Raw genomic sequence first — 227,879 nt, forward strand, 5'->3', positions numbered from 1 at the left:
CGTTGGAAGTAATACCATTCTTTTGCATAGCAAGGCAGAATCGTCCCACTGCGCAGGCCCTTTGATCATAAGGTTCACAGGCTTCGCAGTCAAGGCATTGCAGCCAAGCTGAATCAGCCACTTTCCGACAAGTTGGAGCGAGAGTTAAAAAATCTAGGTTTGAACTCACGACCCTGGGCTATACAGACCCAACTCTCTAACAAATGAGCTGCAGGAGTTCAGTGGTTTCACGGGGTATAGTGTGGCCAAGGTACACTGGTGCACTAGCGCACAACTTGCCAGGCGACCTGACATACGTAGGGGATCTCCACCACTGTAATCAGTCAACGCAGAAGTAATACCATACTTTAGCATAGCAAGGCAGGATCGCCCTACTGCGTAGGCTCTTATATTTGGCCATCTAAGCTCTCATATTTTGTATTTGAGTAATTTTTGCAAATTATTAACGACGAAGTTAATGATATACATTAAATTTAAAAGCACACGCTAACTTACATATAATAAAATAAAACTTGCAATTAATGCTAACGTAATATTTTCAAACCACATTGTTGGTATTTAAAAACTATAACCGGGAGAGAAAAAAACTCGATTTGCCAGGCGCACATTTAAAATCCTTCTCGATAGCCACTGGTATATCCAAGATTCCAAATAGTTCAGAGTCGTGATAAGGCACAACAAACCATTCCATGTGATATTTGCATGGTTGATGACGCTGATCAGGGAACTAAAGCTCATAAACCAAAGTGAACATCAAATACACGACCGTTGAATTATGACTTAGCAGGAAGGTAATGAAATATACGCTTTACAGGTATAATAAAGGCATGAGCGTAAATTGACATTGGATTCCACTAAGATTTACAAGGAGTTAACCTCCGAAAACCGGAATGGGAGGACCAAAGCCAATAAAGAAACGTGCCTAGGAAATGTTAAGGGTGCGTCAGTATTTACGTGCGCCTGAAGCGCCGTTATCGAAAATAAGGTGTCGTCTGTTTGACGGTAAGGCTTAGACAAACAGTCAACCACCTGTGTCACAGATTTTGAATTGCGTTTTGTAATATATAAGTGAGTTAACAGTCCCATTTCCAGTTTATAATTGCTAAATAAGTAAAACGGCTCTAACAGGTTGATTACAATGAACATTGCGCCAGTTATGATGGTGTTGACATTGATTGGTTGTGTTTTGGCTGAAACAACGTTAAAAGAGGATTTAAATGAAGAGAGAAACAATCCCTATCTCGGAAAGAAACCGGTAATAAGGAGGAAATTTAAGCTGATAAATATTTTTAGAGACTTTTAGTTTTAGGAACGTTGAACATCGATTTATTGAACACTTCTAATCGCTAACTTTAGGCCTTTGTTTATAACGAATTAACAAACCGTACATATTTGTGTTGCAACAGATTGTTTTTACCAGAGAAGCAAAGAAACTTATCCGCCAAGCTAGTTGGAAAGCAGTAAAATTTTTGTGCGACAGAAACATTGTGCACCCTCAAATTGATTTGACGATTTGTCGCAAGGCTAAAACCTTTTGGAATCACAACCATTTTCCTCTCTGTATGTGATGCAAATAGTTTAGCAGTATTCCATATTTTGTCAACAAGTTTTATTTATTTTGCAGACCCAGAGAACCAAATGATCTGTATTGATTGCACGATTGCAGATCCTGTGTGCTGGGATTCATGTCCAGTTTAAAATTAAAAATTATGTGTGGTGGACAAAAAGACAATGCAATAAACCCATTTGTATTTGCTGTTTGTAATCCGCAAAGTATAGCCTGTTTGTCTGAAAGCTCGACCCGGAAAGCAGTGTTTATGGCAAGGGCATATTTAAATTATAAATTCGTTCGCATTATATAGGCTCTTAACGCAGAAACAGATCAACAGGAGTATTTAGAATCTGTTCGCGCTTTATATTTGATCGCATACGTTAGCGTTTGGGTAAATCCGTAAAAAATCCACTTCTTGTTTCACCCAAAACCATTCCTATAATCACTTTGTTTAAAATGATCCATAAATCAACGTGTTTGTTACATGCCTAAAATAATTTATAAATGTAATTTATCGGACATTGGCCTGTCGTCCAAAATGACATCTACCGTCATGCCCCATCTGTCCGACCACATGCGCATAATATTTTATGCTTAATTTTTTTCCAAAGGAATTTCAGTGGTTATTAATGAGTCAATATGTGGCGAGCGGTTTTTGACGTAGAAAATTGACAATGTCAATAAAGTCGTAGTGCTGTGACGCCCTGGAAGTAACTACTATTTAGGAAAATACGAGCAGCTTTACTGTAGCAACCATATGCCGTTTTTACGAGTATTTGACTTGGCTGTGTTTGACCGATAATTCTTATCAAGAACGTGCTTTGGAAGGGTATATATACGGAAGCACTTTGGGCGGAGGTATGTCACTGCTAAATCCGTTCGTAGAAGCTGATTGATTGCAAAAAACTACAACAAGATGGAAAAGATTGCGATCACCTTCGTCGCATGTTTTCTGGCTGTTACCTTGGCGGCAAACTTGCCATCCGAAAACAACGTTGAACCCAAGGTAAGATGTGTTCAGGGTCGTGCTAAATACAAGAACGACAGATATGTATAAAGAGGTTTAATCAAACTACAAAACTGATTTGTATAGCCTGCTGATTTTTCGGAAGAAGCCAAGTTACAGATTCGTGAAGCAAGTTTCCGGGCAATTTCTTACCTTTGTCTTGGGGAGAAAGTTTTGCCTGAGATCAGGGACACCATCTGCCGACGTGCTTATTCCCAAATGTTTCGCACTCAGCCAGCAACCTACGCTGGTGGTAAGCTGCTTTTAAGAACGTTATTTTTTCGTTAAACAAGTAACCTATAACCTGAAAGAAAAATACATTTAACATTTGTAATTGCATTTGCAAAAAAGTAGAATACGTAAAATTAAATGCTGCAGGTTTTCGATCACCCCGCAGATATGAAGACGTCAGTAGATTACCTCAGAGCTGTGACATTTAACATCTTTTGCATTCCAGAAAGTACACGAATGTGTCAGGACTGCACGATTGCTGACCCTGTGTGTTGGGATTCCTGCCCTCAGTAAGAAAACAAGTTGACCTCAAACCCCTGCTTACGATTATTGACATTGCTGTTTTTGTTTTAATTTATTAATTTGTTTGTAAATTGACAAAAATTGTTTTCGCAATTCCAGATTCTGTTTGTTATTTGTTTGTTATTTGCTTGAGTATTATTGTGAAAATAAATAAGACTTAATTACTAAATGCTTTTCTTAAATTTGGGGTTTAACTCTTTAAACTTGAACAAGGCACAAAGGATGGCGACTAGTGCATGTTAGTTCTAGTGCTCTCAGCAAACAAATACAAAAAAAGTAATAAGGCTATTTATTGACAGGCAATATATAAACCTGTTCCATGTGGAGAAAATTAAAAAGTACTGTATTATGACAGCTTCAAATGAGAACAAGATAAGTTTATATATAGTAATATTCTCTTTAATTACAAATATTTCAGCGAATACGGGCATAAGTTGTTACAAAATGAACTATTTAAAAATACTGCTGCTGTGTATTTAAACAAATTTTAGCATTTTTCCCTGATTCAAATTTTAACCCTAAAATCACAGACATTTCCCAGTAAATCCTGATGTTTTAGCAACCTTTGCCAACCATAGAGTCGTTGTGCTGATAAAAAAAAATGTTCACAAATATTCAATCAGGAAAAATATCTGAAGTTACGGAGCATGACTATCATGTGCACTGACATGAGTATTGATGTGGGGTTGTCTTTTCATATTTTTGTGTCACTTTCGAATATGTGATTACATGTCGTTAATTTTCAAGCTGCCATTTTCTGTCAGTTATTTTTTGAGAAACCTTTACAGAAATTTAAAACGGTAGTTCTAAAAATGTGGTACGCGTATACCACTAGGTGTCCCCCAAGTGGTAAAGGGGGGAAAACCTGATCGGGATTCGTGCCCAGGATGTCCTGGGTTCAAATCCTGGTATGGTGAAAAAAAAAAGAATTATAAAATTTGCGGTAACTTTTATGAGCATTGTGCATTAATTTTTGAGGGGATTAATGCGTCGTTTAACCGTGGGCTGATATTTGTGAAACATTCTTATCATTAAGTGTAATTTATATTGGTATTTTCTGTGGATATAGTTGCCTGTTTATGGATATCTAAACATACGTAAAACGCGAACAGTGTACGATTAGCAAAAGTGTAGGAATCACTGCCGTAAATCACATTTGCATGGTTATAAAAAGTGTAATATAAGACAAGTAAGGACAGGTAAGGGATATGTGCGGGTAAATTCGAAAGGACAAAGATATTTAACAGATATGTTCCATTGGTTCCCAATAATAACCAAATGAAATCAAGTCATGTTATTTTTGCGCAAAAAAAAATTACGCAGATGAACAATACACAAAGAAATAAAATGGCATGGCCACCGATAAAACCATAAAGGTTATCGAGTCAGGCGCCCATGTAAGGGTAATTTCCTTACGGAGAATCAAGGTCTGTCGTGGGATCGCAGCCAGTCGCACTGGGAAGTGATGGGTTGCGACAGGTTGCATGTGACGGAAGGTGGTCACCCGGTCGTGCTGGCCAAAGCTAAACCCATCGAAACGCAAACGCCAACTCGGTTCTCAGAACGTTTCCTTTGATCCACATCGACAGACCTTAAACGCCCCGAAGACAGTCCAATCGTGGTGGTTTTAATTGGAGATGGTCGGGATCGTCTGGAGGTTGCGCTTGTCGTAGGTCTTGCTGATGGTCAATCGCACGTTGTAATGTTGGTGTGCAGCGCTCTTAGGTCAATATAATAACTTCGAGGACCTTCTAAAAAACATCTGTTTTGAGAATTGTAATTTTTGTTGATATTTCTGTTATTGGTAATGACAAATTTGAGTGTCTCCAGATAATAAAAATGACTGTGAAAACAATTAGTTGACTAATTCGTTTCCTAATAAAAGAGTGTTTACCTCAGCTAAAAATATTGTGGCGATGATTACAAAATGGGGTTGAGGAGAAACAGATGTTCCATTTTTAATCATTTACGGAATTTATCCAAAGCTTATATTAAGGATCGTTTGTCATCTAGTTGTTAACAAACAAAACGACACCTAACAAAATTTATTTAGACCGGAAATTTTATTTTGAACGAAAATATTTAAATTTAATAAAGTGTTATCGCAGCAGGAGTGCGCATGTGGACCGTCTGTCTATATATAAAGTGAGAGACCAGAAGCATGACATTATTCAATTGAAGTGCTTGGAAAAGAATTCACGATGAAGCTGATTGTAATATTTTCTTGTATCGTTGTTGCGTTTGCATCCGCATCAACTGAAAATCAAATAAAGGTGGAAACACAGGTAAGTGTTAACCTTTAGGTATTCTGTATATATAGATAAATATCTGAAATCTAATAACTTCCAGTATGACCGAGTTTGGTTTTCCGATGTGGCCAAATCCCAACTGAGAGAAGCAGCGAAAATAGCTCTCAGCGATCTTTGCCTGAATGAAGATGTTGACCCTGTTATACTGGATACAATCTGCCTAAGGGCGATCGGCAACAAAGTGAAGGGATACAAAAGTAACCTTTCCGTTTATTCGAGCTTTTTGTTATCATTTAACATGTTATTTGAGCTTTGCACGGCCATGAAACCTTAAATATAAAAGGATTGTCAAACGTAGTTTGTAGATATAAATAATTGTCGCTGGCCGCACGTTTAAGAATGTAGAATGTAACAACCATATTTAAAGTTTATGGTAATGATAAATCCGTTGGTGTTTCTTTACAGGCGCGTATTCTCCATCAACTTTTATGTGTACGGACTGCCAGGTTGCGGACCCAGTCTGCTACAATTCATGCCCACAATAATAATTTCCTATTGAAGACTTCCCCCTGCTTGCGTAATTGTTGATCAGAGCGTGAAATAAAAAGTAATTTATATGACATTTTGTTTTGTACCTCTATCATACAAAAATTTAGCACTACAATTCCGTAAAATTGTCAGTTAATCTATTATCATTTGAACTATAAACAAACAAAAAATAAGTACAGTTCTTGTTTGAATCAATCAAATTGTAAAGTACCATGAAATAATATGACGTTTTATAACGATCATTAGATGTCGCCCAAGTTCCAATATTAAATATTTTGGACACGTTAATTTCTCATTCAAAAGCGGGTGACTCACAACACGCAAGACTGATGCGTAAAACCTGTTCTGCGAAAACAATCAGCCCGGTCAATTAATTCCCTCCGCCTTCAATAAACTTCATTGTATTTCAAACGAATGCAATTATACCAACATGACCTGAGGACGTTTGACTCCGGCGTGCATATTTCATTTGTTCGAATAGAAAACAGAAAAGCAATACTTTAGCATAACATATATGGCCAAACATTTCCGAAGCAACCACCTTCAAACCCCAAAATTATAAGGTCTCTGCTCCCTAAATGTGTATCTTACCTAAAATGGCATCACAGACCAAGAATTTTCGTTTCAAAAAACACCAAAGAGAAAAACCTCCTGAACTGAAGTTATTCAAATTTTACAATATGATTTGAGGTTTTGAAAGTTGAAATGCATACAAAAAAACACAGGCACGCAATACAAAAATCTAATAAGTTTTATGCGTAGTAAGACGTAAGCAATGTTTTCGACAAAGAGCAGTGAGGCACCAAACTTTGATAAGAGCATTTTTGGGTAAAAATTGAAATGTTTTGATCGATTATCCGTACCCCAATCGTCACTACTTACGTGTATAATTGGCTCTTTGGGGAAAATGTTTGGTGGCCCTCGATAATGAGTATACATAGCATGAAAATAAGCTTGTCACACTGCTTACATGTTTTATCATCCAAATGTAGTTACAAATATTAATAAAAACCTTCCATGTGTCTAATGGCAATAGTTTTCAATAGAACTTTCGGCATTAAAGAGCTTCCTGTATTAGGAATCAAAAATTAAATTGTCATTCTAACGAACCATTCTGTCCGCGAAAACCTGTAATTGATTGTTACAACAAATTGCAATCATTTATTTGCAAGGAGGGCTTTAAACTGCCCTGTGTAACTTTTGATGTGCCGAGTACAGAAATTTTCAAAAATACAAAAAATCATACATATGCACAAAGCCGTGCTGGTGATATATGATACACTTATCACAAGCGTGCTGAGGAACACAAATTTAACATTACTCAGCATATATACAACATAATGCGTCTGGAAAATGATATTTTACAACTCAATTAAAAGAAAGACATTGTAAGATAGCAGATGTGTTTATCTGCGGTGGAAAGGACAAAGTGAAATATTTCTTCATCTGTTTGCCAAAGCTGGCACTTTACTGTTGCTTCCAATGGTGCTTCTCCAACAATAATATAGCCAACCTTTTTTATCATTAATTCATTGAACTTTCCAGTAGTATTTACAGGAAAGCCTTGTGCTTCAGCTACTCCGACAGTTTCCAAACATATGAGTATGAACATGGAATGGTTTGCATGTAAATTGTAATCACATTCACTGATACCCACTTTTCGTTGTAATGAAAAAACTTGTTCGTCTGCAGGAACGGTTTTCAAAGGTGGCTTCATCCATTCCCGTGGAGCGGTTTTCTGCTTGTTGATCACTGTTTTTAGAGAATCCGAAAACGGCTTTGGACGCCTTGTAGTTTTGTCTACTAAAACGAGCAGCTTGGTTGCTTTCACAAGCAACTGATTGTTCGTCAAATCGAAGGCATCCGCATGAAATACAATGGAAGTATTTTTAATTGACGCGGCGGTAAAAGTAAATCGCACGGGGTTGCAGATGCCTGCTCTTGTCGACTTCATGTAATCAATAATTGCTGGACTGAACTCAATATCTTCTTTAAGATTAAATAAAAGGTTGTTTTTGCCAACAAATGAATATTCTCCAGTCTGATTTAAACAGATGCCCTCGAAGGTGATGGTCCATGTCATCTCGATGCCTTTTATCCATGAACGAGGGTTGCACATGTCTGTTAAATATGAAATATCTCTTCACTGTCAAACAATTAACACTTCTGCTTAAATTTTAGCTTATTCAACTCACTTACTATGTTTGAGTAGATGACTGTAACCCACATTGCAGCAATCCAAATAGGCTTTATTTGTGCCAATAAACTTGGGGTTCATTTTCTTTATATTATAACATTCCTTAGCATCGTTTCAACGTTAGTTCCTAAAAGTGGCAATTCGCCCAAAACAAGAAGTTTCCGTTATAGTGAGTTGATTCATTTCCTAAATATAAACTCAAGATTTTGCAGCGTCTATTACGAGCTTGGATTTCGGTACGTGAGTTTTCGTATATAAACTACCTACATAATCAAGGACAGTCCCTATATCTTACGTTTGCTACCACGTCGACCTATGTATTGCATTGTCCTATTACGTGAAATTAGTCAATTGTTATCATGATTTCTTCTTCTAGCTGTATCAACACAACATTCCATCTTAACAATTTAACACTGTTGCTTATTTCGCAGCTTCACTCTGCACGCTGAGAATAGTTGTCCTGACTTCGTAATGTTGTTTTTTAATATTAACTTGGAAGCTGATATTACACGAAGAATAATTAAAGAACAATGAGTGGTGCGAATGTGCAGATGACACCAGTAATCAAATTTTGACAGAAATACCATAACTCAACCGATGCATGATTTTGCTGCTTAAAACCACACACAGGCCAAAAGGATTTGACCGAAAAGTGTAAATTAATCTATTGGACACAAAAAACGTGACGTCGTTTGCACGTCAAACAATTTTAAACATAGGCGTTAAATTATAAGCATAAAGCTCCATGCATTCATTATACGAACCTATAGAATATGTATTCATTTCCGAAGCAAACATAACATGTCGTGATTCATTATTAAAGCACAGTAAAAATCCTTGTGTGAAACAAATGCTCAAAAACTTATGCAGTTTGCGTTTTGACGATCAACACCTGATACGCTGTATTATTTTCAGTTACGAATTGTCAGATTGGAAGTGGGTCTGGTCAATCAAGCATATCAGCCAATGAATATTATTCTCTCTGAATATTATTGACTGCTTTGCTTCTACATGATGTTCGTGACACGAGTCGTCAACAATATTGGTTGATAAGCTGTCGATTGGCCATGTGCGTTCCACTGTGGTTCGTCTGTGTCATTGTCTGTGAGCCGGTGGTATGTTGCTGTCGCGTGTGTAATCTCGGCGGTATATAATAAACTGGGTTTTAATGCTTCAATTCTTTTGAAACTGTGGATTGACTTAAATAGGCCAACGCACCTGTTGTAAACCCAAAATCTTGTCGCACCATACCATTCCCCGTTTTGACGTTAAAATGGTTAATTGTATACTTTGCAGTACAAGACACAAAGAAATTGTGCGATAAAGTTCAAAGCACTTTATCCAATCTGTAAAAACATTGTTTCATTTTTAATTCTCCTTTTTACTAAAAATGGAAAAAACCTTACGTTTGGTTCCATATCGTTGTATCCCATGGAGGAAGTTCCCTTTAAACGCGATTGAGTAAGGCACTGTCAAATAATGTAATGTGTTTACCATGACATGAAAAGTACTTTTATGACTACCTCCAGTGAGAATTTTATCATTAACTACGCAAGAGGATGTAATATAATTTACTTTCCGTTTGTCAATATAACACAAGGTGCGGTGGAACTAATTATCCTCGTTTTATTGAGAAAAACACATTCCATTTTCGACACAACAAAACAGAAGCTTAATATTCGCACCAACATATGCGCGCGTATAAAATGTCATCAGCACAGCATATGTTACTCATTACCGTACATCTCATGTTTCGTATTTGCTCACAAATATTTCATACCCACTGAAAACAGCGTTAATGCGTTTTTCTAATAATTTTATTAACCCAGCAACATATCGTCAATTGCTATGATAACATTTCAAGTTTCTTTATTTTTAGAATATCTTCTAAATTAAATTTCCGGACAAAGTAAACTAAATTGTCGGATATAAAATCGACGCAATTATGCCTTGAAGGCATATGACAGATCGAAAAGATACAAGTCACATTATCTGTAACTGTAGAATAGAAAAATATGAGCAAAATTATGAATTTGATTGCAATTTTTGTGTTTTGTGCGGTGGCGGTTAATGGATATTCAGTTCCTGATGAATATTACAATCAACTACAAAAAGTTGTAGAAGAGCGTGGTCAGGTTTGTCGTTATTGGCCATTGAAATAAAGTAATCTGTACATAAATTTGAAAAAGATCGGAAATTGACAATGTCATTATGACGAAATTAATATTTCTGCTTTCTGTCACTCTCTGTGAGTAATTTTTGATATCTGTACATAAATTGATTTATTTTTTACGAATAGGTAAATATTACTCACTAACTTCCTTGTCTTGCTTTGTGTTCAGTACACAAAGATACAATTTTCGGAAAAGGCTAGAGAACAACTTCGTACAGCCGCGAAGAAAGCTGTGTCGTACGTCTGTATGCTTGATGACGTCGATCAGCAGATTGTTGACACAGTTTGCTCGAGGGCACTGCTCACTGGAATGGAACAGCGATCGGAACGTAATCATTAACACCTTTGTTTTAGAGCAATACAACGGTCTATGACGGATATACTATAACCTTATTTTTTCTTTAGATCTAACACCTCTAATGTGTTATGACTGTGAAGTAGCGGATCCTGTGTGTTACAACTCATGTCCTCAGTAACCTTTCCTACGCACCAGACACGGCGACTTCGAATACTTACGTGCTTATTTTGTTTTAATTTGACTTGTGCCAATAAAATACCAAGTTTGGGGGAATCATACGACTGTTGATGTGTAGCGAATTGGAAAACCAAACAATGTGTTTCAAACCACAACTGGTATTGCCTTTAAATTTTTTTTCTCACTCAAAATTGAGATATCATGGAAGAATTTTTGCACATAAACAAAGCTCCTCCAAATACCTAAATCAAGAACGCAGTAAATGAAAGCAGGCATTGAGTCTTATTCTAAAACAACCAAAACTGTGAAAAATTTGGAACAAAAACATCCCATGTTGCAAAAAGTTATACCCGCTGATTGGTGTCAAGTTTGTATCGGTTTTGGATGAAAGGTTGTTGACGTCAAAATAAGATATGGAGAAAGCAAATAACGTCATGAATAACAGCGTTCAAAAATTTGGGTCTCATTAGAGCTCACATTTTTAACATGTGTACAAGTAGAAATTACATACGAGGTCATGACACAAAAATAATATACGTTACGTTAGAACCCACTGCGTATTACAAAATAACTTTGTCACAAGAATTTTCTGTTGGGGGAAGTAAAGTATGATGACACGGCGTTACTTGGCCCAGCGCCAGACTGGATAACGGTCAGTGACATTTTGAAGAATGTTTGCAGGACTTGATAAATTGTCGTAACCTTCTTTGTAACGAGATGATTGGTCCAAAACAAACTTCTTCATTCCAGATTGAAAAATATAGACTGTGGTCACTGAGCATCTTCATTTTGTTAGTTTCTGCCACTGACGATTTAAACATGGGTTGGTTTGTAAAGCTTTTCATATTTTTTGCACTGTGTGGGTTGGCATTGTGTGAATATTCCGAATCCAGTGAATTCATAGACAAACTTCTGAAGGTGGTTAAACAACGGGGCAAGGTGGTTAACTGTTATTATGAAGTTCCAATGTGGTTAGTTGAGATAAAACCAAAAGAAAGCAGTCTGACAAAAATCGGCGTTTAATCTTGTGTTACCACCTCACGGCATTTTTCTTATCATAGCATTCCAAAGTGAATTTTTCGGAGAAAGCAAAAGAGCAACTTCGATTGGCTGCACGCAAAGCTGTGTTATACGTTTGTTCGCTTGAAGATGTCGACCAGCAGATTGTTGACACGGTTTGTGCGAGGGCACTGCTCAATGGAATGGGAAAGCCTCAAGAGTGTAACCAAATTGTTGTGATACCGATTTTGACCAAAAACATCAGCTTTATTAAAAAAATTTTTTTACAGATCCAACCCCGCACTTCTGCTTGGACTGCAAAATAGCGGATCCAGTCTGTTATGTTTCTTGCCCCATGTAGTAATTTCTCCACACTTCTAAGTATATGACTTAATGGTAGCCTATGTCATTATTGTTGACTCATTGATTATTATGGCTCTTTTGCACATACAATGTTGTTTAAGTTATAACATTATAACCAATAATCTGATACAATTTATGTTGTGATTAAACAAATACGTGACCAACTCAAGTGAAAAATAAGCCCGAGGTTTTGATAAAATGAAAAAGTGACATTGCCTAAAGGTTAACTCACAACTCTCCAAACTTGATGGTAGCAACAAAGATATATAGTTGAATTTGTACAAGCTGTTCGTTTAACTCTATATTTTAACATTTTGCTGTAATTTTCATGAGTTTGTTCATAAAATGTGTAATTTGTAGAAACTTTTTCGTTTTATTTTTGTTGGATATAAAATTTGTCTCTTGTTAATGCGTCGACACGCGCAGCTAATTCAATTCATTAAACTTTTTTAGCTTTGAATTTACTTCAGGTGTGATTAATTCATTTCGAAATTTGGGCAAATGTAGATGGCTATATTTCGAACACGTGGTAAGCAATGTCGTTAAACACCGGTATTGACCACATGTCTGTTTCGAAACAAATCCCAATTACACTCTGTCACTTCGAATAAACGCGGGATAAAATGTATTATTTACGATAAATCGGCGGCACTGAGATGTTTTCGCCAGATGCATTGTTTCACTAATTGGAAGTCGATAGTTCAGAGAACAAAACCGCGAATGTGTTTGCTTATATGGCAGAATGTTCTCATTAGGCGTAATGATAACACGTGGTAATGTCAGAACATGTTTTAAAAGCTTGCAAAACCGTCGCCGAAGGGTTTTTATATGCAGTAAACTTTGCTCATGGCTTGAACATATAGTCAGTTATCGCAGCAGAATTAAAAAAGAGAAACTTAAGTTAATGAAATAGCGACGACACCACTTGGGTCGCTTTGTGTTGTTTACCTCGGCTAAGTTAAATAGAAATAACGCTTTAAACCTTGTACCATTAACCGCACAGCGCAGATTAAACGATAAAGTTTAAAGAGAACCTCCGCTCAAATGCCGAAGTTTAACTTACGACACACACTGTGTGACGTATTTACAACTCGTAATATATTGGTTGCCTAGATACGGTCAGGGTGTTTGACAAATGGCCTTTCTTTAACGACGATTGAAATTGCGCCCAGGGAAAACTGTGGCTAAGGCCAAATAGTTAATCATCCGGAGATCGAACCCCGAACAAGAATATCACTGAAAAAATCTTTTTGGTACGAGGTTTTCAGCAATTTATTGTCTAGGCAAACAAGTGGGCGTACCCCAGACTTTATAAAAGAAGCGCATTTAGTGTCCGCGCACACAAGCAAGATTCATCGCAGGTCAAACAAGCAACTTACCAAGAAACTTTCATCAGAAAATCAAGCATTATGAAGCAAGTTTTGCTTATTCTCTCCGTAATTGCCCTTGCATCAGCTTACAATGTCAATGGGAAAGTAAACAAAGAAGATTATGGAAGTTGGGAGGTATGTTAAAGGTTTATGTTTATTATTTTTATTACTTTTTTATAGTCAAAGCATATTATTTTTTTATTATTTTGTTATTTAAGTTACAGCCGTACAACTTTTCACCCGCTGCAAAGGCACAACTTCAACAAGCAGGAATTCAGGCCATTGCTCAACTTTGCTTGGGCGAGGAAGTTAATGAGGAAATCATGAATACAATCTGCAGCAGAGCGATTTACACTAAGCTAGGGAAGCGCAGTGGCGGACGTAAGAAATAAGCTACTAAAAATGGAAAGATTCCTCACTTTTACAAGGCTTATCTTTATTATAGCACGAATACTAGTGTATATTCTGTACAATACAACAAAATATGTTTATGTGGCTGAACAAAAAATGTTACAATAATAATTTTTGGTGTAAAACTTGCGTAAAGATTAATGACCGTAATATAATTGTGTTGCATCACAGAAGTGGAAACCAGAAGCTGCTGGGATTGCTCCATCGCTGATCCGATTTGCTTCAACAGCTGCCCACAGTAGCGAAATCACTACAATGTCAAACCGCGTTCCATCTCGCCGGACCCTCTTGCTTCAATTTCTTAAAACTTTTGTTGTCCTCAATATAATACCTATAACATATGTATTTATGTTTGTAAACTGTGTCTGTGCGTAATTGTCATTGGAATCGTTGCGTCATTTACCCCCATATAATAAAAGTTCGTCAACACGTTGAGTAGAAACCACATCGATAAATCACTGACTCGCGTCACTTGGAAAGGAGCCGCCCGCTTAAAACACGAAGGTTGAGAATAATCCTTAACGGATGCGCTACTTAGGCCGTTCATGGTGACGCTTTCTGCCCGCAGATGTGTAAGAACATTTGTGTCCAAATCACGTTCTGTAAACAGGGGAGGCGTTGCACCTGTGCTTCGCAACAAAAGCGCGTATGGACATAAAATGTCACCCTAACTACCACAGTAAAATGCATTTCGGTTGACGCCCATAGTCGTAAACTGGTAGCTTTATGTAAATATTGCTCCTTCGGTTCGAGCTTTTACCGCCAAGTCGTCTGAACAACGACTTGAAAAGAATAGCGCGATACATCGGTTGCTGTTTGACTAACTAGTCTGGGTTATCGAACTGGAAAGTGATTGCCCACAAGCCTTATTTAAACGTGGATTTAAAGCTTTCATTTTTCAATTATTGGAGCTGGAGTGGAAATGTCTTACAATCTCACATGTTGGAGCTTTTGTTTATTTTCCATGTTTTTATCCAGCTTAGAATTGCAAAACGTTAATATAGAGACTTTTCCACAACTGCAAATATGGCAGCATATGTCCCAAGTTCGCAACGGAATTAAATTCTTATACTGTGATCACCGAATGCTCAGAAGTATTTTTTATCACTTCTTAAAACCTTTTGAGTCATCTTTCAAATCAGTACAAAGTTCGATATGGTCTATATTTTACAAGGTATGAATGAGATGATATACCGATGCCACACAAATACTTTATACGATCTTAATACGCATAATTGGCTAGCGATAAACACGGAGCTTGATGGTTTTCACGGACGTTCCCATCATGTTGCTTGCAAAGCATTTGTAGAAGCCGTCATCGGAATACGCAGCTCCTCTAATGGTAAGTGTACCATTGCGAAGCATTGTGATACCTGGTCTCGATCTTCGGTTAACCGCCTGTTTTCAGAGTGCGTTACAATGTAAAGGCCAACATTTTGTTAGGAATGGCATTAGTTTCTCTAGTTTTTTAAAATAAAACTTATCTAACCCCATTGTCCACCACCCTCCTTCCATTCGGCAATACCCAGTAATAAGACGGGGGAGGGACGGCAACCGCATTGCATTCCATTGTTATTGTCCTTCCCAGCTTCACATAATTCATCCATGATCTACTACGTTTGATCTTAGGTGCAAATGGTGGAGTCTAAAAAAGAGTTTTTTATATTAGCAAGTCCATGTTCATGCATGAATCAATTAAAAGATCTTTGCTCACCCTAACTGTAACGATTCGCGTTGCGTTGCCTGCAACATTCGATGCTACACAGCGCCATCTGCCGGCAAAAGAAAGAGCCATGCTACGTATCACAAGTTCGCCGTTTGGCTTTATGTAAAATCTAAAAATATAAAACTGTGTTAAAATTTTTATTACTTACAGAGACCAGTTTTTATAAATGCTTTATAGCAACTTAATCAACATAAAACACCCCAAACCGTAAAATATTTGTCAACTTGAGTAAAACAAAATAACAAAGGGTTATACCCATTTCCCCAAGAACCAGCTGAATACGTCCTTCCGTTCGGTGTCGTCCAACGAATTTGTGGTTTGGGATTTCCAGCCGAAGTTGAGCACTCCGCGCCCCCTTTTCTGTTTTTTCCGATAGTAATTGATTTAGAGAGAGGCTGTTTGATTTTTGGAGCCATAATTTCCACTGTAAGATCAACCTCAGTGCGAGTCGTTCTAATACACACAAATACTTCGTGTTGGAAGAAAACTTTTGGATTCTTAGGAAACTGATTGTCACATCAACGCGTTACGTTTTCTTGTTCGCAGCTGTTTAATTTTTAACATAAAATAAGTGCAAAAGTTTGTTTCCGTAACTTAAGTTTACAAAAAAAATTTATTGAACCATTGTTTAGTTTAACATGATCAAAAAATGTCATATAAAACATTTTGTGTGGCAATTTGTTTCGATAATTAAAGATGGTCACTAAAATTCAAGAGCACTTTCGTGTAAAGTATGTACATGTCAAATGATAAACAGTTTAGTCAACAAACCCTTTCTTGTTGCGGGCCAAACAAGTGTATGTTCCACTGTCTTCCCTTGTCAATTTACTGATGCGTAATGTTCCATTATAATGTGTCCTGTGTCTCCAAGTGGGTACAGGCAACGGAAAGCCAGCCTTCTCCCCGTTGGGAAGCCGCCACTCTATTGATCCGGGAAACCGCCACCACCTGCTCCGATGTTTTCGATCGTGTGGAAACCGACAGTGAAGAAAAACACTTTCCTCCACCATTCTTTGAAGACTGGACCTGCAGAAGAAAATATTTAAGCAGAAAGTTTGTAACAAAACGACATGTTTCCGAATTCTCCAGATCATTGAATCACGTGTGCACGCTTCAGAAGGTCTTTGTTTAAATTTTCTCACAAAATCGAAATTGCTTTCTTATATCAATCAGCATTTACTCAAAACACACCTGTAAACTTTTTCGGGTCTGTTCTGAGTACTGATGATTTGTGAAGTTTTCATTCGCTTGGTTTGCGCTTCGGCTGGCTCGGCTTCGATCAACACTAAGTATAACAGAAGATGAAATCATACGACTTGCGCTGCCTTCTTCCTGTAATTCGGCACTACTTGATACTCTTTCCACTTCAGGGAGAGCATTTACCGGTGACGCAAAAACTGAATTAGTCATGACATTTGCTTCATCCACTGAAAATGTTGCGTCGGTTGTTGTTTTGTTGTCTGTTGATCCGCGTACTCCTTTCTTTGATGGAACGATTATGCTTTAACTTCCCATAAAATTGCAGACCAAAACAAATACATAAAATACTGCAAAAACCTCGAATGTGAAATTATGCGATGAGGTGGAAACCAAGCGGGTGTTGGAAATCTCGGATGGCGCTGAAAATAGATAACGGGAAGTTAATGCAGGGGTCAGCAGTATCATATACTACAGCAAAAGGTTCGGGTTACCAGAATTATGCTGTCCTTTCTGACTCACTCGTTAATTGCATTTTATTACTTGTAACGTGCTTTTTCTAGCCGATCGGTAACGCTACACGTTGCACAGCGGTTCAGCACAAAATGTCTCGAAACGCGCTCCTAGCTTCCCAGGTAGTCACCAAGTACAGGACACAAAACACAGTTGTATTCAATGTGAAATGAATGACGGGCGCAAAGTCACGGCGCCGGAACGGGAGCGGTTTCTGGTTAAAGAAACACAATTGTACAATCAATACGTAAACAAATTTACACTATAGCAAAATCAATCGCACTTACCGAACTGTTTTGCGACCGATCTTATTCAGAGAATTGTCCGTTGTGACAACACATTTTTCAGTAGCATTATTATAATCCAGTAAAGTTTCAATTGTTGCAAGGCACAGTAAACAAACTATTTCGCAGTTTTGAAACTAAGACCTTATTCAAATAGAATCATTATTATTAAAAATACCACAATAACTGGTAACACAACTAGAAAAACACAACCATGCGGTCTGCACGCGCACGGCTACTGCGCAGCCTTTGTGACGCAATAACGGGAGTTGTGCCAAACACAGAAAACGTAACGTAAAAGAACTAACGAAATCGGGTTTGGGAATCTACATTACTGATAACAGCATAGTTAATCGGTTCAGGTCGGATTCGGCCTTATTTAAAAAATAAGCAAAAAAGGCCACTTGCGTGGCTTCTATTTTAGGATGTTATCCTCCTGATATTGGTAGCAATCGCATTCCAACCCGGTGGAGTCGCGTGCCGTGCGAAAGTGCCAGCTCGAAAGTTCTCCCGCGATGGACGAAAAATAACAACAAACAAACGCGAATACCGCGGGCTTACGCACATGACACGCAAGCTCCAAAAGGTCACCCGTCGTAAACCGGTTGTAAGCTCCTGGTCACAACACGCGTCTTGACCATCAAATTGACCATTTCTGCCGGAAAAGCGAATAGAACCTTGACCTAATTTTTATACGTGAAATGAATTTTACATTCTGCTGATCACAACCCGATCATTGGTTCACGGTTCACGGTTCTGCCTTAAATATGTTTCGCAATGACACAAACTTTATTTCATTGAGCAAAATGAGGGTTCTATGAATGAGAATTGAATTGACAAAATAACCTGATTATTTCAATGGTTGTATTTATTTATCTAGTTTTACTTTTGTTATAAAAGTCTTACCCATACTTTTCACAAGTATTATTAGAACCGGCTAAACGCAAGAGAAAAATCGAGAAACGAACAGACCTCAGTCTCTTAAAGGCGTGGGAAACGTGGCTGAGAGTCGGGGGTTGGGTAACACAGACAGTTTGGTTTTATTTTGACATTATCACAAAAGTTTCAGTTTCAAGACGAGTTAATATAATTGGGCGAGCAGCCTTTTCCATAATGAAGTGTTCACGGGGCTTCGAGTCGGTCGTCGGAATTAGGTTTCAAATGCATTTGTCTGTGCCAGCAGCTACTTCCTAACTTCTTCGGTCGTCTCGGGTTTTCGTTCCGCGGTAAATAAATGTCATTCTAACGCGCTTGGCCACCCCGGAGTTGTTTGGAGGTTTGAAAATTTTGAACTTGAAGCGAACGCAGCTTTACATTTTGTAGGAATTTATGATCTGGTGTTTTCATCGCAAGTTGATCATATTTTTATCCAACATTAATAGAAGGCACAAAGCTTTTTGAAAAAAAACTATTAGAGAACGAATAGATCATATATAGAAGTTCTGAATGACATATAAATTGAGTTTTAAATCAAACAAACGTTGTGTTACGATATTTTTCTTTCATTAATGCTGCCCACAATAGCGATGACTAACAACGACGTGTCGTCGCGAGCTAATGGTTTGTATATTTCTGTACTTATTATCTCTTTGTATTGCCTTAAAGCTATCACAGCATACATGCGCCAAGTACGCACATTGGGCTGAATATAGAAAACAATTGTGCTCGTTGTAATTGCCAACGGCAGCTGGGGCAGGTCCGCAAGAGCTGACAATTGTGGAAATGAATCATTGCGTTTTTGGTCGACAGGTTTTTCCTAATTGCACGTTGAAGCACTGTTGTGTGTTGCGTGTTACATTTCCCCCCTCCTGTAATGTGAAAGCTTACAGTTTACAGAAAACGATGACAAAATTTGAAATAACCAAAGCACGGCGATTCCACATTGTGCGTCTTGTGCAGAGAAAATCTACTTGCCCCGTAGCCTTAGGGTCGCTAACAGCGAAATCAAACTAATCCATTGTTGTTTGGTGCAACATCTGTCAACCCTGACACAACACACCGATAAGGAGTCAGATAATGCGCTCCATTACAGGACTTTCGACTGCACAACGCTTCGAGCAGTAGACGCGATAAGAAATTCCATTGTCTGACAGTCAAGTTCGCTCGAGTTTTTCAGCACTTCTTTTGCCACAAGGCTGATCATGCGGGAAAGGATTCGAGTTCACGTCATGGTTAAAGTTGGCACGCTAGTGTTCGGCGGAACCAGTCATTTTGTAAATTTCGAACATTCCATAAACGAGGTCACAACAAGACTAAGCAACACATTTCCTAGGTTAAGATGTAAAGATACGTGATCTCTCGACAATTAACATTCCGGACAAATGCCAAAGCTAAGCAGTACTTACATAAATCGAGGCCTTTCGCAATCTGTCGAAATTCTATCGCTACGTAGAGAGATCGTAAAAGGGTCTATCAACATGCTTCTACGGTTATTTAAGGCACCGAATACCTCAAACGTTACGTGGGGCTAGTCACAACCTGTTACGTGCATTGAGCTAGTCTGGTAATTACGTACAAGCGTTCGTACCTTTTAGCTTCGGCCAGCAGGTACAGGGTCGGTTCGCAAATAAGTTAAGTTATGATAGATGACCAAAGTCAAAATGATTTATGGGACTCTGCTTGGAAGTGAACCCTCAAAGACCGACAACTTTAGGTAAAACCAATCACAGACCTTGTTATTCTCACAGGTGGCCCGGTTTGCATGACGTAATAGGTCAACCATTGTTTGTTCGCTCTAAGCAATGTTATTGCCGGAAAGTGGCTCGTAACAGCACTGGGGTTTCGCGGACAATAAACATAATCGGATAAATGATTTTTCTTTGCATTCGAAGATTTGTTCAAGGTTCAAAGGGCCACCGAATTATTTAGGGCCAAAATTAATGTTTGTAATGACAGTTCCCTGTTTCGTGACAACTTGGAAAGCAGAATCAATTTACGTAAGTTCACATAAAAATAAACGTCAAACAGAATCCATCAACGAATTTCAGTAAAAATTTGTTGGCGAACACAGCAAGAATCAGGTTTTTTGCTTTCTGCCAAAAGGTCGAAAATGAGAAATGAGAAGCGATTGAAATAACTGCAGGATGGAAAAAGCTCATCATTTATAAAATGAATTGCTTTTTCTTGGCAAACTCAGTAACACGGGGAACAAGAAGTTGGTGATAATCTACCCAAACAAACACGGTTAGAAGCGGAAGGCTGTCCCAATGTGGATTAACTAAATTTGATTAACCGGCGCCTTGCGTGCGAGAGAACGGAGACGACGACACGTGCTCACATGCTGTTAAGCACGTGAAGGGCAAATATTGACTGAAAGAAGCAGTTAAAGTTACAACGCCATTTTGGGCAAATCTAATGCAACTTGGTTGCAAGGGGTTAACCGTAGTGCCAACAAATTACTAAAAAAGCAAATTGACGTTGTTATAAATGTTTAACTTACTGGCGAGGGCAGGAAACTCGTTGGTCGTAATCATCTAGTCTAGAACCCACACGCAAACATTTTAGAGATAAGATTTCATAGCAAGCATCGGTCCAAACCCACGCTTGGCGATGTCGCTTGTATCCGCGCACTTTGTTTTCTTACAATACCCTTCAGCCAAAAAGGCCGAAACAAAGTTTGACGCGTGCCAACATTGATGTGCAGACGGCGTGACACCCTTAATCTAGCAAAGGTACAGAGCGCGTATTCCGAATTACGGCTATTAATCTTAGTGAACAAATCAAAACGTCGAAGGGTAAGAAGCATGCAACCAATCGAATTACCTTGGTGTAACGTGATTTTACGTTACATGTCAACGGTTGCATTAATGGACTTAAGGTTGCATGGCCAGTTGTCATTTTGGCGTTTCTCTCCACTGGGAACGGGTAATTGGTATTTTTAGATCGTCTTGTTAAATCGGGTTTCATTTCAAAATTTAGCGATAGCAACAGCTGACCATTCATATCATTTGTGTCTTTTTTTGTCCTTTGTGTGATATGGTTTAACAGCTGTTTTGCGTCATATTAATCTCAAGTGACTTGGTCGTTTGGAGTTTTCCCATGTGACTGTCCTTTGTCTTTCAGTAACCGACCTTTCTTCCATGTCCGCTGACCTTACCTTTCTTTCATCGTCGTTCTTCTCACAAACACTTTGATTACTTTGTTTCTCTCCGGTTTAAATAACGTAACTTTCCGTGTGCGTTCAGCTGAGGGCCGAGGCAGGGCAGCGTAGCTGTACTGTGCTCATCTCAGTTCATCGGTTTTGTGATTTGGTTCTGTTCAATTTTGTTTGTGCGTTTGGACGTAAATTCACTCAGTTTGGCGTTGGTATAATTGCGCATGTTAATTTCGTATCCAAAATTGTTCATTTTAAATAAATATTGTTGGAATGTTTGCATCAAGTTTCAATTAAAGTCAGGTTAGGAAAACACAACAATTAGAACTCACGTGCGATCTAATGTCAAATGCGTTAATCAAATAGGATTTCCCATTGATCATAAATAATATTGTTAAGTACTGGATTGAGACTCATATTTGGCATATACTTGGCAACACTTGGCAAGAGGTGAGGTCGCTGTTTGGTTCGTAACCAGCTTGACATTGGCAAGAACTGGTTGGCACAGTCCATTTTCCGTTGCTGTTGCATCGGTATTTCGGCACTGAAGCGTGAAAATTTGCCAGTTAAACACGAATAGGAACACGACGACTATTTAGTTGTCCTAATTTACACTGACCTTCGCTGTTCATGTAAACGGAATTGGAGACGCATTTTCCATTCACTGACACAAGGGAGGCGACTTCACCACCGGCCACAGTTTTGGGGAAGTGGGCGAGATTATGAGTGATTTCGGGGCAGTAGTGGTAATACAGTTTCATGCTCATTATAGACATACAGGCTCCTTGGTCCTGTGCTGCTATGTACAGTCCACGCCTAACATAGAATAACCAATTAAGAAAAAATACATGTGACAACCACGAGTAAGGAATACATTTTGCTGTTAATATTTACCGTTGTAGAGGTCCAATAACCAACGTTTTCTGATTAATTCCCGATGATCCAGCGTTTGATGAATCGAAGCGTTCGCCAGCCGCCACAGTGTCAATTTTAATGTAGGGGTTTTCCCTCCAAGGTGGAAAAGTACTGGAGGCGACATTCAAGGACGATGGGTAATAGTAAAGGGTAAAAGTCTCCCTGCATTCCTCGCACTTCATCACCGAAAACTCAATGTCGATGTAAACCCGTTTTGCCGACCTTGAAACGTGTGACGTAACGATCAGTGCCTGGCAACTAATTCTCAACAACTTTTGCTTCACAGGGAGGGCCTGAAATCGCACTGTGTACTAAAATCGCACCAGGTAGCGTTTAGGAATATTTTTGGATGTTAAAAGGTTCGAACAAAGGTTCGCCACTTCGCTGAGTGCTCGGTGGGTGAACAATTGCCAAGCAAACACCGAGACCGCCCAGGAGAAAGCCTCAGGTATTTGCGAACAAAGCGAAATTCGAAAATGTTTTCTGGAACATAGTTATGTTCGATTCGCCTGCGGTTGGGCCACGACAAATATTTCATCCAAGCGAGCGGATATTGAAATTCACCAAATCTATGAAATGTTTTTGAACACTTGATAGTATAATTTTCTAGCTTTATTCAAATCAATTCCGCTTTGGGATTTTTTAAACATTAGTCATAACTTCATCACTCTCTGTAGGTTCGTTAACGTCAAGTGCGCTCAGGCGTTGAGATAGTGCAAGTTACTGAACGAGCCTGAGAGGAGAAAAGATTGGAGCAGAAGCTTTGAAATTGTGACTAACAGTGGTAATCGAAATTCTCAATGGTTCGCATCATCCACTTGCGCAACACGACTACTATTAATAATGGAATATAGATCCGCTATCGGCGTAAGTACAATCCCTTAGCAAATAGTGAATCACCGATAGGGCGCCAATCGCTTATCGCAGAGAAATGTCCGTCGAAGCAAATTTTAATTTCCATATAGTTGCCTTAACAACTAGAGTTGGGTCAATACTTTGCATCAATGAATGGAGATCGCGCCCAGCTGTCATCAGTTTGGCCAACGTTGCACGTTTGGTAATAACGTATCGTGCTTCCGTCCAAATCAATACCGTTTAACGCTTCCCACTGTAAAAAGTGAAGCAAAGGTCAGTTAAGTATGTTTGTTTTTGCCAAAGCTATGGAAACACACTATGATTTGAAAGTTAAGCAGCTTAAGCCGGCAGAGCTTGCAGCGCTATGCCAAGTTCGCAAGTTCTTACGCATGGAGAGGCCACGCAACAGTTGCAGGGACCGCAGGATCCCACGGCGCTACTCGCAGTGGTGCATACGTATTGGCACGCAGTGGTACAGATCAGCAATTCCGCTTGGTGTAGGATTAGCCGCTGCTCGCATTTACCAGGGCATATTTTTGAATATAACCGACTTGATTTGCACTATCAGTTAGAGCTGTCACTTTCCATTCAGCTTCGTCGACACTCTTCTGATGTAATGATGTCGACGCGCTGTTAGCAATGATGATACGGAATTTGCGATAAGAACGCCAAGCCGACGGCGTTTTATTTGGATAATGTGCGTCAGAGGTGGCGTCTAGGAATTTTTCCAGTTTTATCGCGTTCCACTTCCCGTGCCGTGTCATACTTTTGCGTATTGCGAAACGTCAAGTAATGAGAAAACGAAACGCCCTGACGTCGCCTGTAGGATGTGAATGGGATCAGTGTAACACAACATTAAGTCGCCATGCAGTGCTTAAACTTGGTATCACACTAGCAAAATATCACGGTTTGTGGTTCAAGTTTTAGGGGTAGGCTCATACTTGTGTAAATTGGCGAACAGGTGGATTTGTGAAGGGCGTGATTATGTTCGCCCAAGCGGCAATTTCCGATTATATGCTTCTTGCTGTCAAATAGACATCAACAACCAATAATAATGACTTTGTTCAAATCGTCCCCCTGGCCAAAGTTTGTTCGAGTTGAAATATAGGTAAGTGCAAGACAAAATGCCTCCCACTTCAAAGGCCTTCTACCTGTAACAATATCACTAAACTTGTTTTCCAAACAGGCAAAATAAACGTGCAAATTTATAAGACAACAACCATTTTACAAAAATATTTATCGTCTACCCGACAACACGAGGTATCTGATCGCGTGAGAAAGAAGTCGGGTTGAAAGTCTGCAATCCCTACTAGTTTTGATTTCTGCGCGACCGCAATACAATTTGACGTCTGGCTAAAGATAACATTAATCAGTCCGATGGTCGCCACAGGTAACGTGTATGAGCGATATTCAATGTGGCGTTGACATAACCGAGAGGGGAGTCGACTGTTTCACCATTCTCACGCTCTATCAGGCCGAAAGACAGCCAGCGAGTAAGTTTCTGCGTTATTAGGTTTCACCTAAAAATAACTTTTTAAATTATTGTGATAATTCCGTACGGTGAACTAAACGGTTTTTGACAAATTTCCGACTAACATAACAGTTGTATCCAGGTCTCACAACAACAGTCGGTTGAAATGATTTAAAGGCGAAGAGCTGACTGACTGCATTACGCAATGTTTATTGTGTAAAAACAAGCACTATCAGATGACTGGATGCGACCCAATGGGACTCGCATAAATCGATAAATCGAAATTAAACTTGGCGCGATTCCCTTGGTGATATCATAATGGTTTTAACGATCATGTGTACGACATAACCTGCCAGAAGTGCCTCTTGTTTAAACACTTTTTCGAGTACCATTTGGCATTACAATATACCACCATCCACATCTAAAGCTCTGCACGCAGTGTGTAGTTTCTAATGACTCGCCTACTGAATAACCGCGGTATTAAGTTAAATACGTTTTATGTAAATATTCTGCGTTAAAGCGCGAAGTCCACCTCTCAAGTTGTGTAATATATACGGAACACCTGCTAGGAAACTTTCTGCATTCCACAAAGGATTACCACAGAGACAAAATTACACAACACGTCACGAACCTCGCCTACTGATATACATACAAATATGAGAAGTGTAAAATCCCAAAAATTGTCGCAGGCCACTTAATGTTCGGAATTGTTTTCAGAAAGAGTGATTTCTGTTTCATTTGCCGCCCAACCGTAATCGAACACCCTACAAATGGCTATTGGTTGAGGTGAGACTGTCATCCCGTCTTATTGATAAACCACAGGTCGCAGGCAGGTCTTTGTTACGATTGAAAATCGAAGAATTGTCCCGATGGGATATATGATAACGACGTGCACACATCAAAGTTAGCTGCGGCAGGCGAGGCAATAGGCGTCGCTCTCGCGTCGAAAGAAATTAATCAGTTCAATCTGAGTGCACGCAAACACTGCGTGTTCTAATTCCAAGTAGTGAACATTTATATCATTATTTCCTCCTTATTGTTGTCAATAAACATGTTATTTAATTGTTTAAAACGCTTGTTGATTCTGAATTGTAATTTATGTGTTATTAAAAAGTTACACAAATGTTAACATAAAGACTCACCCCTGAGTTTTGAGGATAAACAGTCCAATGAAAATCGCTTGTAGCCTTTTTCGTATCATACAGAACATCTGAAAACAATAATACATGGAAAATGTATTTTTTAATCCTTACTGTTATTGCTTTTTGTGTCAAATGAATGACGATAAGTAGGCTTGAAATGTCATTACACGCACAGGTGTAAAAGAGGATTAACCAAACGAGCTATAAACAGTAGAATTAATGGCACGAGATAATTACGCGTGCACGTTGAAACCTTATCGACGAAACCCACAACTTGTATCTGTATCTATATCAGGGATGATGCACAGCAAATTCAATGCTTGGAGATGTCCAAGCAAAACTGTGTTAATGTTTTTGTGATGGATTTTTCTTTGCAGTATAAACTAGCATGGAATCGTTGTTTGCCAGCGCGAAACTGCAGCTGGTTTTGAGTAACCGACGTAAATGTGACGTCGCGCTAGAACTGGTGCTAGCGTGAGGGTAAAACGCTTCTCATACTATTATACGAATCACACTGAGGCATTGTGACGAGATTACGGCGAAAATAGTCTGCACCGCACCATGAGCAAACGAAAAAACGTAGATGGTAGCGATTGATGCAGCGTCACCACAAGATGGATATCGCTGAGCTTTTTTGTCTCAGTCGGCCAAATGCCCAAAGCAAATACCGACCGCGGTCTCCACGCAAGTGCGTCACGAACTGAAATTTTCGCGTCGGGCGTAAAACTCAAGGAGAATGGTCGGTTTCTTGTGATCACTGCTCTTGCCTTCCAATATTTAGTAACATTGCGGCACGAACACCAGCGGTCCCACGACAATAACAATAATTCGAGAAAATTTTCGTTATTTCAATCAAATGATCTTGGCTGTGGCCGGGGAAGGCACTTAGTCTAATTACTGTTAAAAGAAGCAAACACATCATTTCGCCATAAGGGCGGGATCGCACAGCCAAGGTGCGCTCGTACCATTGCTCCGAGCTTGTGTCAACCACAAACGGTACGAAAACAATTTACACACAATTATCAGTTTGATTGGAGGATTTAAACAACCCAAAATTTCCGAACTCATTATCATAAGAAAGGCAGAAAGATCCATTTCGGATACGAATATAGCATGTACAAACACAGACAAACATCTGGTTTAGATCATCCGAATTTGTTCACTTAGTTAACTGGGCTCCAAACTAAAATCTAACGGCTATTCTTGGGTTGGTACATGGGTCTCTTTGAAGTGACTGCTTACGCGACAAAGGCTCTCCAATACGGAGCGAACGCGAATAGCCGAAGCGCCGAGTTCTTTCAATTGGCCTTTACACGCCTTAAGCACACAGCGGCGATCACCAATAACACAGGAGACATTGCGCAAACAAAAAGCGCGCTTATGAAAGAGTTTTTAACGTGTACAAGGGCCTAATCGATTTTTTGAATGGGAAAGAGTTTCTATCGTCGCCATTTCTAACAAACAGTAGTAAAAATCAGTATTCAAAGTTATACTCACATGTGTCACAAGTAGCTTGATACACCAACACAGTAAGTTGAACCAATATGAGCAACCTCATGTTGCTAAAATCCAATCCAGCCTCGAAAACGTGTTTAAAACAACAGATAAAAGAAAACAGATTCTTCTTGTGTGAAAAGTCTTTGTGAAAGATCGATGTTTATTTCCACTTGCTTCACAAACAAACACAGTCTTAAAGTGAAATCCAATTCGTGCTAAACAATTCCTAAACTGACGATAGAAAATAGTAAATAGAATATCATGGGCATTTGCCGTACAAAGAAATAACGTAGGCTCCCATTGCAGCCCTTCTACACCAACCAAACAAAAGATTTAAGAGCTACCAGCATTTCTTAACCTCTTTCACCAAAACCAAAGTTTCTTTTGCCGAATTAAGGTAAACATAACTCCACAATGAACGATAACAAACGTGGCGCCAACTAACTCAGTCCACTTGCACGCCTTCCTATGTAGCTACCTCTCGCAAGTGTGACGACATAATAGAACCTCTTTTCCAGCGCAAAGATAAGTGCTGGCAAGGATGGAATTTCGTAACCTTCTTCTCTTTTTTAACTCTCGATCTCAGTTTTTCGTACGCCTGCTCTCGCCGTCGCCCGGCGGAACTGTTTTTCACAGCAATCCATTCAATGCAGTGACAATATGTAGGTGTGCGAGCCTGTTGAATGGTTATGCAGCGGCCAATGGATAAAGCCTATTTTGAGTACCATGCAACTTAAATTTGCATTAGGGATTACAGCTAAGTAAACACAGACCGAATCGTGTAAACGCGAGAATTCGCACGTCCCCTTTCTAAAGACATAGCCGCCCGGAGAGAGTGACAAGCACAAGCGTGCTCCCCACAGCAGCATGGCGATTTAGCACAACACGTCAGCGTTCGTTTGTACAGTTGCCATGCCTGCTGAGTAATTAGTCGTACACCTTGTTGCTGGCCCACAGTGGCCTGAATTGATGGGTTATGTAACAGTTTTGTTTGTGTTTTGGTAGCACTTACTTGATTATTCTAATGCCAAATAGAAGGTTGTATGAAACAAGCAAAATTCATTTACATCAGTACATTGAAATAAACATCACATACTTTCCAGATAACAACTAAGCGCACTGCTGCCACCTGACGGTACCCTTAAAAAAATATGTATATTTTCTCCATGCAATACCCAGGGTTTAACTGGCAATACGCAAGGACATGCTGACATCATGGTAAAGGATTTTAGCTTTAAATGTCTCAGGAGTTGTTAATTCTTTTCTAGTATTTAAAAGTTCATCCAAAAATTTCCTATATTTAAATATTTTTTATGTGCATCAAATGTGGCCAGCTTCAAAATGCGGACAATAACAAATAATACGAAAATTCCGTTTTAGTCAAAAAGCGTCAACAAACAGTGACACCTGTGTTTGCATTATTTTCATTCCGTGTATGAATCAAGAATTCCAATAATCGGATTAGGTGACGTTGATCGTTTTCACATGGAAAACAGAAGAATAGCCACTGGCTAATAATTTATTGGAAACTGTAGATTTGAAAGTCACGAACTTACATGTACAAGTTGGACTTGAATACTGTTAAGTACTGCATGTCGAGAAACTGATGTAAATGAAAGAAGTGTACAACTCATGTCAGTGTTAAGTGTCGAAATGTGTTTATTTTCTCGTGATGTATTATACCAGCGCTATTTTCTTCACTTGTAAGGCTTCATATCAAACCATGTAGAATAAAGCTAGACTTTGTGCTGCAACCATGCTTGAAATAAACGAAACTACAGACGCACCATGTGAGCTCTGCTGAGATTGACTTCGGAAAAATAAAACCACTAATTAGAACAAAAATGAAACAGCATCAACGACAACTAACAGTTTACAATGTCTAACGTATCTTGTCATTGTTGTTTGCTGTTCTTTGTCAGTCACACTGGGTAAGACTTTCATAACAAAAGTAAAACTAGACAAATAAATATCCTTCTGTACATTTACGCTGTTTTGATCCCAGCGATTCAGTTATATTCCTGGTTATTTTTCTGCTTCTGTATTTTTGCTAATGGTTGTTGTAAATGAAATAACATGCAGGATATTTTGAAAAATAGTTAAGGAATTGTGCATACAGTTAAATAACTCTATTTTCTGTTTTTTGTCCACAGACAAAAATCAAAGATCATAGAACGTATGAGCAAAGAATCCACATCTGACGAAAAAATCCCGTTTAACAATTCCAGGGACGACACTTTGATAGGTTTGCATTGTTGATGTTATTTATATCAGTTTGTTACTATTCCCACGATAACATAGGATGTGCTTTCACAGTTAACATCCCGACGAACGGTAATCGGATTTATGTGGAATATCCCGACCCTCATGAAGCAGTTCGTGATTATTCTTGTGAAATAGACATTTCCAGCTTAACAATCGAAGAAACAATTGGTCAAGGTAGGTTTAGATGACAAATTAAATTAAATTGACCTCGCCTCCTTCATTTGTTGGGGGGTAATGTACTATGTACGAGGTATATCAATGATACCGTGTATATAATATTGTCAAACTGTCTGATTTTAAGACAAAAGTAAAATCAATCGACCAACATTGTTATTTGAAACTTTACTGGTCCCAAAAAATGTCATTTTGGACGGATTACTTTGCGGCTTGGTATTTTATACTTAAACACACTTCAATGTAAACTGTGGCAAAACTTGGTTTCCGTCTTGTGCTTCCAACAGCTCGGTCGATCTTTGAGTTACATTCACAAGGTTTTTCTCGATATTTCAGGAGAATTCGGGGAGGTTTGTAGAGGATCATTTCACAGTGGAAGTGACGAAGTTTGTTTTGCTGTGACGAGATTGAAGCAGGGAGCAGATGCAAAAGATCAACTCAACTTTCTCAAGGAGGCGTCAACAATGGCACAGTTTTCTCATCCGAACGTCGTGCAACTCAAGGGTGTTGTCACCAGAAGTAAGTATATTAATGTGTTTTCCTGCAAACAAATCCACCTACAAACGACATCTTTAATTTCACACTTCCCAATTATTTATTTGTGTATTTACTCTCATTAGGATGGTGACATTTTCTTTCACAATTTCATCTTCTTTGTCATTTTAAGTTTGCTTAAACTACCCAATGAATACACAACAAACATGCAACCCTCTTTCGCAATTTCAAAAACCACTCAGGCTCCACATAATCTGTTACGAAACAATCCTAGCTGACCCGTGTCACTGCAGTGAACTTGCGCCGTGGCATTTAAACGCGTCATTGAGTCACGCGTATTTACGCGTTCGTCCAGTGCGACGGCAAGTGCGGCCGAGCAGAAGAAGTTTTCGACCTTATCTGATTGTGAAGCTCCCACAACCTTTCCAACACAGCGAGATTTTTTTGAGCAAATTACTTGATCCGCGTAAGACGCATCTAACCGCCTCGAGGTGTTTGTCCCACAATCGTGACTCACTATGGTCTGAGAGGCGGAAGCGATATTGGTTGATGGCAGACGGTTATCTTCGCCAAAAATCGGGTTCGCACTTTTGGCGACCAAACCAGTTGCAAGGTGAACGGACTTTTGACTGTTTAACCACTCGTCGAACCGTCAACGTGCAATAAGCAAGTCACCGGTATTTATTGATCGTATCGCGATTCCGCAAATACTTACCCTTTCAACAAGTTCATTGATGGACGGAGGGGCGTATACGCAAACTATGCAGCTGAATATATCAAATATTTTATTGTTTGCGAGCTGAAAATCAGTATTAAACTTGCCTTTGCGCAGCCAATCTACTCAAATATAATTTTCGAGTATTAGTTAAAATGATTCGTATAATCCTGCATAAATTTGGTTGGTAATATCCATTTTTGTTGCGCAGCTGTGAACTTCCTTTACTACGTGACCAACGTCCAGGTTTCGCTTGATGTGTTTACTTGTACCCGCTCGACACTTAATCCTAAACTAAACTGCTGGCAACTCGCCATTTGATAGCCAGCTTCATCGCACTCAACTTCGCACCTTTACTTTCACTACGTTTTCTTGGAAGTAAACTTGCTTTGACGTTTGTCTGTATGATTTTTGCAGGCCGACCACAGATGATCGTGACTGAATTCATGGAGAATGGATCACTTGACGTCTTTTTGAAGGTAACCATTTTGACAGCTTCCTTTTCGAATCAACCGTTCGAGGAAATGCGCCAGATTGACCACACGTTTTACCCAATAAGGACAAACCGCGCAAAGAAATTGATTTTGTTGTGCGGCCTTATATCTTTCAGTAAAACCTTTCAGTATCAATTTAAAAGACAAAATTGTATGGTGGGACGTAAAAGTGTTTCTTTGATCTTGTACGAAAATACCGTTACTAATGTGGAATAAAAATACAAATATCACTGTATCCACATTCGTGTTGTAGATGGTGGCTACAATTTGTAAATTTTCATCTGTTAGCAGTATACTGAAGATAACGACAACATATAATTTTTTAAACACACATTTTTAAAGAAAAACACCGACGCTTTAACGGTTCTTCAACTCATTCAAATGCTGAAAGGCATTGCAAGTGGAATGAGGTATCTTTCCTGTATGAAGTACGTACGTTCAAACCGCGTTCCATCTCGCCGGACCCTCTTGCTTCAATTTCTTAAAACTTTTGTTGTCCTCAATATAATACCTATAACATATGTATTTATGTTTGTAAACTGTGTCTGTGCGTAATTGTCATTAGAATCGTTGCGTCATTTACCCCCATATAATAAAAGTTCGTCAACACGTTGAGTAGAAACCACATCGATAAATCACTGGACTCGCGTCACTTGGAAAGGAGCCGCCCGCTTAAAACCCGAAGGTTGAGATTAATCCTTAACGGATGCGCTACTTAGGCCGTTCATGGTGACGCTTTCTGCCCGCAGATGTGTAAGAACATTTGTGTCCAAATCACGTTCTGCAAACAGGGGAGGCGTTGCACCTGTGCTTGGCAACAAAAGCGCGTATGGACATAAAATGTCACCCTAACTACCACAGAAAAATGCATTTCGGTTGACGCCCATAGTCGTAAACTGGTAGCTTTATGTAAATATTGCTCCTTCGGTTCGAGCTTTTGCCGCCAAGTCGTCTGAACAACGACTTGAAAAGAATAGTGCGATACACCGGTTGCTGTTTGACTAACTAGTCTGGGTTATCGAACTGGAAAGTGATTGCCCACAAGCCTTATTTAAACGTGGATTTAAAGCTTTCATTTTTCAATTATTGGAGCTGGAGTGGAAGTGTCTTACAATCTCACATGTTGGAGCTTTTGTTTATTTTCCATGTTTTTATCCATCTTAGAATTGCAAAACGTTAATATAGAGACTTTTCTATAACTGCATATATGGCAGTATGTCCCAAGTTAGCAACGGAATTAAATTCTTATTTTACTGTGATCACCGAATTCTCAGAAGTATTTTTCACCACTTCTTAAAACCTTTTGAGTCATCTTTCAAATCAGCACAAAGTTCGATATGGTCTATATTTTACAAGGTATGAATGAGATGATATACCGATGCCACTGAAATACTTTATACGATCTTAATACGCATAATTAGCTAGCGATAAACACGGAGCTTGATGGTTTTCACGGACGTTCCCATCATGTTGCTTGCAAAGCATTTGTAGAAGCCGTCATCGGAATACGCAGCTCCTCTAATGGTAAGTGTACCATTGCGAAGCATTGTGATACCTGGTCTCGATCTTCGGTTAACCGCCTGTTTTCAGAGTTCGTTACAATGTAAAGGCCAACATTTTGTTAGGAATGGCATTAGTTTCTCTAGTTTTTTAAAATAAAACTTATCTAACCCCATTGTCCACCACCCTCCTTCCATTCGGCAATACCCAGTAATAAGACGGGGGAGGGACGGCAACCGCACTGCATTCCATTGTAATTGTCCTTCCCAGCTTTACATAATTCATCCATGATCTACTACGTTTGATCTTAGGTGCAAATGGTGGAGTCTAAAAAAGAGTTTTTTATATTAGCAAGTCCATGTTCATGCATGAATCAATTAAAAGATCTTTGCTCACCCTAACTGTAACGATTCGCGTTGCGTTGCCTGCAACATTCGATGCTACACAGCGCCATCTGCCGGCAAAAGAAAGAGCCATGCTACGTATCACAAGTTCGCCGTTTGGCTTTATGTAAAATCTAAAAATATAAAACTGTGTTAAAATTTTTATTACTTACAGAGACCAGTTTTTATAAATGCTTTATAGCTACTTAATCAACATAAAACACCCCAAACCGTGAAATATTTGCCAACTTGAGTGAAACAAAATAACAAAGGGTTATACCCATTTCCCCAAGAACCAGCTGAATACGTCCTTCCGTTCGGTGTCGTCCAACGAATTTGCGGTTTGGGATTTCCAGCCGAAGTTGAGCACTCCGCGCCCCCTTTTCTGTTTTTTCCGATAGTTATTGATTTAGAGAGAGGCTGTTTGATTTTTGGAGCCATAATTTCCACTGTAAGATCAACCTCAGTGCGAGTCGTTCTAATACACACAAATACTTCGTGTTGGAAGAAAACTTTTGGATTCTTAGGAAACTGATTGTCACATCAACGCGTTACGTTTTCTTGTTCGCAGCTGATGATTTTTAACATAAAATAAGTGCAAAAGTTTGTTTCCGTAACTTACACAAGTAAGTTTACTAAAAGTTTAGTTTAACATGATAAAAAAATGTCATATAAAACATTTTGTGTGGCAATTTGTTTCGATAATTAAAGATGGTCACTAAAATTCAAGAGCACTTTCGTGTAAAGTATGTACATGTCAAATGATAAACAGTTTAGTCGACAAACCCTTTCTTGTTGCGGGCCAAACAAGTGTATGTTCCACTGTCTTCCCTTGTCAATTTACTGATGCGTAATGTTCCATTATAAAGTGTCCTGTGTCTCCAAGTGGGTACAGGCAACGGAAAGCTAGCCTTCTCCCCGTTGGGAAGCCGCCACTCTATTGATCCGGGAAACCGCCACCACCTGCTCCGATGTTTTCGATCGTGTGGAAACCGACAGTGAAGAAAAACACTTTCCTCCACCATTCTTTGAAGACTGGACCTGCAGAAGAAAATGTTTAAGCAGAAAGTTTGTAACAAAACGACATGTTTCCAAATTCTCCAGATCATTGAACCACGTGTGCACGCTTCAGAAGGTCTTTATTCAAATTTTGTTACAAAATCGAAATTGCTTTCTAATATCAATCAGCATTTACTCAAAACACACCTGTAAACTTTTTCGGGTCCGTTCTGAGTACTGATGATTTCTGAAGTTTTCATTCGCTTGGTTTGCGCTTCGGCTGGCTCGGCTTCGATCAACACTAAGGTTAACAGAAGATGAATAGTAAAAATATACCAGACATAGGATGAAGTAACTCTCGACCACATTTTCGATAGAATACCTTGCCCCATGGGTTAAACTAAAGTTTTCTCAACGATCAGATTGGTTATGAAAGGGGATATTGACCTCGGGGCATGAAACACGAAACGTCCATTACTTGCCGCAAAAAAATCTCAAACACGATAACGATAAGCTACTCTTCAATGGTATGTCAAATGGCACTTAATTTTTTATGCAGCGGACATTTTACCTAGCTTTGGCAGTTCGTACTCGCGGCATAGATAGACATTTTCCTATGTTCTGCTCGTAATATTTGTGTAAAAAGAAAGTATATGAAGAACATACCTGGTCCTTCATCAACTTGCGGCTTGTTCAACACAATTAAAGTAACATGGGCAGAACTTTGTCCGACCACATTCTTTCCCACGCAGCGATAACGTCCTAAAAATATGGTTGTTTGTTTGTTATGTTTTTTTTTCAAAGAGAGATAAGAGACATACCGCGCAATTCCCGAGACGCATTTCGTAACACGAGAGTGTCATTGTGAAGGATAAGAATTCTTTCATTGATGTTGTCTGTTTTGGAGAGTTCTTGACCTTCAGGAAGAATCCACGACATTCTGCAAAATAACTGTCGTGACTGAATTGGTTGTAATGGTATGTGCCCATTATTTCTTAAGGATCATCACGTTTTACATAAACCAAAGCTGTTGCGACATTAAGCGTGTAAGTGGAACGGAAGCGTATTGTATATAAAAACTAAACTATGAGTAAAGTGTTGTTATTAAATTCAGATAAAAAACTAAGTTGGAAAAGACCATAAACCTATTTGTTCAAAAACGAATTATATCTAGGTTTGACAATGCCTGCTTATCGTTATCGCTGCTCTTGGTCAATACCTTGGTTTCGGAATACCTTCACCAGAGCACTCAAATGTGACCTCATCTCCTTCCAGTACAGTAGCGACTTTGTTTAGTTTACTTGTTATAATTGGTGGAGAGGAAACAACGATCACATTTAACTCATGAAGTGTTCGGCCAACTGCGTTTGAAGCGACGCACAAAAACATAATTTGAACGTTTTCGTTTGCCTGTTAAATAAAACAGTGTTATTTAGTGGGTGGTTTACCTAAAGCACATCTCATTACTTTCTCTATGTGCAAAACGTTGTCAGGAGAAGAATAAACATTTGCCAGGGAAGATGATTCTGAGTCGTTGTTCCTGGTGGCAACTATTCTAGGCCACGACCAGCTTACATCCGGATTGGGAATTCCTTTAAAATAAAATATCCAATATAGTATTTTCCTAAAACAATCAAATCATTTATATTAATCGTGATTCGTTTGTCGGCCAACTCATAAGAACAATTTATTAGTAACATTTTATTAGATTAAAAGTTTTGATTATTTTGGTAAGATGTGAAAATCGTCACGGCAATTTCAGTATAACGGGGAGTGATTACAAATATCGATAAACACGAGTTTGATGCATCGTGAAAGAAATGATATAGTCACTGTTATACCTTCGGCTTGACACGTAATGTTCACTGAGTCTCCGTGGTTAACATTCAACCTCCGAACCATCGGGGTAATTATCCGTGGCGACAGCGTACGAATGCTCACTTTTGTTTCGTGTATAAAATTTTGTGTGCTGTTTATCATCTCACATGTGAACGTTCCATTGTGCATCATACCCAAACTGTAAAGGTTTTACACTTTTTCCAACTACGACTACAAGTTATAAAGCAACATACCTCGAGATGAAAAGTTTCGATGTGTGACCGGCTGTTCCTAGTTTCGCTAGATTCTCGTCAAATAACCCGTCACTCTTTTCATGACTTTTAAATGTCCAGTTGACAGCGTTCGTGCCATCGCCTTGGAAGGGACATTGCAATTCCAATGAGTCGCCGTAGTTAGCAATCAGGTTGCTTGTCCGATATTGCACGGTCTCCTTACGCCTGTGTGGGGTTACAGCGTGAGTTAGAAAATACACAAGAAGTTTATAGTTGTGCAAGTTTACCTTCGGTGGGCAACTTCTTTTTCCAAAATGTCGACTTGCTTCTTTCCATCTTTCACTACAAAAACAACTACAGCGTTTTATGGCGAAGTTAAATAGTCAATGATTTACGTTGATCATTAGGTTTGCAGGCATTGCAGCCTAGCTGGATCAGCCACTTTTTCCTGACAAGTCGGAGCAAGATTTAAAAAATCAAGCTCCCGGTGAGGTTTGAACTCACGACCCTTGGCGAACCAGGCCCAATAACACTCTACCAACTGAGCTACAGGAGCTCAGTGGTTTCACGTGGCCAAGGTACACTGGTGCGCAAGCGCACAACTTGCCAGGCAACCATCACACATACGTAGGGGATCTCTACCACCGTATCAGATAACGATTTACGTTGATTAACGTTTCAGAAATCAAACAATAAACTTAAGTTTCAAAACTTCTCAATGTCGCTACCGACTGTTTTATTACCCTTGTTGTCCCCGAGTGGAATGTTCTTCCATCTCATTTGCCTTAAAACAAAAAATGCTGTTTGAAAAATCAAACAGACATATGGCAACCAACTATAATATGTATGATTTAAAGCAGAATGTGCCGACGTTGAGTAAAACAAAAATTACTGGTAAACAATAAACGTACCAAATGCAACGATCAACACACATTTTCTTCCAAAAATTTAAATTTTACCCATTTTCTACGACGTACTTTGCATCAGCTTGAACATCTACTCGGTCTGTATCCACGGTTCGTTCCAATCCCGGTGCTTCCCGAACGATTTTAGTGATATTCCTGTCAACAGAGCCACCATGTGGTGCCACTATTGATGGATAGGTTAATATAGGGGAGTCAGCGGTATCGAATTCACCCGAGAAACTCTCCTCTGCAACCATCGAGAAGTTGGAGTCACGTAGGCCAAGGTCAGAAGCAGACGCCCTTTGCTCTGGAATTTCCTGGTTGATAAATATTTCATTGTCGCTATCGAGCTGTGTCTCAATCTCTGCTCCCCGTGGAGCGACATTTTGAGCGCTTGAAAACTCAGTTGGTTTTACAAAGCTTCCCTCCCTATACAACCTCGTCTCGTTTAATTGCATTTTCGGACGAGCGGTTGCGTTTCTCGGAAAAATGTCGGTGGCTGCAATTCCGTTGCTCCGATTAATATTGCCCTGGCCATTGTTTGTCACGAATGTATTTTGTTTTTGTTCTATGTTGTTTATCGGAGTGTTTGTTGTCCTGCTTGCCTGGTCAGGAACCGTATCTACTTTCTCCTTTGGTGCAATGGAAATAGATGCAGCTGTTGCGTTCCACCAAATAATACGACTTGCGCTGCCTTCTTCCTGTAACTCGGCACTACTTGGTACTCTTTCCACTTCAGGGAGAGCATTTACCGGTGACGCAAAAATTGAATTAGTCATGACATTTGCTTCATCCACTGAAAATGTTGCGTTGGTTGTTGTTTTGTTGTCTGTTGATCCGTGTACTCCTGTCTTTGATGGAACGATTATGCTTGGATGCACAATAATTGACAATGGGTCAGGGGTTGATGTCGTAACTAGCTCTAATGCATCTTGATTTGATGAAACGTTCTGAACAACAGCAACCTTTGTAACAGAGTTACTGTCGTGTATGGTTACCTGGTCGTTCAAAATATCATGGTCGGTGGTTAATTTCACATGGCCACCTTGGGATGTTGTTGAAACCTTCTCTGGAGAATTTGGGATTGACGTCACTGGTGTATCCAGCGACGGTTTCGATGACTCCGCAGATTTTACAATTCCCTTGTCTGACGTGGCATGGGTTAATGGTAATTCGGTAACAAACAAAGTTGCATCAGGTGTCTGCACAGTTGTTTTTACTTCTTCGCTTTGTATACGATCAGTTAATGTACTTGAACTTGCTCGGGTGCTTTGTGTTGTATTTCCGATGGTGTTGTCAGGTTTTGGACCAACTTTGTTTTCCAGTTGGGCTGCCGTCGTAATTCCGAACGTTTGATTTTCAAGAGCCTCATTAGTTCCTTCTGTCACTTCCATACCTCCATTCATATTCATTGATGACCATGCTGTCCCTTCTGTTAGTGTGCTTTGAGTTGTCGATGACATTGTCTTTGGCATTACAGAAAATGCAGCACTTTTTGTTGTCGTAGATTCTGTTGTTGCGATTGAAATGGTTGCAGCCATTTTTCTTTTTGTTTCTGTAATTTTTACGGTGGCTGGTGGTGTTGTGTTCACCGCATGTTTAGGTGATTTTATTGTAGTTTTTTCCGTTGGCATTGTTGTTGTTTTGGGTGTCTGCATCCTACTTGTTAATGTTGGCGTTAAAGTAACTTTTGGAAAACGTATTTGTGGCTTTGACGAAATAAAAACGAATTTCTTGGTTGAAGAAAAGGTGCTGGGAATTGCGGGCACCGTAGGTTTTAACTTTGGAAAATTGGATGTTGTGGAAGTTACTCTTTGAGGCACATCTGGCGTTACCACAAAATCAATATCCAAGTCTTCGCTGTAAAATTCGTAATCATCTTCTGAAAGCAGGAACACAACAAGTTTAATATCACGTAACAATTGGTAACACGTAAACGAATGTTACCAATTTCGGTTTCTTCAACTTCTTCAACTTGATCTGCTATTACATCAAGATCGATGGGTAACATGATGGCCCCCATTATGTTTGCGGCAATACAGCTATTTGAGGAGAATAAATTGTATGTTAGAGTTGCGCACTTTAAACAAATCAATTAAGAAAAGTTGGACAATCACCTGTAGGTCCCAGCATGCCTCGGGCGAACGTTGGTAATCTCAATCGAGTTGTCTGGATGAACAGTTTCGTCATCTCTACTGGATGAATTGCTGAGCAGTAATTGTCTAGATGGCGTTCTCCATGCTATTGTGGCAGAAGGTGCCGCCTGGAATTGCAGTCAGTTCAATAACACTGTTCTCATAGCGTTTGCATACAATGTCATATATATCAGTGAATTAAGGTATTGTGCAAGAAACATTATGCGCAGTAAGTTTATCAAACAGCGCTACGAAAATACTTCTGCGATACCTAAGTAACAGCCTACAACACAACGCAAGCTAGAAAAGCGGTAAAATTACGTCAATGGTGCAATCCGATCTCCAACTTTTTCCTATCACTGCATTTTCCTGAACGGCATTCTCTACAGCAATGCTGCTCGCCTGGACGATGTGAAGTCTAACGGAACCGATATCTTCAGCAATTCCACTTTTTGCAATCGATTTCGCGATGCAATAATACACACCCGCGTCATCAACTTTTACTCTTCTTATTACCAACCGACCACTGTTGGTGACACGAAATCTGCCACCTCTTCTACCTGGCCGAATGACGCGCTCATTTGGTAGGACCTGTAAGATGAAATACACGAGGATGGAAAAGTTTGCCCAACAAACTAACATTAGTAAATTAAACCACAACGTGTGCTCAGATCTATGCTAAGAGTTTGCCAAAGCTTTGAAATAGCGCCAATACGGCCGCCATGGATGTTTGTTTACGGGGTTATCAAAGTTTCAAAACACAAAGGATTGTCCAGAGTCTGAAGTGTTTTATTTATTTACGCCAAGGTTCAACTGTGGAATGCAAACCAGCACAAAAATCTTTTCAGTAAGACATCGCGGTCTTTAGAGCATCACACTAAAATAAAAGCACTTACCCACGATAACATTGGTCTTGGACTCCCCATCGCTCTACATTTCAGTACAAAAGTCCTGCGTACTGTCGTTATGAGTGTTTTTTGCTTTGCTGGGTAAGGTTCTACCAACAACGTCCAAGGTTTGTCCTTGTAGTTATCATCGGCATTTGGACGGAAATTAACTTGATTGCGAAACAACAATACAAGCTTCCGTTCCTATATATACAATGGTCACACTAACATGTATATAAATTTTAAACCGAGGGGTTTTCATAAAACTATGACCTGTTACTAAACCTAAAGTTAGTTGAACAAATTCACAAAAAGCGTTTGTTGGAAAAGTTTTGTCAGTCGCAAACGTGTATAGTTCGTCAATTATGATGTCAGCAAAACAACAGAATTGTCATACCTCAGGACGAAATCGATTGGAGGTGATAGTCATTGTAAATTGCGGTGACGTAATAACTTTCGAAGCTTCAAGAACAGAAGCTGAGACAATTCTTAAACCAGAGCCACGGGGATGAAGTGGTGAAGTTGGATCTCCTTGTATCTGAACAGATGACGCGTTGTCAAAAAGGGACTATTTGATTCTACGCAGTTGACAAAATGTAAGTACAGTCTTGCTATTTGGGTTTATAAATTAAGTAATTGGTGGTCGCATCTGAAACAGAAGCAAATCCAAAATTGGGTAACGCTTTATAAATGGCGCGACGAATCGAGTTTCCGTTCAAAGGCGATATTGCCATACTTGTACTTTGTAATCGATGGGATACGTGGCGTCGACCAGCCGTCTTGATCGCGCCGAGAAGTGTAAGGCGGCGTTGAGATAAGGTGTCACAATGTCATCCAATCGCGCAGAATCGATAGGATAATTTATCGAGCAAGTCATCAGCTGCTCGAATGAGGCGACATAGGTGACACTGCTGTTGATTGCAATGTTGGTGTCGGTCTCGGGTTCGCGTGACGCGTTACAATGCATCAGAAGTAGAGAGCTGACTGGGCTGTCAAGCCTTACCGTCATGCTTTCTTTTGCCCGCGACCCATGTCTGAACAACATCGCCTCTGCGAGTAAAATAGAGGCAAGCAGTCACTTGGACCGACAAAGATTGAAGGCTCCAGAACCGAGAGGATTACTGATAACCAATATAGCGCGGCCACAAACCCCACCTTATCTCATGGGGTGATACGTTTTAAATGCGATACTTTCCATGTTGTCAATGCCAACAAAAACGCAAAGATTGAAAATTTATTCAACGTAAATATCTTGACTAAAAATGTTTTTCACGCCAGCGAATAAAAAATTGTTCAACAAATTACAGAGTTCGCAAAAAACAAAGAAATTGCCAACATCACACTTTTTAAATAATGTAGGTCAACGGAATAAGGGGACTATCACAAACCCACAATTTACAATTTTTCATGGCAGTACTTTCACGCCATCGGGGATCAACCTGGTAAATATCAAGTGCGTAGTGGGATTGTAACTGACAGACGCAGATGTGTGCGTCGGCACACCTGTAGAGCGTATCAATACCTCACTTTACCCACATAAAACACACCTTGCACGCCAATCGTTAAACAGTCACGCTTTACCAACCGTTTTGAAGTTCGGTGAGAGTTGGGTCTTCGTCAAACCTTTGGTGAGCTGCTCCTTCGTGTGGTTTAAGTGTATCTGGCGGGGTACAGGTGATGTTGTCAAAGGGAACTTGTTCAACGATGCGCCCTCGAAGGCGAGGTGGTGAAGCACAAACCGCACATTCGGGTTCACTGTTTGGCCTTAGTAAACTTCGTTTGCACCTGCGAGATTTAGCTTTGTTTTAATTTCAGTAACAAATGGCGTCGCTCATTAATCAAACAATGCGTCAAAACACGCTTTATCAGACAGCTGAAACACTAAGTTGCTTTGTTGCCTGTGTAGATGAAACAAAAAATAATTTCACAAATACGTAGAGATTACAACACAAACATATATTTGGGAAATTAAAATGTTTTTTATTTATTTCAGTGCATCGCATTTGAAAGTTGGAGAACAACCCACCTATACTTGTTGCTTTCCCTAATCCATTGATGCAGCCACTGAATTTGACAAGTACATTCCCAGGGGTTCCCGTGTAAGTATACTTGCTGCAGGCTGGACATGCCAGGTAGCAACGCTTGTGGTAAGACTTCTAAATTGTTGTCCCCCAAATACAAGCGCTGAATGTGCGAGAAGCTATCATAAAAGAACAAGATTTACTTGAAATCAGAACAAAACCGTTCCAAAATTTCCTATTAAGAATAACCGTACTCGTGGCAATACTATGAATTTTTAGGCAAAGTGTTTAACAATCAAATTATATCACTACCTAAAGTATTGGTCAAAACGGATAGTGGCGAAGTTGTCCGCATGAAGCTTTGTGAGCTTATTCCCCTCCAATTGTAGTAGAGTCAGGCTAGCTAAGCCTATAAAAGCTTCAGGGTGAATGAAGGTAATTTTGTTGTGATCAATGTGGAGCCGCGATAGTGCTTCCAGCTTGTCAAAGGACAACTTAAAAATTCCGGAAATTCCGTTCCAACTTAGGCGAAGCACTTCTAGGCGCGTCAAACCGCTGAATTCTCCGCCGTGAATTGATCGGATTTCGTTGCTTTGTAGGAACAAAAAACGCAAGGTCGAACGTGTCCCCGCAAATGTTGTCTGTGAAATTCGTTTGATTTTGTTGTAGGCAAGATTTATTTTCACCACATTTAGTGGTATTTCCTCTGGGACTTGGTTTAACAGTCGAAACGTGCAGTGTATCTCTCTATCGCTGTAACATTTACATTGCCTTGCACAGCGCGTGGAAACGCCTCGCTGCAAAGTGTTCGGTAGAATTTGTCCGATTCGTTGAAGAACTTGTCTTTTGTGTGACCTGTCTACATTAACATCGTTATTCGATGCGGACTTTCCAAACGAGACAATGCATACAAGAAAAAGTGAAGAAAGAATAAATGAACTTCTTTTTAAAGTACATAAAGCTGCCATGTTCAAAAGATCACCACAGCAAGGAATAAATCAGTTTTTCACATCACAGCGTAACAGCTTTCTCCATTGAATAAATTCCTTTTCCCTTCAGGCGTTCCACAGCAAAACAATGCCCAAAACTGTATCTACCTAATCTGCAACAAAACAAACGCGTGACTACAAGAACCTTGTCTAGAGTTCAAAAAAACGTCTAACTTAGCTAAAGCAGTTTCGGATGGGGTTTAGCAATCAATATAACACAACAGTTTGACAGCGAACGGGGGACAAGTGGGAAGCACTTGCGACGTGCGCCCATCACTGAGTGACTTTAACAAGCTGTAATGAAGTGGAATGCCCAAGGAATTGAGTTATTCTTTCAACCTCGGTTCGAAAAAGGCTGTCGAGGCCGCATAAACAGGCTCTGTAAACGTTATTTTAAAGCTAAACCGCCATGATGAATCGCTCCTTTTCAATTTCAAGACCACCGCGGTGGCCGTCTGAATGTAACATTCCACTGGCATTTGGCACAACACGTGAAATTTTTTCATGCTTATCTGTTTCTACAGCGAACCATTTAACGCTCAAATTTCGGAGGCATCGCACATGTCAACACATCTCATGCAACCATCGTTAAATGATGGAAAACTATTTGACTCCCTCTGCCACAGTTTAACCTTCTGGTGGTTCTTGTCGATGTGTGTGGCGTAATTACTCTGTTCGGATTACATTTTTACCAACTCAACTTGTCTAAACAGCATTTTGGCATCAATGCACCACCAGAAAAAAGTCGACCCCATCGCCACAATTAAAGATGTCCCAGAGATGACACTTACTTTTCCTGAATTTCCAAGTGACTAAAACATTTTCCAGCAAACCGAATTGGTGAGACTTATGTGCCCACTGCCACCCGAGACTTTGATTTATAACATAGCAATGCACGTAATCTAATACGTAATGAGCTAAGAAAGTTTGCTGTCCATAATTCTACAACTGATGTCGATTAATATCTTTCAATATTTACTCTTGTGTCTCGACACGTTCCAACACAAAGCCTCAGCGATTTGCGACAAGACAGTTTAGGCCAAGATTGTAACGTGCTATTTGCTTTCACGCATTGTTAAAATCGCAAATGCCTGACAGGTACCAGCACGGGGCCGTTTTAGCAAACTTACACCGTGTGTTACCCACTAATGGGTATGCTGAATCTAAACAAGCTCTAGTGCTATTCCACTTCCATTAACGTCTTTCACCACGCATTTAGTGCAACCAACAAATTCACGGACACAAAATACATGGAAAGAAGTTCTGCCGCGAAATCCATCTAAACTTTCACGAAAACAACATGTTTTGGCACACGTGCTGTTTTTCGTCACCCTGTACGTCAAAATTTGATTGATGAACAAATGCATTCAGGCTACCTCCTTGGCATTGCATTTAACCAGCAGTCATCCTTAAATAACCTTGCAGTATGACGTGTGCGATGGGTCGATTATGATATCATAGTAAGATGTCGGGCCGTCATTTGAGAAGCAGATAAAGCTAGTTTCATGCGTCGCCTCGCTCGAACCCGCAGTTCAATCCAACAATTATGAAAGTGGCCTGTTAAGGATCGCCCCACTTGGAAGCGTCACAATGAACATCGCCATTGTTATTCGTGGTTGAGCATCTGAACCGCAAAAACCTGCGTATAGGCATTTTCCGCAAACCGGAATCGAACTTCGTGGTCCCTCACCCGTTTTGAATTGTAGGATGCAATGAGGTGTTGTTAATTATAAGTTTCATACTCAATTAAATCAATCACTATTTCATATGTCCGAATTGCATGCAGTAGAGTTAATTGTGACGCAAAATACGAAACATTTCGCGTATTGCAAGTCCTCGAAGCATAATTTCAAGCAGGCGGCTATCAAAGTAAGACGGAGGAGACCTACTGGGTGGTAACTTTACGAGCAAGGAAGATTACGACTTATCATTTAAAAGGAAATAATATATATCATACTTCTTCAAGCGAATTCTAAAGTTGGAAAGGTAATTAAAAAGTGCTTATCGGTAAATATCCTGGTAATGGTGTGTTACATCGAAAAAAGTGGAAAAATTAGGCTTTACCCTGTGCAAGGTAAGCCTACTTAATCATCGCCGTTGGACTGGAGCTTGCGCATATATTTGATTTGGCGAAGATACTATATGCTCACTCCAATTTACAACCCCTCCTTCACGTTGCCGAATATCTCCTTCCTGTCCAAGCAAATACCACTCGGCAATAGAATGTGTCGGGGACAATTAGCGAAGTACTCTGTGGCAGTCTGACAAATCATCGAATAAAATTTATTGTTGTTAATTTTGTGCTGAATTGCGTAACACTGTAAATATGTATTGGCGATTTTCGTTTAACTAATATCCAAAATTACAGAGAATGTTAAAATATTTCCACATAAACCAATTTTTACACACTAAACTTGCAATTAAACACTATAGCACTTACTTTGGATAACCGTGGGCATGTGTTTCCAAAAACATCGCATTGAATATAACTCTGAAAGTGCGTTGTGTTGAAATTATCTCCGCTCGATTGAAAAATGAGTATTTGAAAGAGTATCCCGGTTCATTATCTTGACTTTCTTTGATGATAACTGCGCATGTGCGCACATTGGTGCGGAACTGCTGTGTCATTTTTGGGTGTTGTGGATTTCCACACCTTTAAACCACTACAAATGAAGTGTGACTGGGAAGGAAAAAGCTTTGCTTTGTTGTGACACAAAATATATAACGTGGCGGTCTTACGTCAACATTGAGATAGGGGTTCTTTGTGCCTAAAGTCAACATCGCAACAAGATCAAATATTTTATCAAATCATGTACGGGAAATAGGTGAATAGAACGTTATTTGTAAATGCATTCCTGGAATGTAATAACTACATACTACAATAGTAGTGTCAATCAAATTTTGACATAAGATCTAACGGATAGTTCTTCCTTTTTCATTGCACGATTTGTAAAAAGCTAATATAAGTTCGGTCTTATGGCAATAGGTATCATAATCTGCATAAATACTTTCAGAATTTGCTGAAAGTCATGAGCCTTTCTGCTGGACGGAACTGCAGGACGGAATTTATGAGGCCAAGATATTGCCGTGCAATGTCGTTAAGTTAATGGCCACCCAATTGTCATTATTTCGTAGCCTACCTTATTAACATTACGGCGATCTTGATGTCCTTATGATATAAGCAATGTAAATTACATTGCATGTCCAAGTTTAGAAATTATTTCTGTCTTGGGCCCAAAAATCAAGTACCGGCATCCAAAAATATTGCAAGATTCTGCATTGAATCGCTCTTTTCACCTTTTGTCGTTCCTTATATGTCTTAGTGAGGGTATCTTTGGTATCGATCTTTCGCACGCCATCTTGGCCATTTACTGCCGTTGATGAGTATTGTAGTTATTCAAACTTCGGCGCAGCGCACATGTGTAATTAACCATCAACAAGATCAGCGATGTTCTACAAGTGCGCTTACTATCTCCTCCAGATCTCTTGTGCCGTAAGACTATTGCTGAGAGTGACAATCCTTGGTCACTTTGGTTTGCCGATTTAAACAAAAACCAAGATTTTATTTTCGACATAATTATTTGCTATTTATTCACCAAATCAAACTCTCCACGATTCAAATAAAGGACATTTAAGTCGAAAAATTTGTGGCACCCTAGTCCCTTTCAATAAATATTATTTTATCTTCACTAAAGGGGATGTTTCGGAATCCAACTTTACTCAACCGTTTCTGAAAATGCCAGGGAACCGGGGAACTAGCAGTGTGGCACCAGAGACTACTAAGCTGAATTGTACATTTTGTAGTACTGTGCATTGAGATTCTGTGATAAATTACCGGTATTTTTTGTACATTACAATTTTGCAATAATCCATATGCTCACTAGTTTATAGAAAAACGTCAGGAATAATAAAAACACGATTAAATTGAAAATGGAATAATTCTACATCAAAAATCAATATATTCAGGTTAGTGTTGTTGTTACAAACTGTCACAATCAATGTAGGCTTAACCGATAATTTTCAGTCAAAAATAGCAAATTTTAACTCTGTTTGCTTCATACGGTATGTCAACCAACATTTTTTTGCAAATTTTGTTTTATGGCTTACGAGGTAAATAACCAATCCCAAAATGACTTGTCTCTTGGGCAATGGTTAGCAGTTTTTTGTCTGGAAAGCTTGTAGTTTCCTAAATAAGTCTGTGCACAAATATTGTGTTTGAGGTTGAAATATCTTATTTTAGTTCCATGCAGTTCTCAAAGATGACTCATTTCCAATATTCCATTTCGGGGCTGTTAATAATAATCTTTTTCCAATCACTCTGCAATGCAGATGAAAGGGTAGGTGTTATATTGTATAGTTTGATTGAACTTAGTTTGAATTACTGTGGTCAAATATTTGAAACTAACTTACAACTTTCACAGCAAATCTTGTAGTTAAATAATACACTTAGTCCACTTTGCATTTTGAGAATACAACAAAAGTTTAGCAACCAAACCAAATTTGAGCTGTCTTGTGTAGGCTCTTTTCTGTTTTGCTGTATGGCTTTTTATGTTTCATGAAAACTGACAAAATTTGCAATATTGAAACTTTGTTTCTTTGTGATGCCTGCGCTTTACTGTCCCAACTTTTGTATTACATCTAAACAGAAAAAAGATGATGCAAAACATTATGTTCAAGGAATTTTAAGAAATTCTCCATTGGATGCCAACAAAAAAAGTGTGTTGCGTTAAAATGTTTCATATTCAGCAAAACTTATTGTGTCTCATATTTATGACAGAAGTTGTGTTGAGTAGTCGACCTTTAACGAACCTAAAACTCCGGATCGAAGGAAGAGTGAAGCAAGCACAAGTAAAGGTTGGTGAAAAGTCCTTCGCTATAAATAGGTGTTTATTAATATGTCAAGATATTAGGTAAATCAGAGTAAATTACTGACGGACAAAGAGAAAATGCTTAAACTACATGTTTTGGAAATGTACATGGAGGAATTACAAGAAACAGAAAAAGACATGATAGATGCTGAAACAGGTTTTTTATCCGCAATGCGCTGTATTTTTGCCTGTAATATTACTAGTTAAATTTTTATGTTACACTGTACCTTTGTTATACATACACCACACTTAACTAGATAATGTTTGTTGCTTTGGGATACTAGTTTATTTCACAACAATGTGTTGCTTTGAAATACCTAGATATTATGATGTTATTGCATATGTACAATAAGTATATTAAATGCAAAAAACAAACATTACAGCTTTACGTCAATCTTTGGCCATGGATTTTCGCAACTCAACTTTGTTAAAGGAAAATAGCAAGAAACGGTTGGATGCATTGCGAATTGCTACCCTTAAAGAGGAAAGAAGTTTGAATAGGTAAAAACCTGTTTTATTCAAATTAACACTTTTTACAATGTATTATTTTCATTTAAGAATGATTGAGTTTGAGACTGAGATAAACAAATACATGAACGAAGCAAATGATAGTTCATGGATGAGTGAATTACTTAAGGAAATATCACATGCAGCTGATCAACTGCAAGACAGTGTTGCCGAAAATGTGATGTCTGAAAAAGAACTAGAGGTAAAAAAATATTTTGTAGTTATACAAAACCAATTGTCACATCACTACAAAATGTTTTTGCTTTGCCCCCGACTTTATTTATAATCATTCAACCAGGTTAACAATTCTAATTTTTCTGAATATTTTTTCAACAACATTTTAGCAAAATGGAGCTTACATAGAAGCCGTGGTTCATTTGAAGGAAAAAAATGAGGACAATTTGTACCCAGAGTTTGAGGATGCAAACATGGCTGATAATAAGGATGGTTTAGACATGCTGATTGATTCAAAGAATAACAAATATATTTTAACCAGGTTTTAAAAAAATTTGATATTTCAGAAATTTACACAAACTTTCAAGATTAAATGTAGTGCTGTATACAGTGTTCCTTGTGAACAAACCCAAGATATTTTTTGCACACAAATTTTTAATAAATTTAAGAAACTTAAAAATTGCTTTTACTCATTTAGTGACAGTAAAGAGGCCTGAAACTTTGCGTCCAATTGTAAAATCATTATACTGACATCAAATCAGAGCTAAAATAATTTGGCCAATCAATGCATATCCATTTGCAAAACCTGTTTTAATTTGAACACTAAAATGGCATGTTGACCAACAAATAGGGAGAATAGAAAGTAGCTATCTATTTGACTGTCGATATTTTAGACAAAAGGACGCCACGTCACCGTTTATTGATCATGTTCTGGTTCTGGAAATAATCTTGCTGCTGCTTCTGTCAGTCCCTTTGGGCTTCATGTGTCAACTGATTGGCGTCCCCTCACTGTTTGGTTACATCCTAGCTGGTGTCATTTTGGGGCCTTCTGGGCTGAACGTCATGCAAGAAATGGTATGTCACGTGAAGCGCAATTTTATTCTGTACTAACGTATTGTATGTAAATTTATCAAGGTAATCGGCGAACGCTACTTAAATGAAAATAACCGGTTTTCCCTTTTTCAAGTAATCTTTACATCGCAAGCACACGTAACCTTTTCTTAAGTTTATTGTGTTATTTCACTATGTTTGTTTTAGATCCAAATAGAGACGATAGGTGAACTGGGAGTGTTCATGATCATGTTTTGTGCCGGTATGGAGTTTTCTCTCGAGTTGGTGGCGAAGGTTTGGAAGACCGCTGTTCAAGTTCCAGTGTTAACAACCATTATAATGATGTTGGCAGGTAACAGTTAAACGTAGGAAAAGAAATTATTTTACATTTTGCGACCAATTTGCATTATTGTAATCGCCAGTAATAGCTCGTTTAACGCCTCAGTACATGTGTGCAAAGGGATAACGTATCTACATTTTTACCTTCTCACGTTAGTTAAAGTAAAATTAAAGCTCACTATAACTATAAAACCAATTTCCTGTTTTGTCAGGTATTTCTTTACTTAACTCGTGAAACCTATCTTACGCCATGTGACTTTTCTTGTACAGGCATTATTATCGGTTCTGTGTTTATGAAAGACACACCTGTGAGTGAAAGTGCGTTCATTTCCGCTTGTCTGTCTCTTTCCAGTACACCTTTAGTCACAAGATTTCTACAAGGCAAGTTGGTACATGTGGTGATTGCAGTTAAATTATTTAGCAACAAAAAAGTTGGTATATGGCACTCATCGACGTTTTTACGCCATTCAGGTAGCAGTAAAGACTGGGGCGGAAACGAGTATTCGGGTTTACTCCTCGCTATGCTGGTAATCCAGGATATTCAGTTGAGTTTCATCATCGCAATTCTTCCAGGATTCGCCCTGGCACAAAATCTCAACGGGTGTGTCACGTGTTCACCATGTTGTTGAAAAACTTTCGTTTGCCTAATTTGATTATTATCTTGTTGTTTTCGCTCGAATGTTACCGCTATTTTTACGGTTTTTGCAGGGCTGGTGACGTTTTGCTCCATGTTACCTTTATTGTGGTCAAAACAATTTGCTCACTAGGTGTCATTGTTGCGCTAATGATCGTCATCGTAAGATCGGTCATGCCTCACTACACACGCATTCTTTCACAACAAACTCGTGAACTTCAGCTTCTTGGTGTTGTAAGTTCTCTTTTTTTGCAAACCTAAAGGTAGTTTTGTGCATGTTTGAAATATGCAAGTAAAGCGTTCAAATATCCTTGTGGAGTAACTTTAATTGTTTGCTACACTAGTTGTTGGTGATGTACTTGAGTCAAATTACGACCAGTTTTATTGGAATATCGATGGAACTTGGCTGCTTTGTTGCTGGGACAATGATTGCTCATTCCTCCCATCTAGCGGTAAGTTTGCACTAAGGGTAATTGTTTAGACAGGGTTTGGTTCAATCCACCTTGCATGACGAAGTTTGAATCGTTTTCATTGATTTTCACGTTCTTCATTCACTGGTGTGGGCGTGGGAACGCATGTCCTCTTGAACAGAAACGTTTGGCTTTAAATAACCACACGCTATCTTTTGCTCAGCAATACTTTGTTGTGAAGGGTTGTATTCAGAGTGGCGTTGAACATTGAAAGTCAACTACGCAACTATTATTCGTAGATAATGGAAAATTTCGAACTAAACGTCACTTGGCTTAAAACTTCGGAGAAGCATGTTACTAGTATAAAACATTTTGTTAGTAGCAGAATTCTTACAATTGTGACTTTTTACACTTGTCAGGCAATCGAACAAAAAGTTTTTGCCGTCCACGATTTTCTCAGCGTCGTCTTCTTCGCCACCATCGGTTTCCACGTATTTCCCACCTTCGTGTTTCTGGAACTCACCCTCCTTCTTTCCCTCACCCTGTTTATCGTAGCAGGTATGGGTGTTCCTTTCTCCCATCAAATTCGAGTGCCGCTGTAATTCAGCTCCTGTCGGAATTTTCGCTATGGTTTCGGTCTGCCTCGCTTCACTCCAAAATAGCTTGGGTTGAGCTCGTGACGTTCCTGACCTTTCGCCAAACTGACGCTTGCTTGTTTTTCGAGTTTGCTAAATTTGGGTGCCAACGTGGCAAGTTGTTAATAACTAATTCCTCCAAATATGGTTGTGAATGTGTTGGAACCACGTTTCCATCATATCAATGCTTTACATTTTCTGTTAATGCACAGGGAAATATTGCATCTGTTTGCTGGTTCTTCGCATCGTACTTCCTACTCAACACCGAAAGTTAAAGTGGATTATTTCTTCTGGTTTGGCGCAAGTTTCCGAATTTTCTTTTGTGCTTGGAAGTCGAGCTCGTCACCTCAAAATCATTTCACGTGAGGTTGGTTGAAATCTCCCAACTTTGGTTCTGTTTAAACCTTTTCATCTCCCAGGACTACCACAAGTTTTATATTTTGTTCCCAGAATATTTGTTGACAATTGAAAGTGAATGTAGGTTGATGTAAGTTTCCTTTTAATTCATCCCATAATGTTTCTAACGTTTTTTCGTAGCACTCATTTAGTTATAATGTTGAAACTAAACCGTAACATATAATTTTCTGCAAACCCTCCTGGTGCGTTGATATGCAAACGCCGTAATATCGATTATTTAACCCAAATACTTTATTCAGTTCATTGTTTTGTTTAAACCCATTTCCCAAATCATAACCATGAAAATAACTCGCACAAACGTCGGTAAGTGTTGAAAATCAAAATGGCGTATTGTGTCACGTGAGATTTCGACGGGGATTTCCGAATTCGTGATGAAAATAGTAAATGTTTTCTCTCCTAACAGATTGAAAGAAATGTCAAATTAGATCGGTTTGAAAATGTTTCACATTCCAATATGTTTATAGATGTTTATCCATCATGGCAAGCTTGTTTTGACTGAGATTGCATTTCCTTGGGGTTATTTAAAGAAATGTGTCAAAGACTATTTGCGAAATAGGCGTTTTAAAATGCATGCAGTCAATCCACTAATCTGTGTGATATAAAAACTATATTTGACTGAAGAATTAGCTAAATTATGTATGCACTGCTAATATATTAACAATAGTTAAACAAAGCATTTGCGTCACAAAAAATACCTATATAGTGATGCAGAAAAACGATTTTAAAACAAAATTAATTATTTCTTTTTTATTTTAGGTATTTCTGTTAGTCCTCAGCGTGACAACCTTAAGTCTGTTATTAGCTCCAGTTATTTGGAAGTTGTCTCTGTGGCGCTACCGTGTCCGACACACCTCGATGCATATTAGATGATAACCACTGTATAAAAAGGTTACATGAAGCTCCCTGTGGCAGAATTATGGATTAGGACAATCTGATTGAAGTTGAGAAACAGATTTTAATCCTGCACTTGTACGTAACGCTGTGAGATATGCTTGATATATTCGGCAGTTATTGTGTTTTTACCTTTTGTATGTTTTTATTAAACGTTACCATGTTTCCTTTTATGAAATAACCAAAACCATAGTTCAATGAAGCATAACTTCTTCAATATCCTATTCTACCACGTACTGTGCGTTAAGCACAAGCGTGAAGTTTGACCGCATTTTACCGTACTATTGCTAGGGGCAAATTAACTTGCAATGCGGGAAGTAGAAATATTTATTTACACTGCTTATTCCATGTCTCAAACAAACTGTAGTTTGACACGCTAGTCACTATAACCTGCTGTTACTTACAGTATATACTTAATTATTTTACACAACATCTGTACTATATGCCTGCACATCTATTGCGTCAATGTATAACTGTAAACTGCAATTGATGAATTTTACTAGAGATTTGCACATTAACGTTGTATCCAGTTGCTTAATAAATGGCTGCTATATATCGTTTGTGTTCTTCTGTGTCTGCATGACGTGATTGGTGTTAAGCTTGTGTGTATTATCTGTACTTATGTCTCAAACTAGCAACAAATCTGAAGCAATTTTAATTTCTAGTTGTTACCTTTAAACTAACGACTGTTTGTAGCTGCATCAAATCAACTAAATGAAAGTTTATGTTCTGTTGTCATAATCTGGTGATTTTTTTGGCCGGTTAAACACACTTACTACCTTAAAATCGCTACACTCTTTTTTTTTGACTTTTCATTTAATGTACTTTTCGGTTGCTTGGTTGGTTTATTTACAAAGTTATGTTTATTGCAGTATGGTTATTACTTCTGTACCAAAGCGATTTGTCTTTTTTAGTAAGGTACGACTTAAGCGCAACAGTGAATGAATCTATGAAATACGTGAAATTGTGTGTTTGTGTTTTGCACAGCATACAGAGAATAGCAGAGATAATCCAAAAATGTTGTTGTCAATTAGTAATTAGGACTTTTGTTATTCAGTTGAAAAAACCATTCAACAGAAATTCTCTGTTTGGAAACACATGCAACACAAATCAAACTTCGCGTAAGTGCCCACTAGAGTTAGATAGGCCGGTTATAACATTTCAATGTGGAACTGTATGCAGGTATCGTTTGCTTGTTAACAACTATATATTGGGCTTGTTTTAAAGCAGAAGAATAGAAATTGATTATAATGTCAAATATAACTTGATGGACAACCTGCTGCTAGAATTTGCCTGTATTGTAGAGTGTAAACTTTGGGTATTTCATAGGTTCTGATTTTTTTTCAGTGATTGTTTCTGCATCTAAAGATTCTTGGCAACAACAATTATCACCAAAAGACATGAAAGTTGTGTTGTCAAGGTACGTTTGCCATGCATTTGGCAACAGGGATATCAGACAGACCTATAGCGCCACCAGTAGACAGCAAATGTTTGGCGAACCTTGGACGTGAACCGTGACAAACCGTTCCACATGACGAGACAACAACAGATGAGAAGACTTAGTTTGTTCAGCGCGTGCCGCACAGGGAGACCATGAGTTGTCTGGCTCAGTCAGCTGTCCTGATTGTAGTTGGTTTGTGCAAATCAGTTTACATTGTGCATACAAGGTTGATGTGGGATTTTTGTAATGTTATTGTTGGATTTTTGTGCAATAACTGGCATTCGTACATTATGTCCGGTTGTGTGGTGGTGACAGTTATAAACTTCAAACTTGTAACATTGTTATGGTGAAAGGCCTCAGTAGAATAATTTTACAGCAAACCTGGTTTATGAGTGTTGCAAAGTTTAGCACCTTTTTGATACATAATACTTTAAAATAATTTGCATTATATTAAAGTTAAAAAATTAAAGGCTTGGTTGATTTACATAATAACTTGCAGAAGTTTAATTTGTCTAATGTATCTGCCACTGACAATAGACAGTAAACAAACTAGCACAGTTTGTAATATATGGTATATTTTGGTCTATGTACTTTATTTGGTATCATTATGTCCTAGCTGCTCAAGAGGTAGCCAGTATGGTTATCTACACATGCATCTATATCATAGTTTATTTAATTATGGTGGCAATTCATGATAAATTTATCTCAGTATTTGACATAGGCTAGTAGAAAATTATACATTATGCTAATAACTCGAAGGAGGCTTACACTATTGAGTTGTTTCCTGTAAGAACAAAATCATATCTAAGAAACACATTGTTCAAAGCTATTCCTAAACCTCTCCTGTTTTGTGCAAGCACAAATAAATATTTAATAGGGTTTGCCTTTGTAATGTCTATGAGGGTACTGTCTATTTGGTTTTGCATTAAGTCCTTTGCCGACTATCGTATGTTGGTATTATTATCTGGCAAAGTTGTGCTTCTTAAGACTTAAAAAAAAATAATAATAATTGGTTTGATGAGTTTTTGTCTGCACCAACAATCCCTTTATGCTTTCATTTGTAACACTTGTTATTTGAACAGCTTTACGGTTGAATGCAAAACATTCCTGCTTATTAATAGTGGCTGTTTAGCCTTTAGTATAGTAAAGATCGAAAGGCAACTATTTGTGGCCGCCGTATGAATTTTGCCCTCACTGTAGGTTTGCTGTGTGGTTGGCTGTTGTATGGCGAGCGGCAAAAAGAACCTTTTTTTGTATATTGCGTGCCGAAAACGAGATCGTACTCGGCGGCAAATTACTGAAACGGATGCATTAGTAACGCATTTGTTTGCCTACCCGCCTAATTCGCTTAAAGTCAGTCGAGCTAACCCCGCAAGATAGCGCTTGTGCAATGGAGATTACTTCGCCTTCTCAAGAGTATATTATCGATTCAAACGCCTTGCAGCATTTCGGTAAGTTTTTCATCGTCATGTACATATTTGAATATCAAGTTAGCTTTATTTCGTTGGTGTTTGATCGATAAGATTGGAAAAACTAGCAGCAAAAACAATGTAATTGTCGTTTAATATGTGAATGTTCCAAAATGAGGCTTAATCAAAATGTTTCCATTGTTGTTTTTGTGGGAAACGGCAGTTCGTCTACAATTTATCGCATGCATAAAATGGTTGGTTGCATTAAGCGACATTTGCTGGAGCGCGTGGTTAACCAAAATATACTGAAGATTACTATTCTGCTTTTGTTGGTTTTCAACACAACTTTCTTTAAACAAGTGCGACCAACCGAAGACTCATATTGTTTTTCGCCATTTTGGTTTTGCAATTGAGACCATCATTGCTTTAAATACAGGCATGAACACATAAATGTCTGTAACGATTATTTGTTTATACAGCTTGCAATTTGGAGCACAAAATTATCACTTGCTTAGTTAGTATATACAGCATATACACTAAGATATATTCCGGAAACTGTTCGTTTTAGCGAAGCGGATGTCGGCCGAATCGCTACGCTGTTTTTATGAAATAAGACCCCCTTTGTTTAATTAGAATGTATTGTTTGTTGGAAATAGCTGTATTTTATTTCAGGAAGTTGTTAAAACGTGTCTGTAGCTGCAGTTTTTTGTTTGTGTGTGTTGGTGGTTCGCAGATATCATTTCAGTTTTTGCACACTCATTTTTACTTTTGGCAGCTAATAACGCAAGCTCAAAATTTCTCGTTCATTAAACACCAAAAAACCAACATTTCCCGTCATAGTAATTACAACATAAAATTGATAAAACTGCTATTTGAAACAGTAAACCAGACCAAGAACGGTATGCATTTCTGCAGCTGACAACTCTCGTTGACTTTCAAATGACTTCGTGCTATAAAAAGTTGCGTTATAAAAAACGACTTATTCTGTTTTCTTTAATTTAACGCCAGCTTTTATTTGTTCGTGCGTAAAGAAATCTGATTGGTAATTTATAAAAACTCAATTTCAACCTATTGTTGTGGTTTCTTTTACGACTGACTGCTTTCAAATCAGCTTGTTAACATATTTCCTCATGCTACAGAGCGAAACAGGTTTTTTAAGCTATACGGATTAGCGTGTGATTGGTTGGTTTACATGGAACTGACTTACTATCGTGCTTACAATACTTTATTTGGTAATGTAGCTATGCTGAGCAACTTTCGTAGCGGAGGTGTTTGTCGGGTTAACTTACTTCGATCCAAATGCACAATGTTGTCTCATGCCCCAATACTAAATAAGCCTGAGGTATTTGGTTGTCGCCCGTATATCAATGCAACCTGATATGAGGCAGACTTGGTTGTGACGGAGAAAGTGCGCGCCTATCCTTGTCACGTGAGCTCTAAGCGGTGAATTGAGCGGGCACGTTTTTAGCGCGCTCGAAATTTCGTAGACGCTTGACATCATACCACCTCTCTCTAAGCTTTCGAACGTCGCCCCGTTTTTCCCCGGTTGACCGCAGAGTCACGTCTGTCCCGTCATTCTCCTGATACGAGGAACTGTTCTCTATCGCCTTGCTCTGTCCCAATCTTTCCTTTCAAACCCGTTTGTGGACTTGGACCCATGGTCGCAAAACTTTCGCCGACTTGTTTGTCCGTTCATCGTGGAACTTTTCTATCCCAGTCGCAGACGCCCGGCCGACCCTGAACAAACAGTGATGTCATTATAGCATGTACTTGTAGTCGTCGAGTAGCGGTGATTTGCCAGTCGATCAACGTGAATTGGTATGTTGGAGCGACAGTACTCTTTTATGTTGCACCGCCGAACTAAATCTGAAAAGAACTGCCCGTTAATTTTGTTTGTACTTTTGGTTTACAGAAAGTTAGGTTGTAGATCAGGAGGCTATTTCTGAACATCGTGTAGTTATGACAGGTATATACAGAAAGTTATATGTTTAAAGTTTAAGAAAATCTTCGAGCAGATTTTGCAGACCCGAACTTTGATACCTGCATGCCAGTAGAAAACTATTCTAGTATTCGACCCGGGTATCCGCTTTGTTCGGCTTTGTTAATGGGTTGGAACTTATTGTGCGCATTTGAAATTCGACTGAGCGTGAGTGCCAAATTTAGTTAGTGCGTAATACAAAGACCTGTGATGCCAATCTTTGTGTTTGCTTATAGGCGGCTAGACGCGGACGCGCGCCGACATTGTCGATCGCTTTCACGCCTCACTGCCCATCACCTTCTGCCGCAATTGTGAAAGTAATTGGCGGGATTTTCGGCTTGAAACTACTTTTAAGAGCAAAATGACACAGTACCTTTTTGGATCATGAAACTGAACACTTGTAGAAAATGTTAAATGATCCGGTTTTCCTATTGACTGTCATGATGCAGTTTCAAATGTCATCCTGACAAACACAACCTCCACTGTAAACTACCTGAATAATATTTTTCAAAGGACCCTGTTTAAATAGGTTCATGCAGCACCTTGTATAACGCTGCAGTGTTCTTTTTTCAACAGTTCGTTATTTTGTGCCCCCTTATTTATGTGTGTTGTCTTGCTTTTTTTCTTTGTGTGTCGCATTTTGTCCGCACAGTGCTGCCGAATTTTGACGCGAAGTGGAGAGCGAAAATAAAGTTCTTTCGAGTTTCGCGAAACCAAGATTTTGTAGATTTGCGTGTCAGACGAAACCTTAAGGGCGTGTTCGCAAGCTTGTCATAAACATATCAAGACACCACTGTGTATTGTTTGCTAAGAGAATGGATGGCGAACTGGGTGTTGGATTTCCGAGCTGTTGGATCCGGGCAACGATGAGCTGTTTGTGTAGTGGATTACCCGCTGTGGCTTCGTGTCATTCCCAGCAAAACGAAAAGGCAAACATGTTTCACGTAGACGCCGCTGCCGCGTGCGTCGTGTAGTTTGTGCGTTCACACTGACTATCGATCCAAAGTGCATTTTTTCTGCTGGAAGATTTCGCTTTGTCGTCTCTCCTTAATAATTATCCGGCTGGCGATTCGCGTGTTCCTCATCTGCCATTTGACACTGTCCAAAAATTTAACGTAGCCAGATCGTTTAAGTGATATTATAACGGTGCTTGTATTGCGCAATACATTCTTCGTGTTTACGTACAAGCCAGTGCGAAAGCCCTCACATGTAACAATCGCAATAACCAACAATGTTTGCAATACACACCGTGAACTTTGCGGGTTTTATCTGCGGGCACACGTGTTCACAAAAGGCAGCAGAAAGCAGAAGGGATTGTGTTTTGTTTAATAACACAGTGATGCAGACGATGTTAATCGTGCCCTGGGGCAGTAAAAGGCGAAGGTCCCAGACAAGGTTGTTTAGAACTTAACACGCAATGTGGTTTTGTGAACTCCCGAAAGAAGCTAAACTTTGTGAAAAAAAGTATCTCAGAGCTGGGATTAGGCAGTACTGCCTTGGCGGTGATTGCGTTTTCATGCGGAACTGCCGTCCGTTTGGCAGTTCAAAAAACTATCGCAATTTTGATCACGAAATTAAACATAGTACAGTGCGGACAAAGACGAGACGTCGTGTACTAATTATTGGCGAAACAATGTACTAGACACGACAGCTAAGGCTTTGTGGATGGAAATCAAATTGTGATGGATCGCTTTTATTGACGCGAAACTGTTGGTTTGTGGGTGGCATATGCCTGTTTTATTCGGTCTTGCTTTGTACACAGTGTAAAATAGTATTTAGTATCAATCTGTATGAAATTGTAGATTTGTTAATCCGAAAGTGTGGAAATAGGATATTTATGACGTAATGTATCATTGTTTTCGGTCACACACCCCTAGAGGTTGAAAGTGCGCAGTAAACAGCACAAAATGCATGTCAATGTTTTCAACAGTATGGGCCAGTCTCTTTGTTCTCATAAAACACCCATTTTTGTGAAAATATATTACATCGTTACACGTGATATTTGTATTCGCGCTGTAGATACAGACGGCGATGTTGTCGTTTAGTCTTCTCAGCACAACATGTGAGATGTAGCAAGGTTTTACCATGGCGTTGAACAGCTGGGATGATGGTGAAAAAGTGGCTCACAGATGTAATGCTGAGGGTAGCTTAGTTGAAGCAGTTTCAAGCATCCCCGACTCTTGTTTGTATTCCCACGACGATTATTAGAGTAGCCATTGAGACGAATTTGATGTGTGTTTGCCTCTTGAACAGAACTGCTGCTGCTATAGTGGGCCCGCTTAGCCGTGATTTTACAAGTTGTAGGGCTGTGTGAGTGTGACAACCATCGATCGACGCCGTGTTCCATTATATTGGTGACTGTCGCCGTGTGATGACCTGAAGCCCATCCAGCATCAATCTAGGGACATCACATGCTGTGACGACAACCGTCGGAAAGGGGAGTCCGACAAGAAGGCTGTGTATTGATTCCTGTCTCAATCTGTCGAGAAATTTGGCGAACAACCGGCGTCTATCGAACGACAAAAGAGGAAATTTGTCCCTGCCACTGTGACAGCTTCCGGGCGCTGAGGAACTACAAGTATCTGTGGTGGCGTTTCTTAGCCTTGTTGGCAATACTAGCGGCGAACCTTGGACTCCGGCCCACCTTCCAATTGCACAAGAACGTAAGCGTGCGCCATTGGCTGCTTCGCAAACGTGCTAACCTCCCTACTATCCTTATTTTCATCACAACCTCACATAAATACACACAATAGCCGGTTTCAAACCTGCAGCATACACAAAATCTCGTTGCGGAAATTTACCTACTGATCTTCACTTTCTTCTTGTCTCCCAGCTTCTCTGTGACCTAAAGTTTTCTCTAAGTTAATTTCCTATAAGAGACCAACCAGTACATTTGGCATTCCCTGCAAGTGTTGTTCAATTGGCCGTGCTTCCTGTGACCTGCCGCGTTTCAGCCTTGCACTGCTGCGCTTTGCCGTCATAAATGGAGTGTATGTATATAATCACCATATATAGTTATTACGTAAATTGCATATATTTGTATATCATATTTATACAACAATTCGAGTGTGGGTTTACAGTGCCTTCAATAGAGAATCTCACAACTGGGATATACAACAAACATGACACTGTAAAGTGGACTTCAAGTTGTTTAAAACAATATGCATTTATATACTTTGATTTGTGTTTAAGTTTTTCAAACTAATCCAAAAACCCTTCGTGTTGTTTTTGGGCAGCGTGTTTATCTGCTTTGCATGTCAAGGTTTGGCCGCATTAGTTGTGGAGTGGGCTTTGTAAAGATCAACGTTAACGTTCTGTTGGCACCAGTTGGCATTGCTTCGAAAATGTCTCTTCCGGTGAATTCGTCATTACAATTTTGCTCCCATCGTTTTGCCTCACTGACAAAACGCAAACTTTGGAGCAAAATTCCATTGACGTATTTACCAGAAAAGACGTTTTTATCTAGAAATTTCAAAAGAGTATATATCAGCTATTTCAACATTGATTTTTGGCCATTTTGCAATTCACGTTGACGACTGAGGCTAGGTTTAATGTGAAACTTACGTATGTTACAGCACACGGAGTTGGTTGCGTCACACCAGTATCAGCCAATGTACCTTCACTTTCATCTACGCAATTGGCGGTTGGCCAGTTACCCACCATGCAGCAGTTGCCACAGATCCGCGACCCTGAATGGCTCAAAGTAGAGGTGAGTGCTGAATTGGCGTCTGTCTCGACTGCTTAACCAGCAACACATCTCATGGGATTTTAACTCTGTGTATCACACGTAGCGTTTGTTAATTTGCTAAACTCTGGTCGATATAGAGCATGATGCAAATACCTGGTAGTTGCATTTAAGGTGGCGAAATAATACGAGTTCTGTTCGTTTGACCTCCCACGTTCTTTGGGCGTCATGAATACCACGTACACGTGGCAATCGAGTGTTACTTACCGCGCAAAGCTTATTACACAAGCACTCGGATGAACCTGTCTGGAATGCTAAAAGTCACTTAACCGTGGAACTGATCTGCTACCTGCCTTCAATATGCTTATTTTTCTCATAAAATTTTATATTCGCTGTTCCAATGCTGTCTTGGTTTACTGGCATCGTTGTTTACATCCAGTTTTTCCTTTTTTATTCAGGTTTGTCGTGAGTTCCAGCGTGGAGCATGCAAAAGAACTGCTGATGAATGCAGATACGCTCACCCCGGCAAAAACATTCAGATTGCTCCCGATGGTAAAGTCATCGCCTGTTTCGACGCTCTGAAGGTAGGCTGGAAGCTCGTAAACCTAAATGAATCCAGTTGAATATTCAACCCATAGAAGCGCCTTACCAGGGTTGTGTAATAACGACTTCTCGTTAGCAACTTAAATATGCAACGTATATACAAGTTAGTTCATAATATCGTATCGTCTTGTCTTGTAATTTCTTTTAAAATAGTATAGTGCCCACTTTAAAGGTGTTTACGTTATAGACATGCTACCTAAGCCGGCCTGCTTTCACTTACATATATTTACCTGCACAACTATTTCAGCTAATTTTTTATACCTCGCGTTTGCCAGGATAAATGCTAATTTAAATTGCGTGCCCTTTAACGAACTATTGTAGAAAGCCTCATTTTGCAGTTACCATAAATTATTTATCATAGTTTTTCAACAAGATGTATGCGCGGGGGTTGCGTTAAGCAGTCTCATATTCGTGCTTGCGAAGTATTTGATGCAGCTAAATTATATTTATTTATTTTTGGATACGAATCAATAATTCAAATTAATTGGAAAACACCTTCTATTAAAAATAAAGTAAAGGAACGTTTCTGTCGCAGTAAAAAGTGTTGACGGCGTCTCTGAGTAGTAGTTTTATATTTTAAACTAGTTAGAAGGTGTTTGGGCATTGAAAGTGATGCTGAAAGGTTATAATAGCAGTGTAAGAAGCTGTTATTTAGTTGTATAGACTTAACCTGACACCACTTGAATTTACATTATTGTGGGCAAAATGTGGCATCGTTCAAGCGTATCCGACTCGCCCGGGGCTCTACGTGATCTTCCATATAAGGGTAACGTGGATTTCTTCGCTGATGGTTATTCAATCCATTTGGTGCAAATAAAAAACATTATGTTTTTACCATCCATCTATTCCCTGTTACAATGCGCCGATATGTAATGAACAGCGAAGTCGCGCCGTTAAATCTATAAATGAACACTCTGGTTGTTTAAATATTTGCTTGATTCGTTCCTACACGAGACCTTGAATCTTACCTGAATAGGTGAACCAGACGTCGCGTGTTTGCAAATGGCGTTTAAGAAACGTGGTTTGTTAGTGTGATTTAGTCTGATTTTAAGAGTAACTCGTCCATTTCGGTCATGCCTTTCTGTTCATTTTTCACATGATAAGTAAAAACACCATTGTGTTGTCAACATGTGTTGAGCAGTAATTTTTGATCGACTGATATCTCTGTTCGTTGTTTCAACTGTGCTCCATGTGTGCATATCATTGATGATGAAATCAACACAATGTATCGCGCTCCTCTTGTCGAAAAAAACAGTTCCGACTGGCTTTGGCAACATGTAGGGGATCACGTGATGCCGATCACCAAATCACCAAAGGCAAACTCGTGGTTGCAGACCACAGTTTTACTGCGCTGCCTTATCGGGCAAGCTGCTGCCTGAGATTGTTTATCTCTGTTTAAAATACTGTAGGTGAAAGTCAGAAATTTTGGTTACTTTGCCAATTAAACGGACGGAATTTGTCCACATTGTAATATTGACAGAGGTGTATATTGTTATACATGCAGATGGTTTAAGTGCTGTACTAAACCGGGTATGACAAAAAATCGTCAAACGCAAAAAATATTTTGAAATGTTGCCGGTTATTTACACGTGGCTTATTCTGATAGACGCGTTTCAATTTGATGACTATGAAGTTTTGCTGTTACATTCTACCGATTTTTACCAACCTGTATAATCTAATGAATATTTGAGATCTGAGTCACCACCAAACTCAGCCTAGACCGCAAACGTTTTGCCCCAAGAGATTTGCTTCATTTTTTTACCCAGCTTACTGAAAATATCATTTTAATATCCCTAATTTTCGTATTCTCTCTAAATTCCCCTTTCTCGCGTTTTAACCTTCATTACTTCTCAAAATATGTCGCAATTTTGCAGAAAATATAAGCCATTATAAATACGCCAATCAGCTTAATAGGGTGTGCGACGGTCATTGGAAGTGCAACTTTCTGACGGAAATAGAATCCCGAAGACTTGACCTTGTCCGAATTAAGTATGACACAACACAACAGGCGCATATCTTGGCTCCTTTGGGAATTTTCTACAGTCAGAAGTGACACTACACTCGCTTATCATCTTATCCCAGCCGTCGTTACTTATTCTATCATTCAACCGACCTTGCAAGTTCATTTAAAGGAAAAACTATTACAGAACCTCCTCTACATGAATCGAAATTAGATTACTAAATTAATCGCACCTGGCAAGCGGTTTATAAGCCGGGGTCAGAATGACAACGAGGCTCAGTGCGGAAATTGTTGATTGCCTTTCAGGAAGTAATGGAGAGAAATTGTTTTCCGTATTGTTTTGCTATGTTGTGAGCTTTGTACCATTTTGATGAAATTTAATGCACGTATTCACACTAATACGTCACACGATGATGGAGATGATGATTGTACAAATGCATTAAACGAGTCTAACGGCGAAGTCATGTGTTTAGCAAAATAATCTCGAAAGAAACAAATGACTATTTCTTTCTGGATCTACGTTTCTTTATATGTGTATATGTGTGAATTAATACCCTGTCTGCAAGGTCTCAAATACCATGGTTGTTTTGAACAATTTGTCATTAAAAAAATCGCCAAAAAATGTGATGAAACAAATCAATGAGCATTGGTCATGGTTTTGTGAAACCTTTGCATGCAGAAAAATATTTCGTGTGTCCAACATGCTCACCTGCCATGTTAGGTCACACCACTGCTTGACAGCATCTGCCTTCTGACATTTCCCAAATATCGATTTCTTCCCCAATAATATTTGGTTTGGTGTAAAAGCTCTCCTTTACATCTAACCCATGGCCGCCGCATTAGGCGAGAAAGTTGGTAAAGAACGAAGCTTTTGTGTTAGTTTTAACGAGCAATTTCGAGCGATGATAAGTGTGCTCCGAGTCCGAGCTGACAGATGTTTCTTTACCGGAGAGCGTCTGTTAAAATTTCGATTCGAAGTTTTCTCTTTTAAGTTTAACATCTCACCTATAATAACTTCTTACCTAATGTCACATCATATTTACATGCGAGTTATTGCGGCCGATTTTAATAACAAGCCACATGGTGTCAGGATCTGCTACATCAAAATTTGTCACGTAAATGTGTCTCGGCGTCTGGTTTTCGCGACAGAACTTCAAGCACCCCTTCACCGCATTTAACTTATACAAGTGCCTTTAATGGTTGGGCGTATAAGGGTGATAGATTGTAAAGCCTGTTTGCGACTGCTTAGTATTTTTTAAATGTTTTCCTTTTTATCCAGCGCCTCAACCAATATCTTGAGACTTGTAACAAAAAACATATCAACAAACCACAGTTTCGTTAAGTTGTGATTGTCATACTTGAAACATGGCGATTTTATTCACACGAAATAAACCAAAGTTTGGGTTTGATCCAGGAAATTTCCGAATAATCACTGGAATGTCCAAAATATCAGACAGATCTGTGTAATTTTAACTTTGTTAATGATTTATCCCCCAAAAATTGGCGCGACCTCACACCACAACTATAGCGTAACGTTTCCACGACAACCGTTTTAATCTAGCAGCAGAAATTGTAACAGGTCAACACAATATGTTAAAGGCCAGCTCTCTAAGATGAAGGCCAAGACTGTCTTAAAATATCACGATTTTAGATTGTCATCCGATTATAACAAGGCCGTAAGTGCCCCTCCAGGCAACGAACAAACTGGGCGAAGAGTTCTGACAAAAAAATGTTTTTCAGTGATCCAGATCCCAATATATATATATATTTAGGGAATATATTTATGGTAATGAATGTGCGGGTGATCATTTTTCCACATTTATTTGTATGTGAAACTAAAACTAAGGTCATTGGGGTTTGTAAGCCTGACTTTTATGCGAATTCCATAAAGGCGTGAATCCATATAACACAGTGGAAATGTGGGTGTAAAAATGCAGTTTTAAAATTCTGAATTATTCTCCATTCTCCCCCTCGTAAAACAACATCCTCTTCCCATGGATATTTAATCCACTTGGATCACGCGAGACGAACATCCATTCATCTTCTTTTGTGTACACCGCTTAACTTGGTTCGCGTCTAGTATCCGGACTTGTTTAGCCGATCGAGAGATTAAAAGTTAGTTGATGGTGTTTTCACAGCTGCTGGTACCCCGTATGCTTCGACTAGTCGCATACAGAATGGACATGTGGTGTGTTTGCCCAGACACCATGCAGGGCACGCGTGATCGCTGTTACCCAGTGGAGGCTTCAAACAATCTTTAAATCAAACTTTAATGGTGCCTCCCTCTGACGTATATAAGCCAATAACGCGCCAATCGCCTTTGTCCGGGACAATGTCGGCACAGCCGGCCCGAGACGGCGCGCCCAACAGCAAACCTTTGAGCGCTTTCGACCTTGGGACGATTGAAAGAACGCCACGATAAATTCACTGGAGGCGCTTTGTGGGCTTATTGCTACCTCAACCTGGTCATTATGTTCTTTTCCACGTGTGAGGTCAAATCGAACCATCTAGAATCTGGTGTACTGTTTCCCATGGAATACATCACAGATCACTGTATTTTTGGGTTTTTGTGTTGAATTATGGATCAAATCAAATCATGTGTATTTCGCGCAAAACACCATAAATCATCCCTTGAACAGATGCCGTTTTGACCAAAATCTGCATTATAACGATACGCCAATCTCGATCTACAGTCCATCCATCATCTATTTTAATTTAACGTCAAACCCTGTAAGACCCCATTTGGACAGAAAATGATTCGATTGCGATTCCTGACAATAAATCGCAACCAATTTGGCGTCAAATTGCAACAATTATTTTTGGTTTTTTTGCCTTTGTCCTTTGTTTTACCTATTCCTCAACATATGCCCTCAGTGGATATCGTTGCTCAAGTTTTCCTGACACTGCCAATTAGTCTCGTGGATAGTTTCTATATTTGCTATTACCTGCTAGTGCCACGGAAAGTTTGCTTTGTCGCATCAACTATTTGCGGTTATGCACGTACAGATGTTAATTTCCTTTCACTGTCACACTGTTCGCAAACAAACCCATGAGATTTTCCGTTCAAGCAGGTTTTTTCTGTGCTGGTTTTTGTTCTTTTCTTGGGTGTGGGCGCCCTCTGCTGAAAATAATGATTTGGAAATAGTCCATCAGGTGTCACTGTAGGGTTTTCTGCATTATGTAAACTTGCATGCAAGTAAACGGTGTATTTATATATAAGACAATTTTTCTAAAAGTTTTTAATGACATAAAGAATAGATCCCTTTTTTTAAATCCTCCCAGACAATAAACAAGAGACGTACTCCGTAAAGTGAAGTTTTGTTCGCTTAACAATCACCCCGTCTGTTCTGCAGACAAACGTTCGATTATGTGACCGTGTGAATCACCAGAAACAACTTACCGGCAGATTATGAGCTTGACTTTTCACGTAACTTATCTCTATGTCTGTGATCCATAATTAACTGATAAAGCTGTTCACCTTTCCCCTTGGCCAGACCAAACATTTTGGTGTTTTCGAGTGTACAAGAAGCCTTTTTTGCGTAAAGGCGCCTCTTTTATAAAGAACTTTTTGTAGTGCTCATGTGTAAAGCAACCGCAGAGAGATTCGTGATTGAGTTAAATACAAGATTTTGAAGTAAAGTTGGAACAAAACCCACCTTGAATAGGTCCTTGTGTCGGATGACTTATCAAGCAACTGTTTGTATTATTGACACAAAAAACATTCTTTGCACAAAATCCTAACCTGAACCAGCGTTCAAATGAGCTTTTTGTTGAAATGTAATGCGTAATGTTGTTTTCGAGGTAAACACCAAACAATATTAGCAGTGTGCAGTGTACAATGAGTCATTTATTCTAAATTTGCCTTATGTTTTGATCGACGTAATCGTGCTTAAACTTTTCCGACGTTTTGGAATTTTTAAATGAAAATAATTTTGAAAAAGCACTTTTTACAAACTTTAGTTTAGGAAGGAAACTGCAGTGAAAAAGTATATGGTTTGATTAGATATTGATGAAAACTGATTATTTTTCTTGGACACCTCATGACGCAGAACTGCGTTGCGTCATCGCAGACTGTACCAACTTTAATACTCGTTGTGGCTGACCCCGCTCATCCGCCCATTCAAACGCTGCTTCTTTAATGCAGGAATTGCGTCTATGAGTTGGGTGAGGAAACGCGGCTCGCGCAAACTTGTTGAATGAGAGCAGGGTTTGAATGGTGGCAGGCAGCTTCACTATTAAAGTGTTAAGCAACATCCGACATGTGAACAAGGCTAGCTTGACGTGAATTACTTGTCGATTTCCTGTTAGAGCAACGTTTATAGTTTGTTTTTAACCTGGCTATATGAAGCAGTGTTTTAATGTTGCACAGCGGTTAGCGTTATCTCGCTTATTCTTTTTTACTTAGTAAGTGAAACTGCACTGAGGTTCGAAAATTCGCAAGCATGTGACCACGATGCGTGGGTGATTACAAAATAAACGCGGCTTTTGGCATTTTTTTTAGCTGAACGCTTTATCGTCAACAGCGAAAGTATTACTGCAGTTACTGGCCACGGTTCAGGGGCGCAAGCTTTAAAATCGAGGTGGTGAAAGCGACCGACAGACGCCAAAAACAGCAGATTCCAAGTAAAGCAGACAGGTCTCGGCGTTAATGAGTGGAGGCTTTAAGCGAGCTAGCGGGTCACGTCTGACGAGACAAGCCAGCGATCCGTCTTTCGTTAAGCGCTCGCTTTTAGCGGCGCTATAAACACTTTTCGCTGTTAGGATTTCGGCGCAAGTATCGCCATGCGCATATTTGGAAACGCCTCAGTCTCGCTAAGGTCACGCTTCGTTTGCGTCCTCGTCTCGCATCAAATGCAAACTGACACTCGCACTTCTTCCACGTTCGTTTTTTCGCCATTATCTCAACCGCATCGATGTCCCACCACTTTTCAAAAAACAAGATTTTATTCTGTTTTTTCGATCGCCATAACACAAGCTTGTCGCCGAGACTGGAACATAGTCCATCACCGCCGCCGCCACGGCGAGAGCAAAATTAATAAATAACAGGAGCTAGCTCTCGGTCGGGCCGACTTGTGTCAGCGTTGACACAACTATTGTTCAGTGTATTCGCCTGAGAACTGTATCCGGTTCGAGCGGCTGATTGGACATTGACTTCGCATAATATGACCAACTATTTTCCGCAGAGCGGTATTTGCGAGTAATGATCGTTAGACTTGTGTTGTGTTGAATGGTCAAGCATATGTTGCAGGCAGATACATCATGCGATACAGTGTTAGATGCAGATCGACCAAAGTTGGCGAATGAAGAAGGGATCATTTGCGTACAATTGCTTCCACGTCCGCAGTGGTGTTTCGCATGGATAAGAAAGTTGTTTAAGAGACCGCGATCGATTGTTAAATTTGAAACTTACAGTAGTAGTTTGAAAGTGGTAAACTGCATGGAATGCCTAATTATGTTGTTTTTTGGTACAGCGTATAGATCGAGCGAATGTGTAACAATGAGTGAAGACACGTAGGCTGCGTTTAGACATTGTCTGCTACGATGCGACAATTCTTTAGTCAGGTTGTGTGCATATTGTTTAGCCTTCGTGCTGTGACCTCGTTACTGCCACGTACAGTGATGTACCGACAAACGTCATCGTGTATTTTGTCAGGTCGCATTGTGGCGATGTGTTGATTAACATGTAGTTTGGGGATCACAAAGAAATAAAAATAGTGTTTTAGGTCAAACGAATAAGAAACTTCCCTAATATTCGTTCCTCATTTCGTCCTACCCAAGTTGGCAATTTCAGTAGGAGCAATGTTTGCTTTCAACTTCTAATTAAAGTCAACTTAGTTCAGTTTGGCGTGGACGTTTTGTGTGCACTTCCATCTGTAGTCTCCTCACACCGGTTTCACCGAATGTTTGTCGACAGCAACTGTGGCAGCCCCGCTCGCTTGTAAATCATTACTTGATAAATTGTTCATGCGCCAGTATGGCTTTTGTATGTAACGGCGTTAAACCATGTTTGTTCACACCTGATTGTGCAACTTTAACCATGAATTGCATTCGTTGTGTTGTGTACGTGACTTTTAAGCATGGGTGTTTGCTCAAAGCTGCAAAACTGTTGCAGTTTTACAATATAATGTTCACTTCGCATTTACAACTTACAGTTAACGTACAAAGTGGCAACCAATTATTACAGCTCCTATGCAGAAAATCCAAGCTAGCATCCAGGCATTTTCCTGATTCTTAACGTTCCATAACAAGTTGAGGCCTGCAGTGCGAAGGTATCGCCGTTCGAAGCATTTCATGCGAATGTTTCCTGCAACGTTCAGGGTAAAACGTTTGGAAATTTCCCTGCCGTGTGGCTGGAGGTTAATGGTTTTGTTCGTGCGAATTTTCGTGAAGTAACAATCCTCTTGCAACTAAGGCAACTCATTAAGGTGTTTATGTCAGTTTCCCGAACCCAAATCGTGCTGTTGCTCATCATCTCTAAATTACGAAGCACTTCCATATCATTCTAGACCTGTGAGTTTTTTTCTCTGATCGCTTTGACTAAAGAAATACTGGCCGTGATTACCGTGTTTGGTGCTGAGGTTCTTGTGGGTGGTCCTTCTGGTCATTTTCTCTTCCCACCCATCGATCATTAACTTGTCCCCTTCCGCTTTGTCTGCGTGCCATTGACCTGGGCAATGGTGGCAGACAAGGTTGAGGTGGCGCTTTCGCCGGTTTGGCTTGTGGTGTTATCACTTCCCAGTCTTATACTTTCCAACTACGAGTGTAATGTGTGTCGGGTGCCTACCCATGCAGTCGGCATTTTTCTGAACTGAAAACTTGAACGAAACAAGACACCTGAAGTTTGACGTTGGTTGCAAGTTAACAAGCTATGTAGAGCCAGACAAAGTAACTATTGCTATTTCACACGTTTTCAAAGCTAGTACTTGCTGTGGCACAGCTGGTATGAAACGTCGATGTTATTTTCCACATTCAGACCCTTCTTCCGAAACTAGCTTCACCGAATCTTTACGAAGCGAGCTGAGGAAGAAGCTGCTGATTGTGGTCCCGCTCGAATGTAAACTCATGTTACGAAATGTCAAACAATGTATCTTTCGGTGAACTACAACTTATTCTCCCGACCTCACATGCTTTACCACCCTTTCTTCGCTTTGTTACTAATAGACTTGTTACCAGAAGCCTTTACTTCGAGCGTTGCTGTCAAACAAATAAAAGGCTTTTAACACAACATCGCGACTTTGTTTCTTCGCGACTTGACTTCAAAAAGTGGTGCAAACTTTTCTGTACAAGTATTATCTTTTGATTCTTATTTTCCCTCGTACCATCTTGCCACGACCAATTAAACTTGAATTTGTAAGGTCCTCGGACGGAGTGTTCTTTAATCCTATTCGCCCTCTTATCTTTTTCTTTATTTTCTTACACAGCGACTGGCGTCTTGTCTTTTCATAACCGAAATACAATTATTCCAAACTGGCGTTTGTGAAGACCTGCAAGCAGGGCCGATATAAAAGCAACGGATCGCACTATTCGTGCTCAAGCGTTGTTGGGTTTGGGAAGCTCGCTGGCGTTTTTGTTTGAACGGACAATTCAGCTCTTACCCAGTGGTGGAGTGCTCTCGACTGCGCTTCTTCGACGCCACTTTCACTGGGGGAGCGCGGAAACGCGAACTACTCAAAACCTGATGAGACCTCCCTCTGCATGACTATTATCCGGATTAGAATACCCCTATCGGTAGTTAGTTAGTAGATTGATAATTCACACTGTTTTGCCTCTTGTTGTGTTAATTGACAATATCATGCATTCCTTATATCGAATAGAAAGTATTGGTTGCGCTGAAATCAAAGTGGTTGTTGAACCATTTCAATGCAATGCTTATTCGGGATGCGTGTTGTTTGGATTAGTTTGGGAAAGTTATCGTTATCAGGTGGTAGAGACGTTCGTGTTGTGTTCTTCTCGTGCCGGTCGTCCTGGTATGTTAATTGCTTCGTCGCGCCTACGCTATTTCTTCCACTGGTTCACTCGATGGCTTTATTGCAGTAACGTTCGTATAAACTAAAACAATTACACACAATCGTCATGAAGGACAACGTTTATCATTAACAGGGAAATATACAACCGGGTCATTAACTGTTCAGCCATTTTGTAAAATCTGGTGATTAATGACTGTGGGCGAGGCCATTAAGATGTTTCAGTATGGCAATGTTTGTTAGCAAATCTATCAATCCTGCACATGCAACAAACTCAATGTTGTGTTACTGATTAACTTTGATACTTGAATGTGATTCGTTTTTGGACGTCAAGCGCAACCCTGGCACAATCTTAGGCCAGGTGTAGAAACGGCGCTCTGTAAGCGTGGAACAAAAAATGATCAGTTTGTGAGCTAAGAAAAAGATAGCGAATGTAGATGATAAATAACAGAATACTTTTCGTTTGTTTAAATTTATTTTCCATTCATTGCAATTTCACACTTAGGTGCAAAACTCTCATCCCGCTCATATCGTTGCTGATTAATTTCATTTGCGATTCTATTTCGTCTCATCGTGAAACTGTGAGTTGTGGCTCAGGGCCGCTGTAACCGAGAATCGTGCAAGTATCTTCATCCCACCTATCAACTGAAACAGCAACTCGAGATCACAGGCAGACAAACTCTTCTACAGAATCGAGCAATGCTACAACAGATGTTGCCTTTACAGCCAAGCGTGATGCCGACTGCCATTCCACAAACAGGCTTGATTGGATATGAGGTGCGTACCAATCAATTTTCGATAATCTATCCGTGTACACCCGTGTATGTTAAGTCACTTTGGAGTTATTATCTAGTTATAGTTTGCTGCTCCACCGTTTCGTTTGAAAAGTTATCGTAATTTTTGATCAAGTTGTGTATTTTTGGTATTGCGCAATTTTGAGCTTTCGTGAAAACTAATTAAAGTTGCTGTAAATTTTCAATGCAAACATGGGTGGAACAAACTGTCCACCAGCAATGTTCAGCCGCTAATTTAGTAGCCTCACCTTTACTGTTTCACGTGCAACGTCGTATGTTTTGTCATTTTGTGTTTGCTCTGTTGGCTGGGCGCACAAGAGCAGCCGTTTGCCCTTCGCGCTTACATTAAAAAATCCTCGTTAAAGTTTAACGTGTTCGCCTGCCTACCAATAGTAAGTGGGTTATTAGCTCACCAGACACGCTCCGGAAAGAATATGAAAAATTGCGCTTAACAAGCTTGGGTCAAAAAACTGGGCCCTGATGCGATTAAGAAGCCTGTGTGCTTGTGCTGTGTGCTGCTACAATCACCAACACACAGCCGCAATAATTTAATTTGTGCGCAAATTTTGTGTTTGTTGATGATGATTGATGCCTAACCACAAAAGCAGCCTGTCGTGTGGAAATCAGTTTTCGGCATCTAACTGCTCTCTTTGTATATTATGATCATTAAATTGCATCTCTTCTGTCTCCTGTCCAATCTCCTTCCAATTCCATAACCCCTTTCCTTGGCTGTAATAATCTGCCCATTGTGCTTAATCCGACCGCCCTTTCCCAACCCAAATCAATATTACCTTTTATTCATTGATGTGCGCAGCAACTTACCGGCGGAAGCGCTCAGCAAATGGTCAGCAGTCTGCACACCAACCAGTTGTATAGCCCTAACGTCGCTGCACCCGCTGGCACAGCTGCTTATAGTGTGTTGCCTTCAGGTATTGTCCTCCTCATTTGCCGCAACTGCTCCTACTTAACATTTACATTGTACATGTTGCTTTTGCGTAACATTGGTTTGCACTGTTTACGCGGTAATGTGAATTTAAATTGCCCCCGCGTTGTAATTTGCTGTTAAAGATTTGCAAGTATAGCAATGCTACCAAAATACATATATTTATGTTTCTGCCGCATTGAAGTATAGTTAAAAGGTCTGGAGCTTTGACCTATAGACATACATTAAATATTCCAATCTTTGGCCATTTGGATATAACTGTTATCCAACCATGCCAACATCATTTACCAGACTTGGCCTCCATCAATCCGCATTACATGACGTATTATCCCATCGCAGCATCTCCTGGCCACCAACTGGCCCTCGCGCAGCACTCCGCTACGCCTCAAATGGCCGCAATGATTCCGGCCTCTGGAGCTTTACGTGCCGATAAATTGGAGGTGAGTTGTGTCATATAGTATTGTATAAAAAGACATTTCGACCAGATATATTTCGTATTTCTGGTTGGCAACAACTATTCACAATTACTGTTAACAAAAGTGGGTATTCCCCGACGCATGAGTCAACCGATAAAAAACCAAACCATGAAATCTGTCAAGATTTAGGACCATGGGCGTGATAGGGTTTCCTGTTGTCTGTGCACTTACTCTCTGCTGTTTTTGCCGCCTCACTCCCATGCGCAAACCCAACCTCAAGGTGATTTGCTTTCTCCGTCCGCATTCCTAAACACCATAATATTTTCGCTTCACCTCCCCTGCCCTTTTAAAGCGTCTCACATTTCCAGCCTGGGCCAGTTTCTCGTTGGTTTAGTCACGCTTGGTTACTTGCGTCTTGCAAAACGACCACAGTGAATTTATAGAACAATTCGCCTTTCTGGGCATGTTTGGCAAAACGCCATGGGACCTTGTAATCTCGTTTATTTATTAAAGTTGGCTTTGGTTCGAATTTTAGTTAAATGAACTTCGACCCTGCTTTTTGTATCAGATTGTTTCTGTGACATTTGAATAAAAAACAGTTTACGAAACACACTTTTTTCTGGTGGTTTTCGATATAAATTACATTTCCTGATCAATATTGTTTACTGATGTGTGAATCGCTTGTCCAGGTTTGTCGTGACTTTCAACGTGGCAATTGTACACGCGGCGAGTTCGAGTGTCGCTACTGCCACCCACCGGACAGATCTATGATCGATGTTACTGATAACACGGTGACAGTTTGTATGGATTGTATCAAGGGGCGGTGCACTCGCGAGAAGTGCAAATACTTTCATCCTCCCGCCCACCTTCAGGTTCGTCACTGATAGTCTGTATGTTTTACATATGCTCATTCTTGCACCCTGATAATAATCGATGAAGAATTTTGCATTAAATTTTAAATGTTCGATTCAATTTACGTTACATTTTTGTGGTGATCACCAGATCCACGCGGTTTTTATCATTTTTCACAACAAAATCAAACAAACATCATTGTTCTGTGAAATTTGAACAATTTTCACATTTACGTCGTTTGATAAAGTTAAGTGGCAATCAAACGATCGTGTGTTTCTCAATTCAATTGCCACGAACCCCTTTGATTGGTGGTGGTCAATTTATCCACGCTTTAATTCGTTTCAGGCCAAAATTCGGGCAGCTCAGAACCCGGCTACCGCTTTTCTGCCACCTATGACACCTGGCACGCTTTCCACAGCTGCTCAACCTGCTGTCATGGTAGGTGTTACCACAGCACCAAAACGCCGTGATCGCGACCATGGCGTCGTATTGTGCATGGCCTGTACACCCACGGTAATCCCGTTGGGTTGCCTGATGTGTGTATGTGTGCTAACCCTGCTGGGATTGATGGGATGATTAATAATCTCCCATTTCATCGAGCCGCTGGCTTGTGCAACACTAACATAAGTCCCTATTCAATTTCTGATTATATATTAACAGACGTTGATTTTAAACCGTCCCTTGTTTATAATTTGACATATACTGATTTCCATCTATAACCAAGTGTGCATGGGACAATTTTCTCCGCATGGGACAAATAATGTTGTTACCTAATTGATTCTGACTTGCTCCTAGACCTTGTTAGTGTTTTGTCAACAAGTAGTTTGAGCAACCAGTGGTAGATTAATTTCTTGCTTTAAGCCATTCATACCAGCGTTCACGCTTGGCGCATTTCAGACTTGACAAACATGTTCGTTTGCAATCTTAGACTCAGTTTCTCCGTTTTTACAGTTTAGTATTTCAGCGATTAATCGCGAATATTTTATTTTTCTCCTCCGCCTCTTCACCCACCTCACTCATTTCTTCCCCTGCAATCCCGAATCTCGTGCCCCGCTTGCTGATTGCCTCCGCGAACCCTTGCCTATGATCTTTATTCACCTCCTTACAACCCCCTCCCCCCGCGAAATCCGCAGGCACCAAAACGAGTTCTTACCCTGGAGGACGTGGTAAAGTTTTCGCTAGTCTTTTTAATAACAAAAATTGTCCAAAATCTATGTAATATAAAATTTGGTTCGAACACGTTATCGTTTTTTCCAGAAAATATGGGTAAGACGGGTCGTTGTAAAACTCGTGGCCATGCGAACACCCTCCCCCTTTGGCTTGATTATTTGCTCGATTATTTACCATTTTGCATGGCTCCTCGTATTTTTATATTCTAACCAAATGCATGGCCGGGACTTTGGATTCACGGCAAATTGACCTTAGATCGCAGATAGCTTTTTCTGTCACTCCACCTAGTGGTGTGACCAAACTCCGGTGCTGTTGGTTAATTTGGTATATGGTGATTTTATGGTGGTGTTAAAACCGATTGAGCGGGATGACGGGGCACGGTGACGTCATTCACCCACCTTCGTTCCTTTTTTCCGAAATATCCCATTCCCGCTTGCAGATGACTAACGGATCAGGACTTGGTCAACCTCCGCTGAAGAGACATGCCCTCGAATCCTCCATCATCACTTCGTCTGCATCTGGACTCGGCTCCTCTCCAGGTCTTGCTCCCTCTCCAAGCGGTTCGCAGAGCGCCGCAACTTTGGCGGCACTTTATGGATACAATAGTGGAGCTCTACAGGGTCTCGTAACTCTGTCGCACCAATCGATGCAACCCGCCACGCCCACTGCTTACTATCAACAAGGTACACAGTTTTATGTATTATTTACAATCCCCGGTTAAGTGAGATAGTTACACTTTATCCGTCGTTGCTGTGTCTTTTTTACGTCACGCGAAAAGGATTTTCTTAAAGCTGTACTCACTTTTAATACTGGACATTCTGACTGTTTCAGCCGCAGCCACCATGCCGATGCTTCAGCTTTACGGCAACACTGGAGGGTCTATTGCTACCCCTGGGGCAGCTACTGCCCAAAGCACTCAACTCACAACGTTCAACCTGCCTTCGACGAGTGCCAGCACTCCCAGCGCTTCTGCAGGCTCATACGCATTTCTTAATGGGCAGAGTAGTCAGGTTAGTCACGGGGTAGCATATTATCTTTGTTATGCTTGTGATATGCAGTTGTTTATATTTGTCGTTTGTACTGTTACCGTTTGGATTGTTTGTGGGTGTGTCTGTGTTTGTCATAAAATGGTGCAGTTTGTGATGTATTTTTGTGAAAAACCTAAAATAATATCAAAAATCCAAATTTAAACAGAAACGTCTTGACTTTTTTCCTTAATTTGTTATTTTCCACCGAACCTCGTTGTGGGCTTTAAATGCAAAAAACAATTAATTGCACTTTTCATAAATGTGGCCCCTGGCCATTTGACTGCACCATTTTCTTTCGGGCTATGCAAATTTGCTTGCCGGCACTTAACCGACTAACCAACCAACCAGTCACGCTTATACGCTTTCCATGTTGTGCCTGCGTGTAGTTTTGCACCGAATTCACGGTGAAAACTCCACCCTCATCGCAACAGCATTCCCAACAACAACAGTCGTCGGGGGTTACAACCATGACCGTATGCAGAGACTTTCAATCTGGAAAATGTGTGCGACCCTACTGTCGTTTTGTGCACGTGCGGGAAGGTACAGGCAGGCGCTGTTCGATTGCAAGCGACTCATTTTGCCGCATGATCGCAAGCCACATGTACGCACTGATCATTTTTGCCAGAGCCGCACTCGATAATTCTGCATTGCAATTCGCTGTGCGCGCCTTTGTCTCGGTGTGTTGTTGTGCAATGAAAATTCCCAGTAATTTGTGCCGGTTGTGAATTAGGGTTTCTTCATTTTTAATCCATGTTTGAACATTCCAATTTAATCTGTCAAACGAATGAAGCAAATAACCTTTGATGTTCTTGGTGAAACATTGGAACATTCTTCTGGATGGTCAACACCTTTGTCATCTTGTATTTCACCTGTATATCGTGTGACGTCAATTCATCAATGACTTTTTCAATCTCGGCACGCAGCAAAGCAATCGTGTGAAAAAATGTACGATTTTGAAAATCGATTTATTTCTGCAGGTGAAAACTCTCAATTTGTGGTGTTGGAAAGCACTACAGAACGTCACACTCAATTACATTCACGCTCATTATTTGGTTGCCGCTCGTTGCCAAACCGTTTGGGCAAAACCATTCTGCAACATTTATAGCATTTTTAAACTCTCCGTTTGTTTTGCAGATTATGTTGAAATAAAAGACGACAAAGTAACTGTTTGCCGTAACGCCCTACAAGGTAAGATATTAGTTTTTGTTGCCTCCATTACGCTTCAAAATAAGTCAGTGTTTAAATAAAGTAAAGATGTTGCATAATCTAAGTGGAAATGCGAAGATCGCCATTCAGACCACTTTGTTTTTTTAGGACGATGCGCAAGACCCCAGTGCAAGTTTTATCATTTGCCCGGCACAAGTTCGTCTCCCACTGAAGGTGCGCTACTCGATGCTCACCAGTTACCAACTTATACCCCCTTGGATGCTGCAACCTCCCCCGTCAACGGGCTGGGGCATCCTGGTCTTATGTTGTCTGGTGGAATTATGCCCACAATCCAACCCGCCTATCCTTCAACACTCACCGACGTTTCTGGTGTTTAAGTGAGCTTCACTTAAGTTCCAACATTCGTGCTTTATTAAATGAAGCTTGTGTTAAGTTACTTTCCTATATATTGTTCCCGCCCCTTTACCGACTGTGTGTTTTGTGCTATGTGCGGTTAGCTGATGACATTGCTGTGTCACGCTTTTTACTGGGACATAAGAAGGAAGTTACATTTTCCATTTCTCAACATGCCAAAGCGGCATTTTTGCTCATGGCCTTGTACAGAAAGGGTGCCGATTTTCGTGTTCTGTTGCAACTCTTAACAATCCATCGTGCTATTTGGTCACGTTCAGCGACTTCACCGTCGTCTGCATCAGATAAGCGCATTTTCGTGTTAAATGTCGGGCTACTTATTTGTTGCAAATCTTTTAGGAGCCGCGGGCCTTTTATAGCCTTGGTTGCATTTTCTCATGGCTCGATCGGTCTTAAACCGATCGCTGCTTTACTTTTGTCACTTTTAATAGTGTTTTCTTACCTATGCGCCCAGACTTTTACCCAGCTTTTGTCCCATGTCACCCATGCTATGTTGTAAAGGACGTTTGTCATTTTATCGTGTTAGCAACTCGGTATAACCATGCTATTTTATCTTCGCCTGTATCTTTGTACTGTGACCTTCGTATTCAAGGGCCGTTTGTCTCTGAATAGTGCAGAGTTCCATAACTTGTAAATACCCTTTGTTCTTTATGAATGATTGTATTATGTATTTTGTTCCAACGCCTTATGATACGTCATCAATCGGCTTCAATGACGTCCATCGGAAAACCGAACGTCAATTCTCCACAAAGTTCCATAATTTTTGCAATGTTTAGTGATTAAGCCTTCTCCATTATATTCGTGGTTCCATGACCCGCAGGTGTTCATTCCCCAGAGAACAATATTTAGCTATGGCACCTTTAAGGTGGAAGCCGCATTTCTGCAAAACATTAACAAGTTGAAGTTCATTGCCATCTGCATCTGTGACGCAATTGTGGGGATCGTTTTTAACATTGTTACTAACAGCGGCAAATCACCACTGACAAATGTTGTGTTCCTTATACAGTAACCCACTACCGCAAGATTCTGAATTTTGCTGCTTAAGATTGTTTGGTTTGGAAATCCCCACTAGAAACGCGCAACAGTCGGAAAAGTATTTTCCATTTCCCACAAACAATCTTGTCGAATGATTATTCGCCAGTGTTATTCCGCCACATAGCGCCCTAGGCAGCAGCAATTCGCGAAATCCTTATTTATTTTCGCTTGATTCCATTGTGGAAATAACTGACTCCCGTATACTTCTTTGTTAACAGTGTGAAAAAAGCATAATGAAGAAGCAGCGGCCACACTAAACATAATTACCGTCGCGTTGATTGCTGACACGGCCTGCTGGTCCCACGGCCTCTGCATACATCGCATTCAACCGAGTTTTGTTAAAACACATCCGCCGACCCATTATACTGAGTGTGCCTCAGTTTGCTTGGTTTTTAGCCGAATGTCCTTCTGTGGTCATTCGCTTCGCTCAAGATACATAGTATCTTCGCACGCTGCTGCCCAACCCTAATCGTGCCTTAACCGTTCACATGCCGTGACCGGATAATATCAAAAGCGTCATCTAAATTTTTAACGATCTCTGTTTTGTTCTGTCACCGCATGTGTTGGGCGTGGTGCTTTGTACATAGAAAATGGTGATTTCTCTCCAGTAACCCTGCGTTTCAAATGTGTTTTCGCAATAGGGGAAATTCTTACCGATGGATTTAACACGTAGCAAAACTTTTACATCCTCTCTGCCCCTTCCCTACGATTTACCGCTAACATTTGAGAAACTTCGCGAAACGCGCGCTCTATAAAAACGCTTTGGCACGGCCTAGTCGTGAGGCACAGCCGCGTAGAGCCACACCCCTTCCTCTCCATACCTGCTTCGCGCAAGTTTTCCCCACTAGGGGTCTGAAAGACGACAAACATAGCTAATTTTTGCAAACTTGTCATTGTACCTTGTACAGTAGCAATGTCCGGACCCAAGTCGTTCAACGACATATGTTCCAGGCGATGAAATTGTTCATTCTTAGTTTTAACTGATTTTAGCAAAATAGCCTGTTTTACCATGTGTCCAATTTGGAAAGACATGTTTCATTATTTATGTTACTGTCCACAACTTTACTGTCTTTGTTAATTTTGAAAGCGATTCAATTCAACGTGTTTTTATGGAGTTTGTAAACAATTAATTTTACTGGTAAATCTTCTCAATTCGTGCATTTTAACCGTGAATATATTTGAAAATCATTGTAATTTTTTGGGCTAATTCTTGTATTTTCGCACATACCAATACTGTTACCATTACTATTACAAGAAACAATATCTATCGTGTCGTGGTTATTATTTTTAATTACGCCTCAAATTGCATTATTCATATTGATGTAGAGCAGTGTAGATAGTTTAAGAGAGAAAATAGTTGCTGAAGTGTTTCACGCATAAAACTGCACATTTAACAACGAATAAGTTGGTTTAATACGGTAGACTGCAAACTAAAATGACGAAAAGTAGTAGGCCTATTACTTCAACAAATGTTTTATGGTAAAATGCGTAACACAGATTCCGATCCATTCTTATGGTCCGTAAATACGGGGAGAATGTGAACGTTGTAAGTTGTATCTTCGTCAATGTTCTGTAGATTCCAGTATGGGACGCCCTATAGACAAAAAAAAATACAAAGGCCAAGTAAGGGTATGCATACGACAGAAACTTTAGACAATGCAGAATATTAAATAATTGCTTTCTGTTATGGGGCTCTTGAATGTTCTATGCCTTTGTGCAATGTTGCTCGTCTAAATTGTTTTGAAGTAGCCTACGCATAGAATGCACAATTGCAAACTATTTAAATTCCAGTAAATCGGAAACCTTACCTTTACTGGTATTGTTGTCCAAGTTAAGTTTGATTTGTTTTCAAGGGGGTAGTAATATGCAAAATATCCAATCAACCGTTGACTATTGTTGTTTTCCGTAAACTTTGGATTTTTCCAACTTACTAAAATACTTGACTTCGTTTTGAGGAGAGTTCTCCCAAGGTTGCGAGGTTTGTCATCAACTTTTCCTGAAAGATTTTGAAATCACTTTTTTGCAATAAAACTTTTCCACACAAAAGTGGTTTGTCGAAAAATAATTAAAACTTGCCGAAACGACAAGAGTCATTGCTGCAGATTGTCAACGATTGCTCAACAACGCCGCATGGTGGCGTAAAGAAAGACCGGAAAGATGATCCGGACCACTGGCTGCGAAACGATCCGTACCAAGCCTCAATCAAAACAGTGTAGTTACATCCCATATGAAGGTTTGTCAACAGCATTTCAACGTTCTGTATAAACCGTATTGTGAGTAAGTTTTTATACATTACAAGCCAACATTTTAAAATTGGGGCAAATATGTTATAGTGTTGTTTTTAAGGTGAAATTCCTAACCTGTACTTTACTGACTTACCAGAACAGAAATACAGAACACTCACCCAAATAATTAATATTTTCACATAACTATTTGCTGGTCGTAAACCTTCACAATGTTTAACCTATTTACCAAAAAATGTTTATTCTGTCACACTACAACCAAGAATGATTTTGGAAACTTACACCAGTTAGATCTTGCTCCGTGTATTTGGAAATATTTTTATCGAGACAGGATCGCAGAGTCCATTGAACCATGAAACGAACAATGCTCTCTGGTGCCTCTGTGTACAAATATTTTTAGGTCATGTCCATTAACCCTTTAAAGGATGACGTGAAGAAATAAACCTGTAAACCGAAAATGCCAGGACACGTTGACATCGATCGTGTTTCCGCGAATGAGAAATGGAGTTTTCACATTTAAGCCAGTTATTTGTTCGTTGGGTCTTCGATAGGGGTAAGTCACTGTACAAACAAAATATTCCTCTTATAATTACAATTTTGCATCCATATTATTTAATTTATTTTTACCATTCAAGGTGGTTGGTTGACTAAAAAGAGTGCTGTTGAACCAACCACTAGATGTCACCACAGATACGTCGTAGCGAGCGAAAAGACGTAATTTTTTAATCCAAATTGTCCACACTGTGCTTTTGTAAATTCGCGCTTTTGGTGGAACTTTTAAAAAACTTCTTTTGACTGAATGTCGAACTTTTTTTCCGTTCTTTGCGTTCTGACTCCACGTGACATGAAACCCTAAAACAAATGCATTTCTTCCAGAAGTTTTTCAATCAATAAAAATCAAAGATATATAGTGAAATAAATACAACGCCATAACTTCTGTCATACCGTGGTGTTTAAAAATATTTTCAAACGTATCAGGCTTTTAATTCAAGGAAATGGTTCTCTATGCAAAGCTCGATTAAACTTTCTAGACATGAGCTTGCGTCGTTCGGGACATTCATTTCCTGCCTGTCGGCAAAAGCGCCCACCAACTGCAGTTACATGCAGCGCATGTGAATAGTTTAACCGGGATGGCGGATTATTGAGGAATTTCGGCGCGTCACGTTCGACATTTACGGATGAATAGTATTTGTGTTCGCGATCGCTATTATTTATCATCGGTTTGGAAACGTGCCTAAAGTCCAAAGTTTGACCCAGATATCCGAGCAGATCGAAATTTTTTCTGTTAATTTTATTTCCAAATCTTTATAACATATTGTCTCTTATATATGCGTGCGCAATAAACTATGTTTGTGTTTGAAAAGTCATATATAGATGTATAGATGTTGTAAAATTTCAAATGTTGAAACAGTTTTGTAAATAGTGGAGTTATAATATAAATAACCTTATCCGTATTCGAACCTCGAATCGGCAAATCACTGTCTGCATGATTTGGTAATTTCCATCTCAGCTGGAGATTATACTTTCCGCCCCTCATAATACGTATGCTTGCTTGCTCAAAACCACTTGGTTTCGGAGGTCGCCTTGGCGCTAAAATATTTCATTTACATTGGATGTTGTACATTTATATTTTAATTGGTAGATTTCAGAAAGTAAAACGCAGCTTATATTCTAGCATTGTTAAATAAAAATATAAAAAATACGACTATAATCACCTGCAGAAAGTTTAAATGGTTCTTGCAATTCTGTGAAACCCTTTGTGCCATTTACATTTACAGGAGCAACTCGAAACTTGTACCAATACCCACGTCGAAGATGGACCAGTGTCAGTTTTTTGTCAGCAGTCTATAGGCAATAACAAAAGCAAGATTTTTTTAGAAAACCAAAAAACAACAAGGAAAATCACAGAAAAAATTATTATCTGTGAATATTGTTGGGCTTGACTATAGAATATATAAAACATGCGGGAGCCGTGACAAGAGCCGTGACAAGGGCCGTCACTAAGTGAATCGATCCAGCTTTTTTCAAAAGCCTTTCGGGTAATATTATCGTAGTAGCAACCTTTCCCATTATACCGACCTTAATAATTTTTAAATAGAATAGAGATCATACAAGGAATTCCAGAGCAAATCTGGGTTGACTTAGCTTCACGTTAATTGTTTACTACCTGCATGATTGTTTGCCACTTTCTGAAACGACCCGGTATGCCTTTGGAGAGCTGGGACTGTTGCTGAACCAAGTACATCGTCCACGAAGGGAATTTCTGCGTGTTGTGTTTGTGTGTTGTGTTTATGTGAATTTCCTAATATTTTGAAACAAACCTGCATATTATGCTTTTGCCAATACAAAACAGCTGATAGATGATCCGGTCTCTCCCTTATTCGAACAATTCCTTCATTCAGTTTTCCTGGAAGCCACCGTTTTCTAATTACTGGGCGGTGACAACCTCGCTGGCAATCCATTATACAACACTGGTGGAGCAACAAAGTTTGTCAAAATATTGTGAACAACAATTGTCATAACCAACCTTTCTGTTGCTTTTGCAATCATAATCTCTTTGACAGGATTTTGAACATTTGTGTTGTATCGACGAGTTAGCTTGAATTGGATAGGTTTGTGTGATCAAATGGTCATTGGATATCATAGCAACTGGTGCAGGGCAAAACCCCATTTTTAAACCCTTTATATCACTGAAGTAGGCACAACTGTTAGAAACAGTATATATATTAAAGTTTTATTGTTAAAGGAAAATTCAAGTTTCTTATGATTATTGATTCACCATGGAATAACACTTGAATTGAAAGTTTTGTACCTGTACATGCAATGTAAATTTCCGTTGCAGAATTCCAAACAGAGTGGCAAAGTTCGGAAATGGTGTGAACACGGCTTAACGCAAGATGCACAGTTTGATGAGGGCGAATACAAGCAAGATTTATGTGCGGTGAGCTACGAAACACGGAAAATTGGATATCGCCTACACATAAATAATAACTTCGAATCATACCATGGTAAAGTTGTTTATGTACAAACTTGTTTCAACAATTTCTTGCGCGTAGTTCTGCAGACAACTGAACGAATAAGAACAAAAGTTACTTCCAGTCCATGCTCTATGTTGCAAGTAATGAAGCTAACCGTGATATACATCTTGTCCCTTGCATAATTATGTGATCAGATTTCCTCATACTCACACATCCAGGTAGTAGGATTTGTATACTTGTTATATACAACAAAGCGAAGCTGATTGCCATCTTTCTAATACTTCCTTTCCAGGCGATTCAGTGACAATATGCCGACCCTATAAACGGCACGGGCAATTAGCAAAATGCATGAAAGTTTTGCGATCGAAGAATCGATTTGTTTTGTATGGCGATCGCACGACGTTAAATCCCAAAAGGGCGTTAATCCAGTTAGCAGAGGTGCTTGTGTCACTGAAAGCAATCAGATAAATCAATCAACGAAATGCAGACCCAATAGTCGGACTCTATTAATCAACAAACAATAGTTTTGCTTTATAGGGATAAAGCAGTAGTGGCCATGGAACCATTTATAAATTTTTGTGTCATACGCATGTTTTTTTTGCTTTTACAAGTCACAGTTTCCCAAGAAACGTTCGAACTGTAAAATTTATTCACGAAAATCCAATGCTGCATCGTGTACTAGTGGGACATGTATGATCAAGGTCTTCAAAAATAACATTAACAAGACACAAGCAAGCGAGCAAGACTGTTGCAAAGCACACAATAATGTTATAACAGGGATGACTGGAATAAGCGTCATTGACCAAAGCATCGTTGCTCCAGCGTTTTAAGCAAAAAATTGGTTAGTGGGAGTACAAAGGCGGAATACGAAAACATGTAATTTGTACATATAGATGGTCGTTTGAGCAATTGGTGTAAATGCTCGCTAATACTGCATGGTTTGTAATGATGAGTGGCGGGAAATGTTGAATCAACAGCCCTAAAGGAAAATGGGTTAGTTTCATCAAGTTTTATTAGCCGTGCGCTTGTTTCACGTGGAAGGATTGGTTAGGGGAGAATACAAAATTAAAAGACATACGTTTGCATAAAGGCAACACTGCTTCGCAAGTCAATGTGGCTGACCACGAACTTTGGTATGTGACTGTGCAGACGCCGGTTAGTATGGGTTAGTTAGCTTGGTGTACAAAAAAAAAAGCTTCTACCATTTGCTAGCAGGAGGATGCAATGGGGAAATACCGTAAGTTGTAAGCTTTGGGCGTAAAAGAAACTAACAGTACAAGGTGTGTTAGCTATAGAAGAAAGAGTTGTAAACACTCGAAGAGAATGGGAGACAAATATAAGGCTTAAGTATTAATAAGTCAACATACAACAACAGATTGACTTCAAGGAAACGGAAAAAAGATTCGTTTTAAGGTTGTTTCGTTCGCTAAAGTGATGCTGATGATTTCACGTTATGCTGATGCACGAAACAAAAGGCTTGGGAGATTCGCAAGAAAGCAAGACGATAACAACACAAAAAAGATAATGCACTGCTTACAAACTGCGCGTGGCATGCCTAATTCGATGACTGCGATTATAACAAAATGCACTTGGGGACAAACAACATCACACACGCGCTAATGCTAACAAGCTTATTCTCAAACGCATAAAACACAATTAAATAGCCAACACAAATGGTGTTACCCAAGGATTTGGTACCCGGGTATTTTTGTATTGGAAACATTTTGTCTAAAGCACTGAAAGGGTAAATTAAAATCTTGGACGCAAAACCCACAACATTAATACGTCCTAGGCGCCGTGGTACATTGTTAGTTGGCCGAAAACGGCTTTGAATGTGTTCAGCCTTGGCTGCTGACGTCAGCCCTTGCGTGATGTCGGCGTGACGTTCTTCCGTGATGACGAGCGTCGGCCGATCGGCGTCGGTTGAGAGAATCCGCGTCGAAGCTGACAGTAACCGCATCATCACTTCTCATGCATACCTGACATCTACTGATGCGTTGACGTAGGGCGCCGGCTTTCAGGGTTTCGGAATGAGGTTGACTGCAAAGCAACGGGGATTGTGTTGACACCAAGTTCACACATTTTTGAATGTTGTACATACGCAAACTGATTGTCGACTCCAATGGTAGCAAGCCAGAAGCTGTAGCCGTTAGCGTATTGGTTGCAAGTTCCCCGGCCGTGGCACTCAAGGAATGGACCCGCACGGAAATCCTCAAGACACGATCCGGGCGATTGAAGGGATTGTCCACTGCCCTCGGCGCCTGCTCCAGTGTGCTGAAAAGAGAAGCGCGCTGTTTTGGACATGTGTTTTGACTGGTTCAAGTTAGCGCGGAAATATTGCCGCGGGTGAGTTGTCATCCACAAACAAAGCAACGACTGTGTTTTGGCTTCAGACATTTCTCGTGAGATAAAAGCTCGTATCGCAGACAACCGAACATGAGCTCTCATAATAATCAACCACTGTTGTCTCCCGTGAAAAGAAGTTATGACGAATGCAAACTTCCCAGAAGGATGTTGCGACTTACCATGACGAAACTGTATCCTATCCACAAGCTGACCCAGTTGTCTGGACAGTTGGGGATAATATCAGATTGTGAGTGAACAGCAATTGTAATGGACGGGGTCTCACACACTGAACAACGGCTGATGTGGGGTTCAATATCACTTCCTACAAAAATACATACGCAACCAACTGTTAGCCACAATACGGTTAAAGTCACAAATTATTGTATACTGTGAGTATTTTACGCAGTCGGCGGTCATCTGCATTAGGTTAATACCAATACTGCTCGGTTACCTGTAACAGCTTCCATTGACATTGGGAAGGGCTGAGGGGTTGAAAGCCAATAAGAATAATCGTTTCTCGAGGCGACACGACAATTGTTATTTACGTTACAGAAAAGGAAGGGCATGGTGCTGAAGCGACGAAGACACGAACCGGCCGTTCCTGTACAGATATTGGTTTAGCAATACAATTCGTGTGAATAATGCAAATAAATTGTCATGTTAAGTAACTGGTGGCCAGTACGGCAAGTCCAGCTGCTAAACCAAAACGGTCATTACAGTTTACTGCATTGTTCATTTATTCGGTAAATAAAAAATACACAATATGTACCCAAATCTTGACCGTGACCGCGCTCGTTCCCTTGCATGAAAAGTAGAGAGTAACCACTCCACAAGCGCCTCATTCCCATAGGACAATCAGGCACGGTAGAAGTCTGACTGTGGCGAGTAACGAAGTAACCGTGGAAAAGAGCTGACAGACCTGCCTCGCCCGGTAATCCATCACGCCCAGGTCGTCCATTTTCTCCTGGTGACCCGCGGTTGCCTGTTCCAGCATAAAACAACTTGTTGCGTCAGTAAAGCTTTTCGGCATTAAACAACAAAACTTACCGATTTGTCCTTGAGGTCCTGGTGTACCAGTATCACCCGAAAGGCCAGAAAGACCCGGCATGCCATCTTGTCCCGGTTCGCCAGGCTGGCCATCGAGCCCGTTGAAACCTTGTGGTCCAGGTGGACCAGGTCTTCCACGTGGCCCTCGTGGCCCAACTTGACCTTGCTCACCGTTGCGCCCCTGGCTGACAATAGGCTGAGCGTCTGAACCAGGTAGACCTGTCATACCTACAAAAGTACAACATTTGTTGTTTAAACAAGATACAGTTTCATTCAACATAAACATGCTTTGGTATGAAAAACCTTTTTTTTAATATGTTTGCCGCACAAGATTTTACCTTTTTCTCCTTTGAATCCAACCAATCCATTGACACCAGGAAGACCAATGTCGCCCGGTGGACCAATTGGGCCAGGTAAACCAGTCAGCCCTGATTCCCCAATAACACCGCTTTCGCCATTGAAGCCATCAAGACCGTTGCGTCCCTAAAAAAGAAAGACGTTGTAACACAATAGTAGTAGTCACATTTTATACATGGTGTGATCTAAAACAAGCGAGTACAAAAATCTGCTGTTTATATTACGCATACCGGGATGCCAACATTTCCCTTGGGGCCATCAAGACCGTCACGCCCAGGAATTCCTTGTTCACCTTTCTGTCCATCTTCGCCTTGAGCACCTGGCAAACCAGAGGGTCCCGCGACGCCGGGTAATCCAATGGAACCTACCAGTAAATATCTGCATTAAGTCGTGCCGAGCACAAAATGCAACATTTAATAGTGAGTGCAAAATAATAAACTAATCAATAAAAATAAACTGAGAAGACATAGCATTGAAACACAAAACCGCTTCAACCCCAGAATATTTGAATATTCAACTGCTCAATATCTGTCAATTGTTACGTTCTAGTGAGTATATTGTGCGCAATACGTGCCTGTTTCACCGGAGAGTCCTGGCCTTCCTTCTTCACCTTTTGCTCCCTTTACAGAATACCCACGAACTCCTTGTGGTCCAGGTGGGCCGATCTCACCCTTCTCTCCCTGCGGACCAGTTTCTCCTGCTTCTCCAGTTAAACCAGGTAAACCCTGAAAGATCCCAAGTTGTCAGAAATATTGTTCAACCTATCTATTCAACGTGAAACTAACCGGGTTTCCTTGTTGACCTTGCGGACCAGTTTCTCCAACAAATCCCAAACCACCTGGGCGACCAGGAGGGCCGGCAACTGATTCACCCGGGAAACCTCGGGGTCCGGGTTGGCCGGACAAACCATCATTTCCAGACAAACCAGGTCTTCCAGAGGCTCCCGTTTCGCCAGTCAAGCCATTCAGACCTGCACAAATGATGGTATGTTGACGATTTATTAATCCAATAAAATACTAATCAACGCCTGATTCGACAAAAAGTGCACTGTTGTACTCACCAGACTCCCCAGTTAGTCCGTCAATTCCAGGTAACCCTGTGGCACCGCGCTCGCCAGTTGCACCCTTGGGTCCGCGCTGTCCAATAAAACCAGTGGGTCCTTGACTTCCTTTATCTCCTTTTACTCCAGGCTCGCCGTTCTGCCCATGTTCGCCAGGAGGTCCAACCTCTCCCTGTACACCAGACTGTCCATCCAAACCGTCTTGACCCTACACCATAACAGAGGTTGGGAATTTAAAGAACCAATGAACAAAATGAAATATTTGTCATACAGGGGGTCCAGGGCGTCCTGGTTGGCCTGCAATTTGACTGGTATCTCCTTTTTCGCCGAGAGGACCAACCGGCCCAATTCTACCAGGCTGTCCGTTAAATCCTCTTCCGCCTCTCTCTCCATCCTTTCCGGCCACGCCTGGCATGCCGATCTCACCTTTGACACCTTTTTGACCTAAAAACCAAAACATAACAATAAACCAACAAATACTTTTGATAACCATATGTTCACGAATACCAACCAGGCAGACCATCGTTGCCTTGTAATCCATCTAATCCTGTTTGTCCAGTAAAACCTCTCTCGCCCTTTTGCCCAGGTAAACCTCTGGCTCCTTTAGCTCCAATTTCGCCCTCCTGACCATTAATACCGGGAAGTCCAGATATACCGTTTACACCTAATCAAGAAATAAAAGGATACGGTTATTAAACCGATGTTTTGTTGCTGCAAATAGTCAACATACCCTTTTCCCCTTTTGTGCCATTCGCCACTAAGTTTTCGGCTATCTGAGCTGGTTCTCCTTTTTGTCCGATTGCTCCAACGGTACCGGGATAACCGCGATCTCCACGCGGACCTTGGCTACCAATCTCACCAGTTTCTCCAGTCAGTCCTTGAAATCCTGGCACACCATCTATCCCAGGTAAGCCTGAAAAAGCAGCCCTTGCTATTTGTATACTCACCTCATCTTTATACAAGTTACAAATGTTTTACCTCGTGCCCCAGGTGTCCCCGGCGCTCCCTTCATTCCACTTGATCCCTTATCTCCAGGGAACCCATCTAATCCATCTCTACCATTAAAACCAGGTGGTCCTGATGGACCAGGTTCGCCAACAAGACCGCCAGGACCTTCTCTTCCTGCTTCACCCTGGTCGCCCTTCATTCCTTGGATATCCTCACCTTGTGGCCCGGGCTCACCTACAAATCCACGTTCGCCGGGCAAGCCTACGAATGTAAAACATCAAAAGTTGTGTCAGGTTGTGAAACTCTTATTGAATTGCCATTCCTTACCGCTTTCTCCGAGCAAACCCCTCGGTCCTTGACGACCCTGAGGTCCAACAATAGCATCGCCAGATTCCCCTTTTACCCCAGGTGCTCCAGTTCGTCCTTGTGGACCGGTTTCACCTAACATGAGATGAAATGTGATAATCATTAGTCTGGTTACAAATATAAGAATATCTGCGAGGTTCTTATTCCCTACCGTCCAATCCATCTCGGCCAGGTAACCCGACTGATCCTTGGGGTCCCTCTCTTCCTGTTCTCCCACGCTCTCCTTGTGGTCCAATTGGCCCAATTTCTCCTTGCTCTCCGTCAGGTCCAGGGGGTCCAGGGTAACCCACTCCACTTTCACCCTTTGTAGTGGGAAAAATTGTAAATGTTTTTCTTGAATTGTGCACATATTGCAATAGTTATACCTTGGCACCGGGAAATCCATCCATGCCACTCATGCCATCATATCCGGGTGGGCCTTGTTCGCCAGGATATCCAGGATTTCCCTGTGGGCCAGGTAAACCTTTTTCACCAGTCATGCCACGAACGCTACGTCCAATTGGGCCAGGGGGACCAGCAACACCCTTTTCCCCAGCGAAACCTGCTTCGCCGGGCAATCCATTGGCACCTGCACATAAGCCGACAAAATTAGTTCATGTGCATTCTAATGAACTCCATGTTTTGAAAGATACTCCATGTTTTGAAACACTTACCTTCGTTGCCACGTTCTCCAGGAATTCCTGGTAGTCCAATTCTGCCTTGTTCGCCTTTTTCACCCTTATCACCAGCAACGGTGATGGCAACTGCAGGCTCTCCCTTTGCGCCTACACAAAAATGCTTTTTTGTAAACATTGCAAAATATTTTTGAACGTGGTGAATTAAACAATCATTTACCTCTTTGACCCGGTACCCCAATTGGTCCAAAGTCTCCCGGTTCTCCTCGGACTCCTTGCTCTCCCTTATCACCAGGAAGGTCGCGTCCGTTAATTCCGGGCAAACCACTTGGACCAGTGTCACCAGTTTCACCAGCAAGACCTTGGTCTCCTGGTGCCCCAATCTCGCCTTTTTGTCCCTTGGCTCCAGTTTCTCCTTCAACTCCATTTCTTTTGAGAATAAAAAAGTCCTGTTTTATAGACCAACTAAATATACGTATCGTTTTTCTGTTCTACCTTCCGGGTGGTCCGTTAATGCCGGGTTCTCCAGCAGGTCCGGTGGATCCAGATGATCCTAAAATAATACACAAAGTGTCAATAGTAAGTACAAAAACATGCGGGTTATTGGCCTTACCTCTTTCACCCTTTATCCTTATAAGAGTTAGTTCACCAGTATTTCCCTTTGCTCCAGGCGCACCAACCGGTCCTTCAGGTCCGGGTCTTCCCTAGAAATACAATATCATGATTTTATTGCTGTATACAGCAATAACCTAAATGAAATCTCCAACACGGTGAACTTTATGTTTTCCTAAATTTTAGATACTGTAGTCCAACAGTATAGATAATCAATGCAAACAATGTTGTGATGGAACATATCTCTAACAGACAAACAAAAACCTGATTGCCAGAAAGTCCAGCAAATCCTGGAAAACCCTTCTGTCCCTTTTCACCCATGGCACCATGACTGCCCATTTCCCCATGTCTTCCTGGTGTTCCTGGTTCTCCCATCTCTCCCCGCTCTCCTTTTGGTCCCGGCAGGCAGACGCCACACTCTTCTCCTTTACTACCCCGAGGACCTGTGTCACCTAATGTTTTTCACAGAACAATTCAGCAAAAATTCCATGTACAAAACCAGCAGCAAAATTTGGGCTAAAAAATTTACCTATGGCACCAGATTGTCCCGACGCACCAGGTGGACCTGGTGGTCCAGGTAAACCAGTGTCTCCAGGAGTAACCATGTTTTCCACGTCACTTGCAGAAATAAATGCATCCTGGCCAGATTCTCCCTTCGGACCAGCTGGTCCTGGAAGTCCAGGCTGACCATTTTGTCCCGATCTTCCATCTTCACCTGGTGGTCCAATTATAGTTGCACCCTGGTCACCCTTCTCTCCAGCAGCTCCTTGTGGCCCTTGTGGCCCATGGCGCCCAGGTAGGCCTGTGGACAAACAACTATTGTTAGCGTTTTTTCTTTAAAATTTACCACTAATGATAATATTATTCAATTACCAGCACTGCCAGGTGTCCCTGACTCTCCAGGTTGACCATCAAGTCCAAATCCTGGATGACCTTGTTCTCCTTGCTCACCCTGTGGCCCTGGTAGACCTGGTGAACCTTTAATGCCATTTAAGCCATTCATACCAGGGAATCCCATGTCACCCTTTGCTCCAAGGGGTCCTCTTTCACCCGGAGCACCAACACCACCTGCCCGACCATTTTCGCCCTGCATTTAAAATATAATTAACAACCCACTTATCCTAATCAAATTACTATGACTAAAACATGTTGACTTACAGGAAGGCCTGTTGAACCTGGTGGTCCACTGATTCCAGTTTCACCCTTACCACCTTTGTGACCATTTGTGCCAGGATAACCTTGAAAGCCACGGGAACCTTTTTCTCCCTAACCATATGAATTTAATGATACACAACAAGAAGTTTAGGAAATTAAACATTTAATGGCAAATTACCGGAAATCCGTTGGTTCCTGGTACACCTGGTTTTCCAACTTTAGTACTCTGCATTAAACAACACAGTTGAACAATACTTAAATGACTGACTTCCTAAAATATAGCAACATACCTGAGGACCAATGGGTCCACGTTCTCCCTTGCCGCCCTTAGCTCCTTTCATGCCTTGCAATCCCTGAATGAAATTTTCCAGTTACACCAGGATACAATGCGGAGTCATAAAAATTACTTACTGGTACACCAGGTTCTCCACGGTAACCTTTTTCTCCAACTTGTCCTTTTTCACCCTGAATAATGAAGAAACAGATTATTTGTTGTTCTTATTATATTTAGATGGTATGTACTTACTGTTTCACCTTCTAGACCTGGTGGACCCTGCAACAAAATTAATGCAAAACTTTAAAAAAAATTCTTGCAATAAATAGGTTAATATGTTAGACATGATTATATTAAAACATCACATACCGAAAAAAACTACAAAGGAATTCTTGTAACAATTACCAAGGTGTAATATAAAACAAAAATACATGATACAAACAAACCCCAAATTTGAAATAATTTAGATAAAATACACAGTGATTCACATGAAAAATGACAAACACATGTGCTGGTTGAATTTTTTGAAGTTGTTCATGATCCTCAAAAGCCACACGTTATAGTACTTATCACAGCATACTTCAACCAACTATAATCATCCTGAAAACCAATTATATCAAAGACATATTGTTAGTGTTTGCTTTATCCACGCCAAAAAAAACGATGCATCACAGAATGCGTTTTTTTGCAGTCAAGAAAGATGAGATGAAGAAGCTTTTTCTCCATTTAATTACCTGCAAGTCAAGATACAGAGCCTCACTTACCTTTGGTTGAGTTATTATTCCTTCAGATGGTTGACTACTTTCTTCTTTTTGACCACCTGGTGGCCCTGGAACACCAGATTCACCCTAGTTGTTCATACTTTTTGAGCATAAGCCAAATTGAAATCATATTTAATGCAGTAAGACAATTTAGATACTTTTGACATGTGTGATTTGTTTTGTGTTGTCAACTAATTGTGCTGCTTTGTAGGATGTACATGTGTTAAACTGTTTTTATGTTGTTAAGACAAATCTATGTGCACAGTTCAACCAGATTTCATACAAAACAGATTGTCATTGTACTGTCTGCCATCCAAACCTGTTAGCTATTGCATCATTGGGGTTTGTTTGCACATGCATATTATGCTTAAAAAAGTTGCAATAATGTTCACCCACAATATAATTCTCGATCCGACCGGCTTGTGCATCAAGTTGTCCAGGTAGTCCAGAACTGCCAGGCACCCCTGGTTCGCCCTTCATTTAAGCCATGCACAGCAGAAGCAGCAGATTTTTGTGGCAAAAGCAAGCAAAAAAGAAAATAATACAGCCATTTAATTACAAACAATTTAAAAATTAGGTTTTGTTTAAATCAAAGCAATGAGAAGAAAGTAAATTGGCAGTATTAAATTAGTAGTTTTAATATGATAGTCCAAATTTCTAAGGCCACTCCACTATTGCATTTTACACTTATAGAGTCAAAAAGCATTTAAACATTTAATATTGCGTTATTAATTAAACACCATTAAAGCCATGCATCAAGATCTTTAAAAAGAAATTGGCCAGAAAATTTGCTATGACCACTTAAGCTTGAAACAAAATTAATAGAAATTATTCAAAGCAAATCAAACCCCGAGGTCAAAAAGTTTACGTAAATGACAATCAACTTTGTAGAATGTGATAGTTTTGTGTATTTATGCAAAATAACTTTATTACTGTTTAGGCAAATTGAAAGTATTGCAACATTAATCCGACTTACCTTTTCACCTGGAGCTCCATATAATCCTGCTCCCATGACACCCTAAGCAATACATTAGATTAGACGGGACAAAATAACCAAAAAATGTGAAATAAACACTTTCAACCCAACACCAACCTTTTCTCCTGGGATACCTTGAGGTCCAGGGGGGCCCTAAAAGCAACAAAAATATATTAAGAACTAAACAAGCTTTATTCACAAATTCAGTGCATGCATACTTACTGGTGGTCCAGGGCGCCCGTAGGGACCTTGGGGTCCAGGCAACCCATCTTCACCCATTAATCCCTAAAAGTATAAAGTACAATAGATTTACATTTACTTGCTTTTTGTAAAACACATTTAAAGAATTCTATACCTGTGGTCCTGGTTTCCCTTCTAGACCAGGTTCACCTTTTTTGCCAGGAACCAAGTTAATTACTTCACCAGGCTCACCCTGTAAAATGAATAAAATTAGAAAACATGTTTTATTTAAAATACAATAGTCATACTTTCATGCCCTGGTTTCCTGGTTTTCCAGGTCTACCATGCCCACCTGGCACACCAGATGGTCCAATGGGTCCATCTTCTCCCTAAAATGTATCATTACAAAGTAAAAAGGCAGCAGTGCTTTGTACATTATACAAAAATGAAGACAAATTTTACCTTAGTTCCATTACATCCTGGAATGCCATAGGGCCCAGGTGGTCCCATCTGTCCTGGGATACCCTAAAATTGATAGTAAGGGTACTGTGCATTAAAGAATAGAATATATTGATTTAAACTTACTGGAATTCCGGGAGTTCCTGGATAGCCATGTGATCCTTGGGATCCCTAAAAATACGTGTTGCCACATAAGCTAAACAAATTAAAAACTGATCAAGAATAGCTAACCCTTTCGCCTTTCATGCCTTGCTCTCCATCAGCACCTGGCTCACCCTGTCAAGTACAAATTACATTTACACATTGCTACACTATTAGTAAGAATCCTTTACTGAAACAAACATTTGACCAATATTTACCATAGGTCCTCTTGGTCCCAGAGGGCCTTCTGGCCCCGGGAATCCAGGAAGCCCGGGAGGGCCATCCATACCAGGATATCCTCTGACACCCTACAAAACGTAAAAATACTTTTTCCAATAAAACTTTTACAAAAAGTTGAGCATCAAACCTGTTCCCCCTTGGATGCATTGCAATAAATCTTGGGTCCACCACAATCTCCAAAACCTCCATATTTGACCGACTAGAAAAAAAAACTAGTTTCTAATTTGGGAATTTTCCAGAAAGTAAACATACACAATAGTAAACAATTATTCCATATAATGACGTAATAATTTGGGAAAGTTTGCAATCCTCGAATGCAGGAAGCAATAAGTTGTATTTGCTTCAATTACTTCTTTGATATTATTATGTCAGATGGATATAGTTGATTGCATTAAATTGCCAGGGTGTGGCGACGTTTTGTCGTTCGCTAATCAACACTTCGTTTCCGTTGTGGCCAATGATTATCCCTGTCAAGCAATAGGAATACAAAGGCGTAGTTGAACTTTCTCCCGCTATTTCACACGGTTTTAAGTGGCTGCGGACGTTCGACCAGACGTCCACCCAATTAAAGTGGGCCCAACCCAGACGTTTAATTTCGGGGTACGAGTAAGTAGGCAAACCATCAATTTGTTTCCGTTTTCTAGTTGAAATTGAGTGACGCCCATGATTTAAACGTTTCAACTCGGACCAAATTACCTTTCTGATAATAACGTAATTTCAAGAGCCAATGACACATTAACACGAATTTGAAATCTTGTTTGTGGCATAATGTCAAAACCAAACCACACTTTAAGATAAAAAAGAAAATAAATCAGATCAAAAATCCCTTGTGCAAGCAAAGGTAAACATATACAATAGCGAACCGCACCGTACAAGGAAAAAGTATGTAAGTGCCACTAATGGCGTTAATTTCCCCTCTTTTTATTTTTGCGAGTAATAATTAACTGCAGCATGTTGGCGCTGCTTAATTGCAACCTGTATCAGATTTGCGCCCATTGAAATTATAAACAATTTCAGCGCTTTTTTTACGTTTTGTGCAGTGCTGTTGCAACTGCGCAGGCAAATATTTTAAGCAACGTAATTGATATTGCTGGGTTTAGGTACGATTACGATACTCGATTTTGTCACCAATATACAGCTTTTGAAAAAATACTAACCAATATGCAAAATTTATAAAACGTTACAACAATTAACAAGCCTGGAGTTTTATGCCCATAGTTTAATTATGTCGTTAGATTTATGTGGCCTTTAAGATGTGACATTTCGTTCGCACGACTCAATTAGGTCAAGCAGTGACTTTTGAAAAGCAGTAAAGTATATTGGTCATTAGCATACCAACAATAAATTTAACAACTTGCTCCTTTCGTTCGGATTTGCAGCAAAACGAGGTTTTCATGCATGTTCACAACTACAGGTGGATTTTAACCGCAGTGTATTATTTGTAACTTACAACGTCACCATGACGTATACAACGTCGTAAACAAATTGGCGCATTGCGGGATAGCGGCAAAGCTGTAAACTGATTGGTTGTGTTGTTAATAGGGGGAAATTGACAACAGAGGGGATTACGTGTAAAAGCTATCAAACAATTCGTTACACTTTTCGCAACGAATTTCACAGCACGTGCGCCTGTTAGAAGGTATGTTTTATGGTTTCGTCACATGTCTTGCGTTTGAACATACAAATCAGACCATGAAGGGAACAATCATGCGGGGAAAAAAACTGCAGGATTTGGTTGAGAATAAAATATTACAAAAACAATTTATAACAAATTGTAACATCCTTGGGCCGGGTCCACACTCACGCTTTGCGCCGGCGGATTCTTTGTTTGTTTCATTATACGGCGGCGTGCGGGCGTACGTTCGGGACAATGAAACAAACAATGAATCCGCCGGCGCAAAGCGTGAGTGTGGACCCGGCCTTAGTCTTTGGTCAGTTGACAATAATGCTATGACAATATACGCATAAACAACGCAAAACTGATTGAAAACCGTCTAATGAATGAAAAGGACGACGATTTTGCGCAAACACATACGTGCCATTGTAAACAAAGTTGTCAGCGCCACCACCCAGAAGGCACATATATCAAATTTTGATTAATAGTCAAAAACTATTCTTTACACAAAATCGATTTTTAGTTAAAAATACAAAAACGTGTCAAATTTAAGGTGGACATTGGAAGGTTTTCACTGTATGTTTTGCTTTAAGTTATGTACTTACTTTTGCTGTTGTTGATGTGGCCACAATGATAAGCAACCATAGAGCCCCAAACGCCGCAGTTGTAAAACGACCCTTTCCTGCCTCCATGGCGTTAACAGTTCACTAAACTATGCCAACTTATCGACCTGTTATAATCAAATGCTAAGGACTGCAAAAACTTATAACTTTAATCACAAATTTACAGTTATAACAGAATTGAGACGTCCTTCAACACCCGGCGGGGATTCACAAAAGCGCCCTGCAACATCGAGACAACTGAAGCTTGTTCGCGGCAGCGGGCTCAGTCTGTGCCCACGAAGGCTTTCCTTCATTGGTAGTGTCTGAAAGCTATCTATGTCTCAGCGAGAGAAAGAGGAGCAAAGGCGAGGAATGAACGTTTCGGTCCACTACACAAAGAGTAAAAGAGAGAGCTCATTTAAGAGAGAAAGGGGAGAGTCGACAGCAAATATGCAGCAACTCCCAGGTTCTCTATTTGACATCCCGGTGCGCTCACAAATAAGAAACCAGCGAAGTTTTTTCGAAAGACTTAAACATCTCTCAGCTACACAGCTGTATTTAAACAAAGAAACTATCATAATGCGAGCCACCCGGTTGTCTACACGTTCAATCCCGTTTGTACAAATGACAACAAAATTAAACTCGATCTTTAGCAGGTAAGACAGCTGCGAAAAAACACGCACTCTCAAAGATTTGGTCTACTTTCCTTGTCGCTGTTGGCCTGTGACAACAATCAACTTTAATATGTTTGGTAAGACGTGCCTTGCTCTTCAGAAATATCCGAAAGAAAACGAAGGCTAACTCTCCGCAAGAGAAACGGAGCTGCATCATCCATGATATTTAGATTTAAAGGCAGACGAACGTTTAGGCCGGAAACCGACCAAGCAGGTTACTTTGACGTTTACGTTCAATACTGTTTTCAATCATTTGACTGAAACTTTTATTGCGGTTGGCGACAGGTAAAAGTGATGGACTCGATGTACCACTAATTGTGGTCCTTTTAACCGGTTTAGAGCGAATCTGATTCTAAAAAATCGTTAGTTTTGCAAACACCGAGATATTCTTATTAATCGTCTAATCACACGCAAATTTTTTAAAACAAGTTCACGATTTCGCTCCTCCAACATAAAATTAAAAGTCAAACAAAAAACTAGGTTTAAAGCAAGGACGATATCCCGTCTGTTAATGTCAGGGTCATCTTCTCCGCAGACAGTAATTACGTCACCACAAGGCGCTATCAGCCGAAGAGCGTTCCGAGGATGTTGGTTAGACATGTTTCCTGGCGGGCATACATGGCTATTGTGGCTTCAGCCTGTGCGATTCGTGTGCAAAATCAAGTGGTTCGAAAACAAGTTTACTCACGATTTCTACCTTTTTGATTCAAAAACTGCGTTTATCCAGGTGGAAAATTCGTTGTCTGTAGGGTTGAACTTCCGCATAGACAGGCAGTGTAATGGACCAGCGTGGGAGCACGAATCACCCTTTCTCAAAACTCCATTTTTGAAAATGAGACATGGTTTCTTAATCTAAACTACTAAATTCTGTCAATTTTTGCATTGTTTTGATCCATCTGCAAAATGTCTCCCACAAAAGTTTGCCCCACAAAACATAACAATAATGATTTAAGAGCGGTCAAAGTTTAACAAAACGGGACATGTGGTTGTATGACGCGGCTTGAATTGGCTCAAGGAGTTTGATAGCGCAAAAGACAAATACACTCCGGGGTAAAAACGATTTCTGCACTAAAATCATAATAATAAACACGAAAGAGCAATGCAGTGTTTGCATATGCGCCTCCGGCAAGCATTCAACCGAGTCGCGATGGCTTTCTTTTCGTACTGTTGACAGAGGCGCACCCAGCAGGTAGACCCGCTCTCTTCCGCCAGAAAATATTCCGCGGCGACGTACTCAAAACCCACACCGGAAACCGTGGGCTGACGACTTGCTCTTCGGTTAGATTAAACCCTATCTACACACCCAGGTAAAGTGGGCGAAACCATGACGCAAAAGCCATGAAAAGCAATCACAAAAGCTACCCAATGTCGCGACAAGCAAAGTCGGTTAGCGACAAATCAAAGAAAGTCTGGCCCAATTTCTGTTTCGCCTCTTTTCTCCGACTGTACAGACTACGCTGGGCGTTTACACGAGGCCAGTGTAGAACTTTCTCATAATGTCTATTTTGGGTTGGCGCGCGTGTAGCATCTTATCGGAACAAGGAATGCGTAAAATGTGGTACATTTTATCATTTGTCTCTAGAGATTTTTTTGTCCAAACTTTTTGCCCAAGACAGAAACGTTTTCAACACCTTTGTAGGTCACATGCCCAGGTGGCTGCAATCGAAGAGAACAATCAAACGTTTACTCGACAATCAACTTTTGAACGTGCCGCAGCGGGTAGGATGCCCCATTGTTATAACGTTAACAGACATCGTGTGACAATCATAGTGAAACTTGTGAGAAGAGATGCGCAACACGCTTCACGTGATGACAGACCCGCACGACACAAATGGGTCAATAGCAAACGCGAGTTATAGTCCAGTAACCGTTATTGGGTCGTATGTGACAACCATCATAAAAACTCAGCACTTCTCACGTTTGACACACTGCTCGTCAACTGGCCCAGTTTTTTTGTGCTGCAAACGTCAATAGTATTTTCAAGTTTTTTTTCCTTTGTTGATAAGTTGACGTATGTATGATTAAATCGACCTATTACCTGTCACACGGCAAGGTTTTTTGAGCATTAATATTTATTATAAAATATTACATCTGAGTAAAAAACAAACGGTTCTATAATGAGAAAATAACCCAAATGGTTTCTGGGGATCTTTGAATTGGGATAATAGGGTTCATCACAGTGTTGTCAGGGAAGTAGGAGACGACATGTTAAATGACTGGAGCCACAAAATCAGCCCACCCTAGCAGACCTGTTATCAGCAGTTCGAAAGGAGGCTCATGTTTCAGTGGCCGACTTTCATCTGCAAAAACACAGATTCGCTGTAAACTGAGGTTGCGCGTAATCGGTATAGGGAGTGGAAAACCCGATGTGCCGCCATATTTCTCACGAAGGGGAATAAAACGTTAAAACGAATGTGAAAAAATAACAGGACTTGATTCTTCAACAGGACATTGAATTGTCTCACGCATTTTAAGCAAAACCTTTGATCTTGATTTAAGAGTAGGGAAAACCTAAGAGAAACTTGCATTTAAGGTTTCCTCTTGATCGAGCTTATCACAGCATGATGTCTTTGTTGCCGTAACCTGGAAAAATGCGACCCGGCAAACTGAGCTACTTATCAGTTGGGTGTGAAGTTCCTACCAACATTCGTGATGCAAACAGGTCCTCTTTATTTGGCAGTAAATCAAGACATGGTTTCGTAATCCCATTTGTATTTGTTGAATTACTTGATTAATTGCAATTAAAAAATTTCGCATTCGGGGTCTTGGCCTGTCGGCGTCTTGTATCATAAACCAGGATGTAGATTCGAATAACGGCGGCAAATACAAAGAGTTGACGGGATAATACCGCTTAAATGGCAAGAACCGATTCGCAAATAAGTTAACAAAAGACTGTTTGCACAAACAGGTCTATCAATAACTCCGCCTCTTAAAATAGAATTTAGATCACTGTTTGACAATGCCAAAATGGATTGAACGTGTCTGTAGGCAAATCGAAAATTTGGTAAATAAAAGCAAAACCGCAATAAGTCAAATCGGATAATTTTGTACTTAAACGAGAAGTGTACAAATAGCGCACAATGCGGATCCAATGCAAATCCCAAATGGAATCAATTTCGCCAACAAAAAACTGAATTGTCTCTTTACAACGCAAATTGTGCGGAGTGCGCAGATGAGGTAAGTCGGGCGGATAGAGGCCATAAACCAGCCCCAGGCGTTGACTAGCGGCTTTCGACAGCGATTTTCGGAGCAAAGAGACCTTCACGCGTGAGAGAGCATTATACGCAAAAGAAACAAGAGTCAGAGTAGAGGGAGGGAGAGGGAGAGAAGTGAGAAAAACTTTTTCCAATAGGCGAGAGAGAAGAACCACTGTTTGGTCGAGCGATTGGGCTTCGGCGCTTCGCTGCTGCGAACCCTTATTTCTACTTTTTGTTGAGGTTTTGCCTAAATTTGATCTTGTTTGTGCAGATCTAAACCAAGGTGCTTTGGGCCTAATAGACATTAATCAGGGCCGCGTTCATGTTTAGTCAAAAGCAGAAAGAATTAGGTTAAAACAGTTGAACGTTTATGATTTAACGCTGGTAAGTTTTCATAACAAGAGGTCGGAAACATCCAACAGCCTTTGCCGGGTCGACGTTCCCTGTCGCCGGTCGAAGTAAGTTTCGTTTATCGACCTTGAAAAGTTACATTATATCGTCCTTGAATTTTGCACTATTTTAAGTTTGTTACAGAAGTATACGAGAAAGGTATCAAGGTTTGCTTATGATTTATTAACAGATATATTTTCTGCAGGTTAAGCAATATTCGTCTTCGGGAACATGATGTCGTGGCGAAACTTGTAAGTTGTTTTCGAAAAGATAACTAGCTTAAAAAGATTTTTTTAAATAAGTAGTTACTGTTTAACTGTTTAGAGCAAAAACCCTAAAGTCGGAAATGTATGAAAATATCAGCGCTCCATTGCAAATTTTTGTTACTTAGAGTTGTTCGTTGTTCTATACCTAAAGTATTTTTAGATAAATTCAATGAATTTTTTGCTCATTTACAAATGTTATGAAGTCCTTTCCTCTTACCCAGTTCTTTGTGAGTGCGACACCTTATAAAATGAAACGTTTAGCTTCTTTATGTTTTGCTTTCAGATGCGTTTTATTCCTGTGCTTGTACGTGCTTCAAGTCAATGCACAAGTGAGTAACACATTAGATTGATTGTAAATGGTCAATCTAAGATTCTAAGTTACAGGCGAGGTGAAAATTATCGCGTATAATTAATCCCTACTGCAAATTAAAGGCGTGTTCAGGATTGTAATCACGATGGGCACCTTCCGAAACCATTGCCAGTTTATTCTCATCGATAAGTTTGATTGCTTCGATTAATCACTTGGTCAGGATCACAGAGCAATTTGCCAGTTTGGAGAAACTGAAAATTTACCTATTGTTTATATACCATTGTTTTCACGACAAGCGCTTCAAAGGTTTGAACGTATGCGGAGCTGACGGAATTGCCCTACATTTAAATTGCGCGGTTTCCTGCCGCTAGGAAAAAGAATCACATAAATCTAAAGGACGGCGCCACATCTGACCCAATAAAATTGAAATTATGAGAAAGCGTACCCCTTAAAAACACAGTAATGGGCGCCGCCAGGTTGTCACTTTTTTATACGGCACGCATGGACGAAAATCATCGCACCAAACGAAAGGGTCACGTCAAATTGTTACCTATGACCAATATGTCATTCAACGCGTAATATTTTGGCAACCCAAGATGTTGAAATTTGACAAAACCGAGGTTAAAGTTAGGGTTAAGGGTCAATCAAATCTGGTTTAGTCCTAAACGGAAAACATTTGAAACCCGTTTTGGATTTTACTCAAGTCAAAATCGTCACGAAATTTGGCTGCTGGAAATATACTTAAATAAATTTTTGTTTTACTTTGCAGAGTAAAAAGTACGATGGACCGTGTGGAGGTCGAGACTGCTCAAAATTAGGAAAATGTGCGTTCTGTATATCAGAAAAAGGACGAAGAGTGAGTAAATATTCATTTTTAAAATCAGTGTTTACTTTTCGAAAAATAGCAAAATTCTGTTGAAGTCCCATCAACGATAATGTCTCTATGAAATTGCAACGTGTGATATGACTTAAGAAAACAACTTTCTACGTTAAACATTAAGCTTTCGCTGTGCCCGGATATGCGCTCTTTGTAGCAATGTGGGTCATGTTTGCTTAGAAGATTTGACATGATTTGTAATGCCCCGCTGATTATTTGATCATCCATAAATCATTTTGTAAATTTGTTCAGAGAGATTGAAAAAAGTGTGTACCCTGTCTTGACTAAAGCATGTTTTATTCGCAAGCTTTTTACTGTCGTAAATCAGCATTTATAAACAGTCACTCTTCATCAGGGGTTTCCTGGTAAACTTGGAAGCGAGGGTCCTCAAGGTGAAACAGGATTTTCAGGACCCGAGGGTCTAATGGGACCAAAAGGTTACTCTGGAACGAATGGATTTCCAGGAAGAAAGGGAATAAAGGGTGACAGGGTAAGTGTTACAAGCAACAGTTTAAAGATGGTGTCCATAACAATTTTTTTTTTAATTCGTAAGGGTCCAACTGGAGTGCCAGGTTTCTCTGGGGTAAATGGTATACCGGGTCATCCGGGAGAACAAGGGCCGCGAGGTTATCCAGGTGAAAATGGATGCAATGGTACGAAAGGAACCATGGGAAAAGAAGGGCCTCCTGGTATAGATGGGTTGGACGGTTTTGAGGTAAGTGTAGTTGCATTTCGGCCAAGTTTTTATTTTAACTTTCCCTGAGTAAATTACATCAAACCGTCCTGAAATCTTGACGTTTCTTGGCAGGGAGACATCGGTCCTAAGGGAGAGAAAGGGCAGCCAGCGATCATTAAAGATGAAAACATGATCAAGGGCGAACCTGGTGATGATGGTCCTGCGGGTCCGGTTGGATCTCAAGGTCCTAGTGGTAGACGAGGCCCTATAGGCCCAAGAGGATTTGACGGACCTCCTGGACCAGCGGTTTGTGATTTTTTTATGCAAACATTATGTCTACAACATGAAACAAAACACGTGGCACAGTGCACATATTATTCATAAAACTTGCATTTATTAATTAACCGTACAGTAATGAAGTACAGTAAATCAAGTTTTCATTGCGGATATAGGGTCAACCGGGTTCGCAGGGAGTGAGAGGAGAAAACGGTGAGAATGGAATCGGTTTCAATGGTCAAAAGGGACAAAAAGTAAGTTTTTGCTCGTGAATAGTCACACGAAACAATATTTTGACAGCAATGCAGCTGAACCCGTTTATTTGCTTTGTTGTAGGGCGAATCTGGACCACCGGGTACTCCAGGTGGAGGATTTGCTAGTGGCCTCAAAGGAAGCGAAGTTTTCCCTATTCCCGGTCCACCCGGTAACGATGGAGAAAAAGTATGATTGACTTTTGTTATGTGATTGACCCATATTTAAAACCAATACATTTTAGGGTCGAAAAGGTGAACGTGGAATGACGGGCGACATTGGATTTCCTGGCTCAATTGTACGATAAATTTAACTAAAGGTTTTAGCAACTGGCAATATATGTTACCAACTATTTTTTTTGTTTTTAGGGATTCAAAGGAATGTTAGGTAGCAAAGGAGAGAAAGGAGTTAGAGGATTGGCCGGACCCCGAGGAAGGCCTGGTATACCAGGTGTTTCCGGTTATGATGGAGATAAGGCAAGCAAATGATTTGCAGTTATGACCTAAGTTGGCACATAATCCTTCAGTTTAAACTTACAAAAAGCACATATTTTTACCGCTCATATGAAAAAAAACGCTCATATGTTATTCGTCGCTTGCACAGGGAGAGAGAGGTGAAATTGGACAGAAAGGTAGACCTGGCTTGGATGGAATTAAGGGTGAACGCGGTATGCAAGGATCTATTGGACAGCCGGGTCAGCCTGGGCTTATGGTATGTAAATAAATCTGCGTTAATGTTGCAGTAAAACTAGACATATACATTTTTTTTTAATTTTAGGGCCTGTCTGGGCCGTTAGGTCCTCCTGGCTTACCTGGCGAGCCTGGTATACGCGGGTCTGCAGGATCACCTGGAGAATATGGAACAGAAGGATCGCCTGGGGAGCCTGGTGATAATGGGTTACAAGGACCACCTGGCTTACCTGGTATTCCTGGATTACCTGGGGTTGGAGACAAGGGTAAAGCCGGGGCTAAAGGTATGTTCCTTAACACATATAATTTAATTGAGTTAATTAATAATGTGGGTTTGTTATGTAACAGGATTACGTGGACCAAATGGCCAGGATGGAGCTGTTGGGCTACCTGGTCTTACAGGTCGTAAAGGAGAGAGGGGACCTTCGGGAGAAACCATCCCAGGAGAAAACGGGAAAGACGGAATTCCTGGACCAGCCGGTGAACCAGGAAAAGTGGGACCGCGCGGTTCACCGGGAGAACCAGGAAGAATTATTACGCCTTCAATGGACGGGCCGATGGTTGGTCATCCAGGTCCTCCTGGACAGCGAGGTCCGAGGGGTGAAACTGGATTGACCGGTAAGTACAAATGACAACACATGACAATACGCAAATGATTCACTAATCCATATTTTACTTTTAAGGTGTAAAGGGGTTGATTGGACTTCCTGGCCCCAAGGGAAACAAAGGCGGAGAATGTGATTGTCAAGATGCGATAGGTGTACCGGGACAACCTGGTCCCCCCGGAATGAAAGGTTTGGATGGAATGACAGGCTTGCCTGGACTTTCAGGTCAACGTGGCGAGCAGGGTGAACCAGGAGAATTTGGTCCTAAAGGAGAAACAGGATTTATCGTAGGTTTCTGAACAAAATTAGCAGCATAAAAATTAACATGAAATGTATATTCGACAACAGGGTCCACAGGGTAAAACTGGGCAGACTGGAACTAAAGGCCAAAAGGGTGCACCAGCCACAATCCCGGAGGACTTATCTGCCGAAAAAGGAGAACCAGGCCTGACGGGTGGACAGGGTCCCCCAGGAGAAATGGGTCTACCTGGAAGGGATGGAGCTGATGGTCGAAATGGTCCAAGAGGGGAAAAGGTTTTCAAAAACTTGACACAAGGCAGTAATTTTTTTCGAAAAAGTATTAAAATTTTGAATGTTATCATAGGGTGAAATCGGGCCGCCAGGACTGCCAGGATTGCAAGGTGTGAAAGGTTTTACTGGCGCTCAAGGACGCGATGGGTTTGTCGGCAGGGACGGTTTCGGTTTTCCTGGACCTGTTGGAAACAAAGGAGAAAAGGGCAACGTTGGCTCTGCTGGACTGCAGGGATACAAAGGGCTTAATGGTATAAACGTATAATCACTTTGACAGGGATATAAACTTATACTTATTCCTTGTTGTCTAGCATATTTTTAACGATTTGTTAAGTTTTTTTGCCAGTGAAGAATCGACCGATCATTAAACATTGATTTAACTGTATGCAACTTAATATCAACAGGATCGCCGGGAGAACAAATTATATACGAAGCTCCGAAAGGAAGAAAAGGAGACACTGGAATGCAAGGAATCGGAGGCAGACAAGGACAAAACGGCGAAAAAGGAACTATGGGACCAGAAGGCCCGATTGGTCGCAATGGGGAAAATGGCTCACCGGGGGAGATGGGGCGACAGGGACCCGATGGACGTCCTGGGGAAAAAGGTAGTAAAATCATTTTATTTCACGACAAATATATTCTTTTCCAACAATTGCAAAAAACAGGCTTTACTGGACTTCCTGGTGAAAATGGAGAACCTGGAATACCGGGCCCAGTTGGCGAAAGAGGTTTTTCAGGACAACATGGACTTGACGGTTTCAATGGCGAAAAGGGTGAACCTGGAATGTCATTACAAGGTGAACCAGGGCCTCTTGGACAAAAAGGAACTCCAGGTCTTCCAGGACCTACAGGAATACCAGGGTTTATCGGCTTAACCGGTCCCAAGGGAATACCAGGAAATTCAGGGCTTTCTGGCCTGGATGGGGAACCGGGACCACCTGGTATCCAAGGTCTAGATGGCCCCACAGGTACAGATTTTTGTGTAACTGTAAAATAATTTACACAACAAGATGTTGTTTGATATGCAAATAGGTGAAAAGGGAGAGTCTGCCATAATCGGAAGACAAGGTCCACCTGGACCAATCGGATTGAAAGGCTTCAGAGGATTTCCAGGTCCACGAGGTGACAAGGGGGAAATTGGTCCACCAGGACCGGCCGCAAGTGGGATTCTCAAAGGCATAAAAGGAGAGCCTGGCCTTTCTGGAGTTCAAGGTATGTCATTAGCATTACTTGATGAATTCGAAAATCGAAAAAACTACGTTATTTAGGTCAGCCCGGACCACAAGGTGCAGCTGGTCCTCGAGGATTCGCCGGTACAAATGGCCAGAATGGTTTTGATGGTTCAATAGGTTCAAAAGGTTCTAAAGGACAACCTGGTACGAATAATTAAATTCCGTTTTACAGAGCAGAGATAAATACCCATAGCCTATGTCGTTTAGGTGCGGTTGGAATTCAGGGCGAAACAGGTGTTAACGGAATAGATGGTACTGACGGTTTGCCGGGTGTTGTTGGCAATAGGGGCTCAACTGGACCCAAAGGAGAATTGGGTAAATTCGACTCTTCATCATTAAACAGATAATAAATGAGTTAAAATGTTCATGTAGCGATATTTTTTTGTTTAAAGGACTTTGGGGTTTGGAAGGAAGAAAAGGAGCGAAAGGAGAAAAGGGGACGATGGGACCAGGTCAACTGCGAGCATTACAAGGATATCCTGGTGCTCAGGGCGAGATTGGTGAAAAGGGCGAAAGAGGGCTAAACGGTAATTAAGCAAATTTTCAGGAAAGCAATGTTTCAAAAAAACGTTTTACACATTGTAAAGGTATTCCTGGCCTGTCTGGACCTTCCGGTGATCGTGGCGAGTCTGGACTCCCAGGAATGGGAGGGGAGCCCGGGTATCCAGGTCAAAGCGGTAATGATGGTCGTTCTGGAAGTAAAGGAGAAAAAGGTCAAAGAGGAGAACGTGGGGCGGTTGGGTTTCCTGGTGTTGCAGGAAGCAAAGGTAAAGATGGTTTACCAGGCTTAGATGGGGAAACGGGATTTTCGGGACTTAAAGGAACAAAAGGTAAGTTACAATGACATGCAAAAATGCTGAATAAACATTAATAAAACTATATATTCAAGGCCAAACAGGGGAACCTGGACCGAAGGGGAGAGACGGATTCCCGGGCTTAAATGGAAATGACGGACGGCCTGGAACACCAGGTTTTTCGGGTAGACAAGGCATACCAGGAATGGACGGACTTCATGGAACCCCCGGACTTAAGGGTGACCGTGGAATATTTGGTGAACGGGGCCCACCGGGTATGTATAGATATATTTTTTCGAAATATTATTTATTACAAGTATAAGTGTGTTTGTTCGTGAAGGCTTACAAGGCTTTCCCGGAAACAAAGGTTTTCCTGGTCCAAAGGGACTGGATGGGTTGCAAGGCGACTTTGGAATTCCCGGAGAAAAAGGAACAAAAGGCGAAAAAGGTACTTACCCAAAAATGAGAGCACGCATATATGTAAATGCAGTTCGTAGAATAAAATGGACTTTTGTGCCTTTGTTACACAAATACATATCAAAACAATGTTATTTTTGTTTTTATGCAATTGGTCTTCGTTTTTTCTTGAATTTTATCAACCATACTATTATATTGCTTCACCAGGAACTGATGGGCTTTCTGGTGCAAACGGACTTGATGGACTCCCAGGTGTTCCTGGACTCAAAGGACTGCCTGGTAAATCCAACGTCCCAGGTCCAAAAGGAGTGCGCGGCCCACGAGGTAACATATTACCATTGGCGGAAAATATCGTCACTATTTAACAACGTTTTTTTAGGATTTAAAGGTGAAGTGGGACCCGAGGGTCCACAAGGTCCAATTGGGTCTTCAGGTGCGCAGGGACGCATGGGACTGCCAGGTACATAAAACAGTACTGAAAACCGTTGGTAGTATGTTAGCAAACGTCGGTGTGCGGTATAACACTTGCAAACCAACAATATACATATACTGTACAATAGGCATCAGAGGATTTCTTGGACCACAGGGACTCCAAGGGGAAATTGGTCTACCTGGTTTTCCTGGACCAATGGGTGATCGAGGTGAACCAGGACTTAACGGACTTACTGGAAACCAAGGTAACGATTATGCACACATAGCAGATTTATGTAACTAGAAAATATAACTTGACGTCGGTTCGTAGGTCCTCCTGGACTGGAAGGCCAACCCGGCCACTCTGGAAGAAGAGGGTTTAAAGGCAACAAGGGACAAACAGGCGAATCGGGCATTGCTGGGTTAGATGGATTTTCTGGTCCGGTTGGTGATGATGGCCAACCTGGACGAAATGGACTACCTGGAGCTAAAGGTTATTATACATTTTCAAACTAACTTTTTGCTTGTTGTGATATGGTTTAATTTGTTGTTAAATTAAAGGTACCAAGGGTACAAAAGGCACTCAAGGCCTGCTAGGTGAACTCGGTGAAAAGGGTGGTAGAGGTTTTCCTGGTGCTTCCGGTCTTCCGGGTCACTCAGGACAACCTGGGGAACGTGGTGATCAAGGTATTCCGGGAAGATCAATTGAACCATCGCAATTGATACCGGGTTCTAAAGGAGAAGCAGGGCTTCAAGGACTGCAAGGCTTTCCTGGCAGCAAAGGAAGAGTTGGACTGCCAGGTCCAACAGGTCGAAAGGTTTGTTTATGCTGATATAAGTTTATTGTTGTAGTTTATTACACAACATAATCGGAACGGAACAGCGTTGCACGCGAAAGTATGGAATACCCTCGACGGCATAGTGGATCACTTATATAGGAGGGAGTCACGTGACACTACCACGTTATACAAGCACTCATGCGAAACACACCACAATACGGACGGCCACCTCATGAACTTTAATAAATTGTTTAAATGTAGGGCGAATCAGGCGAACGTGGCCTCGACGGAAGAGATGGAATACCGGGCACAAATGGTCAAAGAGGCAATCCCGGACCACAAGGTTTTGATGGTCCCAAGGGTTACTCTGGAAAAGATGGAGCTCCGGGTTTACAAGGGGAAACGGGCCGAGCTGGGCGAGTGAGACCACCTGGCCATATTATCGTTAAACACAGCCAAACCGTGGACGTACCGGAGTGTCCAGTTGGTACAAACAAATTATGGGACGGGTTCAGCTTGTTGTATCTGGAGGGAAGTGAAAAGTCTCATGGACAAGATTTAGGTAATATTAATTTGCATAGCGTTTCGTTTTGTTATCTTAAATCTGGTTCTTTTCAAAAGGCCAAGCTGGCTCCTGCATGAGAAGATTCAGTTCAATGCCTTTCTTGTATTGCAACAATAACAACGTTTGCAAGTACTCGAGCAGAAACGACAAGTCTTACTGGTTGTCAACCACTGCCCCTATTCCCATGATGCCAGTTGCTGTTGACATGGTATTGTAATAACAAATGTGTAGAATTTTCTCTTCCTGTGTTACATTTATTGGTATCTTTAAAGGTACAAGAACACATCAGTCGGTGTGCAGTGTGTGAATCACGTTCGGTTGCTGTTGCTGTTCACAGTCAGGACATGATTGTCCCCCCGTGTCCATCAGGATGGCAAGGACTGTGGTTTGGATACAGCTTTGCCATGGTTAGTCAAACATTTAAAAGTTAGGATTTAATGGTTGAAATTAATTATGATTTTTTAAGCATACTGCGGCTGGTGCTGAAGGAAGCGGCCAATCACTCTCAAGTCCAGGTTCGTGTTTACAAGACTTTAGAGCAACGCCTTTCATTGAGTGCAACGGAGCTCGAGGACATTGTTTCTACTACAACAACCAATACAGTTTCTGGCTGTCAACAATACCCCCAGAAGAACAGTTTGACACACCACATATGGAGACACTGAAAGCAGGCAACTTACGAATGAGAATTAGTAGATGCCAAGTTTGCACGAGAATTAACCAATAGGAATTTGCGCATGATTTGTAGCGGACAATGCTGCAAAGCGAACAAAAATATACGGCAGTAGTAAGTAAAAGTTGAAAGCCTTATGGTTATTTAAGTTGTTTCGCGTGTGTGCCAATGAGAAAATGTTGGTGTTTCATATTTTTGACACGTGGTCATCGCTGCCTTGTTAATACTTATGACTCAGCATACACGCATTTTTGAAACAATAATGTACAGCAGCGAAAAACGCAGGATTAGAAGACTGCACTGTCAGCCGTTAACAAATGCAGTTGTTTGACCTAATGCGTGTTTGTGTCCTTTCTATGTAAACAAAGATTGTGTTTCTTCTTTTCAGCATTCAACAACAGCATATTTTCAGTGTTTTGCATTTCGCTTTGATTATGGTCGTTTTTGATTATTTTGTATTTGCGACACTTTTTTGCTTTCATTTAACTCAATATTGTTCACAATTTCCACAATTACTGCAAGGTCTACCTACAATGTAATTTTACAATGGTATAATTGACCTGTTTGGGGGTAAGTAATATAATAATATACAACAGAGTCTGTGGTGTACAAACAAGACCACAATCAAGAACTTGCAGTTTTATTTAAACTTTCCATACTTTACAAGTACAGTTTAATGTATGGCAAAAACGTTTTATTTGTAGTTTACTGGAACAACTAGTATGTTTGGTGCAGTGGCAAAAAGGCCCAAAAAAAGGTGTCAGCTATTCCCAAAAAGGGGAAGTCACTTAACACTGTGTCGGTCATGAAATATTGCCATAAGCATGCTGCTTAAAATAACACCAATTGTTTGCAAAATTTACTTCAACAGTATTCTTTATGTTTAAGGATTTTGGACCCAAAAAATTAAGTACATGAAAAAAGAAAGCCTTGGGACAAAAATAAAATATTTTAAATTACACAGCAGCAGCTTGGCATCGAAAAACAGCAAAAAAATCAAAATCAGTTGGAAAGGCAGTAGAGCACAAAATTGGACAAGCAGTAAAAAGTGCTGTCATAAAAAATAAAAATATGGGTTGTGGTCTTCTCCTAAATAATTGAATCTATTTTAGCATTGAGATGCATCCAAAATTAATGCGCCACATCGTTTTTCACCGAAAAAAACGATTCTGCTTTCCACTTTTAGACACAGCTAATTAAATCATGGCGGTTATTATTATAAAATGTTTGGAAACCGCCACTGGTTTAAATTTTAGATTTATACCTGGATTTTCTTCAAATAAGATGCATTTAAAAAAGAATTGTAGAGATTGTCAAAAAGTTCAAGCTGACTTCCACACTTCAAACAAAAATATCCACCTTTATGGCATTTGCCAAACTTTACAAACAATGTTTCTGGGGCCTGATTGGTGAAAGCATATGCAGTGACCTATTGTGAACATGAAAACCTTGACCTCTAAAATATCCAAAACAAAAATACTAAACATTTCCTAAGAATGGCGAGTACATGCAGTATAACAAACCAGTGATAAGGTTACACTGTACATGAAAAATTATGCAGCAATGTTGAAAATTAAATTGCTTAAGGCTAGATGCATTGGCTGAGGTAGCAAAGACAAACTGGTGACCCAAACATCATTCGCAGACTCCTAGAAAACAGAAATGAGGAGTTTTAGCACAGCAACAAAATAAGTGATGCTTAAATAAGAACATTTAAATATTTCAACCACTGAAAATTAAAGCAACTTACTGACATATTAGTTGTAACACCTACTTGTATATGTTTGCAAATACCAATCACTCTTTCAATCAACTCCTTTGATTCCTGGAGGGCTTCCCCATACACTGCATCAGCAAGTAATGAAATGACTGCAGGTAAATTGCAGTTATTTTCACCAAGCAATACAGGGTTGCTTCTAAAAAAGAAGTGCATTGGTAATATTATATCTCCCACCCACTTTTTCCTTTGAAAAATGTGTGCACTTCTAACTAAAAAGACTTAAACTTGCCCTTCTATGAGATCGCATAGATATGAATAAACATGTACTGCTTCCTCCTTATCCTCCGTAACCGGGAGCCAGGAAAGCCAACTTTGCAAAAGAGCTGCCACCTCTTCAGGTGAGCCAATTAGATGTGGCTGATACTTAAGAATCTTTCCAACAGCAGAAATGCAATTTTCTAGCGGGGCAATATCATCGTGAGGAAGTTGTCCACCCTGAATCCCTCTCCCCCTCGGTCCTTCAATTACTCTTCGGAGCCTTGGGATTGCATCTGTAGCAAAGCAATAGCTTTTTTGCCTTTTTTATGCTTTAGTATTTATTGTCATGTTTGCGTTTTACATACTTGTCCTGGTAAAGGTCGGTTGGATAAAGACTGAAACGCCGACCGAATAAATAAGTTTTGCCAGAAACGCTTTGTATTTATTGATTCACACTATCTGGTTTTAATCATTGTAGTTGAGAAAAACAACTAATAACCAACAGTAACCTCTGATAGCAACTGCAAACGCATCTCCAGCTGATTTGGCCATCACACCAATCCCATATGAAGCAGCTTGTCTCACTTCTCCAGAATCATCCTCAATATATGTTAACATGGGCCTACACAAACCAACCTACATGACAAGCACCAAACAAGTTGTAAAAGAAATTACGTCAAGAAGACTTCCTGGTATTTAAGAGCTTCATGTTTGGTGTATTCTATGACATCATCAAAAACACAAAGGGACCACTGTCTGTCCGCCCAAGGTCTTTGTGGATCCTGAAGTATAATAACAGGTTTTAACATACCTGTGTTCATAGAGAGCAAAAGACCTACCAGAAGTTTTGCATAATGTGGAAGCAGTGTTTCAAACAAAGGAAAGATGTCAGAGCCATGACTTCCAAACAAAGAATGTAGAATGTCAGCAATTTTTGATAAAATATAAAAATCATCTTGATCTTCATCTTGTAATGCTTCCTCCACCTGATTTAAGATTGGCACAATGTAGGAAAGTTTTTCAAACCAGTCGACATCATTTTGTACCTGTTCATCATAATCCTCATCTTGCCTTTTTTCCAACCGCTCATTTGCACGTTGAAAATGTTGTTCAAGCATCTTGTGGAGCAACTTTGTAAGTTCATGATATTGCTCCATACTGAAACATCCTTTGCCACGAAGTTCAATACACTTTTGAGTAAACAACAAATTTAAACTATCAGCAACTAGTGTAAAAATGTAAAATCAGCATGTCATTTACTCTGTAAATTAAATTTCAACATACACTTTCAACCTACTCTTGCAAGAGATTCCATGATTATAGACAGGACATCTTTATCAGGCTCATCATTTACGGCAGCAAGAATATGGGGTGAAATAAAATTCCAAATCTGCCCAACATACTCTGGGCCACGTAGTTCTGCACATTCCATTAGAAGTGGGATGGATTCAGCAGCCGATGATCTCACACGTAACAAAAATTAAGGAAAAATTTTGGTTGCAATTTAGTCCAAAACAAATTATTGAGTTAAGTTCAGATTCAGTATTGTGCAAAATCTAAGATAACCTAAATATATCAAATCACAAAGTTATCTGTGACAGCTGTTAAGATTCTATTTAAATAAGAAACTGATGATGCTCTTTACAGGGCGATATATATTTTTCTGTCTGCCAGAGTGATTTTTTCCGTTATACTCAGAAAAATTTTAACAAATTTTGTTTCCTTTAAGATCACAAATTTCACAATGTTAAAGTAACTACTTAATGTACAAAAAGGATATCATCATGGAAGTAGAACTTCAACAGAGGAACCATAAGTTTCACAACCTCCTCAACGTAATCAACAAAACCTTCTTTTAATTCACGAGCATAACAAACCAACATTTGACATGCTGTTGACTTTTCTTCCAAACCTGCTGTCTTGATTCCAAAACTTTGCTAAAACCGTTTGTTTATTGTTTTTTTTGCAAAGCATTGAACTACTTATTGGTGTTTACCTGATCTCCAAGTTTAATAAACTCCCATCCATCATCTTCATCAATATTTTCAAGATCCTGTGAATCCAACATTGTGACTTCTGGTTTAATTGAAGCTGCTTTCATAAGGGGTCCCATGACAACAGGTAAATAGGAAACAAACTTTTGTCCCAAAAGTTTACACATTCTGCAAAAAACATTCAAAAATTATTAAGAGATGTATTAACTTCGCCATATCCTTATACAGTACCTGGCCCATGCACTAATCATGTATGATATTTGTGGGTCATCGTCTTCCCAAGATTCAATATTTGCTTGGGTCTTTAGTAACTGTTCCATAATTGCCTACAAAAGTATTTCAAATTTAAAAAGCATCCTGTTTTACAAAAGACCAGATAAAGTATTCTTTGTCCTTAGTAAATATAACTGGGGATAATTTTGTTGGTTTATTGAGGCTCGAATAACCAGCCACAACTTCAAAACAGTTATTCTAAACAATACTGCTATAATCAGAAAACATTTTGCACCTGCGCATCAGGCATAAACTTCTCTGATCCCACAGCAAGACCAATTAAGCTTATACATTCAATTGTTTTTCCTCTAAGCATGCGCAATTCTTCACTGTGTGCATTCTGAAAATTTTTTTTTTCAAAATAGATATGAAAAATAAGGTGTGTGGACAATCATACCTCCATAATATATTTGAGCGAGGGCATAAACCTTTCATAAAACGGGGTAAATTGTTCCTCAGCAGTGTCAGCCACAGCAGCAATTGTGGTTGTCACTTGCTCCAATACAAGTTTTGTTCCTTTCTGTACTAGCTACATGTAAAAATATTAAGACTTTGACAAATTGGAAGTAAAGAAAATGATTAAATTAAAAAAATATATATTTGCTAAAAGAGCTATTTTTGTTCTTTTTATGCTTGAAAACCTGGTTGTGTTCACAAAAGTTAAACTCAGACTTATTTACAAGCACACCTCTTGGATTTTCGTCGTAAGGACAAGTTCCAATTTGGAACACAAAGGTTCAAGATATGGAACCAAAACATTCTTCGGACAATCTTCAACAAAGTTTACCAATGCAGCTCCAGCATGAGCCTAAACATATTTGGAGAAATAAATTTCGCATGAAATTTAAATGTCACACTTGGTATCATTAGGACTGGTTCAGAAGAGAACCTGTTCTGTTTTAGCAAGAGATTACCTGAACACGAGGATTGCTTTGATCATCAAGAACAGAGCACAATGCTGGGATAAGTTTGTCATGAAACTGCTTTTGCATAGTAGATGCGAAGTCTGTGCACATCTGACCTACCGCATTGCATGCAGCATAACGTACCCTGGGATGCTGTACAACATAACTTATTTTTGTAGAGCTAATTTGCAATATTACAAACGCAGTATATAACCAAACAAAAAGGGGTGGAAAGCATGTTGACCAATGTAATCAACAAGGAAACTTTTTGTTGATACATGATCGACTTATAGACGACGCTACGCAAAAAATTAAAGGGAGTAGTTGAACTTCTACAGGGAATTACCCTATATTTTAGCAATCCGTGATTGTTACTTGAGTCAAGTTTTTTATTTTGCACATAGTTGTGTTTCAGTCGAACAAGAATAAAAGCTTTCACATAAAAGACTACTATCAGTTTTTGCCTATTTTTTTTAAAATAACACAAACTCAGACACGTTCAACCAGTTAATATTAAATGATTGACATGTTGGTCATTTGTTGTTATAGAACAGTGGTTCCCAAAGTGGTCGTCAGTGCCCCCTGGGGGCATTTGCAATCGTACAAGGGGCGCTGGAGACTGAATGGGCGATTGGGGGCGCTTGGTGACTGGGCAAATTTTCTCTTATAGCGTAAGTCTGTGTTTCGTTTCCCAACTGGTGGTACGTTTACCACTAGTGGTATGCGACCGCATTCCAGCTGGTATGCAAGCATCTTTCCGTAATTTTCTTAGTTTTTACTTGGTGGAACGTGCGTTCAGCGCATTCACCACTCGGAAAAAAATGGAAAAAGAAATTGTCTTGATATCGACAATTGAGGAGACGACATGAAACCTTATATTGAGAAATTGGTGTCATTGCGCTAACCTCACCCATCGCATTAATTGACAAGCAACAAATAAATTCGTTATGTTTTTTTGTCTGTTCTGTTGGGCGTTGTTATATGACTAAGGTGTTTGGGGGGGGGCGGTACAGAAAACAAGTTTGAGAATGGCTGATATAGAAGAAACAGAAATTTGCCAAATTACTCCAATATTACATACTTGGTCATTTAGAAAAGGTAGCACAGCATCCACAACTTGTTGCAAAATCTCCTCCATAAACTTGTGGCAGCCTTCCCCCACAGCAGACAGGGCCATTAAACCCGCATGTCTATATCTCCAATCAGCTGCATACAAAAATGTTACCAAACCCACAAACCACACAAACTTTTAAAAATACATACGGTTTTGCAACATTGGTGGGACAGTTGCCATAATGTGTGGTAACATTGTTTTGCCACCAACAGCACATGCAAATCTGTCAAGTGCATTTTCTCCGGCCACTGTGTTTGCATCACAATCATCTTCCTCAGCATCATCAGTTACCGACCACTCAGCAAGTGCTTCTGTCTCATCATCAAGGTCCACCATCATGGCTAACATTTGAGGAACTTTAAAAAAAATAATTGATATCAAACACTTTCAATGTGAAGATTTAGATAACAATGTTTAGATTTAAAACCAATATAATTTCAGTGATACAAGTATAATGATGATTTACATTGTTAAAATGTTTGTACATGGCCAAAAACTAAAAAAAAAACAACAAAATTATTAAAAAAACATTGGGAAAATATGCAAAAAAACACTGAAATAGATCTAACTTAACAGGGCTTTAGGGTGGTAGGAAATATTTTACCTAAACCTACTACTTCCAACCAGAATTGCCGAAACTAATTTCATGCATTAAATAGTGGAGTGGATTATTTTATGTATATACAGGATTGAAATACCATCCTTGATTGTATTTCTAAAAAAATTCTTATTTCTGGCTGCTGTCTATAAGTAGTAGATAACACAATGTTAAATACATGCCTTTTTATTGTTTTGTGTGGCATCCTTGTGTCGAGAGACATCACCCCTAAAAGGTTTTACGATTGCTCTCAAGTTTATATTCTAATAGAAATTGTACTGCACTATGAAAGAAACACTGTAGAAAAATCCCATTCTATTTCCTTTTGTTAGTTTCCACAACAATGGCCCTAGTTTTGAAATGTTGACTTGAATTTGTGGAATTGACTGGACAATTTAAACAAATTTGTTTTGTCATAAGGTGCATATAGTTAACAACTTTACATACTATGTTGTCAGTTAAACATTTCTATGTTTTTTAATAGCATGATCAGAAAAGAAAATGTAAAATTTATCACGACAAAAATGAAGTAATGATAGTAAAAAATAGGGATGCACGAAAGTTTGGTTTGTCGAATTTATTCTGGCGAAACGAAGGTTTTTATAATTATATATTATATACGAATTTTACAAAAATATTCGGCCAAACCAACACTTTTTTACTGCATGTAACGCTAATACATTAAGTTTAGTACAAATTAGAATCATTGTTCAAACTGTACGAAAGTGTTTGTTTTATTTGTTTATTGCCACTGAGGTGATGAAAATCAACTTTAAGCAGTTGTTACAGCAGTCGAGATAATTCTTTAAGTGCCAAAAAAGGCTGTATGGTAGGATGAGATCCAATTCAGCACATGTTTTGTTTAAATTTATTGCATTTAAAGAGCCAAAATAAGTTTCGGTTTATTTGGCCAAATTTATTCGGAAAATTCGGTTTCGGCCAAATAAAAACAATGCTGTTTCGGTGCATTACTGGTAAAAAACATAAATGAATAATTGCAGGCATATATACTTTGAAACCTTACTCACCAATCATAGGTATCATTTGCTTTTGTTTACGAACCAAACCTGGAGCAGTTTCAGCAAGTGTGACAATTGTTTCAAGTGCCAACTGTCTAATGTTGTCCATACATTCACAGTTTGATACAACCTGTTAATCAGTGAAACCATAGTAAAAGCACTGAAAGCTAAAAACATTACTGCAAACAGTCTTACATTTAGGCAAACAGTGAGAAGATTCTCCACATGTGGCCTGACAACTTTTGGAGCTTCCTCACAAAGTTCAACCAGAGTTTTGAAAACAGTGTCTTGGTCATCAGCTGCACTTGATCCGGCAGCCTATATGACACAAAGTTTAGACCAAAAACAAGACCTAAATAATAATCCAGTGCGAGGCTGTGGAACATTAAAATGTTTACAACAAAACAATCAAAATAATTGGAAAGAGTATGTATGAAATTAAACAACATCACAATTTCCAATTTATCCTGATTAACAGAGCTTGAAAAGGTTTTTGAATAAAGGGCATCATTATTTATGTTTTCAGAGTATTTTGAGAAATGTACAAGGAGCTTATTTGTTGTATTGGTGCCTTCCACCTAGGTCTACAATAAAATTGTAATTATTTATGTGATACTTCCGACCCCACCAAACCTTATCTTCTCAAACTGCTAGATACTCTATGAGGCATAGGTAACAAATTTGTACAAAACTGCTTTTAGAAATTTATTAATTCAAAACATTCTGGAACAAACCGTGCATGTGTACATAATAACGAATAAATTTTTCCTGGTGTTATTAAAAGCAAAGTAATTTGGACAAACCTGAAGTACTCCTGGAATGAGATCACTAAACTGACGAATAAGTTGTGTGTCCCCGGTGTTATCAAGCAGGAATGCAACTGTTGCCTTAGCTGCAAGAAACCTTACCTAGCAAGCATAGGCAGACTTGAATGTTCAATAACTATACCATCGGAAATTACTTATCACTTACCTGTTCATTTTCTTGACTTTGCATGCATTGTCCCAACATTTGTCTGATAACTTCACGATAATGGTCTTGTTGGCTTCCAAATATGCCCGGAAATTGGCTAAAACACACAATAAACATCATGTTGGCCCTTTTGTTCAAAATTAATGAAGTGGTGTAAATACTTTACTGTTTACTTGTACACAGCATTAAAGTACCAGTTGTCACAATATGAAAATATTATTACCAAAACACATGCAATGGAATAGCCTTCAGACCAACTGTTTGTGAGCTCACACATCGGAACATAAACTGCAACACTTCAGGCCATAAGTTGTTTCCGCCATCGTCTAATACAAATAAAAAGTTTATTTTGTTTTTAGATTATTTAATGCACTAAAGCAGTGTTTCTAAACCAAGTTGAAAGGTTTACCCCACAATTTTTTGACAGGATATATAAAAAAAAATATCCGTTTGTACAAAACACTTAAAAACCACTGGGTTAAAAAATCAATTTTTTTTGTGCTGACCAAGTGTGTTCTGAAAGAGTAACTTAAGATTTGAAGTCATCAACAAATATCAATAAAAGCGGAGGTTTGATAAATTTATTGTAACTCAACAATGTATGGCCAAAGAACAAATCACCAGCACTGTCAAAGTTGTAGTCATTGGAAACTCTTGTTGTACACTATACCAACCAACCATTTGGCATAACAGAACAATCTAACATACAAAATTCTACAATGTATTCATATGCTATTACCAAAAAGCTTTCTTGATAACTCTGCAATGCAGTCTGCCTTTTTTCTTCTGACAGAATCATTCTCTTCTATTTCCACACTTCTGATTAGTTGAGCTTTTACTTCCTGTTTCACTGCTTCATCTAGAGTATATTTGACCATATTAGAGTTTTCATTGTAATGAATACAATAAATAGTAAGCATAAGTCCAAAACAAATTTGTGACAATTGTTTACCTGACAGATAAGGAATACTTATTAATTTAGCTTAAAAGATCACCAGGTTGTCATTTTGCAGTTGATCCACACTTAAAAGTATTTTTGTAATTTAACAGATTTAATCTTTTGTCACTCAAAAGTTGATTTAACCAAATTGCATATACATATAATATGTAAAATCCTTGTGAAAAATTGAGTACTAAATCACACAAACTTTTCATCGATTAAATATGCTTGTGCATTACTAGTAAATACCTAAATGATAAGCCAATAACGGACTGTACAAATGAAAACACTGGCATTTAATGTTGCCATTTCTTTGTGCATATAATAAAAATAAAAAACACAGTTTTAAATACAAACCTAGAACTGAAAAACTCTCTGGAAAATGTGTGGTAATTATTCTTCTCAATAAAACTGCTGCGAGCTGCTGCAGGTCTGATTGGTTGCTTTGACCTGCAACTACTGAGGCTAACATTCTAAAGCGGTTAACCACTGGTATCTTTTCATAGTTTTCCTAAAAAGCAATAAAATACAGTTACATGCTTGCTTGTTTTCACTTAAAAGCATTCCATACCTCTGCTTGGGCACGTGTTTCATTCTCCGGGGATGCAAGTCCCAACAACAGCTGATGGAACTCAGCCTCAGCCATTTTTTACCAAATTTATCACCAATTTTCTGCAATAAACTAACAAACTTAAAACAACATTCTATGTTTTATGTGTACAGCAACTCCAAACGTCACCATTAAACCCGACATAAGTATGCGTGCAATCTTCGGTAAATTTTTTCACAATGACATCGTAATTTATTGTAACTACGTTTACGTATATAAAACTTGCATACAACGACCAACAACTTCGTGCGTTTTGTTACCAAGCCTCGTGGGTTGTGTACTCACCCTCCTGCTGCCCTACACTCCTTTGACTGAAGCAATGACAGGCCATTGATGAACGCAAAACATCTCCCGCCACTCACTTCGCAACGTGACAAACGCAAGGCAACACACGCGAGTTTCCACGAGCAAAAACATGCGCATGTCGCGTATACGAAAGCAACACCAACGGCGCTGTTTAGCTCTGTCCTTTTCCCTGTCGTTTGGGTTTTCAAACTTGTTCCTATTATTCATTGTAAGCTGCAGACAGGGCCACTATTTTGACGTAATAAGTCTCATCAGTGCAACTATATGGTGTGACTTACAACGATCTTGTCACCTAAGTAGCCGGCAAAACTTCCACTTTTTGGTGACTAAGTTTATACTTTTTTTAAGAAAAGGCGAATGTCGTTCGTGCACTGTTGTGATTTTGCGCCCTTTTGCCTATAGTGGCAATTTAAGCTCTGTTGCCCTTGGCAGACTTGGAAATCTAAATATCCTAATTCTATATTTTGGCGAATAAGAGCAAAATGTTGGAAATTCTAATTCTAATCTCATTTGGAAAACTGAGTATAAGCTCTAATTCTAGTTCTAATATAATTTTCGATTTTACCAAATATGCTACTTTGTGCAGCACAAAACTGGTCAATCTTGGCCTATAAATCGGTGCTCATTGTAATGCCACAAAAATCTGGTAGGGTCTAATAGTTAAAGTCGTGACCTGGCATACCCCGGGAAAACAAGATGGAAGATGTGGAGTTGTACAAGCTGAAGGAAAAGATGGACACTAATGCTCCAGCATTGCGCTGTCACTGAAGAGCAAGATTTACCCACAAAGTAGAGGAAGATAGCGATGGTCGATTCATAAACGTTTATAAAAATGCAAAATATGCATTATTAAAGCAGTTTGCACCGCTGATGCTACCTTATGAAATAGATTTGTTCTTGAAAGTTTGTAACGCGACTTAAACAGGCTGAACCTGAAACGCGTCCCAATGAACAGATAGGCTACATCTTTTGAGACACAGATAGCTGGAACGCGACAAGAATTGAGTTTTTGTTTTCCTGAAGGAAATTGCCTGTGTGCTTAAACTCAGCGAAAAACACGTGGCAGAAATGGTAAGGATTTACATAAAATTAAAATTGACGGGGTCAATAGTCTACGACCGCTATAAACTGGCATGGAGGAAAGCCAAAACAAGACATTTGCAACAAACAGGATACCACGAACAACTCGGATAATGGTCCACAATTTGCAAGCTTTTACAAAAATTTCGAGATTTGCATCTAATAGGCGCGTCACATCCCATATTGCCGCAAGCCAACGGAAAAGACGAACGCCAAAACTGTTCGCTGCTGAAGGTGAAGAGAATCGCTTAATAGAAGGGAGGATTGGAAAGATGAGATCTCGCACAAATTTCTCATGATGAATCCAACGACTCTATAGATTCGAAACATGAGAACACATACTAATAAAAATACGCCATGCACCTTACCTGTACGTAACCAAAGACATTGCAAATAATGTATCAAGTCACAGCGTCAATGTAAACCACTTGACGGTTTTGGAGATTTTGTCGTGCATAAAAAAGTGTTCGCAGTTTACGTTTAATTTTTAGTGGTGTTGTGGATGTGGTTCATTAACTGAAAAAGGGCGAAATGTGGTATTTGGCACCCGTACCTTTGATAACTTTTTTGCATGTTTTTTTCCTTTAATTACTTTTTAAATTGGAAATAATATAGTAAAATGGAACTAAATCTGAACCCATGAGGTATTTTCGCAAACCCAGAACCAAACCAGAAACAAAAACGTTTAAAAACCCGTGATATTTTATAATAAAAGATCGTACAGACGCTGATCCTCTGCCACGTGAGTAATTTTTGTTGATAATCAATTCATTATTTTCTTTAAACCACGCCAAACTCCATTGTAACAGATTAATTGAAGCAATGCGTTTAAGGCGGATCCCGACCACTTCTTAGTTAGATAATCACTTTTGGCCAGTCTCCGGGACAATTTATCTGTCGATTAGGATAAGAAGACCGAACTAGCGTTTAACGTCCTATGCAACCCATGACCACCCGAGGGCACTGACTGCGATCCTACAGCAGACGGTAGTTCTTCGTGAGGAAATCTCCTTCACGTTAGCGCCTAAATCGACAATCCTTTTGGTTTTATCGTCACAACATGTAAAACGTTTATTGTTCATATGGGCAGTGACTTATCGTGCAAAACAAAAGTAATTTAAGTTGAGCAATACGCTGGAGAATGTATTTTCAGAGTTACTTGTTTGTAACATTGGCATGTAAACCAGTTCTGTGAATGTGTAGGGTGAGTATGTGACTGTATACTTTAAATGCAAATACAAATAATGAATGTAGAACATAATGCAAGAACGATGTACACAGTTTGTTGACATATCAAATATATATTTTTGATGAAATACAACGCAAAAGAGCAAATAAATACAAATGCATTAAAATCCCATCCTGTATGTATTTTTTCCAATAAGCACTCAACAAGACCAGACTGCAGAATTATAGCGCCTCAAGTGTCTCCAGTCATTATAGAAATGAAATCTTCCAAATGTACTAGAAGGTACATTTTAAAAGTTAACTAATTTTTCTAGAAATCACTCTTTTAAATCAACAGTTTATACAGTTCATAACAAGGGGGACATGTAGCATTAACTTACTTTCTCCATCTCCATCTGTATCAAATTCATCAATCATTGCCCGTAATTCTTCTTCAGACATATTCTCGCCCAGTTCTCTGGCTACTCGGCGCAGATTTCTAAGCTGCAACATTCTAATTGGCACACAATTTTCTAATGAATAAAATAGTAATATACCGATATTTTGCCTTTTCCATCATCATCGAACAACTTAAAAGCTTTTGAGAATTCTTCTTGTGGGTCCCGTTCAAGCATCCATTCTGTCACTGAAAAGAATATTTATTATATATACCTGTCTTTTTTTTCAAAATATTGTATTCAGAAACTTATAGGTTTTTATAGTCCACTTCAATCCAAATCTTCAGAACATGATGTATTTCATAGCTATGTTCTTGATTATTCCATGGCAAAATAAAAATTCAAACACCTACTGACATCATTGTAGTCTTCAAAACTAATGCTTCCCGTGCCTTCTCTGTCATAATCACGTAAAACTTTAAGAACATCTGCTTTTTTAACTTCAAATCCCAGAGCTCTCATGGCAACCTTGAAACAACAATGGTAAACCACTGCAGTTATACCAATTTTTGAGATGCTATGTTGCACTTGTTGTACTACAGATTGAAAAAAATGTCGAACACAAAACAATTAGCATGCAGAAAACGTTTTGATAATCCAAGCATTATCTGGGCTGTATTATGAATTCACATAGGCTACCTTTAGTTCATGATAATCAATTCGTTGATCCTTATCTGTATCAAACAATTCAAAGGCCTCTTTAATCTCTTGTTTTTGTTCTGTGGTGAGATCCCTTCTTTTCCTCCGCTTTGTTTTATCCAGTCCAAGTTCATTTCTGAAAATTAATTTGCTGAAGATGTGAAACTTAGCCTACATAATTTCATTCATTCTCTTCTGTTATTCTTTTATGTATTAGTTTTGTGAAACAGATTAAAATTGACATGTCTTATAACAACAGAGTTGTACAAAAAAGAGTTTACACCAGAATGTTGTTGCCAATTATGTTTAGTTCAACAATGCCTTAGACAAGTAAGAGAAAAGCATTGCTTACCTTAAAGAGAGACTCATCGCGAGGATAGACAATATTTATTATGTTATTCAGCAACCCCACAGCCCAATAAATTCAAAATGTTTGAAGCAATAGGGGAATCACAGAATTCCGTTGACTGTGTGCAGTGAACCGCGACACATGACGAAGCCGATACAGGTACGGTTGTTGCTTGCGTTGTTTGTAAAAACTGAAAAGTTACGATTTGTTTAAATCGAAAACTGTTCACAGATATTGTTGTACTACTGGACATAGAGAACAGAAATGGATAAAGCAATTATTGATCGCCTAAAGCACATTGAAACTTTGTAAGTTATCATTGTATTTATGTCATATGTGTTAGTGTGTGATAGGCATCATAACTATATAACATTGTTATGAACATTGGAGATTCTTTTATCTAGCTCACAATACGTTGACAAACAATACACAAAGCTCCTTTTTGAATACTCCGGTTCATTTTGTCATTAATCTGGTTTAATTTATCGTTGTAATACTATTTCAGTTATGAGCAAGCGCCACCGGGAATGGTAAAAGAACATGAAGAACAACCAGAAGAATGTATTCCAGACACTGAACAAAATCGAGCTGCTCGAGAATTTTTGGCAAATGCCCCAAGTAAAGGTTTATGGATGCCACTTGGAAAAGAAGTGAAAGTTATGCAATGTAGGTTTGCCTGTATGTTTATAAAAATCAACTACTTGTTCCTATATTTTATTTATTATTATATTTTATCTGTTTTGTATCTCTAAATACTCACTTTTAGTATTGCCACAAATAATTGAGGATATTGCAGTGCTTCGTAGTTTGGAACAGTTTAAAGTTCAGAATAATATATACTGTAGTTACATGTTCTATAGGCTTATTTAGAAAACTTACACAAACATAGTAACGCAGGTAATACAACATACATCATGAAAATACATATTAAAATACACATGTGTGTTCACTACAATACCTATTCTAGATTAAAAAAACAATTACATTTTTTTATTTTATTACACATAAAAAGTATAGTCATACACTATGTGTGTACAAAAACATTGCCTGGTCAAAGTAAATAATGCTGGCTGAAAAAGAGCCTTCACCCATATTAAAAACTTTTTAAGACTCTTTATATGTTGATTATTTAGAAAAACAAATTAAAAATGGTTGGTTGAGAAGACTACTTTTGCATAAGATGTTAGCTTTTTCACAATACATATGTCATAGACTTGGATCAGTTACGCTGAAATCTTACACAACAAAAGTCATTTAATTTTTTCCCATTTTTATTTAGGGCCTCATTATTACCTTATCATTATACCTTCTGTAAAATATATACTTCATATATGTAATAAAGACAACCTCACAATTAATGTTATTGGACATATATTTCATTAAAAACATACATCTGACTATAGGCTGGAGGTGCAAGAATTATGGCCACAGGACTGGTGACAGAGAATGTCCACTTTTTAACAGAGGAAATGAAGCACTGGAAAAGTTCAGAGAGGTGCAATATAATTTGAAACAATGTGGTTGTGTAAAATATATTTTTACCCATGCCAAGCTCTATTGTCCCATAAACATTAGCAGGAAATTTTTTGAAACATGATGATATACGGAGTGTGTAGTTAAATATGAATATATTTTAAATTATATTAGCAAATTATATTAGAATTTTAATATGGCTGAAAAGATTTCTGTAATTATGGAACAAAGATATGTAAGATATCATATGTTGTGTGTTTAGGCATTCGAGGATCCTATGCATGTCATGATGACCAACAAAAAGAAGAAAGAACAAGAATCAAAGCTTCACTTTCTACAAAACGTTTTGGATCAGGCTTCAACAAGTGACAATGATGAATCAACAGACTCTGAAACACAAAACAAAAAGAAAAAGCACAAAAAGAAGAAAAAACAATTTTGGATTGAAAAAAAAGCCAGTGAGGACAAAACAATGAAAACATCTAAAAGTAAATCAAAGAAGCACTCGAAAACACAACATCAATCGAAAGGCCAGAAAAACAAAACTATAAAGAATAAAAAACAAAAACGCAGTCACAGTTCTACTAGTGAAGAAGAAGAAGTAAAATCAAAACGGCGTAAATCTCACAAACATAAAAGTTCTTGATTTTTGGAAATTTTCTTTTTTAATTGTAGATCGCATATCAGTATTTCTATTAAAAAAGTTTCGCCCTCGGGAAATGCCCGTCTTGTACTTTCTCCTCTGTCATAGAGAAGCTCAGTGATGTCACAAGGTAACCGGTGATGCATTGGGGTCAAATTTATGTTTCGATGAGCAGTGAGTCACATGCTGTTGCCAGAGCGATTTTCAGCGTGTTTGGTGCAGTTTTAGCGCATTTTTGCCCTTCTCATTCAGCTAGTCATTTGGTGGTGGGTGCTGTGAAAAAGTTAGTTGAAAAAGCACCAAAATGTTCAAGTGTTCATAGCTCAAAATTGAATCACAGAAGTATACCTTAGTTTGTGATTTTATGTTAGGCCCGCCTCTTGTCTACACATTCAGGTCAAAATTAGTTGCAGGATAGTTGCTTTAAGCGTACCCCAGGGGGCATTTCGCCCCCTGGTCGGACATTATTTTAGCTGAACTGGCTGCAAAAAATGTAAGTTAGTTTTGCGAAAAAATAAATCACAAAAACTTCATCCAATTTGCAATTAAATGTTGGCCCCAACCCTTTTCTACGCAATGGCAAAAAACATTGTCACAGGAAAGTTGCTTTGGTTGACCCCTGGGACTGTTTTTGCTATCCTATAGAACATAACATCCTCCTGGAGGCTCCTCAGATCCTTGCTGTGTCTTGTCCGATGCAGCTGCAATAAATTTTTTTCTCTTTAAATAGTAGATCTTCATGGGTCACTGACCACAGGAATTGTTGTGGGCAAACAAGCAAATCACTCAGTATAGGTATTAATGTTGATGGCTTTCAAAACTTGATTTTGGGCATTTAATTCTAATATGGGTAATGTTGCCATTGGGTAAAATATATTGACAAAATTATTTCTTTACAGCATTTTGGCAAAAGCTTATCTAAATTGGTTAAGGATAAACTAGGTTTTATTAAATTTTTATTTGCAATTTAAAAACATTTTATGCTTTTAGTGAAATTTAGATGAGATCAAGCATCCAAATTCTTACTTCTTCGACATAATAAATTTGTTTTGTACTTACATACCTTTTAAGATGGAAGATGTCTGCACTGCTGTCATGCTTTCTTCTTTTAAATTTGCCTGTGGCGCCATCACACCTTTTGTGATAGCGATCGGTCGTTTTCCTCGCCAGCTTTAGTTGTGAATGATTGTGGGCAAAAAATGTCAGACATTTTAATTGCGTAAGGAAAGGAAAAACGTTTCGTTTCATAACATTCCGATCGCACCTTTGGGTTTACACATTTTTCATCTCTTTTTACCCAAAACATATTACAACAATCGATAATTAGTTTTGGTACCTTGCAGCGTTTCAATCATTCAAATTTTTTGGGTATGTTTATTAGAGAACTTAAGCGGCATGTAACAAAAATAACAACGTCGAATGAAAGCGATAAGTTTACGCATTTTCAAAAGTAACACTTTTAGAGTTTTCAACCGTCACATTTTATCGCTATGTGTGACAGTCAGTCCTTGGTAACGACAATTTCTGGACGTAAAGTGGAACTCTAAAACGAGGCGGCGTAAGAGAGATAATCTCCATGCACCAGGAGAGAAGCGCATGGCGTTTAGCTTTGGAGAAATGTGGCTGATTACGGTCGCACAGAACCGAATTGACATCTCTCCATGAGAATATTGTACTGGCATGCGCCGAATGTTTCTCAACAGCTGTCGCACATGATACACCTGTGGTCGTTTAAAAGTAAAAAACGGTTAAACTTGAGGTCTCGTAAACAGCGTGACCTTCACAAAAAGCAACGACTGTTGGCAAGAACTGCGTAAAAAACGATATGAAACGAAGTACCACTGAACATTCACGGAGCACAAACCGTGGCAAGCTAGTCAAAAACCTCGGCACAAAAATGCAAACAAATAAAGGGTAACTGCAAACGGGAGCCAAACCGCGTTGACCGCTGCTGGCCACAGTCATTGGCGCACGATGATGCATTGCACATAACAACCTAGAGATGAACATAAAGACGGTTCTATATGATGAGGTACGTTTGCTGCTAACACTTTCGCACTTGTGTGTTGCTTGTGTGTGATTGAAGGTCCGTTGTGTCGCCCAAAAAGGTGTAAAGCGTTGCAGACAATAGTTCAATGGACATAAAAGCAAAGTAGAGAGGACATAAGAAAGAATAAAAAGTATCGTTAATTTTTTTTCTGCAAGGTGTCGCGTTAGCAATAGTTAATATTAGTTAGTAAACAATTACAATTTTCACGCATTAAACAGAAATACGTCTGCATTTTGGGTTTTCATACATTTAACGATGGAAGTATATCAGAGGAACGGTTGCGGCGTATATTTTCATCAGATGTTAAAGTTTCTCTTAGCGGCGTACAGCTTGCTGAACCACTATAATCACTTGGAGTCGGAAAATGCACAGATGACTTTTCTGTATTAGGAGTTGGAGAACCCGATGACTGTTGCGAATGGTATCCTTCCGACGGTTCGGTTTCGATCATACTGTTTCGGGTTGCACCTGATCTTCCCGCACTACTCCTTACAGTATATCCGCTGTTTGCATCTCTCACAAAGTTGGTGTGTTCGCATTGACTGGAAGCAGGGTTTGGTTTATCCAGAGTCCAGTCACCGTCAGGTGTTTGACATGCACAGTCAATTCGCTCTGAGTGGCGGTTGGCAGTTTCGTGCTGACTAGTTACGTTGGTTTGCGACGCAATCGACAATTCCAGTGCTGAATTATTTCTGGTGGGTTTTGTTTTGACACCAGCATGTAACTTGCGCTGTGAAGTGTGAGCATCAAGTGAAGATGGTAGCGGATACTGACTTATGTTGATTTTATCAAATCCAGGGTCGGAAATGGTGTGACGGTGGTTGCGTAGTGCTTTGTAAATCTTGGATCGATTGCTTGAGCCTCTTGAAGCACTGGAACTGGCTTGTACATCTTGCAGTAGGCCTTGCTCCAGGTACATATGCTGCCACTGAAACACGAATACCTATTTTATTCCGATGCAATAAGGCAGATAATAAACGACAACAGAGTAATATACGTTCGAATGTATAAATTTTTCAGTCAAGTTACCTTTAACATTTCTGCCTTGACTCCAAGCATTCGACTCTCGCGGTTATTAAATAAATCCGAAAAACCGGAGCTAGAAGCATCGGCTGCGTCCATTTCACTTATTCCCTCGTCGTTAGACGAAGTGGAACGAAGAGGCCGCTGCAATACAATTATTTTGTTGAGCACTGGGGCACTACGCGATTGAAAGACAGCTTAGGTATTAGTTTTTATACGACAATTTAAAAGAATACACCGTTTAGTATAGATACTGTTATGATTATGATTATTTTTATCGCAATATCACACAAATGGTTCTAAACTTTTGCTATCTGTGCACTGTGCAGCAATATGTATTAACTGATCCTTATAATTTGCCGAAAATTGACAAGGTGGAAGCTTCGATCCAATATGTTTTGTTGTTGATTTGTTAAACGCCATTATTTACTGGTACTCAGCCGGAAACATTTCTACCATATTTACCTGCAGCATCTGGCGTTTATGCCTATCCCTCAGTTCACTTTCCACCTCCTGTCTCTCCTCGACAATTCTTTGTAGCTCGCCGAGTCGCTCGGAGAGTTGTTCAGTGCAAATGTCTACTTCGGTTGACTGCAGGAACTTTTCCTATGCGAAAAACTTGTTAGCTTCTTTCAAGCATATAAACACAATTTTTCTAAAATGGGGCCTAAACGTGTCATAGTATTTTAGGACGTAAGTTGGTGAAAATGACATACGTACCAAGTTTAGGGAAAATATAAAAAGCTGATAATTGTAATGAGAAACACGACGAAATAATATACACCTTAAAACAGGTAATGGTGGCTTCTGCCTTTGATAAAGAAGATGCCAAGAGCTCAATTTCAACGTTTTGTTCAGAAAGTCGATCTCTGCATTCCTCCAATTCCTCTTGTAGCTGCCGCTCCTTTTCCGCAAATTTTCGGTCTACCAAATAAAGGTTGACATGCGTGAATCACTCAATCACCTTATTCATGGCTGCTTGCAATTTTATCTTGTGCGAAAGAGAAACACATACGACACGCTTATTGAAAGCAATTCGGAAAAAGTTCGTCTTGATATTCTAATCATAATTTTAGGAAAGTCCCATCAATCCCAGATAGGGTGCGTCATTTCGTCTAGACAGTGTTTTTTTACTCGTAAGACACAGGGGAATTGTATGACAACGCGCAAAACTATGACCGATTCAACATTTTTCCCTTCCGGAAAAGAGTTTTGACTGTGAACACTTGGCGATGACGTGGCGTAGTGACGCACTTCGCTTCCGAAAAACCACAAAGGCACGCGAGGGACTAAACACGGCTACGCACAAAATAAGCAGTGCAAATTAAAAGGGCCGAACTCTGATACTATGTGAAGACGATCAAGGATTATCTCAAAGATAAGCGGATGTGTAATGCGGAACACAAGACTTTTAATCCCGTCTACAGGTTCGTCTCGAAATCGTGAAAGAATGTTACCAACGCCAGCGCCCGCCAAATCATGTCACGAAAATAACCGAGGAGAAAAAACATCGACACCTTGTTCGGGTAAAATTGCGCATCTCCAGGTCGTCACTAACACGCCGAAAATAATGGTGACATGCTCACGAAAAGCATGACACACCTGGAAATAGTGGGTTTTGTTCGTGCGCAATTTTTTAAAAGTTGCGTGGACCCCACAACGGATACTGGCTCTTTTTGTGTCCGCTATTACAGCCTATGCGAAGCAGAACAGGAAGACAAACTAAGTTGGCACTCCGACGTTTCGCGCACAAACATTTAAAGTGCGTTGTAATTGTACGCGCACACACAAGAGGTCGGATTGCTTAAACAAGGACCAACTTTAAGTTCCTTAAGTTATTAGTAGCTATGGAACGTAATTGCAGTGCACTAAATATCTTGAACAAGTACAGGTGTGTTCTCCGAAATTCGCCTCTCACGGACTTGGGTGATTGCAAAACAACCTCCTCAATACGCTGTAATTGTGCTTAACATCCAATCAAATTACAGTCTCCGGGTTTGTGATTTAATACAGAATATCTCTGATATCATAATGTTGCGTTTTGTGAAAGGTACGCCCATTTGTTACATTGACATACTTTGTGCGTTGATAAGTTGCGAGACGTCTTTTTCCTTTGCTTCTTCGTCTTTGGAAGAAATGCTGGTTGTTTTTAAATTGTCTGTCATAGCCACGACGCGATCTAAAAATAATAAAAGTTGTTTGAAAACTGTCATACACTTCGAAAAAACTTTGATGAATCATCAACACTACGGCCCACGGTAATGGACGTAGAAATATGTGCAAATTAAAAGTCAAATTCGCACTTGAGTCATATGATCCGGTCTGGGCAATACACAGAAAGGGGAAGGTATATCCCCATACTGCTTTGGCAGTTGCTAAAATAGCACAAAATCCAATCCGATTTAACATGATTACGAGTGTTTGGGCGTGAGATTTAAAGACAAAGAAAAACTGCACGCTCCCCGTCCGCGCTACACAAGCGAATTTAGTGAAACAGTGTCTCCCACTTGCTACGCACAAACAATTACACCCTTACCAGACCTGAAGAATAAGATTATTATAGTTAGTTGCCATCATTTAACAACTACCAGCGACAAGTAATTGATGTAGTTACACCTTAACATGCCACACGCGATATTAAATTACGATGGTACGTTCATTCTCAAGTATTGGGGAAAACGTCTAATAAGCCGAATTGACACGGATGTTCGCCAGTTTTAAAGCATTTAACGCACAATTAATAAATTTAACACTAACTTCAGTGAGTTCACAAAAATTCAAACATGCCTAGCTGAACACGAGTGCTCACTTTATCCTGAGCACTCAAAACAAGAATGCAAAAGGTGACGCTCACTGTTGAACCGGCAAACATTGCTTCGCATCAGATTTCTTCGCTATTTACAGTTAAGTAATTGCTACTGGCGCCTGAATGCATTGGCGAGAAAAACGTTTGGTTTGTTTCCACAAAGTGACCATTTTGTTTACGCGCGCAAACAAAAAATATTGTGCGTTAACTTTTAACACACAAACTTTCATGGCATTGTCCGTGTCATTAACATGTTCATCGACCGTAAAATGCTGTGTACATTAGACACATACTTTCCAAAGATTGCTTTTCCTGTTCCAGTTGCTTGACTCTGGCTGTAAGCTTGTTTCTCAATTCATTTTCCAAAGACTCCCGCTTGTTTGCTGAAAGGTGAAGTGCATGATGGTCTTCCGTAATTCTTTGCAACTCTGCTTGAATCTTGAAAAAAACAAATGATTTAACAAAATTTATTGACAACTCTTTGTGTGATCGCACTACATTGTAGCAAAAAATGTGGTTGTGCAACATACCGTCTCAAATTTCTTAAGTTTCATTTGGTAAGCTTGAAGTTGGTTGGACAAGTTTTCGTTCTCCCATACGAGACGGTCGGTCAGGTCGGCATTACTGTTTGGGCGACTACCACTGTTGCTGCTGCTGCTGCCACTTCCACTAGAGTTAGCTGGATAATTTCCTTTGGAGCTGCTATTTCGTTTTCGGCGCCTTGCAATCCTGCTAGCACCACTACTTGTGGTACTGGTGCCGCTGTTCATGCTGTCACTCTTACTTACACCAACGCCATTTGTGACCTGCACAAATCCGTCTTGTGGGTAGTTTGAAACAGGAGTGTTTTGCATGTTGTACGTGTTAGTGTTCGCTTGCATCGGACTACGGTGCGACACTTCGGGAAAATTGGGCATTTCTTGATAATTTGGAGTGCTAACAGCTGTAGCTGTTGAAGATGACGAGGAAGATGAAGCACCTTGCATAAGCACATTGCGACCGCTATTGGTCCTTGTAAGATGCTGTCCACAACCGTTTCCATTGCTTGCTTGCCGCTGATGAGGAAGGTTAGGCGTGGAATTCGCTGCTGTTTGGTAAAGCGGCTGGAAACCAGGAGTTCCAGTATATGGTGATTCCTTGTTTCCATTGTACAGAGGCGTACCACGCCGCGGTGTTCCAGGAAACATGTTTTGAACGGACGTAGGTGAGGTGACGGTTGGACTGTTAAGTGCACTCCCACTATAAAACACGTAATTCTGGTAAAAATAATGCATCCCCAAACCAGCACATGTTGGTTATTTTTGTGTCGAAAACAATCTGGAAATAATAGAATCTAAAACAATTATATCAATACTTTAAACCTACAAGCTGCCCTTCTTTTTGCTTGACTGCCCAAGTGCCAGAGAATTTGGACGCTGCGGCTGCCATGCATTGACGTCATCTTGTTGAGCAGAAACTTGTTCAAGGCCCATCATTCCAGCAGGGTAAGGTGGTGGCGGTCTGCGTTGTGGGGATTGATTGTTCATCATATGCGCGTGAGTTGGTGTAGTAGGCTGGCTTTGACCCATCATTCCCACAGGTTGGAAATAATGCCCGTGCACATTTGGAGCAGCAGAATTCCGTAGAAATGAGCTGCTCTGATTTGCCGTTGGCGTCTGTGGCATAATGCTCGATACTCCGTTTGTATTTACGTCGGAACAGGCCGAATCACTGCTCAGATTTGGACTAACCTGAAAACAAAGTTTAGTTAAAACTTAATATTCTATTTTTTTTTATAAAAGGAATAGCAATACGGTTCATAACTTGCCTTCTACACGTTACAAACCAAAAATATTAACATGTTTCCTGAACATTACATTCGCTTGGTTTAATTCACAGTAACAATTGACAGATCGCGCAACTGTAGGCAATACTAAACTGTTGAGACAGAAAATTAAAAGCTGTAGTCAACCGTCTACGCTTGCTCCGCAGTGATCCCGCGCCCGGCTAGAAGGCAATATCGCTTACGGCGTTGGCGAAACCACGCACGTCTCAACAACTGCTGCTTTGCGCCTTGTAAGGCGTGACAATAATCTCACTGTGAAAGCCCTAATCAGATAACCTTCAAGGAATGTACCACGGACTTAATGATGATGAGTTTGGCAATGTTAACTATCACATGGAGCGTGTCGTTGTTCAACAACACGTCTAATAACACATGCGTACACAGCTATCTGTAACAACACGACGTTCCCAAGCGAGCAGGCGTGCGTGTGTATCGGCCTTATGATTACATTTGTTCTTGGCTTTGTTGGATTACTAAAATATATATCGCTTACGCTTCTTCGATTGGGGATGCTGCCTTGTTTTTGAACTACAGGGAATACCATATGCGACTTCAGTGTAAATTTTACCATTTGTAATATTTCTGCAATTCATCTGTCTGACAATCGTAGAAAACTGACTGGGGAGAGGCCTGTGATCAAGACGAAGTCTACAATCAGTTTATTGCCTGACCACTCGCTGCGCAGCACAACAGCAGATGCCTGCAGATAACTAGATCCCCACTTAAGAAATTGCGCACGGAGGTCTGTTTGGAAAGTTGTATTTTCGCGCTTGATTTGCTTCTTCAGATGCTTTGAACATACCCATGCTGCTGTAAGTAATCTTGCAAATCATTCAGTCTGTGTGATTGGTTTGACACAATGTATCCTTTCTGACTATTTTAAAACTATTGACGCATAGTTTCAAAGCTTACAAAGCGTCTCTTTTCGTTGGCGCAACCTCGAAAACCAAGCTCTGTAATCTGTGGCGCCGTTGAACGGAGGGACTGACATCGTACGGTTGAGTTCATTTCACAAAGCCGCTCACTCAGGCGTGCCTGAAATGTACCACGCGATCTCACATTCTTGGTCAAACCCTACGGCACTTTGGCCCAATTCTTAGTTATCCGCCCACGTTTCCTCAAGTCCATATCAACTTAGCTAAGCACTTGTTGTCGGTGCTGGCAGTGCTACGTAAGTTTATATTTTGACATAAACGGGATACAAAACATCGCCCAGGAAAATGTTGGTGTTTACAAAAGAAACATTAAGTACGGCTGTCAAAATACGCGCCGATTTCCGAATAAATCATTTATTTTGGCTACATCTTGGCTAAAGGTAAGTTACGAAATAAATCCAAAAAAAATCTTGCAGTATAATACGTAAATCATACACACCAAACAATTCGAAGTATTTAAATAAGTTAGCTAACTAAATGTTCCACTTTCTTTTGTCACTGCCTTTTCCAGGACGTTACCTAAGCGCACAAAAATGTGGCGCGCCGTCGTTACGCTCAGTTCCCCGGGGCTGTTGTTCTAACTGATCAAGCAATCTTTAACCTGGAGTTTGGTTTATTTTCCTAAACTTGCCGGGCCTAAGTTCAAAGCTCAACAAATCTGCGAATTGTAGTTTGTATGTAACACAAAATAAAAATTCTCAACGTTATTAAGGTAAGATTGCAGTTTCAACATTTTACGGCCTTTCTTGTTACAATAAATATATTTCATAAATATGGTTTCAATTAACCCAAAACAGTTAATAAACATATTTAAAAAATATGGTTGCACCTGGCTGAAGGTTGGAGTTTGAACCATAAGGTTCGCCTCATCCGAAGAACGTGGGTTTTGTGCTTGAAAAGGGTTGGAATGAGCAGAATATCTTCGTTGTTCTTTTCGGGACGAATTTGTGTTGTTGGCCAGACTAGCAGGATGCTTTGTTTCAAGATTGGTGTTGAATGTTAAGTTCCCGGAGTTTAGTTGCTCGCCAGAAAGGCGCGAAAATCGTTGCTCCTCCAAAGACACGCGATGGTAATGTGGCAGTGATGGCTTGTCTTCTGGACTTTGATGCAGTGAAGAGGAACGTGCAACTGGTGAGTTTTTTCGGCCTCTGATCCCACGCAACTGTACTTTACGGGATTTGTCAGAGCTGCGCAAACTATCTGTGTACAAATACTCATCACCACCACTGCTTGATTTGGGATGGCCATTCAACCGCATGCGTCCTTTTGCTGTATCAGCTGTTTTTTTGCACTCTGGTGATCGCTTCGGCATAACAAGCTTTTGTTGCCTATTATCGTTTGAGGCACATGGTGATGGAGATTTGTGAAAACGAGGTGATAATATTTGTGGCACGTTTGTGTTGAAGTTGCAAGCAGGGGTCTCATTGTGCGAGGTGTGAGTAATTTCAATTTGTGCTTCTGCGTATGATGGAGGTGGAGGGCGGGATGGCTGTGAGGTGTTATGGGATATTATTATCTTGTTTTCCTCATCACCAACAGAACGCTGCACAGCAGGACGACAAAGCGCATCGAGACGGGCTGCTAAATCACTTTCATTTGTTTCAGGATCGTATGTGCATTGGTTGTCTGTCATACCAACAGTAACTGCTGGAGTTACTGGAGTGGTTGGACATAAAGCGTCAAGCACTCTGCTGCAGGTAGACGTGGTTACTTCATTATGTTTGTAGTTTTCTGCCAACAATCGTTGCAACACGGTTCCACCACTTCTGTTGCTTCCACTGTCCGACATTGTCAATATATCTTCTGTTTGCGTTTCAGCAAAACAAATTGCATTTTACGTTATGGATGCCAAACTTTACAAAGCATGTTTACAGCACAGTTACTTTCTTACTTTCTGAAAACAAAACAGGCCATTGGCGTCAATGAAATTGTGATCATGGAATGAGTTTGTGATTGTGGTAGGACCGCTAAAACACAAGAAATAGCTACAACCTAAATGTCAGCGTAAAAGCAATCACTTCATTGCACAGTAAACCTAGTAAAAAAATATTACGGAAATGAGAAAAAATGCTTTGGTGACAAACATTTTTGTGGCTTACAACCAATCCCAACAATGTAGGTCGATCTTCCGCAAGTCAGCTTTTAACAAAGCCAGCGCTCTCGCCAACTCGCGGTAAAGTGAGATATTCGCTCTTCTTCCATTATGTGGGTGTGCGTGCATGTGGCGCGTCATAGCGCGAGACTGCGCGTTCGACATTCCAACCTTTCTGTCATCGGTCAGCACGAAAGGTGATGTTGACTCAAAGAAGAAGGTGGGTCTTTATCTTCTTTGTTGCGCGACGAGCGAGGAGGTTCATCACATTCCTCTGATTCATCGCTCAACAAGTCGACGAACCTCGAGCTCGCAGACCATTGCGGTCATTTACAAAATATTTTTTGTTATACTAACACATTGTTGAATAATTATGTGGATAGGAGAATGAAAACCCACCTCCCGTTAGAAAGGTCTCGGTTGTGGGTAATGCTTCGACAGAATTTAAAAGGTAAATATTTGAAAAACTGCTGGCTTTGGTCAAACAAAACAAGATGTGATGATGTATTAACATATATCAATTGGCCCATCCAAAATCGAAATAATACGGAAAACTCGTTTGCTTTAGGGAAGATGCTTGACGCGAAGATCATTAGAAAACAAAAACTAATCAAAATTTTAACGTAAGCGATGCCAAGCAAGAAACACCAAGTATTTTCGTAAACGTATTATTTTTAAAATGTTATTCTACGGCGGCATATTGATTTTACAGCCATCTGTAACATTTCATGTTATTCAATGTTTGACATAAAGAAAATCACACATTATAAACTAATATTACAGCATACTAACTTGTAATTTGGGATATGTCTTGTGGGAGGAATGTTTCCATATTAATCAAAAGTTTTAAGTTTAAGAATATTTGGGTACAGGCCAAAACCACCATACATGAACCTCCAGACCCTTACCAACACAACTGCAATATACGACTATGTTTTTAACAACTGAAAATTTGCATCAGTTTTTACGTTGTGTCACCAACTATCACTTTATGCAGTCATTACTTTCAGCAAATACCTACTGCAAAAAGTTACTAGACTAAACTTTAATTGCAATTGATGTTGTTTAGCTGCCACAGTGACTTCACTATTTCTTGTAAAATTGTTGAGAAAAATAACTGTCGATGAATTGAACCTTGTCATTCGCTTTTTCCACCATCTGCTGAATCTGACCACACAAATGTTGCCTGCGGTTACAACATTGAACCTGGCTCATTATACACAGTCTGATTTTAGAAATAAACTACGATAGACTTGCCAAGCATATGATCTATTTAATAATTCGGTGACGGCGTCTTTTGCCTTTCACTGAGGGAACGAACACGCACACACACCGAGGATAGACATTCCTCAACCGCGCGCCAAACTTGTTTGTATAAAAAACCCGATCGGTCGCGGCGGGCAAATGCTTCGCATACCAGTCACGCATTGCCCGGAGCAAGCAATTATAATAGCCATGTAGCATCAATACTGCCGTCACTGCTCATCTCTTACGTGAAGAATGTGCAGTCAATAGAATCACAGAACAAAAGACACTTTAAAACAAAATCAATCGTGCCAGCTACTATTTTTGAATAAGGTTAACTTGAGAAAGGAATTCGCAATATTTTGTGGCTTTTAATGTGGTCATTTTATGCATTGATATAAATTTTAAATGCAACTCGTTTTATGAAAATTTAAACATTCTAAATGCATTAAAATCTTCCCAATATCAACTTAAAATATTAGAAAACGCCTAGGCTAGTTGGTGTCGAAGACACTTCAAATTTTCAGGCAAATAGATTTTGCCAATATAATGTCGCTAGGTAGCGTCCAAGGACACTGTGCTTCTAATAGTTGTTGTCCCAACGAGGTTTATTTTTTCGAAAAGTTTATTTTCTAGAAATAATATTTCGTTAGAAATACTTTTAATACATACGTTGCAACAAATGTAAGAAACAAATATTTGCTAGATACAATCACGGTTGAATGAACAACTAAATCACGTGATTAGTGCGCCCCGCGAACTACAGCGCGTTTAAAGGGTAAAGTTCTAAACAAGTAAATACTCTTTGTTTTAATTCCAACTCCACAGAAGAAAATTAGTTCATGCAATGCTTTAACATAATTTTGTCAACTAGTATTTGTAAACTTATTAAAAATATTAATTTTAGCATGTTTAACAAAAAAATATATTTACAATATGACTTACTCTTTGTTGGCAGCTAAGATTTCCCGCCATTCGGTTTTGAAAGAGGCGAGTAGTGGTGCTTGTTGCTGTTTTTGCTTCCAGGATTAGTAGTGTGTTTTGTATAAAAAAAAATTACAAGAAATTGGGACAATTAGGACCTGATTATGTAAATTGACTTTAGTATAATAATTTAATTTGTTCGAAAAAAGTTTGTTTAAAGGTGTTTAATTTTGCCGATAGCCTAATAGGCCATTATTTTTTTCTAGTGTACTCTTCAAAAAGACATATTTTTTATTTTTATTGCGATAGGCCTATATACTCTACATTGTGCAAGAAAATGCCATTACATTGAAGGCAGTTTGTTGTGTTTTAGCAGTAAATTAAGATGCAAGGATAAGAAAAAAGTTTAAGGTAAAATTTTTGCAACCCATCCCAAAACATTAGGTTTGCCAGTTGGGTGCTTTTTCTGCCTAATTGTATTGTTAATTCCTTAAATATGTGACAAAATGGCATTTTGTGTCATTTCAAACGCTACAAACTGACCATTTAATAAAATATGTCATCGAACTGTTATTGCGTTGATGATTGTGATAAATATCTTGCAGCATTACAGATGTTGATGTTCACAGTCTTATTTTTCCATTTTTATTTGTTTCTGGAAAGAGTAAAGTCAACTGCAAACATGAAGTCACCATGTGTGTTCGGAATTTATATTTGTAAACTTCTTTAAAATTTTTGTTTTTGCGGAATTTTGCACTTTTGGGCATGTTGAAAAGGAAAAAGTGCGAAAAATAATTTGGTATCGAGTTTATGCAGAGCTGAATTCTGGGGCAGATTGGAAACAAATGTCATTGCCAGGTGTAATACAATTCTTAAAAAATAGAACTTCTGACAAGAAATAACATAGCGTTAACATACAACTTGCACCATCAACATTCACTGAAAATAATCCTTCACACAATTTAAAAACTTTTTAATTTGGGTTCTAAGTCAGTAGAAAGTTTTTAATTTGTCCAGGTTTTTTGGGGGCTTCTTTCCCATATTTTTCCTTCGTTTATGGCCGGTGTCTTACAAAAACCTTATTTCTAAGGTTTGTCCCTATTTGTTGGCATCCTAATTATTAATAATTATTTTCAACATGTTTTTGCCTCAAACAATGGTAAATCCACCAGATTGGAAAGTTAGTTATTTGTGCGGGGGATTTTTTTTCTGGGATCGTAAATTGCGTGGACGATTGAAATGTTCCGTATGTTAATGCATTAGCTAAACTATATTGCTCGAATTATCAGTTAATTTTTCGACATTTTTTCCTATCTGGTAAATACATGCATAACTTTTTCATTTTTTGCGATGTCCAATCGAATATTACATAGCCAAATTGGCAGGTTTGTAATTTGTATGAAGGTTTTTGTTGGCGAGCATTGATTGTGCAGTCCAGTCAAAAAATTTTGTATATTAGTGTATTGTTAATTTTTTTTAGGGGAAATTGCCGATACAATTTCAAACAAGTAAAAGGATTTATCATCCGCACATGACATTTTTTTCAATTTCAATCTTAAGTGTTACAAATAAAATATATGAAGGATCTTTGAGTCGGATGAACTTTGAAATGTTTTCTTATAAAGATTTGCTATTAACTAAACACAATGTATTTACTAGTTTTTAAGGGTTGAGGTCTGTGTTGATGATGGCTTGCCACAAGCGTGTGTGACAATAAAAAAATTATTTTGACAAAAATATTCTGTAACAACATAACACAAGCAAGGCTAGTATAAAACAAAAACACCCCATTGATTTTTGACAGCTTCTGTACATTTAAGTTTTATGCACATGTATATACTATTTAAATGTATGTACTATTTAAAGAATTTCAGGCTTGAATCATGTTTTCGGATTATCTGGATCTTATTTAATCCAAGTAAATTTGTCTGTTAAAAACTGAACCGAAAAAAACATGCACCTAATTTTCCTGCTCTTTATTGCTTCGGCAGATGTTAAACTTTTGCTGTCAACCTTTGCCAAAACAGTAATGGAATTGTCCTCATTCCAGTTGTAACATATATACATAATAATATTATGTCAAATAATTTTTTATGATGTTTTTCCCCTTTAAATTTTATGTTAAAAGTATTTTTTACCCATAAGAATTTGATTCTTCCAAGAATTTACATTTTGTATTTTGTCAGACTTAGTTGGTTATATTCTCCTAACAAAATTGTTATTTAAAAGCCATTCGAAGAAACTCTGAAACAATGGATAAAAAGAAGAATTATCCTGCTGAAAAAGGTATATATAAATATATACTACATAATTATATGTGTTTGTTTAACAATCTGAAGCCTCGTTTAAAAATTTGTTTTAATAAGGTAACTTTACAGCTTGGTCCAATACTATTATAACTCTAAAAAGTTGCTGTAAATAATATATTTTATGGTGGAAGGTTTTTAGTATGATTCAATTGGTCAATTGGTATTTCCAGGGCAAAACGTTTTTGTTTTTCTGTGAAACCCATTATGCAGGAGTGGGTAAAAATTATATATTATAAATAACAGAGACCTTGTGTATGCAAAATGTTTTAGGATTGTATTATTGCAGGACAACAACATTAAAATCTGCACAAAAACATTGAATGCTGCATAACTATGGTCTCACCCCAGCAATTTTATACGTTTTACTATTGATGGTCATTTAGTTGCTGAGTATAACAGCAAAAATCAATCTTGCAGACAGCTCTTAACAATGTTTCAAAACAGAAAAATATATTTCGCCCTGAAAAGGGCATCATCAGTTTCTGCGGAATGCAAAACACAGAAGCAATGTAAAAAAACTAAGCTCAAACACAGGTCCAGCAAATGTAGAAATGTTAATATTAAACTAATTGAAAACTATGGTCATTTAAACAAAGATACATAAATTCGGGAATCATTCTGTGCAAAGCTATTTTTGTAGTATTAACAGACAACATTACACACAGGATGAAACAGCACACAGATCATCACCAAAATGTTTATAAATTTGGTATCCTGGGGATCATAAGTAAATAAAATGCAGAAAATACATTTTAAAAAACTCAATAAACTTTTTTGTTTTTTTACTGCAAAATTAAATTAAATCATGAATCATGTACATGCTGTTGTACTGTAAACAAGAAGATGCAGGTAAAGAAAATATATAAATTTTTAAAAATAATTCTGTATGTTACCTTTGTTGTGTTGTTTTACTTACTGGCTTGATATCTATATTGATTATTTGGGTAAACTAGTTTGTAGTATTTATGACAACATATTATTTTATGGTGTTAAAGTTTCTTTTAATCACATAATACTAATATTTTTTAGTTTGTTTAAATTTGTAAAAGAAAACACTTATGCCATCAAGCTTGATCATAATTCCAGTAAAACTATTCAAAAAATATTTTGGTGTATATTAGTGCCAAAGATGATTACACCTTTTAAACTTGGGCATACAATGGCTTATTTATTAGTTGTAAACCTAACTTGAACTAAAGTGTATAAAAATGTGTTAAAGTGATGTCTTTAATCAAGAATAAAAACTTGTGAATGATATTTATATCAAAAGGAATGAAAAGAATGAAATGCCATTACGTCTCATTAAATTGACTACTTTAATATATTTTTAAGATGGGGCAGTTCTACATCCAATGTCTTTGTTTAGGCTAGCTATTGGCAAAAAGGAACAGTTCCCCAGGGTCAGATGGCCATGCCAATGATACAGCAATTTGTGGAATGAAATTTCCTAATTTCAAACAAAAATTATTTTTTTTGTTTGAAGACATGCAGCTTGCCCGGTTTTTGTGAATATAACCAGTGTATTCATTATTACTATGAATGGCAGCGTTTTATTGGGATAGCTTTTTTCTGTGGAGTGGCTTCTGCCTTTTACATCTTTGTTTGGAATACTTTTCAAGTTGTCTGGTATAAAAGCGAAGCCGTTGAGTGCAACAGTGCGGAACTGACATTCAAAAACACTATTGTGTGATAGAGCTTTGAGGGCGTTGGAGGAAAATGGGCGTTTCAGTTGGTTTCAAACTTTCGGACAAAAACTGTTGATTAATAAAATGATAGCACGATTTGTTAAGAAACATGGTAATCATAATGGCAGAATTCCAACAAAACTCACGGCCAACTTGTCAGCGGTTTGCCTTTTCTCCAGCTAGCAAGGCAACAACTGGCTGCCTTGCGAAGCGCTAGGAGCGATCGTAATAGAAGAAACCGTCGCGAGAAATCCTTGTAAGTACGAAGATGCGCGCACGTTTGAATGTGCGCGTGCCCAGATAAGCGCGTCGCCCCACTTGCCCGCCCTCCGTCTCTGCGCTTCGTCTTTCTAATCACTGTACCGTGAAGAATACTTGTGCGGATGGTCGTCATCCCAGTTCTCTTTCCTTAGAAGCGACCTGTTCCGACTTGTTGAACTAAATTAGCAATGGGTGCCGAACGAGTTTACGCAATTTTTCAAGACTTGTGTTAGTGTAGTAGGATTGCTGGGGGATGCCGCGACACTGGAGATTTGGCGCCCGTTGCCATTGGTTTGATTGCTTTGTGTTCGTTAGCGTTTCTTTAACGGCCTTCTCGTTCGGCGCCATTCCCACCTTGTTTACCTATGTAATCGAGCCGCTTTATTCAGGAGTATTTGTGAAAAGGATAGGGCATTAGTTTGAACTGTTACGAGACGTTGGACAATAGACCTCGGCAGCGAAGGTTGGGAGTGTTTGTCAGTAGCGTTTCCTATGAGACCTCGCACTATACTCAGCAAAGATTTGAACTGTGGTGTCAATGTGCTGTGCACTCTAGGATTTTTGGCAATCCTTATATTATTTTGTTTTCATAGAGAGATGTAAAACATTTCTGAGTGAATTCTGCCAGCCAGATGATTCAGGAAATGGAAAGTGTTTCAAATACGGTCAAATACTGGTAAGTCTGGCATATTACACATGTATTGTTTTTAGAAGCGTTTTGTTGATGCAGTTACGTCAAATTAATTATTGCCGAACATTGTTTATATTGATTATTGTGTGTTATGTGTTGTCTCGTGCAAAGTTTTAGTGGTGCCGTTTTCAGCAAGGTGCGTCGGACAAACGCGTTTTTCAGTTTGTCTTGCCTCAAGGCATCTTTAAACTAACACGTCAGTTTCCTTAGTTATAATGTATACAATATGCGGGTCAGTTGCATTATAGTTCATTTTTCGCCACAAAATAAAATTAAGTTCTGAAGTCGATTTTTGCCTCACGCCACATTGCGCTTATTTGCCAGCTGTATAAATTAGCAGTTTATTGTTTGTCGTTGGACGATACTGGTTTTGGGGAGTTAGCGCCGGACCAAGTGTCACTTTTTGACACATTTACCCAACCACGTGTTGTGAGTAGATCCCTTGGCGCTAAAATCCCAAATGGCCCAGGCACAAAACAAAGTAGCCGCGCGCACAAACAGTTTATTCAGTCTATGCTTGATTGAAGTGCTGTTCTCTGTACTTTCAGTTTAGTTTGCCCTTTATTATAAAAAGTTTGTTAATGTATAGTTCAACACAGTTAAAAACTTGCTGGTTGTTCTTTATTAGTTTCTGGTCAGATATTCTCATTTCAACTCTAAAGAGGAAATAAATTATGTTTATATTTTGAAGTCCATCAGATAATGGAGCATGTCGATCTAGTTCTCCGTTTTCGATAATCTTATAAGTTTTAAAACTTAATTACATTAAATTCAGGTAGTAGAACATAAATAGGATAAACTCGATGGCGTTACATAGCTGTGAATAGTGATGCCGGTTTTGTGCGCCGATTCAATTTCGATTGCCCCACACTGGCGCGCGCTGTGGAGCGCAACGTCTGTTATCTTTCAATGCTCCCCAGGCGCGTGAGTGGTTGCCTGTTACTTACAATGAATGAATAAACGCTCGCGCCAAACTTCTTACAAGACGTTAGACGACTGTTGAAGCCAGTTCTGTTGCCTAACAACGTTGGAATGGCTGGTCTCCACTAAGTAATGCAAGTGATCAGATGTAAACCGTTTTGCAAAGGCGCTGTTTAAAATGAATTTGCCGTGTTGGGCTTTGTGCCATAAGTTTGTTCAAAAGCTAAACCCACTTTATTTCTACGTTGACTTACTTGTTCACTCAATTACTTATGGTGACTATTCTTAGTTGTTTTCAAAACAAATTGCAATTTTGCTGTAGCACTTGTTGCAAAATATGATTTACAGGTTTTGTTTTGGTTTTCAGACCAAACTTGCACATAGAGAACAGGTTTCTCTTACTGTGGATCTTGATGACCTTCAGGAGTTTGATGCAGAATTGGCAGAAAATGTGGTGCAAAATACTCTGCGCTACCAACGACTTTTTGCTGATGTCATTGAAGAGTTGCTTCCTGATTACAAGGAGCACGAGGTGCCTAATTTCCTTCCAAAAACTGTTATTACATATTTTGTGTGATATGGAAAAACACAGGGCTTTTGTTATATCTGTGTGGAAAATTTTATGCTTACCATTGGTTAAATTTTTATTTAATCATTTTTTTTATTTTAAGGTAACTTACAAAGATGCCTTGGATGTATATATAGAACACCGAATGCTTATGGAGCAAAGAAATCATCAGGATCCTGCTGAACAGCGAAACTGGAGAAACCGATATCCATCTGAACTGATGAGAAGATTTGAGGTATTGTTGTGTTTTGTGTGTTAATGATAGGCATTCAACACCACAATTGGATCTTATCATCTACAGCAGCATATATTATTTGTGTAATGTGTATGCATGTTTTCCATTATTGTTAATGGTATTTTTATTTTAAAGGTAACATTTAAGGCCCAATCAGTACAGAAAGCATATCCTATTCGTGAAGTTAAAGCTGCACACATTGGCAAGCTGACAGTTGTTAGGGGAATTGTCATCAGAGCCACTGAAGTTAAACCAATGATGTCAGTGGCTACATACACCTGTGACCGATGTGGAGGAGAAACCTATCAACCAGTATGTGAAATTCACGACAGTGCATATATGAAATGGTCAAGTAGCGCGAAACAAATGCGCTATAAACCTGATGTGTAGTATTGTGTATATTATATCGTAATGACCAAAATAAATTGAAAATGTCCTAATTTTTTTCTGGCGCTTTGGTCATTTGACAGAAATGTTTTGGTAAAAAAAAAGCAGATGTGAATTATGATGTGTTTGATGAGTGTAATCCTAACCAAAATCTTTCTTTAGATTATAATTTTAGGTGTAAGCAAAAAACTTTACACTCTCCTCTCCTTTGCATCAGATTACATCACCCACGTTTATGCCCCTTGAGATGTGTCCAAGCGAGGAATGTCAAACAAATCGAAGTGGTGGTCGTCTCTTTTTACAGAATCGTGGTTCCAAGTTTACAAAATTTCAGGAGATCAAGATTCAAGAACATGTAGGTTATTTATCTGTATTCAGCTGTTTTCCTCAACCCCTCTACCTTTTATCACAAAAAAAATTTCACTTTATTATAATTATTATTTTCAGAGTGACATGGTTCCAGTTGGTAATATTCCACGCAGTTTAACAATATTTTGTCGGGGAGAAACAACCAGAGCTGCCTTTCCTGGTGACCATATAAGCATAACTGGTGTATTTTTGCCCATGTTAAGAGTTGGATTTCGTCAAATGCAACAGGGTTTACTCACTGACTCATATATGGAGGCACATGTAAGAACTAGTGAAACAAATTATATTTTACAAAACAAATCCCAGAACATGGATTTTGTGTGATTGAACTATTGTTTGTTGTAGAGGGTGATTAAGATGAACAAAACACAAGAAGATGAACAAGATCAAGGGGAAATGACAGAAGATGAAATTGAACAAATAACTCGTTCGTTCATTTGCCATTTCTTTACCATTAAAGGATTAGTATGATAATACATATCCTCATATCATTAACAGAGGAAGATTTCTATGACAAACTGGCAAGTTCTATTGCTCCTGAGATTTATGGACATGAAGACATAAAAAAAGCTTTACTTCTACTTCTTGTTGGTGGTGTTGACCGAAACGCAAATGGTAAGTTGCGCTGTTACAGTGGTGTGTAATATTATGCATGTTACTCACCTGCCAGTAATTTATTGTATTGTTTTGTAAATGACTGAAGCAACATGTTAAGTAAATTGTATAAAATTAAAATACTTGTGTAACAATTGTGTAATTTTGTAGTGTGTGTTTGAGTATTCATTTCAACAAAGGACTGTAAGTTTGCCAACAGATAAAATATTGTTTTACTCATTATTTTGTATTTTATTTTTCCATTTTGTGCTTTGCAAAAACAGGCAATGACAACCAGATGCTCATGTGTTTTTCAGGTATGAAGATTAGAGGGAATATCAACATTTGTCTAATGGGAGATCCTGGTGTGGCCAAATCTCAACTTCTTTCATACATTGACCGCCTTGCTCCGCGAAGTCAGTACACAACTGGAAGAGGGTCTTCTGGTGTTGGTCTTACTGCTGCTGTCATGAAAGTGAGTTAGTTTCCCAACTTTTATATATAAGTCGCACAAACATTTGACATCACTGTGAATTGTTCTTCCAACATAACTAAACGACTTTACTTCTTCATCACAAAATGTTGCTCAGTCTTTCTTGATTTAGTTTACTTTATAGCCAACTAACAAAATTTCTTCCTGGGTCTGATTAATGTTGAAGACACAAGTTAAACATTAAAATTAAAAAAAATGTCATGTTTCAGGATCAAGTTACAGGGGAGATGGTTTTAGAGGGAGGAGCCCTTGTTCTTGCAGATCAGGGTGTTTGCTGCATCGATGAGTTTGACAAAATGATGGATGCCGACCGCACTGCTATACATGAAGTTATGGAGCAGCAAACAATATCTATAGCTAAGGCATGCCCAGTAAAAAATATATAATGTTTAAACTGTGGATATCTGTGAACCTTTTGATACATTTTATGTTTTAAAATTTTAACAAAATACATTTTAAGTTGTGTATATGTACATATAAGCTAGTCAGCTTGGGACAAACTGCCTTGTGTTCTAAACCAGGTCAATTCATTTTCTGTCATTATTTGAGCGCTTGGTTTATTGTTCTAGGCTGGAATAATGACTTCGTTAAATGCAAGAGTGTCAATTTTGGCTGCTGCAAATCCAGCATATGGTCGATATAACCCAAAAAAATCCATCGAGCATAATATTCAACTTCCTGCTGCATTGTTGTCTCGATTTGATCTTCTTTGGTTAATCCAAGATAAACCTGACAGAGAAAATGACCTGAGGTGTGATAAGCATAGTAGGATATATTTAATTTAATTTTTAGGTAGTTAATATATATAGTTTAGTGTTTCTTAACTTAACATGGAAATCTTCTGTTTAAATAGCTTCTTCCCTACATGAACATAGTTCTTCCTAGCAGCATTAGAAATAGTTTATGGAGTCATTTTCCTTGTCATATGATAAACATTTTGTATTACAGTATCTTTTAAGATTTTAAGCATGTTAATATAGAGTCAACATATTTATATCATCTCTACTTAAACTGATATTGTGATGTTTCCCAATACCTATTTTCTTGTACATCAGAACTCCATTGGTTACCTGGCATTTACAACAAAAATTTGTCCGTTATTACAGACTCGCTCAACATATCACATACGTCCACATGAACTCTGTGCATCCTCCTTTGCAGTTTGAACCAATTGATATGCGTCTGATGAGGTGCATATATTGAGATGTTTTTTTAGTTTGTCTCTGAACTTACATAGCAAAATTATTATTACAGGCGGTATATTTCATTGTGCAAGAAAAAACAACCAGTTGTTCCTCGCGAATTGACTGATTATATTACAGCCGCATATGTTGAACTCCGCAAGGAGGCGCGCGCGAGCCACGATGCTACTTTTACTTCAGCTCGAACTTTGCTGTCGATCTTGCGCCTTGCCACCGCCCTGGTAAGTGAATAAAGCACTGAAATAAACAATCGACAGCGTGGGACGTGTTTCAACGCATGACGCCATGTCGGTCAGACCGAGTGTATTTACACGTATCTTATCGTATTGCACTTGTCCCGGCCTTCAAGACTTCGTGATTGTCATCACCTGGTGTTGTTTTTATTTCTGTGTGGGAGAATGTGAAAAAAAAGTTGGCTTTCTGCGACGCAGTTTGGGCCAGTGCATTAATAATTACAAAAGAATTATTGCACTTCCCTAGACTGGTTTGCCTAAAGCACTACCTGCCTACCTTTTTAATAGTTACCTTTTGGTTCTGGGTTTCGGTCAATACTAGATGCAAAACATGCTTTTCATCCACATGCATTGCACTGTTATTGATCTGGAAACCGGATGCCTTCATGCACCTTATTGTTGAAGAAGCCGTAGTAACAATGTAAAAAAATTAAATTGAATTTTCAAATCTTACTTACATTAAACGAATGTGGTTCCAGGCCCGTCTTCGACTTGCAGACGTAGTGGAAAAGGATGACGTGAATGAAGCGATGAGAATGATGGAAATGTCTAAAGATACCCTCAACCCTGCGACTGAACATTTACACAGGTTGGTGAAAGGGATGTTTTTGAGCATAAGAGTTACCTATCAAGTATTGTCTTTTTGTAATAAGTCAACCTAGATTATATTAAGCCTGTTAACTATTTGGGTAAATTTTATTACAGAAAACAACGGCCGACTGATGCAATTTTCCAAGTTATTCGAGACATGGTGTCAGTGGACGGTGGTTCCGTCACAAGTGTCCGTGTCACTGACGCCCGTCAACGTTGTGTTGCCAAGGGTTACACACCTGACCAGTTTGACGAGGCTATTGAAGAATACGAATCGCTGAACGTTTGGTTGTTAAACGCAGCGAAAACACGCCTAACGTTTATTTAAGACGCTTTGCAAATAACGTCTCCGAAAAGTAACTTGACCGTGAAAAAGCTTGACCAATTTTCGATTACTTGTGTTTCATCATGTGGATTTGTAAAAAAATTTGCTACAAAAATGGATTTTAGTCTGTTTTGTTTGAAGTTATTGCCGTTTAGCCGAGGGCTGGAAGATGAGAATTTGGTAAATTAGTCCGCAATCTATGTTTTTTGCCATTTTTCAGAAATAAAAGCATTAGTGTGTTCAAGTGTGTAGTGAGTTCGTGAAGTGGGCACTTTTAGTTCGCAGCAAAGAAGTCCAATAATGGTGTTGGTATAAAATAGTTCAGGCGCGGTTAAATTTACGATTAGATATAAAATATGCCTAATTAATATGGAATACCAGAGTTCAGAATTTTCCTTCACGGCGTAATAAGTTTGAAGACTAACCTACGCTGGACGATATCATAAACAAATTTAAAAGCTGTGAAACCACGAGAAATGTTTTGAAACAATTCTGGCCAGAAAGATGTGACTGATTTGTAACGGTAAGGGCAAAAACCACTGTGTAGCGATGTTACTGTGCCAACTTCTTTTTGAGATTAATTATTACCAGGGTTGCGATAAGATAACTGCAAACTGTATTTCGGCACGTTACGTTCGATAAATTGATTCCGTTGTGAGATGACATACGTGACTTTACCGGCAAACCCCGGATCAAGCAAGAAATTTGTTGGCGACATCCGAGAAGTAGCCCTACATAACAACACATACATCAGCAAGTGTATTTCTACATTATAAGCCCTTGTTTATAAAAGAAAGTATAAAAAAAAAAATTTTCATTCTATGGTTGAAAATATCGATTGTTATCGACTCCGTGCACTCCGATAATTGCGTCGCTTCATCTGATCGATCCAGTAACTTCAAACGCTTTTGCAGCCAGTGTCTGTAGCGTCAGATGCACACTAATTAGGTAAATTTGTTTCAGTACATAATTTTATTAATTTGCACGAAACATATTGCAATTATTCAACGTGTGTGAATAAACACCACTAAATTGCTTTTCCCATCTAATGAGTGTGTTCTGCCAAATAAGGGAAAATCTATTCTGCATTCGTTAAATTATTGATGAGTCCGTGCTATTGCGGTATGAGCATTGCCAATTCCCTGAAGTTGCAAATGGTCCAGATCCACGAGTTTATATCCTATAAATGCAACTGCTATGGTTTGTTTGAAATACTGAAATGCGTGCGAATGAAGTAGACGGGGCTGTCGTGAAGGTTGAGGGTCAATTTCGATTGAACAGTGCTAATGTCACCACTTCCCAGACAGGTTCAAATTGCCTTTGTCACTTAAAGAGGTTTCGTGGGCCGACAGATGACCGCAGGAAAACGGGCCTTAATTAAAATCGACCTAACCAATCATCTCAGAACTAACAGTGTAATTGTGGCAAGGCCAACAACGTGCTGCCAAATTCTCAGCAAACATGTATTGTTTCCACAGGATTGATAAATGGCTTGACTGCATGACGTCACAAACTCCCTCTCCAAGCAAACCTCGTTGTGAGAGAAAAACTGGCCGGGGCGCGCGATTTTTTTCCTCGCGGCTTCTCTTCTAGCGGATGCCCTCATACAGCCAAACTACGAAATGCGATGTACAGGTGTAAGCGGCGGCTCGCGCAACTGGTGCATGTCACAACAAACAGAGTGTGTTCAGTTACCGCTTGTTGTTCACTGACTTTTATGTTTACAGACGATTTGATGTTCTGCTGTTTCCGTTTTGTATGTTAAACACACTGGCGACGGAGGAGAAAAAGTTGCCTTAAGACAGTCAGGACAGAAAGACAGAAGTCGGGACGAAGTTGGTTTCATCGTTGCATCGAAAAGATAACTTACGCTATCGGTTGATAAAAGTGGACTATCCGGAAATTCTGAAGTACATTTATAACTTATGAATATGGGAATGTAGCTGTGAGAAGTGTGCAGTTGTGCTTGGTATACTTGTTTGAGGCCGAACATTCAAGTCCGCTGTGGTACATAGTGGTTGAGGAAACAATTATGTTCTTGCCAAATTTGGCTTTGATGTGTGTCACAATGTGGTGTGTCTCGGGAATTTGCAATGGATTTGGCGAGACATCGTGTGGAGATGTGCGGAGAACATTTGCTGCTAATGACATCGGTGCATTGAAAATGGTCCCGTACGCGCCAAAACGAAGTAAGTGTGGTCTGTGTAGATTCAATATTGCTCCACTGATTAGTAGTAAAGTAATACGCAAGAATTACAAAGTCAACCGAAAAGTGTAAAATTGTTCATGCTTTAGGTTTATGCCCCACCGCAAACAGACCTTGCTCACAATCATAATGTTTATTTTAATCATCAAAAAGGCTCGAGCAAGTCCGAATGACCGCGAGCGATATGTGGTCATTCAAGTGATTGTCACGTGTAACCACAAGGAAATGAAATAAAAAGATTCGTCAAACTAAACCGTGAAGGTGATAATTTGCCTCACGGCGGGATAGCAGTAAACGCCACAAAAGGCGACCTCACATAAAACAAATGGCATTTTGTATGTTAATCCTAGGTTGCCTGTCGGTGATGGCTTTCGTTTTTATAACTGCTTACCAAGCAAATTATAAAAACAAATCTATTCTTAAATCTATATCTCACCATATTCCATGCTGGAATTTTAATATATACCTGGTTCGCGATACGCAGATTGATATTTATCAAATAAGAACGTACCATTGGAAATCCTTATATAACAATGTAATCGCACTGCAAATTCAAATAGCAATTATAAAATAATACGAACGGACTTCAAAACCCGTATCCAAACTATGTGTGTTATATGCTTTCACACGTTACATTTTTCCAGCACGCAACTTACGAATATGTCCAACCAACCGAGTAACGTGTTGCACGGCGGAAATGGAGCGAAGATATCAACAAGCTTCACAACAAGATTTCATGAAAGTTATCAAAACGAAACTGTCGACGACAAAATTTTTTTTTACAACGTTTATTCGAGAATTTAAAGGTACGGGTCATATTTCTGCGTTGGTTATATGTGCATTGAATTTCATTTCAATCGTAACATAATAAGTCCTCCTTAAAATAAGTGTCGTATTGCTGAACCCATCTAGACACGCATTATCATTGCTTGAAAGTGTTTGGGGCCGTACATTTGTTGGTTTGTTTTGATTTGGAAGATTGCACGTGTCATGCTTACACACTTAACCTACGACATTGTACGTTAACAAATCCGTCGTCTACAGTTCAGCTTCGACCACGATTCAAAAGTCACGATCACAGCCTGTTAATTTGCCGCTTCCAAAGTCAGTACATTTTTTCGCGTAGCAAGAACTTGACCGCTCCATCTCTTCTAGTTGATTGACTTCGACGTGCTTCGCTTTGTATCCGTGATCGATTTAAGTACACTATTGTCTTTTTTGGAAGCAAGCGGTGCATTTAACGCGACTAGATGGATTTCGCCTGGCGCCACTCGTTCTTCTCACGGGCAGCAAATTGTTAAAAGCAGACTCTGTTGACTGAACACTGTATAGGTCGCTTCTGTTAGTTTGCACTTGACAAGTCGTCCCGCGAAAAGCCGTCGGTTTTCGGTTACGCAAAAACTCAGCCGAGATAAGTTGAACGTATCACATGGTTTAGCTGCTGTTTTATTTTATTTTTAAATAAGTCGGTTTGTGCCTTGACGCGTTAAACATTAATAGAGCTTGTTTTAGGGGAACAATTTCCGAAGTGTTTGTTCAATCAATAACGGCATTCCCACACGCGTGCTGCCTAACTTGTTCTGTGTCAGCGCTGTATGGAAGCTCAAACCACTAGGATGATTCAGTGAAACGTAAGAAATCGCCTAGTTAACCCAAAGAGCGTCGAAAACAAGCCATAAACAACGTCTTTGTTGTCTGTGCAAACTAACCCTGCAAACATTCCATTAGATTTCGGCGGACTTACCAAAGCGAGCTTATAGTTGCCTGGCATGATTGGTTCGGTTAAAGTTCGCTGATTTCTTTAATAATCATGCTATCATTTTTTCCCACAAACTATTTTGTAAATTTGCGTTAGGTTTTTCGTCGTATCTTTTTGTGACCTCATGCGAACAAATTTCTCGCCATTAAACAGGTGCGCGTGATTACGTCTGAATAGACCGCTGTGAAACGGATATTTTCGAAGGTCCACATGCTTGTTTGTTTATAATCCGATCCGGTGTCTGTCTTGTGTTGCCGACTTATCGTTTCAAGTCCGTCTTGCGTAAATAAGCCAGCCGCGAATAATGACAAGTGTGGAACACAACTGGATTTTCTGGGGATTTTAGCACTTACAAACCAACGTAATCGTGCAAAGCCCAAACAAAACCCAAGCGGATATTTACCGGCCTCGGAGAGAGCTGAAAGGGCCCAAAGAGATGGTAGTGTCAGTAATGGATGAATCTTTGTTTGTTGTTTGTCTTTGATCTGATTCAGGTCGCCGATGTCCATAACCAAATCGGCGTGGATGCATAATGGTTTCTCAACTAACTAACTTACTTGATGTAATGTTTATTGCAGATGATATGCAAGACTTCAGTGCACAAAAACGGAATGAAACAACTATGACTTTAAGTAAAGCATTCCCAACCGACATCGATGGAGCGAAAATTATATCAGAATCTCTGTTCGATAGCCTCGAAATTGCACGTTATGAGACAAATCGTCCTGACATGGCTTCAGAAATAGAGGCAGCTTTGAGTCGGTAATATTGAACGGTCTTCTATTTAATTACTTTTACTACTTTGATAGTCCGTGTACATGTGATATTTTTAATCCATACTCCGCATTAAAGGTTTCCGGAACACATTAGACGTAAAATGGGTTGTCGCGATTGCTGTGCGGTGACAATTTCGCACATGCTCGAGTGACAACAATTACCTGTGAGTTGGCAGCACGATAAACAAAATTGCCCAGATTACTGGAGCATCTCACCAGGCCTCCCGGAACCATAATTTTGCGAACTAAAAAAGACTGAGGTAGTTTTGTCACATCATTATCGCACATTATCGATTTATGCACGCGAATCATCGGTCACATTGCACTTGATGCACTGGCGGCGTAGATGTTTGCGGTGTAACCAAGCTGTTCATTGTCACCCACGATCAGGCGAAGGCCGCCTCAACAAGAATCTCACCTCCTATTATGCAGATAATACTGTTTACCAGGATTAGAGTTACGTCCTTATCGGTACATGTATGCGAGATAGACTTTGATTACATGCGAGGAACGAAAGCACTACGATAAAACGTAATAAGTTAAAGCGCGTGCGCACGTGTGGCAGTAGCGGCACTGCCATTGATGGATGGCCTGCAGCCTGTGATCGAGTCTAGATTTACAGAATAGAGATTACCAATATCTCTGTCGCAGAAAATCTGTCCCGCCCATACAATCGTGTGTGGCAATGTGTTGGTTTGAACACGTTTGATTGATTGCTTTTTGCTATTTTCGCCTTTTCAAGTAATAAATATGCATCCTTAAGTTGGTGGTCACGCTATATACAGCATACCATTGTTAGAAACCAAAAATGAGCACCCGCGTTCAAATTTCATAAACCTACGGCTGTTTACGTCTTGGTCAAAGCACGGTTTAGTTATCACGATGCAGAAAAACGTGCAAGCCCTTTGTTGAAATGGCGGTTGTCTGTCGTCGCTGCGAGGTCAAGGCAGTGGACGTCAAGGTGTAACCTGAACCATTGCCAAAGCTAGCTTTGCAGTGACCCTGTACCAGTTACTTGATACGCCAGCCCAGCCCAATCCTTTTTGCACCATGTCAAGTTATAATTTATGTTACCGATTAAAACCGAACTTGCGTCAAACGAAAGCCATTACTTTTTTTAGTTGTGACGTTCAATTTGTTAGATAACCAAACATCAACCCAAAATTGTAATATATTTTTAGAACATTTAAAGGCATCTTTTCTCTTCACGTGAAAAATCGTTTTTCAACTGAAAACAATTACAAATGCATATATGATCAGTACAATGAGCGTGAGTGTTTCGGCCGACTTCCACAACTTCTCGCTGAACAATTATTTGCCGCTTATAACAACACGCTCACTTTCTATGAGGTATGTACAACTGTATGAAGTATATTCCAAGTATTTTATACCACTGCTATTCTTCAGTCAACAAAATCCGGATTGGAAGCGTTGAACTTGGCCACAAAGTCTGTGAAAAATCGAAAATGCAACCGGGCAGTCGTGAAAATGCAATACTGTTCACACTGCTATGGCCTAACCCTCATCAAGCCATGTTCTGGTTTGTGCAAGAATGTCATGCGGGGGTAGGTACAAATACATGTTGTTTTGTTTATAATTGACATCATCGTGTATATATAAACCGTCATTGTGTATTGTATATAGCTGTCTTGTTGGCATGTCAGAGATGGATTTGTATTGGAAACATTATATTGGAGCCCTCACCGCATTAGCAAATTCAGTAAACTATAAGAAAGGCGACATCGAAAGTGAAATATCTCACCTTGTACGCAAAATAACCGAAGCAAGTTTTAATCAGACGAATTTATGGCCAGCGACGAAGGTAACTCTACTTGAATAAAACTTGTCAGAAACAAATAATAATTTCGATTTTTCTGCGCGGTTGGGCATTGGCAGAGTAATACTTGGGCGCCAAGTAGTTTTGTTTTAGTGTTGTTGCAAGTAAAAAATAAAACAAATCTACCAGGTTGAATGTTTAAATTGTCACGGCAGATCTGTCCTGGAATATATTTGCTCCCTAGGTTTTAAAGCGGTTACGTTATATAACTGTTTTTGACAAGTAACGTCTGGTCTTAAGCGCGAAATAATTCCTTTTACACGGTAAACGACATAGGTTTGTTGTGTTATACCAGACTTGAATTGCAAAAGCGAAATCAAGGACAAAAGACAAGGACACGAATGTTTTTGATCTAACATTTGTTAAAAAAGTATTTAATAAAGGCGGAACCTGATTTTGCTGAATGACATATTTAGTAAACCAAATTGTGATCGAATTCCCCCTAAAAATACGATTTTGTTTTCAGAAATATTCTGACAGTGCTTTCTGCAAAGGAAGGGAAAAGCGTTCGTCGGGTATATTTTTTTTCATCATAAACTTATCGGTATATAGGGCGCACAAGACATTTGGCTGTCAAACATTTCTTTGCCTCTGGAGCTTTAACTAATTTTAGGTGTACATATGCTACATAACTAAGAGATTTTAGTTTCTTCTATTTCATTTTTGCACTGGGCAACTTTGCACACTAACGATACATGAGATTAACGAAAACGAAAATGTGGATTAAGATTTTCCAGCCAAAGAAACAAAGTTTTCCAAACGCAAACGAAATCGCAAAAGAAGCCGAGAACGAAAAAATCGCCAAGCTGAGCAATTGCATGGTGAAGGTTTAATTCGCTCATCCAAAGTAAGACGGATTCGACCACCACATGAAGTTTTGCAGTTGGCGGCTCCAGGACCGTCTGCTGAAAAAACAGTTACAAACAAAATACAGAAAGGAGACATCTTCAAAATTGATGAAGTTTCCCGCTCACACAAAACACCTGGTCGACGCCTTCGAACCAAAATGCTGAGGTAGGTGACGTTGATATAACGTATAAATTCCTACAGTCATATACTCCATGTAATAATGGTTAGCAAATCTAAAGTGTAGAGCAAATAAAATAAAAACAAAACTAAATATATGGCATGTGACCTAGCACTTACATGCCTTTAGCACATTAAAATTGTTAGGTATATATCACTATTTAGTGTGACAGGTTATGCGGTTCACAAACTTGAGTATACAGTAGTTCGTGTGATATGCATTCTTGCATCTGCTATTTGTAAGACAGATCTGTGAGATTCCTGATGTGGTTAGCAGCAGCAGAGCATAAAATTAAATGACTTGTGCATAAAAGAGCATTTGGTGTTTGTGTCGTCCACGCTTGTTCAAAAACAACGAATAGGTCTGGAAGACACCATATCGGGGTGTCATGCGAAATGATTATCAAATCGTTCGCGTGCACAGGCGTGACGGATATCACATCAGTAAATTAAATTTACGTGAGCGCAAAGTAATATGTCTGGATTCCGATGTAACACGAAACACACAAGTAGTGCCTTTTTTGAATTGCTGCAGTTATGCTGCACACTTCTCGTGTGCCTATATTGCGTTGGACTTTATCCTGCGAAGTTAATTCGACATCCTTTTTAGTACTATGTTGACGCATCAGGCACCTAACAAAGACCAGTACATGGGCGAGGTAAATAAACCAACTCAAGTAAGAATAGACGCGTGGGGCCCGATCAGAAGTGACCTTTTTGTACCACTTGAGGTTTCTTTGTGGAAGTCAATTAACGTTTCACACGCAACAAAGACTTTTATGGAGTCGCTAATTCCCGCGTTGTTGTAACGTAATTCATGCGCTTTGCGTGAAAGTCAATCAGTTCCAAGATCTCAAAACGAACGTTCGGCGCAGGCCACTAGAATTGAGATTACTATTTAAGACCAATTTTGTTTGATTTACAAAAGCACGAATTGTACTTTCTTCCTTCAATCAAAACATGTCTATAGTGGGATTGAGCTTTGGCGCAACTCATACTGCTTTTCGTGTGGGAACGATATCACAATGAAGTTTACACAACACTTCCTCGCGCGAGTGTTGGGAGGCACCAACACCTCCGTTTATCACTGAAATATCTCGAGTTACCCGTGGCGTGTTGGTAACCGAAGAGTGCGCAGTTATTTTGTTCAAGAAAGTATTTCAGTAAATCCTCCTGATGTCCGTCGAGCGTGCTGAGTCCACTTTCAAGGGGCGAGCATAGTGTCAAGTAACTGTGAGAATTGGGAAATCGTAGACGATCTGGCACTTCAGTCACTTCCTAGAAAAAACAATTATATCATTTTTATACCGATGCATCTAATTTCTGCCTTGAAATCCGCGAATTTGTGGAAAATTGTTGTTGACGTTGATACAGTTTCTTGTACAATACCTGTGCGAAACTCACCGATTGTAAATATTGCGCATGATGTTTGATTTTTTCCCGACCTCAACTTCCTCGAGTCTAGGAATGACGTGTAAGATATACGAAATGCTCCAAATCCCAGGCCTTGTATCGTTTAATGCCCCCCTCGCACCCGTACTAAAATTTTAGTTTGTCCTGTCGGCTTTAAATTTTTTTTCAGTAATTGGTGGGAAAGTTGGTTTTACTGATATGATATGCAAGAAGACAATTTTAATGGATTACTGTAAAGTCATTAGTGAACATCTAATTTGAGTAATATCTCTTTTCAGATTTGCCAACCAATTGAGTCTTTCTCTGAACTTCTTCATGACCTTACCAGACGAACTTTGTGACCCCAACAACCAAAGATCATTGCCAGTTTCCACGTCTGGTAACTGCTGGGACGGACAAAATATGGTTGACAGGTGAGAAGACGATATGCTTTTCTGATATTTATATTGTACCAGCATAAAATAGTACAGTGGATTTAATCCATTGAAGCTATTACATATTCCATTTAAAATAGTTATTACATCTATTCATCAGGACTCGTTCCGTTTGGTTACTTATTTTTTAGTTCATGAAAGAAAAACAACAAAATAAACATCAGCACTGAAGTTGAATTTAACCATTCCCTAACGGTTTAAATGAGGAAAATTGTAAGAAAATTGCATTCATTTAAGGAAAATGGTTTGTACGGCGGGAGTGTTCACGAAAAGTTTAAATAATCGGGCAACCTAACACAAAAGCACACCGACACAACAGTCCGGCTGAACCACGCACGACTTCAAAGTTAGGCGGGATCGGTGTTTTGAGCGAATCACGCAGGGAATTAACCTGGGCTTTACAAAGTAAATATTTCACCCAAACCGCTTTTTCCTGTCATCCTGTTGCGCTTTGTCCCTTTATAATTGTTGATCCATGCACCTGGTCTATTTTATTTAATTTTGCAACGTGACTAGCATTACCTCGTTAAGATTAGTTTGGTGCTCGTAGAAATAAACTAAGTTTTGTGTTGTTGTTAGATACAACGAACGAGTCGTGACTAAAGGACTAGAAGGCCAACAAAAAAATCCAGAAATGAACGTAAAAGGCATGCATCCTGGAATGCAGCAGGCTGTGGAAAACCTCAGACTCAGCTCGAAGGTGAGAAAACAAAAAGTGTAGTACCTGTAGTATCTAGACACATAGTCTATAGTATATATGTTATGCAATTATCAATTATGTTATTTACAGATGTTGTTACTACCGAATGGCTACGATTCCATTCCAATGGTTCTTCGTGAAATGCCATATTTTGTTAAAAAAAACCTTCGTCGCAATATAAGCATAACATCTGCACCTTGTGATGACGAGGACAATTGTGTCGATGGAGGATCCGCAGAGAGCAGTGGGGAGCCACAAGACGTCGACCAAACTGGACGATCCATAGGCAAGCAATATATTTGCAATAGTTGGTAAATTAAGAAGTATATAATAAATGCCTTTCCAGCGTTATTTCCAAATCAACCAAAGACAGAACAAAGAAAGCAGATGTATACGACTACACTCAGCATAAAAGCAACTCGGATTACTGATTTCAAAGTCGAAAAAGACACAGTAAAGCAAATATTCAATACCTCAAACGTCAATACAGAGAAAATCAGTACATTGCTTATAACTGTTGATGTAACAACGCTAGAGGATGGCGGTGTTAACTCGGCGACCAAACTTTCCCAGAAAAATACAAGATTGCGAACTTTATATTTAGCATTTGTTGTGTGCTTTATTGTATTGCGAGCTTAAGTCCGATCCTGTGAAAATGTAAGTTCTATTCTGCATGTTCTTTATCGTTTTTGTTGTTTACGTTTTAGTTGTTGTCCAGGGAAATTAGCAACAAGCATTCCAGCATTATATATGCAACCAACTATTTGCAGCAAGCCTATCTTACACATAGAAACTAAATCAAACGATACAGCGCCAATGCACCGTTTTTAGAGTTTAGACTGCTAATGTTTTTCTGTGCAGTTCACTTGCTCAATATATTTGTGTATATATATGCACCTGATTGCAGCATGAACAACAAACATTTTGAAGACAAGCAAATACTGGACGTGACCTTCAACGTAATGTTTCAATCAGGGGGTCGAACCGTTTGTCATACAGATTTAGTTCCGGTTCGGGGTTCGTTCATTAATTCCGGTTTGAACAAAGTAACCGCTCAGAGAGTTTTATTTGTTCAGATTCAGTTGAACTTGAAACCGGTTTAAAGGTTCAGAAACAGTTCCAGTTGGACTTCCTAGTTTCAATACATTTCCAGACACCTAAATTTTAGATCACTGCAATTCTGTTATTCGCTCACGATTTTGTTTTGAATTAAAATTCAACAGTTATACTTTATGGTTTATTTTACTATACTCACAGGCCCTAGCAGTTAAGTCGAACTGTTTTTGTAACTGTGGAAAAATGATAATGGCCTCATTATTTTGTAATTATCACGAATTGTCTATTGACGCAAGGTGCATTAAAAAATTAGGTTCAGAGCACAAAGTAGGAAATAACAATTTTGTGGGTAAAGATCCCACCATTAACATGGAACGACAAAGACGTGGCATTGACGAAGAGGTTGGATTTAAAAGAAACTTCGAAATTGTTTTAAATGTGTTTTTAGATTTGGCGGTGAGTGTTATGCGGGTTTAAGAAATAAGAAAAGCACGCAACGGTAGTTTTTTTGTACAGGTCTTGGGTTGTCTTTTACAATGTTGTACAGAAGCTTGGTACTCGTTGCTGGAAAACAGGGTGTATCATCTAATTACGCAGCTTGGTATAGCATCATTGTGCTATAAGGCACTTTTCTGTTTTACCACTGGAGATTGGTCTCATGAAAAACAATGACATTAAAATGTAAAAAATCTGGTCTGTGTAAAAGCTGAAAAAGCAGGAATAATTTTTATTCTTTAGTTTACAATTAAAAACCTGCAATATAGCCCATTTCTCACTGAAAGAACACCGGGAAATGTTTTACGCTGTTGTGCAATGTTTTAGTCTTAGGTAATCAGTATAGAAGTATGGCGGAAATGCGATCGTTCGAAAGTACTCAGCTTCATTTACCAGAAAAGGAAAATGTTTTTAAACCCAATACGGCTATTGAAAATGCTTTTTTACGAATATTCAGGGCGAGTATAATTAACTCTACCGAGAAACCTGTGTCATTACCAAATCTCTCAATTCCTTATTCTGAAATTTTACCTTTGAACTTGCAAGTATAATTCAAGGGTAAAATTAATTTAACTTTGAACGGTGTTGTTTTATATCCCAGCGGTCAGCTAAACTGTGTAAGTCAGTGGTTTTCAACCTTTTTCGTACCGCGACCCATTTTATCACCCCCTAACCATCGACCCCTTTCTAAAAAAATTGTATTTAGGCAAATGTGATGCATTTGTGTATGCGTGATAGAAAAAAAATAATTAAAAAAAAAACATGTGATTGTACCACGTTAAAAAAGACTTATCATTGAATTTATGCACAAGACAACATCAGTGAGATAGCTGGTGTTGCATCTTAGCAACAAACTTGTCCATGCGTGAATTTGAGCTGGCACGCTTGACCTAACAAGAAATACTGCATTATCCAATTTTGCCTGTTTCGACCTTCGTTTGCCACACCGCTCAGTAGTAGTAATTGCGTGAGCCAATTATCTTCTATATAGTCACGTAAAGAAGTATTTATATTTAATTTTAATGGTCATAATCTTACTCAAACAAGTTTGAATGAAAAAGTGTTATTTCTGCAGCCGGCAGGTGCCGGGTTGTCCTATTATATAAGTTAGGCCAGGGCTGAAATATCAATACATAACTTTAAGTAAATTCTAAGATCATAACTAGGAATTCTATTCTGCCCAAATATTTTACATTTTGATTATTGTTTATCGAATGCCGGGACAATGGTTTATTAAACAATGATTTTGAAGTACTGATGGGAAACTTCACCAAACATCCTATTGTTATGTCATTGTTTCTTCTCATTACTTTGTAAAATCATTGGTTTAAGTCATATGTTTACAAAATCATAATTATCCTTCATATTAACAGAGGTCTTTTTTGTTAGTGTTTGAAATGATATCTATTGTCTGAAAAAAAAATTATAAAATTGCCTAAAAAGTTCCTGCGAATCTAGATTTCGGCCAGTTGCTTTATTTCGCAAAACATGATAAATGTTTTCACGGTGAAGCTGACAAAAGGGCGATGGAGTCCTTCATGTATCAGCCAGTACGATTGTGGCCATGCAACGTAGCTTCGACACAAACAGATATGCAATAACTTCCCTGAGAAAATATAACTGACAAAATCAGCATGTTTAAAGTGGACTGTTTTATAGAAAGAAACATGCTATTGCATACAAACATACCGTTTTCACAGATTCTAGAAAAAAGAAAAAAGACCTCTTTTGTCTCCAATTCACCCCCCTGGTAGCCTTTGAAAAGTAAATGCACGGCTATCAACGAAGGAAAGACTAAAATGCAAAAATTCATAACCGTTCAAAAACTGCAGTGAAACGTTTGCAAAAAGCCGTTGGTCTATTGCATAAGCAAGCCAGGGAAAATTTTTTTTTTAAATATTGCATTTTAATAGAACCAAACTCCCAACAGCTTGATAGTCATAGCATTGTCAGTTTAGTAAAACAGTGTGTAGTCACATAACGGATGTTGTGAACATAACTAATTGTTTTGACTGGTGATGGTAACAGGAAGACGATTTCATTTACCATTCAACACCACTATGGCCAGAAGTGCGAGATATTGTATAATAGCTGCGACAAAACCCAGTTTTGGTAAATTGTAGACTACATATAGAAGCCATCAAGGTAGAATAGAAAGGAAAAGTAGATATAAAAAAAATCAAAACAAAAGATGCAATAGAAGTAATAAGAAAAAGGCAATCACGATTTGTTTCGAATCAATGTTAGCGCAAGCATTTCACCAGTATAATAGGATAATAGTGATATACCAAATATTTACTGTTATATTATTTCTAGTATTTTGCCACATTCTGAAATTTGGTGAGATTCGCGCACAACATTTCTCACTTAAAATTAGGACGAGCAAGATTTTTATGTTGGTTTGAAATTTCCCAGGAGCAATTCTAATGATTAAATAGTGCCTCACCTGCGTGAAGCATTGTAACAGAACAATCACGCACCGATTCAACGTGGCACTGAGATAAACTCTTGTGTGGCCACAATACAGTCTTAAGTTTGGTAACTTGTAGGCTGAACTTGTTTGTGTGTGACCAATACAGTATCAACTTAAAGCAGATATAGAAGATGGCAAAAACCTACTTAGTTACTGGTGGTGGTGGAAATTTGGGTAGTTGCATGGTGGATATCATTTGCGAAAGGAATTTTGACAATATTGCAAAAATTATATTGTTTGACATTTCTTTCCAACCCGAATCACGACGTCACCAAGCGGATGTTTGTCGAGGTTTGATGTTAGAACTATAAAAGTTAAAAGAGGGCCAATTGTATTTTATACAAGTTTTTTTTTTTCGCTTACGCTCATAGTTATAGAATTTCCTGAAACTTGGCACAAAAGTGCATACGTATATGAAAGTAAGGAACTACAATTTTATGTTTCAACTCCTGGAGAGTGAATTAACAGTTATTCAAATCAAATTGTCAACCACACTGTAGTGTTTTTGAAGGTGGTAACTTAAAAGTTTGCATGATCATTGTTGCATTTCTGCAATAACCTGTCTATTTAAGCTAGGACAGTAATCTGCAGCCTTTTTTCGCCGACGTCACACTTATAAACTTAAAATTCGCCACCCAATTTAAAATAAAACCCACCCAATTTATAAGAGTTTTGACGTCATAATAGACATAGTCATATCAATACGGTCTCTTTAAAGAGTGTAAGACGAGCCTCCAAGCAAATTCGTATCCTCGAGTAGAAAGTTAGGCTCATCCACTAATATGAATTTAAAATTTTTAGGAGGCAACTTTCAGCAAAAGTCCCCCAAAATTTTGTATGATATTTGGAGCATGAGCTGCACAAAATTCTCGAAAATTTTAACTTTATATCTAATATACTCGAAGAAACACGTTGCTAAACAGTAAAAAAACAGAGAAAATTATAGTACTAATTGAAAAAAATGTGCTGCTATATTTTAATGAAAAAAAAACAAGTTTAAAACACATTGCTCGGTGTTTAATTCTGCTTCTACTGTTTTGTAAACAAGGATTTAAAGCTCTAATCTTTTTTGTCCGATTACAGATGCAGACATTGATGTTGAATGGATAGAAGGAAGTGTTACAGACATGTCACAGCTGCAATCTGCATTAAATGGCGTCAACGTGGTTTTTCACATGGCTTGTTGTATGGACATTTACAACCGAAAAGACTTTCAACTTGTTTGGAATGTTAATGTCGATGGTAATGTTCCTCGTTCTCCACACAGATACATGATATATTTTACTTTTGTTCTGTTTGGAATCATAAAAGCCATTCTTTTGTTACAGGGACAATGAAAGTGATCGAATCTTGCATCAGAAATAATGTTGAAGTTCTCGTCTATACAAGTTCTACTCACGTTGTTGGTCCTAATTCCAACCGAGACCCGTTTATAAATGGTAACGAAGACACAGAATATTGTGATTCGAAAATAAAGTCTCCGTATGAAGAAACTAAATCACAAGCGGAAAAGATTGTTTTGGATGCACATGGACAAACACTTGCTAACAACAAAGTAGGGTTATTTTGATTCAAAATCCGAATGTAAAAATTTGTACAAATATATACACGCTATTTAAACACAGAAAAAACTTTTATATTGCATTTGTGTGTTAATATTGAATAATAATCTTACAATAAAGTGCAGAAAAATTCAATTTAAAAATAATTTTACGCAGTTTTTTTGCGCCAGAAGAACGAGAAGTGTTTTTTTTTTATTAAGACCTTGGTAACATGTGCACTGCGACCGCCGGGAATTTATGGGGGAAATGATCAAGTTCTCAAAAATTTGATTCTCGCCGCAAGGTCCAAGAACATTCGATCAGTTGTTGACCCTTCCTACCTGCAATCAAGAATGTACATAGATAATGTGGCTTGGAGTCATATTGTTGCTGCACACCAGCTACAAGTGCGAAACAAATGTTTAATACCCGCTTCATCATTGTTTGATCAATTTTGTTATCACAGATGAAGGAAGGTTTGGGAGGCCAAGCTTACTTTATTGGGGATGAAACACCTCAAATGTCATATCCCCGTCTTAATGAGCAGTTTTTTATGCACCAAGGTTACAAAATTATTCCACCGGAACCAATAGTACCTTACTGGTTAATTATTTCTATCGTGTATATTGTAAATTTTGTCTCCAAGTGCTTCTCTGTCTTTGGAATAAAGTTCATGCAGGTAATGGATATATGCTACATTTGGGGGAGATATTCATATAACGAGAATCATAACGTATATTGTTTACAGGATTTTCTAACGCCGTTTATGTTCCAAAATGCCTGCACATGTTTTACTGTTTCCCACCAAAAGTTTCAAAGTACTTTTGAATACAAACCTCTACGTTCTTGGAAGGAATCTCGAGCTTCCACGAGAAAATTTATAGATCGGGTTTTGGAGGAAAATGCGCAAAAACAATCGTGTGATAAAAAGCTGTGATAGGAAATTTCCAGGTTTAAAGTTATACCCATGTGAACTGTGGAAAAGTGTGAATTTGTTTTGCTACGTCTGTGTTGCGAAGTCAATATTTTATTTAACTAAGAAACATACGTGTTGTGAGTATTTTGCATTTTTCCGATCATATTTATAAAGTGACAGCAAAAGGTAATTTCAAACATGCTTTAAGTATTTATCTTGAAAATCTAATCAAACGAAGTTTAACATTCCAACTCTAAATGCGTCCTGAACAAAATAATAATCAAGTTCAAAAATAAATATAAAAATGTACCTGAATGTTATAGAGACCAGGGGCGGCATGATGAGAAGTTCCTCATTCGTTAAACTACCGAGCTCGATAAAACGGACATTAACGAGGCGTTTATGGGCGAGGAACTTGGTACGGAAAATGGTATGCCGAGCACATCTCGTTAGGACCTCGTACAAGCGCGCAAAGAAAACGAGAGAATGCGTCACTTTTTAGGAGAAAGGGTTCTTTGCGTCGCCTTAATTACTATATGTTTCTAAATACGAGTTGCGTTATTTGCCATATCTTGCGCATATGCTGTACAGAATCTTGAATTTACCCCACATTTTTTGTTCGTTTACATTATTTAAGTAAGTTGACGATAATATAAGACCGAAATCACAAATCACAAATCACAAAACCTTTTGACGATTAAATGCAGATTAGTTTTGTTTCTTATTAAGCGATATTAAAACAGTATATTGTTTTGCTGTTAAATGCCTTTTATTTCATAGCTTTTGCAAATCTTCGAAGAAAATATTGAAACATACTGATATTGCAAATGTAGGCAAACAAAATTAAACTATTGCCACCAAGTCTATAACATATCCCATGAATACTTGGTTATTTTTGGCCTATTTTTATAACAAATAATTGCACAATATGCTGCCGTAATGCAGTTTTTCGACAAAAATTAGTTTAGCGAGTAGTCTCAGATCCTCGTTAGTTAGCGAGGAACTTCACGAGAATCGTTTAGCGAGAACGCGACTCATCATACCAAAAGATGCGTTAGCGAGGTGTGCTCATCATGCCGCCCCAGGAGGTAATAACCCTAACTAAATACTTTTTGGTTTTCAAAATTGAAATATTTACTTCAGTGGTTCTCACCCTTTTTCAGTTTGTTTGAACTTGATTGCCAAACCAAAATTCATTAATTATTTTCTGTTTTGTTTCTATGTTTGGCGCAACTCTCGTTGTTGTGTGAGAAAAGGCTGCGCAGTAATCGTGCGTGTGGAGACCTCGGTTATGTTTGCTTGGTCTTGCGTTGCTAGTTGTTGTCATATGTTTTTTAATTAGATTATATTTAAATAAGATTCTATTGGAATAAGTTTACTAAGATAATATTAAAACAACTGGAGAGCCAACTTGATTAAGATCGGTCGCAAATTAGTTTGAAACCGCTCATTTTCCGCTCGTCATTCCGAATTAAATACAAGTTGTGTTTTACGTACTAGGAGCGCGTTTCAAGACATTTTGTGCACTATTTACTAATTATGCTGCTGTGTAACGTGTAGTGCCGCTGATCCACTATAGAAACAGCACGTTACATTAATTTAGGATGCAGTAAAGCAGGAAATATTCTTTGTTTCTTTGAAATTTGTAAGATATTTGAAAAGCATAAAAATTTAATTTTGGGCATAAAAACAATTCGTTGTAGACCTGTGAATTCAAGTGTGCTTTGGTTCTTAACGAACAGTGTCATATATATGCCTCTAGTGGACGGAAGATACTTTTACACCGGGTCACAAAGGTTTTTTCCAAACTTGATCCACATATAAGCCTATGTAACATAGAAATCTGTGCGAATATTAACGCTACGATTTCGTGTAGTATTTCAACTCAAATTTATAAACAAAAATAACAGGTGGTTGACCTGTTCACGCCTAATCATTAAAATTCGCACAGATTTCTGTTTTACACATACTTATGTGTGGATCAAGTTTGGAAAAAACTTTGTGACTCGGTGTAGTATTTCCCTAGTGGACAAGCAACATATGTACCCACAATCCCTCATGCCTCAGTTGTTGAGCCACGTGTCGTATGCTTTGTTAATACTATGTTACATGGTGTCAGAAGAATCTACTTAAGATGGATCAATATAAATTTCCCAAATGTGTTTCGCATCAGGAAATATATCAGATCACTGGCCCAAATGGGAGATGACCTTTCGAACATATCACGCAGCTGCTAAATTGAATATCAAATCCGACAGGGCCAAAGTTATACTTTGCGCTGTGCTAGAGAAGACGCTCAGGACATTTTTCCAAATTTGTTTCTCCAATGAAGAAGATGACATTTATGAGCATGTTTCAAAGAAGTTTCGACAGTACTGTGAACCCCAACTGTGTGACGGCGCAAAGTCACTTTTTCCTGACAAGTCGGAGCAAGATTTGAAAAATCAAGCTCCCGGTGAGGTTTGAACTCACGATACGTTAGCTGTGATCGCCAAGCAAGAACCTGCGCAGTGGGGCGATCATGACATTGCATGAAATATTACTGCGTAGTTCTATTTAATTTAGCATGAAAGCTTTAGAAATAACATAACCACCTTTTATTTAGGTGGATTCAATTTCGTCATTTTCAACTCAACTGATTTGACCAATCTTGTTACTTTGGTCAGTGTACTTTTTATTAGAAATAATGTTAATTATGTCCAGCAAAAACTTTGGTACATCTTAGAGCTCGTAACATTAATAAAAAAGTCTGACGCTTTACAACAAACTTCAGGATATTCTTTTACAAGATTATCTTTGTTAGAACTTGTTACATAATTCACAATTCATTTAGTAACTGCCAATCTGCCGAAATCCGAAAAGTTGTATTCATTGAGTCTTAACGAAATTTCTTCACATGTTTTTTTCACATGACTGTTCCTATCTTTCTTTCCGGTTTAGTCAAACTACCAATGCAGTTTAATCAAGTCTTCTCGGTCAAAAGTCTGGATAGAAGTTAATTCCAAATTTATTGTGGAATAACTTCCCAATTAAGTTAAATTTCCATTATTTAGTCTGAATCTGTTGGTTTGGACCTATAGTCGAAATATAAGTACGTACTGACTAACAGCAAAGTAACATATCCGAAAAATAATGCAAAGATATAATTTGTATTTTAAATTTCCCTTTCAGCACCGAAATATACACATGTAATCAATTAGCTAAGTATTTAATTGTTTGTTTTTTTGCACTTTATTAACACAAAACCAGCACACGCAGTAGTCGTTTTGGCGGTTCTGTGCCGAAGTGCTCATGCGTGACGGAGACAATGGAAGGTCGGAGTTGGACTACCATAAGAGTATAATATAGTACAACTATATATAAGTGAATTGCGCTGGATAGACTGTTTCAGCCAGGAATAGTTACTGATGTAGACTGATTGGGTTAGCAATCTAATCATTACTGAAAAGTAAAATAGCGATTTGCGCATTCGCCTTGATCCAAAGCCCCTGAATGCGAACATTTTGACAAGAAAAAGAAATTTTTTACCGTTATTGATATGAAGGATGGATATTGGCACTTCGTCTGATGAGTCATCTTACCTTACTACTTTCTAAAACCATGGGGAAGAAAGAGTTTTGGGCAAATGCCATTTGGTTTTTCATATACAGAAGCCCAATAAAGAAGCATTCGGAGGTCTGAAAGGAATTAAGTCATTGCTGAAGATATCATTATTGCTGCTGAAAAGGATGAACAACATGATGTCGTTTTGAAAATGTTCTTAATTGTGCACGAGAGAAAGGAGTCGAATGCAATGAAATATTATGTTTTTGTTGCTGCCAGGCATATTGTAACTTAATAATCTGTTCTTCTGGCACATATAAAAAACGTAACTTTATTGCGACGTTTCGCCTGTTATACAACAAGGCTTCCTCAGGGTAATCAGACAGGTACAGCACACAACTAACGCCAAAAAACGTGCCAACACGAAAAAGGGGATAACGCTAACACCGCTTGTGAAATCATGTGATGTATAAAAATGGGCGGGAAAACTACAGTCACAGTAAGTTATTTTAGAGTACCGGGAAGTAAACGCACTGTTCCCTATCATTGACACAGCGATTGTTCTTGTGGATGTGGAGCGCTTCTAGGAAGAGGCGCTTTGTGTGATCCACCTCCTTTTCCAAAACCGGAATAAAGTTACGTTTTTTATATGTGCCAGAAGAACAGATTATTAAGAAAGAAATATTGTCCAACGTGTTTGCTACAGAGAAGTTGCACCAATTCATTTATGGAAAGGAGTGGAAACAGATCACAAACCCTTGTGGTTCATTTTAAGCAAAGCACCACCAAGGCTCCAGCGTATGATGTTGTGTCTACAGCCATACAGTTTAAACATTCGGTACCTAGAAAGTACTTGCAGATTACTTAGAAAGTACTTGCAGATATATTGTCAAGAGCGTATATACCTGAAAGAAGAACCTGACATGAGCTTAACGGTTATATTGCTCGGGTGATTCAAACTCTCATCGCTATAGGCCTACCTGTTGTCTCGTCGAAGTATGAAGAAGTTCAAAATGCCACAAAAACAGATGCATCTCTACAAAAAGGGCAATATTATTGCCAAAATGGCTGGCCACGTTCAAGAGAAAATGTCGTGGTTCATGCTCGTAACTATTAGAACATCCGTGATATTTTACATGTAGCTGATGGAATGGAAGTTGCAAAAAACAGAATTTCGTTGCTCAGATAGCCTAATTCCTAAAACTTATTCACGAAAGTCACCTTGGCATGACGAAATGCAAAACACAAGCAAGAGATACAGCTGATTAAAGTTACGTTTAAACCGTTGCGTATGAAAACTTGCGAAAGATTATTGTTGCGTGACGTCATAGAAGGCGCTTCAGTGGTGCGAGAGCTTCCAGCGAGGCTTATGCTCAGGAATAGTAAACGTGGTAAAACTGGTTTAGTATTTTTTTTAGTAAACAAGTGCAGTTTCACTAGTTGTTGTTTAAGTCCACTGTTGCAATAAAATCCGCCACAACCAACCACTAATATATTTTTCGTAATATAGTTCATAACTACAAATGTTGCATATAATCATCAGGTGAGGTTAAAGTTATGACATCAAATCCAAAATGACGCCATGCAATGTCACAGAGCGAAGAAACGCATCATCACCGTCTTATTGAAGTACAGCGCAAATGTCGTCGCTGCTGTATCTTTTGGTTTGCTAATAATCAGAGACTAGCAAGACTTTGGTTTGTGACGTCACAGTGACAATTTTTTGATTTAACAGCTTGCCCTGACCTTTGGGATAATGTAATTTGGGGATTCCCAGTGGTTGAACACTATTTAATATCGACAATACAAGGCGAATTTCCTACGCATACAAGGCATTTTTTTACTCGAACGCCTTGTATGACGTCAAATTCTATCCAACCCTTCCTTGAAATATTACTAAAGAGGACAATAAAAAAAGGGTCGTTGCGGTGGTGGTGTTCGGAGAAGACATGGTTGCCATCGTAATCAAGGAACGCACGTGTACTTCTTTGCGTAAAAAGACCAGTAAGTCTGTGCAATCAGCTCTGCTTGTGGTGATTTCTTTTCAAGTTGTTTTATGATAGCTGAGCTCTGTCCACATTTTTCGTCAAATCAATTCCTCCGTCCTAACTGAATCCATCACTTTGGATTAGCTTGAGAATTACATTGCATTGCGATACAGCAGTCACGCACACCCTTTCATATAGGCGCAGTGAAATGAGAGTATGGGCGGCATTTCGGTTGACGTAAACAGGCCTTTGTTTACTCTGGGGTGTGGGCGCTTGGGCTGTATCCAAGAGGAGACAAATTGTGGTTGTATCCAGGCACAATGTATTGTGGCACCAAAAGGTTTGGTTAACCTCTAGGACTATGAAACGGTGTATTGTTGTTTTTGAATGTATGATAACTTGACGAACCCTTAATATTGAACTGCTACACTGTATATTGTATTTTTCAAGCACAGAGCAGAGAAAGCTTTTTGTGTATAATGAAGTTTTACTTTAAAAGTAATGGATGAGCAAGTTGGCTTTTGTCAGTTCCTAAATAGGAAACTATATCACAACTCATGTGACATTTATGTCCCACAAACTGGATTTCCAACATCGAAACCTCACAAAAAAGGTGACACTTGTTTTGCCAAACTACAATAGAGTTACCACATGGCAACCTACACTAGCAAATGCTCAAGATTACTGCTTAGCAACTTTGAAATTTCTAGTGTCTATTTACATTTAGAAAAAATATTTCACAAGATTTCTGGCAAGTTGTAGATGTTGCATGAAGCTTCAACAAGTTATTTTTTGCAGAAAAATGTAAGAAATGCGACAGCCACGGGAAGAAAAACATGCAGTTATTGGACTTAAAAAGCATCAGCCCCAAAAATGCACTAAAAAAAGTCATAAATATTTTTGCTGAACTGAAATGTGGTGCAACAGGAAACAAAACAGACATGAATAACTTTTTTCATGCATATTATAATACATGGAAAAATGTTCCAAGATGTTGTACAGAACCATTTATTTTGAAAGGATATCTCTTGAGTGGCATGCCATGGTGGTAGGTTACTTCAGGTTATACTCTTTTATTGCCAGTTTTTTACTTCAGTTTTTTGTTTACAGGTACTATCTCCAAGCACTTTGGATTCCAAACAATGAAATGTTGAATATTTGGACACACCTGATACCTTTTTGTTACTTTATGTGGATGTTGTATGAATTTTCTTTGGTAAGATGGTTTAAAAATATGTGATAGTTAGATACTCCACTATTTGAGTGTTAAACCTGCACCTTTAAAAAACAGAACATATGCTTACCTGTTGTGTGTCACATGAATGTTCTTTACACAGAGGCATGGATCTTGTTTTTTAAATCCAAATGTTTGGATTCATGTTCAATATTGGCATTTTTCAGGACTAGGTGATAGTTTGCATTTGGTGTGGTGGGTGGATAATACTGAATATTGCCAAATCAAAATAATTTAAAATCTGTATTATTTCTACAATTTGGAGACAGGTTATTACAATTATCCCTATGGCATGATACAAATCACAAATTTAATTTGTTTTGTAAAATCAATGCCAGACAAGATTTTAAACTGATTCTCTTTTTTTAGCATAAGCGCTACTTTGTTTTTCAAATAATATTTATTGCTAATTTCATGAAAACTAGCAATTATCCCAAACAATTAATATGAATCAAATCATTTTATTTTGCGCTATGACTACAATTACAACATAAATAAACAATATACACCCAAGGTCAAATGGCATGATTACCTATTAAGATTACACGTAACAAAGTCAAGTTCAACTTATACCACATCAGAATTAGAATAAAAAAATGACTTTTGACAAATTAGTCTTTTTTGGTAAAATTTGGAACTAGTTTAAAACTAAAATTAGAGCCACAAAGTTGGGTCAAAAAGAATAACTGGCATTTCTTTCTTAATTTTAAATTAGAGACAATCAATTATCTATTTATAAATTTAAGATGCATCTATGCTGTGATTGTTACTTTAACTCAGTTGTCTTTTTTGTTTCACAAAGATTAATATATATGTTGCCTTGTTAACTGCAAAATTATTCAATGTGTTATTTTTTGTTTGATAAATATACAGCAATTGAACTTAATGGATGCATGGCCCTTGTTCCTTATTACAATTTGTTCTGTCATTTTGATGGGCTGCAGCTTTCTTGCTCATATGTTCCATTCCAGGTATGTATGACCCCAAGGCATGTAGATTTTTGTGCATAAAACTCCAAAGTATATTAGATCTTGTTTTCATCATCGCCTTTGGTTTCTTGTGGATTACATTGGTATCACTGCATTTGCATTTGGATCTACCATCTCACACTATTTTGCATGTGCTGAAGTTTCTTACTACAATAGGTATGCTCCTGACATTTTTAACTTTATGCAGTGTGTATGTTAAGGGCAACAATGATTCTTTCATAAATGGTGACAGACACTGCATAAAAACTAATTCGGCGATCAACAAAATTTTTTTGTAGGATTGGATGGTACAATCTGGTTATTCTGACACTTATTTGTTGTGCTGGTTATTTCTGTTCAGCTGTGTCAAAAGTTGCAACAATGTCAGGAAAGCAAGGCCGTCAATTAAAATTGTGGGCAAACGGCTTTGGCTACTTTCATGGTGTTTTACCTTTGTTTTACAGGTAAGAGATTATGGTAAAATGCAATGATCTAAATTAGTACTATTATTTTTTTGGAAACAACCATTATGTAAACTCATAGATCCCACCCTGTTTTTGTCATAGGTTTTATTTGTCCAATGATCCTGACATCTATTACCACAAATTACATATATTTTGTATGTTGCTTGCTCCCATCTGGTATGCATCTGATGTTCCACAAAGGTGTTGGCCTGGTCATTTTGACATTGTTGGTAAGCTAAAACATTTGTCTGATTATTAATTATGTAACAATAAAATTTACATATATAATTGTTAACCATTTCAACTGTTTTTGGCATAAGGCTCTTTGGTCTATACCAGTGTTTCCCAACCTTTTTTGTGGTCACTTGGTGGTAATGCAGCGTCGCCGAGTACTACCTTATGTTGCATTGAAAGTAATTTTAATCAAATGACTGTTTGATTTTCCAAATCGAAAAATGATCTTTTCTTGTTGTTTGATTGACCGAGAAGGTTGGAAAATGTGGACACACAGCATTTCACTTCAGAAAAGTAATGCAAAAGCTCAGCCTTTAGTAATGTGAGGTGACAGATTATTTTTTCACATTGTCCCACAGTAAACGCTCTTAAAATTACTTTGTAACTCCCTAACAAATGTCAGAAGCCTGTATGTAAACTGTGTCACAGCACTGTCAGTTCATTGATTTTGAGAAGTTTAGGCAGTGTTGATAAATTGCTCATTCTTATCTTTTTTTTCCTAGAGTTTCCTATTTTAAGCTAATTATATAAGAGAAAACCATTTTGTGTTGTTTCTGGTTTCTGATATATATATTTTGCCTATAATTCGGCATTGTTAGTGTCACTTAAAAAGAGTCTTTGTTGTCCATAAGACTGTGGGAAGATTCCTATACTTATTAAAAGAGCTTGTGAATTGATTCTGGGAATCATTTCCCATTCTGTTGCAAGTGGCCCTGATGATTTCCACCTTATTTTAAATATGTCCACTATCTCAGAAACTTAAGTTTCAGGCTGAAATCTGTCAGTCTTGTTTAATTTCGACAAATATATTTCACTTTGTTAAAAGCATCATCAGTGTCTATAAATAAGCAAAGAAGGAATTAGGTTAAAGTAAAAAGGCTCTTCACTCACAACACGCCCTTTACACAACTAAAAACCTGCCACATGCAACGGGTGGAAGCGTTGAGAAAACGCAGAAAAGATTAGGACACAGGAAAAAAATAAAAACACGGTGAAGATAAAACACAATCTTAAGTTTCTGAGATAGTGGAATTATTCAAATAGTGAATATATGTTTAAACAATGCACAAATTTTGCATTTGCTTTCACATGGTCTGGAAATTCAGACCAAGCATCGCTGGAATCCCATCTGTCATGCATCCGACCAAGTATTATGTTGACAAAAACTGATGCACACCAGTGGTTTAATGAAGTTGGCATTCATGGATTGGTCATGTTGACTTGCAAACACTAAGAGAAACTCAATCTTGCAACCGCATAACCAACACTCTTGTACCATCCGTTGGGAAACACTGGTCTATTTTGTAAAGGATTTTTGTGACAAATGATATCATCAGCTGCTATAGTTTGACTTTATTGAAACAAAGTGTTAGTTAATGAGAACTTTAAATTTTAGGAAAATTTGTTCAGTTGATTGGGACAACTTATTGTATAATTTGTTATTGGTTAAGTTAATGCTAGAAATTAAATTATTTTGTTAATTGATAAAAATAGCCAACAAGATTATTTTAGTTTATTATGCAATTTACATCAGTTGTAATACCATGCGTTCCATATCTGCACTAAGGTTTAATTTACTTCTTTAACTGTTGAGCAGCATTTCTTAAACAATGTATGAGCAGAATTGTTGTAGCATAATAATAGTCCTTATCATAACCAAGAATATAACATTGTTATCAAAACAATGTTTTAGGTATAAAAATAAGTATAAAATTTGAATTTTTCACACAAATCACTTGCTTTAAAAACAGAATCTGTTTACACACAGTTTATGAAAAGTGTTCCAGATTTACACACATATTTTTAATGTAAGTAGCTAATATATAGCATGTTTTTAAGGGCACTCTCATCAGATATTCCATGTGTTTGGAGCTTTAACATGTTATTTTGACATATGTGCTGTGTATGTTGATGTGACAAGCTCCAATGGAAGTTGGGTGGCTCTAACCATGCAGGTAAACATTTGTTGGAGACAAATGTTTTTTTTATAATATCACTGAAAAATATCTAAAATGTTGATTGATACTAAATGCAGAAAATTGTTGATTTACAGGAAGATTATCCAACAATGCAAGCTGTTTGTATATTTACACTTGCTGTATTTGCTTTCTGTATTGCCCTTCTTCAATATTTAATGAGATTTCTTCCACCCCTTAAAGTATGTAAAAAGTCAACCCAATGTGTTTGTGCCTCATTTTGTTGTTATAACTTTCCCAAATTAACTTTAAGTGAATGGCAAAACATGAATTGAATCCACTAATTTTAATGTATTGCCCTTTCAGTTTTTCATGTGCAAAAGTGTTGTTTACTGTCTCAGGTTTCGCTTGGCCTGTAATCCTGTGATCTTATATGAATTTTATCTTATGCAACTAAATTTAGTTCTCATTGATCAAGGTTGGCTTTCAGTTTTCAGTGTTTTCTGAAATAATACTGAGTAAAAATAGGACTTTTCTCAAAACTTGCAAGTAAGCAATACATACCACTATTTGTTTACCTGATTTTATGAACACATAAAGAGCTGGCTAATATAACAGAATAGCTTTTATCATTGGACACAAGTGTTTTTATTTTTTTTTATATTCTGTTTGTATTCTTTTAGATGCTGATATGCAATATGTGCACACATATATATAAAATATTGTGTAGGTAATTTACTTTCATTATGTTATTTGTTGCACTACTAAGTAATCATGTGCATTTAGTTAATTGTTTCAGATGGCAATGTTTAACCCAGACACCTCTTCAGGCTAAATTGAATTTTGTTTCAGTTTCATTTACTACTTGAATAGCATCTGTTGCATTTATGTGGTCCTTCTGTAATAAAATCTCGTCAAACGTTTACGTGCGTGTGACGTGAAAATTTGACATTAAAAATAATTAAACCACGCAATGACAATATAAAATGTTTTCATTCAAATAATACTGCGTTTTGGTACGAGGTTATATTCATATTCGAATATTAATGTAAATTTTTTTTTAATTTTTCTATCGTTGGAAAGTTCAGCCCGTGATCTATTTTTGTGTAAAAAAAGTAAGTCGCTACCTCGTCAGGTGGTCGAGTAACCCGCGTTCAAACTTTTGTCAACTGGCGATTTTTTTTTGTCAACTAACATCCCTCTGGTTATTGTATATTGTCAGTTTGAATGCGAAGTGCCGAAGCTACCATCAGCCAATGCGTAAGAAAGGAAAGCAATGTGAAACTGCTTTGGTAGTTTTGCATTAAACAAGTGCAACAAAGGAATTATGACTGTTTATTTGAGCTCCAAACAAATGGCCACTGTTTCGACCTATTAGGTCTTTTTATGTAGTTAAGTAATAACAAAACTGTTACAGGGAAACCAACAAAACTAAGATAACAATGAAACAAAATTTTCCTGACATAGTACCACTGTTTGTCTCGCAGTAGTGCAACCTTTTGGTTCGCGTTATATCATAAATGATTCGAATATTTCATCTGATTTTATTAGGCTGAACTGCAGATAATCAGTTTCGATCCAAACCTGCTGCGGCACTTCATTAGATATTGTTCAAGTTCATTATTATATTAAAATCCGCCGCAATCAATCACTAAGGTGTTTTTCGTCGTAGTTCGTAACATGTTAGAAACATCAGATAACGTCACCACAAAGGTGAGGTTAAAGTTATGGCATCATACTAAAAATGACGCCATTTGATGCCACTGAGCGAAAAAACGCACCATACGCATTGGTTTGCTTTTACCCAAAGACAAATAAAAGTGTAACTTTGGTTTGTTACGTCACAGTGACGTATTTTTGTGTGACGACACAGCTTGCCCGATCTTTGAGGTAACGTAATTTGGGGTTTCATCTATATTTGTAACTACTCAGTATTTTCAATCTCAGCGCCTTCCTGTGCCAACAGGACCTTTTTTGAGGCCATTTTCCTGCATGGATTTTATGGCAGTTTTCCATATTTTAAGTTGACGTAAAACCGAAAAACTTGGTTGAAATGTTTGTTGTAGATGTCATCCCTTTGTTTCATTTAAATGACAAACGCGGTTTTAAATTTGAATATATTGTAACTGTAACTTCAGCACCTATTTGTTCCAAGGTGCTATACATGGTTATCTACGATGCACAAATTCAATCAAATACACTTTTTATTGCTTCCGCATTTCAGTGGTTGACTTTTGGACGAAACTACATATCCACAGCGACGTTCACAGAAGGCAGTTTTGGTACGCATTAGTCAACTATAGTTTTTCACCAAATTGACAGGTAGGCTATAAAGAAAATTTTCTTGGAAGACAATCACTTTAGCAAAAACCTCATTATTTATTTGCTTGGTCAGTTTCCAAAGCTTAAAACTAGTTTATTAACGCATTTTACAACTGCTGGATGTTTTTGGTTAATGGTATTCGTTGCAGTATAACCAATAAAATATATTGCAGCATAGGAAAAATGCACTTTATTGATATTACTGTACCGTTAATTTGCAATAATTGATCAACTTATACTATCCAGGAAGGGGCAACGACAGCACATTTGACTTATGGAACTATCATATGTCATTCTGTAGTGGAACCAGTAATTAGATATTAATCGTGAACTTTGCGTGGCTAAAATTGTTGTTATAAACGATCTTTTTTTACAATGGTCAAATCAATTTGGGAAATCAAAACTATTTAGTACACATGCAACAAACATTTCAGGACCCCTGTCAAATAACAGTTTTCTCGACCTCTCTTGTTTCCAACACCGTTGCAACTAACACATTTTCGCAAAATGAAGCGAAAACTGAATCTTCGTAATGGGCTTGTGATCTTCACATTCCTGTTTGTCATATCATCTTTGCTTTTGTACAAGAGGGTAAAGAGGACAAAACAAACAAACACAAAAAAGGGTGCCATCATTCCACTTGACCAGGCCTTGGATCAGGTTGAGAAGATTAAAAAGGCAAGTCAATTCCGAATTACTTGAACGCAATATAGGTCTGAGAATATTCTGAACAAAATTACAAATTTGTTTTGTTGCTGAAATAATGTTGATACTGCAGTCAACTTTAATAACAGTCTTTTAGTGACGAGTGATTTTAACTTGGGCCATTAAAGTAAAGCATCTATACCGGTATAACATGAACAAACCTAGGCTATACACGTACTCTACAATGACTACGTACAATGATTTAATAGCCACATGAACAAAATATTTAGAGCGAGTTTGTTAACATAGTCTGTAAACAAAATATTATTTGCAGTACATGCTTAAATGGTGTCCACATCACAAAAAACGCCACAAACTGCCGAAAGATTGTGGAAGATGCGTTGTCACATTCAATCGATCATTGGTAAGTGCACGAAATTGGGAAGTTACAAACATTTAAAACTGCAACAAATTTGGGTGTTCGAACTGAACAATTTTGCTGAAAAAAAAACCTACAACAAGGCATGCAACACCATATACAACAGCAAGTTCCATTGGTTGCAAAATAAAAATAATGTGAATTACCTAAAGTTAAATCAAGAAGTTTTTTTCTGTTTATTTTTTCTTAGCCCAAACTTCCTTTTCATGCACATCTCATCGGTGTAATTTTTTTGTGAAAATTGTCACAAAACTTGCAAAAAACTAAAGTTTGAATAGGAAATTCAAGGCTAATATGCTAGTCATTAGGCAGACGTTTTTAACACCACTGTGCTTGAGCTGTTGCAAGGCGCTCGCAGAGGTGATAAACAGGCGGGAAACCGAACAATGACTAGCATATTAACTTATACTTTCGGTGACGTATTATTTGAGAATTTTTTAGATAACTCACCCTGATACTGGTGCAGTTATTTACGACAACAAATGTATGCGAAGAAATCAGATGCCACCCGATATGTTCAGGTAATTTTCTCTGTGGGGAAATTGCAGGCAATTTTCACGTTTCAGGACCAGAATTTTTTTCGAACTGTTTTTATGCTTATTAAAAGATTGGTTCGATTACGTAGGCCCACATTCATGTATCAGCTTTGAATGGTTCCGCAACAAAACGTCTTGACCAGAATGTCGGCCTATGTTGAAAAGAAAATGAAACTCCCAGTTTTTTTTTCTGAGTTTAAATTATATTGTCCCAAAAAGTTATTTTAAAAGATGCTGACGTAGAAGACAATTTCTAACTTGCAGCATTGGAGTTAATTTGTCCCCACTACTTATTTTGCTTTAAAAATACCTGCTAATTTAAAGATGCTTGCTCTCTCTTTAAAAATACCTGCCAATAAGGCCATCATCACTACAAACGTAAAAAAGGGTTTTCGTAAAAATGATGATGGGCTGAATTGTTTTCAATAATTTTTTATGTCATTGATGGTATTCAGAGGTCGTGCAGCAATGTTTAAGTTTAGTACAATAACTATCCAAATCATTTTTGCGTATTTTCTATATGACTGCATCAGGTTATTTTATAAATACAGATTTTGTGTGCAATTCTAGGCGACCGGATATGTTGTACATTTGGAACAATGAAGAATCACCTTCTTATACAAAAGTCTTGCGCTTCATGAATTTGACCGAATTTGAAAGTGGATATTTCAACGCAACAATAACTTACAGGTAGCCTATATGACCTGCACTATATTTGCAGATTATTAAAGAACAACGTTTTGCAGACGTGACTCCACCTTCGTGAAACCATACCGAGGTGCATTTTTTCTCAGAAGAAATATTAAGCGTTATGAGGCGATTTACTCTATTAAACCGAACCGAATGGCTGTATGGATTGTGAGCAATTGTGGCAAAACACCCGGCGCCATTAAAAGGATGAACTTGTTTAAAAAATTGCAGAGAGCTGGTTTACAAATCGAAGCATTTGGCAGGTAAGAAAATGACATAGCCTTTCAGCTGCAAATAACAAAATAAGCCTTATAATTACGACAATGTCGAACTCGTTCAAACAATGTTCCGCGTATAGTTTTCTATTAAAAAGCACATGTTTATTTTACGGGATATGCATGCTATTAATTGATGCACAATTGCAACGAAAGTGTTTAAACAGGTGTTTTAGAAGACGCATAAATTTTGCAAGGGGAACTCCATCTTTCTACAAATTTGTTCGGCAATATAAGTTCTACCTTGCATTTGAGAACTCCTATCATTGTAGGGACTATATTACCGAAAAGTTTTTTGAACATGGACTTCTGGCAGGAACAATTCCAGTGGTATGGGGTGCAAAAAAACAAGATTACGAAGCAATTGCACCAACTAAATCTTTTATTCACGTAGACGATTTTTCGTCAATAACAAAACTAGTCAGATACCTTAATTACTTGGCTAAAAACGAAACCGAATACAAGACATACTTTGAGTGGAAAGTACGCTTGTTAAGAACAAAACCAGATGACTCAGAGAATAACAGTATGTGCAAATTGTGTAGATCTTTGCACTTAATTGAAACCCTGGATAAAAGCACTTCAAATGTTTTTCAACCACCCAAGTTAAATAAAAGCAAATCGTTGGTAAAACTACGTGTTAAACCTAAAAGAAGAGTAATTCATTCAATCGATAATTGGTGGTACAATAGAGAAAACGCGGAATGTTACTCATAAGCCAAAACTCATGGAATAAAAAAAAATTATTTCCACATTTTATCTCCTGATTTCCTGACACATTTTCAAGCATTTACATGACCACACATTTGGAAATAGTGAGTGTTTGGCCACAATAGCAGCAGTTTTATTTTGCGTAAATAGAAAATGTCACAACATCATCATAAAAACAAGTAAGTTCCACCTTTTCTGTGGTGTTTTACAATGTTGCTATTTCTTTCCAGATTTTTTAATTCCTCCTTGTGCTAAAAATTTTATTTTTATTTTAAACGAATTAATTTTGTGCAAGTATAAAATTCTTACTTAATGGACCCTTTTTGGAAGCTTTATTTTTCATCTCAGCAAGTTTCTTGGCTTCTTCCTTTTGCTTTTCTTTAAATGCACGGTCATCATCATCCATTTCAGCTTGATTTTTTTTTGGCTGTTTAAGGGGCTTCTTCTTTCCTCCTATAAACAAAGCATTACACACAGTAAAATAAACACAACTATTGCGAAGAACTTCTTACCTTGTCTTCCTGACATTTTTTGTACCTGACAATTTGATTGAGAATAAATTTAAAATTTGGTGGGCAAATGTAAACTAGAAATGTGAAAGTAACCATGTTGTTTGTATAAATGTCACTTATTTAGTAAAATAGATGACAATGTGAAAGAAAGGATAGCAACAACAATGTTATTACACATGTAATGTGTTAATTAAATTGGAATAAATACTTCAATAAGAAAAACAATAGTAATTATTATCTAATAGCCCAAAAAGCCAATAGAAAAGGTTTTATGGTATCACCACAATAGTGTAATATTACAAAATGCAACACATGCCAGATGAAAAAATGTCTTGCAAAACTTTACCAATATTCTGTGCAACAAAAATAAGCTCATGCATTAACATTTGAGAGTTTGATTCCTTTGAATCGCCTGTATAGTTTCTATGGCTAAAATGCATTAACACATATGAAAAACATTGCGACTGTCCATGCCATTACCGATCACCAAAAAAATCTGTGCAAATAATAAACTTTTCAATCTGGTACATGTGTGTATATGCATATTCAGACATATAAAATATATAGCCCAAAATAATACTTCGGACTTACACAAAAACATGCATACTACAATGTTGGAGATTAGAAGATACAATATGGAAACTATTGGCATAAGAATACAATGTCATTCAGACAAACTTAAGAAAAACAAGTTGCTGTGTCTATATGATAAGCTATGCTGAGATTAAGACCAAATCACCTCTAACATCCAAATCCCAATATTAATTTTTCACCTATCCCGCGAAATTTGGATCCAAATATCGACACATTTTTTGGACTTATGTACCGTTAACACTTTGCAATTTGCCATGACGTTGATAAGTTACGCACCATGTGTCCCAAACAACTTTCCTACCTGCACGTTGTCACATCAGCGCATTTATTAAATTAAATGACAGTAGTAACAAACTTCTTCATGCATGCTTACTGTACTTGTTCAGTTACCCGTGACGATTGCTGCAAAAAAGTATTGTTTCTATTATTCTAAACTTGTTTTACATTTTACGTTACGGTTGCTAAAATAACCTTTTTGAGGTTAAATTTCGCTCTGGCCTTTTTTGAATAGTTTGTCTTTCAAAAATTGTGATTTTGGCTCTATTCTGGCCCTTTTTATAACGCATTTGATAAAATGGAGATTACCTTTTTCATTTTTCATCGAGTCACTGATTGAAACCATAGAAACTAGACCAGTAGTTGAAAACTAACCATTCTTATGATGGAAGAAATTTGTAAAAACTATGAAGTCTTTACCCACAAAAACTCTACTGCTTGCAGTATTCATAACTTGGGAAAGGAAGGCAACACGTTTTGCCGGAGCATATGCAATATTGGCCATTGTTACGTCACACTATTTTTAGGACGTAAAAAAGGTTCAGTCCGTGTTATAAAATGTAACAATAACTATTGTATTTGTAACAAAATATTGTCGTCGAAGTAACAAAGGGGTTCGGTAGTAAACTTGTTCAACAGAAATATTAAAGATAACCCATACTATTCTACGACTTCTAACTGCCTTTCTTTCCGAGTGATTTAGGCCACTTTTACACCAGTGGCGTTGAGTATTTTTGACATCCGCTCAGAAACTCCCTGTACTTATGGTTCGCTGCTGTGTTTGTTTTATTCTCTGGAGAAGCCATAATCGTTCGTACAAGCGAAACGTCAGAAAATACAATCTTTTTTAAACGAAAGGTGTATATTTGTTGTTTTTCACCAAAAGAACGTCAGATTCATATTTCAGTACAGAGTGATGTCGTTGCTGCTATACCCTTTGGTCTTCCAAAAATCAGGGCCAAAAAAGCCTTTGGTTTGTTACGCCACAGTGACATATTTTTGTATGATGTAAAACGTTGTCCTGACTTTTGAGGTAACATAATTTGTGGATTCACCTATGTTCAAAACTATTCGATATCTGAAATGTAAGGCGCCTTTTCCTATGTAAACAATGCTGTCCACTAGCCGTTACTTTTCGTGCAGTTTTTAACATTTTTTAATTGATCTAGAACCGAAAAACTTTGGAAAAATTTCTGATGTACCTTTAGTTTTACGCAAAGTTGCCTTGACGGAGTCACATGCACTTTACAACGTGGTTGGAATGCCAACAAGGAACGAAAAAGAAAAAGAAAAGAGGAGAGAAAAGAGAGAAATAGTTGCAAAGCAAATAAAAGCATTCAAAAAGTCCTCAAATTTTCACAATTTAAAGTAGGCTAACCAGTTCAAAGTTGAGTAATGAAAGAAGCAAAATTATGTTGCTACTGTGTAGTTGTCCAAAGATGAAAAATACAACAACACAAAATCAAATGCCAAAACGAGCATTCTGGCAAACTACTCGTTCTAGTTACCATTGACGTTCGTAATGGTGAGCCCATGACTCTGAATAACTTACTGCTGATGCGACCTGGAATCTTTGACGAGAAGAACTGCTACGTACCGCACCTGCATGGGCGCAAGTTTAACATCTTGCCAACGTTTCTGGATGCGCTGGGCGTCGGAGTTTTTGGCGACTCTCATTGAGCGCCAGAAATGGTTTCAGAAAACAGAAAAAATGTGAAAGTGAACGACGTCGTTTTGCTCGTTGTTAAATCTGGAACCGTAGGTTCGGTTTCAGTAAAAACTCGCAGCGGTCATGTGCGGCGGCCGATAGCGAAGTTGTGTAAAGTTGTTGACGCCACGTGTGACGTGCATAGGCCTACTTGGTAATTGTGTTTGCCTTTCGTTGACATTTTAATATATTTGTTGGGGGTATGTAATATCTCTATGCTACCACTGTTTACCAGCTTGGTGCAATATGTTATGACGTGACGTCATAAACGTGATGTATAGTCTTTGCATTAGCTTTGGCTCGTAAACGGATTTACTGTAAATGTACAACAAGAAGTCGTGTTTTTTTATTTACAGTAAACAAAGCATATTGGTCAACACTAATGCAGGTTTAGGTAAGGAATTACAGGCACTTATGTCGCTGATTTTAAAAATTTTGTTCAGTCTAAAACATTTCAACAAATACATGTAAGATAAATATAGGTCTATATGATGTGTTTGTACAACTATTTATTTACTCTTAAAGTTCCCTAAACATTTTGAGGGGAAAATATCTGCACAAAATTACTATAGCATGATCAAAAACAAAAAAGTAGGTTACATCTATACTCCAAAACATTACCCTTTCAGGCAACCTTCGTTTCTGTAAAACATAGATTACACAACAAGTCCCGGCCAAACGTGTGTGAGAGGGCGAGACGGGAAAAAGGCGAGTCTTATTACCTGGCTTGTCTCCGTAAGTATTTTTTCCACAAATTTCTCCTTATTTGATGAGGAGTTGGTATAAATTTTCGAAATGTTTTACAGCACCATGTGCATGGGAACCCACAGGAATTTTATGTTGTCGAGCGGTTGCGAAACGAAACTCGAAAAATTCCTGTGAAGACTTATGCGCGGTAACCTTCTGCAGGTCCGCTATGTGCGCTAGGTTCTCTAATATTGCAGGTCCGCTGGGTACCTTCTAACACTACAGGTCTGATGGGTGCGCTTGGTACCATCTCATACTGCAGGTCCGCTTTGTCCCACCTTCTATGTGTTGCCCAGCACCGCATTTTTTAGTCTTGTGTTTCACTCGAGCTCGTACTTAGGCAAAGTGGCCAGACGTTACCATAGCCTATAGTCTCCCCAAAGCGGGTCAATGTCTGGTTTCAAAAAGTAGTCTTCGACAGAAGGTCGGAATTTTTACCTCATTAGCCTATCATCAATAACACTAACGACGCATGTGATTGGGCGTACCCGCGAGCTTGGAACCTTGCCTTGTAATTCGTTTTTTTGTGCTTTAATGATTGAATGTTTGGATATAATGTTATGACCAAACTTTAATCCTAACATTTCCGAGTCAATCACCGAATGCCATGTTCAAACAAACATCGTCTTTTATGATAAAATAATTTTTATATTACTTCAACCTAAATTAGGAGAATGCATAATCACGTCGTGTTATGAAAAAAACAATTTTTCATTCACAAAAAATCCAACGTTGTGTGCGTCTCGTCTCTCGTTTGGTCACAAACATGTGTATAATGCAAATACACGGTACTACTTTGCACTTGACATGGAACTGAATTTAAATCAATATAAATTCACACGCTAAGAAAATACGCACGAGGTCCGACGATCACCTGTACTTACAATTATAATTTATTCACTGCCAGGATAGAATTAATTTCATAAACTCATGTTTGTGCATTTACTCAACTACAAATAACAACTCCAGGGTAAGGGTAAGTGCAAAACTACTGCAACAAAGTGATAAAAGCTCGTAAATAAACACTTGCATAATTAAAAAAAATTATATAGGATGGATCTAAAAAACTAGCACGTAATAACAACCAAATTAACGCGTAATATTAAAAAACTGGAAAATGTACATTGAAAATTATGCATCACTTAAAACTTCTTCGATCATTCCCTCCACCTACAAAGAAATATATTATAACGACATACACACAGATAGTATTGAAAAAACATTAGGTTTACCCAAACAAAAAACGTAGCCGCCCCTGCGCTGACATCACGAATAACTTCCAAATTAACATCACCCAACAAATTTTTTGCTCTTCCAGCGACTTCTCGGGGTATGTCATTGATTTTGCACTGTGAGATTCTACGCATTAAACCTTCGCGACCAGTTTTTCCGAGAAGTATTTGAACATTTGACCATTTCTGTGGTAGCAAGTTCATTGGTAATTATAAATTGCAAACCTATTCGCACTTCATGAAATGTAACCTTGGTATCTTTCTCTGTTAGGCCCAGCAACAAGTATGTTGCAGTCATCACTAGATGGATAACAGGTATTGGCTTTTGATAGCTTCGAATTTCTGCAATGGTACTTTGCTTTAATTTTAATACCTGAAACACAAACGAAAGTTTGAGAAGTCGGAATCAAATAAAATGTTAGGCTTAAATGTGAAACTAATTTATACAGTAAATGTCCAAATTTATTCTGCATGAAAAAAAGTCCATTTATCTAATCAACGATAAAATTGATCATACTTTATTTTTTTGATATATAGGCAACAAGACCAGAAAACAATTCTTTTCATCACAAATTGTGAATATACGTTAGATCACAGATAATAACAAATATAATTTTACCTCGTTTCGTAGACGCTCTATTCTCCGCAATCGCTCCAGTAGCTCGTCAGCTTGGGCAACTTCTTTTGCCAATTCGTCGGTTGATTTGTCAAAACCCATTTTTTGTGCTCTTTTTAAAGCTTCTTCCAAATCCGCGATGATGCGTCGGGCAGATGCATCAGTCAGGGCTACAAATATTTAGTAAATACCCAAAATTCATTACGTAGCACCAATTGGCAAGAAACCAAGTTGACAAAAATAGGTTTTCTTTCGTTGATTAATCCGATACGCTTTTAATAGCCCTTGCTTTAACAGTTCTCCATAACCGATGTGCCGCGAGGTGACGCAGGCACGCCGCAATGTAACTACCATCACAGCAAGAAAATTCGAATCTTGTTAACTAGTCTGCATTTATGACTTATACTTATATTGTGACGTCTTAACTCTTAGATATTGGGTTAAGGTGTGCCGCTGTGTTTTTGAAATTTATTACTCAGTGAAAAGGTTGCGGAGCACTGCGTTATAGATCAAAGATGATTGATTTTAAGTTCTGCGATCAGCAAACAATATCTAATCTGGGAAAAGGCGCATACCATCTCGACATTTAAGCATTTGCAACAGACGTTCCGCTTTCAATAGAAGATCGTCTGATGTTCTGTGCTTGGGCTTTGCTGCATTGTATTCTGTTATGGCAGAATTGAGTAACTCTTGTTCTTCGGCATCAATAGCATCTTCCAGGTTGAAACGAAGTCGTTCTTTCTCTTCCGTTGCTGTACATTTAGTTTGCTTACTTCATACATCACAGAAGAACTTATAGTTTTGTGACAGAGAAACATGCCGGGGAAAACTGTTTGCATGAAATGGGCTTGGTAACTATTACAATGTAACTAAGCATTTGGATCAGGAAGATTGGAAATAATATTTACCCAACTAATCATTGCATCCTTTAAAACAAATGCTTTGATTTATTTACATTGGAACAGGAACGGTACAGAAAAAAAAAAACCTACCTCTGGCCTGTCGTTCAGCACGCCTAGCCTCTCTTTTAATTTTTTTCATTTCTTCTTTTTCTCGACGTTTAGTCGCCTCTTCCTCCAATCGCTTTTTCCTTTCCTCCTGTTTTTTGCGCTCCTCCTCTGCTTCCTGGAAGGGGACATCCGACCACGCGCACACGTCATAAGTGACAAAAGGACAAACAAGACCTTTTGTGAATATTGCTACCGTACGGAAATTTTTACATGTTCGCATATGAATGTCTGGGCACATGTGCAGGTATACATAACGCCAGCTTTTGCGCCGCATTGTACCTCAGTTTGGCATTGACCCTACTAACTAATAGTTCAATGCTTAACGATTGCTTCAGGTGCCTCACAAATTCGTGGTTGCGAAACAAACCTGGTCCGTTGAGTATTTCAATCTGGCCGGCCAGAAATTGGTATAAATTAGTGTCGCTTAGGACCGCTGTTCCTACTCACATTTATTGGCAACTTTTAACAATATTATTTTAAATATAGGCTACTTTATAAAAACTACAGTGTAAGCGTAAACACTGTTATAGACTTTTTCATGGCAAAGGACACTGGTATACGACCGTCAATTTTCTGGTAATTTCGAGTAGAAAAGATTTTCCAATCCTGGATAATACCCTGACTTTTTAGATACGCCCATGCAATTAGATTCGTTACAATGCTATGGCCAACCTTTCGTCGACTTTCTTCCTCCACGTCCGGTAGCTTTGAATCATCTAAAAATGTACTTGATAGGTTGGATGGTTGTACGTGTTGCACATGTGCTAAATAAGTGAAGTAGTTTTATAACAACTATTGATGTCCTTATGTTGTCAACGGTACTTTGGAAAAAGAAATCATTACAAACAAATGGTGTACTATTTAACAGATTTTAAGTGTTTGCTGGAGTAAATATTCATTGCATATGGGTCGCATGCTGTAATGCAGATGCGTGTTAAGAGCCACACACTCTAAAGCAATTAGTGTATTTCCAAGAAATTATTCGTTCACAACATAAAGAATGGGATGTCAAGCAATAATGACAAGACAATAGTGCCACGTCGGTAGTTTGTTGGAACTATCAGCAGCTTGCTAAGAAGTCACAAAAGAAAGAAACGACATGCATTGGTTTATTTCCACACATAAGTTTTGAGGCAAATGAAATGTTTTGTAAATGTCATGATTTTAATATGTAGTAAGTTATTATAGAAGTGACTTTACCTGGCTTATCATGTTTGTTGTTGGCTTGGTTATCCTCAGATTTCTAAAAATAGATTTGAATTTAGCATCAATATGATGTGTCTTGAACTTCTATAACACGTCAGCACCTCCTCCACAAAGCTGTTTGAAAGTACATCCGACATTGTATTTTTCAGCGTTAACGCCTTTGGGACTTGCTTCGGAGGCAAAACCGTTTTATTTTTTGTAACTTTGGTATCTAATCGTAAACAACACAAATTTATTTATTACATTTTACATACAAGGCGTTATTTAGTACATGCAATTTAGTAAATATCGACCTCTGGTTTCAAAAACATCAAAGTCATCCAACTGTGGTCGATTGCACAATTCAACTTCAATTTCGTCGAAGGAAATTGGTGCGAGGGGTACAGGTCTCTTCTTTAAAAAGCATTCCCACCTTCGATTTGAAAACAGGTTTCCGTGGACTGCTTCAAATAAAAATCTGCAAAATTACGAAATAAATCATGAGTAAACAACAATACGTGCACACACTGTAGATTTGAATTGGCGACGTGTCACAGCATTGTTTTCAACATGCACAACATGATGATTGTATTAAACCGAATGGTTGTTTCTTTTACAATACTGACAACTTGGCATGCATTTATGATTTAAACTGTTAACAGGGGCGGGACATGCTATTATGTATTTGTCATAGGACGTCGGATCGATATCCTGCTCAAATCAAACAATAACGTTTGACAACTATTTATTGCCGTGGTAGATGTTTTAATCTTCTGCTTTGTTATTTACACAAACAACAATTTACCTGCCGTTCCATTATACCCTACGATATCAATTATATCCGGCTTATAAACAATCGCACTGTTCGGGGAAGATTTGGTATAAGCGCGTTAACAGATCGAGATGAGGTTCCCAAACAATTAAACGTTAATCCATAAGGCACACCAAGCCTCTGATAAGCATTGCGGAGATAAATGAGTAAGCGTGCGCTTCGGGAGGAGGCAGAGCAGCGGCTGCACCCACCTGCGTTTCCGCAAGCGTGGGAGATATAACGCCCGGTTGCCAACAGTTTTAGACACAGCTTCGATGGAGAGCGGAGAAAGAGGACCTGTACGCAATATGTCGAAGACCGCTGCCATAAAAAAGGGCTGACTACGTTGATCAACGCCAGAAAAGAATGAAATCGTAAGGTTTGCATATGACCGGTTGTTTCGTAATGGCCTATTTAAATGTACATTAAAAAGCGCATCAGATGTACGGCGTCAATTCCCTTTTTGGGGGTTGTGTCATTTTTTGTCCGTAATTGGCGTAGTACAACATTCCGCGCTTGCTAAGGACGAATTTTCAACTGGACGCCAGCACCTCCGCAGCTTTTGCTGCATTAGTTTCTCGTTCATACGAGACATTTTCACGTAATGCAACAAAACTGCGGTTATGCTGGATCAGAGACAATCAACAAATTCGTACCTTTGTTTTTGATATTTTTTTGCAAACGTTTTTATAATTGTTAGTTGAAGGGCGATTTAATCGCCATTACATGAATGTAAAATAAATGCTCAGATGATTAAACATATTTATTCGCTATGTTTTTGAAGGCGTATTTTGAGGTGGACAACAATTCCAACACGGAGGTTTCCGAGGAGCTCGCGACGTCAACCAAACATACATTGAGCAATGGCGTGAATTAAAGCAAATAATCAAATAAGCGCAAATGGCCATATTGGAAACATACGCTGTGCCAAACTCCAGTGGGCGCAAGGCAGGAAACAAAAACACTTGTGGGTGCAAACTAAGCGGACGCTGCGTTGGATAAACAAACAGCATGCTGTCTACCCTGTGTGACAATCTGATACCACTGCCCCAGACATATGGTTTATTGACATGGACTGTCTGTACTGTCCCAACTAGAAATCTTTTGTAAAGTCCAATTAAATTCACACCAAACAGCTTGAAGCACATTGAGTTTGCCAACAATAATACATCATGCCTTCTTCATAAAAAAACACAAAAAACATTTTAAACTATTTAGTAACTATCTTTATCACCTAGCTTTGTCTATGGTAATTCTTCCAACATGAAGGTTGTCCAGCAATGCAAATTCCCACTGTAAATCCTGCACTAAGTAAAATCTTCTGTCCATTTCCTTGCATTATAAAAACAACATTATTATGCCAACATGCTCAACCACTTCAACAATATTTATTTAAAAGTCTTTGCAAAAAGTCGAAAAACAAGTGACAAACTCAATTAAATCTCATACCTCAATAACACTTCTAAGATCTTCCTGTAATATCGAGTCATTATTTCCACAAGCATACTTCATAGAAGCAGCAACCTAAAACACTTGACATTAAATGTTATTCTTTTTTAGCGAAGCGTACTCAAATGTGTCAAGACTTTCAAACGTTAATTTCATGATTTAGCTTGGCAATTATTAGTGCCAAACCTGTTACAAAAATATTATTTTAAAGCAGTGTTTTTATCACTAATATCACTAATATTTTTTTATTTGATGTTTTTACAATCTGTAGTTGTATGACAAAAAAGTTATGTTTGTTCAGTCATTCTTACTATGGTCTTGAGGATTTTGATTATACAATAAACTTTGTCGCAAATGAACTAAATTAAATGTTAATTAATGTTACTTACCTGAGAAGTACTGAGACCACCAATTCTGATGTCACTGTAAAGTAACTGTAATTGTTCCTTTGTAAGAAAGTTCAGAGAATAATGATCATGAATTTTGAACAACTCTTTTAAGAACACGTCGTTGTCTTTATTTGCCACCGTAACCATATTAACGTTAATCCTTACTGCTTTTCTCGTTTTTAAAAAACACAGCAAGGTTAGTTAGCGCAATAAAAATTGCACGCAAAGTGATGACAAGGTGCTTGACTGCTTGCTATACTGTCGCTAAGGAATACACGCGCGGCCAGAAATCATCACAGAACCTGCCATAGAAACAACATCACATTATAATAAAGTTTGTTGATTACCTTTTCAAAAACACCTAAAGCTTACTATTTTATTTCTGAGAACAATTTTAAATACATTCAATCGCTCTGTCTTACCATAAATGTCATGTCATAAATTAAACAAGTTTAAAAACGTCTGCACCGCATGCAAGCTATGACAGAAGGACTGGGTAGACTTTCACCACACATATATTAATTTACTGTAAAATGCATTAGTAATTTATAAAAATATAGCAATATAATTTACTGTAAAAATAGTGCCATAATAATTCACTACAAAAATCGTAAATGAAATTTATTATTGTGTCCTAATAAGTCATTACACCGAAAAATATGAAAGTTGGATTCATAAGTGACTCTATTTTCTCTTTTTTTATGACGTTTTGAAAAGTTAGTTTAGACTTAACACTTTTTCGTAAATAAAACAACACACAAAAAATGTCGTTTGGCCAAAATGCGAAACGAACGGTACGTTGAAACTGCGTAAAATTGTTTGTTATCCGGGTTACTTCTGAGGTTCCTAAATAGGCCATTGCGCCGAACTAGTGAGAAAATTTAATAACCAACAAGATTTTAAGATTTGGAAAAACCCAATCTTTGTACAAGGCCTACGCGCAATAGGGTTATGAACGTTTCACCTTGCTGTGACGTAACAAAAACTTGTTACTGATTTCATCGTTTGCTGAAGGTAACAATACGCATATAAGCCGTAAAGTACCTAAGTACCGTTTGAAGAAAATACACGTACTGAATATAAAAGTAGGTGGTATTTCAAGACTAACGACAGAAACTCTTTTTTTATTGTGAATTAAAAATTGGTTTGCCTGACATTGCTTTGGGAACATCGGATGAGTTTGTGAATTTTATTTTAAACAGGTAAAGTTTTGTTTTAAGAGTGGGATTAATATCATTATATAATATCAACAGTTACCTAGAATATATCCATTGATTTGGCGTGTACAACCGGTAAGTTTTTTTGAGACTATGTTTTGGGATATATGGGTCGCAAACTGTAGATTATTTTATGAAACTAGTGGTCATAAATGAAGTTACATGCAATTTGTAAACGTCACGTTTGTGAACGCAGAAATTTTTCTTGCTATCACATGGAAAGACAGGATCGCCCTACTGCGAAGTCTTTTAAATGCAACATATTATGATTCACACTTTGTGATTGGAAAAACGCAAAAATGATCACTGATGTTAAAAACATTTACGTGAACAACTGAACTATGTACTTGATAATTGTAACCGGACACTTCAAGTATCATTAATTACAATAGATATACGTCAAACTCATATTGCTAATAAACAGCAGATGGTCCACAAGTACACTTCACTTATGATAGCACTTGGAAACGCACAAAGAGTCGTTTTTGGTGACAGGTTTGTTGCTAATCGAAATTGATCTGCTATGGTTCAAAATCAAACAGTTTTCGCCGCGAAAAATATTTCGGCGTGTAAGTGCAAGATAAAGTTTACATTTAGTTTAAAAAAATGCCCAGGATGAGCAAAAAAGTACATTTCGTTGTGTAATCTGCTTATTAACACACAATAAAGTTTACTTTAAGCATTAGCTACTTGATTTGTATTAAAATATATATTTATTGAATTACAGAGGTTTGCAAACATAAATTATGAATAAAACATGCTTTTTTAAACTTCTCTTGTTTCATGAGGACGCAAGCGGTACTTGACAAAATGCAATGGCCAAGCCAGCAAATTTTGCACTAATGATTGACATGTTGGGAAGTTATTGCACTATTTTGTTGCTGGCTGCTGCTTGTAAGTAAATACTTATATTCTACACAGGTACAAATGACTGTACGTTTATCCCTATACCAAAAATTAGTTTTTGCACCGAAGTAGAGATACTTTCACGTAAAAGTCCGCGCAAAATATAGCAATACAAATGACGTATTTCAAGTTGAAAATTTACGAGAAAAACAAATCTTTTATTGTTATTTACAACAAACATACAAGTTAGGCGCGGACTGGATTTGCATATGTGCTTGTTTACCTGTAAATGTGAGCCTATAAACTTTTTTGCGGTTTTAAGTCACTTCCTCGCATTGTTTAAAAACAAAATTTTAATCCTTTTGGGGTAAGAATATTTGAAATTTTGTTTCTAATGGAAAATTCGTAGTGCTGCAGTTTATGTGGCAGTGGTTCTTAACCTTTTTTCTCTTATTTCCCACTTTCAGTTTGAAGGGAATTGCTTCCCACTAGTAATTTGATTAGGCTATTGCATTGGCGCTAGACCTATATCTGTTATACTTTTATAAATTTTTTGACGGGATTGCTTGACCAATTATGAATAAGTATGTGACACACAGCGATTACAGGACATAACAACTAGTGTCCTTTGTATATTTTGGTGGTGACAAATTACCCACCTACAACTTATAATTTCCCACCGTTTAAGAACCAATGCTGGTAGGCCTATATGGCAATCAACTGTTTTTAACATGACTTGGTACAACCTGATTGAGAATATTCCACGTCTTCAGTTGGTTTTTAGTTGACATCAACCAAGCTATAGTATTATGAGTTTCAATAGACATAGTAACTTGCATCAAATATTCTTTCCAGATAATTTAGCAGCGGTTGAGGGCTGTGGCTCAACGCTTCCAGGAATACAGGGAAATCTTACACACCCAGAATATCCACAAGATTACGGATCTAATGCTGACTGCGTTTGGTCTACTGCAGCCCGTGAGCGAGATAAGGTGTTTTTTCACTTTGAACTCCTTGACATTGAAGAAGATCGTAATGGCGGTTGTACGTATGACTACGTCAGGTAATTGAACTATTAAGTACACGGTTGTTGTGGAGTTTATTTACAATTTGACAACTGTGTCATCTTTTCCCACCCCATCGCATTATTATTAAGAAGTTTCAGTATCTGATCTACTTACAATCCTATACGTTATCCCTTATATACATATACTGCTTGCTGCAATACTGCAACTGTCCACTGATATAATCTTCCACATAAAAATTACATTACTGGGCCTATGTTTATTTAAAATTGGGGTGCAAATTAAATAGCCGCGTTAGTTTACGAAAACGCCATCAGAATAAGTTGGCTGTGCATCGCTTCAACAAGTCACTATAGGCTTAAACAAGAAAATTACGATTGTCAACTTTAAAAGTACAATGTGCATAATATGTTGTGCCGAACTGCATTGTAGCATTCAATTTGACGAAGACAACGAAGCTGACAAATTCTGCGGGTTACAAAGCCAAAGGGAAGCCACAGACAACTTGGATAAAGAAGGAATCGGAAATCCCGATATTAAGTTCATTTCTGACGATAGCGTACAACACAAGGGATTTCTGATCAACTACAGAAGTAAGATTGTTGAATACACTTTTCAGTAGGTATTTGACGAACCTGTAGCTGCTTTTAGCGTAAATTATGCTGTTTAATTGGCGTCTTGATACAGTATTAATATGCAGTGTTAATTAACTGATTACGGTTTAGGCTATTATTGTCACTCAACCGCCAGTCCACGAACCGTTGACCCTTTCTTACGGTCCTCTGATATTCCGCTAGATTTCCTTCAGAAACTTTGTTAGAGCGGCGTTTAAAGTTGGTTTATTTTCAGAAGACAAGAACAGTTTTCACATTACATCTTATTTACGCAAAATGCTAGTCTTTAGTAATATATATAGTTCGCAAGCGTAAATGGCTGAAACCCACTGGTTTAGTCAACAGTTTGTGTAATTACTGCTGGGTTTTTGGTGCCCAAAAATGATTAGTTATTCCTGTTTCAAAAGTATTGCCCCGACCCGGGATTGAACCAGGGACCTTTAGATCTTCAGTCTAACGCTCTCCCAACTGAGCTATCGAGGCGGATGGCCAGTACGGGGCTCGAACCCGCGACATTCGCGTTATTAGCACGACGCTCTAACCAACTGAGCTAACCGGCCGGTGACACAAGGCCTATATTTGCATCGTTATAAATTTGAGGGCGGCTGGGATATGCGCTACATCTACATTTGCATTTAGCATTTTTAATCAAAACTTATCAGTAAATCAGAACCAATAAAAGCATTACCAAGAGAATGTTTGACTGAGGATTAATCAAATGAAAGCAACTTAATGTTAACACCAATCCTACATTGAATGTGATTAACCTTAATTCAACCTAGGTACCTCATTGGAATAGTGTATTTATTGTTAGGATTTCTGCATGGAAACTAAAAGGAGTGAAACCGGTCCGCGAATTTATTCAGCTCACCTGTTTAGAAGATAATGTAGAATTGTATTTTATCGCTTTTAATTGTTTAACCACTTTCGTTCATTAACGCACTCTTTAATTCGCCTTATTGTCACGATTCTCGTGCGTTATTATTCTAATAATCCCGCTCTCGCACGTGAGAGAAATTTATCTTGATCAGCTTCTACTGACCGGAATTTATAGTGACGATGTTTATTTCAAGAGTTGCTATAGTTTAGGTCATAAAAGTATGCAAGGCAAAAAACCTAAGCTTAGCCAAGGTCTATTGAAAACAGCACTAGCCTATATATCTTCCATTCATCGTTCTAAAACTGATGGTGATCAAACAAAAGTTTAAAGGCGTATAATGTGTGCGTATGTCTGTGCAGTCGAAAGATTCAATTACTGCCAAAGTGAACCATGTCAAAATGACGGAACTTGTGTCCTTGATGACCAACAAGACAAGGGTTGGAGATGTGATTGTGTGTCAGGCTGGGCAGGCGAAGTGTGCGATGAAGGTAATAATTATTAATTGTCAATGGCTGAATACCAAGCTCTTGATAAAAACAAGTTTTTTTGTTTTTGTGCTAAAAACGCTATGTAACTTCTACAACTAGATAAAGATGAATGTGCCGAAGAGCCTTGCCAAAGTGGAGGAACATGTTCAACGCCAGATTTTGACATGTATTCGTGTGTATGTGCACTGGGTTTTACTGGAGACGACTGCGAAATCAGTAAGAAGACGTTGTCTATTGCACTCAGTTTGTTGTAAGACTATCAATGTCCAGCATGTAGTAAATAGATTATGCACATGTAGTAAAGTCAGTGTGACCATTTAATGTTTTGATTTGTGTTCCTGAGTAAATTGACATAGCGCTTACCATTTTTTGGGGGACACGAATTAAAAAATACATGTGTTTAGATATTGATGAATGCGAATCTGACCCATGCAAAAATGAGGCATCCTGCGTTGACGACATCGCAAGTTATTCGTGTGAATGCTCATCCGGGTATACTGGTAGTCAGTGTGAAACGGGTAGGTAGGCCACAACACATCATTTAATGACACTTTGGCGAAACGCTTTATATATGTGCTTTGTTAGTGCGCTACTGTGATTAGCAGCAATGCATTAAACACAGAATAATTCTTTCATTGAGAGAACGTGGAATTTTTTTGAAAACTATATCAAGATAATTGAACTGCATACAATTGTGCACACGACCAGCTACACTGATGAGACAAGATAGATCGAAACAGTGTGCGCAACTGTCAGCTCATTGATCATTATTGCCTCATTGCTTCTACAGTCAAGAAACATGTGTTATATTATTTCATGACATTATATACAGGCCCAAACTTTTCCCACCTTAGTAACATGTTAAACAATAATCACAGATATTGACGAATGCAGTTCAAGTCCCTGTGAAAATGGCGGAAGTTGTTTTGATCAGCAAGCAGCATTTCATTGTCGTTGTATGGAGGGATTTGAAGGCAACAGTTGTGAAACAAGTAAACAAATTAAATAGCTTTTTGTTGTTACTCAGTTCTAATTAACTAACATTTCATAATATATACACTGTAAAGACATTGATGAATGCAAAAGTGGGCCCTGCTTAAACGGAGGCACTTGTGAAGATGGAATAAATCAGTACAATTGCCATTGCGCACCGGGGTACACTGGACAACGCTGTGAAATAGGTTTGTAAAGTGCGACTTTTAGAGTTTGTAAGTTATCATCATTTGCAACGACAACATCATTTAACGGCAGAGATTGAGGAATGCGCATCAGAACCATGTCAAAATGGAGCAACTTGCGTGGAACAAGTTAACGGGTAGCTTATAATCTGGAATTTCTTCTCTAAATGTTTTAATTTAAAACTACCAAATACAAAGGTTTCAATGCATTTGCGAATCTGGCTACTCTGGAGATCAGTGTGAAATTGAGCTGGATGAATGCGACAGTCAACCATGCCAAAATCAAGCCCCATGTGTCGACCATCCTGGTTTATATGAATGCATTTGTCCAAGAGGATTCGTCGGTATCAACTGCGAAACAGGTTAACACGTTTGTGTTAAAAGTGCGTACTTAATATTATTCCAAGTATAACAAATCTGAACGTTGGTTTCAGATCCGTGTGAGTCATCTCCCTGTCAATACAGTGGTTCATGTATTTACACGGATGATGGATACAGTTGCGAATGCGTTGAAGGCTATACAGGACGCCATTGTGAAACAGGTGCAGTAGCTCAATTTTAGTCTACACTTTAATCTTCGCTATGTTTCATCCAATTGCAATATCTTTGGGAGGAATTGGGACTAAAAAGTGAATTTTCGTAAAAAAAGTTGTATGGTTACCAAAATACGCGACAAAAAAACAAACTTTACTGGTCAACCCAAGTTATTGGCGAAGAAAAATAATTTACAAAGCTTTTCACTTTGCCAATCCAGTCCAATAACTTGCAGAAGTTGGTCAGGATAATTCTCCATCAGGAAGCACACAGCCTGATGAACAACATCCCGATAATTCGGATAAACTAAATCCCGAGAGAAAAGGATCGCCGGATAGCGGTCGGGGCAAATGCAAGCCTAATGCTTGCATAACTCCCTTTTAAATCTCTAAGCTTTCGCATGCACAAGTAGTTCTGCAATTTATGTATTAAATATATAGTGTTTGGTGCCGGAACCCAATTTTAACCATTTTTATTATTCTTGGGCTTACAATTACGTGTACAAACGCGATATGCAGAAAAACATGCAGCAAAATTTCGCTTGGCATAAGTTTGCTTTCCTTTCAGCTATGTTGAACACACAATGGGATAAATTAGAATATTTTGCATAGATACTAACGAATGTATGTCAAGACCATGTCTCAATAATGGTTTGTGTGATGAATACATTGGATACTATGTTTGCAACTGTCAAAAAGGATTTACCGGAGAAATTTGTGAATCTAGTAAGTTTTGTTCATTGACTTTGATTTTACACGATGTCAATTAGAAAACGAGTAAATATATAGTTGGTTTGTTTGTCGCAGATATCGATGATTGCGCAGTTTTGCCTTGTCTTAATGGTGGGTCGTGCATTGATGAAGTTGCAGGTTATAAATGCATGTGTCGTGATGGCTACAATGGCTCGAACTGCGAGGACAGTAAGAAGTCACACAAAACCCATTCACATATAATGATTTAAAATCGACATTTTTCCAAGGTTCCGAAGCAGACTGGCACAACCAAACTCACCTTTTATCAGCTATTCTACCCAGCATTTTATTTCTTATTATTGCTGGGGTACTAGCCCTTCTGTTTTTTGCATATGTCCGAAGAAGACGAACTATTGACAATCGTGTTCGTGTCGTTAAAGTGAAACCTGCCGGTAAAAAAACGTAATTTTTAACATTCACGAACTTTATTTACTAAAACATTCATTAATAAGCTGACAAAACGACAAAAAACGGGATTGGAGGAGGTACAAAAAAAAACAAAGCAAATCGTCAAAAAAAGAAACGACGGTTTTCTGGGTCCATCCGGTATGACATTGACTCAGACGTGATATCTGTGGCTGAAAATGATTACTGGCAAAAAATGTACAGGTACCGTTAAGTTCCTTGAACATACTATTATCGCATATGTCAAACATAATTAATCACTGGTTTAAACCACATAATTATAACCTATACATGTTTTCTGAATTGCAAAAAAATTATAATCTTTTATTGGTTCAGACCGACAGCATTTGTTGGAAGAATGCCAGATAAGCATCAAAACAACGTTAATTCAGGCTCAGGAGAAACGTATCGAAATTACAGAACTCAGATGGAACACCAACCGCCTGCTCTTGTTGGGAATGTTTTAGCGAACCCACAAATGATTCAAACCGGAATGTTTCAACCATTTCCGCATCACCTCTATGGTTATCCCCCGAACAGTCTGCCGGTAGGTATTTTATTTCGGTAATAGTTTTAAATAGCCCGTGTGAATCGGTATACTTGGACCATATAGAATAGTTGACATAAAATTTTGTTTTATGAAACATTTCCACGAAATTTCAGGACCACTTTTTGACGTTTCTGTCCGAAATTAGTTGTTAGTTGACATTCAAATACATGTCAAAAATAGTTTGTGAAAAACATATACGCAATTTGTACAATAGGTTATTCCAACTCAGACCAACTACATGCCACATCACACGCACTGCGACAACATGGTCGCTTACAAGAAATCCAATCATTATCGAAAACGATCAGAAAGAAAACAACTGTCGTTCACAAGCCGCCAATGTCATTCACCCGATACCGACGAAGATAATCTCTCATCTACCACTGAGTCCACGATATCAAAGAAAAAAACGAGAAAAAAGATTAAAAAGTATGTTGAAATTATTAAATAAAGTATTTAAATCCTTTTGTTATGTGCTTGGTCCATGCATATCTGATAAACTGGTTCTGGTTGGGGCAGTTTTGAACCAGCTTCTGAGCACGATACAACGGAAAGTAGAGTTGGCTCAGCTGGAACTTCTACTCAAAATGACGTAGACAGCACTGACAATCCAATAGACCAACCAAATAAAAAATCAACTAGACCACAAGGTTTGTAGAATAAACGCAACTCAACTCAACAAAGCACAGACAAATTTTAACAAAAGCCTTGCGATATGTCATTACCAAAGTTCATTGCATAGTATATTACGACATAACAGTCGGTGAAGTTTGAGACAGATCAGTTTATCACATGATAATTGTAGGAAAATAACTCATCTATCGGCTGCGAATTTTATTTAATTTTTGTTAACTTGCAGACAAACAAACGCATTGGCAAGAAAGGGACAATAAAAAGCTTCACAATTTTCCCTCGCAACACCGTTACTTTCCAACCGGAAGCAACCTTGGACCACCAGCTTCGGAACCAACGCAAAAGCAATCGAATATGAACAAAAGTGATTGTCATCAACCGACAACCGATATTCACTTGTAATTCACATTACTGGTTTCTAAATAAAATGCACCTGACTTAATAATTAAAAACTCTCCTTGGAAGTCATTGTGATTTAAAGACTAGAAATTAATTTATTTTATAAAATAAAAGTAATATATACACATTTCATTATTTCATTATGTATTTCCATAACTTTAATAATTTCTGAAGGTTTTTTTTTCAAATGTGATATAGAAATAAAAATGCAGATTTTTTAATTAAAACATATACGTCGTTTACATCCAGGATTAAACCAAATCATGGTGAAACGATCAAGCACCACCTGAACCGCGAACGAACGTTTTTTAACAAGTAAAAAACTTATATCCTTTAATTGTACTATACGTTTAAAAAGTAGTTACGTTAAAAAGTAAACGAATTTATATTTGTAGGTTACAACGACAGAAAACGTCTTTTAAGAAAAGTTCTATGGTCAATCCAGGCTTACGATCAAAATTTCACAAGTGGGTTCAAAAGTTTTGATGATTTTGTTTCTACTGTTCAGCATGTAAAATGTCAAGTATATTCATATTAGTATAATCCTTTAAAAAACAACAGTTGTATTTTCCGTAGAAAATAATGATGTTCTAATATTTAAAACAATTATTCTGACATAAAAGTTACGAGATTTTATTGCAACTGACGTTTCGTCTCCTATCCGGCGAGACTTCTTCAGAGTTCTGATGTTCTGATAGTTTTTAAAGGCGATAAAAAGCGATGTAACAGCCTTCACTTAAAAATGTAAAGAAAAATGAAAGAGTAAATGCAAAAAAACAAACAAAGTTTATATATATATATACAGCATGCAATCAAAAACTAAAGCCCATTTGAAGTGTGGTAGCCTAACTTGCGCTCGTGCGAGTTTAATATACGAGAGAAAAGTCCCCGACCTTTATACAAGTTTAACCACACAATCGCATCGCATCCTTTCGGCTTTCGCCGGTTCAAACCGCAGCAAAACTAAGGGAGCAATTCTTTTCTGATTACACTCATAAAGGTGCTTAACATGCAGTTTGGTTTGCCTCGTATTCGCGATCTACTATAACCCAACACAAGCGAAACTACGTTGATGGCGAACGTGTAAAAGGAGGATTTTATTGTTTGTGTAGAGAAAATCAAATGCCGAGTTCGTCGCGAAAACATTAATTTAGAACTACGTTTCGTCCAATTTTTCGATTGACGATTACATAGATCGCCGGCCAAGAAACTTGTTAACATGGAGTACACTATAACCTGTATATTTTGGCGTGCAAACGACCTCCTGGCGTTAGCATTGTTTATTCGCCGCACCCCCGTTGATGTGCAAAATTCTACGCCTGGCAGGCAAACGGTGAAGCAGACCATAGATATTTTGAAGCTATTTTGCATCGGAACAAAACATATAGTAAAGTATGGGTTCGACATTTAGATTAATAACAAGTTTTGCTTACTCCACTGATTTTAAATAAATAAATTTCACTTTTTAATTACTCCAACAACCAACGAAACCAACCCAAATTTCCACAGCACACACAATTACAGTTGACAAGCGGGTGTGTGGTCTGATCTATATACAGTTAATTTGTGTGTGTGTTACAATTAAAAGTCGATGTTAATGCTTGCAATTTCAATTTCCGTTGCTGATTGGACAGCATCGAGAAAGGGTTACTTTTACTCTACGAAGCATAAAGGTTAAGAACCATTTTCCTACAGTTTAGTGGTTCCCAACCGGGGTGCCATTTGTAACTTGGGTGTGGCGAGCTTTTTTTACCATACAGCTTACTGGTAGGGTGACGTCAAAAATCAATAACAAATACAGCTGGTCGTTTTGGGCGAATATTAGAGGGAACAAATTTTCATTTAATAACCCCCATCTAAATCAGACAGAATGACTTGTCGCTTATTGGTTTGTAAAATCTTTAGAAATTGCCCAAACAGCTGTAAATCTTCCTTTGATGGTCACAGTAACATAATTTCGTTTTGTCCTCAACGGTCACAACTCGGCAGCGCATAAGGAAAGGTGCTGCTTTAAACGTATAACAAAAACGTGTGTGTGTGGATGGCATAAGTTATTGCCGAAACGTCTTAAACATGACAATGTTAATAGCAGTGTGGGCCAGTCTTTTTATCCTCAGAATTATGAGTATGAATAAATCCATGATTTGTGTTCCTAAATGTGTGTGTGTTGCAGGAAAAAGATGCCGAAGCGGAAGAGTTTGGATTCAGCAATGGGACTTTCGCCGATCAGAGGTTATTTTGTGCAAACCACCGCAAGAAATCAATAATTTAAAACTTTTTCAACGTGTTTTTAGAAGAAAGCTCTTCAAACCTGCCACTGTTCAAGCCAAAAAACGTCTACAACTCGCATTCGCAAGGTAATATTTGTGTCCATGCAGTATTTCTATTCAAAATTATATAAAATATACCTTGTAATCTTCGACTGGTTTTACTTATGTTGACAATGTAGAAATGCGTGAGGAAGAAAAATGCGTGAGGTTTGAAAGACATCCACCAGAGGGCGGTGTGGGTTCCGATCCTGAAAGTCAACGGTGCGAGATAAAAAAGAACAAAAAGGAAATTTCTGAACGTAGAAAAACGTCAAAAGAGAAAGACAATGCTTCGTTTTTCAAACTTATCCGCAGCAAAAAGCAGATGAGCATCAACCGAGGTCGAGGATTTACGCGCGAAAACGCATTTGTACAGGATATATAATGCACATGTATTTTTCAAAGAATAGTCTGAATCTGAGCTGCCCATTAAGTTGAACTATTTTGTAATATTTATACATATCTTGACAAAAGTTTGTTTTGTTGTCGCACTTTACGTTAATTCAACAAGCTCTATAGTTCTCTCCACGTTAGATACGACATACATAGTAGTGAGGTACTAATATACTGTACAGAAACTGCCTTTTTACGCTTTTTGATTGATACTTCTTGCAAAACCCAAATAATACAACATTATTGGGTTTCCGCAAGTGGAGATTACTTTGTATCCTAAACGATAATCCGCAAGTCGCATTGACAGTCGGTTTCAATGTCTATCGCTGCTAGTCCATTGATTTTCGAAGGTTGAATCACGTTTTTCACACTCCATGGACGGTTGATTGTCAGAACGCCGAAGATTGCGCCGCGGACCGTAGAAATCGCATAGTGACAGCAAACCCTGGGGAAATCGCAAAGTGGGAAGATAATGCCACTTTGCAATGTTATTTTTTTTGTAGCGACGAGGGACCTAGCATAACTGTTAGCGAGCACCTAGCTGAACCTAAATGCTAGTTGAGTAAATCATGGGTCAGTGTTGCACTTCCAATAACAAGAAAAGTCTTCGCAGACCGGAAGATGCGTATAATGCCAATGTGAATGACTTGACGCAAGAAACAGGTCTAAACATGATGGAGCTTCGAACATTTTATGAGGAGTTTCTGAAGGTTAGTGTATGTTTGTAGTGTATTTTCAAGTAACACTAGCAAAAAGAAGTAAATATTATTTGTAACCGGCACATTGGCACATTTTATGACCATTCTAGTGTGCGACAATGTCCACATTCAAGATGACAAAAAAATTAATTAATATTGTGTTGTTAAAACCCTAACAGCGATTAACCAACTGCCGGACTTTATGTAAAAGCAATCAGGGTCAATTAAACTTATTCTGTTACATACAAGGCAATATTCATAGCCCAAAATGGTTAATAACGTAATGGTTATTTAGGATTATCCAAGTGGAAATCTCTCCAAAAAGGATTTTCGAAAGGTTTACAAAAATTTTTTTCCTGACGATGCGAAGGAACAACAAAAAGTTGAAATGGTTTTTCGTACGTTTGATCAAAACAACGACGGTGAGTAAACTATGCAAAAAGTGTTATGTTTATCTGATAGATTTGTGTAACTCACACCACACCACAAGGATTAGTTTAACAAGAAAGCAATTGTTCTCTGTGTCCATAAATCTACATCATCCCTGGTAAGAATTACACGCAACTCTTACAATACTCTAATTCAAAGGTCAATACACCTTTGTAAAGCTTCTGTGAGAAATTATTCCAGTAGAATGCACATGTACAACGGCAGAATTTTTTGCGTAAAACATTAAAGATTGATAAAGAAAAATTTGCATCTAATAGTTTTACAAATTGCCTATAGCCTATAATCACACTAAAATCATTTTGTCAAAAATATTTTGCAAACCATGTTTCCAAGGATCTAATCGCAAAGGTTGAAAATCATGCGGTGGTTTGTGCCTTAACCGTTTGGGTTCAATAATTGACTCAAATAACTTGGTAGCGAATAAGTTAAACCAAATAAATATCGTCGATGTTGTCAGATAAGTATCATTTGATAAACTACAGGAACAATCGACTTTCGAGAATTTATGATTGCTCTGAGTGTACTTTCCAAAGGCACATTAGAACAAAAACTTTCCTTGGCATTTTATCTCTACGATGAAAATGGTGATGGAGTCCTTTCTTTCGACGAAATTTTTGGAATTGTTAAAGTGAGTTATGTCGATGTCCGATACCTTTTGCTTTTATGTTATTTAAACAAACAGTTTTTATCAGTACCACATCTATCACCAGTTTGTTGAGCTTTGTTTGCACAAAATCAATACCCTTACATGGGATATTCATTAATATTAATAAATTTGAGAAGTGAATTATTGGTCTGTAAAAAGTTCATTTGCAACTTCGCAAGTCTATAAAGCAAGCAAAGTCGTAGCTGTAGAGTGCTGCTCTGCTTTTAAGATCATTACAATGTTGACACCAGCAATAAGCCGTGACGCAAATGCTCACTGTTAACCTGGCAAATGATAGAGCGCCATAAATAATGCAGCATGTGTTTATTTGACCCACGTGCGGTTTCGTGAATCAAACATGACTTTTTAAGTCAATTATTCATGATTTTGAAAGGGAAATCGTGGAAGTGATCTGCTAGAGTTTTTCCGCTTAACCAAACTCATGCATTTTCCATGACGTTGCTGCACGGTCTAATAGATGGTTTATCGCTGGTGTATCCTAGCACTAGGAGAAGCATAATAATCTTTAATATTAAAACATTGACTCTTGTTCTCGATTTAAATCACATCTAGCATCTGTGTCAAAGTGCATTTGCCAGCAATTTAATTTGAAATGTAATTTCTTTATATTTACACCAATTAGCTAATACTATGCAAATTTCAGGTTTTCGATAAGACTGATATGTTGCCACAACAATAGTCAATTACTAAAACATGAATCGCCACACAGTTCAATAAAGACAAAATTACATGTTGTTGTTAATTTATTTACATTTTACAAAAATTTACTCAAAAATATTCGCAACAATCGAGTTGTCCAGTCACACAAACATGAGTACGAAGAGCACTCGAAGTTTTGTGAACATGGTTGTTTGTTGAAGGCCATGTATTGTGCGTCAGAAGAACAGGAGGGCAACACAGGGCTTCCCGAACCAGAGACTTTTGCAAAAGGGCTTTTTCGTGAACTTGACGAAGATGGCGACGGTATGCAAATTTAAAGAGGTCTTTATTTGTTTTTGAAGGGAAAATAATGGGTTTTAACTGTTTGTAGGAGTTGTTACACTTCACGAGTTTATTGAAGTTGGATGTCGAGATCCTACTGTGGGAAATCTGCTACTTGCAAATGTAGAGGAGGAAATATTCGACTGAATGGAATTTGCGGTGTGTCCCGTGAGTGGCCACAACGCTAATAAATGGAAAATATTTTGCAAACAAACAAGCAGTAACTTCAAAATACTTTTATACTGGTTTAAAATGTATCAATTTTATATGTATCAATTTTTAACGCACTGCGTTGACCACACTTGTTTTGCCAATATGCGTCTACCCGCGAATTTTTAAATGTTTAAAGGAAAGATGCACTCTTGATCTACACATGATTTTGTTGGAACCAATCGTTTTGCGAAAACAAATGAAAGTAATGCGGTTATTTTTTCATTCTTGGTTTCATTTCGTCGCCACAACTTCTCAGGAAGATGTAGTTTTTCTTTTGTGGATTATAATGTTCGTGACCCTGGAAAACATACATTGAATATTATATTGAAACACCGAAATGTTTTGATAAGAAGTGCTAAATCGCAACTTTATAGGTGCTACGAACGTTAACACATTTTGTGAAGGGACATTGTCTTTCATGCTGCTATAAATATCCGACAGTCTACAGTTTTTGGTACAAAAGGAGGACTAGCGTTTATGAAAATCATTCATTGTAGACATTTTAGCAGAAGTAGTACTTGGTATATGGTTGTCAAAGAAGGAGTTATTGAAAAAATACCTTGGACCAATCGTAGCTCGACGCGTAAGCAAACACATTTCCATTATGGCTGATCGCAGAAGCTGATATGGACTGATCCAGTTGCTCAGAACCTTTGAGTTTGGTTCTCGCGTCCTTATCCCAAAAACTGTATCTGCCATCAGAACCAACGGTAGCGAGGGTCCCGTAGGTTGGGTGGAACGAAATGCAATTTACCTGAATTTGGTTTGTAAGATAGTTGCGGGGAAAAAAAGTAATATTAACTCACAGCATATATATCTTGTGGAGTGGATGATGTGGATCGGTGACACTTAAATGTAAAGTTGTCTCTCCTATCAAAACAGAAGTGCATATTAATAATTACGCCGTTTAGTGGTGCAGAAAAACGTCCTGTAACCTAGTACATCTATGTATCACTTACGGACTGCTTGGTTGAATATAGTGAATGGCAACTCTCCCTTCAATGCTTCCTAATGCAAAACCAACTGGATTAGCTTGACTTTTGTCTTTAAATATGCTTATGCAGCGAGGCTAAAAAACAAAAACAATAGACTTGTATATTAGTGTGTGTAACTCCAGATAAATCGTTCTATTTTTATAATATTTTAAAACTGACCTTTATGGTCATGGGGGCAACCAATAAAGGAGAGTAACATTAATCATATTTATAAAAGAATGATTAGTAAAAGAGAAAGTTGCCTTTTTAAACTAAGCTGTTTAACCAGCTACACTTCCTGGCTTACCTGATACTTTAAAGGTGAGTCAATCTTTTGATATTCCTGTGGTTCACTTTCCAATTTCAAGCAAATAAGTTTCTTGTCGGCACAACTAATCATTCCCATTGGGTATTTCTTAAAACAAAAAAATCCTGAAATGTTATACAGTAATGGAATAAACTAGCATATCGTACCACATCAGCACAGTAAACCCTTTCGGACATATTGAGGACTTTCATAGGGGTGGAGGATCTGGTGTCCCAAAACTAAAAAAAGCATTTTATTGTAAATTTAATCAAAACTAAATATTGTACGAACCTTTACTGTTTTATCCCAACTTCCTGTCATTAAACAAGCATAGTTTGGGCTTTTTATCCAATGACAAGTTTTGATCGGGGCTTCATGTTGAGCAACCTTTCAAAGATGACAAGTTGTATCATATCAACTATAGAACATGGAGTAACCAACCCAAATCCTACCTGTACCGACTGATTTGATGCTAAATCCCACATTTTAGCACATTTATCTGCTGAAGCTGTAAAAACTTTTGTTCCATCCTTTAAAATGCAGAACAACAACAGTGGATTTAGAGTTAGACTTTTAAATGAATCCACATAAAAATTTCTTACATCACTCCACGAAACATCCAGGACAGGACCCTGGTGCATTTGTTGTGCTTTTGGAACTGTTGTACCATTGTCCTCAATCTGCCAACATCTAATCTGAAAAAAAAAACAATTATTACAAGTAGTTAGAACATAAAACCAAAATTTTTAAATTCATTGTTATATTTTATGCAACAAGAACATTAATAATAACCAAATAAGACCAAAGGTATAACAAATTTGGAAAGTGACTACTGTACAACTTGTTAATGTAAACTTGACAATTGAATTGAATTTCTATTTTTACTTTGTTTTCAGTGCTATTTTAATTAGTACAACTGGGGAGAAATTCTATCATTTATGCTGAATTCCAGGATGTAAACAATCAGAATATGATTCGATATTCAGCTTATCAATTTTAATGAAATTCTCTAACAGTAGAATATCATAGTATTACTGTAGTGATAATTAATATAAGCACACTTACATCATTGGCCCAGGATCCAGCCACAAGAAAGTTTCCTGGTGTTGTTGAGGGACTGAACTCCAAGCAACTGATGCTATCATCTGGTGGACTGGACACCTCAATATCCTTCATCGGATTGTGATTAGTTGAAGCTAAAAAAAACTATTACCATTAGCATCTTCTCAATCAAAAATTAACAACTACATACCACTACTAGATCCAAAGGAAAATGAAGAATTAGAACCACCAAACAATGACATTTTTGTTGGGCTACCTATACAACATTTAACTAACCTGAAAGATTCACAGTGTTAATACTGCAGCAATCAACTATTATAAAGAAACAAATATATCACACAAAAAAATTACTTCTCTACAAATGGCCACAATTTTAAAGTTTAAAAGCACATCAAATTTTTCTTGGTAACCACAGTCCCAACCAAAAATCTTGATGGTAACACTATTTGTAAACAGTTTTCTAAACCACACAAAATTCCTGACAACAAATTTCAATTTGTTATATTTAAGTGATCTGTTTTAAACACAGTTTCTTTAGGGCTTAAAAACCACTCTGTTGAACTGGAAGGTCGAACAAATTGCACGTATGGAGTATAAAGTCTGATTCTTTTCACTTCTTCACTGCACCCAACAAATGGTCTTTGGCTTTGTCTTACATCTGTATGAGGTTGGTTAACAAGTTTTGATGTGGGATAGTTTATTTTGCCTGCCAGAGGACCTTTGGGTGTCAGTGGTATGTGTTTTAGCGCGGACGGGTGCTGTGACCTCAGAATTTCACTCTCCTCATCTATCTCAAGTGGATCATCATACTTTGTCGTTATTATAATTCCATCATTTCCAGGAACCATAGTATGTCTTGTTGTTTTGCAGAAAGGTTTGTGCTTGGAGTAAAGAGCAACCAAGTTCGATTGGAATTGTGGAAAAAGATAAGAATGGCTGGCAAGTGGTTCAACAGTGTTAGATCGAACAGGTTGATCTTGAACCATCAGAGACCTGGATATTTTAGTTGATTGTTTGTAAACCTTTCCAACATTTTTTTTCTGTTCATCACCTAAAATGTTTTCTCCATGGTAACCAAATCCCTTGGTATTATTTGGAGCTTGACCATCAGCAATAATCGGTTCACTGATGCCACAACTTGTGGATGGACCCAACCCCTCATTTTCTTTCCAACCAAACTTTTTCAGAATTTTTTTTCCTATTCCTTTTGTATATGTTTCAAACTTTCCAATTTGTGCTTTAGAACGTTGCAGCTTTGTTGCATTATCCCATTCTCCTTTTTTAACTCGTTTGCTTTTCACCAATGGTCTGCCCATTCGTAATCTAAAATATTACAAAATAAAATTAGTTGCAAAATTAGTTAAATCAGCAAACTGTTTTTGACCTTTTCTCTTCACATATTTGAACAAAATCTCTTGCATCACGATCACCTTTTCCACCATAAAATTCTCTTGTGTCTATGTCCCACTGATCAGTATTTTGTTCATCAAAATCTCCATTTTCTTCAGCCCAGTATTGGGCATCTAACAAAAAAAGCGATAGAATAACTATTTATCTTGTGTACATATGGAATTTTATTAAATGCTGTTAAGCAGTAAATACAACCCTCAATAGTCCAAATGTATTTCAATTGTCAGTCATCAAATAATTTTTTTGGGGAAAAATGAGAAGTATTGCAATTTGGAAATAATGTTTGAAAAAAAGGTGCCTAGAAATTACATCAAGTGTGAAATGCTTCCTATTTGGCATTGTGCAAGTTTGTGTTGCTTTGAACATTATTATCACATTTGGTGTGTTGTTTCCGGGTCCCAATTGTCCATAATACCTAACCTAACAGGATGTGACATATTGCCTTTTACCCGTTGAGCTATATACAATAGGTAAAATATTGTTAATGGACATTGAATCTCTGTCAAGAAATACCACTGGTTGATGTAAGACACAATAAAAAATATAACTTGCCACCTCACTGTTGAGGCTTGTAGTGTAGCTAGCAGATTTATATTTTAAATTATACTTAAATAATTTACTAGAGTGAGAGGATAAAAATTTGAGTGGCGCATCTGATTTAAAAGTGAAAAAAATTTTGTGCATGGAAATGATGGTGTAAGTGGACAACAAAAAAATTAACCTGTGTAAAAAACAAGACCACTTCCCCCTTTCTCCCATTTCAGTTCAATTTCTTCTTCAAAAAGTCTTTCTTTTGCCCTTTCCTGACTTGTAACATCATTAGTAAATGCTTCATGTCGTTCCCATTCTTCACATGTATCATCATCATCATCATCACCCGAATCAGATACATCTGCAAACAAATTTAAATTAGAGTATATCCAGCTGTTTTTAAAGGCTACAAACCTTTGTTTTCCTCAAAACTACTTTCATATCGGTGATTAGCATTAGGTTGCAGTATTCCATGTATGTTAGATGTGTCTAAAACAATCAATTTGATTAAAAATTTACTACTAAGTGATAAATGTATTTTATTGGGTGCATTTGCTGTCAATTATACAGTCCAAATTAAGAAGATAAATAAAATATCACTGTTTCAATTAAAATGTCCCACCATCACAATCATTTACAATACATCCATTGCCAGTTGTAGCCATAAGTGGATCTAGGGTTTTCAGGCTGACACAATTTGTATCTTCATATACAAAGGGTACATTTCCATATCTTCTTTTACTTGCATTACCAGGAAACACTAATCCAAGCTTTTTAATGATGCTGAACAACAGAAACTGTATGACGCAAATGGTATTTTCAATTTTGCAGATAAAATATCAATATGTTTTTGTAACATGATATTTATTGGGTAAAGGTGGAATTTTAAAAAGTAACCTGGAAGGTAGTTCACAATTCCGAATTAAATTTTGAAATATCGGTATTGGTGTTCCAACATTTCCATTTGGCATTACTTGTTGAGGAGGGTTTAATTCAGACAAACACATCAAGTCGGAAAATGTAAATTCCTCTATTGGCGAATGACGATTTCTGTATTTTTTTTCCTGTTTTGTAACGTAGCTAAAAACATAAAGCCCACAACAATGCCTAAAAATTACCTTTCACAACAAACGAAACCCGGCTTACATGTCCTTTGGTGTTTTTTTCAATTGAGCAGAGAGTTTCAATATCACACATTTTGTTGAAAAGTATTCACCGGATTTGTTAATCCAATTCTTTTGGTGATACAAGTTAAAAATTTTGTTGAATGCTTCTTCACAAGATACAGAAATAACACACACACATGAATCTTTATGCTCTCCATTAAGTTCACCTGCAAAATACATACATCATTATTATTTTTCAAACATACATAATGGCCAATTCAGGATTAAGTTGCCTTCAACAGATCTCAATGTGAAAATTGTTTCTGTACCTTTTTTGATTTCTGGACGATGCTTATAGTGGAAACAAGTAAATGCACCTTCCTCAATGACTTGTGAAAAGTAGTTTCTTAAATCAGCGGAGTGAAAAGATGATGGTATATTGCAAACTGCAGCCAAAATATTTTCTAAAGAGTTCTTCTCCATCAAGCTTTTAAAGGTCTATTTTTGATAAAGCCTAAATTCACAGATATTAGAAATTTGTAATTTCTATTTATGGGTACATGTGTTTGATAAATGAATATAACAAGTCTTTGATTATGTGTAATTCACATTTAAAAGTTGCAACCAAAAAAAAAGTTTCCGCACATTTTTGCGACAATTTACAAATAATCAGCGCAATATAAATTAGCAAATGCATTAACATACAAAAAAGTTGCGATCGTTAGCACAATTAACGATCGCCGAAAAAAAATCCTCCGCCCAAATAAGAATAAAGGAAAATTACATAGCTTGGCCCTGGCCTAACGCATTTAATTATGTTCTGAAAATCGGGAAAACCCCAAATTACGTCACGATGAAAGATGCTCTGTTCCCGAAAATGATGTTTTTCTCAGAGTTACCCAACAAAGTCAAAATAAAGAATGGTATCGATAAGCTATTTTCATATCTGTTGATGATGTAAATTCAATGACTCGAGCCTAACCAATGAAAAGAAAGTGCTTTAGGGTAAATAAAAAAAATTGAAAAAAAAATAACTTCTTGGATACTTCGAGCAAGAAAAAATAGCCTAGAAAATCAAGTTAGTGATGTTGAAAGAATGGTTGGTAGATTTATAGTTTGACTTTAATATTGTATTACCAAGCGTTGTGGATTGTGGGATATACATATTTTGAAGGTTGCTGTGGAACTACGATATGCTACTTTAAGTATGTTGGACGCATACTATAGTTTCTTTTAAAATAAGTTCACCTTGAATTTTTTCCTCTATCACGACACGTGGATGTCACAAAGCAATCAGTGATTCCAAGTGGGTCAATTTTGCATGTGCTGTTGCTAGGGCGAATTTGAGCCAGTTTCGTGAAGTTTTAGTGTTTTTTTGGGGGCCCATTAAGCGACTTGGTTCCGTGTGCAGCAGAAAATTGAACTAAATGGGCCCTCAAACGACTTATTCCCGCTGACGAAACTTCTTTCGATAGACATACCAACATGCGCCTCTTAACAGTTTTGTTGAAATTGAGTGGCGATACGCATCAAAACGAATATAACTACAAATTTGTACCGCTACTTACAAAGTTAAGAAATATTCTGCGAATGCTGTGGAATTTTCCAATGACCCAGATTGACTTGTAAGAACGGCAGGCGGGTGCAAGTAAATACGACAGATGTCAGCTAGAACGAGTTTATTTTTAATTTATGAATCTAATTTACAGTTGCATTTGTAATAATAAAATATATAAATACTGCAAAATACACAGGTCATAACAGAAAAGGTAAAATAAAAAAGCGTGAGGACATGGAAAGCGCTAAAGACAACGGACACGGTCACTACCACTAGTACAAATAACAATATGCCTGCTACAAACAACAAACGCGTTAAATGTGTACGATCTAAACAAATCCATTATTAACATACTTCAATGTTTGATTAATAGTTCTGTTTCGCAACCAGATATCCAAACAATCCAACGCAAACGGATCGAAGGTAAGATCAAACTTATTAGCAAAAAGATGATGCTGTTGAAGAAGCCAAGGTAGGTCCCCCACTCCGTACACGCAAACGCCACGGACGTATGTACCAGCGCACTTCGGGTACACTTCGATGTCCATTCCCCCCCATTTAACCAACCTTGTTATTGATTGCAGCTCATTTAAATCGTATTTAATGTGAGGTGGAAAGCTGCCTGGTAGTTTTGGATACCATCGCTGCAAAGTCCCCCAAATATGTTCATCTGGTGAGTAAGTATCTTCATTCCATTTTAAAAAATTTTGTATGGTGGGATCTAAACACAATATTTTTGATGAAATAACAAACCAGAAATAGTGTGAATGAATTTGAGCTTCTAGTTTATGATACAAATATGTCGGTTTAATATGTGCCTCTTAGTCGTTATACATCTGCAAGCACGGATTTAAATTTCCTCATTTGGACTGAAAAATGCCCATTTTTTAGGAAACATGATGTAATATCTCATTGCTGTCACTTTTTTTCTTGGATCATAAACGGATGATGACATAAATTTTTTATTGTTACGTAAACGGCCAGTTGCATGCAGAACTTTGTGATAATAACCCAAATACAACTTTTTTCCTAATTATTTTTTTGTGGTTTGGAAGCAAACGAATTGTGCTGACACAAGAACTTTCGAATTACTTTCGACACCAGAGTCTATGGCAAAAGTTGACAACTAATTGTTGGCGCATAATCGCAAGAATTTCGACAAAAGATAACTGAGAAGATCTGTGTTAATACTGCAGGATTTGCTTGACAGACATGTTGGGCTAAATAAGTTCACAAAAGAAGTATATGGTTAATAATTATAACATTTGTCTGTTCATAGTACTGCAGACCAGTAACTTAACATTTTCAAAATGGCAAAATATGTTCATATGTGTTAAATTTTTTGGAGCAAAACATAAAATTGAAATTATGTCTTATGTTACATTTCTTTGCGGAAGGTTACACAAAAAAAACTAACAAATATCGAAAAAGATTTATGATCACAAAACCTTACAAGATCATGTTAAACTTTTTTTGTCATATCATTATGGATCCTGAGTATAAATAGACTGGCCTATATTGTTATTAACACTGTCATGTTAAAATAAGACGTTTCGACAAAAAGTTATGTCATCATCAGTTTGACTGACGCGATTGGTGACCGACGTCACAGATAAGGCTCGCGCGGGTGAACAGGAAAGCTTGTATACCACGGACGAGAGGTGCAGGGTCTTCTGGCGATCTTTAAATGGCGATCTTTAAACCCTGCACCTCTCGTCCGTGGTATACAAGCTTTCCTGTTCATGTGGACAAACATACATCGAACAAACATCTCAAAACTTGTACACGCGGATCGATGAGCACAAAATATCCCCAAAATCGGAGGTGTGTAAACACCTACTTGACCACCCGACTCACAAGGTTAAGTTTAGTGAGCCACAAATCCTTGCGCTGGCGAGAGACAGGTATCGTCTCCTGCTGATGGAGTCGCTGTCCATACAACAGCAACAACCACAACTCAACGTGGACGGCACTTCTGCACCACTATTTTTATTTAATGTGTAATGTGTTTGTTGCGTTTTATGCCGTTTTATGCCGTTTATTGTGTATTTTGCGTTTTGCGTCGCTTACTGCGCATTTTCCGCCTCTTGGTGGTGTGTGGCCGATAGCAAAATGACGTCACCACCCGCGCGAGCCTTATCTGTGACGTCGGTCAGGTCTGCTCCTTATAATGATGGAGCAACACCAATCGCGTCAGTCATACTGATGATGACATAAGTTTTTGTTGAAACGTCTTATTTTAACATGACAGTGTTAATAACAATATGGGCCAGTCTATTTATACTCAGAATTATGAGAAAACCTGTGAGTTGTGTTCCTAATTATGGATCCTAGTTTAGGAAACTGGTTCCTAAACTACAAGACCAAGTTTTGTTACCTGTTAAAATACATTCCACTGCTTTATATTTGAAAATAAAATAAGCGCTTCCAGCAAACATGGGAGTGTCAAGTGGAGAAGGCGACTTTGATCTGTCAGTTTTTTGCATTACTCCATATTCACTATCCTTTTGGCCCTCTGAGAGAATGTAGGTAAATAAATACCTGCAAAAGGAATAAAGCAAATTTAGCTTTTATGCCAATTATTTTGTGTGTATCTTGCATTTTCAGTCCTCTTTTGTGGTTAGAATCTATCAGCAGGTTTTATTCACGGAAACTACATTTTTCCAAAGCCTGGACTACCATATTGAATAGCAAATCTTAAAATTCTGACAAGCTCAATTTTTAAGTTAAACTGAGTAAAAGAAGCAAGTAAAAACTCAATGCAATTTATAAAGCTTCACAGCAGAATAGGCAACAACTGTTTAGATTTATTGTTTTTTTGTACTTAACACAATAAATAATACAAAGTAGCTTGCTAAGTGGTTGGAACTTTGTAGGGATTGCATGTGAAAATTAAGTATTGTTTCAGGAATTTTCAAATCTTATTGGATATTTTAAGATAATCATCTTCTATGTTGAAAGTTCGAAATTCAAGCATCCAGATATCTTTGAGAAGTTAAGGGCAATAAAAGCAGAACACAAAGTCACATCTTAGTCAACTAGTTTTTCAATATTTCGACTAACCTCTGTTTTTTATGAGCCGGCGTTGTGAATGTTTCCATGTTATTATACCCATGCAAACTTTTTAGGCTTCTAACAATTTCCAAGTTTGTTTTCAGTGGATAATCTTGGCCACAAAGGTTGATTACATATTTCCACTGTACATCTTGGTGTCTAGAAGTTAATGTACAAAACAGTTTTTTGGTAAGTTACTATAAAACAGGGTAATTATGGTTCTCTAATAAAGTGTTTTATGAACCAGAGTACTGGTCATACCTTGCTTTCAAGTCATGAAGACAATTTAGGTCTGCCTGAACTCTACTGAAATGAGTATAATGAACATCTGTAAGAGTGGTAGCAACAAAAACGTTGTTGAAACAGTCTGTTATTCCTTGTATGGCAGCTAAAAACTTCATAGGTGACTTGCGATCAACATGAACACAATATAAATTTTGTGGGTGATAGATCGATCTCAGTAAACGTTCAAACATGAACTCTTGTCTGAAAGCAAGTACAAAGTCAGTTTTTAAGAATACTGCCAATGATACAAATCTACAGTAATAATTGGTTATCTGGATTCAATTTGTCCAATAAATTTGTCAAAAAATTGTTTGTGTAGTTAAAAATTAGTAAAAATCGTCTTAATTGAGCACAGCTAAGAAATGTATGTATCTAATCTTGCACATTAATTCCCCCAAAAGCATTGGGCAAATTGACTGTATTATGTGATTTGATAACCACAAAAATAATAGCAGATACAATGTTGTAAAGATCAATACAGTCAAGTAAATCAGACTATACGTTGTTATAAATAAACATGTAACAGACACATGGTTTATGAAGGAATGCAAGGTTGATGCAGGAAAAAATCCACAAGATGGAAAAAGACCAACTGTCATCCAAAATTGTAAAAATCTGGATTATTCTCAGCTTTTTTCAATAAAAAGAGATTATGCATCATTTGTACCTCTAACTTCGTATGAATTGTGCAAGTATTACCATTGTTGCAGTACATATACTTACTTATGAATTGTAATTATGTAGGCAATTGGATATGCCTTTTCTTCAGGAGTAAGTGGCACTGTAACATAATTCCTTGACTCCAAAAACCTGGAACAGTTTTGTACCAAGTAGTTAATTTTATCATCCAACATAACACCAAATTCTTTTTTCTCGCTGTGTATCTAAAAATTGAATGCATGTTGCGTTATATCTAGTTTTAGAAATACATAATTTTTCATACATAGTGCATTAGAAAACATATCAAATGAATTTCATAATATGCTATGATGTGAAGCAGTGGTTCCCAACCTTTTTACACTTGTGTACTGGTAAAATCTTAAAATATCTTTTACCGCATGGTGATTGTTTGAAATCTAAATGCGATGAACTGTATAAGTGAAGATAAGAGAATAAAAAAAATTAGCACTAACATTTGATTTCAACTCAAGTAGTCCAAGCTGGGATGATTGTATTGCTTCACTTTTTCCTTGTATGATATCAGAACAAGACGATATTTTTGGAAGGTAAGAACTTGGTTGTAACTTTAAAGATATTATGTTTTCTTTCCAATGCTTGTACCACTTGTTTGTAGAATTAAATGTTTTCCAATAATTCTGTGTAGAAATGTATCGTATTAATGCAATAAACAAAAGAATACATGCAACACTGTTTAAAAAAATTTTACAAAGCAGATAGAAATAGTAATAAAGTAACTATACTGGATCAGTGAACCAAGCTACCCTGGTAGGCTGTTGATTGATTATCGTATTGAGAGTTTCTGTGCAAAGCTTGAAAGCTTTTGTCTGCTTGATCAGCTTTACACAGAAACAAGGCATTACAAATTACCTGTCCAAGGTAATCTGAATAGTTTTTTCCAATTAGATAATGAACATCTTCATCAACATTTAAATTTGGAAAGCTGCAAATATTGGTTTTTGTCACAAAATGAATGTAATATAGTACAAAATAAAAATAATTTTGCTCACTGGATTTTGTGAGTATTGTATCCATCAAAAACATTTCGATGAGCGTTAGAGCTTGCAATATGTGAATGATACATTGTGTCATAATAGTGTAATGAGCAGTATGCAATTATCCACAGTACGACCAGTATATACAATGTGCACAGTGCTCCGCGCAGTGAAACTTGACGCATCATTCTGTCAGAAAATTTAAATTGCTGTAAATGATTACACCAATTTCTTACAACAATTTACACCTCACAATATGAATACAAACTGTACACATACAAAACCTGCATATACCTTAGCTTTACTCATGCCGTACACACAAAGTGATCAATCTGATAGATGTATATACAATCCCACCATAATTTTGAAGATATTAACTTGTTTATTGGAATTAATTCAGCACTTTTCTGCACAAAAATAAACCTTTTAAATGACACTTTTTGAACACTTGCGTTGGCTTTTTTGTCCTTATGATTTTGCTCGCACGGCCTTTTTCTTATTTCTTGTACACAGTACTGCTCCAAGCCGCTGTGCGCGCCATATGTGCAGCCACATAACTTTTTTTTTTTTTAATGCTGGTTATGTTTAGCAATTTGGCGTCACAGCAGTTAGGAAATTTGACAATTCAAACTCTAGCACGGAGTTGCCATGTGCTTTTTTTTTTAAAAATTTTCTCATTTTGAAACACAAATTTGTGCAAAACAACCCGCCCAAAAGTATTGGGATGGTCATTGCATGGTTTCGAGTAGATGTACCCGTGCCACAAACAGATAAAAAGGGGATGCCGTCAACAAATGAGAAACAAAATCTTCGTATAAATACGCTAACAATCAAATTTCCGAGCTTTTTGCGAACCTAACAAAAATTCGGAACACGCCCAAATCGCCAAATATCTAAAAAAAAAAAACGCGCAAACGCCAAAGAGAAAGCGCAACGCGGATGTCACAGCAGCTGCGAAGCAATTCACCAACCCGGCAAATATAAAGTGCACACGTGTCACCCGACATCAAGATATCACAGCTCATAGCGTTCACGGGGATATCTCCATTCGTCAATTTCAGGATATAGTGCCTTATTGTAGATTCGACGACCGCGTGGAATAAATGCGTCGTCGGATGCACTCATTCTCTTGATGTGCTCGCCTCGCCTCGCAGAGCAAGCATTAATTCGTCAACCCGACCCCGCCTGTATATGTGGAACCGCATTGCTTTAAAAGTGCCCCTACAATCATTTTAATTTAAACCCAAAAATGAATGGAAATATATAGGAAATATCGACGTCTAAACTTTTGAAATGAAAACACTGGCGGAAATTTCTGCCTGTTAAAAAAAACGGAGCGGAGGGCCTAGCTCCTAGCATCACTTGCATCGTACTATACTTTAAAACTACGTCAGTGTGACGTCACGTACCGAAATTACATGCAATTCAATGCTTAGGTTATGTTCAGTTAAGTTATGTACCGTGCTAATGTAAATGTGTAAAATGTGCAGTAATATTACATTCAATGGCATGATAGGCAGGATCGCCCCACTGCGCAGAGGTCCTTGCTTGGCGATCACAGCTAACGTATCGCGATCATGAGGTTTTCGGGCTTGGCAGCCCAGGCTGTGTTAAATATGTTGTTTTTTTCGGGCACTTAAAAGGTGCCCAAGGAAAAAAATAGTTAGGCCTATATTAACAACGGAAGCTAGCGCGAAGAAAGTATGGATCAGGTATTTACAATATGTATAGGAAGAAAACGCAAAGAAAGGGTGAGAATTACAGTATGGTTGTTAATTATATGGAAGTGAACGCAAGTAAAGGGAAGAATTACACTGTTAAATGGAGGGGGGAAAAGCGTTAAGAAAGAGGTACAAGATCGAAACATTTTAAGTTACTGGCGTTGCGATCATTATGAAATTTTCATATGGTTGTATGATTAAAATCCGTCGGCAAATGGACTCCACAGTCACACATTACGTTATCGTTCTTTTTTGTTCTATAAAGCTTGGTGATTTTAAACATTATGCATTGCAGCCCGGGCATCTCATCTTGGCCCCGTAATTAATCTTATTGCTCCAGTATTCGCATTCACATTTTATGTGCATTTTATCACAGTCGCAAGTAAAGGCACTAACCTCGCTAGGGTATCGGATGCGACAACACTTTTTCTTCGCACGAAGTCGCCTCTTCAAAGGTTGTGGCGTGCTGGTTTGTCGTTCGGTTGGAGTTAGCCCGGTGCTACACGTTGGCGATAACGATTCCAATGGGGCTTCTGATGACATTGTTGATGTGGTTGTGTCAGTGTCGGTGTCTTCTTCCTTCTCCTCCTCTGCTGCTCCTCGGGTTGTTGCTGGACTCTTCGGGATGGGATTGAAGTTGGATATGTTGTTGCACATTCCTCCTCTTCAGTAGTTGTGGGCACTCTTCTTTTTCGTGTCCTGCCTTATGGCAGTAGTTGCAATGTTTTGCCTGGCTCGGGTAGAAGAAGTTAAGTTGTTTTGAATCTAACCAAACCTCTCCGGGTATTGGGTGGTCTTTCAGGACGGAGGCTTTCATCATAAAGGCTCGCTTGCCTTGCTCTTTGCGGCGGTTGTCAAAGATGTGCCAGTTCTTCGACACCGGAGCGTACTTCTTGAGGAAGATCATCAGTCTTTGCTGTGTCATCCAAGGAGGGACGTATGAGACGACAAGTCTTTCCAGGTCTTCAGTGTATGCCTTAGCGTAGACTGGTTTCCCGGTGTTGGATAGATCTGCTGCAAATTTTTTGGCACAGGTAGCATTGTTAGTATGGAAAGTTACCTTCCCGTTGGGGAACTGGATAAATCCTTTGATCCATTCCAATGGGAACTTCATGGTTTCGATAACTTCGTATATCTCGTTCCTGTTCAAACTAGGGTTGAAGCGTGCGTCTACTTCACCGGTTCGGTCTACATTATAAGGGGGTCCGCCGTCGGCGCCGTCTTCCGTTTGTTGTGCTACCAGATTTGGTGCCGACTTCTTTGATGTTGATGCTGCTGCTGCGTAGCTGCGTAGCTGCGGGGTTGTGAAGGTTGTGCTTCGGCCATGGCAGTATTCTCAATCCCTAAGCAGGGCTGCCAATGAACGAAGGATTTTCGCGGTCTTCACAAGATTCCCCAGGTAATCTCTTTCTGGAGAAACCTTGTAGAGTTTTCTTCTTATAATCCAAATTCTTTTGCTGCAGAAACCTCTCTTCTTCACGGAACTCAAGCGGTTTGCTTCAGGTTACAGTAGCGGGATCCAAGTTAACAAAAAAACGCCATTTAACAAAACTTGAACGCGGATGTATATGGAATTCGGCTTGTCATGGTTCAAAACATTTTCATATTTTGTTTAAACTTACCCTTTTGAAATCGTATTCTATACTCTTTTACTTTTGCACCCCGTCTTTTTGGTCTAAAAAGTTCGTCGCTTTACAGCAGTGGCCAAACTCGTGATGGAGTCAAAAGAACTGTCAGTCTTGCCTAGTTGTGATCATATATACCGAAGTATATAATCGGGTAATTTGCGTCGAGATCAATCAGCGGTTTCTTTATTCTTTTATTAGATAAGAATAAATTACAGCTGCTTATTGTTTTTCCGCTTTGGGAATGTGATCAAACGAACTCCCCCATTTTCAGTAAGTCACAGCCACGCGATTATATCAAAGGCGCGCTCTACTAAATCGGCTGAAGTCAAACAGTATTCAGCAATAAAACCATTGCAAAAGATGGTTAAATCTGTCACCTAACATTTCGGCGATGTCACATAAAGCCAAATGTGACGCCAAACATACAAACCAACATGCAGTGGACCGTGGACGTTTAAAGATAAATCTTCCTCGGCCACAAAAACTCAAAGCAATAATGTCCTCTATGTGAACGCAAATCTGGTGAAGCATAGTCTTCACATCCGCAACCAGAATACAGTGTTATTGTGTATGCATCATAAATCCGTCGCGCGATATAGGCTTAAGGGTAGCGTCAGCGACCAACAAATCCGAATCTTTTCTGTTTTAGTAAGCCCAGCACATCCCTGGTCAATGACCGTGTACACTATAGTGATTCATGCGGAGGTGCAGTTTTATTCATGTCATTATACACATCCCTATGAAGTAACACTTCTCGTAAAAATTGTTTTTACACTGCATATGCAGATTTGAATGAATAGCTGATTCTTTTAGTTTCTTTAAACGCGTAACCTTCACCTCCACGAAATATGGCGAGGATCCATGATAAACTATAAGGGAGAACAATTACGAAATAAAGAAAACAAGTTTGCTCGTTTTTCCGAAGATTGTTCGTTAAGTCTATACAATTATCGAAATATTCGTCGCATAATTAGATTCGGGCATTCGGGATCTAAACATAATGGCGCGGGAATACGGAAAAACATGGAAATATATACGAAACATATTTATTTTCGTCCTCCTTTACCTTTTCTTTTTTGTTGTATTTTTAACAAAATGACGTAACATTGAAATAACACAACTCCTTGAGAACTTAAAACACAAACAATGACATTATTCGACTGTTTGTGTCACAATAATAGACGACGCTGTGAGGT

At 38.5% G+C, this 227,879-nt stretch overlaps 26 protein-coding genes and 2 non-coding genes across 44 annotated transcripts; 14 read left to right on the forward strand and 14 right to left on the reverse strand.

Annotated features, from left to right (window-relative positions):
• The first annotated feature begins 2,468 nt into the window (after nt 1-2,468).
• On the forward strand, nt 2,469-3,083 carry LOC145902901 (uncharacterized). Its single transcript, XM_082990990.1, has 3 exons — nt 2,469-2,558; nt 2,646-2,808; nt 3,016-3,083. Exons 1-3 carry the CDS (start codon nt 2,469-2,471, stop codon nt 3,081-3,083), a joined length of 321 nt encoding a protein of 106 aa, XP_082847116.1.
• A 4,022-nt stretch (nt 3,084-7,105) lies between these two features.
• Nucleotides 7,106-8,230, reverse strand: LOC145901973 (uncharacterized). 2 transcript variants are annotated; one of them, XM_082989800.1, is made up of 2 exons: nt 8,090-8,230; nt 7,106-8,011 (listed from the first exon to the last, which is right to left on the reverse strand). In XM_082989800.1, the coding sequence occupies exons 1-2, from the start codon at nt 8,166-8,168 to the stop codon at nt 7,263-7,265; spliced, it is 828 nt and encodes a 275-aa protein (XP_082845926.1). In that variant the 5' UTR covers nt 8,169-8,230; the 3' UTR covers nt 7,106-7,262. The 2 variants fall into 2 exon arrangements, with proteins under 2 accessions (XP_082845926.1, XP_082845927.1); XM_082989801.1 differs by having other exon boundaries at nt 8,086-8,154.
• A 5,220-nt stretch (nt 8,231-13,450) lies between these two features.
• Nucleotides 13,451-14,300, forward strand: LOC145901975 (uncharacterized). Of its 3 annotated transcripts, none has more exons than XM_082989803.1 (3): nt 13,451-13,602; nt 13,686-13,848; nt 14,050-14,300. In XM_082989803.1, exons 1-3 carry the CDS (start codon nt 13,507-13,509, stop codon nt 14,118-14,120), a joined length of 330 nt encoding a protein of 109 aa, XP_082845929.1. In that variant the 5' UTR covers nt 13,451-13,506; the 3' UTR covers nt 14,121-14,300. The 3 variants fall into 3 exon arrangements, with proteins under 3 accessions (XP_082845929.1, XP_082845931.1, XP_082845930.1); XM_082989805.1 differs by having other exon boundaries at nt 14,053-14,300; XM_082989804.1 differs by having other exon boundaries at nt 13,692-13,848.
• Nucleotides 14,301-15,022: 722 nt separating this feature from the next.
• On the reverse strand, nt 15,023-27,798 carry LOC145901972 (uncharacterized). 2 transcript variants are annotated; one of them, XM_082989798.1, is made up of 14 exons: nt 27,572-27,798; nt 26,075-26,142; nt 23,602-23,714; nt 22,586-22,828; nt 22,311-22,507; nt 22,122-22,235; nt 17,162-17,223; nt 16,954-17,086; nt 16,796-16,889; nt 16,376-16,630; nt 15,860-16,057; nt 15,593-15,713; nt 15,368-15,523; nt 15,023-15,276 (listed from the first exon to the last, which is right to left on the reverse strand). In XM_082989798.1, exons 1-14 carry the CDS (start codon nt 27,630-27,632, stop codon nt 15,118-15,120), a joined length of 1,974 nt encoding a protein of 657 aa, XP_082845924.1. In that variant the 5' UTR covers nt 27,633-27,798; the 3' UTR covers nt 15,023-15,117. The 2 variants fall into 2 exon arrangements, with proteins under 2 accessions (XP_082845924.1, XP_082845925.1); XM_082989799.1 differs by lacking the exons at nt 26,075-26,142; nt 27,572-27,798 and having other exon boundaries at nt 23,507-23,639.
• A 1,567-nt stretch (nt 27,799-29,365) lies between these two features.
• On the forward strand, nt 29,366-32,333 carry LOC145902902 (ephrin type-B receptor 3-like). The gene is made up of 7 exons (XM_082990991.1): nt 29,366-29,502; nt 29,725-29,816; nt 29,888-30,010; nt 30,347-30,529; nt 31,638-31,699; nt 32,057-32,146; nt 32,280-32,333. Exons 1-7 carry the CDS (start codon nt 29,450-29,452, stop codon nt 32,331-32,333), a joined length of 657 nt encoding a protein of 218 aa, XP_082847117.1. The 5' UTR covers nt 29,366-29,449.
• Nucleotides 32,334-33,051: 718 nt separating this feature from the next.
• On the reverse strand, nt 33,052-43,706 carry LOC145901962 (immunoglobulin superfamily member 10-like). Of its 4 annotated transcripts, none has more exons than XM_082989785.1 (24): nt 42,908-43,706; nt 42,601-42,774; nt 42,160-42,359; nt 41,317-41,624; nt 40,972-41,112; nt 40,584-40,778; nt 40,009-40,278; nt 39,670-39,815; nt 39,500-39,594; nt 37,607-39,434; nt 37,391-37,431; nt 36,935-36,989; nt 36,669-36,872; nt 36,438-36,613; nt 36,064-36,188; nt 35,816-36,006; nt 35,418-35,536; nt 35,263-35,358; nt 34,804-34,897; nt 34,384-34,638; nt 33,878-34,075; nt 33,611-33,731; nt 33,386-33,541; nt 33,052-33,294 (listed from the first exon to the last, which is right to left on the reverse strand). In XM_082989785.1, the coding sequence occupies exons 1-24, from the start codon at nt 43,561-43,563 to the stop codon at nt 33,136-33,138; spliced, it is 6,003 nt and encodes a 2,000-aa protein (XP_082845911.1). In that variant the 5' UTR covers nt 43,564-43,706; the 3' UTR covers nt 33,052-33,135. The 4 variants fall into 4 exon arrangements, with proteins under 4 accessions (XP_082845911.1, XP_082845910.1, XP_082845912.1 ...); XM_082989784.1 differs by having other exon boundaries at nt 37,607-39,431; nt 41,311-41,624; XM_082989786.1 differs by having other exon boundaries at nt 37,625-39,434; nt 41,311-41,624.
• A 3,632-nt stretch (nt 43,707-47,338) lies between these two features.
• LOC145901990 (solute carrier family 9 member D1-like) lies at nt 47,339-54,270 on the forward strand. The gene is made up of 17 exons (XM_082989821.1): nt 47,339-47,550; nt 47,825-47,921; nt 48,231-48,300; nt 48,362-48,438; nt 48,495-48,609; nt 48,836-48,953; nt 49,011-49,161; nt 49,304-49,455; nt 49,808-49,988; nt 50,172-50,316; nt 50,574-50,688; nt 50,779-50,904; nt 51,012-51,171; nt 51,282-51,389; nt 51,767-51,905; nt 52,195-52,349; nt 53,156-54,270. The coding sequence occupies exons 2-17, from the start codon at nt 47,829-47,831 to the stop codon at nt 53,267-53,269; spliced, it is 2,019 nt and encodes a 672-aa protein (XP_082845947.1). The 5' UTR covers nt 47,339-47,550; nt 47,825-47,828; the 3' UTR covers nt 53,270-54,270.
• Nucleotides 54,271-55,984: 1,714 nt separating this feature from the next.
• LOC145902723 (muscleblind-like protein 2a) lies at nt 55,985-81,413 on the forward strand. 4 transcript variants are annotated; one of them, XM_082990813.1, is made up of 13 exons: nt 55,985-56,182; nt 61,694-61,827; nt 62,262-62,387; nt 72,928-73,107; nt 73,939-74,053; nt 74,359-74,507; nt 75,173-75,355; nt 75,681-75,773; nt 76,945-77,188; nt 77,343-77,515; nt 77,920-78,073; nt 78,668-78,721; nt 78,848-81,413. In XM_082990813.1, the coding sequence occupies exons 1-13, from the start codon at nt 56,122-56,124 to the stop codon at nt 79,075-79,077; spliced, it is 1,896 nt and encodes a 631-aa protein (XP_082846939.1). In that variant the 5' UTR covers nt 55,985-56,121; the 3' UTR covers nt 79,078-81,413. The 4 variants fall into 4 exon arrangements, with proteins under 4 accessions (XP_082846939.1, XP_082846942.1, XP_082846941.1 ...); XM_082990816.1 differs by lacking the exon at nt 77,920-78,073 and adding an exon at nt 76,469-76,501 and having other exon boundaries at nt 55,989-56,182; nt 74,407-74,507; nt 77,337-77,515; nt 78,848-78,987; XM_082990815.1 differs by lacking the exon at nt 77,920-78,073 and adding an exon at nt 76,469-76,501 and having other exon boundaries at nt 56,011-56,182; nt 77,337-77,515; nt 78,848-78,987.
• A 155-nt stretch (nt 81,414-81,568) lies between these two features.
• On the reverse strand, nt 81,569-85,637 carry LOC145902903 (anosmin-1-like). The gene is made up of 14 exons (XM_082990992.1): nt 85,522-85,637; nt 85,394-85,457; nt 85,202-85,335; nt 84,917-85,094; nt 84,711-84,860; nt 84,557-84,652; nt 84,105-84,234; nt 83,851-83,979; nt 83,017-83,241; nt 82,834-82,950; nt 82,672-82,769; nt 82,223-82,403; nt 81,955-82,142; nt 81,569-81,740 (listed from the first exon to the last, which is right to left on the reverse strand). Exons 1-14 carry the CDS (start codon nt 85,635-85,637, stop codon nt 81,621-81,623), a joined length of 1,926 nt encoding a protein of 641 aa, XP_082847118.1. The 3' UTR covers nt 81,569-81,620.
• A 357-nt stretch (nt 85,638-85,994) lies between these two features.
• LOC145903951 (uncharacterized) lies at nt 85,995-99,305 on the reverse strand. Its single transcript, XM_082992146.1, has 42 exons — nt 99,124-99,305; nt 97,031-97,102; nt 96,882-96,971; nt 96,754-96,798; nt 96,649-96,693; nt 96,526-96,588; nt 96,372-96,452; nt 96,239-96,316; nt 96,106-96,168; nt 96,001-96,036; nt 95,884-95,925; nt 94,911-94,994; nt 94,399-94,425; nt 94,284-94,337; nt 94,163-94,225; nt 94,051-94,098; nt 93,876-93,983; nt 93,591-93,804; nt 93,247-93,519; nt 92,982-93,169; nt 92,719-92,809; nt 92,601-92,658; nt 92,326-92,534; nt 92,145-92,255; nt 91,857-92,059; nt 91,643-91,793; nt 91,453-91,566; nt 91,156-91,386; nt 90,908-91,090; nt 90,689-90,841; nt 90,449-90,621; nt 90,178-90,385; nt 89,903-90,087; nt 89,692-89,842; nt 89,348-89,481; nt 89,099-89,243; nt 88,761-88,988; nt 88,483-88,695; nt 88,165-88,314; nt 87,893-88,035; nt 87,469-87,641; nt 85,995-87,407 (listed from the first exon to the last, which is right to left on the reverse strand). Exons 1-42 carry the CDS (start codon nt 99,208-99,210, stop codon nt 87,206-87,208), a joined length of 5,370 nt encoding a protein of 1,789 aa, XP_082848272.1. The 5' UTR covers nt 99,211-99,305; the 3' UTR covers nt 85,995-87,205.
• Nucleotides 99,306-103,266: 3,961 nt separating this feature from the next.
• Nucleotides 103,267-113,331, forward strand: LOC145903952 (uncharacterized). Its single transcript, XM_082992147.1, has 35 exons — nt 103,267-103,449; nt 103,587-103,632; nt 103,931-103,976; nt 104,727-104,813; nt 105,190-105,324; nt 105,388-105,549; nt 105,643-105,816; nt 105,963-106,040; nt 106,123-106,227; nt 106,283-106,336; nt 106,407-106,514; nt 106,642-106,749; nt 106,816-107,011; nt 107,076-107,345; nt 107,411-107,619; nt 107,681-107,866; nt 107,937-108,114; nt 108,268-108,468; nt 108,529-108,831; nt 108,896-109,075; nt 109,132-109,239; nt 109,303-109,410; nt 109,488-109,622; nt 109,683-109,925; nt 109,985-110,164; nt 110,230-110,337; nt 110,514-110,630; nt 110,686-110,766; nt 110,867-110,983; nt 111,049-111,210; nt 111,279-111,535; nt 111,758-112,058; nt 112,118-112,269; nt 112,334-112,468; nt 112,528-113,331. The coding sequence occupies exons 2-35, from the start codon at nt 103,613-103,615 to the stop codon at nt 112,786-112,788; spliced, it is 5,265 nt and encodes a 1,754-aa protein (XP_082848273.1). The 5' UTR covers nt 103,267-103,449; nt 103,587-103,612; the 3' UTR covers nt 112,789-113,331.
• Nucleotides 113,332-113,399: 68 nt separating this feature from the next.
• LOC145903953 (importin-5-like) lies at nt 113,400-123,457 on the reverse strand. The gene is made up of 26 exons (XM_082992148.1): nt 123,423-123,457; nt 123,099-123,199; nt 122,885-123,038; nt 122,327-122,446; nt 121,811-121,913; nt 121,588-121,684; nt 121,419-121,523; nt 120,811-120,933; nt 120,625-120,745; nt 119,148-119,354; nt 118,966-119,090; nt 117,894-118,037; nt 117,668-117,787; nt 117,377-117,508; nt 117,215-117,319; nt 116,938-117,032; nt 116,709-116,874; nt 116,493-116,649; nt 116,010-116,182; nt 115,759-115,902; nt 115,552-115,698; nt 115,388-115,494; nt 115,222-115,334; nt 114,744-115,005; nt 114,509-114,650; nt 113,400-114,383 (listed from the first exon to the last, which is right to left on the reverse strand). Exons 2-26 carry the CDS (start codon nt 123,171-123,173, stop codon nt 114,288-114,290), a joined length of 3,333 nt encoding a protein of 1,110 aa, XP_082848274.1. The 5' UTR covers nt 123,174-123,199; nt 123,423-123,457; the 3' UTR covers nt 113,400-114,287.
• A 2,123-nt stretch (nt 123,458-125,580) lies between these two features.
• On the reverse strand, nt 125,581-127,251 carry LOC145901549 (centrin-3-like). The gene is made up of 6 exons (XM_082989276.1): nt 127,140-127,251; nt 126,788-126,923; nt 126,502-126,616; nt 126,248-126,336; nt 126,092-126,194; nt 125,581-125,987 (listed from the first exon to the last, which is right to left on the reverse strand). The coding sequence occupies exons 1-6, from the start codon at nt 127,154-127,156 to the stop codon at nt 125,944-125,946; spliced, it is 504 nt and encodes a 167-aa protein (XP_082845402.1). The 5' UTR covers nt 127,157-127,251; the 3' UTR covers nt 125,581-125,943.
• A 5-nt stretch (nt 127,252-127,256) lies between these two features.
• On the forward strand, nt 127,257-129,492 carry LOC145901550 (retinitis pigmentosa 9 protein homolog). The gene is made up of 5 exons (XM_082989277.1): nt 127,257-127,295; nt 127,368-127,444; nt 127,642-127,802; nt 128,540-128,631; nt 128,872-129,492. Exons 2-5 carry the CDS (start codon nt 127,401-127,403, stop codon nt 129,253-129,255), a joined length of 681 nt encoding a protein of 226 aa, XP_082845403.1. The 5' UTR covers nt 127,257-127,295; nt 127,368-127,400; the 3' UTR covers nt 129,256-129,492.
• A 1,131-nt stretch (nt 129,493-130,623) lies between these two features.
• On the reverse strand, nt 130,624-139,781 carry LOC145902069 (uncharacterized). The gene is made up of 9 exons (XM_082989916.1): nt 138,721-139,781; nt 136,497-136,861; nt 135,662-136,370; nt 135,425-135,569; nt 134,403-134,504; nt 133,110-133,249; nt 132,791-132,931; nt 132,332-132,469; nt 130,624-132,230 (listed from the first exon to the last, which is right to left on the reverse strand). The coding sequence occupies exons 1-9, from the start codon at nt 139,678-139,680 to the stop codon at nt 131,544-131,546; spliced, it is 3,387 nt and encodes a 1,128-aa protein (XP_082846042.1). The 5' UTR covers nt 139,681-139,781; the 3' UTR covers nt 130,624-131,543.
• Nucleotides 139,782-144,336: 4,555 nt separating this feature from the next.
• On the forward strand, nt 144,337-153,251 carry LOC145903912 (DNA replication licensing factor mcm7-like). The gene is made up of 16 exons (XM_082992099.1): nt 144,337-144,438; nt 147,001-147,083; nt 148,387-148,551; nt 148,691-148,822; nt 148,958-149,134; nt 149,427-149,564; nt 149,657-149,839; nt 149,924-150,005; nt 150,077-150,193; nt 150,490-150,647; nt 150,875-151,027; nt 151,235-151,416; nt 151,772-151,855; nt 151,920-152,088; nt 152,580-152,689; nt 152,806-153,251. The coding sequence occupies exons 1-16, from the start codon at nt 144,405-144,407 to the stop codon at nt 153,017-153,019; spliced, it is 2,181 nt and encodes a 726-aa protein (XP_082848225.1). The 5' UTR covers nt 144,337-144,404; the 3' UTR covers nt 153,020-153,251.
• A 1,471-nt stretch (nt 153,252-154,722) lies between these two features.
• Nucleotides 154,723-164,353, forward strand: LOC145902545 (glypican-5-like). Of its 2 annotated transcripts, none has more exons than XM_082990560.1 (12): nt 154,723-155,205; nt 155,867-156,028; nt 157,560-157,743; nt 158,939-159,107; nt 159,165-159,322; nt 159,402-159,579; nt 160,061-160,109; nt 160,323-160,608; nt 162,312-162,446; nt 163,047-163,167; nt 163,258-163,474; nt 163,541-164,353. In XM_082990560.1, exons 1-12 carry the CDS (start codon nt 155,049-155,051, stop codon nt 163,804-163,806), a joined length of 2,082 nt encoding a protein of 693 aa, XP_082846686.1. In that variant the 5' UTR covers nt 154,723-155,048; the 3' UTR covers nt 163,807-164,353. The 2 variants fall into 2 exon arrangements, with proteins under 2 accessions (XP_082846686.1, XP_082846685.1); XM_082990559.1 differs by having other exon boundaries at nt 163,258-163,453; nt 163,514-164,353.
• Nucleotides 164,354-167,162: 2,809 nt separating this feature from the next.
• Nucleotides 167,163-169,930, forward strand: LOC145902526 (3 beta-hydroxysteroid dehydrogenase type 7-like). The gene is made up of 6 exons (XM_082990535.1): nt 167,163-167,482; nt 168,275-168,433; nt 168,520-168,746; nt 168,954-169,139; nt 169,199-169,411; nt 169,481-169,930. Exons 1-6 carry the CDS (start codon nt 167,323-167,325, stop codon nt 169,667-169,669), a joined length of 1,134 nt encoding a protein of 377 aa, XP_082846661.1. The 5' UTR covers nt 167,163-167,322; the 3' UTR covers nt 169,670-169,930.
• Nucleotides 169,931-174,626: 4,696 nt separating this feature from the next.
• LOC145901816 (membrane progestin receptor alpha-like) lies at nt 174,627-180,918 on the forward strand. Of its 4 annotated transcripts, none has more exons than XM_082989620.1 (10): nt 174,627-175,519; nt 175,635-175,792; nt 175,978-176,227; nt 176,290-176,395; nt 177,287-177,384; nt 177,442-177,558; nt 177,681-177,845; nt 177,948-178,075; nt 179,919-180,034; nt 180,133-180,918. In XM_082989620.1, the coding sequence occupies exons 2-10, from the start codon at nt 175,681-175,683 to the stop codon at nt 180,328-180,330; spliced, it is 1,290 nt and encodes a 429-aa protein (XP_082845746.1). In that variant the 5' UTR covers nt 174,627-175,519; nt 175,635-175,680; the 3' UTR covers nt 180,331-180,918. The 4 variants fall into 4 exon arrangements, with proteins under 4 accessions (XP_082845746.1, XP_082845745.1, XP_082845744.1 ...); XM_082989619.1 differs by having other exon boundaries at nt 174,627-175,195; nt 175,255-175,792; XM_082989618.1 differs by having other exon boundaries at nt 174,627-175,195; nt 175,378-175,792.
• Nucleotides 180,919-182,246: 1,328 nt separating this feature from the next.
• LOC145902520 (alpha-(1,3)-fucosyltransferase 7-like) lies at nt 182,247-185,630 on the forward strand. Of its 2 annotated transcripts, XM_082990527.1 has the most exons (7): nt 182,247-182,317; nt 182,752-182,995; nt 183,297-183,386; nt 183,843-183,922; nt 184,508-184,627; nt 184,684-184,890; nt 185,070-185,630. In XM_082990527.1, exons 2-7 carry the CDS (start codon nt 182,825-182,827, stop codon nt 185,617-185,619), a joined length of 1,218 nt encoding a protein of 405 aa, XP_082846653.1. In that variant the 5' UTR covers nt 182,247-182,317; nt 182,752-182,824; the 3' UTR covers nt 185,620-185,630. The 2 variants fall into 2 exon arrangements, with proteins under 2 accessions (XP_082846653.1, XP_082846652.1); XM_082990526.1 differs by lacking the exon at nt 182,247-182,317 and having other exon boundaries at nt 182,495-182,995.
• A 92-nt stretch (nt 185,631-185,722) lies between these two features.
• On the reverse strand, nt 185,723-187,060 carry LOC145902521 (translation machinery-associated protein 7-like). The gene is made up of 3 exons (XM_082990528.1): nt 186,126-187,060; nt 185,923-186,066; nt 185,723-185,864 (listed from the first exon to the last, which is right to left on the reverse strand). The coding sequence occupies exons 1-3, from the start codon at nt 186,139-186,141 to the stop codon at nt 185,830-185,832; spliced, it is 195 nt and encodes a 64-aa protein (XP_082846654.1). The 5' UTR covers nt 186,142-187,060; the 3' UTR covers nt 185,723-185,829.
• Nucleotides 187,061-190,327: 3,267 nt separating this feature from the next.
• Nucleotides 190,328-196,310, reverse strand: LOC145902051 (uncharacterized). Its single transcript, XM_082989895.1, has 13 exons — nt 196,143-196,310; nt 195,754-195,828; nt 195,539-195,636; nt 193,808-193,971; nt 193,616-193,725; nt 193,509-193,551; nt 192,981-193,024; nt 192,291-192,423; nt 191,874-192,050; nt 191,302-191,468; nt 190,933-191,055; nt 190,683-190,868; nt 190,328-190,620 (listed from the first exon to the last, which is right to left on the reverse strand). The coding sequence occupies exons 1-13, from the start codon at nt 196,287-196,289 to the stop codon at nt 190,582-190,584; spliced, it is 1,506 nt and encodes a 501-aa protein (XP_082846021.1). The 5' UTR covers nt 196,290-196,310; the 3' UTR covers nt 190,328-190,581.
• A 1,864-nt stretch (nt 196,311-198,174) lies between these two features.
• LOC145902904 (uncharacterized) lies at nt 198,175-208,357 on the forward strand. Its single transcript, XM_082990993.1, has 24 exons — nt 198,175-198,253; nt 199,061-199,268; nt 199,663-199,823; nt 201,084-201,212; nt 201,312-201,428; nt 201,617-201,730; nt 202,091-202,204; nt 202,280-202,393; nt 202,464-202,527; nt 202,589-202,752; nt 202,825-202,932; nt 203,536-203,649; nt 203,731-203,844; nt 203,904-204,068; nt 204,129-204,285; nt 204,418-204,628; nt 204,846-205,060; nt 205,151-205,281; nt 205,491-205,662; nt 205,913-205,978; nt 206,059-206,130; nt 207,837-207,895; nt 207,958-207,998; nt 208,124-208,357. The coding sequence occupies exons 1-24, from the start codon at nt 198,175-198,177 to the stop codon at nt 208,355-208,357; spliced, it is 3,123 nt and encodes a 1,040-aa protein (XP_082847119.1).
• On the reverse strand, nt 200,255-200,327 carry Trnaf-gaa (transfer RNA phenylalanine (anticodon GAA)). Its single transcript has one exon. It is a non-coding gene; the product is annotated as a tRNA-Phe (tRNA).
• Nucleotides 200,331-200,404, reverse strand: Trnai-aau (transfer RNA isoleucine (anticodon AAU)). Its single transcript has one exon. It is a non-coding gene; the product is annotated as a tRNA-Ile (tRNA).
• A 577-nt stretch (nt 208,358-208,934) lies between the features above and the next one.
• On the forward strand, nt 208,935-211,310 carry LOC145903833 (neurocalcin-delta A-like). The gene is made up of 5 exons (XM_082991995.1): nt 208,935-209,075; nt 209,359-209,485; nt 209,996-210,141; nt 211,041-211,143; nt 211,211-211,310. The coding sequence occupies exons 1-5, from the start codon at nt 208,935-208,937 to the stop codon at nt 211,306-211,308; spliced, it is 615 nt and encodes a 204-aa protein (XP_082848121.1). The 3' UTR covers nt 211,309-211,310.
• LOC145903831 (G patch domain-containing protein 3-like) lies at nt 210,920-217,272 on the reverse strand. Its single transcript, XM_082991994.1, has 19 exons — nt 217,094-217,272; nt 216,805-216,991; nt 216,556-216,738; nt 216,290-216,441; nt 216,073-216,123; nt 215,849-216,019; nt 215,102-215,240; nt 214,769-215,040; nt 213,908-213,973; nt 213,721-213,851; nt 213,258-213,350; nt 213,108-213,185; nt 212,947-213,042; nt 212,823-212,894; nt 212,656-212,763; nt 212,334-212,443; nt 212,181-212,244; nt 211,934-212,128; nt 210,920-211,672 (listed from the first exon to the last, which is right to left on the reverse strand). The coding sequence occupies exons 1-19, from the start codon at nt 217,245-217,247 to the stop codon at nt 211,586-211,588; spliced, it is 2,409 nt and encodes an 802-aa protein (XP_082848120.1). The 5' UTR covers nt 217,248-217,272; the 3' UTR covers nt 210,920-211,585.
• Nucleotides 217,273-218,434: 1,162 nt separating this feature from the next.
• Nucleotides 218,435-223,862, reverse strand: LOC145901949 (beta-1,3-galactosyl-O-glycosyl-glycoprotein beta-1,6-N-acetylglucosaminyltransferase-like). Of its 2 annotated transcripts, XM_082989770.1 has the most exons (10): nt 223,629-223,862; nt 223,350-223,523; nt 223,210-223,282; nt 222,795-222,977; nt 222,673-222,737; nt 222,385-222,471; nt 221,638-221,862; nt 221,386-221,535; nt 220,700-220,863; nt 218,435-219,043 (listed from the first exon to the last, which is right to left on the reverse strand). In XM_082989770.1, the coding sequence occupies exons 2-10, from the start codon at nt 223,520-223,522 to the stop codon at nt 218,652-218,654; spliced, it is 1,512 nt and encodes a 503-aa protein (XP_082845896.1). In that variant the 5' UTR covers nt 223,523; nt 223,629-223,862; the 3' UTR covers nt 218,435-218,651. The 2 variants fall into 2 exon arrangements, with proteins under 2 accessions (XP_082845896.1, XP_082845895.1); XM_082989769.1 differs by lacking the exon at nt 222,673-222,737 and having other exon boundaries at nt 222,385-222,545; nt 223,629-223,859.
• Between the last annotated feature and the right edge of the window lie 4,017 nt (nt 223,863-227,879).

The sequence above is a fragment of the Ascidia mentula genome, chromosome 5, assembly GCF_947561715.1.
Source record: "Ascidia mentula chromosome 5, kaAscMent1.1, whole genome shotgun sequence".
Lineage (NCBI taxonomy): Eukaryota > Metazoa > Chordata > Ascidiacea > Phlebobranchia > Ascidiidae > Ascidia > Ascidia mentula.

Coding starts and splice junctions, on each gene's coding strand:
- LOC145902901 (XM_082990990.1), top strand. CDS start 2,469: ATGGAAAAGATTGCGATCACCTTCGTCGCATGTTTTCTGGCTGTTACC. Junction 2,559..2,645: donor AAAACAACGTTGAACCCAAG/GTAAGATGTGTT, acceptor TGATTTGTATAG/CCTGCTGATTTTTCGGAAGA. Junction 2,809..3,015: donor TCAGCCAGCAACCTACGCTG/GTGGTAAGCTGC, acceptor TTTGCATTCCAG/AAAGTACACGAATGTGTCAG.
- LOC145901973 (XM_082989800.1), bottom strand. CDS start 8,168: ATGAACCCCAAGTTTATTGGCACAAATAAAGCCTATTTGGATTGCTGC. Junction 8,012..8,089: donor CAGTCATCTACTCAAACATA/GTAAGTGAGTTG, acceptor CATATTTAACAG/ACATGTGCAACCCTCGTTCA.
- LOC145901975 (XM_082989803.1), top strand. CDS start 13,507: ATGAAGCAAGTTTTGCTTATTCTCTCCGTAATTGCCCTTGCATCAGCT. Junction 13,603..13,685: donor AAGATTATGGAAGTTGGGAG/GTATGTTAAAGG, acceptor TTGTTATTTAAG/TTACAGCCGTACAACTTTTC. Junction 13,849..14,049: donor AGGGAAGCGCAGTGGCGGAC/GTAAGAAATAAG, acceptor GTTGCATCACAG/AAGTGGAAACCAGAAGCTGC.
- LOC145901972 (XM_082989798.1), bottom strand. CDS start 27,632: ATGAGGTTGCTCATATTGGTTCAACTTACTGTGTTGGTGTATCAAGCT. Junction 26,143..27,571: donor TCAAGCTACTTGTGACACAT/GTGAGTATAACT, acceptor TATTGTTTTCAG/ATGTTCTGTATGATACGAAA. Junction 23,715..26,074: donor TTTATCCTCAAAACTCAGGG/GTGAGTCTTTAT, acceptor CACTTTTTACAG/TGGGAAGCGTTAAACGGTAT.
- LOC145902902 (XM_082990991.1), top strand. CDS start 29,450: ATGTCTAACGTATCTTGTCATTGTTGTTTGCTGTTCTTTGTCAGTCAC. Junction 30,530..31,637: donor CAAGGGTGTTGTCACCAGAA/GTAAGTATATTA, acceptor TGATTTTTGCAG/GCCGACCACAGATGATCGTG. Junction 31,700..32,056: donor CACTTGACGTCTTTTTGAAG/GTAACCATTTTG, acceptor ACATTTTTAAAG/AAAAACACCGACGCTTTAAC.
- LOC145901962 (XM_082989783.1), bottom strand. CDS start 43,563: ATGGCAGCTTTATGTACTTTAAAAAGAAGTTCATTTATTCTTTCTTCA. Junction 42,360..42,600: donor AGGGAAAGCAACAAGTATAG/GTGGGTTGTTCT, acceptor TAAATCTCGCAG/GTGCAAACGAAGTTTACTAA. Junction 33,732..33,877: donor GCTGGTTCTTGGGGAAATGG/GTATAACCCTTT, acceptor TTATATTTTTAG/ATTTTACATAAAGCCAAACG.
- LOC145901990 (XM_082989821.1), top strand. CDS start 47,829: ATGCAGTTCTCAAAGATGACTCATTTCCAATATTCCATTTCGGGGCTG. Junction 50,689..50,778: donor ACAAGATTTCTACAAGGCAA/GTTGGTACATGT, acceptor CCATTCAGGTAG/CAGTAAAGACTGGGGCGGAA. Junction 52,350..53,155: donor TCAAAATCATTTCACGTGAG/GTTGGTTGAAAT, acceptor TTTTTATTTTAG/GTATTTCTGTTAGTCCTCAG.
- LOC145902723 (XM_082990813.1), top strand. CDS start 56,122: ATGGAGATTACTTCGCCTTCTCAAGAGTATATTATCGATTCAAACGCC. Junction 56,183..61,693: donor AAACGCCTTGCAGCATTTCG/GTAAGTTTTTCA, acceptor CGTATGTTACAG/CACACGGAGTTGGTTGCGTC. Junction 75,356..75,680: donor ATCCTCCCGCCCACCTTCAG/GTTCGTCACTGA, acceptor AATTCGTTTCAG/GCCAAAATTCGGGCAGCTCA.
- LOC145902903 (XM_082990992.1), bottom strand. CDS start 85,637: ATGGCAATCAGCTTCGCTTTGTTGTATATAACAAGTATACAAATCCTA. Junction 85,095..85,201: donor AATTTACATTGCATGTACAG/GTACAAAACTTT, acceptor TGTTTCTAACAG/TTGTGCCTACTTCAGTGATA. Junction 84,653..84,710: donor GGCAAAAGCATAATATGCAG/GTTTGTTTCAAA, acceptor CACAACACGCAG/AAATTCCCTTCGTGGACGAT.
- LOC145903951 (XM_082992146.1), bottom strand. CDS start 99,210: ATGGAGGCAGGAAAGGGTCGTTTTACAACTGCGGCGTTTGGGGCTCTA. Junction 93,170..93,246: donor GGGACAATCTGGTGCCATAG/GTAAATTTTTTA, acceptor GAAAAACATTAG/GTGACACAGGTCCTCGGGGT. Junction 89,244..89,347: donor AGGGAAATGTTGGCATCCCG/GTATGCGTAATA, acceptor TTTCTTTTTTAG/GGACGCAACGGTCTTGATGG.
- LOC145903952 (XM_082992147.1), top strand. CDS start 103,613: ATGATGTCGTGGCGAAACTT. Junction 108,115..108,267: donor GGGATACAAAGGGCTTAATG/GTATAAACGTAT, acceptor TAATATCAACAG/GATCGCCGGGAGAACAAATT. Junction 109,623..109,682: donor GGGCGAAAGAGGGCTAAACG/GTAATTAAGCAA, acceptor CACATTGTAAAG/GTATTCCTGGCCTGTCTGGA.
- LOC145903953 (XM_082992148.1), bottom strand. CDS start 123,173: ATGGCTGAGGCTGAGTTCCATCAGCTGTTGTTGGGACTTGCATCCCCG. Junction 115,699..115,758: donor ATGAGGATTATGATGAACAG/GTACAAAATGAT, acceptor ATCTTAAATCAG/GTGGAGGAAGCATTACAAGA. Junction 114,651..114,743: donor CTATGCGATCTCATAGAAGG/GCAAGTTTAAGT, acceptor CTTCTTTTTTAG/AAGCAACCCTGTATTGCTTG.
- LOC145901549 (XM_082989276.1), bottom strand. Junction 126,617..126,787: donor TTGATTATCATGAACTAAAG/GTAGCCTATGTG, acceptor TGTTGTTTCAAG/GTTGCCATGAGAGCTCTGGG. Junction 125,988..126,091: donor TACAGATGGAGATGGAGAAA/GTAAGTTAATGC, acceptor TGTACCTTCTAG/TACATTTGGAAGATTTCATT.
- LOC145901550 (XM_082989277.1), top strand. CDS start 127,401: ATGGATAAAGCAATTATTGATCGCCTAAAGCACATTGAAACTTT. Junction 127,445..127,641: donor CTAAAGCACATTGAAACTTT/GTAAGTTATCAT, acceptor ATACTATTTCAG/TTATGAGCAAGCGCCACCGG. Junction 127,803..128,539: donor AGAAGTGAAAGTTATGCAAT/GTAGGTTTGCCT, acceptor ATCTGACTATAG/GCTGGAGGTGCAAGAATTAT.
- LOC145902069 (XM_082989916.1), bottom strand. CDS start 139,680: ATGTCGGACAGTGGAAGCAACAGAAGTGGTGGAACCGTGTTGCAACGA. Junction 136,371..136,496: donor AGCAAAAAGAAGGGCAGCTT/GTAGGTTTAAAG, acceptor CGTGTTTTATAG/TGGGAGTGCACTTAACAGTC. Junction 132,470..132,790: donor ATAAACGCCAGATGCTGCAG/GTAAATATGGTA, acceptor ATTGTATTGCAG/CGGCCTCTTCGTTCCACTTC.
- LOC145903912 (XM_082992099.1), top strand. CDS start 144,405: ATGGATAAAAAGAAGAATTATCCTGCTGAAAAAG. Junction 147,084..148,386: donor TCAAATACGGTCAAATACTG/GTAAGTCTGGCA, acceptor TTTGGTTTTCAG/ACCAAACTTGCACATAGAGA. Junction 149,840..149,923: donor ACTCATATATGGAGGCACAT/GTAAGAACTAGT, acceptor TGTTTGTTGTAG/AGGGTGATTAAGATGAACAA.
- LOC145902545 (XM_082990559.1), top strand. CDS start 155,049: ATGTTCTTGCCAAATTTGGCTTTGATGTGTGTCACAATGTGGTGTGTC. Junction 162,447..163,046: donor GGACAAAATATGGTTGACAG/GTGAGAAGACGA, acceptor TGTTGTTGTTAG/ATACAACGAACGAGTCGTGA. Junction 163,168..163,257: donor ACCTCAGACTCAGCTCGAAG/GTGAGAAAACAA, acceptor TGTTATTTACAG/ATGTTGTTACTACCGAATGG.
- LOC145902526 (XM_082990535.1), top strand. CDS start 167,323: ATGGCAAAAACCTACTTAGTTACTGGTGGTGGTGGAAATTTGGGTAGT. Junction 168,434..168,519: donor TTGGAATGTTAATGTCGATG/GTAATGTTCCTC, acceptor CTTTTGTTACAG/GGACAATGAAAGTGATCGAA. Junction 168,747..168,953: donor AAACACTTGCTAACAACAAA/GTAGGGTTATTT, acceptor TTTTTTATTAAG/ACCTTGGTAACATGTGCACT.
- LOC145901816 (XM_082989620.1), top strand. CDS start 175,681: ATGGATGAGCAAGTTGGCTTTTGTCAGTTCCTAAATAGGAAACTATAT. Junction 176,228..176,289: donor TTGAGTGGCATGCCATGGTG/GTAGGTTACTTC, acceptor TTTTGTTTACAG/GTACTATCTCCAAGCACTTT. Junction 180,035..180,132: donor GGGTGGCTCTAACCATGCAG/GTAAACATTTGT, acceptor GTTGATTTACAG/GAAGATTATCCAACAATGCA.
- LOC145902520 (XM_082990527.1), top strand. CDS start 182,825: ATGAAGCGAAAACTGAATCTTCGTAATGGGCTTGTGATCTTCACATTC. Junction 183,387..183,842: donor TCACATTCAATCGATCATTG/GTAAGTGCACGA, acceptor AGAATTTTTTAG/ATAACTCACCCTGATACTGG. Junction 183,923..184,507: donor ATGCCACCCGATATGTTCAG/GTAATTTTCTCT, acceptor GTGCAATTCTAG/GCGACCGGATATGTTGTACA.
- LOC145902521 (XM_082990528.1), bottom strand. Junction 185,865..185,922: donor TTCCAAAAAGGGTCCATTAA/GTAAGAATTTTA, acceptor TAAAATTTTTAG/CACAAGGAGGAATTAAAAAA.
- LOC145902051 (XM_082989895.1), bottom strand. CDS start 196,289: ATGGTTACGGTGGCAAATAAAGACAACGACGTGTTCTTAAAAGAGTTG. Junction 193,025..193,508: donor CAACAAACATGATAAGCCAG/GTAAAGTCACTT, acceptor GTACATTTTTAG/ATGATTCAAAGCTACCGGAC. Junction 191,469..191,873: donor AATGCTTAAATGTCGAGATG/GTATGCGCCTTT, acceptor AAATATTTGTAG/CCCTGACTGATGCATCTGCC.
- LOC145902904 (XM_082990993.1), top strand. CDS start 198,175: ATGGCCAAGCCAGCAAATTTTGCACTAATGATTGACATGTTGGGAAGT. Junction 201,731..202,090: donor TGGTAGTCAGTGTGAAACGG/GTAGGTAGGCCA, acceptor CAATAATCACAG/ATATTGACGAATGCAGTTCA. Junction 203,650..203,730: donor CGGAGAAATTTGTGAATCTA/GTAAGTTTTGTT, acceptor TGTTTGTCGCAG/ATATCGATGATTGCGCAGTT.
- LOC145903833 (XM_082991995.1), top strand. CDS start 208,935: ATGGGTCAGTGTTGCACTTCCAATAACAAGAAAAGTCTTCGCAGACCG. Junction 209,486..209,995: donor GTTTGATCAAAACAACGACG/GTGAGTAAACTA, acceptor GATAAACTACAG/GAACAATCGACTTTCGAGAA. Junction 210,142..211,040: donor AAATTTTTGGAATTGTTAAA/GTGAGTTATGTC, acceptor TGTTTGTTGAAG/GCCATGTATTGTGCGTCAGA.
- LOC145903831 (XM_082991994.1), bottom strand. CDS start 217,247: ATGGAGAAGAACTCTTTAGAAAATATTTTGGCTGCAGTTTGCAATATA. Junction 213,351..213,720: donor CTGGATCCTGGGCCAATGAT/GTAAGTGTGCTT, acceptor TTTTTTTTTCAG/ATTAGATGTTGGCAGATTGA. Junction 213,043..213,107: donor CATCAAATCAGTCGGTACAG/GTAGGATTTGGG, acceptor CATCTTTGAAAG/GTTGCTCAACATGAAGCCCC.
- LOC145901949 (XM_082989769.1), bottom strand. CDS start 223,522: ATGATGCGTCAAGTTTCACTGCGCGGAGCACTGTGCACATTGTATATA. Junction 221,536..221,637: donor CTTCATGACTTGAAAGCAAG/GTATGACCAGTA, acceptor ATTAACTTCTAG/ACACCAAGATGTACAGTGGA. Junction 220,864..221,385: donor CCGGCTCATAAAAAACAGAG/GTTAGTCGAAAT, acceptor TTCCTTTTGCAG/GTATTTATTTACCTACATTC.